The sequence below is a fragment of the Solanum stenotomum genome, chromosome 2 (assembly GCF_019186545.1).
Source record: "Solanum stenotomum isolate F172 chromosome 2, ASM1918654v1, whole genome shotgun sequence".
In the NCBI taxonomy this organism is placed as follows: domain Eukaryota; kingdom Viridiplantae; phylum Streptophyta; class Magnoliopsida; order Solanales; family Solanaceae; genus Solanum; species Solanum stenotomum.
In genome coordinates, this window is record NC_064283.1 from 3,726,931 (window position 1) to 3,984,306 (window position 257,376).

General features: G+C 32.4%; 26 protein-coding genes and 1 non-coding gene across 33 annotated transcripts; 8 read left to right on the forward strand and 19 right to left on the reverse strand.

The window, feature by feature from the left end:
- Window positions 1-8,021: 8,021 nt before the first annotated feature.
- On the forward strand, window positions 8,022-12,976 carry LOC125855951 (protein TIC 22, chloroplastic). 2 transcript variants are annotated; one of them, XM_049535588.1, is made up of 9 exons: window positions 8,022-8,569; window positions 8,956-9,018; window positions 10,024-10,098; window positions 10,608-10,658; window positions 10,851-10,910; window positions 11,021-11,086; window positions 11,775-11,810; window positions 12,401-12,586; window positions 12,669-12,976. In XM_049535588.1, exons 1-8 carry the CDS (start codon window positions 8,132-8,134, stop codon window positions 12,491-12,493), a joined length of 882 nt encoding a protein of 293 aa, XP_049391545.1. In that variant the 5' UTR covers window positions 8,022-8,131; the 3' UTR covers window positions 12,494-12,586; window positions 12,669-12,976. The 2 variants fall into 2 exon arrangements, with proteins under 2 accessions (XP_049391545.1, XP_049391544.1); XM_049535587.1 differs by having other exon boundaries at window positions 8,029-8,569; window positions 12,401-12,596.
- Window positions 12,977-15,325: 2,349 nt separating this feature from the next.
- On the forward strand, window positions 15,326-19,660 carry LOC125856881 (UDP-glucuronate:xylan alpha-glucuronosyltransferase 2). Its single transcript, XM_049536533.1, has 4 exons — window positions 15,326-15,584; window positions 16,234-16,867; window positions 18,256-18,663; window positions 19,126-19,660. The coding sequence occupies exons 1-4, from the start codon at window positions 15,414-15,416 to the stop codon at window positions 19,650-19,652; spliced, it is 1,740 nt and encodes a 579-aa protein (XP_049392490.1). The 5' UTR covers window positions 15,326-15,413; the 3' UTR covers window positions 19,653-19,660.
- On the reverse strand, window positions 17,409-17,481 carry TRNAR-CCU (transfer RNA arginine (anticodon CCU)). The gene has a single exon. It is a non-coding gene; the product is annotated as a tRNA-Arg (tRNA).
- A 3,295-nt stretch (window positions 19,661-22,955) lies between the features above and the next one.
- Window positions 22,956-26,113, forward strand: LOC125856882 (UDP-glucuronate:xylan alpha-glucuronosyltransferase 2-like). The gene is made up of 5 exons (XM_049536534.1): window positions 22,956-23,149; window positions 23,383-23,608; window positions 24,039-24,431; window positions 24,953-25,342; window positions 25,475-26,113. The coding sequence occupies exons 1-5, from the start codon at window positions 22,985-22,987 to the stop codon at window positions 25,993-25,995; spliced, it is 1,695 nt and encodes a 564-aa protein (XP_049392491.1). The 5' UTR covers window positions 22,956-22,984; the 3' UTR covers window positions 25,996-26,113.
- Window positions 26,114-28,828: 2,715 nt separating this feature from the next.
- On the forward strand, window positions 28,829-35,770 carry LOC125854773 (protein WEAK CHLOROPLAST MOVEMENT UNDER BLUE LIGHT 1-like). The gene is made up of 3 exons (XM_049534351.1): window positions 28,829-28,843; window positions 31,895-33,019; window positions 33,478-35,770. The coding sequence occupies exons 2-3, from the start codon at window positions 31,931-31,933 to the stop codon at window positions 35,344-35,346; spliced, it is 2,958 nt and encodes a 985-aa protein (XP_049390308.1). The 5' UTR covers window positions 28,829-28,843; window positions 31,895-31,930; the 3' UTR covers window positions 35,347-35,770.
- Window positions 35,771-36,038: 268 nt separating this feature from the next.
- Window positions 36,039-39,520, reverse strand: LOC125855353 (protein CYPRO4). Its single transcript, XM_049535072.1, has 2 exons — window positions 37,740-39,520; window positions 36,039-36,638 (listed from the first exon to the last, which is right to left on the reverse strand). Exons 1-2 carry the CDS (start codon window positions 39,381-39,383, stop codon window positions 36,348-36,350), a joined length of 1,935 nt encoding a protein of 644 aa, XP_049391029.1. The 5' UTR covers window positions 39,384-39,520; the 3' UTR covers window positions 36,039-36,347.
- Window positions 39,521-41,816: 2,296 nt separating this feature from the next.
- LOC125855491 (alpha-amylase-like) lies at window positions 41,817-44,939 on the reverse strand. The gene is made up of 4 exons (XM_049535213.1): window positions 44,696-44,939; window positions 44,434-44,566; window positions 42,892-43,697; window positions 41,817-42,339 (listed from the first exon to the last, which is right to left on the reverse strand). Exons 1-4 carry the CDS (start codon window positions 44,771-44,773, stop codon window positions 42,085-42,087), a joined length of 1,272 nt encoding a protein of 423 aa, XP_049391170.1. The 5' UTR covers window positions 44,774-44,939; the 3' UTR covers window positions 41,817-42,084.
- Window positions 44,940-46,504: 1,565 nt separating this feature from the next.
- Window positions 46,505-47,811, reverse strand: LOC125855492 (sterol carrier protein 2). The gene is made up of 4 exons (XM_049535214.1): window positions 47,481-47,811; window positions 47,323-47,383; window positions 47,044-47,146; window positions 46,505-46,789 (listed from the first exon to the last, which is right to left on the reverse strand). The coding sequence occupies exons 1-4, from the start codon at window positions 47,610-47,612 to the stop codon at window positions 46,708-46,710; spliced, it is 378 nt and encodes a 125-aa protein (XP_049391171.1). The 5' UTR covers window positions 47,613-47,811; the 3' UTR covers window positions 46,505-46,707.
- A 1,634-nt stretch (window positions 47,812-49,445) lies between these two features.
- LOC125856668 (thioredoxin-like 4, chloroplastic) lies at window positions 49,446-52,070 on the forward strand. 2 transcript variants are annotated; one of them, XM_049536257.1, is made up of 4 exons: window positions 49,446-49,623; window positions 50,689-51,309; window positions 51,608-51,661; window positions 51,783-52,070. In XM_049536257.1, the coding sequence occupies exons 2-4, from the start codon at window positions 50,839-50,841 to the stop codon at window positions 51,903-51,905; spliced, it is 648 nt and encodes a 215-aa protein (XP_049392214.1). In that variant the 5' UTR covers window positions 49,446-49,623; window positions 50,689-50,838; the 3' UTR covers window positions 51,906-52,070. The 2 variants fall into 2 exon arrangements, with proteins under 2 accessions (XP_049392214.1, XP_049392215.1); XM_049536258.1 differs by having other exon boundaries at window positions 49,447-49,623; window positions 50,692-51,309.
- A 3,172-nt stretch (window positions 52,071-55,242) lies between these two features.
- LOC125856479 (abscisic acid 8'-hydroxylase CYP707A1) lies at window positions 55,243-58,783 on the reverse strand. Its single transcript, XM_049536036.1, has 9 exons — window positions 58,498-58,783; window positions 58,024-58,345; window positions 57,514-57,663; window positions 57,164-57,415; window positions 56,917-57,006; window positions 56,561-56,639; window positions 56,144-56,250; window positions 55,904-56,022; window positions 55,243-55,416 (listed from the first exon to the last, which is right to left on the reverse strand). The coding sequence occupies exons 1-9, from the start codon at window positions 58,707-58,709 to the stop codon at window positions 55,320-55,322; spliced, it is 1,428 nt and encodes a 475-aa protein (XP_049391993.1). The 5' UTR covers window positions 58,710-58,783; the 3' UTR covers window positions 55,243-55,319.
- Window positions 58,784-90,901: 32,118 nt separating this feature from the next.
- Window positions 90,902-96,527, reverse strand: LOC125856819 (uncharacterized). The gene is made up of 5 exons (XM_049536462.1): window positions 96,408-96,527; window positions 95,844-96,299; window positions 94,529-94,724; window positions 93,187-93,318; window positions 90,902-91,376 (listed from the first exon to the last, which is right to left on the reverse strand). The coding sequence occupies exons 2-5, from the start codon at window positions 96,158-96,160 to the stop codon at window positions 91,254-91,256; spliced, it is 768 nt and encodes a 255-aa protein (XP_049392419.1). The 5' UTR covers window positions 96,161-96,299; window positions 96,408-96,527; the 3' UTR covers window positions 90,902-91,253.
- A 968-nt stretch (window positions 96,528-97,495) lies between these two features.
- LOC125855199 (cold-regulated protein 27) lies at window positions 97,496-101,509 on the reverse strand. Its single transcript, XM_049534885.1, has 5 exons — window positions 101,266-101,509; window positions 98,467-98,649; window positions 98,121-98,358; window positions 97,921-98,036; window positions 97,496-97,827 (listed from the first exon to the last, which is right to left on the reverse strand). The coding sequence occupies exons 1-5, from the start codon at window positions 101,344-101,346 to the stop codon at window positions 97,762-97,764; spliced, it is 684 nt and encodes a 227-aa protein (XP_049390842.1). The 5' UTR covers window positions 101,347-101,509; the 3' UTR covers window positions 97,496-97,761.
- A 2,689-nt stretch (window positions 101,510-104,198) lies between these two features.
- On the reverse strand, window positions 104,199-110,905 carry LOC125854947 (uncharacterized). The gene is made up of 12 exons (XM_049534555.1): window positions 110,285-110,905; window positions 110,017-110,191; window positions 109,133-109,216; window positions 108,265-108,506; window positions 107,123-107,354; window positions 106,800-106,964; window positions 106,390-106,521; window positions 106,059-106,172; window positions 105,677-105,724; window positions 105,418-105,496; window positions 104,972-105,028; window positions 104,199-104,455 (listed from the first exon to the last, which is right to left on the reverse strand). The coding sequence occupies exons 1-12, from the start codon at window positions 110,479-110,481 to the stop codon at window positions 104,394-104,396; spliced, it is 1,587 nt and encodes a 528-aa protein (XP_049390512.1). The 5' UTR covers window positions 110,482-110,905; the 3' UTR covers window positions 104,199-104,393.
- A 4,449-nt stretch (window positions 110,906-115,354) lies between these two features.
- Window positions 115,355-124,077, reverse strand: LOC125854547 (glutamate receptor 2.9-like). Its single transcript, XM_049534132.1, has 5 exons — window positions 123,769-124,077; window positions 119,642-120,948; window positions 117,570-117,885; window positions 116,507-116,901; window positions 115,355-116,038 (listed from the first exon to the last, which is right to left on the reverse strand). The coding sequence occupies exons 1-5, from the start codon at window positions 124,061-124,063 to the stop codon at window positions 115,616-115,618; spliced, it is 2,736 nt and encodes a 911-aa protein (XP_049390089.1). The 5' UTR covers window positions 124,064-124,077; the 3' UTR covers window positions 115,355-115,615.
- A 3,781-nt stretch (window positions 124,078-127,858) lies between these two features.
- On the reverse strand, window positions 127,859-136,673 carry LOC125854716 (glutamate receptor 2.9-like). The gene is made up of 6 exons (XM_049534298.1): window positions 136,580-136,673; window positions 135,291-135,325; window positions 133,649-134,962; window positions 130,090-130,405; window positions 129,000-129,394; window positions 127,859-128,478 (listed from the first exon to the last, which is right to left on the reverse strand). Exons 1-6 carry the CDS (start codon window positions 136,671-136,673, stop codon window positions 128,098-128,100), a joined length of 2,535 nt encoding a protein of 844 aa, XP_049390255.1. The 3' UTR covers window positions 127,859-128,097.
- Window positions 136,674-140,366: 3,693 nt separating this feature from the next.
- Window positions 140,367-144,906, forward strand: LOC125854548 (protein DCL, chloroplastic). The gene is made up of 3 exons (XM_049534134.1): window positions 140,367-140,916; window positions 142,172-142,286; window positions 144,457-144,906. The coding sequence occupies exons 1-3, from the start codon at window positions 140,534-140,536 to the stop codon at window positions 144,631-144,633; spliced, it is 675 nt and encodes a 224-aa protein (XP_049390091.1). The 5' UTR covers window positions 140,367-140,533; the 3' UTR covers window positions 144,634-144,906.
- Window positions 144,907-151,590: 6,684 nt separating this feature from the next.
- LOC125854771 (ABSCISIC ACID-INSENSITIVE 5-like protein 5) lies at window positions 151,591-156,378 on the forward strand. Of its 4 annotated transcripts, none has more exons than XM_049534350.1 (5): window positions 151,591-151,762; window positions 152,272-153,511; window positions 155,293-155,364; window positions 155,441-155,470; window positions 156,065-156,378. In XM_049534350.1, exons 2-5 carry the CDS (start codon window positions 152,345-152,347, stop codon window positions 156,137-156,139), a joined length of 1,344 nt encoding a protein of 447 aa, XP_049390307.1. In that variant the 5' UTR covers window positions 151,591-151,762; window positions 152,272-152,344; the 3' UTR covers window positions 156,140-156,378. The 4 variants fall into 4 exon arrangements, with proteins under 4 accessions (XP_049390307.1, XP_049390305.1, XP_049390306.1 ...); XM_049534348.1 differs by lacking the exon at window positions 151,591-151,762 and adding an exon at window positions 151,783-151,966; XM_049534349.1 differs by lacking the exon at window positions 151,591-151,762 and adding an exon at window positions 151,801-152,147.
- A 1,033-nt stretch (window positions 156,379-157,411) lies between these two features.
- On the reverse strand, window positions 157,412-164,444 carry LOC125854567 (THO complex subunit 5B-like). The gene is made up of 8 exons (XM_049534148.1): window positions 164,107-164,444; window positions 161,643-161,933; window positions 160,417-160,753; window positions 159,956-160,287; window positions 159,605-159,861; window positions 158,644-159,238; window positions 158,420-158,554; window positions 157,412-158,051 (listed from the first exon to the last, which is right to left on the reverse strand). The coding sequence occupies exons 1-8, from the start codon at window positions 164,314-164,316 to the stop codon at window positions 157,785-157,787; spliced, it is 2,424 nt and encodes an 807-aa protein (XP_049390105.1). The 5' UTR covers window positions 164,317-164,444; the 3' UTR covers window positions 157,412-157,784.
- A 2,132-nt stretch (window positions 164,445-166,576) lies between these two features.
- Window positions 166,577-171,349, reverse strand: LOC125855549 (annexin D5). Its single transcript, XM_049535279.1, has 6 exons — window positions 171,189-171,349; window positions 169,685-169,830; window positions 169,221-169,439; window positions 168,534-168,749; window positions 168,371-168,460; window positions 166,577-166,979 (listed from the first exon to the last, which is right to left on the reverse strand). The coding sequence occupies exons 1-6, from the start codon at window positions 171,262-171,264 to the stop codon at window positions 166,776-166,778; spliced, it is 951 nt and encodes a 316-aa protein (XP_049391236.1). The 5' UTR covers window positions 171,265-171,349; the 3' UTR covers window positions 166,577-166,775.
- Window positions 171,350-176,488: 5,139 nt separating this feature from the next.
- LOC125854717 (uncharacterized) lies at window positions 176,489-179,707 on the reverse strand. Its single transcript, XM_049534299.1, has 2 exons — window positions 176,786-179,707; window positions 176,489-176,686 (listed from the first exon to the last, which is right to left on the reverse strand). The coding sequence occupies exons 1-2, from the start codon at window positions 179,705-179,707 to the stop codon at window positions 176,489-176,491; spliced, it is 3,120 nt and encodes a 1,039-aa protein (XP_049390256.1).
- Window positions 179,708-184,525: 4,818 nt separating this feature from the next.
- LOC125855372 (uncharacterized) lies at window positions 184,526-189,564 on the forward strand. 2 transcript variants are annotated; one of them, XM_049535093.1, is made up of 8 exons: window positions 184,526-185,022; window positions 185,429-185,537; window positions 185,649-185,741; window positions 185,861-186,547; window positions 186,930-187,290; window positions 187,718-187,799; window positions 188,871-189,103; window positions 189,206-189,564. In XM_049535093.1, the coding sequence occupies exons 1-7, from the start codon at window positions 184,825-184,827 to the stop codon at window positions 189,075-189,077; spliced, it is 1,737 nt and encodes a 578-aa protein (XP_049391050.1). In that variant the 5' UTR covers window positions 184,526-184,824; the 3' UTR covers window positions 189,078-189,103; window positions 189,206-189,564. The 2 variants fall into 2 exon arrangements, with proteins under 2 accessions (XP_049391050.1, XP_049391049.1); XM_049535092.1 differs by having other exon boundaries at window positions 184,614-185,022; window positions 185,426-185,537.
- Window positions 189,565-190,088: 524 nt separating this feature from the next.
- Window positions 190,089-192,960, reverse strand: LOC125856995 (triacylglycerol lipase OBL1-like). The gene is made up of 5 exons (XM_049536655.1): window positions 192,597-192,960; window positions 191,725-191,918; window positions 191,573-191,606; window positions 190,603-191,213; window positions 190,089-190,480 (listed from the first exon to the last, which is right to left on the reverse strand). Exons 1-5 carry the CDS (start codon window positions 192,904-192,906, stop codon window positions 190,190-190,192), a joined length of 1,440 nt encoding a protein of 479 aa, XP_049392612.1. The 5' UTR covers window positions 192,907-192,960; the 3' UTR covers window positions 190,089-190,189.
- A 10,734-nt stretch (window positions 192,961-203,694) lies between these two features.
- On the reverse strand, window positions 203,695-205,251 carry LOC125854718 (uncharacterized). The gene is made up of 5 exons (XM_049534300.1): window positions 205,057-205,251; window positions 204,921-204,926; window positions 204,813-204,825; window positions 204,514-204,641; window positions 203,695-204,396 (listed from the first exon to the last, which is right to left on the reverse strand). The coding sequence occupies exons 1-5, from the start codon at window positions 205,249-205,251 to the stop codon at window positions 203,695-203,697; spliced, it is 1,044 nt and encodes a 347-aa protein (XP_049390257.1).
- A 6,464-nt stretch (window positions 205,252-211,715) lies between these two features.
- LOC125855421 (transcription factor HEC2-like) lies at window positions 211,716-213,011 on the reverse strand. Its single transcript, XM_049535144.1, has 2 exons — window positions 212,683-213,011; window positions 211,716-212,512 (listed from the first exon to the last, which is right to left on the reverse strand). Exons 1-2 carry the CDS (start codon window positions 212,777-212,779, stop codon window positions 211,860-211,862), a joined length of 750 nt encoding a protein of 249 aa, XP_049391101.1. The 5' UTR covers window positions 212,780-213,011; the 3' UTR covers window positions 211,716-211,859.
- Window positions 213,012-219,358: 6,347 nt separating this feature from the next.
- Window positions 219,359-224,103, reverse strand: LOC125855415 (protein ROOT INITIATION DEFECTIVE 3). Its single transcript, XM_049535139.1, has 8 exons — window positions 223,816-224,103; window positions 223,529-223,642; window positions 223,304-223,437; window positions 223,071-223,218; window positions 222,622-222,821; window positions 221,879-222,006; window positions 221,086-221,333; window positions 219,359-219,920 (listed from the first exon to the last, which is right to left on the reverse strand). Exons 1-8 carry the CDS (start codon window positions 224,026-224,028, stop codon window positions 219,759-219,761), a joined length of 1,347 nt encoding a protein of 448 aa, XP_049391096.1. The 5' UTR covers window positions 224,029-224,103; the 3' UTR covers window positions 219,359-219,758.
- Window positions 224,104-228,801: 4,698 nt separating this feature from the next.
- Window positions 228,802-230,229, reverse strand: LOC125855416 (heat stress transcription factor B-4). The gene is made up of 2 exons (XM_049535140.1): window positions 229,914-230,229; window positions 228,802-229,831 (listed from the first exon to the last, which is right to left on the reverse strand). The coding sequence occupies exons 1-2, from the start codon at window positions 230,160-230,162 to the stop codon at window positions 228,977-228,979; spliced, it is 1,104 nt and encodes a 367-aa protein (XP_049391097.1). The 5' UTR covers window positions 230,163-230,229; the 3' UTR covers window positions 228,802-228,976.
- Window positions 230,230-253,815: 23,586 nt separating this feature from the next.
- On the reverse strand, window positions 253,816-256,467 carry LOC125855417 (probable BOI-related E3 ubiquitin-protein ligase 2). Its single transcript, XM_049535141.1, has 4 exons — window positions 256,287-256,467; window positions 256,093-256,196; window positions 255,677-255,981; window positions 253,816-254,642 (listed from the first exon to the last, which is right to left on the reverse strand). Exons 1-4 carry the CDS (start codon window positions 256,367-256,369, stop codon window positions 254,115-254,117), a joined length of 1,020 nt encoding a protein of 339 aa, XP_049391098.1. The 5' UTR covers window positions 256,370-256,467; the 3' UTR covers window positions 253,816-254,114.
- Between the last annotated feature and the right edge of the window lie 909 nt (window positions 256,468-257,376).

A 257,376-nucleotide genomic window follows, 5' to 3' on the forward strand; every position in this document is an offset into this window, starting at 1 on the left:
TTGAGGCACCATTAATAGTGAACTTTATGAAAAAATATAAAATTTTGATTCAATTAAAAAAAAATTAAAATTTTCTCTACTCTTTAAATTAGGTAATAATTTAAAATTTTAAATTAAACCAGTCACATCTTCATATTATTAAATAAAGTTGTATACAAATAAAAAAAGAAGAAAGAAGTTATAGGGTCTTATATTTAAAATTGGCTTTAGACTACTAATTTTTTTGAACTGAATTCAAGTACATTACTACAGTTCCCTTCGATGAGATTAATTTCATATTTTGAAAGGTATACATAATAAACACGACTAAATACTTACTTTTCTATATAATTGACTTTGAACTCGTAATTTTTTTTAAAATAATATCTCTCCATTAAATTTAGACTAATAAGTTGTAGTCTGCAAGTAATTGAGGATCAAATAATAGAGGATTGCGGACAATTGTAATCAATTTAATGAATCCTAAATTATTTTATTATAACGAGCAAACAGAAAAAAATAAAATTATTATGAACAAATAAAAATAAAATCACAAAAAAAGAGCAAAAAACGCGAAAAAGAAAAAGAAAATTGCGAAAAAAGAATCACTCATACAGGGATTGAACTCGGGACATAATACATGAAATGTAGCGCTTCTACCACCTGAGCTAGAAGCATTCTTTTATGAAGGAGTGTCATTTTAATATATTTAGCTGTTAGTATATTTTTTTCTTCATATACATAGGTATATTCCGTAAAAAATTCCGACAAAGTTGTAACATCCCAGAAAATTTTGAACTAAGACTTGAACCATCCTTCGTTGTGAGTAGGATTTTACCGAGGAATTAAAATTTCTTAAGTTTTAAGTTCACTAGGTATAGCACCTTGAGTTCGAAAAAGAACGAAATTGGAAAAATAGCAAAAATCTGAAATTTTGCAAGTTAAGCTAAGCATGAGTTTTGGGTTGACTTCAAACGATCATAACTCCTAGCTCAGGATGATTTAGATGTGCTACAAGATACCTTAGGAAAGACCTTTGAATTATCTTTTCAACGCCGCCAAGTTTGCTAAGTTTCGAGTTCAGATGAGTGAGATATGACTTTTTGAAGTTAGGTTGTCCAGTTAAGGAAAGTTAGCCGAAAATAGTTAGGGGTATTTTGGTCTTTTCCTTACCAAATCAGATTTAATTCATTTTTAGTAAGATTTTAAGGGTATAATCCTATTAGGTTCAGTTTTATAATCCTAGTTTACGCCTAGGGTTTTAGTTGAGAGTTCAAGAAGAGAAAATAAGAGAAAAGAGGAGATGATCAAAGCGTTCGTTGAGAGTCTTGCGTTGTGTTGCGGATTTTCGCCATGGGTTTAATCCCTAAGAGGTATGTAAGCTTTCATAGTGTTGGGTTTGTTCACCCACACGCCAAACATATTATTTTCAGCGAAGTTTCATTCTCAAAAAGTTGAAGGATTTAAGTTCTTGATAGGTGTTCTTGAAGTTCTTTCTAAATCTTATTGTGTTGGGGTTTTGATGATTTCTTGAGATGAAATTTAGTAATTTGAGTGTTGTTTTGAGTATATTAGAGTGTACTTATGAAGTAATCGAATCCAAGTGATTGGGGAAGAAATCGTTCGATTCTAGGCGAGTTAGGGTGAGAAAACGAGCAAGAAAAATTCGTCGTATTTTCTGGGTTGGGGCCTGGCGTGATGCGCCAGCCAGAGCTCCCCAAACCCTCCTCTGAAGTTTAAGGGTTGGCACCCCGTGCCACCCATTGCGCCAGGGTCGCCTGCCTCATCTAGTTTGTCTTCGGTTTCTCCGTTTGAGTTCGTTTAAAGTGCACCTTCACTCCCTTTCGATTCTAAACACTCTAAACACCTAAAATCATTTCTAACATGATCATAACCTTGAATTCATAATTCAAATTCAAGGTAGAGTTGAGAGTTAAGTTTTGAGAATTCTTTCGAACATTTTAAGAAAGTCCTTTAAGTCTTTTTGAGGAGTCTTCTACAATTTCTAATAACTTGTTTCAAGACTTGAGCAAGTGAGTACGAGTGAGGAGAATGTATTCATGAGTCTAGTTTATCATTACAAGATCCTTCATATCATGAACCATAACTCTTGAATTCATAATTCACATTCAAGATAGAGTTAAGAGTAGAGTTCAAGAAATCCTTTGAGCTTAATTGTAAATCCTTTGAGATCTATAATCGATTTGAGTTAAATTTTGAGTAAGTAAGTATGAGAATGAGAAGAGTTACATACATGAGTTCCACAATGTTATGTAGACCTACGAGTCAAGTAGTTCATGTCCATAAATTCCGCATGAACTCCATAAGTTGAGTATTTATGAAAGGAGTAATATCTCATGTCGTAAGTCTTAAGTATTGATTTTCTAACCCATTTGAGATTACATTCCTAATCATGGGACTATTACATGCTACCCATGAAGTTTGAGTTGGGTTATTCATGTCCATAATTCTGCAAGAGCCCTATAAGTCGAGCAGTCTTAAAACGAGAAATATATTTGAGTCTTTGAGTTGAGTAGTTCATGCTCATAATTCTGCATGAACCCTCTGAGTTGAGCATTCTTGAAATGAGTATTATTAGTGAAATTCTTAAGTTCTAAGTATTGAGATCTATCTATGGTTATTGAAAACCTTGCATCGAGTTGTTCACGTCCATAATTCGGCATGAACTATATTTTAAGAAGTCTTTTACAAGTGTTTTAACTTTGTTTAAAGACTTAAGTTTTGAGAAAATTGAAGTTCATTTCTTCAAAAGTATATGGGGACCCAAAAGAGTTTTAAATGTTTTCACATTCAAATAAGAACGGAAAACTGAGATTTTCAAAAGAGCCTTTGAGCTAGTGTTTTAGTAAAGAGCCTTTGAGCTAGTTTTTCAGTAAAGAGCCTTTGGGCTAGTTTTCAGTTAAAGAGTAAATGCTTTCACAATAAAGCAAGAGAGGAAACTTTGATTTCCAAGAAAGCCTTTGAGCTAAGTTTTTTAGCACTAATCTCAAATCACAGAAAAGAGTATGTTTTTAAAACATAAAGTTCTAGTATATTTTGGGAGTAGTATTGAGCACCGATATGGGGGAGAGTTTAGACAACTCACAGCCCCCATAAACCATGTAGCCATCATGGGTAGAAAAGGGTCATACTTTTTAGATGAATCCTTTTCGCATAGACTGGTGGATCCACTTAGTAGTTCAGGTCCTATACCTGTGGCAAGGTATAGGATGCACTGGCAGCATAGTATCATCACAATAGCTCTTACGTGATGGTTGTCGGTTAGAGAAACTCTCACAATAGTATTTTGTATTTTTATATACATCAGATTATTTGTATTTTTTACATACATTTCAGAGTTATATGTATCTTTGCATACATACACAGTTGGCATCATGTTTTAAACAACTTTTCTTTATATTGCACTTGTTTTAAAACTGCTTTATATTGAAATGAGTTTAGTTATGTTGAGTTGAGTTGAGCCAGGTAAGTTCTTCAGATTCTTGTCAAGCTTATGTTTATGTTTTAGAATTCCTTTAACATGCTCGTACATTCCACATACTGAGCCATTTGGCCTGCATCTTCTCATAATGTAGACACATGTATTCAGGCTCATCAACAGGAGCTTCGTTGATACATCCGAGAGTTCGAGTTAGCTATGGTGAGCCTCCTTATTTCCGGAGGATTTCATTTACTTTTTAGTTTAGTCAGGATGTTGTGGATCTTGTCTCGACTTCCATCTTTATCAGTTAGAGGCTTCATAAATAGTCAGTATAGTTGAGAAGTCTGTTTTATTCATTTATTTTATTAAATGCTTTAAAGACTTAAGTGCCTATTTTATGTCGAGTGGAATTATTTATTTTATTCAGTGTTTTCTTCATGAATATTTATTCAATTTTTAAGCTTTGTATGCTTGAGTTAGTCTTCCGCTTGAAGTCAGCCAGGATGAGGGTTCGCTTGGGGACCAGCAATGGTTCTCGAGTACCGGCCACGTCCAGGGTGTAGACTCGGGTCGTGACAAAAGTCGTGTCACGTGACACATCTTAATTGTAACTAAATCCTCCCTTGGGAATATGGGAAAAGAATATAGAGTTATGGAGAGGTTTATGGAGAACTCTAGAACCCCCTAGATATTTTCAAGAATACTTTACAATTCCCTAAAACATGTAGGAGAATTCTAGAATATGGATCAAAGTGTAAATATAGAGGGACTTGTATTATAAATATTATTTACACAAAGGCCCCTAGGGAGAGGTATAAATAGAGAGCCTCTCATTTGCAAATTCATCACTCAAGTTGTAAAGCATTCTCCAAGCAATACAAAGTCTTCTTCCATAACTTTCCAAGTCTTTCTAAGTCTTTCTTGCATTCTCTAAGGGCTTAGTTGAGCTTACAGATTAGTGAGTAAGTTTTCAAGTGCCGCACAGAGCTTTAGTGAATCTAAGTCTGTGACATATGGTATATATTCGTAAGTTATTCAGAGAAAGAAATAACAGAAGCCTGTTTTCATTAGATCACACAATTTATCATAGCATTTGAACAAATTAACCTAAAAGCAACAAAAATTAACTGTTAGAATATGACAAGATAGAAAAAGAATTAAAGTGAAGGTTGGACATCTTACAATGTTAAAAAATCTTTGTACAGGCAAGGCCTCAAAGGCTTCCAATAGTCAAAGTATCATCCAATTCCAATAGTATAGGCTATCTGAGAGCGTACATATATCAACAGGTTCCCCTCTATACAAAAATTTAAATCATGATTATAAATTTTATATATATATATATATATATAGGGGAAAGTCAACGAACTAAGAGTGAGTTAATTACCTTCAACAACATTCAATATGATTTTGTCCGACTTGAACTAATGGCATCTTTCCTTGACTAAGACAGGGAATAATGTGCGCAGATCCTTCATAGAAAATACGTCGTGAAAACAAAAGGTGTAACCACATGGATCTTCCGGTCAAGGGCTTTTTCAATTGACCTTTCCACTCTGCCCAATTTAGATTCTTGTATACCTTCCAATTGCGTCAGAAATTCCTCTTTCATTGATTGTTCATTTTTGAGTAAAAGTTGAAGATGGGCTTAAATATCAGGAAACTCTTCAATGAAGAATTGTTCTCTTTAATTTCTTTATCAATATCAGGAAGCTTACGTACTTGATCCTTATTTATTTTCCCAAGAAATTGAAGTAAAGAAGATGAAAGATTTGTGTTTTTTTTTTTTGAAATATGAAACTGGTAAAGAAGATGAAAGATTTGTGTTTCTTTTATTTTTGAAATATGAAACTGGGCGCCTCTTCGTTATAACAAACCCATCACTTGTGAGATATGTGTATATATATATTAAAATCAGTGTAAAAGTATGAAATGTCAAAAAAAAAATCAATCTAATTGCGTAATTACACTTGGACAACCAAACAGTTCCTGTGTAATTACATTATGATTTATAACAAACAAACAAATCATCATTAGAGGTGTTTAAAATGTTATGTAAGGAGGTCTAGTTGATAATCCAAGCTAAGTATAAGGGTCTCACAGACTATTTCACTTATACATTGTGTATGAATACTTTATCAAAAAAGATCCAAAGAAAATTGAGAAAACTGAAAAATACGAAAAAACCTTGAGGTTGTAAAATCTGATTTTTATTGATTTGATTTGATATTTGAAAAATCTGAACCAATCTAGACTATGTACACCCTTATGTATGCAAACCTATGTACTAAGGGGTCATTTGGTTTGAAGACAAGTTATGGTACAATTAGTTGTATTAGGAGTATGAAAAACAACATGCATTGAATAATTTCAAAAAAAATAATTTGTTTGTTTACAAAAATATCCTCCATCATTTATAGTAGAAAATAGTTTGAAGGACGTCAAGGTATTTTTGTCATTTTCTTATTTTATCTCGAGATAATTAATTATGATACTATCTATTATTCCACCCTCCGAGATAACTTATCGTGATACTAATTATTACTGATCTTGCTACAATAACCAAATAATGGATAAGAAATAACTAAACGACCTCTGGTAGCTGGTTAGAGTTATGCATCGTTATCTATTAGTAATGTAGTGATTATTTATGAATTAGTCGATCCATTGTTTTATGCAGATATCAGTTATTCATGTATTAGTTAAACATAATACATATATTAGATTATTAGAATTAGTTATTTCACTTTTTATCCTGCATAAATTAATACATAAATTCCATCATAATTTATACATGTATTAGTTGTGTAGATTTTTAAATTGTCAACCAAACATCGTATTAATTTTGTACATGAATAACTTATTTTCTATGATTCTATCCACCCATTAAACATGTATAAGTTATACAAAAATTAATGAGTAACGTGTTTCTCATCCAGCTTCTAATCACTTATACATGTAATTATTTTCATTATTTGTGTCTATGTAAACAAACATAATTGACATGAGATTGAAGTGTCAGTCTAATAGTTACAACTTTAACTTGCATATAAATGCAAAGTCTTAAAACAATATGCGTACGGGAAGACGTTTTTCATGTCATTAGAAACTTTTTATGTACTATCAAACAATAATTTGGTGAACATAAAATGGAGGTTATTTGAGTTAATAAGCTTTGATTATTTTTTGTTGTTGCATCTTTGTGGTTTATACTAGGTCTTACTCCAACTAAATAACTTATGCAACACTGAAGATATGGAATTAATTGCGTCAACTTTCTAGTATACAAGTTACATGAAAATTAATTGAGAAGTCATCCTTGTGTTTGTTTACTCCAGGGAGAACGAAAAGGGTCAAATTTGCTTTTGAACTATGCAAATGAAACAAATTTGTCATTTGTTACTAGTTGAGGTCAAATATGTCCTTGCCGTTACTAAAATGGGCTAAATTTGCCCTCGTTGTTACCCCTGCTATTCTATTTTACAAGCAGGTAGTAATAAACATAGATCCTAAAGTTTGTTTTTATTTTTGGAAAAAAACACCACACTTGGCTTCAAGTTGCTTGATTGCTTTTGATGTTTGTGAACAAAACGATCAGCCAACCGAGCTGTATGTTCAAATTTGACCTCAGCTGGCAAGTAAACACTTTAGCTTTGAGTATGCACATCAAGACACCTTGACTCGTCTTCAATGTTCAGCTGACCATTCCAACTTTGTAAGTGATCATTTAGACACCTCCAAAATTCACATGTCACATCATCATCGGGTGTCCACGAGAAATAGAGGGGTTGTCAATTGAGACCAAGTTGAGGTGTCTAGATGTGTTTACTTGATAATTGAGGTCACGTTTGAGTGTGTCTATTTATATCTTATGCCGATATTCTCTATATAATATTTGTATATAATCCAGACAAACGAGGCTATTTATATAGAACAACTGTCACATATAACAAACATAAGAATTATATTTGTATGTTATAGCTATAGTTTGTATAATTGCGCTCCATAGCAAATTTTATGTTTGCTATGAAGCTTTTGATTTGTATAATTCGCTACAAACATCCAATTTTATACAAATTGTTCAGTTTTGTATAAATTTATTTATACATTGTAATTTGTATAATAAGATCTGTATTTGTATAATTAGAAGTGTATAGGACGAAAATATATGTATTTGTATTTGTATATACATTTTTTTGTCGCTTTATACAAACACAAACACATTTTATACAGAAATGTATAAAATGGCTAATGTATACCGAATCAGATGGCAAAAAAAGGGGATGTTCGCTGCGAATTACAATTAAAATAAACTATGACTATAACATTTAATTTGAATTAATAATTTGTTATTTCATACAATTTTCCCATTTATATATTGTGATGGANTACATTTTTTTGTCGCTTTATACAAACACAAACACATTTTATACAGAAATGTATAAAATGGCTAATTGTATACCGAATCAGATGGCAAAAAAAGGGGATGTTCGCTGCGAATTACAATTAAAATAAACTATGGCTATAACATTTAATTTGAATTAATAATTTGTTATTTCATACAATTTTCCCATTTATATATTGTGATGGATGGGCCTTTGGTAGATGGATTACCAATAATAATTGGACTTAATGTGAACCGAAAGCCCAAACTTGAAATACGAAAGCCTTCTTCTCCGAATTCCCTTCCCCTTTCTCTGTAAACAATCAATGGAGTCCAAACCCTCAACCGGATTCGGACCCTCCAGTAGTCCTCTACTCTCTCTCTCCACCTTCGTCCACCAGCACTGTTCCCGACTCGGTGCCGAACTCACTAACCGAATCGACGAAGCGAAACGGCTGAGTTCTAAAATCGCGGCCGATTTTATTCAGCAGCCGCTGCCGGCGGCGATAGGGAGGAGTTGTTCTTTGCCGTTGCATTCTTATCATCTATCTCTTCCGTTCGCTTCGGTGTCGCAGCGTCAAGAGAAGGTCGCTAAAAACACCGGTTTGAGCTCGGATTATGTGGCTAAGACATTAACTGGAACTTCTGTATACACGGTTAGCAATTCTAACAATGAATTCGTGCTCATTTCGGACCCGAATAGTGCGAAGTCAATCGGATTATTGTGCTTCCGTCAAGAGGACGCCGAGGCATTTCTTGCTCAGGTGAACTTCATTTTTTAAAATAAATTTATAGAATTTTTTCTCTATAGAAGAGAGTGAAGAGAGAGATGAACTCCTTTATCAAAGTAGGGAAGCAAGAAGGGAAAAAGAAATGTATAAACTAGCCCAAAAGAGAAAACTAAGTTAAAGATGATTGCTTTAAAAGAAATTATTGGGTATTTATCATTGGAACATTGCCTTCAAAGGACAAATTATTTATTATTGGAATGTATTGAACCTGAATATAGTGGAATTGATACATAAGATAGCAGATACAGAAGACCGATAATGTTGACCTTTTTAGTTTGCAATTGAAGTGTTGTTTTAGAAGTTTTGATATACAATGGAAGGCTTGTTTGTGGAGAAATAAACATGTGAAGGTTTTTCAGGTACGGTTGCGGAAGGGGGAAGTGAGAGGTGGAGCTAAGGTAGTTCCGTTGACGCTTGATCAGGTGAATTTTTTGTTTCCTTTTTCTTTGAAATTTTCTTCCAAAGATGTATCTGCTTTGGTGATTTTTTTCTTCTTTCTTTTTACAAGTTTGTACATTCATTAGAAAAGAATTGCAAACTTTAGGAGCGACATTAGATTACTCTATGGAGAAGGCCATTTTCTTGTTTAAAGGATTGAACTTTAGCGAAATTTTAGTACCATGAAACTGTCTGGTAATAGATATGGTATTAGTGATGGACAGTTTTGTCTCTAGTGCTCATCAAGATTGGTTGGTGGAAAGTCAGAAGCTACTGATGATCTACTTGTATGTATATGTTCGATCTAATGCTGTGCATATTTTGAGAACTTCTTCTTGCAAGAATGGGTATAAACTTTGATGGTTATTGAATCGTCCATTTGTTAAAGAAGTGTTGGATTCAAATACAGCAGAATGGAGATACCGATCCTAACTTGTTTAGATTGACACATAGTTGATTGATTGAATCAAAACAGAGCATGCATGCTATTTAGCATAAGCAATGGAGTCTTTTCAAAAGCACCCCTTGAGATAAGGCTCGATTAGATTACATGACCATCTCAGGTTAAGATTAATTCACTGAGCCATTTTCCTTCACCATTCCTTTTAGTGATTTCTTCTCTTTTACATCTTTAAGATAAGTTGTATGCATTATTGATGCATTTCATATCTCTTGTTCATCCATAAAAAAGGGGATCCTATCGTACTCCTTTTGAGCCTCAGACGTCTGATCTGTCCCGTTTAATATATCTTTTTCTGCTATTAAATTAAAAAGAAAAAGTTGAAGCCTAGCTTAAGAATGAAAGACATTTTTGTCTCTATTTAACAGGTCCAGTGTACATTAAGTAATCTATTGCAACTAGTTGCAGTTGTCTGTATGTGCAAGAATTTCTGTTTTTTGCTTTTCCATTTCTTCCTAAATGTGTTGGCTAGGCACTTGTCCCAGATTTTGATTGGTTACACATCTTTCTTTTTGGTATCAATTTGCAGGTTTACATGTTGAAGGTTGAAGGAATCGCATTTCGTTTTTTGCCAGATCCTGTTCAAATTAAGAATGCAATGGAGGTAGTTATCCGCATTGGTCTTCCTTAAGTTTTGGGTCTGGATCCTTGTAATTTCCACTGAATGCAGTAGAATTGCACAAGGATGCCTGTTCAATTGTGCAAGTGATAGTTATACTGTATATTCATCTATCTGTGATATTTTACTTGAAAGTACACTGGCATGTAGTTTTAACTAATGACCAGATTCCAGAGGCGGTAGAATTGCTTGCAACCCATCAATTTTGGAGGTTCACTGCTATGCCCTTATTTTTTCTTCTCTTTTCTGATAATTAAAAATTTCCAAAATGGAGGTCTTTCCAAGATTTGAATTTGGGTTACTGACATGACCTGTATGTAGGCTCTTGCTCACTAGCCTAGCAGATGAAGCATAGATTACTAATGACTTCACCTCCATTGCCACCCAACTTCTGTCTCCTCCTCCTGAAAATACCTCTTTGGCTAAACATAATATTTCAATGCATGCTTATTAAAAAGATCTGTTCATCTCAACATTGACCTTTTCTGTGACAGTTAAAAGCTTCTGATGTGAAGACTGGATTTGATGGAGTCCCTGTTTTCCAGGTACCATATAAACTTTTTTGCCAACTATATGCAAAAAAACCTCTAGCATTACATACTCAGCCTGTGTATTTTTTGAATTATGAACCTTCACTCACTGGAAAGCTTTTGCTGAATATTTTGTATATTGGGTTGTGGACTGCACTGAATATGGCTAAACTCCGCTTAATTCTGTAGCTTTTTGTTCTTGTGCAGTCAGATCTCCTAGTTGTGAAAAAGAGAAACAGACGATACTGTCCAATATACTTTCGAAAGGTATGTTGGTTTAATATCTTTAACTGTAGCTAGTCAGAAGAAACAAAAAAAACTAGACGTATCTATTTATTCGTGATGGTTTTCGTTTGATTTCCTTTTCTGGTATACAGGAGGATATAGAAAAGGAGTTATCGTCAAGGGCATCGAGAGGATCTAGTGTCTCTCAGCACATTATGGTATCACAATCACTTTTATCTTTCTGTTTGCTTTCTGATAGGGCGTGCAGATAGATTTAGGATGGTCAAACATGCTAAAAGGTGAATATAAGATGTCTATGAGAACTTACTTTATTTATAAGTGTCTTGGAGTAAATTTCATTGGCAGTGATCTCTCTTTCATCAAGTCTAACATTGTCCGAGTGCGGAGAGGATTTTAAAATTTGAATTTACGTGCAACAGGTTTCACTTGGAGAGTCTAACATAGTAAATTTTGCATGTAATGGAGAGGATTAATGGTTGAAAGTTATTGCTTGAAAAATATAGCTATGTCTCCCTAGTTAATTATCATGTTAATGCAAAATCACTTACTTCAATTACAAGAAGGAAACGGAGTTAAGAACCCTGAAAGAGGTTTGATGAATGCTAAGGACATTAATGCTTTGCTGTTTAAAACCTTTTGTATGTAAAAAATCACCTTGCCGATCCTCTTACTGGCCATATCTTTTTGGTAAGTTATCGAAAGAATAGTGTTTCTTTTCCTTTCTAAAGATTCCTTTCGGACTATCATAGGGGCTTGTCCATGAAAGGACAAGGTTTACTGGCTTTTCTGTATTCGTCGAGATTTTTTGTCATCTGGCCTGTCATTGTAACAAGACACTATAGCAGCTAATGTTAACTTGCTAGTATTCTTTTTCCTTATCAACAGGTAGGGACTTTGGAAGATGTCCTGAAAAAAATGGAGGTAGGTGCTTCCTGCTTGGACATTTTATATGTTAATTTCAGAAGTTCAATTATACTTCGAATTCTTAGTTTCATGCATCAATAAATCTGTTATCGCACTACATGTTGTAAAGATGAATCAATTACATCTTGGTCTGAAACTTGTTGAGGGACTGATACCATAAGTACTCATTTCAGAGAAATTAACATAATGAGTAAACCATAAGCCAATGAAATTAAGGCTAATCTACCAGCTTTTACCCACTACCCTTTTTTCCAAAGGGATGAGGAAAATACTAAAAACTTACAGCAGCAGTTTATACTGTCAAAAGATAACGTCCATTGTTAAATGGTTCCTTGCTGGAAAATTGATAGGAGGAAGTGAAATTGAAACACGCAAGTGCAGAAATGAAAATTTAAAAGCTATGTAGCTTATTGCCAAATTTGAATTTCAAACAGCATAGAAGAAATATTTTCTGGGAAAACGTCTTAAAGCTTTTCTATTCTATGCTTTGTTTAAGCAAATGTAACAATATTCCAACATGGACCCCCCTCCTATTTTTTTTCTCCTCTCGGTTACTTCTCTCAACCTCTCCGTGTTTCCGGTGGCAGATAAGTCAGAAAAATTCTGGCTGGGAGGACCTTATCTTTATTCCTCCCGGTAAAAGCCATTCACAGCACATTCAAGATGTTACAAAAGCATGAATTTCTTTGCAAGCAGCTCCTGTTTGAAACAAATCAAAATAGAGGCAGGTTCACATTCTCCTCTGCATTTGGTCGACCCGAATAATCCAAATAGTTAAGCTCCGTATGCTTTCTACCTCTGACTTGTTTTATTAGTAATTTCTAGAAGCTTTTACTAATTTCTTGATATGTTCAGGTACTGCTGGATTAGCTTAAAGAAGATACATAAATGATCAAGTTTTTGCTTGAATATTTAATGGAGGGAACAACTAACATGTTATACATTAAAAGTCAATGAGTTGGTAACTAGAGGCACAATTTACTTGGTGTCATCTGTACGTACATTGCACAATTTGAATTGTTGAATTATGTTTTGACTCTTAGCAATATTCTATATTGATGGGGTAAATTATCCCAGGATGCTTTGCACACTCTCACCTCCCATTTTATTTGAGAGTGAAAGAAACGATAACAAGTTGTGGTACCCTCAGTTTGCGACGAAAATTGTTAAAGTTGTGTGGTGCTCTTCTGGTACACATGTTCTTAAATTTTGGTGCGTTGCTTTATGTCATCCAGTGTTATTGGTCTTGACTTGTGAGTCATGCACCAGTAGACGATATCACTGAGCACGCTGATTGGTAATTTGCACCAACTAACTGCTGAGGCTGTTGATATAATATAATTGGAAACTTAATAAAGGTCTCTTCTGGATATGTAGTGATAATGTAATGAACAATTCAATGAATGTGCCGCAGTGCCGGCCTTCTTTGAATAGTTCATTTGAAGGTTATTTTTAGACAATTGGACTTTCTTGATTTTTTCTTTTCATTTTTGGTCAGTCTTTTTTACCTTTACATTTTTCTCTGGAAAAAAGTTTTTGTGATAATAATGTTGCCAGAAGCCTTTTGAAATGGAAAAATATGTGATGCAGTCAAAATGTCATGCACCTTTTTAGTTTTGCCAAAATAACTTAGAAGCCTACTTTTTTTATACTAAAAGCTTACCTAGACTATGTACCTAAAGAAAAAAGAGAAATTTTGACTCATCTGCAACAGTGTACCTTCTATTAACATAGTTTAATATGTTGTTAACAAAGTAGTTTTGATCATTTCCTCTCTCACTAACAAAAAAAAGGAAAAGGAAGATGATAGATACCAAGGGTGCCCTGTTATGCAATACTCTGTTCATCTCAAATTACCAATCATGTTTTGTTACTACACTCATTTTTGTTAGAAGATATGATCTTTCTTCATTAAATATTCTATATTGATGTGTTTGTAGTCTTCAAGAACAATTACTATTAAAGACAGAATGAAAACAAATTATTAATTTTGTCTTAAACTTATAAAATGACAAATAATTTGAGATAATCACGACGGTGGAGTAATGTTCATGTAAATTATTGAAAGGGTTGACATTGAGTGTACAACAATGATTTTCTACCCTAATATCAACATGGGAATCTATTGTTTTGGTAAAGAGTGGTTATCTCACCTAAAGCCTATTAAAATGATCATTTGTTAAAGATAATCATTGCTTGTTTATTTATTTAATTTATTTATTTATTCTGTTCTATATAGCAATATAATAAATTATATTAGTTCTAAAAATGTGTAGAAAATCAAGTATTGGTGCGACCTTGCAATTTTGTAACAGCTAAAAGTGACATTTGTTTGTTCATAAGACATTGACAGCCCAACTATACAAGTTGTTGGCCTTAAGCTATTAGCTGCCCTTCCAAATATTTCAAAATTGTGAATTTTAACATTTCCTTAATTATTTTGTCTTCACTATTTTATTTTATTTTAATAACTCTTACTCCAAATGGCAAGACACTCTGCTTATAAGCTAATACATAATTTAACTCATTTGTTCTGATAATTAGAGGCGGATCATGAATTTTAAACTTTATAAGTTCGACCTTTAATATTCATAGTATTTACCTGTTATGATTTTAAGTTTATATCTACTATTTGTTATAATTTTATAAAATTTATACTTCGCTTTGGAAGTACTGGGTTCCAATGAACCTGGTATAACAAGGGTGGATCTAGCCTTGACGATAATATTTAAAATATATATATATATATAAAACATCATATTCAGAAGTGGATCATTGATTAAGTTGTATGGGTTTTAACTTAAAAAGTTCTAAGCATTGAACTTGTTATATTATTAAAATTATGGATCCATATTTACTATTATAGTGATTTAAAAGAATTTTTATATATAAATTCATGTTTCACATCAAAAATATTGAATTCAGATGCATGCCGACCACCATACCATAAGTCTACAACAGCTTATGGTAGTATTTTAATTGTTTATGGTAATAATTATATCTTATTTGTATGCTAATAAACTCACTTTAATTAGTAATTAAGTGATAATAACATATTATATCAGCATTTTATTAGTATATAAAAGTTAAACTCGACGGCAGAAAAAGGCCATTTGCCCTTCCCTTAAAGAAAAACAATTTGACTCAACAGCCATTATCAACTTTGTATCTTGACAATAAAGGATGGGTATTTTAGGAAATAAAACAATATAATATCTTTTTTCTCAAAAATAAATAATACTAACAACACATATAAAACATATGGCAAACAATTTAAATCTCCTTCCCTTATATATATTGATCTCCAAGTTAAGAAAATGAAATCTTAAAAAGACAAGTAAACAACACTTGGAGCTTTCTTAGTAGTTCTAATTACTTATTCCTTAATCTTTTCATAATTAGGCCTCTTCTCTGTCTCTCTAACAACTATTGCCAAATCCCTTTTAAATATATGTTAATCACTCAATTTTAAATTAATCCACTATCTTACTTGCTCACACAAATATTATATTAAGGTTGGAGAGAGTGAAAGTTCACATTTTATATAGCACAAAGAAGTAGCACTCTCCTTTCTATACACAACATACCAAAAAAAGAAAAATGATTATGAAGTCCCTTCCTTCTAAAGCATTGATCATCAAAATCAACTTGGTTTTTTTGGCTTGTTTCTTGATTGGTTATGCTGCTATTCTTCTAAAGCCATCAACTTATGTTTATCATGAATATGCAACATCTCTTGTTAGATGTTCATTGAGAGAATGTCATCATAAGGTAAGGTGAGCTTTAATTTTTTGTTTCTTAATTTGTAGGGGGGAAATGTCTAATAATTTTACGCTTCGTTATACTTTGGAGCTATTCATATTCTTGGTATTAGCAAATCGTCTTATATTTGCTCAACTTTTTTAATGGATAAAGTACGGCTGGACTTCTGGTAAAGACGAGCAAATATGAAACGATTTGTTGATGTTAAAGGTATGAATGAACTCAAAGCATAGCAGAGGGTGAAATTAGGATATTTTCGAAGAATAAGGTGAGTTTTTTTTTGATAGTAAAAAGTTCCAATTTACTTTTTATTATTCGAAATATCTTAATTTTACCCTTCGTATTACTTTAGGGCTATTCATGCATTTGCCATTAGCAAATCGTATTGTATTTGCTCTTGATTTTAACAGACAAGTCCATACTAGATCATTCTCAAAAGTCAAGAGCAAGTACGAGACAATTTGCTAACAACAAGGCTACGAATAACCTTAAAGTATAATGAAGGGTAAAATTAAGATATTTCGTATAATATAATACAATGCAGACCATTGTCCATTCTTTTTATTCAAATTCAAGAAAGTTATAACTCAAGATATATTCATCAGTTTGAATAAAAAAAAAACATTGAACTATTTTTTTTTCTTCTTGTTTTGAATAGGGAGAAGGAGGGATAAAGATGAAAGCAGTATTAGAAGAAAAAATGGTTATGAATGAAGCAAAAACAGAGGAAAAGCTAGTACTAAAGCGCGAAAAGCCGAGTTTTTTAAATAAAATGGGGAGAGGAATGAAGATAGGAATGGTAAATATGGAAGGTGAAGATGTTAGTGAATGGAAAATCTATGGCCAAATAACAAGCATTAAATTCGAGAAAGTCTCGAATTTATTTGAATGGAAAGACATATTTCCAGAATGGATAGATGAAGAAGAAGAAATGGATGGACCAATGTGTCCTGAAATACCAATGCCAAATTTTAACAACTATAGAGATAATATGGACATGTTAGTTGTTAAATTGCCATGTAAATATCCACAAGAAGGATGGGGAAGAGATGTTTATAGGTTACAAGTGAATCTTGTGGCTGCAAATTTGGCTGTGAAAAGAGGAATTGGAAAGAAAATGAAATTGATTTTTTTGAGTAAGTGTAGACCTATGGTGGAAATGTTTAGATGTGAGGAGTTGAAGAAAAAAGAAGGTGATTGGTGGTATTATGAGTCAAATATGGATAAATTGGCTCAAAAAGTTTCATTGCCAATTGGTTCTTGTATGTTGGCTTTGCCTCTATGGGGAAAAGGTATGTTACACTTTCAAACTTGTACTTGTTGCTATTTTATTTTATTTTTATATTACAAAGTTGACTATAAGTTGGCAAAATAATGAAACTGCTATAACATGTTAAATTACAGTAATAAACATAAAAAATGTTAATGATCATTCTTAAGAAGTATTGGAATGTGTTGATTCCGAACATTGTTCACAATGATCATAGTATCGGAATGTGTTAATTCCTAGCATGTTGAATTACATTGATCGTAAAAAAAAGGTCATAGTAAGTTAGTGTGTGAGACATATCTTAAGTTGTATCAGAATGGAATGTGTTAATTCCTAACATGTTAAATTTATACATTGATCATAAAAACTATCATGTTAGGTTAGCCTTAAGTAGTATCGGAATGGAACGTGTTAATTCTTAACATGTTAAATTACCTTGATCATTGCCTTAAGTAGTATCGGAATGGAATGTGTTAATATCTAACATGTTAAATTACCTTGATCATAAAAAATGACACGGTTAGTGTGTGAGACGTATCGAAATAATTCAAAAAAAAATGAGACGCGCCAGGTAGGGGTCGAACCTACGACTTTCTGCTTAGGAAACAGACGCTCTATCCACTGAGCTACAGGCGCTTCTATGGGATAAAGTAGCAACAAATATTATTTTACTAGTTTCTTGAAATAGTAAAAAAATAAATCTTTTTGAATAATTTCTCTACACCTAATTATAATGATTTTCTCAAACGTTTTGGTTACCTCTACTTGTAATAATAAGTATTTGAGACTTTTGAGTTATATACCTATTAGTGTTACAAATTTGTATACAGTCGAATAATTTTTTTTTCTTTGTTGCAGTGATAACTTATTCTATTTTCATGATTAAAAATTACATGTTTAAATTTTTTTTAATCTATAAATATTTTTCGAGTAATATGACAGCGTAAAATATCCTTTTACAATAACGAACGGTGTGTATAACGTTTATTGGTGAGAAGTTTGATTTTAAGTGGTTGGTGCCAAAAGGAGGTTGAAAAAGCATTATCCAAATAGTCAGTAAAATGTTTGGTAGATTTTGAGAAATTAAATGTCTACTTGCATATACAAAATATATAGGCTAAGGCGTGTCATGAAAATTATAATACACAAAAATGATACAAACATTATTATTTTTTCTTCATAGGAAGTCTATGTTCAACTAATCAAGAAGCTTATAATAATACAAATTAATTGAACATAAGGTGGAAACTCAAATATTTATTAGTGCACATGCTAAGACCCTTCAATTAATTACTTCACTAATATAACCTCCAATTTTATGTTCATTGTTACCAATAACAAAACTATAGAATTTAGATCAAATTTACTGAATTCTGTCGAACTCACATTATAAACATATTTTGATTACAGAAATCAATGAAGTGTATGATATTTCGAAAATAGAAAGCAGCATAAAAGTTCCAACAAGAGAAGCTTATGCCACGGTTCTTCATTCATCAGAAACATATGTTTGTGGTGCAATAACACTAGCTCAGAGTCTTCTTCGAACTGGAACCAAACGGGACCTAATTCTTCTTCTGGATAACAGTATTTCTGAATCTAAACGCGACGCGCTTATAAAAGCAGGGTGGAAACTACGGTTCATAAAGAGAATAAGAAACCCTAGAGCTGAGAAAAATACGTATAATGAGTATAATTACAGCAAGTTCAGGTTATGGCAGCTTACGGATTATGATAAAATCATTTTCATTGATGCTGATATTATCGTTCTTCGTAACATTGACCTCCTTTTCCATTTTCCTCAGATGACCGCTACAGGTAATACCAGTTGTTTCAATTTATACGTCTTACTTTCTTTGTTTACTAGCCTTTTTTGAAAAGAAAGCGGGTGTGCATGGATGCATGGTTGGGCCCGGAGATGGGGAGGAGGGGGTTGGGGGCGGGAAACGTTACTTATAGAACTTGTTATCTCTATTTCCACCAGCAAAGTCATTTTCTTAAAAATAAAAATAAAATCAAAATTTAACCTACTAAATATTGAAAAATCGAAACACTTTTTGAAAAATATTTACTCCATATATATACAAAATACACACGTTTAATGACACTTCTTTATATAAATGTTATGGCATAGTATAAAATCACAAGTTTCAAGACCATATATATATATGATCCAAAGATTTTCTTTGCATTCTTAAAAATTCGTGTACAATCGAATTAAGACACTAAGAATGAAAAAACAAAGTTTAAATATTAAAATTTTGAATTTGTCATGTGCAGGTAACGATGCATCAATCTTCAATTCCGGAATAATGGTGATCGAGCCATCAAATTGCACCTTCAAAATGTTCATGAAACGTACAAAAGAGATCATTTCATATAATGGAGGTGACCAAGGTTTCCTTAATGAAGTATTTGTATGGTGGCATAGGTTGCCTAGAAGGGTTAATTTCTTAAAGAACTTTTGGTCAAATAATTCGAATGAGGTCAGCGTTAAGAATCAATTATTCGGGGCAGATCCTCCAAAAGTATACTCTATACATTATCTCGGGTTAAAGCCATGGGTATGTTACAGGGACTATGATTGTAACTGGGACATAGGTGATCAACGTGTTTATGCTAGCGATATCGCGCATGAGACATGGTGGAAATTACATGACTCAATGGATGAGAGTTTACAAAAATTTTGTGGATTGACAGAGCAAAGGAAAATTGAATTAGAATGGGATAGAAAATTGGCTGGAAAAATTGGATTTGAAGATGAACATTGGAGGATTAATGTTACTGATCCTAGAAAATTTTCTTGAATTTTTTTTTAAAAAAATTATTATCAATGTTTTCTTTTTTCATTTAATATGTATGCTACTATATATAGTAGTACTTTTGCACAGAGTACTTATGAGTTATGAACATGGCCTTCATGCACTATTTATTCATGTGTATATAGAGGATGCTTGTTCTTAATTTTTGGAACATGAAAAATGTTTAGCTATTCTACCTCCTCTTTTTTTTAAAATTATTATTGTCGTTATAAAAAACATTTTTTCGTATGTTTATTTATTCAGTATAGTGAAACAAGTGATATTTCGAGTATTCAAATAATACTTACGAACAAATTTAAGAGGATGTCATGTTTTTATGCCTAATATATAACAGCAGCCTTTAAGGACTCGATCAAGTTATCAAAATATATTTTTTCTAACTTATACATCAGTCCATTTTTTATAATATATGATTTTCAAAATTTTAAGAATATTTTAATTTCATTTAACTCTTCAATTTGTCTATTTGATGTATTTTTTTTCCCTATTAAATTTTTTGTTCAATTAAATGTCCATCATATAAAATGAGACCAGTCGTATTTAGAATAATTAAGTTCCGTTTTAATTAGGATAGGACTATTAAAATGTTGTATAAGGTAGACTACAAATTAAATTAAGCTTAATTAGTCAACTATAGTACTTAACGATTTCAATAAACAAATCAAATATTTTATTTAAAATATGTAAGATAGATAAGTGTTTTTTTTTTCTTAAAAGAAAACATGAATTTGGTAGAGCATGGATTGTTGTATTAATTTAATGATTACTAGTATATAACCAACGCAGTGATTGATATACTTCAAAGTTCAACAAACAAATCTATAGTCTTCTTTTATACGCAGGTAGCCTTTTATACGACAGTCTTCTTTATAATAATATTATACTTTTTATAATATACTTCGTGATAATATTTTAAGAAAATATTTAGATAAATAATATTGTTATAAAAAGATTTGACTGTATATTAATTTTTAATGTTGGAAGAATTGTTGAGTAGAAGAAAAGGTAAAATAGCTAAATGATTAATTGCGGTGAAGGCCAAGAATTAGCATATGTGATAATGATAGATCAGTTGAAAAAAACAAAAAGAGTATTAGTTGAGCAAACTAATTAATTTTTAGGTGCACCTAACAGCTGAAAAAATTGTTTTAATACATTATAATTGAGGTAACACAATATATTTATATTTTGTATGAGCAAATATTAACAAAAACTTTATAAGAAGCTTCCAAGAGTACAAATCTGAGATGTATTGTCGGCTATATATTTAATAAATTCATAAAAAGAGAACCTTCTGCATGTTCAATATTTTTGGTATAATTTTTTAATGTTGAATTCATAAACATTATAAACAATTTTGAAATTTTTATTTGTCACTACTTTTACCCACTTAATAGTACAGGCCATGTTATATGAGGCTCATATAACCGACCTCCATTAAAAAAATAATCATAAAAATCCAACTTCAGACGTCGATCTTTGAATTAAAATTAATTTTTTCATTTTCATTAGAGGAAAAAGGTATATATGATTCATTTGTATAAAAAATCATTTGTATATATGAATCACTTTTATAATGAGGAGTATATTAGCTCTAAATGACAAAATTGAGAAATATATCAGATCCTTTTAACAAAAACAATTTTAGATACTATTAGTTTTTTAAAAAAGAAATGATAACAAGAAGCGATCTCCGGAGATTGCTTTTATTCGAAAATGATTCAAAAACATATGTTTTCAAATGATTTGATAAAAAAAAAAATTATTAAAAAACATCAACTTTTTTTAAAAAGAATTATTTTTGATAGTTTGACCAAATATGAGCCAATGGGCCAATTCCAAAATCAGAACTTTAACAAGTGCAATGGGCCTAAAGAACCCACTAGAACAATCGAATGGAGCCCTATAATTAAATGGGCCGAAGAGAGACCAAACAGAGTATGAGTACATGGATTTTGATTTTGGATTTTGGTTTCATTATTTTAGGAAAAATTACTTAAATACACAACACTTCTTTATCTATTCTGAATATTTCCCTACTCTTTTACTAAAATATAAAAATCCCTTATTTTCCCCCAATTCAACTTAACCGGATACTTTATTAGTTTAAGTATCCGTCCGTTATTAATTAAAGTATCAGCGCTGCTATATTATGCATCCGCCAGTTAATTAAGTATCAGCGCTGCTATATTATGCATCCGCCAGTTAATTAAGTATCTGTGTTGCTATATTATAAATCCGCCCGTTAATTAAGTATCCGTGCTGCTAACAACTTAATAATTTAAGTATCCGCCCGTTATTAATTAAAGTATCCGCGCTGCTATATTAAGTATTCACACTGCTATATTATGTATCCGAAAAACATTAAAAAAAGGGATTTTTAGTAATTAATGAAAGAGTAGGGAAAGGAAGTAATTTATTTCTTATACTATATCATTTGCCTAATTTTTACTTCATTTTATATGACGATTTTTATTTGACACAAGGTTGACTATCAATATTCAGTAAATATTATTTAGATATTTGAACTATAGTCTATTTGAATAGAATATTTAAATATATAGCAAAATATTTCTTATTATATATTTTATGATGTATACAAATACTCAATCAGAATAGATTATTATTTAAGTGTCTCGATAAAATTTACCTAAGTCGATATATTCTTTTTTTTTTAAAAAAATAATGGTGATGCGTGCTGCATAGCATGGATCGCAGCTTCAATGTCGGATCTGTCATAGGCTTACGAGCTCAGCACGTGGCATTTATAATTAAAAAAATATTACTCCCTTCGTCCACTTTTATTTGTTATATTGTGTTTTTCGAAAGTCAATTTGACTAATTTTCAAAGTTAAATTAAATTACGTTAATTCGATATTTTAAACAAAAAAAAATTAGATATTCAATAACTATATGAAAAGTAATATAAATTCCAATTTTTTGCATATCAATATGATGAAAAGATACATAGTAAAATGTTAGTCAATATTTTTATAATTTGACTATAAAAAAAAACTATGACTATTAAAAGTGGACGGAGATAGTATAGTACAACTTTTTTTGTATTTTTTTATAATGTTTACAACATAAAATACAACTAATAAAACCACTCAACGTTTACGGCAAACAATAATTAAAGCTCCATACCCTTATTTGTTGCCAGCAAATCCCTATTAAACATAAATTAATCACCTACATTAATTATTCATGTCTCCACTTACTATTATTATTTAAATATAATTACATTCTTTACACTATCAAATGAATTCTTAATTTAACTAGCTAGCATTTTTGTTTGTGGAAAATTAAAGTTGATTATGAAGTCTTTTCCCTCAAAGGCTTTGATAATTAAAATCAACTTAGTTTTCTTGGTTTGTTTCTTAATTGCTTATGCTGCCCTTCTTCACTGGCAATTATCTTCTCTTTATCATGAATATTCAAAATCTACTATTAGATGCACATCGTGTGAATGTCATCACAAGGTAAGTTCGATCGGATTTACTGTTTATTTTTTCTTGTAAATTATATACTGATTATACGCAGTTATATCATATATGCATGTTATACATGAATTATATCTATATTATAGATATGCTGATTATTATTAATTTAATAAGTTGAATGACCAGCTATTTAGATAGTAAAACAAGTAGTCATGTCTTTTTGAAAAGAGAAAAAATCTAGCTCTAAATTATTTTTTTCTTGTATTGAGTAGGTGGAAGAAGAACCAATATTGGTGAATGGAACAAATGCAATATTGAAGAAAATGATGAGACATAAGAAGCCAAGTTTTATGAAAGAAATAATGGGGAGAGGAATGAAGATAGGAATGGTGAATATGGAAGATGAAGATGTTAGTGAATGGAGAGTCCATGGCCAAATAATTAAAGTACAATTCCAGAAGGTCTCAGAATTGTTGGAATGGGATGATTTGTTTCCAGGTAAAGTATGTGACAAATGAACAGATCGAGTCAAATTTAAACAGGTCAAATCAATAAACAAGCATCCGATGACGGGTCATACTTCAACCTACCCAATGTGACCTAACCTCTCTTCCTCTTCTCTTTTGTTTTTTGGTTAAAAAGAAGAAAGTGAAAACTAATTTACTTTCTTAAATTATTAGCTTAATTAATTTTTTTTCAAAAATACATAATTCTTGATCTTTAATTTTGTTTTTGAACGACGTTACATCTTGACCTGTTGAATTACACTATTTGACCCGTTTTGGCCCAATAATCTAACAGTCCATTTTGATTTCAACCTATTGAGTCTAGTCAAGTTAACAAATAAGTCTCAACCTCACTCTTTCAAACTTGAACAGGTTAAACGAGTTACTAAAAGATGAATTGATTTTACCGTTTTTATTTCCAGGACAGATAGATGAAGAATTAGAAGAGATGGATAGAAGACAAACATGTCCAGAAATACCAATGCCACATTTCTATGGTTATAATAACATGGACATAATAGTAGTGAAATTACCATGCAATTATCCACAAGAAGGATGGAAAAGGGATGTTTTTAGGCTACAAGTACATCTTGTGGCTGCAAATTTGGCTGTCAATAGAAAAAAGGGTAAGAATGGGAAGATGAAATTGATTTTCTTGAGTAAATGTATTCCAATGATGGAGATATTCAGATGTAAAGAATTAAAGAAAAGGGAAGGAGATTGGTGGTATTATGAGCCAAATATGGCTAAGTTGGCACAAAAAATTTCATTGCCAATTGGTTCTTGCAAGTTGGCTTTGACTCTAAGGGAAAAAGGTATGTTATGTATAGCACTTTCAAGTGATATATGGTACTCAATCAATTCTTATTTATATGTCGTCTTTATTAAAAATAAATATTTATTTCACAAAATCAATGCATAAATTACACTATTCTTCTTATTTTACCCTTTGAAAGTTGTTAGTCTTGCAAATATACATTTGCCCAACATAGAAAAACTAAGTAATCTATGTTCATTGGTCAAATTAGTTAATCAAATTAAATAAATTCATGTTCATTTATTGAAAATTTGACTTTAACATAATACTAACTATGGATACAATGATAAACTTACCTAATTTTTCTTAAGAGTCTGAAATCTAAAATGATGACAACTAAATAGGAACGGAGTGAATATCTTGCTTACATCATGCCTTCTATCTTCTTATTTTGCTTGTTTAATTCGATTTTGTTGTAAGATGCTTCACATCGAACTACAAAAGAAGGAAATAAAAAAAAATGAAAACACACCCAAATGTTTGACAATCAATAACATTTACTCTGAAATATCATTCCAGGAATGAAAAAGGTGTATGACATCTCTAACATACAAAGCAGAGAAGCCTACGCCACGGTTCTTCATTCCTCAGGAAAATACGTTTGTGGTGCAATAACACTAGCTCAGAGTCTTCTTCGAACTGGAACCAGACGGGACCTTGTTCTTCTTTTGGATGACACTATCCCCAAACCCAAACGCGACGCGCTCGTAAAAGCAGGGTGGAAACTTCGATTGATAGAGAGGATAAGAAATGCTAGAGCTGATAAAAACTCGTACAATAAGTACAATTACAGCAAGTTCAGGTTATGGCAACTTACTGACTATGAAAAAGTTGTTTTTATTGATGCAGACATCATTGTTCTACGTAACATCGACATTCTTTTCCAATTTCCTCAATTGTCAGCCACAGGTAATTTAATTTACTAGAGATATATTTTATGCGTCTTAATTTGACTTAATATTTGTATGCTCTTATAAGGGGTGTTACTAAATTTGCATATATACTAATTTTAATATTTGTATGCTCTACTATTATTTACAGGTAATGATGGATCAATATTTAATTCTGGAGTAATGGTAATTGAGCCATCAAATTGCACATTCAACATGTTAATGCAACATACAAAAGACATTATTTCATATAATGGAGGTGACCAAGGTTTCCTTAATGAAATATTTGTATGGTGGCATAGGTTACCAAGACGAGTTAACTTTTTTAAGAATTTCGAAAATTTGAACGAGGTCAGTGCTAAGAACCAACTATTTGAAGCAGATCCTCCGCAACTCTATGCAGTACATTATCTCGGATTAAAGCCTTGGGTGTGTTACAGAGACTATGATTGTAATTGGGACGTTGGTTATTTACGCATTTATGCTAGCGATATCGCACATAGGACATGGTGGAAAATTCATGATACTATGGATGAGAATTTGCAAAAATTTTGTGGATTGTCAAAGCAGAGAAAAATTGAATTATATTTTAGTAGAAAGGAGGCAGAAGAAATGGGATTAAAAGACGAACATTGGAGGATTAATGTTACTGATCCTAGAAGATTAGCTTAACTTTTTTATTAGGTTCTTTAACTATAATATTGTAATTCCCATTTTATTTTTTATTTGTTTTTTATTTCCTTCAAACATTGTCACCCATAATATATACTAGTAATTTTGCACAGAGAAAATTATGGGTGACCTTATTGACATAATTTTTCAATTCATATTTGTTCGACTTAATTTTTTAAATGGTTATTCAATTTACATTTTTGTAGTAAAATAAATAAATTAATACTTGTCGCTTAAAAACATCATCAAATTTTATAGTCATCAAAATTTATGAAATTTGATAATTTTTTCACCTATAAAAGATATTTCTGAATTATTTATCTTATAAACTTTTATCAAGTAAATTTTACTTTATCGAATAAATTATAACGGTAAATATTATCAGGTAGTTTTTTTTATTGGTATCGAGATATAAAAGCACTAAATGCAAAATATTATCTGGAATTACTTTGCGTCAATTAAAAAAAGAGGCATTAAATGTAAGTGAAGCAAATTTTCCACCTTTGAGTAAAGTATTTAATTTTTGAAAATTGATAACACAAGTAAATCTGTTTGAGTGAAAAATCTGCAAGCATGTGTAGGTACTAGGTACCAACAAAAAGAATAAAATAAAAATTGGTCATGTATTATATCGTCAAATTGCTCGTAGTTAATTTTTTTTGATAAATCAGTATTAATTTATCTTTAAATAAGATTAGTTATAAATTTAATTATTTAGCTACAATATTTATCAGTCGCTAATTATTTTTTTAGTGAGGCTATATTTTAAAAATTGGAAGATCTTCAAAATCCTACCCAACCTTTCATAAATGAGTAATTAATGACTATTCAAGTTGGAGTAATAAGGGAGGAGTAATATTTTGAGAAAATGAATGTCTTTTTGGTTTATTAAAATGATAAATAAATATTTTGAGTCTTTATTTTAAGAAAAGTAGTAAATAAATAATTTTATATTAAGTTTCTAAATTATTAAATATTTGGGGACAAACATTTTAAATTTACTTAATACTTAATTAATATGAGAGAAGAATGGAAGCTAAGCTTAGAATGTTAGTTGAGAGATTCTTCTACTTCACATATTTCCAATAATGGTTCAATAAACACTTAAACCACAATTTCTCTTACATAAAATTATATTATTTCCTCCGTTTTAAAACAGTTTTCGTATTTTTTATTTATACATTTTTTAATTAGTTTTATTATCCTCATAACATATTTCATTATGTAATCTTTCTTCAATAAATATTTATTAGTATTTAATATTTATGTTAACTTCGTCAATAATGTACTACCTATTAAATATTGTAAACAGAGAGTAAAATGAGAAAAAAAAAATTAAAATGGAAATGATTTTAAAACATTTTAGTAAGGGAAACAAGTATTTTGTAACGAAAAAGGTAATTATTAAATACTTAAAAAGGTAATTTTTAAAAAAACATATTCACTTGATTTAAATACTTAATAATACATATGAAAATTATTCACAAAAAAGTTAACCTAAATACTTAGTAATACATATGAAAGTTATTCGCAAAAAAGTTTATGTGAACTTCTTTTGTACAACTAAAAATATTCACATGATCCATTTGTTTACTTTTTATTTAACAAAATCGAATAAGCAATTTGTTTACTTTTTTTTTTTTACGTATAAAAGTTACTAGCAATACCATATGATTAAGTGGTCGTAGTTTCACTTTCACCAATTTATGGTCCAGCTATTTTTAGAAAGGGGTGACTTATAATAAGGGACGGAGGGAGTAGCTTATTTTATTATCAATAATAAAATATCTAATTTAGTAGTAATTTCACATTACTTCATTAGGTCGGTGCAATGTTTCGTACACCGTCCTCTTTCTCATTTACTTAGTTGGATAATTATTATTTATTGTTTAGTAATGTATCAGATTATATTACATTGGTTTAATGAATACAATATTTAAATAGATTGTATTATTCTCTATCGTTACATAATATCACTCGTCGTTTTGAATGATAAATCTATAAGAAATAATGTATGAGAAAGAATTGCTATAAAAAGGTAGAGTAAATAATAAAATACAATTTATTAAATAATAAGCAAATAGAAAAAATATATAAAAAAATTAAGATAATGACGCGATCACACCAAATCAATCATTATATAAAATGAAACTTCTCGTTATTACCTAACGATGAGTTTAAACAAGTGGCGCCAATCTTATAGAGATTAGAGGCTATTAGTGTCGTTAACTAGATCGTCATAGATGAACCCACATAATTTAGGGTTAAACAAAGTCGGTCAATCATAATAAAAAAATATGAATTAATACACAATTTTTTTTGAAGAAAATCTTGAATTCTTATTTCTCAACTCTTTAACTCGAGAAAAAATGACATTAGTCTTGTAAAGTTCATTAGTATCATTTATTAGATCATCCCGAAATCAAAATAAATATATACTACTATTATATTTAAACTAACAATACAATTTAATAGAACAGATAACAACCATTCAAACAAGTTTTTTTTTATCTTATTACTTAAAATGGTGAAAATACCAAAACTAGATGAAAGAATTTTGAGGGGGGAAATTCTCAAAATTCTAATTTTAGAGAAAATATTTCATTTCCCTTTTAGGAGAAAAAAAAACAAGAGGGATTGGCTCCACCCACGTGTTACAGTAACCTCCTCTTCTCATTTTTTTCTATTTTTTTCTTTTTCCTTTTATAAGGAACAGTTCATTTCTTTTTTTCTTTTTGTTTTTCAGTGAATTTTGTGACCCTATATTTTTTTGTGTATCTTTTTGTTTATTTCTCTTTTTTTTTTTGGAGAGAATACCCACAGGAAGATACATTTCTGGTGATATTTGGTAATGTTCCTCTCCTTCTACTCTTTTTTTTTCTTGTTATGAAATGGTGTTTAATTTGCTAATTTTCACGAGTTTAATCTTTTAATTTGTCATTAAGATATGTTTATGTTTGGTATTTTAATCATGGGTATTTGTTATTTGGGATAAAGGAGCAATCTTTGGATACCCCAGAAAGGATTAGATGTAAATGAAGCCTAATTTGAGATTCTCTAGTTTGGTTTTTAATCAAGAATTTTGGTTAGTTCTAAATTTGAATTTTTTTTTTGTTTGGTTTAATGGATTTGGGAGATTTATGTTCATGGGCATATATTGATGTATTGACAGCTTCTGTTTGGGGATTCTTTATTTTTGCTTTTTGAAGGTATGAAGCTTGCAAGTTGTCATTTTGTCCAAATAAAAGTTGGATTTTCCTATAAAGGTCAATTGAATTTGAAGCTATATTGAGGTTGGGTAATTTTTTTAGTTTAAGCATTGATGGATTTAATTTGAAAATATAGCTGGTTGGAAGTTTGGGTATTGGAGCAAGGCTGAGATAGTTAATAGAATAATCTCTTTTTAGTGATTTTTTTTTTTTTTTTTTTTTCTGGTTTCTCACCCGGTGTCCGCTGTCCACCTTGGAGCTCCAACTAAATCTGGATCGCGCACTAAGGGTGCGTGTAGGATACTCCAAAAGTGGTGCGTTTTAAAGAATTTGACACGGGTGTGGAAATAATTTTGGAGAGTCCGAGCAACATAGCACAAGACATAGTTCAGTGGCAGAAGGATATGCCCACCTAGACATGCGAGGGTCATATAGCTGACTCTAACTAGTTGAGGTTGAGGAATAGCTGATTGATTTGATCGATCGATTTAATTTCAAGGGTTTGCTGGTTTTGGCGTATTTGGCGGGCATTGGTTGAGTCTGTCATATAGCAACATGTCAATAGGTTGCTTGATCAATTCAGTTATACCCAAACATGAATTTGTGTTTTATGTTTTGGTTATTTATTGTTGTTTCATTTATTGATTGATGTCTGTGGAATTTAAGCTTCAGGTGAAATGTCTAGTTCCGCCCATACTATTGTTTTGACGATGGAAGTTTATTTATTTTGGTCAATCATGGCCCAACCTGATGGTATAATCGAAGATATTACAGATTCTATGATTAATTGACAAGTCTGAATCTTATAGCATGGTTCTTATCCTAACACAACACATGTTATAAACAATTGTTTTCATGAACCTGATAACTAACTATCAAATTTTGTCAAAAAAGAAGAAGTTATCTGACTACCAACTGATAACATGTCGTAGAATCTACAGATGGGATCAATAAGATTTTGGTTCAGGGTTCAACTATCACTCGTTGGAATGTCCATTCTTATATAGTTCGATATCATTTCTACATCCAAATTGTTCAACTTGTTTCCTTCTCAAAGCCTATTTTGCCACTTCTGGATCCATGTGCCAAATTGATGTCAGTTTCACTAACAAAAATTGCTAAATTCTGCATTGTTGTTGTTTTATTTTATTGTTGCGTAGTTTTTGATTCTTCGATGTGTGTTGCTTTTGTTACTCCATTTGCTGGATATGTTGCTTTTTGTTTCCATATTTCCTTGCAACCCTACTTTGAAAAACATCTCTTTTGATCTGGAACAATCTCTCTACTCCAGAAAGGTAGGGGTAAGCTCTTTGTACATCTCACCCTCTCTAGACCCACTCATGGGATTACACTGGGTTTCTTGTTGTTGTTGTTGTTCTGTATTGTTTGTAGAGTTAAGATGTTATCCAGAGGCTAGCTTTTGTTCCAAGATTGATAGACACATTAATACGCATTATAAGTGCATTTTGATTAGCCAATATCTTCTTTTATTTTAATGATTAGTCATCTGTTGGCTGCAGTACATCTTTGTTTCAATTTCAAACGTGACACAATTTCATGCATTTTCTAAACTCTTAGTTGGAGGATAAAGCTTTCTTAGGATTTCTTCACATAGAGATGGAAATGTTCAAGCTGCTTTCATATTTTTTATTAGTTAGATTCGTCTTCTTGCTATCAGTGTCATTAAATTGTGATTGCTTTGTCGCTTAAAGCAACAAAGCTATGTGAATAGAACGATTCTTGTATCATGGGTGAAGTGATGCGCTTTAGACTATTAGATGCGAAATGCTCGAACAAGAAGTGTCAATACTTTAAATATGAAATGAAAAACAGGAGGAAAATAATAGGTCCGTACTAGTTCTTACCTTCTCAAAGTAATAATAATAATAATAGGGCCTTATTTATTTGTTTGTTTATTTTGGTTGGGAGTCTGATTGGGGAGTGGGACTGGAGGTAATAGTAGGGTTGAGATTTCTTTTAAATGCTTGCACATTCAGTTAATTATAAAAAATGTTAGATCTTCAATAAATTATAACTGAAGTCAAACCAAACCCGCCACCCTACCCCCACCCTCTGAAAGGAAAAAAAGCGGACAAAGAAACTTTGTAGTTTATAAACTTGCATGAGCAAGCATGTGCTGGCCGCCAAGTTTCATGTGATTTTAGCTTAGTTAAAGAATGGACTTGCTAGTGAGACCTTACGCCTACAATCCAATTGTCAGTCCATAATAAGCCCTCTGCTTGAACGTGAATATGTCCTTTGACTTGACACACTTCCGTATAAGAATATTTGACTTATAATTTCTTATTGAGTTAGAACTGTTGTATTCACTATCTAAAAGGAGTCCACATGCGGGTTAGAGTTATTGTTTGTCATCCAATCTGCGAAGGTGGGGTAGATCTTAATCTTTTGGTGAGGCATATTGCCATAAATCTTTTCAAAAGCCTTTTCTTTTTACTGTATTCTATTGAGAAAAGTCACATTTACGGCGGATATTATAGAACAGGGGTGATCTAGTATTGTCCATGAAGTGGTTTCAAGTTTTCAGTTTACATTCCTATAGTTGGTCCTAAATAAACCATTTGACATTTTCTCAACTACATTCACCTCTTGTGTATATATTCCTCTTGTCTGTTAAATTATGGCAGGTCTACATCTCCTAACTTATTCTGTGATTGTTTGATTTCTAGGTCCCGACTTTGTTCAATTTAGTTCTTAATTAAGAAATGGGAGATGCTAAAGATAAGAAGGAAAATGCTCCTCCAGAACCGTCCCATGAACCTAAGGTTTCCTCTCCAAATGACGATCAATTACATAGTGCAGCTCAAACCAGCCAACATACCAGTGAAATAGAGATCTCCAAAATTCAGGAGACAGCTGTAGATGCTTCAGAACATTTAAAAGAGGCTTCTCATAGTTTACTGCAGGAAAGTCAGACTCCTGCAGGAGGAAATTTAATTTCGGCCGCTCCCATTATATCTGATGGAATGAGTACCATTTCTGAAACAGGAATTTCTCAAATGGCTTCTGGTACACCTATGGTTGAGCCGGAAGCCTCACCTCAATTAGCACATGATCTGAAAACAGACCCTTCTGCACACAGTATTGCAACAGCTCTCGCAGAATCCAATTCATCATCCACATTGGATGCAAAACCAAGTGAAATCTTGGAGCCAGCATTGGACATGGGTGCTAATGTTAAGGTTCAGAACCAGCCAAATGATTCCTCTGTAGGACCAACAGCCGAGAAAGATGCTTCATCAGCATTAACCGGATCGACCCTAAAAGAGGAAAATAGAAAGGAATCTTCTGAATATGTTCAATCTAATCATTCAGAAGTAGCAAAGGCATCTTCTGAACATGTTCAATCTAACCATTCAGAAGTAGTAATGGAATCATTTGAACATGTTCAGTCTAACCATTCAGAAGTAGCAAAGGAATCTTCTGAACATGTTCAATCTAATCATTCAGAGGTAGAACCAAATAATGCCTCACTGTTTCATCAGCCAGATAATTCTAGTAGTAGTACCCATATCGATGCGGATGACTCTTCTCCTTTATCCACTCAAGTGATGAGGAAACCAGAAAATAACCATCATTTACTGACACCAGATAACATTGTTCGCCCGCTTGCTAAGTCTTCCACATTCTCAGCAAGGGCCTCAATACGCGCTGCTAGCCCGAAGCATCCTGAAAAATCTGACATAAATAAAGGCCATATCGATACAGCAGCGCCAATTGAATCTGTGAAGCAGGCAGTTTCCAAGTTTGGAGGGATAGTTGACTGGAAGGCTCATCGTGTACAGACTGTGGAGGTAATATACACTTTTTGATCTTTTGTTTTTCTGATAGCCAATTTCCTGTCAGAGATTTGATACCACTTCATTATTTTAATCATTTTATAGTTATATCTGCAAAGAACATTAGTTCAGTTGAATAACCAATAGCTGTTTCAATTTTAAAATGTGCACTTGCATCTATGACTCTACTTAAGGATAGCCTAGTGTAAAGGATCCTCTACCTCCAACTATGAAGTTGTGGGTTCAAGTCACCTTTTCCAAGAGACCAAAGGTGGTAACAGCCAATAGGCTCTATTGTCCTGGGTAGGGGAGTTTGGGGGTGTTGTTCACCATATCAAAATGAAAAGGAAAAAAATCTATGGACATGTACACTGTTTCTTTTATGTTTGAGTGGGTCTACATCCCACATTAATCCCACAATTTAATGTTCTAGTCTCTGACTATTAAAAATCACTTTCTCCTGGCTAATGCAGAGGCGGCAACTTGTTGAACAAGAACTATCAAAAGTGCAGGAGGAGATACCATTTTATAAAAAACAGTCTCAGGCTGCTGAAGATGCAAAAGTGTTGGTCTTGAAGGAATTAGATGGCACTAAGAGACTTATAGAAGAATTGAAGCTGAACCTGGAGAGAGCACAAAAAGAAGAGCAACAAGCAAAACAGGATTCAGAACTTGCCAAGCTTCGGGTGGAGGAGATGGAGCAGGGGATTGGCAATGATCTTAGTATTGCAGCGAAAGCACAGCTTGAAGTTGCTAGGGCCAGGCATGCAGCTGCAGTTTCTGAGCTAAAAACTGTAAAATCTGAGTTAGAAGATCTTCGAAAAGATTATGCTTTATTGGTGTCTGATAAAGATGGTGCGGTGAAAAGAGCAGAGGAAGCAGTCTCTGCATCAAAAGAAGTTGAGAAGACGTTGGAGACTTTAACTATAGAGCTAATCACTGCAAAGGAATCTTTAGAGGTTGCTCATGCTGCACATTTGGAGGCCGAGGAACACAGAATTGGAGCAGCTATGGCAGGAGAGCAAGATGCTTTAAACTGGGAGAAAGAACTGAAGCAAGCTGAAGAGGAGCTTGTCAGACTAAACCAGCAAATTTTGTCTGCCAAGGATCTGAGAGGAAAACTAGATACCGCTTCAGCCTTACTGCTGGATCTCAAAACTGAGTTGGCTGCTTACATGGAATCGAAGTTGAAGCAGGAAACTGATGAAGGAAACCTCAATGTCGAACAGTCAGAGCCAGAGAAAAGAACTCACGATGAGATACAATCAGTAGTGGCCACAGCTAAGAGGGAACTAGAAGAAGTGAAACTCAACATCGAGAAGGCTACAACTGAAGTAAATTTCTTGAAGGTGGCAGCAACTTCATTGAAAGCAGAATTGGAAAAAGAAAAGTCAGAACTAGCTGCGATCCAACAGAGAGAAGGAATGGCATCAGTTGCTGCTGCATCTCTTGAAGCTGAGTTGAGCAGGACGCAGTCAGAGATTGTTCTTGCACAGAAGAAGGAAAAAGAAGCAAGGGAGAAGATGGTAGAGCTTCCCAAGCAACTCCAAGAGGTATCCCAAGAGGCTGATCGTGCAAAATCACTTGCTCAAATGGCGAGGGATGATCTGAATAAGGCAAAGGAAGAAGCTGAGGAAGCAAAGGCTGGAGCAAGTACTGTGGAAAGTAGACTACTTGCAGTTAAGAAGGAGATAGAGGCTGCGAAAGCTGCGGAGAAGTTGGCGCTAGCAGCTATAGCTGCTCTTGAGGAGAGTGAATCAGCTCAAAAAACCAAAGATGAGGAAACCCCACCTGGAGTAACTCTATCTTTGGAGGAGTATTATGAGCTCAGCAAGCAGGCGCATGAGGCAGAGGAGCAAGCTAACAAGAAGGTGGCTGATGCTCATACCCAAATAGATGTTGCCAAGGAGTCAGAGCTGAGAAGCCTAAACAGGCTGGACGAGGTTAATCGTGAGATAACTGAAAGAAAGGAAGCTCTAGGAGTTGCATTGCAAAAGGCTGAGAAAGCCAAGGAAGGGAAGTTGTCTGTAGAGCAAGAGCTGAGGAAATGGCGAGAGGAGCAGGAGCAGAGACGGAAAGCTGGTGTATCCATTCCACCTACAGCAGGGAGTCCTAGAAAGGGCGATGAGGAGAACAATGAGTCAAAGACCTCTGAAAGTGCACCGGAGGCTACCGCATCTTATGACAGCACAAGTCCGAAAGCCCAACTGCAAGCAAGCAGCACTGAAGCTGATTCATCCCCAGATGTGAAGGTTCCAAGGAAAAAGAAGAGGTCCTTCTTCCCAAGGATCTTCATGTTTCTAGGCAGAAGGAAAGCAGCACAGGCCAAGTCTGCTCAATGATTGCTGCATGCACAACATCTTGTCATTGTTAAACAATTGTTTCTCCAAATTTTTGGCTGTTTGTCTCGGTTGTTAAAGCAGAAAAGTAATCTTTCCCGATATGTACATACAGAGCATTCTTTTACATGTACAATATTAAATTAATTCTCAGTCACTCATAGATAGCATTATAGGCGTTGTATAAGCTTGCTGTAGGTTTGGCTGCTAATTTCAATTTTCAAATGTCATTTCTGGTGCTTCAAATGTCCATTCCTTCTAGTTTTGCCAACAGGAGTTGATAAGTTCGGCTTACTCGTCATTTCTGGGCTCCTATTTCATTTTTGCCTGGTTTTGTAAAGAATAATGAGACTGGGTGAGTGCTTCATTATTTGGTAGGCATTCAATATATAATATACCGTCATTAGAAGTTTTTTCTTTAATTCAATCAGCATAGTATTGCCTGCTTGTATCCATTCCCCCTAGTTTATGTCATCTAGTCTTGAATGTGTTACACTTTCTTTCATCGTCCTAAGAGGTTACGAAAATGAATACATCCTGTAAACTGAGATCAACTGGTCATGAGGCAATAAGCAAGGTTCATAATGCAAATGGTATCCAAATGTTGCTTCCTCCGTCCATTTTACTTGTCCATGCTTGACGTAACACATCCCGAAGAAATAATTAGTAAAATGGTGAAGTGAGACTACTGAAAATAGGTCAACAACTTCATATCAATAGGGATGTGTCCAAGAAAAACAGAAATATTGGAAAATGCACATCACCTGGAATCATTGAACGGTTATCTAAAGCAAGCAGTAATTAGTTATTACAACAACAATAATGTCAGGTGAGGATACCTAGAATTTGGAAGACTGCCTTAAAGGTCTTTAAACTAAAGTAGTAATACATTGAACTAGAAATGGTTCGCAGATGTGCAGTTTTTCAAACTACTTAGTGTGAGAGACACTAATTCTGCTACAGATAAACCTAATAAGTTGCATATATATGAACATAATGATTGTTCAAATTTGTAAGCGCCTGCTAGAGATGCTGAATGAGCTGACTTTCATGGGGGTTGCTACCACCAGTGGTGCTTCAGGTGAGTCAGAAACAGCATACTTGTCATGCATGAAACGACTTTCTACAATAGAGTCGTCTCTTAGAACTATCTTGTAACAATAGCAGCTCTTCAACCCCACCTGATTCTGGTAACACTCATGAGAACCATCCTTCACCTGTTGAAAATTCCATATCACACTAAACTTCCCAACAGTAGCAACGAGGTGGCGTTCTTGCTTCCCATTCTCGGTGACCTAAGAAAAGTTCACAGCAAGAAAATGAGTATCAGTGGACTACAGAATTAACAAGACAATCTGCAATTTATATCAACAAATACTAGCAGTTCAAATTTGCAGGATTTACTCGAAAAGGAGTATAGTAGGGTAGGATAAAAGAAGCAATATATACAAGCTGACAAAATCTTCATCCATAGTGCATTTAAGCTTCCCGATGAAAAGACATGCATACCTTATTTCAAGCTACAGTTTAGGCTTACTCTTTTAAATTTAGTATTTGGGTCTAATATAGTTAATCGAGTATGATAACTCTCCCACCAAGGGATGTTCGAATGAGATGTAAGAGCATGACTCCTCGTAGGATGAGGTAGTTTTGATTTATACTTATATCTTCTCCATATTTCAAGTTTTTAACATCAGCATACATGAATTAGTTAGGGAAGAACTTCATAGTCTAAAATACAAATTTTATTTAAATCCAGTCCAGCATGACTCATGAACCATATAAGTAAGACTCAATGCTTAAACAAAAATTATCAGCTAAAGATCATCAAGAAAAGTTGTCCTGAATAAAGAATGATCAGCACGAAATCTCATTACAACAAAACTCTCTAAATTATTTGATAGGAATTCCAAAAGCCAGTCCATCTCACAGCATGCATTGCAAAAGAGCATACTTCGTAGTGAAAAGGTGTACAAAACTATAAATTTCCTCTTCAATTAGAAAGGTAAAGATCATTTTTCCAAGTTAAATAGTGGATCTCAAATTACAATTTGTATTAGTGCGAAAGATGCAAATAATCAAAGAAGTCCCGACTCTAGAGAGCTAGAAACATTCTCAAACCTCCTAGAATTTATGACTGAATATACAATCCATCACATATGATATTGGAGTATATTACTAAAAGGAAGAATACAAAGACAGACAATATAGATATGGATTTCAGAAACACATCAATGTCATTTCCTTTGCTTTTAACACACACCATAAGGAAGTAACTAAGCGAAAACTATTATGTTTGCATGAAGGAAGAAAAGTAGGCATGCTAGTCTAAGTGTATGCCACATATACAACAGCTACAAACTAAAAGAAAGGGTAGAAGAGGAGAGAACTCATACCCATGAAAATTGAGCACTGCGGAACTTGTTAGCTCCAGCCATATGTGAATCAAGAGGGTTTAGCTTTAACAATCTTGGAGCGGAAATCTTATTCCCCATGCGACCAGCAAAACCAGTCTTAGTAGTTCCATTCTTGTCGATAAACAAGGTGCATATCAATATCAAGTAAGTATCAGTTGTCCCCAATATCCACTTCCCATCATAGGTAACATCCACATGAGTGATAGGAGAACCAAGGCCTGGAAAAGCAGTTTTAGCCTGTCTCATGGAACTGCTCGAGTACAATCTAATCTTGCCATCAAGTGAACCAACAACAATTGATCCATCACCAGTAGTAGCAAAACACTGAAAGTTAGTTCCCCTCGAAAATTGATGTCCTTGAGTCCAATTCAGCACAGGAGTACTTTCATCGACTAGATTCTGAACCATCCCATGCCGATCACGCATATCCCACCTACACAATCTGTTATCATCTAGCCCTAAGAAAGTAGACCCCGAGGGATCCATCTGAGCTCCTTTGCTATCATTAGTGATATCCCTCATCGTGATATCAGTTCCATCTTTCTCAAACTTCCACTCACTAACAACCTTCCCAGTCTCTATATCAAACTGATGTAATCCCCGAGAGTGAGGCTTCCTATCAGTCACTGGACTCATAAGAAGCATATTAGTCTCAGCTCTTAAAAGTAGAGCTTTCCTTGGAGTGGAATTAGGTACAGCAGACCTTTCCTTATCAAAATTGACACAAACACCTTTTCCACTTATCCCATGAGTATAGTTCCTCACAACCTGAATTCCAGAATCACTTATAAGAAAACTATTATCCAATGCACCTAATGCCAAGCTCTGAATAGCTCCTCCTTTAGCTGCCTCCTCAAACTCCTCCCTCAAATCATGGTTAACCCTCAAAGGTGTCTTCTTCTCAGACGCAGGGCTCTTCGCAAAGCTATCCCCAGCATCCTCCCACATCGAATCATCCGCAGCTTCTGGATTCGCCCACCCCATAAAGTCCTTACCATACACCTTAACTCTATTCTCATCATTTGCCTCAAACCCATAAGTATTCTCAAACAAACAGCTCTGATATAAGTCAATGAACGCCTTATACTCTTCCTCCCCAAAGAATCTCACAGCCCAAACCCCATTCGCCACAAAATCCACCCGTTTCTGCTCCTTAAACGCCTTCAGCTGCAAATTCTCATCAATCTTAGCCCGAACCTTCGACCCAATTTTCAAAACCCACCAAGCATTCTCCTCAGTTTCTTCATTTTCATCATCATCCGACCCATCCCCACTACCCGATTTAACAAACGAATAAGCCGTCACCTTATCAGAAACGACCCATTTGGAATTCGCAGTGTTCCCACCAACATGAAGGTAAAGTTTAACAGCGTTTTTCGCTGTGGGGGTTTTAGCATATGGAGTACCATACTTGAGCTTTAAAGCTTTCAGCTTAGCTTCAACATCGTCCAATGAAGATGGGGTTTTGCTCTGTTTCCGGTCAATGGAAGATGGCGTCGTTTTAGCATCTGAGTAGTTATCTTCGTCTTCCTCTTCCTCCCTTGTTCCAGACTCCGACCCGTATTCGGATTCAGACTCGGAATCAGAAAGCTCCAGATCTTCACGGCTGTGATTAGCACCCATTTGAACAAAGGAAATTTTGTTGATTCAGAGGAAATGTGAAAGCAAAAAATGAAGAGAACCTTAGTGAAAAGGGAGAAATGTGAGGAGCGCAATTTTCAAAATTTGAATTTTGACGGTTTGATTGGCTTATTAGGGTTTCAACTGGTACAAGTGGAAAGAGGAAGATGCCAATTTTAAATAAAATACAATAAATAAATAAATGAAATTAATACAGTATTTTTTTTTTGCATTAATACATAATACAACTGTGGAGCCGTTTGGCTATAGATGTTGACTCAAAAAATTTTATATTAAATTTGAAGATTATTTTGAATATCTATATAAAATAAACTTTAAGTTTCCATTCACGACAAATACATAAATCGCTGAAAATCAAATTACTGTATGAATAGCAGCCTTATGCAACAATACATAAAATGACAATTTTACTATATCATTCCTAATAATATATTTTGAGAAATGAATGGTAAATTATCTTTTGATTTTGAAATTGGACAAATAAAAAGACATTTACTTTTATATAGTGAATAAGTAAAAGTGGACGATGAGGTGTTTTTACTATTTTATTCTCATTATCTTTTGTAATTTTGTCAAATTATCTGTCATTTATGTTGAAAAAGATATTGAAGTTTATGTTAGTGTAATACTCTCCCCTCCCCACCCGTATTGAGTTCCCCAAAAACGTACTTAATTTGATATATCTAACACACATCCAAAGATATTTTTGACAAGCCCTAGCAACATAGAATTTAAGAAGGAAATCAAGAAGAAGAATTGGAAAGAAACATAAGCAATCATCACAAATCTCAAAGGAAATTTTTGTGCCATATATTGAAATGTATAAATACATTAGCTCAATTTTTGTGCACATTATAGTAAAAAAATTTATGCCTTTTTCTCCCATGCAGCATAGTCTTGTCCTGAAGCAGCCACTTTGATAATTTGGTGGAATAAGACTTCCAAGATCAGTTTTTGGCCCAATCTTAACAATAACCTTCTCATCAATCATAGCTACATAAAGATCAGAATCTGCAAATTACTTGTTTCAGATTTAAGCCAATTCATCCAATCTGATAACTCTTTTTGAACTCTTTCGTTAAGATGATCGATATCAGGGACACCTCCAAAGTCCTCACCAGTATCATCATTTCCAGTGCCATCAGAATATTGTGTGTCACCTTTGCAAATCATATTCGGGCCCCAATCAAGACGATCATCAGACGTTCCGCCTTCAAAAATGCAGTATATTCCCCTGCTATCTTTTTTTATCAGCACATCTGTGGTTTATTACTATATCAGCTACAGCTTTGATCCCCCTGCCCGTTTAACACCTTTATAAGATCTTTCAGTTGTTGTCCGTTCCCAAACTTGGACGAATCCAACTCATACAATCTCTGTGGCATATATCCTGCCACGAAATAATTGTCTGTTATAACATATACATGACATAGAATGGGTGACCTAAAGCCAAAATGTTCTGGAATGTTACCTTGAGGTGAAACAGAATTAGATGGGGGAGGTAATCAAACATGAGTAATTCCAGCATAAGCCAAGTCTGGAACTAAGTTGATGAGAGAGTTGTACCATCCACCTGGCTTATTACTCGATTCCCAATCGAACCCCTAACGAATCGTTAAACAAGAAGAAGTAAGTTATATAAATGTGAAAAACTTAGACGATATACAAATCGATACATTGAGGGGGACAAGGGGCACCTGAAACAACAGCGTTGGAGCTGCAAATAGCGGAAAAAGAGAGAGAACTAAACAAAGAGGAAGAAGGATATTCATTGTTACTTGTGTTGTGTTTTGTGAATTCTAGGATGATGAGATAAGAATGGCAAGAAGCACAAAAATGTCAAAAACTTTTTTGCCTTCAATTATGATTTTAACCAAATCCAGTCAACTATGCATTATAATGTTTTTGCCTTCAATTAAGAGTCTTTTGGATTATGGTTGTTTTCTTCCAATCAACTTATGCATTAAAGTTCTTGTCTACAGTATCCAAAGAAGAAAAGTTGACAAGTTTCAGTCTTTTTTTTTTGGTTATAAGCCTATAAGACTTGGAGGTTTCTGCGTAAGTAATATCATATTTGGTAGTTGATTAGGAGGTTAGCTATACATATATAAAATTAATAAAGTGTTCCATTTACTATTTAGAAATCCACATAGCAAGCACATGTATAAGTTATAAGAGGATCTATGTATTATTTTATGCATTATAGAAGGTGAAATAACCAATACATAAATAGTTAAAATCGATATAACTAACATCTGCATAAAATAATACTTAAATTCTCTCCTAACTAATCTCTGCATTACTAATTACTCTATCCAGCTACCAAATAACCCCATAGAGAATAGGTGAAATATTTATTAAATCAAATGTAAGAGATAGAGTAATTTCAACAAATGTTCATTGGAAGTCTGTAACTAATTAAGCTTACAAGTCTTTTTCAAGAAATATTGTAAAATTGTAAAATAATGTGGACCAAAACTAGATACAGGATTTAGTTTGCAATAGAGAAGTCATAATGTTATTGTGAATTGGGTAAGGTCTATCGAATTGAATATAATTTCTTGAATTTTTGGCCTTCATTATGCCGATATAACTTATATTTTCAATCATATAGCATTAACACTAAGAACCATTTTGTCCATGGTCACTTTTAGTGTGGTAAATAAATGGTACTACAATATGATCATGCCTTTTGCTCCCATACAGCATAGTCTTGTCCAGAAGTTGCCACCTCATAATTAGGTGGAATAAGATTTCCAAGATCAAGTTTTGGCCCAATCTTGACAATAATTTTGTGATGAATCATTGCTATATAAAGATCTGAATCAGAAGCCATTATTTGCACATTGCTTGTTGCACAAATCCTATTCCTCTTCCTAATAGAGATTAGTGCTGAAATTCCATCCTTGAAGCCCCAATCAAAGAAATGGTCATAAAACTGCAACCAAAAACAAGAATTTAGAACTCCTCAGCTACTCGAAAACAAACGAGTCATATTCTGTAAGCATAATACATAAACACACACTCAAACACGGCCACAATTGCCAAGTAAGCATTCCAAGTTTGAGAGTGCACATGCAAACACCTCAACTTGGTCACAATGGGCAACTAAAAACTCCAACTCGTTTCCACTGTATCTAGTGGATACCCAATGCCTGATATGACACATAAATTTTTGAGGTATCTAGATGATCATGTTGTAGTTGAGGTGTCTAGATATGCATACTCAAAATTGGAGTGCTTACTTGCCCGTTGAGGCCAAGTTGGAATGTTTGTTTATGTATTAGGCCTATTCTGTATTATGAGAATCGATCATTAGTTAACTAGTTTTATGTTTTTAGTCAGCCTACTACTGAAACTGGCAATGTGAGCAAACTCACACGGGCCGAGTTTCTCAAATTCCCTGGAAAAGAATATAAATTTCTTGTAAAATAGACACAATGAGAAATGCATAGAAAGAATTTAGTGAGGAAGAATTTTTTTTTTGTACCACTGATGGGATTCCTGGATGAGTTAGAATGTATGCATATCCTTGCATAACTTTGTCTGAAGGGAAAGGCCACATATTTTGTGTCGATCCAGTATCATGATTATCGATAAAAGTCACAGCTTTTCGAGGAAAAACACCTATCATCCCAGGAGGTTTTCCATTGGAATCCTTTAATCTCCATAACTCTCCTTGAACTGCTGCTTGAAGAATTCCCTTAGTTGTAAAATCAAAGGCTGTTACAGCCCGCCCTGCATTTTTAACCCAACCAACTAGCTCATTCCTATGATTGTCCTGGTTATATTCCGGTTTCCCATCCTGGCCATAAGCAAGAGAGTTCCAAAATTCACCAACTGCAAAATCCGGGGACGTGTTTCTCATATAAATCTTGGTAATACAAGGTGCATATCCCCTAACAAAATCGAAACGCCAACCATCAAATCCAATTTCAGATTTCAGCCAATTCATCCAGTCTGATAACTCTTTCTGCACTCTTGTATTAAGATGATCAATATCAGGGGCAGGTTCAAAGTCCAAACCCGTGTCTGGATTCCCTGTGCCATCAGAATATTGTGTGTCGTTCTTGCAAATGAAAGATGGACCCCAATCAAGCCGGTCATCAGACGTTCCTCCTTCAAAGATGCTGTATATTCCCCTGCTATCTTTGTTATCAGCAGTTCTATGATTTATCACTATATCAGCAACCGATTTGATCCCGTGGTCATGTAAAGCCTTAATAAGAGTTTTCAGTTGTTGCTGATTCCCAAACTTGGAAGCATCTAAGTCATACAACCTTCCTGGCATATAACCTGGCATGAAAGATGGCAAAAGCCTTCAAGCAATTCCATTTTGTAACTACTACATCAATTTTAATTTTGGCAATCTATCAAACATGTAACATGCATGCTATTAATAGGACAATTAGCTCAAAGTTATAAAATGCCATTTATAACTTGTGGATTCCATCCACTTCCTAATATAGGAAGAACAAATATCATTTCTAACAATATGAATACCACTCTTTTCTTTTTTCATCTATTGTGGTGTTCAGGATAACTTACATGTGTCTCGACTAGTGGTATCAAATGGGGCAGTTGCACTACGTCAAAATGAGCTGAATTAATGATTAGACAGATATCTAAAAGTTACTTGAGCTGAAATATACTAAAAATGAATCATAAACCAACTCATCCAATTCTTATTGTGTTTTTCTAATTTTTTTTAAAAACCTAATAAAACTAAAAAAAATATCATTTATTAAGACTATATAACATATCAAATGAAAAAACTTATTTTTTGGAAAAATATTTTGATAAAATCTCTATTGGTCAATTTGAGCTACATATCAACAAAATTTTATGGATTGAACTAATAAATAAGTTGGTCGTTAACTTGTCTAAACTTGAAAGGGTTAGACTAATCATATTTTCATGGGCTAATTTTATCAGTCAGAGTCTCACTGAGGCTTGAGCGGGTTGCATGGATTATATTTTCATTGAAATTTAACTTCATTGATCACTAGGTCACAGTCACACCGAAAATTACCTTGAGGAGAAACAGAGTGAGATGATGGTGGTAACCAAACATGAGTAACTCCAGCTTTAGCCAAGTCTGGAACTAAGTTGATGAGAGAGTTGTACCATCCACCTTGCTTATTACTCGATTCCCAATTGAACCCCTACAAATGAATTCAAAAATTATAGAAAAATTAACTTTTTTTTTTGATATACTTGAGCAAGTACATAAACATAGAGATACATATACATGGGAAAAGTTTGAAGAAATTAAGGTTCTTGGGGATGGATACCTGAAACAACACCGTCGAAGAAGCACACATAGGAAGAATAAAAGAGAGAATTAAGCAAAGAGGAAAAATGGATTTCATTGTTGTTGTGTTGTGTTGACTCCAAGTCTAGGATGAGCAACAAAAGATGGGCAAAGAAACTCTATTTAAATGTGTTTTAGAGACTAAAAAACTGACTTTTTTTTTAAAAGTACACGCACTGGGTACAAGATTAACGACCTAGAAATTTCTCAAACGTCACTCAACTACAACAATAGAAAAAAATAGTGTGTTCGCAGTCTTAACATGCCTTGAAAAAAGATAAAAGAGGTTGTTTACTATAGAACTCGACGTTAAAGTCACTTAATTGAGTTCTCCACTCAGATGCTGACCGTACAAGACACGGGAGTTGTGTGGTCTGTATTCAAGTTGTGGAAAAAAAAAATAGAGAATAAGCTTTTACAAGTGTGGGGGCACAGGTGCACCATCTAGAATTTTTGGATTCAGAGTGTATATATATAGTAAATGTTGAACCCATTTGATGAAAATTCTGCTGGATTTGAAAAATGGGGATATTTTCACATTATGCTCGTAGTGACTTCCTGAATGGTGGGGACGACCAGAGAATAATTCAGTGACATCATGAAAAAAAGAAGACGACCAAATTAGAGAAAAGAGGGTGTGCATAATCGAAAATTAGAAAGTGATCGATCATGCCTACTACACTGAAAATGTTGTTGTTGATGATCGATCATCTGAAACAGGCTTAAAAAACAGTAGACTCAGTAACTCATAATCTGATTGCAGAAGTATCAACAATATTCATGAACTTTATCATCCATTCGTAGATTCATTTTAGAGAGCTTTACCATTTCTGCTTCCCTTCAATGGCTTATCATTAGCTACAGAGCATCAATAATCAAATGCTACTATGATAAATAAAGCTAATTTACTTGAACTTCAACTAACACCTCAGAAGGTTGAATCGATTTATCGTATAGTCACAAACAGCAAATTACACGACTTGTATGAAACATAATAATAAATGAAGGACATAATCACAATACTGAATCACCATCAGTAATATTATAAGCTCCTAGACATAATCATAAGGCTCGGTGATAATGGAAGAGCATATAAAAACCATACTGTATGATGAAGTTGCTTTGAGCACAACAGTAAGACAAGTGAAGCTAACAACTCTTATAGTTTCTATTTTCTAATGCTACAGATATATACATAAATTTCAAACAATCACAGATGTCTCAATGTAAAGTTGCTTAATCTTCGATTATATAATCATTTCACAAAAGAAAGTAAAAAACTCCTCAAGAAGGATCTTTCGGATCAACTAACATGTCAATCCACATAAGCTTTCTGTGAGATGTAACCTTGAACAATCATCTAACATTCAACCAGCTAGTATGTTTTACTAGCATTTGGTTACGTCACCATTGCAAATGAGCAGCATTTCATCAGCCAGATGCTGTATAATAACTCGGATGGGGTTTACAATAACCCAGCACTTAAGCATTAGCACTTCCAACAGAGTTTCGAATAACTACACTTAATTCCAGTTGTAGTATTAGCCAACTATCAAGGACAAAGTTGCATGAGCAACTTAGATAAGACGATGAGAGTATAATCAGATCTCCGCTAATGCCACAGAAGGCTGAATCAATTTATCTTACAGTCACAACTCACAAGCAGCAGTTACAAGACTTGTATAAAACAGACTAAGTAATACAATGTCAGCTTTCATCTTCTGTAATATGATCTCAGTATAAAATGATAAGACATAATTATAAGGCTCTAACAGCGACTCTGCCACAGTAAAATGAGAACATTTATATTCAATTCCTTTAATAGAAGCCCAGAATTCCATTACTACATCACAAAGGAACACATAGTTATACCTAAGAACAGACAGATACATTATAAATCCTCCATAATTTCTTATCGTATTATCTGATTTCGTGACTCGAGAGAAAAACACCTAAATGAATAGTCTTTCTACTGACATTTAGCGAATTTGTTCACATCTTTGAGGGCTTTGGGAAAATATCAGGTGTGAATTTCTGAGCTGCACTTACGCTGCCCTTAATCTTCATCGCACCCCTGCATCAAGATCCAATCGAAAATAATATATTACCAAAAAAGCTCGAAACTTTTAGTGTGGCAGAAAGTACAAAGAATCCCAACAATTGAAAAAGGCAAAGAGAACTTATGTTGCTCAAACTCAGCAAAAATGTGACCACACTCATGTCAGATCCTCCAAAAATATACTACTCTACTACTTTTCGAAGATCCGGTATGCACCATAGGGCATTTTTGAAGAGTCCGAGCAACATAGTATTAAACAATAATAGTACCTCATAAAAGCAATTTGAGGGTTCATTTTCCCAGTGGCAATCTTCACAAAATCACCATCAGTAAATGAAAAAGTTGCATCAGGCTTCCCACCTTCATATGGCCCTAAATTCCCAAATAACAAAATACCCAAATTCAATTCGGATCCAAAATATTCAATTGGAAACCTGACCTAGAAACTGATAAATCTGGATCCTTTCAACACAAATTCTCTACATATGTTGCTATATTATTCCAATAATGATTTTTAAAAAAGTCAAAAAATTGAAAAACAGCCTAACCTTCCTTTGTTTCTCCTTTTTTCAGATCAACAACATACACCTTCTCATTGAATCCAATTTTCTGCCGATCAAAAAAATATATTAAAAAAATCAAATTAATACAGAAAAAAAAAAAACTACATATATACATGAATATAAAAATTAGGGGAAAATTAAACCTTAGGTGCGATGTTGATTTGGTAAACGAGACCAATTTTCTTAATGAGTTCCTTTCCAGCATCAGTAGAAAGATGAAGTTTCAATTGATCGAATATAGCATCTGATTTGAGCTGAGTAGAAGTTTCCGCCATGGCTGATTTTGATGCGAAAAGTAAAAGAGGAATAGAGAATTATGAGGTAGAGAAAGAGTAATTCCTATTATATATATAGAGTAGCAGTAGCAGTAGAGTATTAATGGGAGATAGAAATTTGGTGGAAGAAAGATTAATTTTTTTTTTGCAGTTTTGTATAACAACGAAGAAGACGAGTAATAACTGCAAGTAAGATAAGTAGGTGACAAGAGATGGACACGCAATTCAATGTAGAAAAATTAGTTATTTTTTAATATACTCCCTCCGTCCCTATTTACTTGTCCATATTTCCTTTTTTGGTTGTCCCTATTTAGTTGTCCATTTTGACAAATCAAGAAAGGACAACAAATTTTTTCCTATTATACCCTTATTTACACTTCTTGAAAATTGTAAAAGTGTATGTTGTTTCCCTCCAATTTATTTCACTTTAATTCAAATAAGTGGTTGTAATTTTGAAGTGAAAAGTTGTCATAAGGGTAAAATTGTAACTTCACTGTGCTAATCATTGTTGCCTTAATCTGTGTGCCATTTCTAAAGTGGACAACTAAAAAGGGACGGAGGGAGTATCATCTTTCGTTTTTATTTATACGTTGTTCTTACTTAAAAATAATAATATTCATTTTTAATACTTGTCGTTGCACAAAATCATTGTATAAATAACACTATTCTTCATATTTTACTTAGATAGTTATTAATCTTGAAAGTATAAATTTGACAATTTAAGAAAATTAAAGGATTAATTCATGTTCATTAATCAATTTTATTAATCAAAATAAATTAATTTATGTTCATTTATTGAAAACTTGACTTCAAGAGAACACTAAATAAGGATATAATGATAAACTTAGTTTTTTAGGAAATGTGACACCTAAAATGATGACATAAATATAAAAACGGAGGTAATAAAGAACTATTTCAGTTTAATAGTGTTCAATTATCAAAAGATACTCCCTCTAGTTCATATTAACTGAATTATGAAACTATTAACTATTTTACATTTTCTAGTTGAATAATTTGAAAATAATCAAAAAGATAATAGTGAAAATAGCTTATAATTTATGTGTCAAAATCCAATAATTTACTTAATATGAATTAGAAAGAGTATTTAATACATAAGAAAATTTTGATAAATTATAAGTACTTGATATTTATTGTTTTTCCGTGAAGTGAAATGAAGACTTATTTTGAGACGGAAAAAGCAAACCCACAAATCGTAATAAGGAAAAAGAAAGAAGGGAAGCCAACAAATAGTTGGTCAGTGGCTTAACTCATGCAAGGAAACTAAACAAAATAGAAGCTACTCATTTGCTGCCAATTGTCATTGTACTAGATTGAATGGGCTTTGTTATGAGGCCCATTATGTTGATACTTTGGGCTTTACTCAGATCCATATACCTACTAGCTAGGTTCATGGGCTAAATCCAAAACTTAGTTCAATGAGCTTGGGGTGATGAATAGGGAAGAAATTGCTAAGATATAAAGTAAAATAATTCCGAGAGTTTGATTGGAGGTATAAGGTAATTTCTTGGATTATTTATCTCATCATTCATATCATAGTGATGCGGTAAGTTTATTCCATAATTTATCACCATCTAAAGGCGTATCTGCATTTGTCACGCTTAGTTCATTACAATCTTAAAAACAACCCAATTATGTTGATGATTAAAACTAGTCATTTGTCTTGTTATTAAACTAGTAGTGTGTTTATTTAATTTTCCCTTGTTGTATTCACATTCAATGTGTCATTTTTCAGTACATTTTTTTCTAATACATTCTACTAAACGATCCCTTAAAATTTGAATTTTGTATCCGCTATAAATGGATAATGCAATTTTCTCAGCATTTGACGGATGGAAAATAGAAAATCAGCAAATTGATTGGTTTAAAACCTTAAAGGGCCCAAAATGTGAAGTGGATAAAATGATAGTAGCCAAACGTGTCCTTTTTCTCATCCAAATAAAAATTGCTTCTTTATTGCTGCGTTGCAGAGTCGCGCCATTGCTGCTAACTGGTAATTTACAGATCCCTTCTAAAACTTACTCTATTTGATCATATCCATTTTGTTTCTTCCTCTTATTCATTCAAAATTTTGCTCTGTTTTTTTAGTTTACCAATTTTAAACTGTTACCTTTTCTTGATTTTTGTTGATCTCATCTAGCTTTTGTTTAACAAATTCTTTCTTTGTGGGTGATTTATCTTATTGGTTGAAGACTTATTCGGCTTCCGTAAGAAAGTGTTTTAGTTTGACTGAGCACGGAGTTAAGAAATTAAGAGATATATTTGAATTTTGTGCTATTAAATTTAAAGTGTGTATAGTTCTTTAAATCTTGTACTCTTAAACTTGTGGCGAACAATGTTGGAATTGAAACACTTACTAATTATACGAAAAGGGACTCTTTTCGACAAATACCAAAAAGAAAAGTAAGACACTTGAATTGGATGGAGTCTGGAGGGAGTATCTAATTAAGGGTTCTCAAATGGGGTAGATTATATCCAGATGTTTAAAAACAAACAATGTTAATCATTCAGTGGTATGATCTACATACAAAATCTTAATCATTCAAATGTACATTCAGATTCAGATATCTTAATCTTAGTGAAAACAAATGAGGCCTTAGTAGGTATAACCAAGATGAAGAGACGAAGAAAGATATAGCTAGACTTAGAACCATTATAGCATACTGAATCCTTCAAAGTTCATAATGTGGTTGGAGCAAGAATTTCTAACTCTTCGTTTCCTAATGTGGCATATTCGATCTGCATGTAAAGAGACTTGTAGAGCGTATTTTATTTCTGTTGAAGTGCAGGATCATGCTGAAATGGATACAATTACGTGTTTGTGTTCTCTAGTTTTGTAGTTGTAGTTTCTTCTTGACCTCACAAGCATGCTTCTGCTTGATTGTTTGTTTGTTTGTTTTAATCAGTGAGTGAGAATCAAGCTGATCTTTTTTCTTTTATCTGTTTTTGTCCTTCCTAGTTTTACAAATTTATGAAGTACATGTGGTAGCCTCTTTATTGTAAACAACAAAATTTCTTTTTCCGTTTCGATTCCTGAAAGTTTGCCTTCTGATTTCAGCAGACTCTACAGTGTAATCTCATAAATGAGAATTTGATCTGAAAAACCACAAGGAATTGTCGCTTTATTATGTGTGGATGTTAGCTTTTGCTTGTCGAAAATCTCTAAGAGCTTTCCATCTGGAGGAAATATAGTTCTTAATACAGACTCATGCAAAGACTAAGCATTCTTGATTGGCAGTGTAACTTGAGTTTTCGAAACACAAATCTACTAGATGGTGAATCAGCCCATACATTGCTTCACTCATTTTCCTGTAGAAGAGGCAGTGAATCATATAATCCGAAGACAAGATTTTGTCCAAAACTTAGACATGCAGATCCGAATGTCACACTTCAAAGTCTAGTGCGCCAATGCTCAGAAATTCAGAGCACGGTTCATGACAACATTGATGAACTACTTGACGAAGAGGACGAGTTATGTCCTGTTGAATGTGTAAGAGAATTTAAGACTGATGAGGAATTCTCCATGATATTGGAAAAGGCGAAAAAGGCTGGTTCTTTGGTTGTGGTAGACTTCTTTCGCACCGCCTGTGGAAGCTGCAAGTACATAGAGCAGGGGTTTCAAAAATTATGCAGGGGAGCTGGTGATGATCAAGCACTAGTTATCTTCTTAAAACACAATGTAAGTACTACATTAGACTTAACATTAGAAAAGAAAAGCCTCGATCACTTCACTTCATCTCTTCCACGTAAATATCAAACATCATGAGGAGGTTTGGCAAACAAATGTTTATCTACATTTCTCCTTGAAGGTTTTGGATGCATTTAAATTGACATTAACCTATTCATTGCATTTTTTGGTCGAAGCATGGAGCATTTTTGTATTAGTCTAGACTTGTTAGTAGCAAATGCATTTCCCTTTCACTTTTTTCCTACAATGGAATGAAAGATAGTGTGAATAATCATTCTCGACTCTCCAGGTGATCGATGAGTATGATGAACAATCTGAGGTTGCTGAACGACTGCGAATCAAGGTGAAACATTTTAATGGTTTAAAATCAGTTTAGAAGTCTTCAATGCAACTAGAACTTTTACGTCTCGAATTGCTTAGGCTACAAAAATTTGCTTATCTCAAATTTGATTGACTTTGTGCAGACAGTACCTCTTTTTCACTTTTATAAAAATGGAGTGTTATTGGAAGCTTTTCCCACCAGAGACAAAGAAAGGATACTTGCAGCTATTCTTAAATACTCGGCTCCAGCTTCCGCGGATGCTTGAATTGGTCTGGTTTGCACTTGCTTCTACAGAATGTTAGTGCTTCTGTATAATCATTCTTGGTGCTCAGCACACATTGAAACAATTTCTTCGTTACCACATCTGTATTATAATATCTTTCTACTTGTTGTTCTACTTAAATAAGCATCTATACTGGATACTCTTGTATGCGGATAGCCCTTTATTTATATCCTTTTTGTATCGAATGCCACTCCTGTGCTTCATAGCAGTATACCTAGTTGGACTATGTTGTCATCGGCAGATGTTGCTTTTAGGACTCTGGCACCTTATGAGAAATCAAAGTTTTTGGGTTCCTAGGACTCCGAGCACATCCTTAGAGGGCAGAGCCAATCCTTCTCCCACAGTTAAAATGGCCAAAATTCTGGAGTAGTGAACTGTAGGAAAATTTAGAATGACTAGCAAAATGAATTCAAGCAGCTGCTGAAAAGCATTAGATGAAAACTTCTTTATAGAACCTCGAATTCGAGTTTTTACCATGATTTATCTCTTATATTTTCATTAAGTGGGGAATTTTGAGAGGTGAGAACTTCAAATTTATATGTTATATGTTGCATAAAAGCTAGACCTAATCAAAGTAGTTCATGTGAGTCACTAAAGGTGGGATCCTAATGTATTCAAGGCAAGTGCCTGTGCTCTTCTTTAGATATTGGCTGCAGCTCTAACCTCATGTTGTAAATAGATCATGGCTTGGATCTTGATATGTATTTCTGTCATTTTGCCCCCTAAAATGAAATGCATTGTTAAGTTCTAGCTAAGATGCCATCTCTTCCATCCTACTGTTCTTTTCGGGAAAAGTTCTCTACCTCTACGAGGTATGGATACCGCATACACTTCACCCTCCCCAGACCCACTTGTGGGATTTCACTGGGTATGTTGTTGTTCCATCCCATTATTTGATAGTGTTTGATCGAACGCGGGGTTGACACAATCTAAATATGCATGAAACACCAATTTACCTGGTTTTTCTATTCATCTAGACCTACCAAAAGTTGTTTAGTTCCCACATCTGTAAGTGATGGGTTCTTTGGTTTTTTTTATAGTTTTGGGCAACTCCCATCTGATGAGCTAGCTTTTGGGGTGAGTTAGGTTCAACGTCCATTTTCTTTTCATGGTATCAGAGTTAAGTCCATCCCAAGTCGCAATTTACCCGATATTCGATCCTTATATTATATTGTTCACACTCCACAGTTCAACTCATACTCATGGACGTGTCCAAGAGGAAGGGTATTGAGTTACCAGGTTGGTGAGTGATGAGTTACGTTCATTAATCACTTTATATGATTTTTGAGCAATCGAACATTTCATAGGCTAACTTTTAGAGTTGACTTAGATGCAAAGTTCATTTTCTTATTACAAGTTATGTCATTTTCTATAAGAACATGTAAGAAACGGTAAAATGATCATGTAGAAATTAAATAGAAGTACTTTCTAAACATAAAAATGTATCAATCTTTTTAAAATAGACCAAACAAGAAAGGAATACGAAAGTAATTGAGGTAGGGGTGTACAAAACCGAACCGAAAACCGAACCAAACCGCAAACCGAGTCAACCCGAAAAAAAACCCGACTAGTGGTTTGGTTTGACTTGGTTTGGTTTTGGAAAAAAAAACCCGACTATATTTGGGTTGGTTTGGTTTTAACTAAAAAAAACCAACCCGAGACCAAACCAACCCGAATTTATATATATAATTTTAAAAGTTTATTTTATACATAAAAATAGTTACTTTGATATAATTTTTAAATATTTCTTATACTTTTCCATAGTTTTTATCTTTTAATATATTATTTCAAGTTTGAAACTTAGAATTATGAATGGGCCAATAAAGATTATAGTCCATAGATGTTGGTAATTATAATAAAGCTTAATTAAAACCAAATTAATACTAATGCAAAAAGAAAATCAATTCAACAATAAGAATGACAATAATATTGAATATTTGTTCTTTAGTTTTACATTGGTTTAGACAATTAAAATACATAATCTAATTTTAATTTCCTTTAATATTTAGTCATGTAACTAATACTTATTAAACTTAATTTTAGCATGATTTAGTACTTTTAAATTATGATCATTTTCATTATGACTTGTTAATTTGCAATATTTGTTTTACGCGATTTCATTATTATTATTTTTGTTGGATATTTTAGTGTCATTAATCATATCATATTGTGTTATATTTTTAAGAAACATCTTAGATAGTTGTATTTTGGTAGGACTAAAGAAATATTTGAAGTACAAGTAAATTATATGTTTGTATGAATACTTTACCGGAAAAACCCGAAACAACCCGAAAAACCGAAAAACCCAAAAAAACCCGAGATTGAAAAACCCGAGTTTTATTGGTTTGGTTTGGTTTGGTTTATATATTTAAAAATCCAACACAAATGGTTTGGTTTGATATTTGAAAAACCCGAACCAACCCGGCCATGTACACCCCTAAATTGAGGCCTATCTCATATCTCCCTTTATTATTAGTTCTCTACCCCCATCTTCCTCAGTTAAAATTCAGTCTATATTTTTTGAGAAGAACAATAAACAATAGATATCTTGATTGATGAGTCATGATTTTGTTAAATGTTTCCTAAGTAGGAACTCTCATTCAAGAGCATTATCTCCTCTCTCTATTTTTTGGTCTGATTTGATATCCAATATTTATATTGTAGTTCAACTTAATTCGAAATTGAATTAAGAAATCCTTATTACAAACAAAAACGCTCCTTAATAAACACGACTACATATATAGAAAAGTGTACATGCAGTGAACCAGAAGGGTAAAATTCTTCAAAAGCCACAAACTCTAGTAGCCACATTTTAGCACATTGTACAAGGTCAATCAAAAGTTCCCCCCACCCCCCCCCCCCCACCCCCCCACCCCGTTTTTTTCTTTTGGGTATTGTGCTCTCCAGCTTAGACATCACCCACCACTTTTTACCTAAACCAATATAAACTCCAACACTTGGCTCCTCAATAGCCACTCTTATATGGACCTTACAACAAGGACTTGTACTCAACAAGACACATGGCAAATACACAAGATACTTAAATAAAAACATCCCATTTTTTGCCAATCCCCAACACATGGGCAAAGTATATTTGCTTTTTTTGTCAAACAAAAGCTAAATTAAAGAAACCAAAAGAATTGAGTCATCAAATTTTACACTGTGTATTCCAATTCTTGAAAAAAATTGAAATGGTACAAAATGTTGCTAGCTGTAAAGATACTTAAAATTAAGTAAATTCTTGAATATATTTAAGTACTAATTTGGAGATCTCTTTCATCCCCTATATGTTTTTTTGGGGGGTGGGGTGGGGTGGGGGGGTGGGGGGGGGATGATGAGTAATAATCTTGGATATGATTGATGAAATCATTTGAGATATGCAAATCAGAAGAGCCATTAGGTTGATTCCTTCCAAAATCTTGCTGCTAGTCCACCCAATGGGACTGGGAATGGTCCATATTGAATCCCACTACCAGATCCTACCACTTCCCACCTGTAAATAACCAAAAAGATCGATTAATCGACTAGGTCACAATTTCTTTTTAAGAGTCAAATTGATTTTATTTTGTATAAATAACATCATTAATCACACAACAACTATAAGATGATTATAAACATGATAAATAATCTAAAGTAGTCGTCTAGATCCACAACTTCGATGTGTATTTCACATATTGCATGTGTGTCTTGAATAAGAGGGGTCACACAAGAATATAACGACTTATCATTGATTTAGTCAGTCTCAACCTATCTAGTGCTGAGTCATAGTTATTACTATTAGTCTAAAAATCATACACACGTTTTATCTACTTTAATCTGTTTAATGAAGTTTGTTACAAATAATTAATGACAGTAGTTACTTTTGAGGAAACACTAATAATTACTCATTTAACTCATTAAACAAACATGATTTAACATATGATCATATGATTATTGGAAGGACATTATTAAATTAAAATGAAAAAAAACAATTAAAGTACCTGAATTTAGTGACTAGATGATGTGTCATAATTAGAATTTCCAGCTTGGCAAGTTCATTCCCTGGACAAGCATGTACTCCACTGCCAAATGGCATAAATGTATTGGGTTTTGGCGCATTCTGTAAAATATAAAATATGTATAAATATAATTAATGTACAATTTTTATTTGCCATTTTTTTTTAACTAGTAAAGTATATTATAGGGGTAGGTAAAATAAAATCATAAGGGTATTGTTGTACCTCAAATCTTGAAGGATCAAATTTTTGTGGATCAGGAAAGAACTCTGGGTTGTGATGAATATTTCTGAACAAAGGCATTACCTTCCATCCTTTTGGAATTAGGTATCCTACACCCCACATTTTAAACGAGTTTAAATTCTATGCATCGATAATATACAAAATCATATAACTAATATATATATATATATATATACACGTTGCTTAGATCTTTCAAAAGTGTTGTCTTACATGTGTCAGATCTTCCAAAAGTTATTTATTTCACGAGAATTTGACACGTGTATGACTACATTTCTGAAGGATCCGAGCAACATAAATCTCTATAATTATAAGCAACATGCTATAACAAGCTAAACTATATTAAAAAATATTTACACAATCAGTATATATAACTTAAAAGTACTTTTTCAATTGGCTTACCTTTGTATTCCACATCAGCTACTGCCTCTCTAAATGCAAAAGATATAATGCTAGCCATTCTCAGTGTCTCCAAAACAACCTAAACAACAAACATAGTCAAGAGGTTAATTAATTAATATTAAACTATCATAGTCCTACAACTTTTGTTAAGAAAGTCTTAGTAAGTCATTTTCTCCCAATTAGTAACAAAGGCGAAGTTACAATTCTGCTAATAAATTCAATAACTTTAGTTCAGATTCTGTATAATTCACTAATATACATGAAAACTTACCCCAAAACGATAAGTTGTGTTATTTTTAAAATTTAAAATCTATAAACTCAAAATTCTAACTCTGTTTATGAATCTACTGTCTTACCTTGTTAGTGATAGGCATCTTTCTTGTTTGTGTCCATGTCAACCCATGATTTTCTTGTTCATTTGACTGCCAGATCACTTTCTGTTCAGCCTGCATATATAATTATTGCCAATTATTAAATGCCAAGACCAAAATGTCTTCAAATCATTAGTCTTTTTATGTTTTATTATAAATATATAATTAAGACTAGCACATAAACTAATAAAAAGTGTAATTAAAAAATAGAATGTTCTAGATGTTTATTTACCTTGACACACTCAAGAAGCTTTGGATTATCATGAAGATACTTTAAAATCCAAGTCAAAACACTTGCTGTTGTATCTTGTGCAGCAAATAAAACTCCAATTATATTATCAGCAATTTGATCTTCATTTAATACCAATAATCCTTTTTCTTCTTTAGCATTCAAGAAACAACTCAACAACCCTTTTTCTAGTACCTTCTTCTCCTTCCTTTCTCTTATTATTTCACTTAAAATCTTCCCAAGTCTCCTTCTTGCCTACAAATTATAATCAAAACACGATCGAGTCAGTTTCTATACACCTCGATATATTAACTAATTACATAAATAAGTGATATGTCTAAAATGACACTTACTTGAAGGGCTTTTCTGTAAAGACTCCCTGGCAAATTTATTGGAAATGAATTATAACCTTTATCAACTATGCTATAATTCTTCTTCAATTCTTCCTTCACTTGACCATCCAAATGTCCAAATATAGCAAGTATACCTACTTCAAAAGAAAACTAACACACAAACAAAAAAAAGGTCAAGATTTTTTTTTAACACTATCAACAAAAACAAGTAATTAAAAGTTCGTTTGACCAAAATTCTAAAAGTGCTTATTATAGAAAATTGAAAATTTGGTCAAATCTTTTAGGATAAAAATAAGTGTTTTTGAGTAATAGCTGAAAAAAAATTCTCAAAAGCTAAAATAGTATTTTTAAAACCTTGATCAAATAGAACGATTAACCAAACACAAACAATTATTCTTTAAAAATACTTTTTGGGAAAGGATTACGAACAAAAAGTACTTTACAAAATAAGCAGATTTTTTGAAAATTTGGTCAAAGAAACTATATATCTTTTAAAGTAAGATCACCAACCTTTTTCATCTCATGATAAGTGTTGACAACATGTCCTCCAACCCAAGAATTCAATGCAGAAATCGATAATTCTTCGATATAAGGGATTTGATTACGAATGGATTCTGGATTTAAAGAAGCTTGAACAAGTTTTCTAAGGTGATTATGGTAATCTCCTTGATGAAAAAAAAGTGCAGATTGACCAATTAAATTCTCTTTACTTTTAGGATAAGTTGGCTTAAACAAATTTGCTTGGTTTACTAGTACAAATCTAGCAGCTTCTGGACTTGCCAACATCACACATGGACAACCTAGTATTTTTGTCTTAAAAATTTCACCAAACCTGGAAAAAAAAAAATGCAACCATTAATGTTGTTCGTACCAGAAAGTCTCACATTGAAAAGTAAAATGCTTATCAGGGTTAACTCTGGTTGGTTGTACAAAGGGCAGGGACGTACGTACGTAGTGAAAAATAATTTTTTTTTTAAATGGTACCTTCTTTGCCTGTTAATGAAGAAGGCATTAGGGTCTTGAGAGTAGAGTTGAAGAGTTTCACCAACATAAGGCCATCCCATTGATCCAGGAGGAAGTTTATAAGCATTTTTCTTGGATGATGAATTGTAATTTTTGCTAAAACAAAAATAATAGGACAAGATACCAAGAAGAAATATAGAGATATAGAAAAATATTTCAAAATAATTAACCATGTTGCTATTTTTTTTTTTTATAGAATGGACAAATGAATTTTGTTTAGTGAATGAGGTGATTTTTTTTATTGTTGTTGTTGAAGAATGGAGATGGTGGTAGCCTTCTTTATATAGGCATGAAAGGGATGTGTGAATAGGAGAATATACTAGTACTAGAATTTTAAAAAAATAAAATTAAGTGTATTTTTATTGGTGAAACATTAAATAAGATGTACTATATTAGTTAAAATTCATTTTATTTCTTTATTTAGCCTCACTAATAAAGGTAAATTAATAAATAATTAGCTAATTTTTCATTGGAATAAAATTCAGGAAAAAGAGATCCTGATTTTGTTTCCTTGGACAAATTAGAGTGGATTGGAATAAGGAGGTGGATATAAATATATGGTGCGAATAAATACTTTTAAATATTAAATAAAGTCAATATATTTCATAATTTATCCTCGACTAGAATGAGAAAATGGATATAGACACCAGGTGTGAATAAATATTAATAAAAATATTAAATAAGAAACTATATTAGAAAAAAATCAATATATTTCTTATTTTGTCTTTGTCAATAAAGATAACTAATAAATAAACTTAGCTATTTTTTCATTGGAGTAAAATCTAGGAGAAAGAGTTTTTCTGATTTTTTTTTTTGGAATTTGGATTTAATGAGAGTTTACTGGAATGAGAAAAAGGATATAGACACCAGGTGTGAATAAATATTAATAGAAATATTATAAAAGAAATTATATAAGATAAAATCCAAGTTATATTTTTTATTTTGTCCTCGCCAATTAAGGTACATTGATAAATAACTTGGCTATATTTTCATTGTAGTAAAATCTAGGAAGAAAGAGTTTTGCTGCATGTTTTTTAAATTTTTTATTTTTTTGAATTTGGACATAATGAGATTGGATATTTGGAATGAGGAAATGGATATAGACACCAAGTGTGATTAAATATTAATAAAAAATATATATTTTCATTCATATATAATTTAAATGAAATTAAAAATAAGTGATTATAAGCATATTACACTTAATTTAGATTTTACTTGGTACTTATCCAAATGAAATAATAATAATAATAATAAATAAAAATAAGTGGTTACAATATGTAATAAGTAGTTACAAACATGTACATTCTTATCCAAATGAAATAAAATGTAGGGGGTTATAAACATGTACATACTTATCCTCACCAATAAAGGTAAAATAAAAAAAACTTTAGCTAATTGGTCATTGGAATATAATCCAAAAGAAGAGCTCTTGATTTTGTTTCTTTTATTTTGGGATTTGGACATAGTGAGAGCAGGGGATTGGCTAGAAAATAAGTAAGTATAAATATTGAGTGTGAATAAATAGTTATCGATGGTGGATGGATGGAATGTGGCCTTAGGGTGTGACTTTAAGAGGAGACGGAATAATATTGCGCGGTTTATGTGGCTTTTTTATTGCTATTTTTTACACATTTTTATTTAGTGCAAAATGACATATATAACTAATTCTTATTCAATGAGAAATGAATTTAAAATTGATTAATAAGTGTCAATATAATTCATTTCACTAGTTAAAATGGGCACATTTCTAATTATGATCAATAGAATATAATGGAATACACTATTAATTATTATCCATTATAATTGGAATGAGTTCTAAAGTAAGTGATTATAAGTGGGTATTTTTGATATCTCAATGGTTGATTATCTAAATTTTGGCCTTGTCGGTAAGGGCCTGACTCTCTCACCTTATAATGTCCTCCCCATTTCCCTACTCTCGATGCAACCAAACATATTAATACAATACTTACTTTACTATGAATGTAGCTAGTTTTTTGAATAATCATTATAATTACACTATAAATTTTGATTTGATCCTTCTAGTTTAGTTCCTTCTCCGGATTATTTAATGAGAATGGATAAAAAAACCCGTGAAACTATCATAAAGGAAGTCAGAATGCTCAACTTCTTATACATTTATGTGATAATCCATACTATCAAACATTGATCTAAGCAATGTAAAGAATAATATACATATGGCAAGTGCTTCCTAAGGGAAAAAAAGGCATTACTCCTTTTGGCACTTCATAATAAGTTAATTAACTAGAACACTAAAAATTTGACAACATATATATAAATAATATATTAAAAAACATAGATAATCATTAATTAATTCTAGGACAAAATTCTATAGATGGAATTGACCTAAGATAAAAATAGTTGCCTTGAAGAGTTTCTTGAGTTTGCTAGAAAGTAGAAATACTGTTAGGAACTTGACTTATTCAAGAAATTAAATTTGGAAAAAAAGTTCTTGTCACACCCAAAAGATCATGAAAAATAAATAAGCCGGCCAATGCACAGGACTTGGTTACAGGTTCGATCAAATCATATATTTATCTTTAAAAGTTATGAAATATTTCAAATTTTTACGCTTTAAATTTTGAATCTGACCATACGCAAATATCATATAGTTAATTTCTTCCTTCTTAATTAACAAAAGTCCACATCGAGCTAGATTTTTTAGCCTATCAAAAATATTACACGTGCATGATAAATAAATCTTGTCGTACCAAATCTAAGATTACGAGTTAGTTACTACTATATATTATAATAAAATATATAAATTTTGTACCTTCTAGGAAGCCCTTTGAATGAAGCAATTTCATTTGTCCAATTGTTGAATAATGTTGATGTCACCGACCAACAAATTAAGAAACAACCAGTGTTTTCTATTTGACTTTTGTCTCTATTTGTTCAACAATTCAAAGTAATTTCGATATGCTCGAGCTTACAATATATTATGCACGTAAATTATTTGCAACCAACATGTAAAAAAAATTTACTATAAAAAGTTAAATTACTAATATGGATATTGTTGGAAATAGCTAAGGAATCGTATGCATCTTTTATTGAGTGTGCGAACAAAGTCTCATATTAATAGTTGAAAAGATTAAAAAGTTATATATATAAGGTATGTGCTGTAAGACTTTTTAAAGCAAATTATGTGAACTTAGTTCAAAGCAGATAATATCGAGAGTATTTTGAGCTAGGTAATGCGAAGAAAGAAAGAAATTCTTGTGGGTCCATCTTTTTCTCCCTTTAATTTTGTAGGTCCTTTTTCTATCTTATTTCCTTGTCTTATATTAAAGACAAAAGTATTATTATTAGGAAGAAGATTTTTTTCCTTCTTATATTAAATTGTTCATTTGGTAAAGAGCAAGTAAAAGTATTTTTTTCCTTTTTCTCTTCTTATTTTTTGGGAAATATTTTTTTCCAATCTTCAAATCATAGTCATGAGCGTATGTACGTATTCGCAAGTGATTGTGAAATCTTAGGGAGCAATCGTCCATAACAATTTGCATCTTAGTCGGATCACAGTTGCTTTCAAGGCAATGATTTGTTATGAAATATTATTGTTTGTGATAGTTAGCTCATTAGTTTGTTAAATCTCTATTCATAATGTATAAATAAATCATTATAAGTGTAAAAAAAAAATTTTAAAAAAAATCTGATGGTTAAGTGTTTACAAAGAAAATGCTTTGAATATTCTAGAAAATATTTAGGTCGTGGACAATAAAAATCCATCAATTTTATGAGAAATTCCCGATAATAATAAGATGTATGATTTATGATTATTGCAAATCCACTTCCATAAATAATTTTTTTTAAAAAGTCTACCTTTAGAGAGAAAACAGTACTTTTGGATTAAATTGTAGGTTCAACTTTGTGAAGACAACAAATATTTGGTACTTTGTTTTTAGCTAAGATTCGAAAACATTTTGGTTTGATTTATGGAAGACAATGGTTTTAATACGAAGAACAATTTTATAATAAAAACTAATTACGATTGTTGAAAAAAAATTCTGAATGTTTTTCCAAAAATTGAACAAAGTAATAATGAAGATAATTTTGCTATATTTAACCATACAATATATATACACTAGTTTTTCGACACGCGCGTTGCACGTGCTTATCAATTTAGAAATTTTAAGGGAAGATTTGAATAAGAAGCTTTGCACAAAATAATATTGCAGATTCTTTTGTGAATGTTCAATGAGGATCATCATATATATCTCTTATTCACAATATGGTATCTCATATTCCGCTAAACTTCGAACTCACTCAACGACAATAAATCACACGAATTTTTTTTAAAATGCAAGATGAAGAAGAAAAGTAGAAGATTAAAAAATATTGTGGTTGAAAAATGAGAGGAAACCCCTCTATTTATAGTCAACAAAGGGTAGTATGAGCAAGCGTTTTTTGTGTCTTATCTGAAACGTCATAACCTTTCCAAGAAGTCACAATCCTTTGGAAAAGTCACAACTTAATAAAAAAGTCACAACTATTTGGAAAAGTCACAACTCTTTGGAAAAGTCACAACTCGTCGAAAAATCATAAACCTTTGAAAAAAGTCACAACTTATCAGAAAATTCAAAACTCATCAAAAAAGTCACAACCTAAGTTAGGGATATATGAATTTATACTACAATAAAAATTAAACAAATAAAAACTTCAACTGGCATTATTATAAGTCATATGAACTTTTATTCATTGAAAATACTGAAAAATTAAGAACTAGTAAATCAGTAAAACAAAAAAGCAATGTGTATATAGTAATAGCTATTTTGAAGCAAACTTCCTGACAATCTAAATCACACAAGTAACATTGATAAATAATGTCATTCTCTTGTTTTGGGCATCAGAAAAATAAATCGTGACAATTCTCTAACTCTTGAGAAGTTGAATAATTTTGAAAAAAGATATTCAGAAGTATATATATCCACATCATAAGAGAAATTGTTAACATAAGCAAATGAATTTAGACTACAATAAAAATTAAACTAATACAAACTTCAACTGACGTTACTACAAGTCATATAAACTTTTCTTCGTCGAAAATTCTTAAATATTAAGAAATAATAAATCAATAAAATAAAAAGGACAATGCTTATATAGTAATAATTATTTTGAAGCAAACAACCTGACAATCTAAATCACATAAGTAACATTAATAAATAAAGTTATTCTTTTGTCTTGAGCATCAAAAAACAAATCATGACAATTCTCTAAATCTTGAGAAGTTTAATAATTTTTAAAAAAGATATTCAGAAGCATATATCTACATCACAAGAGAAATTGTTAATAAAAACAAGTGAATTTAGACTACATCATGTTAACTTCATATATTAGAATATTACATACTATTGTATAAACTAAGAAAAAAATAAATATTATATCATCAAAATTATTTTCCTCAAGTACCCGATTAAGGAATATACCCTCTTACGATAGAACAATTTACTCTATCAGAATAGTGGTACCTCATATTCCGCTAAACTTTGAACTCACTCAACAACAATAAATCACACGATTTTTTTTAAAATGCAAGAAGAAGAAGAAGAAGAAGAGTAGAAGATTAAAAACAATTGTGGTTGAAAAATGAGAGGAAAACCCCTCTATTTATAGTCAACAAAGGGTAGTATGAACAAATGTATTTTGTGTCTTATGTGAAAAGTCATGACCTTTCCAAGAAGTCACAATCCTTTGAAAAAGTCACAACTAATTAAAAAAGTCACAACTCTTTGGAAAAGTCACAACTCATCGAAAAATCACAACCCTTCGAAAAAAATCACAACTTATCAAAAAAGTCACAACTCATCGAAGAAGTCACAACCTAAGTTAGGGATATTATAGTAATTTAACATTCAAGTTAAGAGTTCATGCTTTTAAGGTAATATATATATATATACCATAATTTATCACATTTATCACATTTATGCTACAACAATTTTGATAATCAAATAGTGTTTACACGGTTTTATACCAACAATGTTAATTAATTATCACCGTTAACAACTTCTATTGATAAATAATAATAAAAAAATCATTTAATTACATTTTTTAAAAGTTAGTTATAGACTATTTGGCGACAAATTATATATCGACAAATTTCCTAAATCATAACCAACTCCACTTTCTTAGTTGTAGTAATGTGGTTATGTGATTAATTAATGAAGTGAAGATATGTATTAAAATTATGATTTAACTAATAAATATGCATGTATGTAAAGACATACATTATGTGTTCATCGAATTGATATATACAAATAATACACTAAATACAGTAGTCAAAACTCTTTATATATAACAATCATACTCTATATATATATATAATAATATTTCACTATAAGATAACAATCATAGTTTTTGTGGAATCAATTATTCATGTTATGCTTTATTATATGATTTTTCATATCAACATTTCATTATAACAATCAAAAAAAAATTGAGACAAATAACATCATTATCGAGATTTGATTGTATTGTGAGCATAGTAATATATATATATATATCAAATAGGATAGATAGAGGCGTAAAGCTTATGATTTGTCTACAATTATTTATCATTATTGGATTATTCAGGAGACGTAAGCACGCAAACAAATCTTTATAAAAACAAGCTTTAGTTATAATTGACATAAAGTTAGACTAATGAGCTGTTTCTCAAAAACTTCATAATATTGCTTTTCATAATAATCCTGATAAAAACGACAAATTAAAATTCATTAGAAAAAATAGAAATGAAATAAATGAGCATCCTGAGGGATAATAATATTTTACATGAAAACCAAAACTTTTAACATAAAAAAGACATTTCAATAAAAAATAATTAAGAAAATTTATACTCTATTGAATCGTTTGAATAACATACTAACTATACGTAGATTAAAGTATAGTAATAATTGTGTGTATATATGAATAATAATGAAAAAAATGGTACGGAGTAATCAATTAATAATTGAAGAATAATTATGCAGAAACTACTTACTTTAAGAATATTACACTACTAAACTATTATTTTTTCACTAAAAAATATTTACCGTTTATTCTCATATATATTTTGATTGAAGTGTGAGAAAAGAAAAGAAAAGAAATATAATGTATTCCTATGAAGAAATTAGGAAGTTTATCTCTATTTCAATAATAGTATGTTTTCTATCATAAATTTTCTAGCGAGCGAATTCAATAAAAAATGAGTAGGAAAATTATTTTTTATAGTACAAATTTATCACTGACACAAGCTGAGAGGAACTTTTGTTCCTAAGTACTTATTCATCTAGAGATCACATTTTTACCGTGTGTTTTCCATCCTAAAGTGGAATTTCTTTGCTCAAATCGGAACTAGTTAGACTCCAAAACAACTGTTATATCAGATGAAAAATCCCAAAAAAAATAAAATTGTAAATATATGCATGCTTATATGGGTATTATTTTTTTGTGCCTGCGACTAATAAGTGACTAACAATGCCTTTTTTATGTTAAAATTAATTAAACTAATATAACTAATCAGTCAAATGACTTTTAAGAGCAAAACGGAGATAAAAAGAGATTAAATACATCTGGATCAAACAAAATATAATTTGGCTTTATTATTAGGCACGTCACTCTATCTTTAATTTCTCCTTTATTGTAATTTCCATAAAGTAATGCTGCATGCTGGACAGCTTGAAGTCATAATTACTCATCTCTCTAACAATAGTCCTTTACTATTAACTTGACACACCCCTTAAAAAATAACAAATAATAGAAATAATATTACTATTTTATCTTTTAAATTTATTAAATTTAATGTTTGAGAAAAGTGTTAGAGGATAAATAGTATTTAATAGCAAGGATAAAATAGACACAAAAAATAAATTATCGCTTGATTTTCTAAACTAAACAAATATTGTTAGACAATTATTTTTAGTATAGTGGACACTATTATTGAAAAGGAGGAGTAATTATAATTCCTGATCACAGTTTAACATAAAACTCAATTTCCATGATTGGATGCTATTATTTATCAAAATTTTAGCATAATCCACAAAACCTTCTTTTTTTTTTTAGTTTCTGTACTAAAAAACACTTTTATAATGTGGTGGGTACGTAATTTGCATGCAAGAGAAGTTGTGTGGTTGCATTTGTATTTTTGTTCCGGCTGAATAATCTCAACATATATCGGATAAGAACACAACAATATCGATAGACCCTCAAGAATTATTTATGCTTGTCCATCATATCAACGAGATAACGACCCCTAAATGTTCTTCGTCATACATGGCCTTAATTATAATCTTTGTTAAATTTGTGTAACCGTCTTATTTTAAAATTACTTAAGTTTTGTAACAACATATTTCCGTCGTTATAGAAAAGTCAACAGGGAAAAATTTTGTGCCGGAAAACTTTTTGGTAGTAACTTGGAATTTCCCAACCTAGTCCAGATTTGGAGGAAATCGGAGTCAGTAAGGTCTAGGGAAATCTGATAACAATTGGGAGATCTAATTATGAATTTGATCATATGAGTAGATAGCTAAGACGTTGAGGAACCCGTACGACTTTACAGAATTGAATTCGGGTGGGTAGAACTCCCGAAACTGATCTTAGAGTGAACGGGTATTTTCTGAGTGTCATGGAATAAAGGTGTGTTGTGAAATGGGCGTTTGGAATTCTTTAATTTTCTCACTGTTTTCATGCAAACCGCTAAAGTGGGATTTTTCCGCCAGGGCGGGGCCGCTGTAGTGGAGTGAGGACCGATGTGGCGAGACAGATGCGACTTAAGTCGGAAATAAACCCCAAAAATATTTTATTCTGCAAGTTTCGACTTTGAGAGCTAAGGAACGACCCTAGGTGTTTTCTTGACAGTTTTCCACCATTCTTGAGGCCAAAGGTAAGGTTTTCGCTCCCTGAATCCACTTTTCGATCCGTAGAACTTAGTTTCTTGGGTAATTATTGATGGGGGAGGGTTTTGATCTGTGATTTATGGTGGAAGAAACCCTAACCTGGGTATGGGGGTCAAGGGTTTGGCCTAGGGTTGATGTTATTGATTATATTCCGGGTAATTAGGTCTTGTTTATTGATTCTCGCATTATTATGATTGTTTGTAGACCAAAAACAAGTGGAAAAAATCCGGAAAGGGAAGAATCAAGTTTGTTAGGGGATTCAAGCTTTGTTTGAGGTAGGTGACGATTGTGATTTCATGTTGGTGTGATATATATATATATATATATATATATATATATATATATATTTGTAATTGTTTCATCATAATGCATGTATGTACGCGAATGTTGCATTATTAATCACACTAATTGTAAATGAGGATAATTGAATAATTGTATGCCATGAATCGTGACTTGATTGTATGATTAGGGGAATGTACATTGTGATTGTGATTGTGGCTTGATGAATGGATCGGGTGTTACATTCCGATACGCTAACTTGAATCGGGTGCCACATTCCGGTTCATATATGGGATCGAGTGTCACATCTGGCACACTAACTTGTATCGGGTACCACGTACTGATACACTGATAGTTCGGGTATGAGTTCCAGTGAGAGGACCAATGACTTGGCATAATTGTATATCTTGAGATTGTGAAATTGTATGTTACACATAAGTGATAATTGATATTGTATATCTTCGGTGTATGCATGGTTATTATTGTTGTAATGACTTATATATGTTTCGCCTTTCGGGATAGTCACGTGACCATACCAGTACACTGTGGTTGTGCACTGATACTGCACTTGCTCTTTCTTTGTTGAGTGAGGGCATCTTCAGGCGGCTACTGACAGACCTTGCTTAGAAGATCAGTGATCAATCAAATTCAAGGGTGAGTCAGTTCTTTCGGACTGTCATGGGTTCTCTTTCTGTTTATGTCCACATTTTCGGACTTAGACTAGTGCTTTAGATTCCTTGTGTTAGTTTGGGGTTGTACCCCTTCTTGTTAGACTTATGGTTCTTGTTGGAGTTTTGATACATTGACTTTCAAGTTCTAGGTATTATTTCCGCATTTGTTTTGTTAGACTTTTGTTGGAGTTTATGGAAACGCCCTATTTTTCCTTTTCTTAGCATTTAAACCTGCTTCCGTATCTTTAAATGCCTTAATTTTTGGTTAAGTTATTTAGCTTGAGTTGTAGTAATGGTTCTTCCACCGAAGGATTAGTGTGGGTGTCAATCACGACGATCTAAATCGTAACAAATTTATTACTTATGTGAAAAATAGTAACTTTGATGTTCAAAAACTTAGAAGAAGATTATTTGCCCCTTTTTTGTGGCTTCGTCTTATTACACATATATAGAAGATTCTAGTAAAAATGTATATATTTATATTAAAAAATGAAAATGAAAGGCGGAGAAATGGAAGTGTCATATATCTCCGATCTTCCATTTTCCTTTTTTCAGACGAAAGGAAAAAAAAATGAAACATAACTAATTTTGAAACGAAGAGAATATAAAGAAGCAAAGTTACACACGTGGGGTCGGGTTGATGCTCTTGATGAAAACCACACATCAAGAGAAACTATCTAATTAATTACTGCATAAATATTTCTATTATATTTACCATTTTTTCATATAATTTGACATAATTATATTTCATTTCAATTTTAATAATTTTATATCAAATTTTGCATTAGGTTCAATTAGATATATGTTCTTTGCTACAAGATATAATGAAATAGGGAGAGAGGCGAGCAAGAACGATAAGAAGGGGAGCAAAATTAATTTGTCTATCAATTCCAGATACATAAAAAAAATACTAAATACATGTATATATCATATGTGATTATCTGGTATATCAGATAAGTGAGCTAGATATGAGAGTGGCGAGTGAGATGAAAGGGAGGTGAATTCACTTAGATACAGTGTATGCAGAATAAATTACACCTAATTTTGATTTCATATATCTGAAATACATGTATTTGGACGTATCTGAATGCATTAAAATCTGATAAAATTCGTAATATAACAAACTAACATATATCTAAATAGTAGTTAATTCCTAAACTAATGAGATTTTTGTAAGTTGTCATCCATAGCTTTAAACCTCTCATGAGAAAAAGTGGCTCAGAAATTAATAAGAATCGTTAGCTACATATTTATATTTATATCTACAATAATAGTTTAGTCTGTATATATAGTCATTTTACTTGAAGGATAATGTAAACATACATTTATTGAATAAAAATCAAAAAGTGTTCCACAATAATTTGAATAGTTTGTTCTAATTTATATATATGATACGAGATCATTCAATTCTTACATAATGTTCATAACTTACAAAGAGTTCAAACTTTTTGGACTACACAAATTTTGAATATTACTACAAGTGTTACTAATAATTATACAACCATTAGTAGATTAGTTTGGATTTATGCAAATGCGCCTTTAGTTGCCGCTTAAGGAATAACGTGTAGTGGTGACGAAATGGACATGAAAATGAATCATCATTAATGGACATTATCTATAATACGATCAATTTAATTGAATCCCCATAATATATATATATATATATATAAAAGTAATGTTTTCTTAGAGTGAGATTGTCACTAAAGATTATCTATAATTGTGACCTACTATTCTTTCACGTTTGGTCACAAATGTATGCATTTAGTAGCGATTATTTATAATTATCACAAATAACATTGAGTTATGAAACTTGAAAGTACTCACAAGTCATAACAATATGAAAATCCTTATTGAAAACCTTTAGTGGGTGATAGTGTGGACCTTGTCTACAAGTTGCTTGTTTTATATAATGAAAAAAAAAAATCACGTGTTCAATAGAAAAATATGTTTTTAAAAAATTAAGTGAATTTTTCATATTCTAAGAAAAAAATATTATCTAAATATATATATATATTTATATATATATATATATATACATATATTATGGGAGGTGGCAGGTGAGAGTAGAGGCCCAGAGATATGAGGTGATGGAAATGAAGATAGGATGTATTGAAGCACAGAGAGAACAATCCACGTGAAATCTCATATGTTTAACTTATTTAATTTCTTCATTTTTTCCATTTTTAAGTATCTTATTTTCTAAAAGAAAATTGATTTAAATTAAGGCTTAGAATATTAATTTTTTTATTAATTTACAAAAAGAGTGTAAAAAAGGGCACACAAATAAAAACTCGTGGCTAATTAGTGAGATTGTCACATTCAAGCCAGTTGGTGACAGGTGTCGCAATACTATTGGGGTATTTATCTAGAGGGTTCTAATAGTACGAGAAGTAGAATTTAATGGCTATTTTAGGCCCAATATGCATATGACGTGGTAGGCCCACATATTATGACTTTTCTTACCAAGATAAGGTTAGGGAATGTCTTTTTGCCCCCTTGACAAATTTGGCAAGGAAGTTCAACTAGAGCTTCACGAGAAAAAAATATTTTCTTCTATTCAAATTGTAGAAGCGTAAGATATTTCATTTCCCTCGATTCCTCTACTCACGTACTCATGCTTGTCTTATTTTTCAGTATATAATCAAATCTCTTTATAACAATATTATTCGTTTAGATTATTTTAGTTATTGTAGCAAAATGTTATTATCGAGGACACATAACATAACATGAAAGATCGATTTTAAGAAAAACTTGATTGTTACGTTAAATATTACTCTCTTTTGTTTCAAATTGTTTGTCGAATTTTGACTCGACACAAAGTTTAAGAAAATGAAGAATACTTTTTTAAAAAAATTATCTTAAATTGAAGATATATAAAATGTACCAAAATATTATTTATTTTTCTGTTTTTCAATATATCATGTGAAAAATTGAAATAAGAGTATTGCTTAAAAAAAAATTATTTTTAAACAAACTACTCAATGAATGAATAAACAAAGCAGTCGTTCAGAACTCATCTAGCATTATTTTCAAGGAACACAAACTATCTATCAAAACAAAAGTGTATATATATAGTTCATGACTTCATGTATACGTCATATCGGTGAATTTATAACTTTACAATGATTTTAATTGTTCTTCACATATATTTATTTACTAGTAAATAAATGTGGAAAACACTGATTCGATTGAACTCATAACTAATAAAAAAACTACGTACGTAATCTGTCTTCGTATTTTTTAAAAATAATTATGAACAGAAACTATGATGAGCATGTTTTTTATTGCTTTATGATTAAACATTAAACCAGATTAGGATGTGACAAATAGCTAACACTCATCAAAAGAAATATTAAGTAAAGATTTTTGCATTGTTTTCTTTCTTGTGAATAAACAATCAGGTGAAGTAATATTTTATTTAATTCCTTTTACCAAATTGAAATTATAATAATATCTTTTGTATTTCTTGTAAAATAATCCAAATCTCTTGAATAACAGGAACAATTCAATATTAGCTCGTCGAAATGTTATTTTGTTGGATAAATGTATAACATTTCATGCAAATTTTATTTTATATCGAGAAAATACGAGAGAGATAATTAGGTATTTAAGAATTAAGAAAGCAGCCTTTAGATTCTAGCGATGGGTTCTAAAATTGTTTGGACCTAGATGTAAAGCAGATAATATTACTAGTTGACTGAGCTATTACAGGTGGTATCAAAGCTACTACGCGCAATGACAGAGCCACCTTAGGCTAAATGTGCGTCAATTTGACACCCTTTCGTCGAAAAGTACACCGTTTAGCTAGATAGGTTAAATTTTTCAGTTTATGTATATACTTAGATGTTGACTCTTTTTAAAAAAATTACGTATGTCTACTTTTTCATATTTTAACATCTTTTAGTAAAATTTATGCCTCCATCGTTTACCACGCGTGCAACCTTGAATGACGTGGAGCAAATCTCACATCAACAAAAATCACAGAAGAGATATTGAGTATATAAGAGAGTAAGTTTTAGATCCTAACAACGCATTTTAAAATCATGTCGGCTTAAAATCAAAACAGACAATATTACTGATGAGTTGAGCTGTTACAAATAAAAATTAGTAATTCTTAGTTATAATAATGGGAATCTAAGCAATATCAATTTATTGTGGGGGAGAAAGAGCAAGTTGAATGGTCATGTACTTCATGAATAGGTAATGGTTTAGGGATCCGGCTCCTCTCCATTTCTCTTCTCTCCATTTTCCCCAAGTTCTAGCTTGGATTGAAGACAGATGTCATAGTTTAGAATTAATGGTTGAGATCTAATTAATTAAAGCAAAGTCCTAATCATAATTATTTACTTTCATATATTTCCTTCTTAAATATTTTTGCAATCCAACAATTCTATATTTACATTATATTTTTCCTAAATATATTTAAAATAATTTCTTTTCTTAATTACTTGAGTAATTTTTTGCTTATTTTTTACCTTTTTCCCTAACGTTTGCCATTTTTCAAATAATATTTACCAAATAAAAATTAAAAATTGTGACCTGACTTTTTTTTTAATTTTAAGAGTAAATTAAATTTTGTCACTCAATTTTAAATTCATTCTTACTCCCTAAATGGAGTCAATATTGCTCTATAGATATTGTAGCTCTTAATACTCTATTAGAATAATAAAAACGTTAACTGTATTACAATTTTTTTTCAAAAAAGGTAAAACTATTTAAGAAAAGTTTTAAATATGTATGCAGGCATTAAAGAAAAGTTTTAAACATATTAAGGGAAAATATAATGGATTGCAAAAATATTTAAGAAACAAATATATGTGTCACGCCCCGAGCCTACACCCTAGACATGGCTGGCACTCGAGAACCATTGTTGGCCCCAAGCAAACCCTTGGCCTGGCTTACTTACTCAGCGAAAGACTTAACTCATCAAACATACATCTATGAAATAAACTGAAATGTTATAAATAAACATTCAACTGGCCTTTAAGGCAAACTTACGCCTCAACATAAGATAATGACAATGAAAAGACTAAAGAACTAACATCTGACTGTCTATCTATGAAACCTCTAAACAACTTAGATAGATGTTGGGATAGGCCCACGCCATCCTAATAAACTAACTAATAAAACTGAAAGCAATATCCTTCGGAAGCAAGGAGGCTCACCACAAGACTCTGAGTGCTCAACTGGATCAACGATGCGTTGAATGATGATCCTGGTTACCTGCATCTGCATCATAAGAAGATGCAGGCCAACTGGCATCAGTACATTGAATGTACGAGTATGCGAGTTGGAATGTTAAACATAACTTAGGCTTGAAGGGAACTGAAGAACTTACCTGGCTCAACTCAACTCAACATAACTGAACTCATTTCAGTATAAAGCAGTTTAAAACAAGTGCAATATAAAAAAAAGTTGTTTAAAACATGATGTCAACTTTGTATGTATGCAAAGATACATATAACTCTAAAATGTATGTAAAAATACAAATAAACTGTGTATATAAGAATACAATTACTTCTGTGGGAGTTTCTCCAACCGACAACCATCACTTAAGAGCTATTGTGATGATACAACGTTTTGCCTCACGCTGCCAGGGCCGTCCTATACTGTAACACCCCAGAAAATTTTCGAACTAAGACTCGAACCGTTCTTCGTAGTGAGTGAGATTTTACCAAGGAATTTAAAATTTCTTAAGTGTTAAGGTCACTAGATGTAGCACCTTGAGTTTCAAAAAGAATTAAATTGGAAATAGCAAAATCTGAAATTTTGCAAGTTATGCTTAAGTATGAGTTTTGGGTCGACTTCAAACGACCATAATTCCTAGCTCAGGATGAATTAGGTGTGTTACCAGATACCGTAGCGAAGATCTTTAAATTATCTTTCCAACGCCGCTGAGTTTGCTAACTTTCGAGGTCGGATGAGTGAGCTATGCCCTTTTGAAGTTAGACTGTCCAGTTAAAGAAAGTCAAAACCCGGTTTTAGAGGGGTAGTTTGGTCTTTTCCTTACCAAAACAGATTTAATTCGTTTTTAGTAATATTTTAGGGGTCTAATCTGATTAGGTTCAGTTTTATAATTTTAAAATACACCTAGGGTTTTAGTTGAGAGTTCAAGAAGAGAAAAGAGAAGAAATAGGAGAAAAGAGGAGAGGATCAAGCGTTCGTCGAGATTCTTGCATCTTGTTGCGGATTTTCGCCATGGGTTTAATCCCAAAGAGGTATGTAAGCTTCCATAGTGTTGGGTTCTTTCACCCACATGCCAATCATGATTTATTCAGCGTAATTTCGTTCTTGAAATTTATGGATTTAAGTTCTTGATAAGTGTTCTTGAAGTTTATTAAGTTTTGAAGTAAGATTCTGCTTAGGTCAACTTTAAATGACCATATCTCTTAGAATATTAAGAGTTACGTGAGCCATAACCTATCCAATTAAAGGTAATTGAATCCACTTTCCAACCCCACCAATTTCACGTCAATCCAATATCTGAGTAAAAAGTTATGACTATTTAGTAACCTATACAGTGCTGTTACGAATTAGCCGACGGGAAAATATTGAACATAATCGGTTTTTGTCTTTTTACCTCCAAGAAAACCATCAACGAATTTCTTGACTAATAAAAAGCTCAAAACAATCAGATTTTCATATTCACTCATGAAAATCATAATTTTTGGCTGTAGAGATTTTAAGAAACTAACTCGAGAATCTCAAGAAAGGTCTTCTTGATTGTTTACCTTCAAGCTAGGGTTTTAAGGCTTCTAATCAAGTTCTTCTTCAAGATTCTTAAAGATTCTTCAAGATTCTTCAATAATCTTGTTCTTCTAGGTATGTAAGGCTATCATAGTGTTGGACTAGTTCGTCCTCACACCCTACATCTACTTTCAGATCAGTAAAAGAGTAATCTAGGAAACTTTCTCTAGATTTGAGTATTCTTGAGATAAGTTGATTTTGAGTTCTTGAATTCACGTTTCTTTTAAAAGTTATATTCCTAATTATCGAATAGCTATATTGTTATTAAGATCCTTCATATCATGAATCAGAACTCTTGAATTCATAATTCAAATTCAAGAGAGAGTTAAGAGTAGAGTTCAATGAAGCCTTTGAGTTCAATTGTGAATCCTTTGAGATCAACTATCGATTTGAACTAAGTTTTGAGGAAGTAAGTCAGAGAATGAGAAGAGTCACATACATGAGTTTCATAATGTTATGTAGACCTACGAGTCAAGTCGTTCATGCCCATAAATTCCGCATGAACTCCAGAAGTTGAGTATCTTTGAGAGGAGTAGTATCTTCAAGTTCTAAGTCTTGAGTATTGAGTTCCTAATCCCCTTTGAGATTATATTTCTAAGCATGGGACTATTACATGTTACCCATAAAGTCTTTGAGTTGAATTGTTCATGCCCATAATTCCGCATGAATCCTATAAGTCGAGCAGTCTTGAGAAGAGAAGTATCTTTGAGTCTTTGAGTTGAGTCGTTCATGCTTATAATTCCGCACGAACCCTCTGAGTTGAGCATTCTTGAAATTAGTAATATCATTGAAGTTCTTGAGTTCCAAGTATTTGAGTTCTATCTATGGTTATTGAAAACCTTGCATTGAGTAGTTCATGTCCATAATTCGGTATGAACCATATTTTAAGAAGTCTTTTACAAACGTTTTAACTTTGTTTTAAGACTTAAGTTTTGAGTTCAGTAAAGAGTAAAGAGTAAAGTTTGAAGTCTTTTTCTTCAAAAGTATATGGGGACTAAGTATTCCCAAAGAGTTTATAAATGTTTTCACATTTAAATAAGAACGGAAACTGAGATTTCCAAAGGGCCTTCGGGCTAGTTTTCAGAAAAGAGTAATAGCTTTCTAAATGAAGCAAGCAGGGAAACTGAGATTTCCAAGATAGCCTTTGAGCTAAGTTTTTGAGCAATTATCTCAAATCAGCAGAAAGAAGTATGTTTTTAAAACATAAGAGCTAGTATATTTTTGGGAGTAGTATTGAGCACCGATATGGGGGAGAGTTTAGACAACTCACAGCCTCCATAAACCATGTAGCCACCATGGGTAGAAAAGGGTCATACTTTTTAGATGAACCTTTTTCGAAATAGACTAGTGGATCCATTAGGCAGTTCAGGTCCTATACCTTTGGCCGGGTATAGGATGCGCTGGCAGCGTGAGGTAGATCGCTGTATCATCACTATAGCTCTTATGTGATGGTTGTCGGTTAGAGAAACTCCCACAGAAGTTATTGTATTTTTATATACATCAGTTTATTGTATTTTTATATACATTTCAGAGTTATGTTGTATCCTTGCATACACACAGATTTCACAGCATGTTTTTAAACAGTTTGTTTCTTTATATTGCACTTGTTTTAAATTGCTTTATATTGAAATGAGTTCAGTCATATTGAGTTGAGTATTCAAAGTTGAGTATCCAGAGTTGAGTATCCAGAGTCGAATATCATATCTTTGAGTCGAATATCATATCCTTGAGTTGAGTATCTAATCTCTGAGTTGAGTATCTTATCCTTGAGTACTTCTGAGTTGAGTAAGTTTGAGTAGTTTGGAGTATTCCTTGAGTTGAGTAAGATTGAAAAGAGGCAAGTATGTTTCCTTTTTATCAAGTTTCAAGCTTATGTTTATGTTTTAGAATTCCCCTTACATGCTCGTACATTCCACGTACTGAGCCATTTGGCCTGCATCTTTTCATGATGCAGACACAGGTATTTAGGATCATCAATAGGAGCTTCGTTGATACATCCGAGAGTTCGAGTTAGCTATGGTGAGCCTCATTGCTTCCGGAGGATTCCATTTACTTTCAGTTATTAGGAGGTCGTGGGTATTGTCCAGACTTCCATCATTGTCATTTAGAGGATTCATAGATAGATAGTAGAGTTTTAGAAGTCTTCATTTATTTTGTTAAATGTTTTAAAGACTAAAGTTGCCTTTTTATGGCGAGTTGTATATATTTTATTATACATAGTTTTCTTTGGACTTAAAGTTTGTATTTAAGTCTTCTGAACTTTTATTTCAGTTTTTAAGCTTTGTATGCTTGAATCAGTTTTCCACTTGTAGTCAGCCAGGATGAGGGTTCGCTTGGGGACCAGCAATGGTCTTCGAGTGCCGGCCACGTCCAAGGTGTAGGCTCGGGTCGTGACATATACCTTGTCGATGGTATAGAACTTGAACTACTAAGTGGATCCACTAGTCTATGCTAAAAAGCACTGAAGGAATCATCTAAAACGTATGACCCTTTTTAACCCATGATGGCTACATGGTTTACGGGGGCTGTGAGTTTGTCTGAACTCTCCCCCATATTGATGCTCAATACTACTCTCAAAATATAATACTAGCTCTTATGTTTAAAAACATATTTCTTTCTGTGATTTGAGATAATTGTTCAAAAACTTAGCTCAAAGGTTATCTTGGAAATCAAAGTTTCCTCTCTTTGCTTCATTTAGAAAGCGATTACTCTTTTCTTAAAACTAGCTCAAAGGCTCTTTGAAAATCTCAATTTCCGTTCTTATTTAAATGTGAAAATAATTTAAACTCTTTGGGAATACATAGTCCCCATATACTTCTTTAAAGAAATGAACTTCAAACTTTACTCTTTACTCTTTACTCAACTTGAACTTTAAGTATTAAAACAAAGTTAAAAGCATTTGCAAAAGACTTCTTGAAAAGACTCTAAGAACTTCCTAGACTTGGATCTTGACTTTCCTTGAATTTGAATTTATGGATTCAAGGTTATGATTCATGTTTTCTGGATGATTTCTAGATGTTTAAAAGTCATTTAGAGTAGTTAGAATTAATAGAAAGTGTTAGTACACTTTAGAAGGACTTCAATATGCTAAATGACGAAAAACTGGTGAAAAACAATGATTTGGGCGCATCCCAGGCGCGCCCTGCCAGCCCCTCACTTTCTGGGGGTCCTTTTGGGTGCACTACAAGCATGCCGCCCCAACCTCTCTGGCACTATGGGGGCGCAATGCGCCTATCCCTCCCCAGGTGCGTCTGACGAATTTTTCAACTCGTTTTCTGATCTTAAATCGTTTTAAATCGATTCCTTTTCTTAATACTTTTTTAGATTCAGATACTCAAAGCATGTACACTAGAATCTAACTCGAAACAACTCTTAACATCGCTAAAACGTCTCAAGAAAACCTATCAATCACATGTAAGTTCAAGAATGAAAACAATTCAAGAACACAACTCAAGAATATCAAATTCTAACTCTTTTAGGACGAAAATCACTGAATTAAATATGTTTGGCGCGTGGGTGAATGGACCCAACGCTATGTGATCTCACATACTTCGTAGGGATCACCCCTTGACGAAATCCACGATCTTAGCTTCAAGAACTTGACGATTTCCTTGCTTCTCCTTCTCTTTTCTCCTCTTATTTTCACTTCTCTAAAACCCTAACTCAATTTCTCCAAAGCGTAAACTGACCAAGTTCAGTTTAGACCCCTAAGTAATTACCAAAAACGAATTAAAATAAAAGGGTAAGTAAAAGACCAAACTATCCTTTAAAATCCGGATTGGACATTTCCTTATTTGAACAGCCCAACTTCCAATGGGCATATCTCACTTATACTAACTTGGAATCGCGCAAACTCGGCGGCGTTGGAAAGATTGTTCCAAGATCTTTCCTACGATATTTGGAGACACACCTAACTCATCCTAAGCTAGAAGTTATGGTCATTTGATGTTGACCAAAAACTCAACTTAACACACTTAACAAATTTTCCAGATTTTTAAATTCTTTCCAAAAATGATTATTTCCACTTTTTAATTTCTTTCTAGTTACGGGGTGTTACAATATGGAAGTAAATAACTATGGTTAGGACTTTGCTTTAATTAATTAGATCTCAACCATTAATTTTAAATTATGACATGTGTCTCCAATCAGAGGCGTATCTAGAGGGGGTGCCGTGGGTTCACGTGAACCCATGCTCCCCTCTCTAGATTATGTATAGTAGTGTTATATTTTTAAAAAAATATTTAAATATAGATGTGTGAACCCATGTTCAAAGTATATCATATAATAATGCGATGATGATTGAGTGCACCTCTCTAAGTAAGGATATAAATTTAAATCTTATATCTATCTTGTCTCTGTGAGTAACACCTTTCCAAGTGGTTATCGGTTACACTTTTGACGTTTCAACTAATTTTGCTTTTGTTTTTCCTTTAATCTTTCAAAATTTTCAAGTGTGTTACATTGAAAATTCCTAAAAAATTTAACATTGTAAATTTTTTATATAATTAAATCAAATGTGTATATTAAAATTTAAAACTAGTAGTATTATACATTTTGAACCTATAATTTTTAAAATTTAATGGTTCATATACGAACTAAAAGTCAAATTGATCAAATTTATATTTAAAATATATTTTTTCGTAATCGTGCACCCATCTAGCCGAAATCCTGGATACGCCTCTGTCTCCAATCCAAGCTAAAACTTGAGAAAAATGAAGAGAAGAGAAATGGAGAGGAGCCGGATCCATGGTTTAGTGTCATCAACTAAAACTTACCATAAATGAAAGTTTCAAAACCAATTATTTGATATTGTCTAACTATTTTAGGAAACGAAATCTTCATAGGATCTCAATAAAATATTACAAATGAACACCTGTTCCAACACATAATGACACATGCAACATATTTCACTTTTATAATATATAGTGCAATGCAATGCTATTTCATGCATGTCACTCTCTTCATATTTATTTGAAAAAGAACTCTAACATGTGGTGTCGTTTGTTCATTTGTCACTCTACTTTTAATTAATTAGTGATAACAAAAAAGTGATTGATATAATTAATGTCACCAACCAAAAACAAGAAGAAAGAGAAAAATTGAACAGGCAGGTGTTCTTTTTATATGATTTTGAGCATTTTTCAACCCTTGAGCTAATGTTTTGAATCGAATTAGATTTAAAATTCATTTAATATATATTAGAATCGAATTTCAAATATTGTACATTACTCCCTCAGAATAAATTGTTCACGCATCGAGTATCGGATAATGTCAGAGTGTGTGGGGAGTTTGATGAATGAACCAAAAGTCCATTTAACAACTAGATTTTAATATGAAAAGTCTATAATTTACATGTCTGAACAAACTCTTTGTTTTAAACTTGAAACTAGCTAGCTAATTAATCTACATATGCAGATGCTTTATTATAAACACATATAGGAATGACTTTTTTTTTTTTTATAGAAATTATCTATGTTAAAAGGAATGATGAATGGATAATTATGTATTTAAAGTGTGTGATCAGTGATATTTAAACGTTAAGATGATATGGTCATTAAATTATCAATGTAGGTAAAGGATCTTAATTCAAATTACATCTTGATATTCAACGGGTTTAAACTAATAAAAAAAAATGTCAGTCTCACACATTAAGAGCGTGATAAAGACATTAAAAAAAGGATTGTTTAAACTTTTGATTCTTTAATTATTGAATAAACATAAATGTTATTTACAATTGTAGAAGATATAATCAAGTCGAAATTGTCGATTTTGTATGTGATATTAGAATAAATTAGGTCCATCAATAATTTTAAATTTATGTGATATCAACACGCCTCTATATTAAATTGGCCACACTTTAGTCAAAAGATTTGGACAGACAGGAAGAAGACGATAGTGTTAATAGTCCTAACTACATTTATTGGATGGACAATTATCAGACTTGTTTTATTGTCTTCGACGATTGTCATTTCATAGCAATTTTTTTCAAGGTTGAATTAAATTCGAGATTATTTTCTTAATATGTTATCAGAGCAAAGTATGTGTTATAGCTTCGAGTTTCATCACTATCCATTATTTATTTATTTTTAAAAAATACGTATTTAGTCAATGAAAAAAAATTAAACTTAGACGTGAGTAACTATATTGAAACTATAATAATTATGTAAACAAAAGCGCACACACCCCTCTCTACAATTTAAATTTTTCGATAATATAAGATAAACGTTTTTAACAATGAATGATACTCAAATCCGATACTCAAATCCTCTCCCACTTGTTATAGCCTTAGTGGCGAGTTACCTTATATTTGTTAATGATATGAAATGATACAAGTAATTAATGTACGTACAAATTGATTGGAACAACATTAAGTTCAATTCCAAGAAAACAATCATGAAAGTTAATAATGGTATAATTTTTTAATATTTTTTTAAAAAAGAACGTACGTGTTGAAGAAACAGATGTTGTCATGTCCAACTATCTGAAATTTCCAAATTTGTTCTGATGAATTAGGCAGGAATCATTTTTAAGATACTGTTTAGGAAGTTCTTGTTTTCCCAATTGAAGTAGAGGATACGTGTCGACATTTTGTTTGATAATTTGTACTTTGTAATACTCAAAATTCGACACCTAGCTAAAATATATTATTCGTCTCTATTAATGCTACTGATATTTTGCAGGTGAAAATTTCAATCATACATATTCAAGTATCTATGAGATCCATGATTAATTAAATATAGTAGGGTTGCGATATTGCTTTAATTATACTCCCTCCGTCCCTTTTTAGTTGTCCACTTTAGAAATGGCACACAGATTAAGGCAACAATGATTAGCACAGTGAAGTTACAATTTTACCCTTATGACAACTTTTCACTTCAAAATTACAACCACTTATTTGAATTAAAGTGAAATAAATTGGAGGGAAACAACATACACTTTTACAATTTTCAAGAAGTGTAAATAAGGGTATAATAGGAAAAAATTTGTTGTCCTTTCTTGATTTGTCAAAATGGACAACTAAATAGGGACAACCAAAAAAGGAAATATGGACAAGTAAATAGGGACGGAGGGAGTATTATATTCCTCATCTAGGTACATAACCCCATTATAATATTGTTGAATGAAGTAAAAAATATTCTAGCTGAGTCAGGTGTTTCCATTTCCGTACGAATCAATATGAGTTGCCGTGGGATTGTTGGAATGATGAGAATTAAGATTCCTCTATTTTATTTAGAGGTTTTGGGTTTAAGACCTGGATAATGAAAAAAATTCCTAAACGTTGCCATTAAAAATATTATTTTGTAACGTGGAATTTGAATTTAGTTGAATTCTCATATGAATATCAAAGACATGGTGATCAGAAAGTCGAAAAATAATATATGTACTAATTTGACAGTGCATCGATGAGGTGACGCAATTGTAGAGTTGAAAAATTATGGTTAGAATTGAAATAATGAAGGTGTGTCACGTAAAACGGTAAAAGATAACATTTTGAAATAACGATAGTCGATAAATGAATTTTTTTCAAAAGAGACAGTAATAAATTGCATGGTTTGATTTAATCTACGTATCCGTAATAAAGAAAAGGTACAAAAATATCGAAACAAAATTTTCCTCCTAAATATTCCAGTCGAGTTCTGTACTAATTTTACAGTGCTATCATGAAGTGACGACGCAATTATAGAGTTATAAATTTGTGATTTTAAACGCGACATATTATTTTTGTAACTATAGAACTTTTGAAATATATGATCTTAATCAGACTAGAAAAATATATATGTGTACTAATTTGACAGCGCATGAATGCTATGAGGTGACGTAATTGTAGAGTTGAAAAATATGGTTAGGATGGAAATAATATATGTGTGTCATGTGAAAGGTAATATTTTGTAATAACGATAGTCGATAAATAAAAAATTTCCAAAAGAGACAGTAACAAATTGCATGGTTTGATTTTAATCAACGTATGAGTAATAAAGAAAAATGTACAAAAATATCGAAACAAAATTTTCCTCTTAAATATTCTAGGCTAGGTAGGTGCTTCCATTAATTCTGTACTAATTTTACAGTTCTTTGATAAAGTTGTGATTTTAAAAACGTGACATACTTGTTTTGTGATTACAGAACTTTTGAAATGTATGGTCTTAACCAGATTAGAAAGTGTGCAAAAATTAAATTGATCGATAAATCAATCGAATTGAAAAAAGTATTATTGGTTTATTGTTATTAGGTTATTGGATTAACAAATTTTAATAGTTTTATAAAAAAATAAATTATCGGGTTATCGGTTCGATATCGATTTTTAATATTGGGTTATTGAGTAAATCGATAACTCATTAAGACTGTAGTAATTTACTACTTTTACCTTTACCTAAATATTAAATATTAATCTCAATACCTTACTAGTTACTGTCTTTGCCCTTTAGCCCTCAATTCGCACTTTACATTGACTTTGAGTTTACAACTTCACATTATAAAAATCAAAACCTAAAGTAAGAACCTTATTCCTCTTAATTTATTTTGTGTTGCACTTGTATAGTTCTTTTCATATTAGTTATCATTGGTTCTACTTTATGAGCAATTGTAAAATTACATTATTATCTTGTTGCGTCTAATTTATTAGAGAAGTCATATATTTGTTTTATAATCATTTTCTTATTGGTTAAATCAAAAATCGAACCGTTAAGAACCAAAATCGGTAAACTGAAAAGCGATAAAAAATATCTTATTGATTTAGCCTATTTAAAAATCAAAAATCAATAAATCGAATCGATAATACATAAAATCGAATCGATAATACCGATCGATGCACACCCAGTCACATAAATTGAAATAAATATTAATATTATTTGTACAAATCTCACGTCTAGGATTAGAGAAATCAAGGATTGTATTGATAAAAATAATGTTGAGTTACAACCTCCTTATATAGGGAGAGAATTGTAGAGTCTTAAGTTAACTATACTTAGAGTCCTACTACAATACCTATTACTACTATAATAATAATAATGCAATTATATATAATCTAATCCTAGTCGTAATATAATCCTAATCATAATATAATTCTAGTCGTAATATAATCCTAATTAATATAAGTAGTCTAATCCTAGTGCGACTAGATCTAATTCTACAACAGTGATGTAAACTTGTAGTCAGCTTCGTTGGACCTGTTCCTTTGACATGTTCCAATCGTCAGCTTTCTTCTTTATCAACACTTGATGTAGACACGTCAGTCGGCTGCGTTGGACATGTTCCAATCGTCAGCTTCATTCTTCTTCAACACTTCCCCTCAAGCTAGTGAGTAGAGGAACGGTTACTCCTAGCTTGATTCGAATGCACAGCAAAAAGAAAAACTTTGAATACCCAGCAAAAACTTATTTTTGTCAATGCTTCGGTATGAATGTGATGTCTGTTTCTCTAGAGTTGATGTTGTTGTTTCTTCTTCCACTACATTTTTGGGCAGAGTACCATGTTATGGTTTTGTTGTGACACATTTTCTTCATCTTCCCTTATATCAAAACTCGTGAGAGTATAAACAAATTGATTAAGGGTGGAATATGGTGTCTTACCTAATATGACAAAGGTCTTGTATTTGAGACCTCTAGCAATATTAATTATTCTTGTTGCTTGAATATAAGCTTTATCCAAGTATTCCCACATCTCCTTGGCAGTTGAGCAACCCACAATTAGGTGCATTCTTTCTTCGGTCAAAGTGCTTGAGATCCAACTCCTTAGTAACACATCTTTCTCCTTCCAATCATCAATGGTGCCACTATCTTTTGCATTTTTCTCAACCGCTACAACTTTCCCAGCAGTCTGTCCAGTGGAACAATTACTTTTACTTGGTTCATTCTCTGTGATTTGAATCAATTGGGATATGTGTGTCCTCTTTATGAGGTAGTTTGCTGGCTTAAGTTTAATGGAGCAAGCGACAATGAGTTGGTGAAGTAAGGAAGACGACATATTTTTGGTAGAAGTGGTCATTGCAACATGTAGTTTTTTTTTTTTGAACAATACTCAGAGAGAGGAGGAGATTTTATGCTCTGATACCATGTAAAATTAGGTCTTAGGCCTAACTCACACACTTAAATGCTAGCTCTAATCATAATATAATTCTAGTCATAATATAATCCTAATTAATATAAGTAGTCTAATCCTAGTGCGACTCTAATTCTACAGCAGTGATGTAAACTCGTAGTCAGCTTCGTTAGACCTGTTCCTTTGACATGTTCCAATTGTCAGCTTCCTTCTTCATCAACACGTGTTGTAGACACGTCAGTCGGCTGCGTTGAACATGTCCCAATCGTCAGCTTCCTTCTTCTTCAACAGTATTGAGATTTTTTAAATAATAATAACTCATTACAAATTATAAAGTGTTCGATATTTATTTTGAGGTTCGATTAATTTGAATTTGCGTTGGAAAGCTTCACTTTAGAGGATAATTTCAGAATGGAAGAGTACTTACAACTAAATCATAATTTTCTTTTATGATATACAATTAAGTGATTTATACTAGTGGTAATTTTAGGAGATTGGACAATTTGCATTGTTGATTTCTCCATGTATTGTTAAACATAAAAAATCTTTAAAATGAACATTTTCATTGTTTTAAGTTTGAACTTTTAAAGCAAAGTACCACACTAGAAAATTTGATGCCATGCATGCATTTGACCGGTAATTAGTCATGAGTTCGAATTTTAAAAATAACGTATTGCAAAAATATAGGATAAAATTAAATCGAGTATAATAGATTTTTAAAATATTAGTGATCAATGCGTATCTTGAATAGATATTCTGAAATCTGGAAGTTATTGACAATTGGAAAGGCTACTATATAGGATATGCTCAAACCCTATCTTTTTTGTGTTCTATTTAGAAAGGGGTTTCTCTTTTAGTATTTTATCAAATTAAAGTAAAAACGAAAGGATGTGTTTGGTATGAAGAATTTTTTTTTTTTTTAAAAAAAGTAAATTTCTTATTTATTTTTAATGTTTGATAAATAAGTAATATTATCTCAAAAGTATTTACAAATCTGACAAAACCCAATAGGGGTGGAAGGTGGAGGCTTGGAGATAGAATTGTCAAGGAATCAGACGTGTTGGAGGGTGGGGAGGAGACAATTAATATGAAAAATAACTTATGAAACTTATTTTTCCTATTTTTATAATAGAAGTCATTTCATTTTTAAGAAATTTATTTTTCTAAAATAAAAATATTTAGGTAAATACAAACATGAGAAAATCACATGCCAAGCGCACCCAAAGTCTTTCTGGATTTTTCTTTCCTTAGAAGAATGACTATTTTGGATAATAAATGATTATGAAAAAAAATTGCGGTTAAGGAAAATTAAACTCTATAACCAACTTCATTTGTTGGATTAAGGGACAAATAAAAGGCATAATTAAAAGGAATACCATACATTATATTGTTGATGAAAGATTTGGACATGAGTTTTAACCTATATATAACTTTTAAGCTAGACATTGGCGTAGTCAGAACTTTTTATTAAAAAGATTCAAAATACAAAATATAATATCAACATATGAAAATGTTTAAGGAAGTTCAACACTAATATATATACATATAAAATAACTTTAATTATATATATAAAAACGATACATTTTTTTTTTTTTATCAAACTTCAAATGAACCCCCAAATCCTTGTTAGCTTTGTTCCTACTTCTTATTAACTAGGTGCCTCGTGGATTCTCACTATTCCAAAAGGCAAAAGTTGCTGCATGCATGAAGCATATTTAATTATTATATGCTACTCTATAAATAAAATAGGTACTATATATATACCTATACAAAAGCAGATTTTATACGATTCCCACCACCAACATTCAACACGATATATACATAAATGTACTAGATGCAAAGATTCATGTGTCAGCACGGACCCAACAAATTATATCAAATGATCACTTTTTGGATTTTACTTATTTGACAATATTCTTTTTATTGACATGGGACTTAATTATCATCGGAAAAACATTTATGAAGTATCTTTAAAGCATAGACATTAAAATTTTAGAATTATCATTTATATGAAGTAGACATATTGATAAAAAGGTGTCTGTTTTTAATAGAAATGACTAGTTATATAAATTCGAATTTAAAATAGAAAGTGTATAGATTGACAAGCAATGTAAGAATATTATAGTATAATTTAATCTTCTCAATGTTGAATTTACTTTGAGTATAATAACATGATTATGAAATTATATATATAGTCTATAACAACGTAACCATGCACTCTTTTTTGTTTCACTTGGTTTGATATTATTTTCTTATTAGGTCATTTTGAAAACATAATTCATTTGTTTTAATTTATTTGTCATATTTAATATTATTTTTAATTTATTTAAAAAAGATTATTGGTTTTCTCTCTTTTTAATTTGACAACTCTTTAATTTCAACTTTACACGTGATATGTTTAAGACCATAAGATGAAGGATATTTTGGTACATTATTTACATATTTTAAATTTAAAACTACAAGATTCAAAAATCCTATTTACTTTCTCAAATATGTGTCAACTCAAAATTAAATAAACAAATTGAAACGAAAAAAATAACATGTTCAGATATATATTTTCTTAAGAAACGGTTACACATTTTAATTCATAGATGAAATTTCCATAATTAGAGTTTTCTTCTTGGCAATGTATGATTCAAATGTTGAAGATATATATATTTAGTGGGATCCGTTTATGATTCTAAATAAATATACTAGTACAAGCTATGCGTGTTATCTTCCCTATAAATAGGTACATCATCATGGATTACTTGATCTTCTTTTCCTCCAACAAATATATAGATAGAGTGAAATTGAATCTTCTTCATCGAAAAATTATATATACTCGTCAAATAAGAAAACAATATTTTTTTTGTATGTACATAAATTTTGGTATACTTTGATAATAGAGAAGTATAAGTATAGGTGAATCTTCTTGTCAGAATTTAAGTTATCCTGCAACTAGCTATCAATTAGTTTATCATAATAGAAATGAATTTAAGATTTGAACATCGAGCTTAGGATTCTACCACATCTAAGCCTATTTGATTGAATTTTAAAAAGCTTCCCAATTTGGTTTATTTGGGATTTGATAATTTACATGTTTTAATTTGGTCGGCTCAATTGGTTACAACAAAGTTGCGATTTAAGTGAAAATAGGATTGCAAAGTAATATTATGATCCTATATTATAGTAGTTCCAAAATATATTTAAAGACAAAAATAAAGAGATAATTTTAATTTTAAAAGATGTTGAAAGACATCATTAGAGGAAAACTTGCACAATTAACATCACTATCTTTATCACGTTTAACTGTCGAAACATATACATTATTAAATGAAAGTGTCCCTTTTAAGTGTTTAAATTGATTATTCCGTAAAATAATGGAGATGCATCCTAATGCGATCATTATAACAAATAAAAAATCAAGTCACGTAAAATATTTTTGAGACCAAAAACATGTCACACAGTTTGATAGTGGAAGACTGGAAGCGTAGATAACAACAACAATAATATATTCTGTGTATTTTCACAAGTGGATACGTACGCAACTTTTTTTTTTTTTATGAAGATGGAGGAATTATTTTCGATAGACTTCGGCTCAAGTGAAACATAACAAAAAGTCAAAAAGTAATGAATAGATTTATAATTAACGAAATATATGTATTATTTGCATGGACCCTGCATGCATAAAATGTCTTTATCTTTAACTAAAAACAAAATGTGTATCTAAATACAAAATTGGCGTCTTTATCATTGATATATAACTAAGATTGAAACAAAAATGATACTAATACTATTAGTATCTACATTTCCCCATTTGCTATGAATTTCTCCAATCTCTATCAAGCCGCAATATATTTATCTTTTTGTATCGTTTCAATTTTATTTTTTGAAGTTGATAATGAATATTTATTTTTGAAAAAAAAGGCCATTTTTATATACAATCTCATCGTCAATATTCGAAGATAAAGCATGACGTTGGTGACCTTTTTTTTTTCTTTCACCAAATTTTCCAGGCTCAATGGATGTAATATGACAAAAGGGGGGACTACTAAAGAACAATAATAAGGTAAAAGATGGAAATAATGTGCACTTATTGAATGCTTTGTGTGGTTTTATTGTACGGTATGGAATATTGGATAATATTGATCTATCATCTTGATTGGTCGAGTAAAAAAGAAAAAAAGATACGGATATTAAAATGATGTTATCATAAGTCAAAAGAAAAAAAACAGTCCACTATCCTACACTAAGCTCCCGCTATACGTGAGGTCTGGAGAAGAACATACTATTGTACTTTGTCTCACATGACAACAATTTTATCAGAAGAATTATACTACTGGCTAGGGTCTATTGTACTAAGTCTTATAAGATGTTTTAAAGCACAGTTCAAACTCGTGACCTCTTAGTCACATGACAACAACTTTACTAGAAGAATCATACTACTAATTAGGGTCAATTGTACTCAGTCTTACAAGATGTTGTTTCCACAATTCAAATTTACGACCTCCTAATCATATGACAACAACATTTATCAGTTGTGCCAAGACTACTTCAATGTTATCATTAGTGTACAATATAAATTTAAAAAAATGGGGAGTATTTTGTGGTTGAAATGAAAATCTAATTGATATGAGTATCCCATGAAGTCCACTTTGACCAATGAGATTTTCATAATTTAGGGGCCACACAACATACTTTTTTTTATTTTGCAATCAATTTCCAGCTGGAGGGAACTTTGAAAGTGAATGAATTATTGAAATGGATAGTGTTCTTGGTAACATGGGATATTATAGGAAACAAAAAAATAAGAAAAATCTCTTAGGTTGTTGTAAAATGTAAGCAAATCAATGATTAGTTATTTTGGAGTTTGACAGCTCCTTCATTCCCACTAAGTTCAGTTATGTGAATGAAACTGTCTTGAATTTGGTTTGTGACTTACTTTGTGAATGTATGGACCATTTTTTGCTGCATAATTGTAGAAAGATGAAAGTGAAAGAACAGATTATTCTGAGACTCATCTACATAGATATTTACATACATAACACTTCCTCTGATTCAACCTACCTTTAACTTTTTGTCATATTCATGAATTTGTGTCAAAATCATGGCTATGGAAGGACCAAGTGTAATAACTCACTCCAATCGAAATTTCATGTTCAAAACAACCTTTTTTTAATAAGAGTGGTGTTTCCGCACACCTCGACTAATGCTACCGGGTATGTGCTACATCCTACTAGCACAGGTACACCAAGTGACTCTGTCTCCCAAAAGTTAAACAGATGGAAAGAAATCATCTAGTGTTCTCAACGAGTCAGTTAGGTAGATTCAAAATAGCAACAAACTTTCAAAGACCATGAGTTACCCAATCATAATCATTTGTATTTCCAAGTTAATGTACCTTACACTAAAGTTTTCAAGAGTTTATAACTAGAGACTCTCAACACAACATTAGAGAGAGTTATTGCATCATCTAGTTATGGTGTGGAGGCATCTCCTAGGGAACTGAGAGTATGAGGATCATATCAATAAGGATTTCAGAATACTTAACATTGGGTTCCAATACATGCTCTTAAGTACACAAACTAAATTCAATTCACAGTTAGAAACCTAAATTTAAAGTGAATACTCTGTAGATTTGACAAGCAATTTTCGCAACCATAAAATGTAACAACTATGGGATATATGACTTTTGAAACACAAGAAGAGAGCTCACTCGACTGGAAATGTAAGTGTTGTAAGTTTACCAGCTAGGCGCAACGATTAAATTCCATAAAAGAAGTAGAGTGCATTACTGCAAATTACATCGATTAATGTCATTCCTATACCTATAATGTAAATTCAATGAACAAGTATCATTGTACGTAAAAACAAAATGGTAACCTTAAATGTTACAAAGGTATCCACCACCACCAAACCCCAACCCTCATCCCGCCCGCCAAAAACAGAAAAGAAACAACCCAGTAAGTTTAAGAAATTGGGAATACCAGGGAGGCTGAATCAGCTCCTTCCCAAGTTTTGAATTAACTCAAGAATTAGAATGCAGTTGGACCAACTGGTACTCGGAAAATTGAACTGGCCCATGCTTCATTTCATCACAACCAAACACCAATCTTCATAACCTCTGTTGATATGTATCCTCACGAATAGGAACCCCTGGTCCATATATCAAACGGCAACGATCATGGAAAGAACCAACTAGTTTAGAGACCACCTCCTTAAAGAACATGTTTGCTACCTGCGAAGGAGCATTGCACCAATGCCTTTAAATAAGTTAAGATGATACAACTTAATCAATCAACTGAAAAAGGAAAAGGAAAAGATAAAAATAAGGTTTCTGAAACTTCCCGACAATTTTTCTTTAACAGAAATTACAGCAGAGAAAAATCAACTTCATAGTAAATTCAACACTCTCATTTCTCTTTGTTGAGATGCCTCTAGTTAACCAAATCCCATATCCAGCCTAAACAGTTGAACTTTTATTTTTGATAACCAATAGGAGAAAAAAAAACAAAATGAAGGAGTATTTATAAAGTACAATAACTATCTAGGTAGCTCAGGTTACCATGTTGGAGGAGAGAACTGGCTTCATTTATCATGAATATTTGAAACAAAAATTAAAAGATCTGATAATTAGTTTAGAATATCATCCAATTTACTATAACAAGAGCAAGATTTTCTTAAAATTCACTCTCAGAAGAAAGAATGGGACAAACGGCTGGAGAGAAAAAGGAGGGATGCATCTGCCTCATACCATCAAGAAAACTGAAAATGGCTTAGCCACCCAAAAACATGAGGAAATTGAAGCCAGATAGATCACCTCTTTAGGATAAAAGACACGATGTTGGGGTTCTACTATTATAACTGCTACGACTCCTTAGGCGAGAAAGCACCTTTGTTATAATAGTGAACAAGAACTCTTGCTTGAATATACCACTATTCCTGATGAGATGTGCATCGGCCCTATGGTTTAACTCACGGTGGATTCCGTGCCTGAATATAACAGTTTCGCCTTCAATTTGATTAGGGGCATGTTGTCCTTTCTCCTACACCCAGTGCCTTATTTCTTAAAGAAGGCATCTGTCAATTCAATTGGGATTTCAATTTCTTGCAGTTTACTCCATTTAGCAATATCCAACTTATCTTCCTGAAAGTCAAGTGCCACACTGGATACGCATACAATTACCTTTCTAAAAGCTACTTTCATTTCTACTCTTTGCTTCTGATTCAATAGCATGGAGACTCATGCAAAGGGTTAACAGAGATAGGCAAGTCAAGCGGTACAGCAGTAAATCTACTTAGAAAGGCACTAATAGCTATTCACCCACCAACAATAGCGGCAAGGCAAGAGTGGAAGGAGAAAAGAAAGAAGGATCAAGCCGAGTGTTGTTCGGTGTGAGGCTGAGGAAGTTGTTCTAGTTCTGGACAGGAAGGTAAAGTATGGGCTTAGGGCTTTTGAATTTGAAATGGACTTGCAACCGAGGGAGAACAGAACTAGAACAGCTATAAGTCACAGTTTCAAGTTGTGGAATCAGATAAAGATGCTTGCATCAGGGTAGGTTGCCTACATTACACCCCCTTAGGGTGCGGCCCTTCCCCAACCCTGTGTGAATGCAGAATGCTTCGTACACCAGGTTGCAATTCTGCTACTGTAGTAGCAATAGATGAGTCACAAGCTGTGAAATATAATGATAGGAGGTTAAACGATAGAAGCTTTTAGTGGATGATTTTCACATAGAAACAAAAGAGTGTGAAAACTGAAATGTGATTTCTTCAACGGTATTCAAAATAGTACAACAACCAAATGTTATTTTTCAACCAGACTCTTATGGTTTGATTCCACAATACATCAAGCATATGTAAACAATTAACTGAAGAACAAATCTGAAGTGCAGGGAAGGCAGATCTACCTCGATAGAATAAGCTAAAGACCTAGAGTACCTCCGTCTAGCAAACCCCAAAAGTTTGCATCAGTGTAATTAGCATCTTCAAGATATTCTTACTCACATGGTATTAAAAACTTACTATATTAAAAATGGAAAAATTACCTGTCGATATAACGGAGATTGGAACTTAAAATCTACCAAAAAGTTAAGGTTACAAGATCCTGGAATTGGTCCTGGGTTGAACTCCCAGATGTTAATCAAATGATCAAAAAGGCCAGTATCAGTAGCAGTTGTCTGCAACAATGAAAAAATTATGTGTGTGAGAGAAGGTAAATTCAGATATTTCAGAATGGTCATAGAGGTAAAAGCACCCAAAATCATCTGATGAGAAGAAGGGCCTCTCATTAATAATACATATATCGTAAAGCTTTGGAATCTAATAGACACATCAAGTATGTTTAAATTGACTTATTTAAGATATAAACAATAGAGGATAGTAACTTTTCATCCATGAACCAAAAAAAAAGTATGGACCAAGTCAAAACTCATCGTGACCTTCAACCACATTACTTAAAATTCCTATCATCAATAGGGAGAGTCGTGGGCTAACTCGACCAAAGGGAGAATCATTCGATAGGTAGGTTGATCTCCACTTTTGGATTCCTATTAAGGGAAAGAGTGAGACTTGTCTATTCCTACGATTGGACGTGTCTTTTAAGGCAGATTAAGGTTCTCTAAACCTCGTAGATATCCCTCCACTGGGTAACCTTCACTAATATACATCTACAACCAAAATAAAAAACCCTGTTAGATACGGGCCTAATGTAAGCTTACAAAGAACGCCTAAACCTTGACCTAACTAGTTGGAGTCCCCTACATGGATATTCTGCTATTTATGCTTGTTTTTTTTCACTAGATCTGCATTAAATAAAAAATATCGTAAGTTGTTTGAGACAACTTCCTTTCTCATCTAAAATATGAATGAGAAATATACCTTTTTATGGAAATTATGGCTGTTACATAGTGCTTATCCCAGAAAAAGAATCGGAAGAAGCTGTAATTGTTTGAAAAGAGAGAGTGGATGAAGCTGTAAAATAGTTAGCTTTTAGACTCTTTCCAATCCTGGTCCAACTTCTCAAGAAACATCCAATGCCATCATTTTATGTGCGCTTTTCAATATACACTCAGATTCAATTAGAAGGATATCTGACAACTAACTAATTCTCAAATGGTACACTACACTTCAGTAATTGCACGATTTTGCAAAGGGCTCAAAAAACGAGATACCATTGATCTTACTAAGGTTCAGGACATATCAATTCACAGCACTCATATAGAGTAACTATTGTAAGAAAAACAGTGACTGAAACATTTTACAAAAACATAAATCAAATTGAACAAAATTTTTGATACGCTTAATTGAAAGAAATTTAAAAAATTAATAAATACTATATTTTTTATAGGTAAAAGTTAATAAATACTATAGATATATGACCAATGCTACCTTTATATATTTTGGTTTGGTTAGTTCCACATGAGACACATAACTCTCAACGAGAAATTTGAAGCCAATTTCTAGCTCAGCATCAAAAGATCCATCTGGATGGCGTTTTATGATCTCTGATCTTTGACACCAGGGGAGGAAATCTTCATACAAGTCAACAGCAGCTACCACAGCATATAACTGCTCTGGAGAGTATCTAATAAAAACAATACAAGTTAGTAGGTAAGGTGAACAATATTCCTCATAGCAGTTGGGGGTTGAATTACCTTACAGGAGTATTCAGCATGTATCCCAAGTAAATGAAAATTAAACTCAGTTTGTTTGCAAAGTTCAAAACAAAAAGAGATTGAGCATGCAGAATCAGTTATCAACTTGGACTGAAAATTTTACAGCTAAATTGCATAGGTTTTCTTGTGCTTAACTTAGTAAGTAGAAGTGGAAGTACAGAAGGTATATCCTTTGTCTTATAGCTCAAGCAAAATTTCCCAGCAAAGGCCAAAGAGTGATCACCAACAGTTTTACTATTTTAGCCCTTAAAAAGTTTGAAGAGTAAAAACATGTTATTTCTTCTATGAAGTGCATCCTCAATCAATTCTTACACTGGATGAGACGATGAGTGGGCAAGAAGCAGAGACAATAAGCCATATGTTTTTACATTGCAGAATTACAAGACATTTATTGGATTTGTTCATCAATCTCAGAGGTTCTAGTTTGACAATGTCAGGAAGAACTCCTGAAGTTATAGCATGCTAGAAAGATGAAAACTGCAACAGTAGCAAAGACGAATGGAAAATTGTCCCTGCAATTATTTGGTGGAGAATATGGAGGTAGAGGAACTCAAAGTATTTTTAAGATACAAGCAGCAATTTACAAAAGCTTAAGATGAATTGTATTCTTCTCTTTAGTTTTATGTACAAATCTGAATATATAGATGATTCTGAGGCAATCATAGATATATAAGGTTCCTTGTAAGACGAGCAAAGTAGTTTTGTGTAGTTTATTTGCCTATTTCTTTTTTGGGAATCTCACGTAGTCACTCCATTTTGGTTACTAGTGCAATTTATGTGCTGATGTCTATATACACACAGGATGACAGGAATATGTTACCTTCTAAAAAAAAACTCAAACACCCTAAAGTAACTTCTTGATTTGGTGTCTGACATGAATAACATATTCGTCACTTTCACAATGTTCACCACAAATTTACAATGTAAAGATCACGCAAGTAACCTGGATTTTGCTCATGATAAGAAGCAAAAGTATATGAAAATATTTTCGGTATCATAAAAACAGCAAATGGTAATTAAGGACTTACCCCAAGACACGCTTCTCCTCATGTATTTTGGTTAACATACTCCCCTCTTCCCCATCACCACAGCCCAAAAATCCTCTGCTTTGAATTACAGGCCCAATTCTATAAACTTCTCCAGACGGCGAGGGCTTAATCAGCTTGCTACCAGCATCACAACCAGGAGAAACTGAAGGAACACCAACAATGCCACTCAAGCATCGAACTTGAACATGATTTCCTAATCCCCAACCATAATTATCAATCCCCAACCTCTGTTTCAACACATTCCGAAGCGTAACTAAACGCCTAATCGCCTTTGATGTTGAAACAAACGACGGCATTGCAGAAAAAAATTTACAAACAATTCAAAAGTTTCTCTTTTTTCCTTCCTTCTTTCGTGAAACTACAATTGAATGCAGACCCAGTAGGGGAAAAAAGTACCGAAATCGCTGATGATGATGAATGAATTTTTTACCTAATCTGTGAAAAATAAATTATAATTGAACAGAGCAAGAACAAAAATTGGGGGAAAAAAGGAAATTGAAATTCGAATTGATAACGGAACCCTAATTGAAGATGAATACGTACCTGGAAATAATGGAATAGCGAAATTTAAGCGGAGAGATGAAGCAGGCAGTAGTTTTTTATTTGTTTATGTATACTTGTCCGTGACGCAATGAAAGTCTTCCCCTCCACCTGTGATTTTTGGAGATTTTTCATTACCCGCTCTATTTTTGGTGTCCGAGACTCGGAGATTGAGTTATTGCAACATGTGATATTGATATTTTAAGAGAGAAGATAGGAATTGATTTCTCTAGCCAAAGTTTTTTCAGTCAAGATCGTTGCATTAGATTTGCCTACACAAATGTAAATTGCAAGTTATTGCAAAAAGGCCAATTAACTCCGTCTACATAAGATAGCAATTGTGGGTTCGCTCAGGTTTCAAAATATGTATCTATTATCCACTTGATTTATAAAAAGAAGACTTATAGTCAAATATCATTCGGACATCTAGTTTATCAAATATGTATATAGTGGATACTAGATACGTAGTCATATATATTTTATACTAGTTATACATATATTGAACATACCTATACATATCTATAACATATACGTCGTGTATATTGATAAACTAAAGAGCCGAAGCATACATTTACCTGAGTTTCCCTTAATATCTGTCACTTAAAACCTTATACTTAAACATTTATATATATTTTATTTATCTATATGTCGTAATAGTAATACATCGAGGCATAAGAATAATTTGAATTGATACATCAATTAAAGTAGTAGATTTTGAAGCTTTATACAATGTATTTATTCGTTAGATTGAAAATTAAACTTAATGAAGTTTGAATTGCACCTGTAAATTTTAGGTAATATAATTGAACTTCATGCCATTGTTTACAGTTTTAACTGTATTTTGTGGTATGTTTACAAAAATTTCCATTGGCAAACCATCGATAATATTGACACTATGTTTTTAGCTCATAACTTTCAAAAGTCTATTGCAATATAATGTCAATTCATGATATGATAGTATATTTCCAACCGAATTTTTGATGGCTAACACTCGAAGAAATTGACAATTTTTAGTTACAACTTATTTAAGAGTTCACTCAAATAACTATTAAATATATCGATGGTAAATGAATAAATCAGGAAAGGCGTGTAAGATACAGCAAGCATTTTTTGACAACATTTTCCCAAAATCTGTACAAGGATTAGAGGTTCGATGGCTACTCGAATTTCCAACATACAGATAAATAAAGAGATAAAAAACCATGACTAGTTCCGGGCAAAACTGTAGCAAAATCTTGATCAACCTATAGCAATAGTTTGAAACGCAACGTGTTCCCACCTGCTGTTTTTACATTCCATTCATCGTTCTTGGTTAAAGAGGTTAGTGTCATCATAGTCATCGCTGAAAGCCAAAGACTTACTCCGTCGACTCAAGAAGATCCTTAAGATTATCAGTCATTGAGGATGTGCAAAATGGAACTACCTGGATGATACATTTAAAGTATGGTTAGTCGACAATCTAATGTGTGCCAACAGAGTAATTTAGAGCTGCAAATTAGCTGGTCCAACTCATTACTTGATCACTGCTTGTACCAGCACCTAACTGAATTTTTGTCCGTTTTGTGCTATGCTCCCTGCTGCTAGACTGTCCTCCTTCAATATCTTCATCGATAAAGTTTTGATCCATCACCTCTGAAATGTTACAAGAATATTGTTAATGACTTGATATAGAGATCGGAAAATTAATAACGCGTGCTGATTGAAAATCTCAGTTACCTGTAACATAATCTTTATGGCACAAACCGAAGTCAGATAGGGGAGATTGGTTCTGTTTCACTGAGTTAGTGTTCCCCTGTAGATCGGAATTTACTCTCATTTGATGTCTGCCTGTAGATTTGTAATGCTTAATCCAAGGGCTTGCCAATACAGCAGCAGATTCATTTGTTTTATTTAACTGAGGCTCATCTTTCTTGAAGTCAATTTTGGTCCAACAACCGTCTTGAAACACCTTATACTGTGATATGAAAAGGGGTACAAATGAAAGGGACAAAATCAGATTCCGAGTGAGGACGAAAAAAGCCAATTAAATAGCAGGGTAACGTTCAGTTGAATCGAATCAAACCTGGCCTGAAGGATTGGCATGCTTTTGCCTTGATGATTTATGCCTTGACAAGCCATCATTTTGGGAATGGCGACCAACTACATCTAAGGAGCCATATAAGTGGTCGACAAATGATGCTTCCATAGACTTGAGATACAAACTATGCTTCTTGTCAGTCCATTCCATGCTCTTCGGTCGAGAATCCTGAGATGGGATTTTCTTAATGAGAAACTGAATTCTAAATGAACCACATTTTCCAGCCCTACTTTGCCTGTTAATTTAGAAACACTGCCTTCTGGCTTCTACTATCAGTACACTAAAGTTGTTTCCTTAGAACCTGGAGAACAAGGGATGGGGCACTGGATATCCTTATTTTTGAATACAACAACTACGCTTCAGTACCAAACAAGTCCGGATCGTTATATGAAATTTCATTTCATAACATCATCAACTTATTTTGAATGATCACATAAAAGTAACCATGCAATTAGCACATAAATCATGATAATTAGGGGGTGGGGGGTGGGGGGTTGGAGAAGCATATGCTTCACCTTATTACAACAAATTCACACTCTCAGTCACAATGCACAATAAGAACATAATCATCAACAAGAAAACAAAAAAACAAGGCAACCACACAAGAAATGCAGTTATAGGTTTAAAAAAAAAAAAGGAAATCCGGGCTAAAAAACCCTTTCCTTAAATGGGATCCAAAAATCGTATCCCAACCCTATCAAATCACGGGTTAAGCCAGGCCTAGCCCATATTGACAGCTCTACTTGTATAGGGAAGGACTAGACCACAAGGGTCTATTGTACACAGCCTTACCCTGCCTTACCCTGTATTTATGCAATTGCGTATACACTTTTTAACAAATAACCCTGGTTAAGTGATATGCACTTTCACCGGGATACTTGCCACCATCAGGTACCAGGAAATTTTTTCTTTCATTTGAACGGCCCTATCTTCATTTGAACTTGAGGCCTCATGATGCTCAGCCAACTTCATCGACCACTAGGCCACACCCTAGATGCATACACTTTCATTTTGAATTGTTGATTCTTAAGGATAACTGTTTAGTTAGGTATAACTGTGTAATTACTTAGTACTTACCATGTTTAGCCTATAAATAAATTCTAAACTGTTGAACATGCATAATCTAAGGAGTCAATTTCCTAAATGGTCACCCAAGTTTAGGGAATTGCCTTGAAATATCATTTATTTATGTTTCACTTAGGATCAAAATATCACTCAACTATCACTATTTTCCTCCAAATATGGTTTACACTTTAAAAACTTTAATCTCTCCTAGTTGGCATGCCATGTTATTAAAGTCTTTTTTAAAATAATAGACTTATTTAATTCAGCAAACTCATTTAACTAAAATAATAATCTTATTATTTTTAAAAAAATACATATTTGTTTATTAAGAAGAAATTTTCATACTAAAGAATCTTTTATCATAATTAAACTTTTTATTTTTTTATGCTATGAAAAAATAGGTTTTTAAAATATACTATATTGCCATCAATTTTGAATACTTGTAAACACATATATTCAAAAAAAAAAAATTGGTATACAAATCAATCATGAATGTTACCTTACATCAATTAATCATAAATTGTATAATGAATCAATAATATTAAATGACAATTAACTATTACAATAGAATTAATTATGTACTTTGAAATTCATGCTTACAATATTTCTTTTTTTAAAAAAGAAAGTGAATATTATTATTACTAATTTTTTTTCCCAAAAAAAAATAATACTAAATATCTCAAAAGTCTCCTATTCTAGTTGATATGTCATGTCATTAAATCATCATTTTAAAAAAATAATAGACATATTTAATCCATTGAACTTAAGCCTCTACAAAACAAATATATAAATTACGTGAGAATTTATGAAGATTATAAAAAAACACTATAAAAATATCTAATTCCTTCATATTTTTCTACCAAACAAAATTCAATGAATGTTTTTTTTCTATGTGCAATTGTTACCTGAGAATTTTTGAAATCTCTAAGTAAATTATTTGAAAATTTTCAGTAATTTTTTCATAAAAGTATTCAAATAAATTTGTAAGGTTGACAAAATAGTTGGTAAAAAGGAGAAATTTGTTAGTTAACTTTTGTTTTTAATTTAATATAATTTTCATCAGTAATTTATATATCAATATTTATTGAATATATGTGTTTATAAGTATTCAAAATTAATGGCATTATAGTAAGTTTTAAAAAAACTATTCTTCATAGCATAAAAAATAAAAAGTTAATTATGATGAAAGATTTTTAAGTATGAAAATTTCTTCTCAATAAACTAATATATATATATATATATATATATATATATAGTTAATTGAGTTTGATGAATTAAATAAGTTTATTATTAAAAAAAAGGATTCAATGACATGGCATGCCAATTAGGAGAGGTTGGGACTTTTGAAGTGGTAAGTATATTTGGAGGAAAATAGTAATAGTTGAGTAATATTTTAGTCCTAAATGAAACATAAATAATATTTCAAGATAATTCTTAAACTTGGGTAATCATTTAGGGAATTGACTATAATCTAAGTCCTAGTACAAACATCTTAAAATTCACTTAGCTAACTCATCTTTATGTATAACTAAGAAAAAAATAAATCAAAACACAGATTTACCCCCAAATAGGGCTAGAAAAAAAAAAACTACATAAACCATCAACTTACCAGAATTGTTCACAATATACATATATACAGTTCATAAAACACAGAAAACCTAAAAAAAAAAAAAAACTTTCATACAGATATATGATTAAACAGACTATATATATATATACCTCCATAGTCAAAATTTCTTCAATCTTATGACCCAAATTCTTAATAGAAGTTTTTCCTTTCGATTCCGATAGAGTATCCATTATTTTATCTTCCAAAAAAAAACTATAGGTTAGAGTATAATTTATTATATGAAAAAATTGGGAATTTATATTGTGAGAAGCGAATGAAATTGAGAGGAAGAAAAGGGAGGAACTTTTGGTAGAAATAGAGGCTCAGCTGTCACCGCTTTTTCCATGTGTCAAGTGAACACGTCAACTATAAGTTTACACAGATATTTTCTCAAACCCCATTTACTAGTGCTACAAAAATATCCGGTCCACCACAAAATATCTTTTGTTTTCATTCAATTCCAAAATTGCCTATACCAACAAAAATATCTCGGTGTTCGATATTTTTATTGGAGTGAAATTATTATTTTATTATTATTAATTTTAAAAGATTGAAATTTAGTATGTTCAATTATCTTGTTACAATTTCTATCTTTTGACCATGTGATTTGTTTTGTTTTTTGCTACCAAAAAACAACAACATTTATTTACTCTATAGTGTATATAACTGCATAAAGAGTCATTTTCCTTATCTTATAGCTAGCGGTGGACCTGAAATTTGAATATGAAATTAAAATATAAATTATGTGATTTGTTGCTTTCAAAATACATTACTATCATTTGTTTATATTTATTTATATTAGTAACTTTTTAATATATTGTAATAATATACTTAGAATAGTTATATATATGAAGTCCGGAGAAAATAGGAATATATACACATGTCGTTTGAATCAAAATTATTAGTCATGTAACGTTATCTATCAAGAATTACACATATTAAAAAAATCTTTTGATTGCTTTGCAAAATTGTGATCCACATTCTATGCTTCAATCAAGAAAAGTATAGATATGTTTAATAATTAATTAATTAAAGCTACTTATAAAAGACAATTACAAAGACTAAATTGTTAATCTAATAATTATTGTAACTTCACTTTGCAGTGGTACATATAAATTCAAATCTCACCAAGATTTGTTTCTTCTTTATTTTCTCTCTTTGGCCCACCCTACCTCAAATATTTTAATTTTAAAAAAACATAATATATAGTCTGCTATGTATATATGTTATATAGTATTTAACATAGGTACGTTTGAGATTTAACATAGTCTTATGAAGAACTGCCGTTGAAATTGAAAGGACTTTTGAGATTGGACAGACTGGGGCTTCCCAATCTTCGTACAACCAACAAAAAGAAAGCAGAAATCACTCATGACCCCCCTTAGTTGTGCAGATTAGTCTAGGCCTTTTTGCCCTTTTTGGAGGATCGGTTATCCTCATTATTGCATTTACATCATCTTTCAAGATGTCTTAGATAGTCTTGTCTATCAGCAAAGCAAGTCGGGGAAACTTGTAAAGATATCTAAACCCCTTTTGTACTTTTTGTTTGAAAGATGAATAAAATGTCCAATTAAAAAAAAAAAAAAAAAAAAAAAAAAAAAAAAAAAAAAAAGGTACGTTTGATATTAATTTAGCAACTCTTTAAAGTGTAGGCTGATATTAATAAATTTATAATTAAGTCAGCAATAAAAATAAATGTACGCATACCTTATTCTTATTTTATGGAGATGAATAGATAATTTAGTTAGCAACACTTAGACTTATTTCGTCGATAATAATTTAGTTAGCAACACTTAGACTTATTTCGTCGATAATAATTTTAATTATTTCCATTAAATTTCTAGATAATGCGATGATATTATTCGAATAAATTGCTTTAAGTATTAAGATAAAAGAAAAAAGAAGAAGTTAGAATTGTATGATTATTGATTCAATGAGTCAATATCAGGCAAGATGTGAAAGGAAGGAAAAGGATATTTTTCTATCTTAAGAATAATATCAGCTGTTGTTTGTTGAATGGCTCCATAAATATCATTCATTTTACAACATTGATATTATTTTTTCCCTCCTTTTTGAGTTAGATATTTTCCCCTCCTTTTTGACTTCTTTTAAAGAAAAGAATTTGATTCATTTTTATTTGTTTAAGCTTGTAAAATGGAGTAGTTGGTTTATCTACGTGTTCTATAGATATTTTATAACTCAAAATCAGTCAAAACTCATTAGTCAATGACTTAATCAAAAGGATTTATCTTTTGTAATTTCCAAAATATAATTCTTTATACGTAACTATTTATTAGCTATTCTAGTTTCGTCATTCACCGTTAAATACTTTTCATTATATGTTTTTTCATAAATAATTTGAAGAACATTTCTAATATTTTAACATAAAAAGAAAGTAGGGAAAATTGTATGAAATAACAACTTATTAATTCAAATTAAATGTTATAGCCATAGCTTATTTTATTTGTAATTCGCAGCAAATATCCCTTTTTTTTGTCATCTGTTTCGATATACAATTACCCATTCGATATACAAATGTATAAAATGCGTTTGTGTTTATATAAAGCGAGAGAAAAGTGTATATACAAATACAAATACATATATTTTCGTCCTATACACTTATAATTATACAAATACAAATCTTATTATACAATTACAATGTATAAATGAATTTATACAAAACTGAACAATTTGTATAAAATTGGATGTATCTAGTGAATTATACAAATCAAAAGTTCCATAGCAAACATAAAATTTGTTATGGAGCACAATTATGCAAACTATAGCTATAACATACAAATATGATTTTTATGTTTGCTATATGTGAAGCTGCTCTAAAAAGTATATGCCGATATTATTAGTTTCAATACTTCTATCTAAACAGGTTAATGCTTACTTATAAAATTTAATTTAGCACTTAAAAGTGTTTTTCAATACTTGATAGTTATCAACTAAAAAGACAACAAATAGGCTCTTAATATCATAATTGTAGTATTAGCAAAACTGATAATTCCATATTAATATAATCTGATAGAAAATTGGAAGAAGAAAAAAGGATTGAATATGTTATAGTGTATGTACATTAAGAATTACTGTTACATTAATCAGATGGGAATAAGACCAAAAGTGGAAAAGGGAAAAACTCAAAATTATGCATAACTCAAAGCTTATAAGTTTATTCTCTTTTTGTACAAAAGAAATTTGCCGTTACTTTATCAAAATGAACAAGCAATTGAACTCATAGAATATGTTGTTCTTCTTTCTGGTCCTCTTCTATTGTATCTTGCAAGTCTATTCGACCTGCAATAAATAACGCGAAATCATCAATGGGTGTGTTTGGTACGAGGGAAGTCATTTTCTACAAAAGATATTATTAACAAAGATGTGTTTTTCTGCCATTTGGTTACACACACATGCACCAAAACAAAATAAGGGAACTCGTTGGAGATGGTTAGTACAAGAAGTCAAGGAACACGATGAGAAGCCGTATGACTGATATAATGTAAAGATGTGTAATGTGCACAAAGAAGCCGTATGACTGATATAATGTAAAGATGTGTAATGTGCACAAACTCATTTGGGAGAAATGGAAGCATCATGATCAACCTAAAATAAGATATGATAGTGCCCCTCTATGTGTTCCTCGGAGATAGTCCTCAAATCAGTCCTTGGACTCATGTTTGTTCAAAAATCGATAACTATCTAGACCAAAGATCTAGAAAAACTAAGGTTTAACAGCATGCTTTTCGTGGTTCAAATCTAATCTAACGTTGTGAAAATCAAGAAACATGTACAATGCAAGAAAAGTTACCATACCGAATAAGGACACTAATGAGGGAGGCTTTGAATGTCCATTTGAACTCATATCTATGCCTGCACAAATAAGACATGTGTTTGCATTCAGAGGCAGATATATAACATAAAATGAGCAACAGAAAGGGATGTTCAATTTTCTATGATCTCATTCACCCTTCTCTTCAGGGTACCCTTTTCCCAACAGATCCACACTAATGCCTCACGTCCTAGCAAATAAATACTCAAATGTTTTTGCCAAAACTAGCAAGAATTCAAAGGGTGGAGAAGAATACTGCACCAACGCGTGCTTCTATATACTTAAATCTTCTTTAGATACGGTGTGAGCCAGAAAAAGTGTGGAAAGTGTATTTCTACATCATGATTCATGTCAAAGTAACTTCAGACCCCTTCTGTACAATAGAAAGATGCTGCAAAAAATTTAAGATTTAAAAGCAGCAGCAGCACACCTGAAGTTTCAGCTGATTTGAGGATATCTGATTTCTTGAAAGTAAATCCAATAAAATTGGAATCTTTTGATGTCAGCATCTACATGATGGAACAAATCAAAATATATACAAATTATTTCTTATATATTTAAGTGCATCACTACTTCAATCATGTTTACAGTACTTGTTTTATATTCTCGCCCGATTGGCGAAATGTTCATTTTTTTTCTGAGATTGGTAGGAGGGGTTGAAGTATGCACTGTCAAGAAGTAATCGTTACCTTTCGCCAGGGTCCAACTCTTGGTGTTGTTGATGAAGGATCTTCTACCTATAATATAAAATGAAAAATTAGCACAGTCAAAGAACAAAGCAAGCATGGTTTTCAAAAACAAGAGAAGCATCATAATAAAGTAACACATGGAAAAACTGAGATGCAGAAAATTGGAAATTTTACTATTGCAGAATGCCAAGATTAAATGGTGTACTGAGTTGTAATGAAAATGCATGATTTGATAAGAAGCCGAAAGGAGTCCACCGATATTCAATGGTACACAGAAATGCCCAAATTTTTTAAATTTTTTTTTATGTCGAGGGAAACCCGCCGCCGCTACCTTTTTGGTGCGCACAGGGTAAAACCCCTTGGGGTCTACAAAAGTACTCACCTCAGGGAACTTCTCAAAATTTTGAGTATCCAACTCTCCAGTAACAATAGGTTTATAGGCAGCCTCCATTTCATAAAGCATGTCCCAGTTGACTCCTTTGAACCAAGGATGAGCCTGAAAACACAGTGACAAATATTAGTATGAAGACACAAACATGGAGGCAGCAGCATAGCCACTCACAATAGATCTTTGCACACAAAGTACAGTAATTTCATCAATGATAGATGAAAACTGTATGCATTCCATTAAGTGAAACAAAAAATCTAGAATTAAGGAGCATATTTCTGCATATAGTTCCTGCACGGGCACTACTTCATTAGTAGATATTTACCTTTATTTCTTCCACTCCTCCGGTCCCCAATCTTGATTCAACATCGCACAATAAACGACAGATCAGATCCTTAGCCTCATCTGATACTTTTGGTTCGTCTGGGAATTTCAAGCATGTTCTCCAACTGATTATCTGATACAACAGAAACAAATACGATATAACCCGAAAAATGAGTATATTTTGTAAATCTTAACAAGATGCTGAAGCACAATTTTGAAAACATTCCTTCTGAAGAAACTGAAGTCTACAAAAACAACCATTTCAATTCCAATCTTTTCCGATTGCACTGAAAAAGAATTCCTTTAGGAATCTTGGTTTACAAAGCTGCCTGAATCCAATTCGGAGATCAATTTAGAGGCCCCGATTGTCCCTTATTTTCATTCTAACAACAAACAGAAGAGTTAAAATACCTTGCGTGCTGTCATTCTTGGATGTTCTGAACAGAAGGGAGGATACCCAACAAGCATCTCATACAGGATTGCCCCCAATGACCACCAATCACATTCAATTCCATATCCTTTTTTCAACAAAACCTCCGGTGCCATGTAATCAAGAGTTCCAACGGTAGAATATGCCTACAGAAAACATTTCACACATAGGTCAATTGAATTAAGGACTGACCATGGATTGATCAATTAGAAAGGAACAAGAATAAAGCACATAATTTTTGCAAGCTGACACAATTATAACTTGAAAATGCGAAAAGTGCACTAGAATGTGAGTTCATGAATACCAAGGCACGACGGTTGCGTTTCCACTGCTGTATTTGTTCTTTTGGCATTGGCCATGAAGCTCTATCGCCACCAGAATGCCCTTCAGTCCCGTTAATAGACTCTGCATTCATAAGGTCTTCATTTTCCAATAATATTGATGAGTATTTATTTTCCAGGGGTTTACATAAGCCAAAATCTGAAAGCTTTAAATGGCCATTTCTATCTAGTATAAGGTTATCAGGTTTTATGTCCCTGAAAGAAGAATAATTTCTGAATCAGCTGCATGTTGGAGGATGATTGCTAAGCTTTAAAACCATATGCACATAAAAAAGAACAGATAATAACAAAAAACTGTAGCATCAAATTGCAAGACCAAGACACCTAATAAATACAATTGTTAATCAGGAGAACGAAAGTGAGTAATTCTCCAACTAATGAATAAAGTTGTACTATAAGATTAATCAGTAACCCTTGAGACACAGACACGAGAAAACGGAAAACTAATTGTAAGATTGTTCTAAATGCAGGTGCTGCTTCCAGAAAGTTCTTAGCATAGCTTAAAGCAATGGGATATCTGAAAACGCCTCGAAACGTCCTCACTTTAACATAAGTTCCGTAGTATGAGAAGTGCTTTTGGAGATTAGAGACTTTGTTTTGCTCCCACAGCTTCGTTCAAGTGCCAAAGGTTGAGGAGCTTGTAACTTAGGTCACGGGTTCAACCCCTGCATTATTTTTATTTTTTTTTGACAAGGTAAAAGGTGGGTTTAGGAAGTTTCCTCTCTTTGATCACATTATCACAGCCAGTTTGAGCCCTGCTCTAGGCGAAGTAAGCCTCATATTTAAGTGGACAAGGGTAGGGGGCGGCATTATCCTTGAGTTTCCAAGGATGCAATTGGTCCTAAGGTTGGCTCCAGACGGATTTCTCCATCATAAACAAAAAATTATTAGAAAATTTTTACTTGATGATACTCAGCAGAAGAGGAGTGTTATATCAACAGTAGCATGACACTTTTCTGCCAATAGTAATAAACACATTATCATTAATTTGAGCTGCAAAAGGTACAAATGTATTTACTGGCAATCCTAGAGGGTATAGCAAAACAATCACGTAACATGCAAGATCGAACAAATAGGCAAACTATTTAATGCATTGTTAAGATACCTATGTACATAATTGTGCTGATGAATAGACTGAATAGCCAAAATACTCTCAGCAATGTAGAACCGTGCGACATTTTCAGAAAGAACATCTTCTCTCATCAGTAAGGTCATAATGTCACCACCAGGTAAGTATTCCATTATGAGGTACAAGAAATCTGAGTCTTGGAAAGAATAGAAGAGCTTCACTATGCACCGACTATCAACTTCCACAAGCAAATTCCTCTCAGATCTGACATGCTCAACCTAAAAGAGCAGTATAACTTTCATAAATTAAAAAATGTATATAGTAATCTACACACAGAATTTAACCAAGGAACTCACAAATTGCCATTGGACCAATTAAGTGACAACTAACAATTGCTGATGTGCACAAGATATTCATAAACCCAAAAGAGAAAAAAACAGCCTCTTACAAAAAATAATAAATTTCTACCTCTTACTTAGTTCAGTTTTCTTAAGAAGTAAGAGGCAGAAAATGAGGGAAATCGGGTAACCTTTTAAACAATTTTAAACTTTTAATCAAGTAAAAGGTTGTTACTCATTTTGTTCAAGTGTGGATTTGTCCAGAGTAGTGTTTAAATTATTCTTTTATATACCAGAAAGTACATTCCATGCAAGAGATTCATAAGGACAGGTGTTTCTCCATTCCAATACTTAACAAAACATGTTAACTTTTAGACATATATCTTATAAGATTAAATGCTTTTTTTCTCAAAACATGCTCCTCTACTATATATGAAGTTTTAACAACAGCTAGTAGCGGAAACATGGTGATTTTACAAATTATTCAAGCAGCTTCTGCAAGGCCCCGATATCATTGCATAAACATTTCGGAAGAAAATTGTGTCATTATATATTCCGTTTGTCACCTGTCCACGGCTAAGCATGTCCGATTTCTTCAATTTCTTCATGGCAAAGATTTCTCCAGTACTTTTGAATCTACACAACCTAACCTGCATTAAGAAACCAGATAATTTAAGAAAGCACCCTACTGAAATCTGCTTCATCAATGTCCATACGAACATTGGCAGTGTCATGTATGCGGCGAACACAAGGCAAAAGCCCTCTAATTGAAAATCGAACTTTCTGAAGATGTTAAGTGCACATCTGACACAAGCATAGTTCTTCTTTGTATGACATGCTTATAGTAAAAGACCGACTTCCACGTTAGATTAAACCAGAGACCATTGCTTAGAACAACATTCAAGTGCTAAAAGAAGTGGTTGATGTTGTATAGACATTAGATTAAAAGAAAAAGTTATCATATCATATCTTCCCCATTTGGCAGCATCAAGAAAGATTGCAAGATAGGAATTATGATCGGGACGAACACTTCTCTGCAACATTGTCAAAGTGTAAGCCTTGAAAAAAGAAATGTTCGATGCAGATTTTACAGAAGATAACACCATGATTCTCATCTTACCAGTAAAATGATCTATTTGATCCATTAAGAAACAAGCAAAAATATTCTTTATGGCTTTATCATTGCATTCATCAATGACACAACCTTGAAAGATGAATATTCAGTATCTGGACATACAACTAATTGAAGGATCTTACTAGATCACAACTCAAAGAACTTAAAACTACCAAATTTATTTTCAAAAGCTTACAAAGACACAAACTTTAGTCTTACTAATCATTTACAGAAAAAAACAATGCATACTCCAAGTTAATAAAATTTGAGCCACTTAAAAGTACTACTCCAACTACATCCCAAAACAGAATTGGGAATTGTAAGCAGAAATTTTACCTCACCAAAGGCACCTTTACCAATAACAGTCAACTGTTCAAAGTCATCAATCCCAACTTTATGCCTCTGCAATCTCATATACTCAGTCTCCCTCTTCTCCAAATTCCTAAGCATCTTCTCTTGCTCATCACTCGGTACCTGTGCTTCTTGAGCCTTCCTTTGCAACGCCCATCGCCTAAAAATAGCAAAAACAACAAAAGGGTCAAACAAAAATCAACCAAAAAACACATTGCTTCAACTCACCAACTAAATTCCTCAAAAAAAGAACCTTTCTTTACGATCTTGCAAGCCTTGAAGATAATTTTTATAATGATTCTCAATAAACTGCTTAGCAGCAGCAGCTTTCTGCCGTGTAACTGGTGAAGAAACAGTGAATTCAGGTTCCAAATTATTGAAAACCCGATCAGGCTTCATGGGCAAAGCCCCTAATTTCACTGTCCCATCAGCTACACCCTCCATCTCCATTTGATCAACAAAATCAAGATTACCCCAGATCCAAAAAAAAAGACTAGACCCAAGAATAAACAAGTCAAAATAATTAATGGGTATGTATTATTTTCATCATAGTACAAGAATTGTGACAGTTATAGAAGTAGGGGGAATTAAAGAAAAAGGGGAAGATGGTAATGGAAAGCTGTCAATGTCAGCAGGTGAAGGAAGGGGTGGGGGGCGGGTTTGGGGGGTGGGGTGAAGAACCAAGAAGAGCTGTTTGTTAGTAAATCCCAATGAGAGATCTAAGAGATATGAGTTGTTTGTTGGATTGGTGGCTATGAACTGGAGAATTCAATTGAAGGAAGAAGCTTAGCTGTAAGGGAGGTGAATTGGGAAGAGTGAAAAAGACAGAGTACAAGTAGTGAAGCAGAGTTTACAAGCTTTGGATGCATTATGAGTGTTTCATTTTACTACAACATTTGAGTTCAAGTTTGATTTATTTGTAACAAAATGAGATAGTTTTGGCAAGGACATAGGTGAATGCAATCCTTTATAAAGATAGATTTTTTAAAATATAAAAATAGAGATATTTAGTTATAATGAAAAATAGATTTTTAAAAGGGCTACTAATACAATTTGATCTGTTGAAGGTGATTTTGATGTTTAATTTTGAAGAATTACGATTTTATTGGTGACTCATTCTAAAGAAGTTTGTCACCTTTACTTTGATTAGCTAATCAAGTGCATATGATTTGTGTTGATATGCTCGTTTTCATTTGTTTTTGTTAACAGTCACAAAGTCCAATATTATTCTTGCTCGCGCTACTTTTTTTTACTACTTTGACTAACGTCGACATCCCAAGAAGGAATGATTTTTTTTCCAAAGTTGACTTTCTTTATCGAGCGACTCTCTTTGAGACAATAAAAGTGATGGTTAGAATTGAGTTGTCTGAAATAAATGATAAAAAATTTCGGGCTTAATTCTAATAAATATTATGTGAAGTGAGTAATCACTTTGCCTTATTAATTTTCTTATATACTCATAATAACTTATCGACACCAGCCTCCTTCATACTTCAACTAGTGAACAAATATCTTTAAATGGTCGTAATCGTCTTCAGTCAACGTCTACCATAGGCTCGACAAGTTGTCCTCCTAGATTGCTCGAATGTAGTGTATAGGATCTTTTCAATATCGATGACTGTTGATGCAACAAAGGAGAACAACTAGACAAGCGACAAACTATTGTTCATAAGTTGGTCTTAAGTTTGAAAATCGAATCTAGTCCTTCACCTTTCTGGATATAGGATAATCTTTGATTCTCTACGCTCATGATGGTTACAAAATGAAATTCACTCTATTGTCTAATATATATATATATATATATTATTTTAATTTATGTGTCTTAGTTTAACAAAATGTTTTGAGGAAACAAATTTTTTAAATCATGTAATCTAAATTAAAAATATATCATATCTAATGTCTTTTGATTATAATTTCAAATTTTAGGTATATCAGGATGTTTGAAATTTACCGAATTACTAAATATATTTATAGAAAATTATATATTCTCTCGATAATTTTTTTTTAAAAAAGTTTGACACATAATTTTTTATTTATTTTTAAATGAAATATTAGTATCACTTTCAGAGTCAAAATATTGGTTGACTCAATCAAAGTATTGACTTGGTCCTCTTAAGAATGACCAATTCATACCAAGAAATTCTGATTTCTTCCTTGTTTTACGTAAAGGTTACGATTTTGAAGTTAAATTAGGGCAAAGGCTCTATTGACACAATTTATATTATTATTAGGTATTAAACTTTTTTTAAAAAAGAATAAATAAAATAATGAAAATTCGGTAAGAATTGAAGGAGTTGAATTCTGACTTGTATATTATCCATACTTTAGTTTAAGTCATTTTTAACGGGTCAACAATCCATTTATTTATTTATTAGCTAAGCTAACTTTAATTCACTTGAATTCAACTCGACTCACTTATTTGATACCTCAAGAGTTCATCCACGAATATGTGAGATGTTTTATAATGTCTTGCTATATTAATTGATAGAACGGACTATTTTATCTATGATGATCTTGAAGAATATTTATAAATTAATTTTTAGAGTTAGAATTAGGTCAAAGTTCTATTTTCTTAAACCTAAAACTAATGGGTTTTTTTCTGTGAGCTTTTTGGGTATGTTAAAGGAGAATGACTTCTTAAATTGTAAAATGATAACTTTTCTCTTTTGAACTTGAATTGATGAAGTAGGAATAAAGTTATAGTCTTGGTTAAAAATCACAAATTAAATAAATCTATTGTTTGCTTGAAGTTTCTCGACATACTAACATAGATTGAGCTAGAATAGATGATATTCCTTAATCGGAACTTTAAGGTTTTAGTCTGATATAAAGAAAATCTTGTGAGTTAGGGAGCACTTCCCTCTAAAATAATCTTATGTGTGATGAATTTAAATTAATAAAAATTAATATAGGTATCAAACATCAGGAATAGCTATCTGGGAGCAAGGAGTTCATTCGAAACCTTTTCGATAGAAAATTACACCATATATAATTGTTGAATCTCATATGTTTACTTCTTCATATTTTGAACTCTTAATAAAAATTCTGACTCTACCACCTTCGATCATCATAAAAAAAGAAGAAGTTTTTACACGTTAAAATAACAAATTGATATCAACGATAAATAAAATACTTCTAAAATTACAATTACTAAGTAAACTAATAAAACAAATGGAATTTTATAGCACCGATGAATTAGTGGAACGTCTTAGAACTTTGGATACTTTTTTTTTCTTCAAATGTCACAATCTACAAAACAAAATATCTAACTTGGGAATGTGATATGTTCAACTCAATAAAAAGAGGTGTCACTTTTTTACAACTTTAATTAATTCTTCTTTATCACTAATAATTAGTGGGGGATTAAAGGTAAAGTAAATTATTATTATTATTAGTTGACTTTGGAAAAGACAATTGCTGAAAAAAGAAATATCAATAATGTGAATAATTTATTTTTTTCATGGGACCATCTAAGGCTTTAAAAGATTTTTGATATATAAATTTGGCAATATGCACTTCACATGGACATAAAAATTGTCACAAAAAAATATTCTAAAGTGTTAATTGGACCGTCATATAAATTGGTTAATTAATAAGACAAGAAAAAGAAATATATGTCATGAAGCACTTATATAGATGGTACTTTCCATATTGAGATTTTTAAAAATTGTTCTATGAAATTAATTCACTATTTTTAGAAAATTGAACTTTAGAACATTTCATTCTCAACTAAAAGTTTAGTATATGTTTCTTGTACGACACAACAATATATAGTATGAGATGCAATATTCTCTTATCATAAAATAGAGAATAATGTGATGATGCGTGTCAACTAACGAAAAAATATATTGATTCATAAGTTAAAATTAAAAGCGAGTTAATGAACATACATCATTCAAAGGTCTGAAATAGTTTTTTTACCTACTTATTTAACAAATTTATATTATTTTATTCAGATTTTATCATAAATATATTGGAACCCATAATGACTATTATTATAGTTTGAGTTTCAAGATCAATTGTCCACAACTTTTAAATACAATGTATCTTGTATTTGTCATATTGAGGAAGATATGCATTGAAAATGTTTCATTACGTGTTGTAGTAGGCAAAATATTTGGGGTAAATTAAGGAGGGGATCTTAATTAAAGCTAGTTGTATTTAATTACTTACTTCATTTCAAAATAAATGATATTTTAATTTGTCATTCTATTTAAAAATAAATAATATTTTAGAATTTTGAAAAAGAAATTGATTTTTATTTTATTAAAATTACCTTTTTTTTATATAACTAAAAATCATTAATTAACTTTTTCTTTAATTAGAAACATGTTAATAAAACACTTCTTATTTTATAGGATCGTTTAGTTTCTTAAGAGATGTTCAAACTAAAAATTATCGCTTATTTTAGAATGACGGGAGTATAAACAAAGAAACTTAGTAATGAGATTACTATGTTGAAGTATTGATATTAACATGGGTTGTGGTATAGTGCTAGGACTGTTTAACCTTTAATCAGAAGTTTCGAATTCAAACCTTAAATATGGAGAGAATTTTGTTGGCGAGTCACCCCCGAATGAGATCTGCAATGTGAAATTTAAATTTAGTCAAGGCTCCAATGCATGCTCTGAATACCGGATGAAAAAAAAAAAAGTTGAAGCATTCATGGCCACTACAAATCTCACGTGTGATTAATATTGTTATGACGGTGGCCAATGTCCACGTGTGAACTCTGCAGAAATAATGAGCATTAGCCCACTAGCTTGTTGGGCACATTGGAACAATAAAGACACGTTAACTAAGCCCAATTGATCCGATGAATGAAATGAACCCACGTTGGTGAAATACGAGCTTCTTAATTATATATGGCTTGAATAATTCCTTTTTCTTTTTCAAGCTAGCTTTTCGAACGTGAGTTAAGCTTTATGCCTAATTTGACATGGTATCATAGCCAGATCCTACACACACCAGACAAGACAATGACACTTGGAATAAAAATGTCCAAATCTGGGCATGGGGATTGGGGAGGGAGTGGATAAATGGAATGAATTCACATCGGTGAATGACACAAGAACCGGAGACTGTATCACATTCTCGACTGAATTTAGATTTACAAGTCTCATATTAGGTGGTAAAGTACACTCTAACAAGAATGACTCCATACCAATGACTCGAATCCGAGATTATGGATTAAAGGATTGGAATAAAACATAGGATCATTCTGCTGCTTGAAAACCTAACAAGAACAATGCCTCTCAACTCCCAAACTGCTAGCATTGGACAAATTTACCAGATTAAGCCTAATAACATATAAGTTGTTCAATCACATAATCATCAAGCACATTTGGACTCTAACCATACACAAACTCACATTTCATGGGTTAATCACCAAAAACATCTTAAGAATCAACAAAAAGCAAGTAGGGCCTCCAAAATGTATCATTCATATTAACTTCCACAAAGATCTTCTTTGGCTCATAACAACTGGTGATCTTGAAAAAGGAAGAAACACACATATTTACAAGAGAGACGAGAAAAGTAGCATTGGTCAATTTCTGTCCAAGATTTACCAGCTTTTGTCCCATCAGAATACCTCTGTGATTTCAACATTCTGTTGATTATTTGGTCTTTGTTCAATCACATTGTTGCTATCTTTAACTGATCTCGATCCTACTATTCTTGTATAGCACTGAGTTAGAACCAAAGAAGCCCATCTAAGAACTACATTTGCACTATTTGTAATTATAGAGCTTAAATATAGCCAGTGTTTTCTGACTAAACGAGCGATTGAGATCAAAAATACAATTCCACATATAACACCTGAAATAAGTAATGGACCTGAGAACAACTCTGGTCCTAATCCAGGATCATGTTCCACAGCTGATGAAGAAGAGCAATTTGAAGAAATAAGCATTTGTTCTTCTAGTTGTCTGATCTCTCCACTCTGCGAGACTTTAAGAACAGCTTCTGAGATATCAACTGCTAAGGGAGAACCCTTTGGAAAGACCTGATAGATTAAAATATCAAAAAGTCAGAAACTAGTTAAGAATTTAAATAGGCTAACAAAAAGGGTTGATTTTGCATAGGGTCACCAAACTTGGCCCATTATGATAGAGTAACTAAATTATGGTGTCAATTATAGTAACTATAACAGTAAAAATCATTAAATTTTACCAACTAAATTAGCTTTGTCACATTAAAGTAACTTAACTTTACTTGCTGTATGAGTACAGTCACTATACGACAAAACCATTAGTAACTTACCTTACTATTATAGTGAGTAAAGTTTGGATTTCAAGGTGACAAGAATGTGACTTTACTGTTATAGTGGGTGAAATTTGAATTTCCAGGTGACAAAAAATGTGACACTACTATGATAGTGATTAAAGTTCAGTGAGTATATGTGAAATAAATCCGCTAAAGATGGAGATCACAAGCAGATTGAAAAGCTAAAAAGATGCAACTTTGATCTTACAAAGCCAAATCCACCAAGTTTATAGACCGGTCCTGACTTGGTGTAACCTTTGCAGAACTTAGCAAGGAAAACTTTGGCATGTGGAACTACAAAGAAAGCAGCAGAAATTTCTCCCTTCTCAAAAGCATCAGGGTAGTCATTGATTGAACTGATTTCCTTGATGTTCTCTGGCTTGAATTGCAAATTCACCAGATATTTGATTATAAATGACTTGTTATTGCAACCAACTGCAGCATTGGTCCTTAGAAGATAGTCAACATTTAGTACAGAAGGTTCCAGCCTAGGAACTGTCATAATGGAGGAAAGAAGTGCAGTAAAGCAAGCTGTGACAATGACAACTACACATAGCCATGTAGTCAGCACAAGTCGAGATAGATTGCTTCTGATCACTTCTCCTGTAATGATTTCCCAATTGGAGTTATAAGCTTTTGAATTAGACCAAAGTGTAAGCAGTAGTTTTGTATATCTTTATTCTAAACGGAAAAAGTCCAAATTTATTTCTCCATTATACAAAATATGTCAGTTTTTACCCTCTGTTGTACTTTGGATCTTTTATATGTTTACCGTTAGCACATCTTCTCGGATTTGCCCTAGACTTTAAGGAAGCTCCACATAGATAAGGAAGGATCCCATGTGTCAAAGCATTTCAGTAAAAAGTTCAGAATTTACTCAACTACTTTTGACTATGGTTTAACATTAGTACATTACCATCTGTTATACTTCAGATGGAGACAAATACTAGAAAATTTGCTAACAAAAAGAGTATAACAAAGAGGAAGATTAGGATATTTCATATAGTAAAAGAGTACTTTTTTTGCCCTTTTTTCTGTTCTCCATTCGTTCCACTTTATTTGACATAGTTTGACTCCACATGTAGTTTAAGAAGAGAAATAAAGACTTCTAAAACTTGTGGCTTTAAACATGTCATAACATTCATTTGCTATGAAAGCTTCTCATTAAGGAAATATAAAAATGGGACATTGTTTTTTGTACGAACTAATAAAATAGTGTGAAAGAAGATGATAAAGGGGAAGCATAATGCATTTCTAAGTTTGAAACTTACTTTGTGAAAAAGAGAGAACAGTGACAGAGAACCAAAGCATGGATCCAATAAGCTGAGGGAAAGAACCACTGAAATCCGGGTTGTCATTTACATACTCATTTAACCAGATGACAACTCCTGTAGACATGCTCATCACTGCCAGCAGAATCCACAACTTCAACTTGAAGGCCTTAATAACAATAAACTGGGTCTTTTTGAGTCGTGGTCTTTCAGTCACTACCATGACAAGTCCAGAGTCAATATAGGGCTGTGAAAATTCTGCACGCTCATAGCGATCAGGCAATATTTCTGTGTCACCTACCGCTGCATCCAGACTCTATTCATGAACTGGTGAGTATTTGCAGATGTTAAAAAGAAAAACACTAGCAACAATGAGTTCCAAGTAGCAGATTTTACTAATTGATGATGAAGAAAATCTTAAGGGAAAAGGGTCAAACATACCCCCCGCTATACGAAATATCTCAACTTTACCTTCCCTTATACTTTGGGGTCATTCATACCCTTGTCCTTAGGAAATGACCAAGACCATCACCAGATTCATCTCAAGAAGAGGATTCCAAAATACTAATCAAAATTGAATTTTGATGTCATTTGCCTTGCCATTACTTCTGGTACTTTCTACTGATGATGTTGTTGTCAAATGAATTGAACTGTTAGTTTATTGAGAATAACTCTAGTATCCTAAGTTTTTTCAAGAATAGCATTTCATTTGACGAGAGGTTTTTTGTTACCCTTGACCTTACCCGATCTCCAATTTGAAGTATAGCAGATAGTAATTTTTAAAAGTATATTACTCCCTCCGTTTCAAAAAGACTGACCTCATTTCCTTTTTAGTCTGTTTAAAAAAGAATGACCTCTTTCTTTTTTTGGTAACATTTTAATTTCAGCTTTTCACGTCGCATGTTTAAGGCCACAAGTTTAAAGGGAAATTTTGTGCATTTGACATAACTTTAATTTAGGACCACAAGATTCAAAAGTCTTCTTTATTTTCTTAAACTCTGTGTCAAGTCAAACTAGACCATTCTTTGTGAAACGGAGGGAGTAATAGCTTTCGACCTTTTGAAGTATTTGGACATGTGGAATCTACACAGTCCAAGATGCAGCTTGTAAAAGTCAAGGGAAAATACGGGATAATTTGCTATCAACAAGGGTACGAGGGACACCAAGTATAACAGAAAGTAAAAGTGAAAAGTTTGTATAGCAGAGGAATAGTTTTAGTAACAATGACAACAACACCAAAATACTCAGTATAGTACCACTAGTGGGGTCTGGGGAGGATGGGTTGTATGCGACCTTCCCCCTACCTTGTGAAGGTAGAGAGGTGGTTTCCGATAGACCCTTGGCTTAAGTATATCAAATAAAAGTTCAAGTTTGTAAAGCAAACATATTCGAAGAATTCATACTGAAAATAATGAAGATTAGAATAGTAGCAGCAACAAAATAATACGATAACTGAAGGAACGGAACAACCAATAATACTAATAACAAAGAATAAGATAGTAGGAGAGTAATAATAATAATACAGAAAAAGAAAACTAGACAACATTACTGACCTTCTATCCTAGTCCTCGACCTCCATATCTTCCTATCTAGGGTCACGTCTTCGGTGAGCTGCAACTAAGTCATGTCCTATCTAATTACCTCTGCCCAAGATTTCTTTGGTCTATCTCTACCTCTCCTAATACCCACTAAAGTCAACCTCTCGTACCTCCACAGTGGGGCACTATGCATCTTCTTTTCACATATCCGAACCATCTCAACCTCGCCTCTCCCATCTTGTCCACCACAGAGGCCACTCCACCTTGTCCCAAATAGCTTCATTCTGATCCTATCTCTCCTAGTAGCACATACATCTATCTCAATATCCTCATTTATGCTACTCCCATATTTTGGGCTGGCGAGTACTTGACCGGACAACACTCCACCTCATGCAACATAGCTGGTCTGATCACCACTTTATAAAATGTGTTGAAACTTTTTCCAAATTTTAAAATTTGAACCAGAAAATGCTTAGAAATGCTACACACTAAAAGCAGATGCAATGGTTAAGTTAGAGTCATACATGTACATACCTTGTTTGAAACTCCTTCAACCATTTCATCATAATTACCATAGAAGGGAACAAGAACATAGGGCAGATAATATGGAAGTTGCCTTACTGCTGCTTCAAAAACATGAACTGAAAATCCATCAATCAGAGTCTCATTCCTCTCTTGGTTAAATTTAACTTTCACAAACTGATTAAATGCACCCCTTGCCGGTACCCCAATCCTAAGTGGTTTTTCTAGGCCACCAATTGTCCACCCTTTTGGAACAGTTTGCTTACCACCAGGCCACAAAATTGACCCCAAATCCCCTTCTAAACCGTTGCCAATTTTCAACTTCATCCCATTGTATTCAACAAGATCCTCAGAAAAACCAAACTCTGGTGACCAAAATGACACTTCTCTGTAGCTTTTGCCAATCACATTAATGATCCTGAAGGTTGGCTTTTGATATAACATGCCATTCTTGAAGCTAACTTTCCCACTTAAACCTTCAAAATCACTCAACAAAATGTTTTTCACTAGTTCACTTGAATCACTTCTGGATAACTTCTCCATGGCTTTAGCAGTTGCCCATGTTGCATCATAAGCCTTGAGAGCATCTGCGCTAGGACTTGGATACCCTTCTTCTTCTTCAGGATATTCTGATCTGTACTTTCTCCTGAACTTAACATTGAACTCTCTAAAAGACTCAGTTTTTTCATTAACATTTGCCTTAAAACCAATAACACCTTGCATGTTCAGTAAAACAGAGGGTTCAACAGAGTCAAGAAGACTTGCCATATTGTCTGAAACAATCCATACATAATCCTTCCCCATCATTCCCATTTCTGTTGCCACCTCAAAAAGAACCAAACCAAAGTGTAAAGAACATTGTGCCACCACAAAAACTTTAACATTCTTGATTCTTAACTTCTCCAGCTCTTCTTGAATGAAAGATTTTGCATTTGAAACAGAGAACAAAGGAGGAAAAGCTAAATGATATTCAATAGAAGAGTCAACAAGTTTGAGTGAATCAGAAAGGTGAGTGATTAGCCCAAAATCCAAATTGGAGAAACTGTTACTAATTTCATATAAAGCTATCACCTTTCTCCATTTGAAATGTCCAATCAATGCAGCAAAGCATTGCATTTGGGATTTAACATCATTACTCATTTGGATTAGTGAAGGTAGTTCTGTGAGTAATATTGTCGAATAGGTGGCAGCTGGACTTAGAGAAATAATGGGAATACCCTTGTAGGCTTCATCATCAAAGTCAGAAAATACAGCAGCTTCTTGGTGTGTCAATGGTCCAAGGATGGCATGTACTTGCTTCTTGTTGGCAAGATAAGTCGCTGCAAAATTTTAAGGTCAGTTGGGTCTCTTTAACATAGTTTTACATAATATGGTCAAACACTTCAATACGATATCAGAATAGATAAAGATTATAGAATTGAGTTTTACCACCATTCTTTCAATGTGTCAATTATCGAAGACATAACTAAATAAATAAAAGCTTGCTCTATCTAATGATTTAAGTTTTTTAAATGAGTACAACAATTTTTTGTTATTGAATCAAAGCTAAATCCAAAGGTCAATGATTTAAGAGGGAGGCTAGGGATGTACAAAAATCGAATCGACCCAATTAATAGAATCGAAAAAATATTATTGATTTATTGTTATGGGTTAACGAGTTTTTAATGGTTTTACAAAAAAAATTATCAAATTTGCGATTTGATATTGGTTTTTAATATTGAGTTATTGGATAAATCGATAACTCATTAAGACTGTAGTAATTTACTACTTTTACCTGTACATAAATATTAATCTCAGCATCTTACTAGTTAATAATTAGTGTCTTTGCCCTTTAGCCATAAATTCACACTTCACAGTGACTTTAAGTTCACAACTTTACATTATATAAAACGTCAAAATCTAAAGTAAAAACTCTATTCCTCTTAATTTCTCTTTGTGTTACACTTGTATATTGTTTCTATTTTATGAGCAGCTGTAAAGTTACATTATTATCTTGTCGCATCAAATTTGTTAGAGAAGTCATATATTTTTTATAAGCATTTCTTATTGGTTAAACCGAAAATTGAACCGTTAAAGATCAAAATCAAAAACTAATAAAAAAATATCTTATTGATTTAGCGTATTTAAAAAATGAAATCCGATAAATCAAACCGACCAATAGGAGGCATAGGCTATAGGGTAGTTACAGAGTCTAATAATCAAATCTAATGGTAGTACACATTAATTATTTTTATACTTTGATGTGAAAGGATAACTACTTAATAGTATAAACAAGTATATACTCTTGATTTTTGAGATTGTTTGGTTCACAGATTAAGTTATTTTGGTATTATAACTTTGAAATTATGATTTTTGGACTAATTTATCTTTAACAGGGATGTGGGATAAAATAACTTTAAGTTTTATGAGATAATGGTGGGATAAATTATATTTAACCAAACAAAGTAAAAATTTAATCACAAACTTAATTTAGAGATGTTCCACCTTGTGTCACGAACCAAAACAACTTGAATGGTATAACTAATTGGCAAAATGGTCTGATGAACCCTTATACCTGTATGTGTTTGTATTCCAAACCCTCCTACTTAACATCTTGTCAACTAAACCTTTAAACTCGTTAAAACACTATATTTTAAATATTTTTCTCATTAGATCTTTGTGCGTGTAATCCAACTTCTTACACATGTAATTCCATGTCATTTTTCAATGACACGCCAGAAATTAAATATTAAGAAAATCAAAAAAATCAAATATTTAATTTTTGTAAATTCTATTTTTTTTTTAATTAGTCATGTTCTTCAACCTTCATATATTCTTACAATTTGAGCACCAAATTCATGCCAAATAAATGAAAATCTTCTTTATTTGACTTGAAATTTCAACTACAAGTTTACTAACACAAATCCAATGAGCCTCAATCACAAATTTGAATTAATTTCACAAATTCATAAGACTCATTTGTTGTTCTTCAAGCTTTCTCAAACTTATCAATGGAGTTCTCAACTTTTTCAATACCCACCATCACCCTTTACGTTAATGCATATCTTACCTCCTCTTTGAATCTAACTAACACAAACAATGGTTTCAACTTTTAAAATAAAAAAAGACTAAAAATTTAGGAAAATGGGGGTTGAAAAAATAAATTAATGGCGGAGTTTTGATTTGTTGCAAAGAGGAGAATAGGTTGAAGAAGAAAAAGAAAGTGTATGACGAGTGATTTCGAAAAAAAAAGAAGAATGGGTATGATGAGTAATTTTGTTGAAGAACACGAGAAGAAAGTTTAGGATTAGGGGTGGGAAGAGTGTTGGAGAAGAAGAGAAATTGGGGGTGGGGTGGGGTGGGGCGGGATAGGGTGGGGTGGGGTGGGAGTGGGTTAATGAAGAGATAAGTTTTTTTTTTTTTGATAAAAAATAATATTTTAAAATAAAATATAGTGTATTTACGTGCTTGAAAGCTAGTGTATTCACACATTTTTCCAACTCAACAATATGTATGTCACATAGATTTAGTCAATGGTTAGAGGGTTTTCAAATATTGTGTTTTAATAAATTTAAGGATCCAATTGATAAAGTATAGAGTAAAAGGGTTCAAAATACAAACGCATACAAGTATAAGGGTCTATCGGACCATTTCACCTAACTAATTTTAGTATAAACAAGTACTATGCCTTTTGAGTATCTAAAAAGCTTGTTTACTCTCCTCTTCTCTTTATGAACCAATTAGTATTAAATGACTTGTGATAACAATATACTCACTTATAAACTTTTCATATATGTATGATATATACATGTTATTTATACTTAAAATTACCATAACAAAATATTTGTTTAATACAACAAGTTTTATACAAAAGATTATTTTTCCTATATAGGTGAAAGTGTGAACCAAAAGGACTCCTTATGAGCTTGCGAGGACTTGATGATGTTCTCATCACTTCCTCATTACCTCTATATCAAAATAGGTTTTGATCGAAGATTTGAAATTTATGAATTGTAAATTTTATAATTTGTACATATATACTAGTAAAATGATTTATTTATTTTTTAGATAAACTAGTATATTTAACACTATTTCATGCCCGGGTAAGAAAGTAAAGAAAATATATGATATATATATATAGAGAGAGAGTAAGAATTTACCAAGGGAAGCTGCAGGACCATGAGAATAATAAGCAAAGTTGAAACCTAACTGTGAACATTTGGAATTTTGGGCAAGGAAATCATCAACAGCCATTTCCATAGCTATCTTTTGCTCTTTGCCAACTCTTGTTGTTGGATTAATAATTGCTCCTATTCTCCATATTATCATGTTACAATCATCATATATTGAATCATTAACATCATTTTTGTTATAAGCCAATGAAAATGCTACATGATGAATCAATAAGAAATAGACCAACAAGGAGAAGACAGTATTAGTAGTAGCACTTCTCATTTTGCTATGGCTAGACTATTGGTTGGCGGTTGCTGTGTCATATATGAAGGAGCTGAAAGAAGGTCCCCAATAATTTATGTCTCAGTTTCAAACAAGTTGAAATTGATTATATATATATATGAATCTTTGTTTGAATTCATATCATATCATCATCATAACAAATCAAATAAAATAAAACTGAAAGAAACATTAAATAATAATGATAATAATGCTCCCTCTGTCCCTAATTACTAGTTCACTTTTGAATTGACACATCTATTAAGAAAACAATTATTGACATAGCGAGTTTACCGTTTTACCCATATTAATTATGATGTGGATGAGTTAAAGTTTTCAAGAAGTTCTATCTTTTTTAAAGTAATTAATTGAGGATATTATAGGTAAAAAAAGTTGTTCTTTCTTGATTTGTCAAAATGGATAATTAATTAGGGACAACTAAAAAAGGAAAGTGAACAAATAATTAGGGACAAAGGAAATAATAATAATAATTAAAGTTCCGTTCGAGTCTAAAACTTATCCACAACTAGTAGTTATCACCTATATGGATCTTTTTCTTCCATTGTATTTTATCTTTAGCTAAGTCTGTATTGATATCAAATATTTGAAGGTCTTTCGAGACCAATTCCTTCCATATGATTTTAGGTCTAGCTCGTCCCCCTTTAATACCTTCACTTACCATAGTTTCACACCTACAGATTGATATATCTATAGATCAACACAAAATATGTCTAAACTATCTCAAGTGACCTTCTCAATTTTTATCCTCAATATATATGCTACTTGCACTTTCTGACTAGGAGATGAACCAAGATCACTTTTTGTTTTCCTTTTAACTTACACTTTATTATCAGTTAGTTGCTACCTCCTACCGGTATCATTTATCAATACTATTCCTAAAGTTTTGGGTATATGAAAGAATCACTAATTATAATATATTTGCTTTGTGTCTGTTTGAAATTTGTATCTTTGATTTTCTATAATCTTCACATATTTCATTGGTCCCCAGCCCAATTGCAGAAGGACAAAGACTTTTTATAAGGAAATATAAACTTGACCTTTTCAAATAATCTTCCTTAGGACTTGTTCAAACTGACTGGACATAATAAGGTCGGTGTATACTAGTCAAGCTACTGCAACTATATTGCAAATTAAATTCAACAAATCCATATATAATTAGTGAGTTAATATAAATATGTCCCTAATCACTACTACATCAATAATATAGCAAGTTCATCAACTCAACAAGCCTAGTGTTAATTGTTAGGGTTTTGCCCTGATTTTCTTACCATAATTTAAGATTTATTTTTCCTTAAAGAAAAGACAAAACATTACCATAAATGTTTTTACTTTTCTTGAAAGGAAAATATAATATTCTTTTATATTTGGTTTATTCTCTCCTTTTAGGACTCTTTTTCTAGTAAGAAAAGGTTTTAGAACTCTATAAATATAGGTTTGTTTCTTCTAACACAAAAACAATAACATCCACAATGTAGTCGTTTAAGATTCTTGTTTATGGGGAGATTTATTCTCTAAAGTTTCAATGCTTTTCTTTATATTAGTTTTGATATAATAATATTTTGATTTTTAGTATAAGTTTTTGTTATCTGATTTATCAACTATATGATTTGCAAATTGTAAGCTTCCGCATGACGCTCAATCAACCTTCAGAACCCAACATTAATTATGTGTTTTAGTATAATTTTGATCAACTTCAAATTTGCGTCATGCATATAAATCCTTGACTATTTCACTGAATATCTATTATATATTTTTATCAATGTTAATATCACGTAATTTTATCAACTAAAGTCTAGATAGATGAGGAGAAATCGCTTAACGCTTTTTTTTTTGTTTTGTTTTTATTGAGACTTAATTAAAATATGATTTTCACTCACTTCATTGACCCACTAGATCCAGTGGCATAGATACACTCATGTCAAGGTGTCCAATTGAACACCTTTCGTCGAAAAATTATATCGTATATACAAGTAAATGATAAACAAAGTGATTAAATAACATATTCTGGACACCCTTGACATAACAATATGATATAATCCAGTGGTTTCGGGCACCTTGAAAGAGCAAAGACACACAAACTTAAAGCGTTTGTGTGTTTGAATCTCATTAATAGCAGCTCTTTTTTCCATTTTTTAAGAAGATCAGACTCTAGCACCTCGATACAAATTTCGGGCTCCGCCACTTACTAGATCATGTCGCACAAGAGGGATTAAGACTCTAAAGGATCATTTGGTTGGTGAGATAAGAATAACACTTCTGAAATAAATGCAGAATTATTTTATCTCAAGTTTGGTTATTAATATTAATTAATCATGTAATTATTTTATCCCACCATTTTTACTAAATTAATTGTTAAAATTAGCTATTCATATAAAATGTAAGATATATAATTTCGTAAAATATCCTTCTTTATTCCGTCTCGCTTACCAAACCTAGGAATTCATGAAGGATCTTCCTTATGATTTGTTCAATACTTGTTGGATATGTCGTTTGATTTCTTGATTTATATGTTAATTTATTTAATTTTGTGTCGTTCTAATTAATTATTGAGTATTTCCGATATTTTTGGGCCATCTAGAATCTGGAAGGGTCCACGATAAATAGCAGTACTACCTCTAGTCAATAACTTATGAACATCAAATAATACAAATTTATCATGGTTGAGTTACGAGTGAGATTAAAATAAAAATAAAAATATATTTATTAATTATGATTTATTGATAAGAGAGTATGTAAAGACATGAATAAAATATTCTTTGAATTGATATAAAATATTTATTTACAATATATATATATATATATTTAATTTGTTTAAATCGTTGAAACAACTTTCAGTGCTTAGATGATTAACATCTTTATATATAGCTCATTTTGGGTTTAATATACATTATTATAACTCATTTATTTAATTAATTAGGTCAACTTGGACTATATTACGAGTCCAAATCAATTGATAAATGACCTTTGTCTAAAGAAAGAAAAAAAAAGATAAAAACTATACTCTCTTTCCTAGAAATTTACTTTAATGTTTAATTAAAGAAAATATTAACTCGACTGTTTAACCTAAAGTTTAGAAGAAGGAACAAAGAAAATTATAAATTATAATCCACTCATATAAGTAATAAATTCAACTTTTCATTTCTGGTTTAGTCCAAACAAAATTTAGATAGGCTCATCATGTCTTGATTAAGTAGGTGTTTGGATCTAGGATTTAGGCTAAAATTTGAAGTTTTAATTTACATCCGTGTTTATTCATAAAAAATAATAATGCTGACTTACAATGACTCAAAGTAATGTTATTTATTTGTCTTTTTGATTTTAATAGAAAAATACATGTTTAAGTTTTCACATTGAAAAATTATCAATATTATATGAAATAATTATAGTAAAGTATAGTACATTATAAGCTAGGTTCAATTTTTATATTTATTATATCAAATAAAGTTAAATTAATAATTGTTATATTTTTAAAATAGAGCTGTTATATTAGTATAAAATTGAGGAAATTTTGAATCAATTGGAATGTAACGTAACAAGACCCGAATCACGGACCCAATATCCGAATATCCAGAATCCAGCCCGCCCAATAAAGCGGTCAAGCTTACTTCTTTACACTAATCTTCTTCCGCAAATGGTAAAGCAGCCGGTGATTTCGCCGGAGTCAGAGACTTATCAGCCGTTGAGGAGGATTCCGGTGATGAAGTTGGAGATGAAGAGGGTTGGGTCGATTAGGAGGACCCGAGTTTGATTCTTCATTCTGGAAAGTAAGGTCTCAATTTTGCTTCTCTTTCAGAATCTGCTTAATGTTAGACTTGTTTACTGATTTATATATGTATTGCTCTATGTGTGTGCGTTTATTTCTAAAATAGGATTATACAGTACATGTGAAATGATACAGAAATTACGTATAAGGAAGAAAATAATATATTTACAAAGAGCACATTAGATTGTTTATTAGACAAGAGAAAAGTAGTTGTTGATCAATTGCTGTCCATGATTTTCCAGCTTCTGGTTCATCAAAAAACCTCTGTAATTTCAACATTCTGTTGAATATTTGGTCTTTGGTCAATCACAGTGTTGCAATTTTTAACTAGAGAAGTCCATCTAAGAACTATATTTGCACTATTTGCAATTATAGAGCTTAAATATAGCCAGTGTTTTCTGAATAAACGAGCGATTGAGATAAAAAATACAATTCCACATATAACACCTGAAATCAGTAATGGACCAGAGAACAACTCTTGTCCTAATCCAGAAACCTGTTCCTCAGCTGATGGAGAAGAGCAATTTGTTGAAATAAGCATTTGTTCTTCTAGTTGATTTATCACTCCACTCTGTGAGAGTTTAAGAACAGCTTCGGAGATATCAACTGCTAAAGGAGAACCCTTTGGAAAAACCTGATAGATTAAAACATCAAATTGTCATAAAGAAACTAGTTTAAAAATTTAGGCTGACAAAATGGTTAATGTTGCCTATGGTCACTCACCTTTGTCCATTGTAATTAAGTAACTAAATTATAATTTGTCGTATTTAAGTAACTATAACTGTAAAATCACTAAATCTTAGCTATTATAATTGTAAAGACGCTAAATTTTCTTTGTCAAATTATAGTAACTGAACTCAACCCACTATAATAGTATAATTACTAAACATTATCCATTGAAACTTTAAAATCTATCCATCTAGGGACTTTCTGTAAAGTTCAATGACTTCAATGTTATCGTGGGTGAAGTTTTGTTACTCCGTGACAGAAAATTGATTAATGACTTTGTTGTTATAGTAGGTAAAGTTCATAAAATGACAAAAGTTGTAAATTTACTGTTATACTGAGCAAAGTTCAGTGAGCATATGTGAAATTAATCTGTTAAGATGGAGATAGGCAGATTGAAAAGCTAAAAAGATGAATTCTTGATCTTACAAAACCAAAACCACCAAGTTTAAAGACTGGTCCTGATTTGGTGTAACCTCTGCAGTACTTGGCAAGGAAAACTTTGGCATGTGGAGCTACAACGAAAGCAGCAGAAATTTCTCCCTTCTCAAAAGCTTTAGGGTAGTCACTGATTGAACTGATCTTCTTGATGTTCTCTGGCTTGAATTGCAAATTTACTAGATATTTGACTATAAATGAATTGCCATTGCAACCAACTGGAGCATTGGTCCTTAGAAGATAATCCACATTTAGTACAGAAGGTTCCAGCCTAGGAACTGTCATGATGGAGGAAAGAATTGCAGTAAAGCAAGCTGTAACAACCACAACTACACATAACCATGTAGTCAGCACAAGTCGAGATAGATTGCTTTTGATTGATTCTCCTGTAATGATATCCCAAATTGGAACTATAAGCTTTTAAATTAGACCAAAGTGTAAACAGTAGTTCTGTATATATCTTTATTCTAAAGGGAAAAGTCCAAACTTATCTCTCTATTATACAAAATATGTTTGATTTTACCCTTCGTTATATTTTTGATCATTATATCTTAACCGTTGGCTCATCCTCTCGGATTTGCCCTCGACTTTAAGGAAATTCCACATGGATTAGGAAGGAATCCATGTGTCAAAATATTTCAGGAAAAAGTTCAGAATTTACTCAAATACTTTTGACTATGATTTAACATTAGTACATTACCATCTGTTATACTTCAGGTGAAGTTCCATTAAGGTTCAAGGACAAATACTAGACGATTTGCTAACAATAAGAGTATAGGAAAGAGTAAAATTAAGATATCTCGTATAGTAAAAGAGTAGTTTTTTAATCCTTTTTCTTATTCTATACTCCTTTTGTTCCATTTTTTTTTGACATAGTTCGACTCCGCATATTGTTTAAGAAAAGAAATAAAAACTCTTAAACCTTGTGGCTTTAAACATGTCATCACACTCATGTTCTATAAAAGATTCTCTTTAAGGAAATATTGAAATGTGACATTGATTTTTGTGTGAAATAATGAGGAAATAGTGTCAAAGAAGGTGGAAAGGAGACGTATAATGTATTTCTAAGTTTGAAACTTACTTTGCGAAAAAGAGAGAACAGTGACAGAGAACCAAAGCATGGATCCAATAAGCTGAGGGAAAGAACCACTGAAATCCGGGTTGTCATTTACATACTCATTTAACCAGATGACAACCCCTGTGGACATGCTCATCACTGCTAGCAGAATCCACAACTTCAACTTGAAGGCCTTTATAACAACAAACTGGAGCTTGTTGAGTCTTGGCCTTTCGGTCACTATCATGACAAGTCCAGAGTCAATATAGGGCTGTGAAAATTCGGCATACTCATAGCGTTCAGCCAATATAGAGGTATCACCTACCGCTGCATCCAGATTCTATTTCATGAACTGGCAAGTATTGGTAAAAGTATTTGCAGATGTAACTAACAATAATGAGCTCTAAGCAGCAGACTTCACTGATTGATAATGATGAAAATCTTAAGGCAAAAGGGTCAAAAAGTACTCTGTTGTACGAAATTTCTTAATTTTGCCTTTCATTTTACTTTGAAGTCATCCGTAGTTCCCATTATATTTTTAAAGTTACGGGTTCATATCTACTATTTGTTGCAATTTTAGTAAATTTTTACACATGATTTTATGCTTTGTATTGAAAGAACGAGTTCAGATGAACCTGGTACCATAACATTAGATCCACCCCTATCGATTATCCTTGACCCTAACGTATCTCCAACTTGAAGTATAATAGATGGTAGTTGTAAACCATAGTCAAAAGTACAACAACAACATACCTAGTATAGTCCCACAACGTGGGGCCTAGAGAGGGTAGAGTGTAGGTAGACCTTATCCCTCCCTACCCTAAAGGTATAGAGGTTGTTTCTGACATAGACCCTCGGCTCAAGGAAAAACAGTGTAAGCAGTCCATAAAAAGAAGTGGCGGAAGTTCAAGACTTCAAGAAAACCATACAATACGATAGTCAAGGTACAAGAAATCAGATATTAACAAATATTAACAAAAACAATAGATACTAACAAAACTTCAACAAAACCATACGATAGTCAAGGTATAAGAAATCAACAGATAGTAAAATAAATTGAAGGACAAGAAACTACATGTGCAATACTACGACTACTAATATGAACGGACAATAAGACAATGCATTGATACTTACTACCCTTCTACCCTAATCCCTGACCTCCACACTTTCTTATTTAAGGTCATGTCCTTGGTAAGTTGAAACTACCCATGTCATGTCTAATCACCTCTCCCCAATACTTCATAGGTTTACCTCTACCTCTCATAGAACCATACGTAGCCAACTTCTTGCACTGGGGCATCCATGCATCTCTTTTTCACATACCCAAACTATTCAGCATTGTTTCCCATATCTTGTCCTCTATCGAAGTCACTCTCACCTTGTTTTGAATATCCTCATTTTTAATCTTATCTCTCCTGGTATATTTACACATCCATCGCAACATCCTAATTTCTACAACTTTCATCTTCCGAATGTCGGAGTTCTTGATTGGCCAACAACTTCGCCCATACGACATAGTTGATCTAACTACTGCTCTGTAGAGGTTGCCTTTAAATTTTGATGACACCTTCTTATCAACAAAGACTTTAGATACAAGCCTCCAATTTATCCACCTTACACCACTATGGTGTGTGACATATTCGCCAGTATCTTCATTTCCTTGGATAATAAACCTAGGATGCTTGAAACTTCCTCTCTTTTGGACAACCTATGTATAAAGTCTTACTTTCACATCAGCCTCATACGTTATATCACTAAATTTGCACCCTAAGTACTCTGTTGTGGTTCTGCTCAACCTGAATCCTTTAGATTCAAGGGTCCGTTTCCAATGCTCCAACTTAGAACTATCTAATCCACAAGTTACTACAACATGGCATCTCACCTTGAATTTTTCGTGTTAATATATCAATTATCAAGACAAACAAAGATGGGCTAAGGGTTGATCCCCAGTACAACCCCATCAAAATTGGGAAGTGTTCTAGGTCACCTCCCACAGTCCAAGCAACTCCATTGAACCTTCCTTAGGTCTTTGTCGTAAGCTTTTTCTAAGTCGATGAACACAATATATAAGTCATTCCTTACTCTATGTTGTTCCACCAATCTCCTTACGAGATGAATGACTTTTATAATTGAGCTCCCCGATATTAATTCGATGTGGTTCTCGGAAATTACCATACCCTTCCTAACCCTTTCTTTACCACAACTTGATATCCTATGGTTGTTACAACTTTGAACGTCACCCTTGTTCTTGTACAACAGAATCATTGTACTCTATCTTCATTCTTCAGGCATCTTTGCCATCTTGAAAACAACATTTAACAACTTAGTTAGCCACTCCATGCCTACCCAGTTTGAGCTCTTCCAAAATTCTACCGGAATCTCATCTAGCATGGTCGTTCCATCCCTACACATCCTAAGAATAACACTCTTAACCTCTTCAACCTTTATACACCGACAATACCCTTAATCGTGACACTTCTTTGGGTGCTCCAACTGTTACAACACAATGTCTCTCTCCTCTTCTTCGTTCAAGAGTTTATAGAAGTATGACTGTCATATTACCAGTACTTTGTTTTCCTCAACCTCGTTGCACTTTACTTGGTCTAGGTCATGGACCCTCCTCTCTCTCGCCTTGGATAACCTGTACAACCTCTTAACCCTACTCTTGTCCTCTAATCCAACATACATGCATTCTAAAGTTGCCGTTTTCCCCTTGTGACGACTAACTTTGCCTCCTTCCTCGCCATTTTATATCTTTCCCTATTCGTCGACTTTTCCTCCTTGTCTTTACTTTCCACCCATTATGCGTACGCCGCCTTCTTTACATCTACCTTCTCTTGGATTTCTCCATTCCATCACTAGTCCTCTCGATACCCACCAAATCGGCCTCTTGAGACCCCCGCGCATCTCTAGCCGCTTCCCTAATGCAACTAGCGATCCTATTCACATACTGGTTGCATCCCCACTATTCCCCAATGCCCTCATAGCCATCAACTTCTCTACCACCTCTAGGGCACTGGCCATAGTCAAGCTACCCCATTTGATTCTTAACTGATCATCCATGACCCTCTTCTTCCTCTCCCTCTTGATCTCCAAATCCATCATCTTGAGTTTATGTTGGGTCATAAGATCCTCACTCAGGATAACCTTACAATCCTTACAAACACCTTTATCACCCTTCCTAAGGAGCAGATATTCTATCTGCATAGTCACTGTACTACGGAAGGTAACCAACTGCTCCTCCTCTGGAAAACTCAAAATGTCTACCACCAGCCCAAAAGCTCTTGTGAAATCCAGGAGTGAGAATAAGTAATCGACAATTTTCTTGAAATATTTTGACACATGGAATCCACCCAGTTCACGTTGGAGATCCTTAAAGTCAACCACAATTACAATTTGTTAATGACACCAAAGTAAAACAGAGTAAAATTAAAATATTTTGTATAATAAAACATAGATCTGAAATAACATTACCTTTATCAAAAAAAATAAAAAATAAAACATAGATCTGAACCTTCTTCCAAAATCCGAAAAATTAGACCAGAGTTCATTAGGAAATGCTAAGTTAAAGAGTCATGCTTACCTTGTTAGAAACTCCTACCACCATTTCATCATAAGTACCATAGAAGGGAACAAGATTGTAGGGCAGATAATAGGGAAGTTCTGTCACTACTGCTTGAAAAACATGAACTGAAAATCCACCAATCAGAGTCTCATTCGTCTCTTTGTTAAATTTAACTTTCACAAACTGAGTAAATGCACCCCTTGCAGGTACCCCAATCCTAAGTGGTTTTTCTAGGCCACCTATTGTCCACCCTTTTGGGACAGTTTGCGTACCACCAGGCCACACAATTGACCCCAGAGCCCCTCCTAAACCGTTGCCAATTTTCAACTTCACCCCATTGTGTTCACCAAGAACCTCAGAAAAACCAAACTCTGGTGACCAAAATGACACTTCTCTGTAGCTTTTGCCAATCACATTTATGATCCTAAAGGTTGGTTTTTGATATAACATGCCATTCTTGAAGCTAACTTTTCCACTTAAACCTTCAAAATCACTCAACAAAATGCTTTTCACTAGTTCACTTGAATTGCTTCCGGATAACTTTTGCATGGCCTTAGCAATTGCCCAAGTTGCATCATAAGCCTTGAGTGCATATGAGCTAGGACTTGGATATCCTTCTTCTTCAGGATATAGTGATCTGTACTTTTTCCTGAACTTAGCATTGAACTCTCTAAAACACTCAGTTTTTTCATTAACATTTGCCTTAAACCCAATTACACCTTGCATGTTCAGTAAAACAGAGGGTTCAACAGAGTCCAGAAGACTTGCCATATTGTTTGAAATAATCCATACATAATTTTCCCCCATCATTCCCATTTCATTCGCCATCTCAAAAAGAACTAAACCAAAGTCTAAAGAACACTGTAACACCACAAAAACTTTAACATTCTTGGTTTTTAACTTCACCAGGTCTTTTTGAATGAATGATTTTGAATCTGAGAGGGAGAACAGAGGAGGAAATGCCAAATGATATTCAACAGAGGACTCAACAACTTTGAGGGAGTCTGAGAGGTGAGTAATCAGTCCAGAATCCATATTGGAGAAGCTGTTTCTAATTTCATATAAAGCAATCACTTTTCTCCACTTGAAATGTCCAATTAAGGCAGCAAAGCATTGCATTTTGGACTCAACATCATTACTCATTTGGATAAGTGAAGGTGATTCTGTTAGTAAGACTGTTGAATATGTGGAAGCTGGATGTAGAGAAATAATGGGAATACCCTTGTAGGCTTCATCATCAAAGTCAGAAAATAGAGCAGCTTCTTGGTGTGTCAATGGTCCAAGGATGGCATGTGCTTGCTTCTTGTTGGCAAGATAAGTTGCTGCAAAATTTTAAGTCAGTACACCAAAGCTGCATTGCATGTACTGGATGTTGAAGATAATCTATCTATCTATATTTATTATTAAAGCTAGACATAGACAAGGTGACGTGACCGTTTGATGGCCAACATTCCTATTTTTCATTTTTTTATTTTTTAAATATATTTTTTTGTGCAGGTCCAGAGTTTGGCTTCTAATAGAGATATGTATCTTCTATTTGACTTGTCTTCCCCCCCCCCCCCAAACCAAGGATGTTGGCATTTAGCATCTGTTCACAAATTTCTTACTTCGTTTACTAAGATTTCTGAACTTTTCGACTGGACCGGGTGATCCTTTTTACCGAGGCGGCGGCGGCAGCAGCAGTGGAGTAGAAGCCTAGAAGGATGAATTTGTAATATTTGACTAATTTTATCAGCATCGATAAACTCGGATTATCAGATTTTTGCAAGTATTCATGTTAAATTATTTTTTATCCATTTGAACATTATACTCTTTTGTGTATGAGCGTCTATGTATATACATAATTCGTATCATAAAACAAAGCGACGACTTGATATCTCCTTTAGTCCAAAATATTTGTTTCATCTTTTAAAAGTAGTGTTATTAGTGATGATCTTAGCTAGCGTTGTTCATGGTTATGGTTAAAAAATCAAATCGAATCGCAATCCAAACTAAATCGATTAAAAAAATTGATATTTGGTTTGATTTGGTTAGGTTTGGTTTTACATTTTGAAAAATCAATACTATTTGGTTTGATTTTGGTTTTACTAAAAAATAACCAAACTGAATCGATAAATTATATATATAAATTTTATAATTATTTATATATTATTCATAAATAAAATATAAATATTTTGTTAAATTTTAAGTAACTTAAGTTTTTAACTTTACCATTTTTTCAAGCCCAACACGTAAATTTTAGCCCATCTATTACAATCATAAGTCCAAGTTCATCAAAATTCATTACTTTGGTCTTTACCTATCACACCTACACCTTTTGTTAATTGAATCACTTTGTTCGTGTAATGATAACTTTAGTATTGTTTAATTGCTTATTAACTGAACCAACAATAGCTTTTCAGTGGATTGTTCATGTACTAGGTGTTGTGTCTATCAAGATACGTATAACCTAAAAAAATTATTACTTTCAAACTGAAAAAACCAGAAAAACTGAACCGAACCGTCAATAACCAAATCGACGGTTATTTTTTTCGTTTGGTTTTAGAAATTTTAAAAACCTACTAGATTGGTTTGATTTTGGTTTTACCCAATAACCAATCCAAATCGAACCACGGACACCCCTAAATTCTTAGCAATGGTGATATTAGCGGTTTATTAATGGTGATGTGATTACAACTTTTAACATGATATCAGATTAGACAAATGTCCTAGGTTCAAGTTTCACCATCACTCATTCACGTGAGGGAGTGGTGTAGACATAATCAAATAAATGTAAACTATACGCTATTAGACAACATATACTTTTAAAATTCTTGATCTAGTTCGTTACACAGGACTTGTCCCACGTAAACTCTCTTGTGTGGTTTGTGGGCACCCAAAGGATCGCATGTAGGTTCCCTTGTCATTTTAAAAGAAGATATATGATATAGAGAGAGAGTAAGAATTTACCAAGGGAAGCTGCAGGACCATGGGAATAATTAGCAAAGTTGAAAACTAACGGTGAACATTCAGAATTTTGGGCATTGAAGTCATCAACTGCCATTTCCATACCTATCTTTTGCTCTTTTCCCACTCTTGTTGTTGGATTAATAATTGCTCCTATTCTCCATATTATCATGTTACAATCATCATATATTGAACCATTAACACCTTTTTTGGTATAAGCCAATGAAAATACTACATGATCAAACAATAAAAAATAGACCAACAAAGTAGCTTCCCTCCTCATTTTGCACCCATTTTTTTTAGACTCTACTCATGGTTGGCAGTTGTTGTAGTCATATATGAAAGAGCTATAGAGAAGACCAAGACTTTTCTAAAATATTGACATCTCGACTATTTCATCTGATACTTATTTATACATTAGATAATTCTAAATCCTAAAATTTAGATAGAAAAAAAAAGAATCACGACTTGGTATTTTTTTAATCTTTATTAAAATTTAATTATTCTATGATTTTCACTTATTTCATTAGTCGTTAGACCAATTGCACAAGGAGTGATTAAGACTTCAATAAAATTGTAGAATTGACTTTTTTGAAGAATCTTCCTTGGGATTTATTCAAAGTTCAAAGTGATTAAAGAACAAGTGGACATAATAAGGTCAGTAGAAGATAGTATGATAGTCATACTACAACTATATTGCAAGTATCCGCGTGCGTTTATTGAGTTGGTTTGGTGAGTCATTTTCTATGTAGATATTTGCGATCGATTTTCTTTATTAATAATTTTTTTCGGTCAGAGTTTATCGCATTAGGTTTGCTTAGTGCAACTTACATTTTCTATATGATTTGCAAGCCATTGTATTGAAGTAGATTTATTCAAAGAATATCAATTGTGACTTTATGAATTTCAGAAAAAGAATTATTGCAAATTGAACTAAACAAATCCATAAATAGTTAACGAGTTAAATATAAACATGGCACTAATCACTACTGCGTCAACGTAGCAAGCTATTGATAAAGTCAACAAATTCATAGTTACTTTATGTGTTAATACAAATTGCATCAACTTAATTCTAGAAATATATATATACTTTTTGGGGGGTTATTGATTGGTGCATGTGGTTTGCGTATTTATTAGTTCAAGAGGCGGAGTTAGATAGAGTCAAAGAGTTTTATCCGAATTTTTTTTGATGGTAATTACACTATTTTTATATTAAAATATTTTTTTAGATATAATAGATATTAAATCTCCTAAGTTTATTTGTGTGTTTACTTTTTATATTTCTTAATTCTATTAGTGAAAATTTAGCTCCGCCAAAGCTTCACCCATTTCAACCCATCAAAATTTGGGTTGATATCTATATCCCAATATTGCTATATGAGAAATGTTGTTAGATTTTTTTTTAATTTGCTATGTTATATTTAACAACAATAAGGAAAAATATAACAATTTTAATAGGTGCTAAAAAAAACTATAAAACAACAAATAAAACAGTTAAATTTTAGTAAGAAATAGACGAACACAGATTAAGTTTTGATCCGCTTTTAATTAGCTCATCAGCTTAAGCAATTTTTTAATATGTTAATAACTCATCTATTTATTAACTCAACTCATTTTAATTTGTTAAAATTCAGTTCGACTCACCTATCTTCCGCCTCTACTTTGATATTTTTATTCTAGAAGGAAGAAAAGTTTTAGTGAAGATTAAAATTCAATCTTAGTACCCATATTCTGGGAAGGGTCACGAATCTATACGTAAATAGTCCTCTGAGACAAATGGCTTCTAAACTCATTTGCTATTTTTTATTTTTTTTTGTTTCAACAATTCAACTTACACAATTTACAAATATGAAATATTCCTCTAGATTTTTTCTAAAGAATAAAAAAGAAAAGGAAATTAAAGAGAAGAAAACTATTTTGCAAACTAATTCGAACTCCTTGAATGTATGAGTGGCTTGATAAATAAATAATAAAAATGAATATCTATTTGTGTAATAAATAAGTAAAAGTATGACGAAAAAAATATCTAACTTGTTTAAATAATCATTTAAACTTTGAATGGTTAGGTGATCAATATGCTTATTTATAGGGAAAAAACTTGTCCGCACCACTGGGTGTTTACACCAAACCAGTGCAATATCCATTATTAAGTGATTTAATGAAGTAAAATAAACTATAAATTTAAACACATGGCATGCATGTATTGGCTTGGTGTTGATTTAATATGTATTAAATTATTTGTTTAATTGTTCAACTTGAGCCAATCAACGACTTTTGACTAAACAAAGAAAAAAAAGAGAGGTACATAATGTATTGCGAATACTGTACTCTTTTCAAAGAAATTTACTTTATTGTATGATTTTAAAAATCGACTGTTAAACTAAAATTTAAAAGAAAAACAGTAACAAATTGACGAGTCACGTTAGGATCCACTCATAAGTCATAAAATTCATTTATGAATGTCCCATTTAGTTTAAACAAAATTTAGATAGGTACAATTAGGGCGTATCTAGGAGGATCGGAGTTCATCCGAATTCTCTCGATAAAAAATGATTTTATATATATATTTGTGTGTTTGTGTTTTGAAATCATTGAATACAAGACTAGAAGTTGACTCAATTGTTTAGGTGAATTGATGTTCCAGGTTCAAATCCTAAAGACTATATTATAAAGACATGAATAAAGATAAATAGTCAAACATCTCTTTTAATTAATTTTTTAAAGGAATGTGTAGATGAAAAACACAATAAATATTTTGAGATTGAAAGAGTAATAACTAATCTTGTGAACGTAATGTGACAGAGAAAAAGTTTAAAAGAGTCCCTTATCTTTGAATTGAAACTCAAAAATTATACTTATAATTCTTTCATATAAAGCAGCAAAGCACTAATAGTTATATTTGTAATATTGGTGCACTTTTGATTCTCGTCTAGATTTTTATCTATTTTTTAATGTTTATTTTATCCGCAATATAGTGTATGGAATGCTTACCCATCTTCCTATTTGTTTTAATTAGAAACAATAATTTCATGTGAGAGAAGTTGGAAAGAAAAATACTCCTTGTTCCGCTTAATATATATCAGCATAGTTAAATCAAGCATTTACTTTTGTTTTCGAACTATTCTCTACATTTCTCAAGCTTAAATTGCTTTAAAACGTATAATAACATGAAAATCTCGCAAATACAATTGAAGACAAGCTAAATTTTAAAACTCAATACATTAAAAAAAATTAAAAATAATATAATAAGCTAAGGTCAAATCTAACACTTCATAATGCAACAGTAACATACGTAAGTAAGGTATAACAAACAAGCTTCTAGTAGCCCCTAATATCAACAATTTCATAATTGGTTTTGATGCTGATTTGATCGCAAGTCACTTCACACTTACTTTATTTATATGAACAAAGAATATTTTTCTTTTTCGTATTTAAATCCTATATAATTAAAAAAAAAGTTATTCAATAGAGAACCTCTCCTTGAAAATATGAGAGTAAGAAAATTAAAATTGAAATACACATGACTTTCAGGCTTATTTAAATTGATTACACGCATATATAATGAAATTTTATTTTCAATTTAAAGAAAAGAAATATATATGATACATTTTCTACCTCTAAGTTCTCAATTTATTATCTCATTATAAAAAAATGACACAATAAAAAATAAGAAAAAATAATTCTTTTTTTCTAATGTAACATGACCCGAATCCAGTACCCGATATCCAAATATCCAGAATCCAGCCCACCCAATAAAGCGGTCAGCTTTCTTCTTTACACTTATCTTCTTCTTCTTCTTCACGGTAAAGCAGCAGTTAGTTTTCAGCACTGTACAGTACTTCGCCACGAGAGACCAAATTCTCCTTCTTTGATTCTTTTGAGTTGATTCTACAATGTTGAATACTGAAGTAAAGCAATAAACTTTAACGAAAGGCGTTTTCGAATTTCAGGCGAAAAATGGCTTCAATTTGCACTTCAAATTTTCACTTTTTATGCAGAAAAAACAATCCTAGCCCTATTTCTCATCATCTACTATTATCTCCGTCTTCTTTATCCTTCTCACGTTGCGGAGGATTGCGGTTGTGTCGTTGCGCGGCGGTGAAGACCGGTTCAGAGGGCGGAGGGATTCGGAGTGATAACGCGGAGCTGTTGCGGAAGCCGGTGATTTCGACGGAGTTGGAGACGACGTCAGAAAGTGAGGAGTTGGTGAAGGAAGAGTCGGATGATGAAGTAGGGAAGAAGGGTGGAGATGGAGAGGGTTGGGTTGATTGGGAGGACCAGATTTTAGAGGATACTGTGCCGCTTGTTGGATTTGTTAGAATGATTCTTCATTCTGGAAAGTAAGGTCTCAATTTTGCTTCTCTTTTAGAATCTGCTAATTTTAAAGACTTGTTTATTGATTCATATATGTAATATGCTGTGTGTTTGTGCCTTTATCTCGAAAAAATAGAGACTTTCTGGGGATTCTGCTACTGCTTCATGTTTCTTCTCAACTGGAAAAAACTACTGTATTATATGAACTAGTAATTAAAAAAAGGAAACTTTGAATGCAGGGTAAACAAAGTATGCTCTCTTTCTCTTCTTTGACTGCTCATTCGTTGTCCTCCGGTGCCTTTTCCCTGGATAATGAAGTTTTTGTTTATTCAATAGCAAAGGGAAATTAAATTGTAAAGAAGTTTGGTTTAAATGTGTGATGATCATAACCATATCAATATGCTCTGAAGAAATGGAGCATTAGACCCCTCATAGGATGACAACGTTAAGCTGCTCCAAGTAAAGGGAGATATTTCTGTTTGGAGCTTTGACCTGGTGAAATTTATATATCTTTTCTGCTCCAGCTATTCCAAGTCCGTCGAATCTTTTCTTATAGCTTCGCTGGTAAACTGAGTCAAGCTGTCCCTTTTGTTTGGTAACTTTAAAAAATTTAAGTGGTTCTCAGTGAAAAGCAACTACTTTCTCATAGCGATGATGTCAGCAAGTCGGAGCAAAATACCTTATCTCTAGCTTAGGTAGTTTATGCTCTTATGAGTCATAAACTCCAACTCTTCACAGCATGAAAGCATTTGTTGAATGTTGACATCTGGTTGATGAATAGTACCATGGATGAAGTGAGCCTTTGAACTGCTCAATCGAGTCACCACATTGTTTTGCTGTAATCGGAAAAATAAAAAAAATTATCTTGGAGATCGGGTTATGGTTAACCTTTGTAAGGTTAACTTGGTGGTCAGTCTGTTTTCATCCCCTTTTCCTTTCTTTTCGATGGACTTGTTTCTGAGTTGTTGACAGAGATAAGATAGTTATCAACCTCTCTCTGAGTTGTCTATTCTACAAAAAACCTTTCTCAAAAAAGAAGTCTATTCTACAAAAAGGTACTTACTTGCCTCAAGTCAGATGTCTTGTATGTAAAATTGTAAATGAAATATGAAATAATGCAGCGGCATAGTTTTGAACCCCCAAATCCTATATGTTTACTATGCATACTTGATAAAAAATGTTTAAATATTTCTACAATCGAACCCCAACCCCTGAAAAAAACATTGATATCATTTTTTGTTTTTTATTTTCATTTCATTTGTTCAATCTACAATTTTGCAGATATGCAATTGGCGATAGGTTAAGTCCTGATCACCAGAGAACAATTCTACAAAGATTGCTTCCATATCACCCGGAATGCGACAAGAAGATTGGCCCTGGAGTTGATTACATTACTGTATGCCATCCTCCTCCTGCTTCATTTACTGATCTCTTGCATTGTTATCTCACATCGCATCTTTCTCTGTTCACTTGGTTTGATCTCTCTATCTCTCCATGCACAAATGCGTCTTCTTGACAGAAAGAGTGGATAACTTCCTTGCATGCACTTGAAAGTTGAAACTAGTGTGAGCAATCTCAAATTAGAGATAAAATAATCTTATTTTTAGGTGAAGGATTAAGAAAGGGTTTCCTATATTAATAGCTTTCGTAAACTCTATTCATATCATGGTGAAATATAGTGCTACCAGCTTCTTTAGTTTTGATGAGGAAAGAAAAAAAATATTACTAGATAGTACTACCAACTATTTCAGTTTATATTGCAAACATTATATTTTGCCCTCTTGGCAGCATTTTCTGTGTTATGTGTAACCCACAACACAATTACCGTCTGAAACTTGTTAATCTGTAAGCCGGGAACTTCATTTATTTTTTGGAGCTCTTTCATATTTGTTGGATATTGTATATTGTTTTAGGTTTATGGAAGGTCAATACTGCGATTTTTTCAAATCAAAATAATGATTGAGCTTGACTAAACTGCCTTTTAGGCCTATTACCTTGCTGTATTTTATGATTTTGAGGTTTAATAGGACCAGGAGAGAACCATATTATTATATACATACCAGTGCTGAAGCCAAGGGTATCAATGTAGCAAAAATAGCAGGAAAACCCAATCCACCACTAGGAATGGACATCTAACCTGTTCTTAGGGTTGAAACAGTATCAAATCCAATCCATAGGCGAAGTGCCCCAACTACAGTAGGGGAAGGCGTGCTTGTGAAAAGCTTTGATGGTGCAGAAAGGGATGACGCCTTTGAGGTCAAATGGAACTACAAACAGTAAAACAAAGGGAAGTAAATGGAATGTGGAAATTGCGAGTCTGAATGGTGTAATATTTTAGGGAAATCCAATGTAATATATAGTGATGAAGGGTGTTCAAGGAGATAGGGAATGGGACAACTGTGGAAGAATCCATGGAGAACAAAACCTTGTGAAATACTCCTCCGTTCCATTTTATTTGGCACCATTTGACTTGACACGGTGTTTAAGAAAAAAAGGAAGACTTTTGGAACTTGTAGTCTAAAACAATTCTTAGATATTTGTGTGGTTGAAAGTCATTTCATTAAGGGTAAAAGCGGTATTTTAAAGTTAAATTGTTTCTAAGTAAGGTGACATTCTTTTTGGGACGGACTAAAAAGGAACGGGTGCCACATAAAATGGGACAGAGGGAGTAACTATGATGTACGTCATGAATGAACAAGATATGGAATATCGATTGCAATATGTTTTGAACAAACGGTTCATGAATTATTCCACAGAGGACTGATGAGATATATAAGCCTATCATTGAAGCTGACAAAATAATGAATCAGATTTAAAGTTGAATAAACTGAGGGAAGTCAAGAATATTTTGGGAATATCTTGGTGACAAAATAAGAGAAGGCAAAGACATTATAAATGAATGTTGAGTAAACTGGAAAGTTGATCAGAGGGAGGTGGCCAAAAGAGCAAGTCATACTTGAAAAAGACCAAATACAATCTCACCAGGGAATTGTGGCGTTTGAAAAATGGGTTCAGGACAAATTTTCTGTTATAGAAAACAAGATTTTAGTTTTAGGGTTTTACAATGTACTTAAGAAAATCTAGTAAAGAGTTGGTAGTGCAATGGAGAACTATTTATCTTTAAGTTGGAGTACATCTTCAGGGTTTGCATACACTTCTACTTGTCAAAAATATAAATAAGTGAATAAAGGAATATAAATAAGTAAACATAACTAAGCCTAGTATTTAAGTGGTGAACAACCACTTTGGTTTTTGGCACCCCGTGGTTATTCATTTACCTAGGATTGCCCCCAACCCTTACTCCCAAGGGGCTTTTCTACTGTTCATTAAGTGGGAATTCCCTATTCAAGCACATTTCAGTAACTTGTAATCCCTTTGTTTTAGGATAAGTAGCTCATAGAACGGTGTGACTTTAGAAATAGTTTTGGATTGTTTTATGTGGTATTTCCAGGAAGTGGACTGTACTTTTAGGTTTCTACTACTTTACATGTGCATGTAGAGTGCGTGGAGAGATTCTCTTTTGCAAAGTTCTTAACATTGCATATCACTTGGTTTTTGCTTGACAGGTAGGGTACCATCCAGATTTTGAAAACTCAAGATGTTTATTTATTGTCCGCAAGGATGGTGAATCAGTGGACTTTTCATACTGGAAATGCATAAAGGGGTTAATTAGAAAAAACTATCCGCTCTATGCTGACAGTTTTATCCTCAGGCATTTTAGGAAGCGCAGGCGTAATGACTGAATGTATCATTCGGAAGTCGTACCTACCCTGAATTTCATGCAAAGGAGATTCTTTTACTATTGCCGAGCACATTATGTTGAGTGTCGATCAAATATTTTTGAGGGTTGTGATATAAGTTCGTCTTTATTGGGAGACTACTGCAATCTACTCACCGTAGAATTGCCCTTCCAATTACTTTGTCTAAAAATCTACACTGTAGAATTCAAGTTAGTGTAAGTTTTGCTTAGATGGTCAGGTCTCATACTGTTGCAAAAGAAGCATTTTAATATTTTACGAAGTGTTGAAGTAAAAGCTTCCTTTTCTGCCTTTTTAGTTTTTTTTTTACTTCTCATTTTCTCCTATCCCTACTCTCATCCCATGACCTTTTGGTTGGGTTTTGGCAGTTGGAAGTTCCGTGTTTTCTTTATTGTAACATCATTGTTGTATCAAAGATGTTGCAGTGATCGGCGTATTCGAGTTTCAACAAGGATAATTTACCTATTCTGGTAAGTAAATTGCAGTCCAAACTCAGATGGCATTTTCAGATTTAAGTTTAGTTTTTTCTATGGCTAGACTAGTCTTAACCAGGATCTAATAGATAAGAGAACATGCTATGAATTTTTGCAGAAAAAATGACAATCCTCCATTCCACAGGGAGCTATTATTTTCCACCAACACAAGTATCGAGTAACTTAATTTATATAAATTTACATAGATGAAATTATCTGCTAGCGTTTAACCATGTCATTGACACACTCGTGAGTGTTATTAGGTGCACACCAATTAGTCCAAAACATGACGATTATAAAAAAAAAAAAAAAAAAAAAAAAAAAGGTAATTATAGTCCCCGCATAGAATACGTGTTGTGTTGTTCACTAAAGCATTAGTAACATCCATACGACCTAAGCTCTAGAATACAACAAATTGGAGATCTTTTGAAAATTTCAGCTAAGATATTATCACTAACTGACTTGTTAGAAATGTGTGTCTGTCCTTGTTTTATTGATTGCCGAGTTCTGCAACTCTAAGTCAAATCATCAGACAGAATATGCAGATCAGTCGATCAAGAAAAGACATAATTAGGTACTACTTATGGTGCAATAATAACTGTCGTTTCATTAACGAAGCTTACGATAGATGGATAAGTACCTTTTCTTCTTTAACTAGTGATCCAATACTTTGTTGATAAAAGTCTGAGAGATCAAGACTTTAAAAGTCAAGTAAATATAAAATGTGATATAACATTGATTCACCTAAGTCTATGAGTGGAGCTATCTGGTACCTGTATTAATGAGAGAAGTTAACAAATAGTAGTTGATAAAATAGTTAATGTGCGTGAAAATTGATTCGAATACTATATTTTCTATTAGAGTTTGCACTTTGCAACATGGTGCATGTATTGATTTGACATTATCAGTTCACAAATCAAACTAGTGGTGCTAATAAGATATGTTGAATTCAGACACGTAGCATGCAGTGGTGCGCCTAGTGATATTTTTTTGGGCAGTTGAGCACTAAAGCTTTAAGGATATTTTTGTTTACTAATCACTTATGTCATTTTAATTGTCGTAACTTAATTCACATTATCTAGAAGGGATTTATCCACAATTAACTTTAAATTAATTTTATAGTGTAAAAAATTATTTTGTTATTCATGCATATTAAACCTAGGGGTGTCAAATGGGTGGGTTGGGTTGAAATTGAAGATATTAAAATGGGTTGAGATAGAAATCGGGTTGGGTCTGGACCCGTCCAAGTTTACTTTGGGCTCAAATGGGCTAAAAAATGGGTTGGGTCTTGACCCGCCCAATTTGACCCGATTAATCTCAATAATTTTAACATAGTGATATTTAACTTTTATAATCACAATTCGAATTTCTGCTCAAGATTTTTTTAAAAAAAGTAACAAATGGATAGATAAATCCTAAAAGATGTTAAATATATAATAATTCATACCTTTAATATAGGAACATATCTTAATAAAGAGTTTTAAAACGGGTTGAAAGTGGAGATTAAATTGGGCTCAATTGAGGATTTTCTTAAAATTGTTAGGCTTGAATGAGTTGAGATTGAACCCAATTCAAATTATCTTGTGCTCAACCCATAAAATTTTGGACATGTTGAACGGATTACCTATGTTTGGGTTCATTTTTGACACCCAATAACAATCCTATCTAGACTAAGCGGTTTGCTCCCAAATAAAGCTTGATAAATCCAAAAAAAAAGAGGATAAATACAGAGGACTAATGTGAAAACACAAACAATTTCTTTGAAAAGAAAATTACACTTGGCACTATAAGAAGTTATGTAGTGTGCTTTGAATGTAGCTAGAATAATGGTTTGATTCATAAAAATGGCGTTGGAGGTGAGCTAGTCTTAAATATTTGATCTCGCTTACATCATAATTAAGATATCAAGCTTAACAAATAAAAAAATATATATCAATTAGCTTAACAAAGTTTGATTATTGATTTTAAAGGCTTATTGCTGATAAAAATTGAGAATCAAAAGTTCAATATCATCTATTTTCAAGATTATTAAAAGCGATATTTCCTAAAAATAATGACAAAGGTGTTGACTAGGAACATTTTTTGATAGGGTTTTGATAAATTAAAAAAAAAAAAAAAAAAAGGAAGAAGGAGTTTGACACTTTTACGGCAAATACTTTTGGATTGGTTTTGACAAATGGCTTTATTATATATGTCTCTAGAGGAGAATATTATATAATAGTATATAGTTTGAGTGACTAGAAATATTTCTATTATTTGGTTTGACATAACAATGACGAGACGCAGTTCAGGTCAATTTCTTAATCAACTGCATTTTTATTATTTGTGGGTACGAGCGCTCGTACAACGCATGTGTCGAGTAATCAGTATATATATACTACTATATAGTAACTTTGTTGTATTCAAAAGGAATTTGCTTGTATTTTTTTGAATAATATCTGAACACTAAAAGTAAAAGTCGATTAGACGCAGGCCTCCTCAAGGTACATATATATAACTAAAATTTTGTCACTTATTTATAATACATAATATATTGTCACTATACAGAAGTAAACTGAACTTTTGGGACTGTGTGTTAATAAAAGTGACAATTACATATTTAGGATATATGCTTCTTCCTTCCTTACACTTGGGAAATTAAACAATGAAAACGATTGATGGACTTAGAAAACTACTATTGCTTTAGTAATTCTTATGGAAATAATTAATGAGTGACACGTGTATATATATGCATGCATCATCCTCAATTGTTCTCAAAATTGGTCTTAATTAATTAGTGCTTTAAATTCATAAATAACATGGCATAAAAAAAATCCAAAATGTATATATATATAGCTTTAAGTGTTGTGACTTGTTAACATTTGGCAATAATTTATAGGTTGTATAATTAATTACATCATTGTCCATCAAAGTTCAAACTTTTTTCTTTCTTTTTTTTACCATTTTTAGCCATGAGGATAGCCCCAAAAGAAGGAGGAGGAGGAAATTCAAAGAAACGAATATGAGTTCCAATTATAGAGATTTAAATATTGAAATTTGATGTTGAAACTTGTATATGATTCCTCTTTTCTCATTGTGATTTTCATTGTGATGATATACGAGTTAGCTTACACGCATCTTGTCTATCCTACTAGGTGACCATCAACATATATAAATACCAGATAACACTAATGATGATCAAGTTAGCTTATGTGCATCTTAATTAAATATTCCATTAGATGTATATAAAATTAACACTATTTATCAAGGCATAGATAGATAGAAAGAAATTATCTAATATTTTCAATTCCTACTGAAATTTAAATCTAAAAATCTCTTCTTTTTTCACCCATTGATCGATCACTAAGTCACACTCTTAATCGCGATGTTTGTACAGTCTTTTATCAGTTTAAATTGTTCATTTTCAATCGAAGTAAATGTTTGTATCATTATATATCTCTTGACAATAGTGTTTGCGTTTAATAAAGCTTAGCCAATATTTTCACAAAATAAATTGAAGTGTAGTTACCCTAATTATACGTCTTTCTATATGTCTCCTTCTAATTGGAACACCAAGCTAATTATTGATGCATGTACCAGATGTCTAAATCTCACCAAATGATCATTTTCATTTTGTTGAAATATTTTGATCAACGGTAGATAACTCCGAGTGTGTGCGCTCGTTCACGTTACCAGCTCCAAATCTAAATAAAGGAGGAAGCTTGCTGAGAGTAAACGAAAATAACCTCGCTATCACATTAAAATAGGGATAAAGTTATGTACATCATACCATCTCTAACTTTCACTTGCATAGTTATATTAGATTTATTATTGTTAATCTATTCGCTATTTGCGAAAATAAAAACTATATATTGATGTAAAATATATTTGTTAAAAAAAAAAACACTTGATGTAATTGTCATGCATATATAAATCCTTCGTCATATATGGTCGAGATATTGAGGTGCAAAAAGAACTAAATTAAAATATTTGGAATTTCCTATATTTGTTTTAAAATTGGAATACAGGAACGAATTTTTGGGTGTATATTAATGATTTTAATTTCATCCTTTAATTATAGTATTTATTGTGATTGCCATTTGTGTATTCAAATATTTTCTAAATATGTTTATAAAATGTATCGTCTCTAATGGATACACTATTTACACAAACTATGTTCATTTAAAAATCATTTACTTATTTTACTTGTTTAAAAGTTAATTATAATTATATTCATAGTTTCATACCAATTCAAATTAAAGTATATTAATTGTTGAATACTTATTCTGACCATAAATTAATTAATTACTGAAATTAAAGTAAAGATGCCGTCTTGGAGAGTGTCATGTCAGTATATTGGTGATCGATTGATTATAGTAAAATAATTGTTGTTTAACATTAATGGGAAGCCACATCTAAGATATTGACCTTGAAATGAACAATCTTTTAGATTAGTTCTAGTTTAGGTAATGCTTATGTAAGCACTCACATGCTTCACCTCGAGTAAACAAATATATAAATAAGTTCATTTTCAAATTCTTCCTTCCTTGATTGTTACGTGAACTTTCACTTTGTTGGTCAGAGTTCGATTCATCATTTGTAATCTCCTTTTCATATCCCTAAATTAATTCTTCACTTGTAGTTTTATTATGCGATACCATTTCCTTATACCTTAATCCCCTTTTCTGCTTTTTAAATTTAGAGAAGTCAAATTCCTTAATCAATTCTCCCTCGAGGGGTACGCACTATTTATGAAAAGTTTTTATACCATGCAAAATCATGACATGTTTATATTTGGTGTAGAGTCAGATTATGTTGCATAAATTAGAATGAAAGGAGTAGTATAATCGAACTTCTCTATAGCAACAAAGCTTGTTGCTATGATGAAATATTATTTAAAAATAAAATATATAGTATAACATAACATGAAAAATGGATTAAAAAATGACTTATAATTAATTAGCGAATGATTGTTATAAGTTTTAACATAAAGCTTATGTCATAAATAAACCTTTATGATTTGTGTTGGTGAAAAAAATGTCTTCTTGTCTGGGTGAGTAGACAATTTATGGAGATCCATATTGTGCTATCATTAATAAAGTTTGTTCTTGCTTAATTAGGTTACCCATTTTCTCACACTTGCCCACGAATATTCTTTTATTAGAGTACTATATAGTAATAGAAGTCTTTATATCATTATATATTATATATATTATATATATGTGCCTCACACTTTAATTAAGTTTGAAACTCTGCAAAGCTAACACATGGCTATGTGCCTTGAACTTCACATGTCGTAGTCAAACAAGAGATAGGTCTACAATGATTGATCCTCTAAATAGAAAAAAACAAATGGTAGTCTATTTAACTTGAAATAGTTATGTAAGAGGCATAGTCCAAATGAAGAAAAATATAAACATGAACCATGATTGATAACATATACTGTATAAGGCACAAAATTCATGGAGAGATTGTAATGCAACAACTAATAATTTCACCAAGTTATTTAGTATTAGTACGATGCTTTTTTGGATAATATTTGGTTAATTGGATTAGGAAAGAGATATATAAAGTTTTAACATAAATAATTGGAGTTTTGCCTTTGTTTTTTAAAATGTATAAAAAACAAAAGATGACATCAAGGTTATTTTTGTAGTTCTAAGTATTTTATCATGTAAAACTAATCCACATATAAGTTATCACACCTTAAATCTGGTATAAAAAGAATAATACAATGTTATGGTACAAATATTATACCAATATTACTTATACATAACCACCCTAAAATGTTAATCAAAGGGCAACAACTAAACAAATAGCAAGATTGGTCGCAATTTCATGAATATATTATCACTCTCGTGGCACCAAATTCATTATTGACAAAGTTACGCCATTTTGGACTTAGCTCTAATCGAAGCTATTATATCTATTACTTATATTTTTTTTACTTTCCACCCGATATTGGATATCCGTATTGTAACGCCTGACTAAAGTTGAATTGCAACAATATAGAGGCATTTTTTGGGGGCGACACTTCCAATAGAATTTTTTTTATACACGAAAAATCAAATCTTAACCATCTGATTAAGTGTAGATGAATCTCAACTATGTCACCACGACCCGTGCCGAAAGAAACTTGTTATAAAAGCACTTAAACTTCAATCAAAAGATCTCAACCAACAACTAGCCAATAAGAAAGTGCCAAATTAGTGCAAACCCAATTAAAGATCACTTCCTTATTTTAGTATTTAGCCAATCCCTAAACACCAAATGCCCTTCATACAAGGGCTAGTACTACACACTTTTAGGCATGCCTCTTTTATGCCTACATCACTATCCCATAAACCAAACAAACTAATCTCAACCATTCATTTCCTTTCTACGTGGACGGTTAGATATCATCCCACCTTTCACTCAATTATTGGCCCAAAGTCACACCAACCTTTCTCCTACCCCATCACTATTGGCCCAAGTTTTATACTTTTGGGCCCCACAAAAGCCCATTATTTTATTATCCAAAATTATATATTTGGGCTACCGACTTCTTTTAAAAAAAGTCCTAATTAGCCACTTGGCACTTTCAAGAACCACTCAAAGCCAAAGAAGAAAACGTCTAGCAGTGTACAAGTGAAGGCCAAAAAAAGGAGAAAAAGAAAAAAAAGGTAAACAGGAAAACAAACTGTTTCTTGTGTTCCCATGTCAAAAAAGAAGTTTTTTTTTTTTTTTTGGTTGGTGTTTCCTTAAATATTGTCTATTTGTGGATAAGTAGTCAAATGATTAGTTTTCTTGGTTTCTTATCTTCAAAGTTTTGATCTTTGAGCTTTGTGATTTTTTTAGTTGAGTTTTGTGTATTTGAAGGTCAAAAGGTGTGTTCTTTATTGGATTGGTGGGTGGGGGAATTTGTGTTTTGGGGTTTTTTGGTGTGAACTAAAAATGCAGTAAAGTTAGTTGAATGAAGTGAATTTCAAATAGAATTTGTTTTTGATGATTTTATTGATAAGGGGTTGGTGAGTTTTAGCTTTAAATTGATTTTTCATCTCTTTCCAGGTATATTTTGCTTTTAATTAACTGTGTGTTTGTAAATAGATGTACATTTATGTGAGGGGTTGAACAGTATGATAGGGAAAAAGGTTTAAAAGAAAGTGAATTAACTTCTTGATCTGATATGTAGGTTTTGTGATTCTTGAATAACAGAGGTGAGGTTTGAAGGAGGATTGGGTGAGGACTGAGGAGTTTTTAGTGACATGGGGAGTAATTATCATTTCAAGAACTTTGGTAATGAGCCACCAGGTGAGGGTGGAAGTGCTGGTGGTGGGAAGCAGCTGGGGAATTTTGGATTGCCGCGGCAGCCATCTATCTATTCGTTGACGTTTGATGAGTTTCTGAGCTCAACAGGAGGGAGTGGTAAGGATTTTGGGTCAATGAACATGGATGAGTTGTTAAAGAACATATGGAATGCTGAGGAGAATCAAACAATAGGAGGGCCTGGGATTAATGGGCAAGAGGTTGGTGTTCCAGGTGGGCATTTACAGAGGCAAGGCTCTTTGACTTTACCTAGGACACTGAGTCATAAGACTGTTGATGAAGTTTGGAGAGATATGTCAAAGGAGCATGGTGGTGGGAAGGATGGAAATAGTGCTGGAGTGCCACCAAATATTCCTCAGACTCAGGGGCAACAAACTTTAGGGGAGATAACACTTGAGGAATTCCTAGTTAGAGCTGGAGTTGTGAGAGAAGATGCACAGTTTGCTGCGAAATCGAATAATGCTGGAGGAATCTTTGGTGATTTGTCCTATGCTGGGAATAATACAGGGCTTGCATTTGGATATCAACAAGCTAATAATAGGAACACAGGTTTAATGGCTGGTAGTATCCCTAACAAGAATGGTGAAACTGTTATCCAGACTGCTAATTTGCCACTGAATGTGAATGGGGTCAGATCCACACAACAACAGCTAAGACCACAGCAACTGCAACAAAACCATCAACCACAGCAACAGCAGCAACCGATTTTCCCTAAGCAGCCTGCTTTGCCCTATGTTGCTCCTATGGCTATCCCAAATAGTGGGCAGTTGGGCAGTCCGGGAATGAGGGTAGGGATGGTTGGTATCCCTGATCCAGCACTCAACTCTAATTTCATTCAAGGCGCTTCTCTAATGGGTGGAGGAATGAATATGGTAGGTTTAGGAGCCAGTGGGGTTACTGTTGCAACAGCATCTCCAGGTGTTTCATCATCAGATGGACTTGGGAAGAGCAATGGAGATACACCTTCTGTATCTCCAGTTCCTTATGTGTTTAATGGTGGTTTAAGAGGCAGGAAATACAGTACTGTGGAGAAGGTTGTTGAAAGGAGGCAGAGGAGAATGATAAAAAATAGAGAGTCAGCTGCTAGATCAAGAGCTCGAAAGCAGGTAATAGCTCGAATCTTACACGTAGGCTATGCCTTTAATGTCTGCATGCATTTTGTATTACATGTAACATCGTCAACGCATACATATTATGAAGAATGATGGATCATGTATGAACAAGTCTAAGTAATAAGCTGGGAATCATCAATTGTTATATTCTTTCTTAGACGTAGCTGTGTGCTCTAGTTCACTAGTTGAAGAGAAACACAGCTACATCTAAGAATCAAGAACTTGTCTGACCTGTTTCTCTAACTACATGCAATATCTTTATGATTTGGTGAACTTAATTTACTTTCCAGACAGAAACACAAATCATCTGTCGATTGGTAAAGAGTCCTCACGTTGCCAAAAAAATCCTGAAAGAAATGGCACTAGCTTCACATCAAAGGAGTTTATCTAACATTTTTCAGTCTAAAATTTTCCCGTCAAATTTAATGGGAAAAGTTTGCTGCTGTTTTGGGGGCTTCATATATGTCTACTTTCTGGTAGCAATACTCTCAGTATTATCTGTCATACAGCCGAGAGACATGAACAGCCAATCTGGCTCATCGGATGTCAAATGTTAATACTAATTTGCATTTCTTCCATCAAAGTTAATCTCTACATGACTCTCCAAACCTATCGAAAAAATTAGTAAAACTCTCCAGAAATCCCTAATGTTAGACTTTAATGTTTTCAGAGGTTTATTAAATACCACGTCTTCGCCTCTGATATTATGTAGAGCAATATAGCAAAAATACATGTCTGCAGGTGTCAATTTCATTGCCAAAAGCACCAGACAATTTCATAGTCGTTTAGTTCCGGGGTGTCAATTGTCGTTATCTGGAAACATGAGAGTAGAGATCCAGAGAACACGAAACAGTAATAGGAGGCTTACTTTTCAACTCAGGATCTCTCTACAATATTTTGAAGGATTGTAAGTTAGAGAGACACTGTGATAGTGCTCAGAGAGTTATTTCAAGCAAGGAATGGAAGTACACACTGGCAAGTGTAGAGCCACCTTGTCTAAAGGGGTATCAATTTTATTGTATATGTACTATATGTTGAATTCCCTTGGCTTCTTCGTGTGGTTATTTCTTTATATTTTGACTTCCCTTGGCCCTTAGTGAAAATCCCTACTCTGCTACTGCACTAGTACATGGTATGTCATAAAGGAAGCAGCAGATGATTTCAATTTTTTCATTTTAGTTTAATCTTTTGAATAGTGCAGTTGAGTACTTTAAGACAGATAGAAGGCTTTTTCATTTATGCCTAATCTATTTGTCGTTTGGAAGGGTTGGAAGAATGATAAGCTGAAAAAGATAACATAGATTTGTGTAGAAGACCTGTAGAGCTCAAAGGAAAATAGAAATTAGCTTCATAGACTTGTCACTTTATACAGTACGTAATGATTAACATCCTGTCTTTGTTATCCATCCATGGACGTGCATCTTTTAACTCGACAAAATATTTGATATCATATGCAGCAGAGTGATAGTGTATTGAGGTCTAACGTGACAAGAATTGAAAGGTCATGCTTCATAGAAGCTATAAAGATTCTGTTTACGACAAGGTAATGCAATTTGTGCTTTACGAAGCAACCAAAATTTGTATGACCAACACCATTCGCAACATATGAATACCTTAGAACCTTGTGTATTTGTCTTTCTATATGTAACCTAGACCAAAAACTAGCCCATCAAATCCCTTAATTTCAAAGTAAGTGCATGTACTAAAGTGTGCCTCGTTTTAATCTGTTGTACACTCTTGTGTTCAATGATTATCATCTTTTTAACTTTCTCTAGGCCTATACTATGGAGCTAGAAGCAGAAGTCGCAAAACTAAAAGAAGAAAACGATGAACTTCAAAAGAAACAGGTGACCTTTTATACAATCACATTGCATGTTTTGTCTGTCTCAATAGTTCATCTCTAACTAGATTGTACTGCTGCAGGAAGAAATGTTGGAAATGCAGAAGAATCAGGTACATGAAGTTCTGTTTCCTCTTATTTTCCCCTCATGCATTATTCTTTTCTGCATAGTTTTGCTTCCATAGACATAGTTCAATAATTCAGCGCACACATGCTAGAGGAAAATGTACTATTTCATCTTGGAACCTGCCTTTATCCATATGTATGTATAATCGGTAACTATCTTTTAGATCATCCATCCAATCACCATGCCTGTTATTTTAGCCCTATGAGATTGAATAAACACTTCTCAGCATTTTTCCTCGCTGACTGAAAAAAAACAAAATGCTGTTCTTTGCTACTGAAACTACTCTCTGAATCAACCATCTCCAGTCATTGTTGGTTAAAGTGGCTAAGAAGGTACCCTTTCTTTTAGCACACTATTCCATCCCTATAACCTGCATTTTAATCTCACTATGTACTTCATCTAATCAGGCCATCCATGTTATACAAGAATAACAACTCTTGTCGGTTTGATCCTATCCAATTTTTATCCATAGAAGCTCAAAGCCAGTATACCTTGTTGATCGTGTTGTTTTCTTCTTGAACTAAGTTAGCATAGGCATTTTTGGATCCAAAGACTTATGTATTGCATTTTTGTGCCACAGGTTATGGAAATGATGAACCTTCAAAAGGGAGCTAAAAGGCGATGCTTAAGACGAACACAAACTGGTCCATGGTAAAAAAGGGTTTCAGAAATTAGTGGTATTAGCCCATATTTACAGACTTATAGTAGGTGCCCTGTACAGAAAGGGAATTATGTATTCACTGTAGATCAGAAGAGAAGAGTTGTCTTTTTGCTGTAGGTTTTTCATTGTGTTAATTTCTTACTCTCCCTCGATGGCATCATGCATAAAATAGAGCCAGAATGTAGAAATACCTAGTTGACAGCAGATACACATAAAAATACGTATATTAATGGCACCTTTTGTAATGTGTTCTGTACAAGTGATTTGGAATATTGTTTTGACAGGTTCACTTTTAAGCTATGATGCTCGGATCCTCCAGAAATAACTAAGGATCCGAGCAATGTATCTTGAAAGTAATTATGGTAGGAATCTATATATTTTTAGTAAAAAGTGTTAAAAGGAAATTCAGTATGCTGTCCAAATGTTTTTCTGAAAGGATTTACCACACGAACAAAACTTCAAAATATCACCATACTTGCAAATGTGTAATTTAACACCAATTTTCACCATGATAGTAAGTGGCTTATGTTGAAGATAACTATCTTCTAGCAAAAGGGCATTTTTACGATCTTTCAATAAAAACAAGTTTTGACTACTTTTTTTTTTATTTTCAATTTTCCATTTAAATTATTAGTTTTTGGACTGTATCATATGCAAATTTGCACGCACATCGAAGAAAAGTGGCTTTGCCTACCAACGTCACTCGAGTTGAATATAATCAGGGTGGTTTCATGTGATGCTGTGATGTTTAGATACCTAAATGGATGGTGTTATCCTTTCAACCCTATCTTCCTCTGAGGCTATAAGCTTTTATCTTGATCTATTTTGTTTTCCACAAGTGGGGCTTAATTTTTTTTTTCCAATAATTATAATATTATGTACCAATAAATTAGTTTCAAACTGCTAATTTAAAGGATTTCCTTTCGTTTAAAATGCCTCTGTCGATCAAATGTCTACACGAGCGGATTTAATTGATTGCGCCACTGAATCCATTCAACTGCATTAACATGTACACCACAGAGCACTTGCTTTTCCCATGCAAACGCTGAAGAAGAAAAAATGGTATTTACACATCGCAATAGTATAAAAGGATGTTGATCAAACGGCATACATACTATTGCACTGTGCAAAGCTCCATGTGGTTGTCATCTTTGATAGAACGCTCTATCGAGACAGATATGGTATTTGAAAAGGCGTTCTATCAACAGCTTATTTTAGGTCTGGAGAACATCTTAAATGATGTCACAGCTTGAAAGATTCTAGCAATACAGTTTCAAATACTTTCCTCAATCAACAGAGCAGGCCACGGCCATATAAACAATCAGCAAGTTGTCTTAACTAATTCTGGAGAAATTTTGAAGTGTGTAAATCCGCTAATTTATTGAATCATCCTTACAAGCAGCACAAGGCATCAACAGTCAAAAAGAAAAAGGAGACGGATGAATTAGTGGCTATCATCAGCCTCATCAACTTGAAAAGATAGTTAACAAATAGCATCGTAATGTCATCAAGAGTCGTCTGTTGCAATGTGAATCTCGGTATACATGGTATAGCACAAAAGACAAATCACATGGAATTAAACAACCCAGTACACTCGAGAAATAAAGCTTACATTATGTAACAATATTTGGGATATTACCTAGTACGGATAGCCAGGGGTGCAAGAGCCGTCTTTCCATGAGATCATCTTCCTATGATCTCTTCCTCTAAATGATCGAGCAACAAGCTCACCAGTCATAGGTTTGCATAAACCAACATCAATCACAGAAGTGCTCCTTCTCTTCCCAGAAGATGAACCCCCATCTTCAACATAAAAGTCAAACAGCAACGCAAGACAACGAACCTGATGAGCTAGGACTAAGTTTTCTTCAGCTGCAGGTATAGCATTTAAGATGTGAACATTGACCTGCAACAGATTAGATAGCTACTTCAGTATAAGATTGACCATAACCTTGTTGAAAACTGACATCGACTATCTCAATTAATGAACAAGTCAGCAAATTGTCCGACTCCTTAAAACTACAGTGGGTTAATGAAAAATTTCTGCCAGCAATTAAGGAATAAGCCTAGTTTCCTTTTGAATAAGACAGTAGCCACAGGTTTGCTGCTGAATTACATTTCACTGCAGACCTACCTTACATGGATCAAAAACTCTCAAAACTTTTAGATCTATTTAAAACATAGAAACCCATTTAACACGGTCCAGCAAATAAACAATCCATGTAACATAGCTACAGGATGCAAAACCAAACCATTAAGTTTGTTACTGCTAACCTCTGCTTCCATGCTGCGAAGTTCATTGTACCACACAGAACTATCCACCTTGTAATAGCTCTCCGCCTGTGTTGCCTCATAGAGGCTCAATGTGAAAAGAGGAGGCCTCAGTGGATACTCCTTGCTGATTTTGATCTGCCATAAGAATTGCCCAAATGTTAACCATGAAGAGGAAATTTGAATTGAATTTTGAGATAGAAACTGAGAAAGGAATGATGGTAGACCTTGGATTCCAATTTCATTTTTCTTTCATCGTTATCCATCTTTCTTGTCAAAACAAGACAATATTCCTGAACCTTGCAGTCCACCCATGACTTATCACTGACCCCAGCGGATCCAGGTGTATTATTACTGTCCTGCTCAATCTGCACAATGTCATCCATTTCACTATCTGATTCCAGAATAAGGTCTGTATCATCTCCGTATTTCTTAAAACTCGGTGACTTCCCCTTTGTAATTGGAGAGCTGGTACTCTTTGAAATGAACGCCAGCTTTGTAGAATGATCAAAATCAGTTCTTTTAATTGGTGTGACGTTAGTATCATTTATAGAGGTGGCGGGAACTAAGGATGGAAGCTCCCCATCCTCCCTCATGCTTTCTACCTCTTCTTTTGAAGAAGCAGACTTCCCATCCACCACAACTTCCGTAGGATGCTGAACTTGTTCCGTTTCTGTGAGAGTTGATGATGAAACCTGACTAGGAGATGAACCAAGAGGGAACCATGCATGCAAACTGCAGCGAGGATCATGTGAAGCCCAAGGAACTCTTCTACCGGCTAGAGCTGGCCAGTTTAGGTTCGTTAAAGAGTCAAACTGCTCCCTGTAACTCAGCCAAAAAAAAGTTCAAATTTCCAATATGAGTCGACCTTGCTTTCTAACCTTAAGGGCGAAAAATAAAAGAGGAATAGAAGGAGCAAAAGACAATTCTAGAGATGAAATTTCAATACTGAAAAACAAGGAATACAAGACATCACACCATTATCCGTGCACAAAAGGACAGTAGAAAATAGAAAGAAGGCATAGTATGAACTTGCAGAGCAAGTAAAACATTCACTATATTTAATAAATTCAAACATCTTCAGCAAAATAAAACTGCATGTAAGATCATCTCTGCCAGAAGTCAGTCTCATCTATGACATTTGTCCCTACAGATCCACAACTCTAAACATACAGTTCAGTGACTCACACTAGAGCCAGCTGAGCCTTTTTCCGAGCACGAACTCTTTGCACAACCATTTGCACCCGATTTTGCTGCCGATACAGCGACAGACCAGAGATAACAGCAGTGTGCTTTGATGTCTCATCATTTGAAGTCTCAAAACCCCTAAGTGATGGTGACACCTCAGGTAAAAAATCGATGCCTGCCAGATGCTGGGCCCACTTGTATGGTCGTGAGGTTCTCCTTTCATCGAACACAATTGAATGATCAATTAGCTTTGCAGACTGCAGAAAACAAAAGAAGCTGAAAAAATAAGGACTGAAACAAAAGTTGAAAGTAAAAGGATTAATAAGTACTCCTATATCTCAAGTTAAAAACCTGGTGTGGAAGCTCAAGGCCTGTGTCATCCGGAAATAAATTGCATAAGATGTCATTATCAGCATTCTCTTGAGAGCCTTCAACTCCAACACACACACTATTCAACTTAATTAAGTACTCAAATTTCAAAGTAACAAGTTTTCTAGATTGTAAATCAGATTTCTCATCATGTATATGAAGTGTGACTTTAAGAGGGTGAGTTTGATAAATTCCTGCCTGCTCCAGGCTTTCCTTGCTGGGTATCTTTTTGGGACGTTTTCTTCTCCTTTGTCCATCATCTTCCTCATCTATATCATCATCAACTTTAGAGCTCTCTAAGCTGGCAGACACACCTTTACATGAATGATTTACCATTCAGATAAGAACATATAGAAGAGCAAAGTTAGTAAAACGGGTACTTAACTAGGAAAAATAGGAAAAAATGATGAGCCCAAACAAGAAATCCAGAGAATGGGACTAACCAGTGTCTTTATTTGCTTGCTGGCGGGCAACAGCTTGAGCATCCTTCACACTACCAACAATCTCCAGATCCACATTTTCTCCAAAGGCTTCTTTTTGGGCCATTAGCTGTGAATAAATAACATATAGAGGCGGAGGAAGCAACTCTGCATATTGCGCCTGCTTCAACTTTTTTGTGTGGAGAACTCCAAGCTGGTGCTGCACCGGCAAGGATGCTTTCTTGAGTGATTTTAGGTGTGATGGGAGACTTGACAAGAACTTCTTCCTGTTTGCAATGGTCTCCTGTAGAGCCTTCTTTTTCTGTTCCAGTTTCTCACGAAGCTTGCACAATTCTTTGCGCTGACACAGCAAATAAGTAAATTCAACACAAAGCTACAGCCAGACTTATCATACCTAAAAGAAGGAGCTTCAGCCACTCCTCCAATGACCATATAAGAGGTGGGGATTATACTACAAGCAACATACAGCTGATACATATTGTCTAATACAAGTTTTAAATAGAGAAGCATAGAATTTGACCTCAACTTTAGCCAATACAAAATGATACCAAGATCTTTTTCCAGCTCATGAAATAACATTTTGTAACATCTACATTAGAAGAAGATTATATAAGTGTAATATGGGCAGAATCCACTGAAAGCACCACTAAAAGGGAAGCCAAGGTGGGTATATTTTCAGAATATCTCTATTCCCCATTGATGTACATACCTCCATGTGATCTCAAACTTAGCGACATAAAAGAGAAGCATAAAATTTGACCTCAACACTAGCCAATACTAAAATATCCAAGAATTTTTCCAGCTCATACAATAACATGTTACAACCTCTACACATAAAATATATTTTTTAAAAAAGAACAGATAAGTACAATATGTGCAGAATCCACAGTCAAAAGCATCACTAAAGGGTAGTCAAACTGGGTATAGTTTCAGAGTCTACTTCTATTGATTGCAACAACATTGATATGAACCTTTCTTCACAGCATCTACTTCTGGAACCAATTTAGTAATTGACATAAAGAAGATAGTTATAATGTTACCTTTTTCCAAACCAAAAAAAGAAAGAAAGATGATGGTACATGAAGACATGAGTTTAAGAAGCATTCACCAAGCAACATGAAACACCTAACAACTCCATTTAGCACAAGATGCTGAGAAATAACACTAGTAAACAATTACTAATGTGGAAATAGAAAGGAGTGCTCGCCAATTGCATTAAACTAGTTTACCTGGAATAGCTCAAAATTGAACCGCTTTAGCATCAAATTGTGTGAGTTATCATTTGACATAACAGTGTTTTTTATCTCCTCGGGTGCATCTCTAAAGAATTCTTCCTCAGGAACAAGTTCAATATCAGCATATTTTGACCTGAAATCTTTGCAGGCCTTTATAGCTTTCACATAATGACTTTTTTCATACATCAAGTTGTGGAGCTGCAGCGTGGTGAAGTCCACAGGAGCTTTTGCACGTTCAGTTTCCCCCTTCACACGATCCTCTTCGAGCAATATTGATCTATTTGCCTATGGGAGGATGTTTAAGGTAGTGTGAAAAAGTTAGTTGAACATATTAACATAGATTTCCAGGCACAAATTACTTTCATGCATAGATTTCTTGGAACAATTATTTTGCTATTCAGCAATCCTAACGTTGGTTAATTGAAACAACTTAAGAATGGTTAGATGAAATAAGACAGCCCAAAACTTTCCACAAATTTCAAGGATAAGTACCTTACTCAAACTGTGGAGCTCAATAAATCAAATAAAAATATACAAATCTAAACTTCACATGGAATATGTGCAGCCTAACAATAATAAAATGCAACCTTAAGAGACATTATATGTGTAATTTGCAGTGAAGCATGTATCAAGTTTGAGAAGTAAAGCAATCAAGCAACAGTATCATTCAATTAGAATTAGAGTTTAAATACAAGAGGATACAACCAACTCCCCAATATTAAGGCTACAGCCTAACAACTAGACCTAATCTTCAAGAACAAATTGTTGGAATTCCTAAAGTAATACACTCTCACAGGGCCGTATATTCTTCGTGTTGATCAACGATGATTACAATATCGGGTACCCCTGTCATATATTTAATCCCGCCCAGATATGTTTGCAAGAGAGATAATTGTCTTTTCAACAAAGCTGCATCTCTTTCGGGAGACAGTTGAGTCTCCCTATTTTTTGTTCCATTCTCAAGTCCCTGAACTTATGAAGTCTTGTTTCTGTAGTGGACAAATTCGTTAACATACTGCCAAGCCATTTTTTATTAACATAATGACACCGGGCCCTTATTGCAGCCCACTCTACTGAATCAGCTGCTTTATTTTTGGTACCAACAATTAAGAATTGTTTTCCCCTACTTGCTGGGTCAAAACTAAATCACAGGTTTCTGATAAAAAACGAGCAGTTCTAGTAAGATTTGCAATATGAATACCCTTACGCTTTGCAGAGATATAAGGTTTAGGATTCCATTTCCTAGTACCCATGACCAAAATGAAATAAATTGTTATGCCATAACACAGCTGAACCCAGACACAGTTTCATCCTATGGCTGAGTCTACAGGGAAGCTAAAAACTAAAAATTTGCTCTTGAGATGGGGACTCGATGTATATGCTTCTTGCATCTTCTGCAGCACTGAAGTCGAGACTGGAAGTCACCTATTTTTCAAGTGTCAGTTTACTAAAGATATATGGAGCGACATACTCAAATGGCAGAAAAGGATCAGGGGAATACTGGAGTGGGAACTTGAATGGAGTTGGATGCAACAAAATTCCAGAAACAGAGATCCAAGGAAAGATGATACTTAAAGCTAGTCTAACAATGGTGGTTTATGGTATATGGCCAGAAAGAAATAGACGGATTTTCCAAAACACATCCATGCCCAAGGAGAAACTAGTACACTAGATGAAGTTATCTCTGAGCACAAGAACTAGGAATAGTACGAGGTTGTTAAGATATATAGAATCACTAAATGAGTAGTAACTATATTTGCCATCTATTTTGGTTTCTAGCGGATGAGATGAGAAAGGATTGAATGGTTAATTCATCCTAGCTTTGTAAGGAGTTCACCTGGTAGTTGGTAATTAAGAAAAAATGTTCCTTTAATTGACAAAAAAAAAAAAGAAGGAACGGAAGCACATGTACATAGTTCTTTTTGTTTGCTATGTGCACGTAGATTCAATTACTCAATAAATAAAACTGAGTTGAGATCACCAACCAGAGTGATCAAAGATATACAATAGTAACAGATATTTTGCGGGATGAAAATCGAATAAAACGGAGAAAGGTCGCAGTTTTCTAAATCATGCCAATTAACTATGCATAGACTCCCTCCATGATAGTCCCAACTAAACTAGTGCCAGGGCAGCTGTACCTAAAAAGCACAGGTCTCCGGTAAATCTACCTACCAAGGCTTAGAGCAACTCTCACTAAGTATTGTAGCTGAGTCCATTGAATTACATCAACCAGCATTCATACGGATGATACATATATATATAAAGATTGAGTCTAGAGTACCAACAGCTCATACTTAACCTTACATTCATCTTCGTTTGACTAGTTTTATCACTTCGTTAATAACAAAATGCTACCTTTACTTGAAAATTGGATTGACGAGCGGATTATTTAATTGGAAACTGAACTCATAAAACTTTCAAAAAAGAACAATTGGAGATGCAATGAGATATTAACCTGACGGAGAGAGACGAAGTTGATGAAAATCTGAGTGACAAGTTCGCGCATTTCAGATTTCGGCGTGCTTTCTTTCTTCATAGAAAGCATTTTCGAGACGATTTCCTCTACTGAAGCTTTGCTTTGCTGCAGAACCTCGTGCGGCGACCTTTCCGGCTTGTGCTCCGGCAGTATCTCGCCGGGTTCCCCCATGGTTACGTCCATTTTCATCTTTACTCGGTCGCTGCCTACAGGTTTAAGTGGTACATTAGGCTTCTGGATGTGTACGCTACTAGGGTTTGATCCGTTTACTCTTGCTCGAGTGCCAGCCTTTCGGTCTTCTCTTCTTATTGCTTCATTTTTAAGCATTAATTTCCAGAATTTAAAAGGAAAATAAATTAGACAAAAGATTTTTTTTAAAAAAAGTTATGTTTTTGTTTCCAGATGTTCTTGCATTTCTCAAAACTTGTTTTCTATGTTTACATTGTTTACTTTTTTTCATAAAATATAAAATAATTTTAGTGGATTATTTATTTTGTTCTTTAATTTGTTGGAATGCTTAATTTTGAAGAAGTTGGCGAATTCGGTGGTTCGTCACAACTTCTGGCAAGCAAACATAGTAACAGAAGTTTTATTCAAATTAGATTCCAAGCAAACAATACCGATCAACCGCTTATCCTACTAACTCCTCCGAATGTTATAATTGATCAACTCCATATAGACAAAGATATTATCGGGTAAACTAGTATTATGGTCAACATGTAACAAGTTAGCTTGTTTTGATAACTTATCTGTAATCACTAGTACTAACTGTGATTATGTATTGTCTAATGTTTAACAATATATAAAAATATCCCTTTTTTATCCAATAATAATAATAATAATTTGACTTCAAAATTTTAGTTTCACTTTTAATGAGATGATTTACCGTAGACACAATTACGTTTGCAAAGCACTTTCTTTTTTTCTTCATTTGCTTGATCTGTTTATTTAGCTGAAAATAGAGATATATGAAGCAAATCATCACCCTATAATAAAAGAGCAATCTATATAACATTTAAAATTGAATTAGAAAACAAATTTTCTTCAACATCTTGTTATCCATTCCTTTAATATTTCTGACTCTCGGGAGTCTCTTTGTACGGATGATTGGTCAAAGTTACATGATAGTCTATAAGTATTATGATGCAACAGTTGTTGCCTACCCAACACAGTCATACAAAGTTAAAATTCACTAAACGCGATCACAATGAGATGAATTAAGTGTTGGGGATTGGATGTGAGTAAAACTATGACATGGTTGAGATGTTAAGTCGACTTCCTCCCTTCTTTGTGGAGGTCCTAACCCCTATGTGTGAGCAAATAAAGGAGAAGAAAAAAAATATATCAATTGAACCATCATAATTAGTGAACAAGTGTAAACTTTATTTTTCAACAATATAAATTACTAATCGCACTGACGAAAAGCTCTTAAAGCGAGGGAAAGAAATAGCGGGATCAATGTGTTCCAAGTGCTACTATCCTCAAGAAAAAGGAGAAGAACAAAATGTTTGAGCAATTTTTCTCTAATGGAATAACATTTTTCACAATTCACAACAAAAAATCAAAATGAATCTTGAAAAAAGTTTTCAAGGAAAATTAGAAATTTTCTTACTATCTTATTATGTTCTATAGGTAAGAAAAAAAAAATAATCCTAAGAATGAAGAGGTAAAGGTTATAGAGGTATGTCACGTCCCGCCACTTCGCAGTAGAATTTTGCGTCCGGATAGGGGCGGAAGGGTCTAGAGTTGTGGAGAGGTTTCCGGAAGACTCTAGAACCCTTTAGATTATTCAAGAAGGCTAGAGAATTCCCTAGAATTCTCTAGAATAACTTGGAAAGCTTTGGAAGGTCCTAGAGTATGTAGAGAATTCTAGAAAGGGACTAGATATTTTCCAAGAAATGTTTGGAAAATCCTAGAAAGTGTGGAATTCTCTAGAGAGAGGACCAAAGTGTAAATAAGTTTATGGACTTCTCATGTAAATATTAATTGCACTTTAGTCCTTGGAGAGTAGTATAAATAGAGGTGCCCCTCATTTGCAAAGGCACCAAGCAAGTGTAAAGCAATCTTCCAAGCTTAATACAAAAGCCTTCTTCCAAAAACTCTCTCTTTGTTCTTTCTAAGTCTTTCCTTAAGCATTCTCTTAGCGATCCAAGTCTTAAAGGCTTCCTTGAGTTTATAAGATCTTGAAAGATTAGTGAGTAAACCGTCAAGGGCCGCACGAAATCTTAGCCATCACTCTAAGTCCGTGACAGGTAGGAGTGTAGGTCAGATGTGTTAGAGAAGAACACCATCAAACTTATTTTCTCTACTTTCATTAGAGAAGTCATTTTCCTCTGTTGAGAAGATTTGTTATCTTGAAAAATATTTTCCAAAAATTTTAACCAAACCAAACAAGAGTGAATTGAAAAAAAAAAAAAAAAAATTTCCTTCCGTACCAAACACATCCAAATAAGTGAACATCTGAAAGCACCTTCACAACACCATTCACGTTTAGCAACTGCTCATATGGACAGACATTGTTCCAAATCAACCAACTAGGCAAATAAGCAAACATTAATAAGCATGCAACAGAAACTGCTTGCCTTACACACTAGTTTCAACACTGATACCATACTAATAACACCTGTTGCATGGCATAGACTCTTCATTCAGTGAGCAGGCCCCAGAAGAGATAGAAGAAAGGTCCGATAATCACCAGAAGTCTCCGAATGAACAGCATCATTAAGAGATTTCTTATGCTTTTTCTGGTACTCTGCTTTTATATACTGCATATCAATCTCAGTTCGCGTGACTACTATCCTAATGAGAGTTGTATCATTCGTCCCCAAGCCCTTCATTGCCTTGTGCAACTCCTGCATCCATTAAACATATGTAAGGTGCAGTACAGCCCAAGAGTTTAAACAATTTATTCATGTAAGAATTAGCATAAGAGAATGATTTACTAAATCTACGACAAAAATGATTGAACAGATTATAACAAACAACTAAGATTATTCTGAAGCCCCCAATGAAGGATGCTATAGCAAAAACATGAAAATCTTTAGAATCCCATTTCACGTCCAACTTGAGATATAGAGACAACGAGAATAAGAAGTATTTCAAAGTAGAAAGAGCAGTATGAAACTTGCCACATGAAAGAGAACAAATATCACAGTAAGTAAAGGCAATGCATCTAGATGAAACACAACAAGAAATTCGAGTCTAGTTGAAAGAACATAAAATTTGGACAATAGTGGTCTCCAGCAAACCTCTTGGATAGTTATAATCATTACCAATATGCACTTTAGCCACTTTTATCCTTGATTGGTATACATATCTCCAAAAGCAAGGAGACGAAGGAATCAGATAGGAGGAAGGGGATCAAATATTAAGTATAACATCACGAAGTGAAATGACCATATGTCATCTACTAAAGATAACTATCATGATATTTGTCTTTGGACAGGTGTCAAGTGTTATGCTTGTAATATCTACTTCATTCCTCCTGATTTGACTATTTACTTTTCACTTGGCACCTTCAAAAGAGAAGAATTGAAAGTATTACTCTTTCTACCAATTCAAGTGTTCTATGATTTGTCTTTAGAGGTCAAATTTGACTACTTTTTTCATTAATATGAAACGAAAACTTTAAAAGTTGAGGAAATCAAAATAGGCAGTTATTAATTCTTCGAGTACTATTGAATGATCTGATTTGTGCTTGGTAGGAGAGAAAATGTTTTATAGAAAACAAGTGATTTTCTTACTTATTTTCCGATGTTTGATTGGTGAATGGAAAATAAGGGATTTCTTACTGCCTTGGATCCTTAAGGAAGTCATTTTCCACTAATTAGAGGAATATGTGTTCCTTACCAAAATGTTCTCTCAAATATGAGCAACCAAACAAGAGAAAAATGGAAAACAATATGTGGAAAATGTTTTCCTTCATACCAAACATGCTAGTTACAAATGCCAAATACATTTAGACCAATTTAATAGGTAAGTGTTATAAGTCTGACTTTAAAGTTAAGTTGGTTCATCTAAGTCAAGGAAGGTAAAGAAAAAAATAACAGAAGTAAACAACACCCATAATTCCCAACCACAAACTCAACCCTCACATTAGAATAAAGAATGAAAAAGGGGACAATATCATTTAAGAAAAAGAAAGAGCTAGTTAGAAACATGAGTTCAAAAATATAATGATATATAGGCAAAATAGTCACCATGATTATGACTTGATAAGAATTTAAGCAAATGTAACTTGTACCTTTGCAAAGTATGTTGCTGGATTCTCAGCACATTGCAAAATAGTCAAGAGAGCAAACTCAAAGAGTCCAGAGGTTTCACTTTTTACAGCCTGTAACAATTGCAATACACTGGTTAACTACAATTGGAAATTTGAATAAGTTTCCCAAATGAAGTCAGCTTACCTTTTTTAACTTCCTGGAATACATGCTGTGATAAGCAGAACTAACAGCAGCCAGGTGTGCCCTACTTCTTTCAGAGAAAATTCGTATAAAAGTCTTCTCATCAGTTCCCAGTTTCTTCTCCCCAGCTTTGTAAAGAGCTTTAGCATCATGATCAACCGAAGCTCTATCAACTTCTGGGCCTTCATAGCGCATTGTGGTTACATATGCTAGAAGCAACTGTAGTGATTAAGAGACAATAATATGTCAATATCTTCCTTCATAAGATTCAAATTTCAAGCAATGCGTGCAATTAGCTGTTTGAATTTTAGAGATCATACAAGGTAGACTCCCATTTGGGTAAGGCAAGACTCGAACCATACTAGACTCAGGTTAGGACCAGACAGATGCAACTCAGTTCCATTCAACGGACGCATAAGTTCCCAGTGCACAAAGGGTAAATGATATAAATACAAAACTTCTTTGAGAGTCCTTCATTTTCCCCTCATCTTTCTCAAAGACAATGCCTTCACAAATAAAGTTCCACAAACTACTATACCCATTTATTTACTTTTAGGCAAGGTTTATGGTAAGGTAATCCAGATTTGCTTTATGTTCTCTTCTTTCATTACTTGTAGTCATCATTTAAAGTGATCAAAGAACTCAAGTGGAGAAAAGGTTTTATTTCGTACAAATGCAAAGGGTAACTACCTTTTTGTGATCACCAGATGCGTGAAGCTCAATATCATGCTCCAGGTAGATACCATTCATGGAATGGTAAAGTTGTTTCAAATGTACTATTTGAGAAGGAGTCCGTGAACATAACACTTCAGTGGCAGCTCTGAGATCAATGGAGTCCGCACTCAAAGCTTGCCTTACTAGGATAGCATCCCTTCCTGCTGGATCATACATCCATAGCAAGATTGCTTTCTGGAACCATTCAAAATGATAGAAAAAGATGAAGAAACGGGCTTGAAAGAAAAAAGACAAAAGGAGGAATTGCAAATTTTGCCACATGCAGTTTCATTTGTCTTTGATGTTCCTTCTGCCCTAAATTTTTAAATCTTCTATTTGAATGCAATAAGCTTCAGGCCTCTAAAATTCTTGTTAAATGCAAATTATAGAGTTAGCAAAGTTATCCCAGAAATTTCGACCCTCCATCAATACAACAATACCTCAAGTTTACCGCTAAGCTCTTTGACCAAGCGTTTGGTTAGGTCTTCAGAATACATAGTTCTGTATTCCTGTTGAATAAGAGCACGCTGAGTAGCATCACGATGAGCAAGGATGTTAATGACTGCTGCTTTATCACATCCAAATCCTGCAAAACACAAACCAAGTAATTCACCAGAAGGCAAGCTGAATAGAAACACACTATAGCTTAATGAATCTTATAGCTTTTGAAGTCACCTTCTGATTTTCAACTATTGTATGCACTCATAAGAAATTACATCAGAGATATCTTGACTTTGCATTTATTTTCTACTTTAGAGTACATACGTTATAACCCCTGAAACTATACTAAAATGGGATGATGACATTTATTTGTTACCCTGATTGCACTTAAAGTTGAAAGTAGTATAATGTCCTCTAAGAATAGTTTACTAGGAATTCTGGAAGCAAAATGTAATCTTTTGTGTCCTGACTGATAATTCGTTTGGTTAAACGTAATAGATGTGATACAGAAACTATAGAGCCTGCGTGAATAGAGAAACAAACTGTGTAGGTTAATAATTATCTCAAGGATAAACTATCCTAATGCCATGGGAGACACCGTGCTTTACTTGCCATACTTCATTGAGGCCTTGAAATAGGTGTTGAAGTGTGTGACCATCTCATTTAAAAACTTAAGCAGTTAGAGAGAGCACACTTTTATACTCTAATACCATGTTGAAGTGTGTGACCATCTTACCTCCTAATAATTCTAGACAATTGCACCAATCCCCAAGTCAAAAACATTATTGCAAATTTCAATCTAATGTATTGATAATCATGGTGTCCGGGCCAGCTTTCGCGTAACTCTGTCCATCAAGGCTAGGACATGACAGATGAGGATAAATCACCTAGTGTTTCTATCTCGAGATTTCAAACCTGAGACATCGTGATTATCAACCCACCTTATTGACCACTAGGTCACACTCTTGGGCGTCCAATTTCAATCTTATGTTGTGCTAAATTTCAGCAACTCCAGCATCCTCTACATTTCCTTGTTGTTTATCCAAAGCATATACACAAATTTACACAGATAATCGGAGACAAAACTCATGCATCTCTAAAGTAAACTGTTTGGTAATGGACACTTCTCCTAATTATTTTACAAGTATTAATTCTTAAAAAAATCAAGGAGTATGGTTAAATTCTGTTTTTATTTTTAATTAAACAACATTAATTTAATTTTTTTTAAAAAAATACATGCTAGAACTACACATGTGATGTGCTTTCTCCCGTGGTACAACAAAAAAAAAGCTATTAGCCAGCCGGCCTTCTGAACTTTCCTTTTTATCAGGCTTGAAGCTCTTAATTCAATGAAGCAGCAACTCATCCTCAACAAAATTCAAAAACTTTAGGCAAAAAAAATGGGAAAGTTATCCACAAAACACGATGAATTACAGTACAGAAGAGAAATCAAAATGAAGCAGAATAGTAGTAAACCCTAGAAAGAAGAGATCAGAATTTAACCTTTGAAAGCTTTGTAAAGGTGAATGGCATCATCGCGAGGCGTAGTTAAAACTGGAGGAATACTCAGAGTAGCCATTTTCTCTCTTCTCTGTTTTCCCCTTCTTCTTTTTTTCTCTCTGTTGAATAAAAAATTGGGGGAAAAATGAAATGCACACGCTTTTGTCAACTGGTCAACTACTCCAACAAGATTTCTCCTAAAAATGTGTCACTTTCAGTCCACGTAATAATCCCAGCAAACTCTACTCTAAACTTTACACGTCAAATATAAATTCGATTTATTTATTAATCTATCAAAACTATAATATTACTATTTCCGTGTATTTTTAATTGTTATAGTTTCATTTTTTATAGTCAAACGATAATAATTTTGACTAACATTTTACAATGTATTTTTCCACTATATTAATATGCAATAAATTGGAATTTATAGTACTTTTTGTATAGTTTTAAAATATCTAATTTTTGTTTAAAATATCAAATTAATGTAATATAATTTAACTTTAAAAATTAGTCAAATTGGCTTTCGAAAAACGCAATATGACAATTAAAAGTGGATAGAGAGAGTAATATTTTTTAGAAGCACTTATTTTGGAATGAAGGAAGTATATATTTAGTCAAAATTAAATAAATAATATGATTTAGTGGAATGTTTCATAATATGAAACCTAACTACCTAAGTAATGATATGCGATCTTTAATTTTAAGAATTGTCAATAAAATAATATTGGAAAATCTAAAAGATATGATCTTAATAAATTTTGGCATGTAAATATTAAAGAATAAAGAAGTTGGACTACTTAACAAACAGAGTTGGAAATTTTCTAATTCTTTTTCTGTATATTGATTGCCTTCCAAATTTACAATTGTCCCAATATTTTTATAGGAAATTTGTGCAAAATAGCAAACATTTGAACAATATTATTTTGTTATAGCTATTGTTTTGGAAATTTATGATTTGCAGTTATAGTTTTCCCAATTTGTTTAATTTGTATAATTCGTCTGTATAAATCATAATTTTGTATAATTCAGTTCTGATTGTAAAAATCCAGAATTTGTATATGTTTACTCTAGCTATTTGTATACGATTTATGAAAAATTCACAATAAAATGTATAAATATATAATTTGTATATACTTACCCTATTTATATGTTCGCAAGCGAAATATACAAATTGCGCAAAATATACATATCGCAGCCTCCATAGCAAACAAAACTATAGTTATGGAGTGCAATTATCAAAACTATAGTTATATATAGATGCTTATTATGTCTATTATATTTGCTATTTCTGAAATTTTCTTTTCTTTTTATGAAAAAAAAAATGGAACCTTATATTCTAAGTGCTATACCAGCTGTAATTGGCTCAACCTATTAAAAACTTTATTCTCTTTCCATGTATATGGATATTATATATAGTGTATATCTAACCTATATGCAGATTCCTTGATTATTGGTGAATTTATACGATATGATCTGCTGGTTTCACTTATTCGAATCGCGCATCTTACTGGCCCAATACATGAGATTCTTTAGCCCAGAATACACAACGACCCTTATCATCATTTTCAGACTAGATAAAAGGGTTGGTCTTGCTATTTGATGAAACCAAGGTCAAATATTGTGACACCCAACTTAGTATTAGAAGTTTCAAATTGGCAAAAACATAAAACAGATGTTGGGTATATAAATAAACAAGTCTTATATTTTAGTAATGTTTTTTTAAAGTTGTGCAGACCTAGGTCCAGAGCGAACAATATTACTAATGGGCTGGGTCGTTACAGATGAAATCAGAACCATTCATATGTCAACTTATCAATGTGAGCCAAAGTTCAACTGCTTTTAGGCAAATCACAATAAAACGGTGCAAACCTGTAGACAAGTTTCGTGCTGTAGGGACGTGAAGCAAACCTCAGCGAGCTCGCTAAGTCCACAAGAGAGATGGTGTATGTGACACCCTAACTTAGATTAAGAAGTCTCACATCGACAAAACACAAAAGGAGACGTTGGGTATAAGAAAGTAAATCTTACAATCTAATGTCTTTTTTTAAAAGTCATGCAAGCCTAACTCCAAAACGGACAATATCACTAGCGGACTATCAATGAATTGGACCGTAACAAATACGAAACCGGCCTTTGTATGTTTCTTTTTCCTTCTTTACTTTATAAATTGCGTATCATCTTCTTTACTCGTTAATTATCATCATCTTAATTCAAACATATGCACTAAGCAACTAATAACCAACAAAGTAAATATCGCAATAATGACATTACATATTAAGAAGAGGGAAAAAAATTCAACTTTCTTATGTAATGATGATACTCATTAACTTTATATGTTTTTAAATCATGTTAATTCAAAAGGACTCATTGTTCGAGAGAATGCTGTTGTTGGTCATATTAGGATGAAAAAGCTCGGATACAGTGGCGGAGCCAAAAATTTCACAAAGAGTGTTAAAAAAATTGTTACTGGTGAGATTTGAACATATGAGCACTTAGGGCTCTTTCAAGGCATCTAAAACTACTAGACTACAACACCTTATTCTATCAAGAGTGTCCAAAATATGTTATTTAATCATTTCGTGTATTATTTTACTTATATATACGATATTATTTTCCGATGAAGGACTATAGGGTAGCTACGCCCCTTCCCCGATGGAAATGTTGTCGCATTATTTAGTAGGCATTTCGCCATAAATTTCAAATATTTTTCATTGAAATTTATGGAGTTGAAATTGAAGATGAAATTGTATTTGGGTATATTTTTCACAATAATAGGTGGATACAAGATAAATAATCTTGAGATTTTAATATAAAATTTATTCTAATTTTACTTGATACCAAACACCGGATAAAATTGATATGGGATAATACCTAATCCCTGAAACTAAAAAAAAATAAGGTGACGAACAAGGATTGTGGTCGTTTGGTAGAGTGTATTGGAGAAAATAATGTTTGCATTAGCTTGATGTATTATTAGTATCTTGTTTGGTGCACTCTATTGTGTATTACTAATACCATCTATTTATATACATTAGTAATGAAATGAGTTCTAATGCATGCATTAACATTATTAAAGACACAATTGTCCTCGAAAACTTTTTTTACATCCTTTCCACTATATTTGTGGTGGGTATTTTTGTAAACAAATATTTTTTCTAAAAAAATTATGTAATGCATGATACTTTTAGTACACCAAACCAAACATTGCAACAAAAAAATCTCATCATAACTAATGCAAGCATTACTAATACACTATATTTTGCATTTATTCTTAACCAGAGATTGAATCCTCTTGGGTACGAAATCGTATTTATTAAGGAGCACTTGACCTTGTACCGTGGAACTTCTCAGTTCAAATCTAATTTTAATTAGATTCAACGTAGATACCGATCAAGGGAAAAAAAGATGCAATTGTGGGAAATAGGATCATTTTAAGCCTTTAGTCCAAATATAATGAACTAGTTTGAGCTTTTTCTCTATTTTTTCAAGGTCAAGAATGTCAAGTCAGTTAGACAAAATTTCAAACTAATTATGGCACCATCTAAATTGGGATTCATTTTTTTTTTTGTGGTTCAAATAGACCAGATTTAATTTGTTCCCTTGACTTGATTTTCCTGTTTGTGGGCCGTTCCTAAAATATTTCAAATGACATCCTATGATTTATTTTTTTAATAAGCTTGCACGCCAAAGTAAATAATTATGCAATTGGTTAATTTATGTTGTCTCTTTCACGCATCGTCTTTAATTAAGTGCTAGCTTAAACTTAATCAATTGGTCACAATAATTTCCTGATACTCATTTTATTTGTCACGTAAATATTTTTTTCAAATAAAATTACTAATTATGAAAGGAATTTGAAGATAGAAAATTATGGAGAAGCCCTTTCTTTTCTTCTTTTTGATGTCGTCATCTTGCTTCTTCCTTTTACTACCTTCTTCAATTCTTTGATTGATTTCTTGATTAACTCGAACTCCAATATCCCCCTTCAAGTTGGAGGGGAGAGTAACAACACCCAACTTGTTGAGTGCAGGTATATGAGAAATCCCCAATAAGGGTTTGGTGAAAAAATCAGCAAGCTGAACAGCAGAGGGAACAAAATTGAGTGAGATCAAACCAGAGATGAATTGTTGCCGCACAAAATGACAATCCAATTCCACGTGTTTAGTTCGTTCATGGAAAACTGGATTGCGAGCAATATGAAGGGCTGCCTGGCTATCTGAGTGAACAGGAACAGGTAAGGGCGGAGGAATAGAGAGATCTGCTAGAAGACGAGTCAACCAGGTGATTTCAGCAGTGACTCGACGCATTGATCGATATTCTGCTTCGGCAGATGAGAGAGAAATAGAAACTTGTTTCTTGGATTTCCAGGAAATAGGGGAACCACCAAGACTGATGAAAAAGCCACTCACGGAACGACGAGAATCAGGACAAGAGGCCCAATCAGCGTCACAAAAAGCAAGCAAGGAGAGTGAGGGATCTGAGTTGAGTAGGAGACCTTGGCCGGGGTTCTCTGCAAGATAACGCAGTACTCGATAGACGGCAGAAAAATGAGCAAGACGAGGCATTTGCATATATTGACTGAGAATGAGGACTGCAAAGGACAAATCCGGGCGAGTATGAGTCAAATAGTTCAGCTTTCCCACAAGCCGCCGAAAAGTAGTAGGATCCTCGAGCAAAGGACCAGAGTCAGCGGCTAATTTGATCGAAGGATTCAAAGGAGATGAAACTTTGCTAATATGTGAGCAGTCATACTCGGAGAGTAAATCAATGGTAAATTTCCGTTGACTCATAATTATTCCTTGAGGTTCCTGTAAAACTTCGATGCCTAGAAAATAATGTAGATTTCCTAAGTCTTTTATACAGAACTCTGAATGAAGAAAAGCTTTGATATCTGAGATCTCAGTAGGATTGTTGCCAGTAATGACTATGTCATCGACATAAACTGCTAATAGAGTGGTAGAATCTTCTGACTTTTTGAAAAACAAAGAGTAGTCATTTAGGGAAGATGAATAACCCTTAAAACTGAGAGCACCCGCAAGCCGAGCATACCATTGTCGGGAAGCTTGTTTTAATCCATAAAGGGACTTTCTGAGCTTACAAACATGATTAGGACTAGGTGAAGCCAGACCAGCGGGAAATTTCATATACACCTCTTCTTGCAAATCACCATGCAAGAAAGCATTGTTTACATCGAGTTGAAAAATAGGCCAACATTTCTTAGCAGCCACAGTAAGAAGACATCGGATCGTAGTCATCTTAACTACAGGGGAAAATGTTTCAGTGTAGTCAATCCCCTCTCGTTAAATATCACCTCGAACAACAAGTCTAGCCTTTAATCTGTCCACTGTTCCATCTGACAAATGTTTGACTTTATATACCCATTTACAAGGCAATGCCTTCTTGCCATTGGGTAATAAAACAATGTCCCATGTCCTATTTCTATTTAGTGCCTCTAATTCTTTATCCATGGCTTCCCTCCAACCTGAGTGTTGAGCAGCCTGCGTATAAGTAGTTGGCTCTGTAATTTGGGACAAAGATAGAAGAATATGTTAGTTGTGGATGGACAAAGCTGAGAAAGAGAAAGTGGAGGGATGAACTGGGGTAGTGAAACAGGCTGTGGTCACATCTGTGAAAACAAGATTGCTGCAGTCATAATCATGTAAATAAACTGGTCTTTTGTGAGTCCTCTCTGTTCTTCTTAGAGTAGGAGAAGGTGAATGAGAGGAAACAGGAGGAGTAGGAACAACAGAATCAGAGGGTGATGAGTGAACGGGTGAGCTGGAAGGGTTGACTGAAGGAGGAGAATGATGAATAGAAGTAGGATTGGAAAATACAATAGGATTATAATCTTCAATGGAATCCATTGTTGGTACAGGGTTAGAAGTAGGAAAAATAGGTTGAGTACTGTGAGAATGAGATAAGAAAGGAAAAATATCTTCTTGGAAATGAACATCCCTGGAAATAAAAATCTTATGTGTATCTAGGTCCAAACATTTAAAACCTTTTTGATTGGCTGGATATCCGAGAAAAACACATGGCTTAGCTCTGGGTTCGAATTTACCTCTATTATGAGCAAGAGTAGAAACATAAACCAAACAACCAAACACCCTTAAGTTGTGATAGACTGGGCTACTGTTATATAGCACTTCGTAAGGGGTTTTACCATTGAGGACTTTGGAAGGTATTCTATTGATGAGATGAGTAGCAGTAAAGAGACATTCACCCCAAAATTGAATAGGAACCTTTGATTGAAAAAGAAGAGCCCTGGAAACTTCTAACAAATGTCTGTGTTTCCTCTCTACAACACCATTTTGTTGAGGAGAGGAAACACAAGAGGTTTGATGAACTATTCCCTGAGCAGATAAAAAACTTGAAGTTTCAATACTGTTGCCTAACTCAAGAGCATTGTCAGATCTGATAATCATAACTTTAAGACAAAATTGCCTTTCCACCATAGCCAAAAAATTCTTAAGAATATGAAAAGCATTACTCTTAGCTTTTAATAAGAAAGTCCAAGTGGCCCTGCTATAATCATCAACAATGGTAAGAAAATATTTAGAACCATCATGGGTAGGTTCTTTATAAGGACCCCAAGTGTCTATGTGAATTAGCTCAAAAACTCTTTTAGATTTGATATGACTGATAGGAAAAGATAACTTAGATTGCCTTGCCAAGGGACAAACATCACAAGTGCATTCAGAAACAGAAGGAAAATTAATGAAACTGATGTTTTTCATTGCATGAAAAGGCAAATGCCCCAATCTCTTATGCCAGAGTATTACATCAGATTTTGATTTGACTGAAATAGGAACAGAGAAAGAAACTGAAACACATTGAAAACTATTTTGTGGATCTAAAACAACAGACTGATTCTTGAAATAATTCTTAGGTGAAGTCTTAGCAGGTTGAAGTAAGAAAAGCCCATCCTTGGCCTCACCAAAAACTTGAGCCCTCTTCATAAAAGGGGCCTGCAAAAAGCAACCAGTAGGAGTAAATAGAAGGCAAGACTGAAATTGCTTAACAAATTTGTCTACAGACAGTAAGTTATATTTGAAAGAGGGCACATATAAGACATTTTCAAGGATGAGATCAGAAAAAATGGATATTGTACCTTTATGAGTAATATTAACTTGAGTGAGATTGGGAAGGATAATAAACATGGGGGAAGATAAAGGAGTCAAAGAATTGAAAACTGATGGATTGAAACACATGTGCTCAGAAGCCCCAGAATCTATGATCCAGGAGCTGGAATTCATTCTGGCAAGAGAAGTAAAAGCAAGAGTATAAGATATACCAGTGCTAGCATTAGCATTTCCAGTACGAACTGCATCAGGTGGTATAGCTGACATTGATATATCTGCTCCCTTCTTTCCCCTGTAATATTGGACTGCTTGAGTATATTCTTCTTTAGTCAGGAACTGTCCCATGTTTCCTCCCAAAGACGAATTGTATGATATCCCTTCTCCTTCTTCAGCTGAAACAGCATTGCTCTTGATTGCAGGTTGAGGTTTCTTTGGTTTAACATTAGTAAACTTGAAATCTGGTGGAAATCCAATCAATCTGTAGCAGTCTTGTTTTATGTGGTTAGTCTTCTTGCAATGGGTGCAAAACAAGTTAGATTTCTTTCCTGGGAACTTTTGAGTAGATCTGTTATCCCACATCCCTTGATTTTGTGAGTGAATCTTTTGGTTAACATAAGCTTGGTTAGCAACATAACCCTGATTATCAACATAAGATTGAGGAATGTTATTTCCTTGTTTCCCTACCATAAAGGAAGAAGGACCAGTAGGTACATTCACATAGCTCTCCCTTTGATTTTCATCCTGCAAAAGTAATGAGTAGGCATGATTGAGGTTAGGCAACGGTTTAATCATTAGAATGTTGCTCCTTGCTGGTGCATAAGTCTCATTCAACCCCATAAGAAACCTGATGAGTTTCTCATCTTCCAGTGATTTGGTTAATTTCTGTTTACCTCCACAAACACATAAACATTTACACTTGTTTTCTGCATTTAGTGATTCTAACTCATCCCACAGCCTTTTCATTTTTGTGTAGTAACCTGCAACATCAGTGTTATCTTGAACGAGGTCACTAAGTTCCTTTTGTAAATGAAAGAGTTTAGCACCATTTGATTGTCCAAACCTCTGTTCTAGATCTGTATACAAATCCTTAGCAGTTTGTGAATAAATCACACTGTCAGCTATATCTTTTGATAAAGAGTTTAGTAACCAAGAAGTTATCATATCATTGCACCTACTCCATAGATGATAGTCTGATGAACTTCGATCTGGAATCTTGCAGGTACCATCTATAAATCCGAGCTTATTTTTAGCTGAAAGGGCTATGAGAATGGTCCTTCGCCAGCCCTGAAAACCTCTTCCATCAAAAATGAAGTTCACCAAGCTCATTCCTGGCGAATCTGAAGAGTGAAGATAAAAGGGATGACTGGAATCAATTTGATTTGCATTTCCAGTTCCAGGTGGATTTACAGTTGATGTTGCAATGCTGTTATCCCCCATTAGAAACAACAAAAGAGAATAAATCTGGAAAACTTCACTGCTTTGATACCATGAAAGGAATTTGAAGATAGAAAATTATGGAGAAGCCCTTTCTTTTCTTCTTTTTGATGTCGTCGTCTTGCTTCTTCCTTTTACTACCTTCTTCAATTCTTTGATTGATTTCTTGATTAACTCGAACTCCAATAAATTAAAGGTTAATTTGATTAAATTATCCTCATGTATTCTCTTTTTCAACAGATAATAGTCTCTCTCCACATTTATTAAGGATAAAAATGAAAAGAAGAAGAAGTAAGTACTTAATTTTATCTTGGTCTTATATAATGACAATTATTTTAGATCATAAATTCTTAATAAAGACGACAAGTAAAATGGATCGAATGAGAGTAATTGTTTCATATCACAAAAATTTCTCAAATCCTAACGACTCCAATAGATTACAAGTTCAGAAAATCACAAATTTCACTTAATTGATCGCAAATTAATGGTTTGGTTTATCCCAATAAATTAAAGGAGTTATATTCTAGCTAATGAAGCAATTCAGAAGGTGCCAAATGTCAAATCCTCATAATAACGAAGGTTGATGAGTTCAATCAAATAACTTAACGAGTATGAAATTACAACAACCAAAAAAAAATAATATACTACTGTATTTCAATATCGATAGAGACAACCTAACAATTTAGGAACTTAGTAGCTTAATTAGTTGACCATCTGAACTTTTATTTTGTTAGTGACGGTTTGATTTGCCATAATATAACCACATTACCCCTTCCCCTTTCCCTCCACCCAATTTTGAAAAGAAAAAAAAAAACACAACATTTTAAACTAGCATATTCAGGATTTGAAGTTTTTGAATTTTATTGAAGTACAATATATTGTCATTATTTAAATATCAATATAATGAAAAAAAACTTTTTAAAAATGTTAGTTAAAATTCATATCATTTGACTCTCGAAAAGAAAATTACGAGAAGTAAAAAAAGATGAAGAAAATATACAAGTTTTGATAAAAATTTCTGAACTTTATCAATCATTATTTCTCATACTAGCTCCGCCCAACACATCTACTTCTTAGAGGTTACCTATTCCATTTGTTCCAATTGATTTGTTTTGAATTTGACACGAATTAAAAATATATAAAATATAAAAATATTCTTTAATCTTATAACCTTAAACATGTCATATAAAAATCTAAAATTAAAAAAATAATCAATAAATAAATAAAATTATTATCATTTTTAAATGGAAAACTTTTATTGTCGGTTCTAAAAAGAGGACATTATTGCTCATATTCCTCTTTGAATTGAAACTGTACGTGCTGGACCCGTTGCTTGACAGATGAAAATCGGTTCCAACTGCCAAACATACTCTCCCGTTTTAATTTATTCGTCTTATTTATTTATTCGTAGGATTAAAAAGTTCTTTTTTTAACTTAATAATAATTTAATTTCAATAATGTGTTTGTGATTATATGATTAAAAATATTTATGACAAATTTAACTAAATCAAATAAATTATAAACAAAATATTTGTTGCAAATATGACTTGTATATATTTTGGGTCCATTTTCATGCACGTCCCATTTTTGACCGGCTTGAAACCAGGCTGTCCAGCTAACTCCATTAATTACATAACCTCTGCTCACGAGGCCTGCAATATTTATTTCTTTCGACAACCACAAGTCAATATTTAATTATTATTTTCTTTTATTTTTATCTGAGGTTCTGTATTCATATTAGAGTTCAATTAATTTGGAATCACGTTGAATAGGACTCCATGTGTAGTGTTATCTATCAAAGATTTTGTCATATGCATGGCTCGAACTTGAAACCTCTGATTAAAGGAACAGTTTCATTCATTGCACCACATCTTTTGGTTATCGAAAACCAATTAATAAAGAATCTTGTAATTTAATTTGATTTTTTTTAATACCCAGTTAGTTTCACTAGATTCTAGAAGAACTAAAATATTTATCCGCATGAATAATATATTAAATTAAACAATTTATTTAAAATAATTATAAATTAAGTTTAAATTAGTTTAGTTTGACAGAGGATTGTTATCTGTTTATGAATGTGGATAACGTAACGTATTATAGAAGGTTTTGAGGACAACCTTGATTCAAAGTAATTAAGCCCTAATATAATTAAAAAGATTTTTCTGTTTGGCCTGCAATCCGATCCGCAATTCTTGTTGACCTAACAATTTGGCCACTAAAGGTGAGTTTGGTAGGGTCAATATCAATAATTCAAGAAAATAGAGAAATTGACGAGGATGTTATACATGTATTGGAATGGGGTAGATGAAATGGAGGTTCACATTCAATGTTTTTTATGGTACAGAAATGTGCCTCCAAATCTTAAAAGGTAATTTTACAAAGGAATAGTTAAATCAACTATATATGTTGTATGTGGCGGAGTGTTAGTTGGTCAAGAACTCGCACGTCCGAAAGATGAAAGTAGAGGAAATAAGGATACTGAGATTATGTGTGGGCATATAATAAGAGACATGATTAGGAATGAGTATATTCGAGACCAGGTGGAATCGGAGTAGTCTATGTGGTGGACAAGATAAGAGAGATTAGGTTGAGATGGTTTGAACATGTGAAGAGAAAATACTTAGATGCCCTAGTGAAAAGGAGTAAGTGGTAGAGGTAGGGCACCGAATAAGTATTGAAACGAGGTCATGATTAGACAAGATATGACATACTTGTAGCTTACTGAGGACACATGAGCCTATATTGGAAGACATGAAGATCGAAAATTAGGGTATAATGTTAGTAGCTAATAATCGAGCGTTGTCTTAATTCCTTATCAATGTTATTTTTATTACTCTCCTAATATTTTTATTCTTCGATCTTAGCATTACCTGTTGTCTATCTGCTTCAGTCAATATCATATTATTTATTATTGCTATAGTTCTGTTCTTCATTATTTTTAGTACGACTTTTTTACTAATGTGTTTGCTATATATACACACCATCATTCTAAGACACAATTTATAAAATTACACTAACATATTATTATTATATAAAATTAATTTATTTCTTAATATGGGTTGGTAGAGTATACAAGAAGTACTTGTGTTTTATACAAACAGCATTTTAACTTTGAAGAGGAATGGAAACATTAATAAAATAATTGCATAGGAAATCCAAGGGAAAGAGACAGGAAATGGCAGCAATAAATGTTGGGCATTGTCATTCCTACCCTTTGTGGCTGTGAATTGAACCTAACGTAGAATATAACCAATTTCTGACTTAAAATCATTTATTGTTGCTACACTAGACAAGAGGGGGGCCATTCCTCCATGCCTCTAAAATTTCACTCACCAAAACCAAATAATGCTGGGAATCACAGGTGCACCAGTAATGAAACATGAATCATATAAGGCGGAATGATCCGAGAGACTCTATACTTAACTCTGTTTATCAGTTGAACCTTTCTACTTATCACTTGATCAACTAAATCCTTAAATATCTCCCAGGCTATTCCACTATGAGTAGGAGCGTTTAACTGAAATGATTGAATTTTTAAAAAAAAAATTAGTACTAAATTTTGGATGAATTAAGCATACGCATTCATTACTCCGTCTGTTAAAATGTTATGTTTTGTTTTCGATATATATATATAAATACAAAGTTATAAATTTTCTCATGTCAATTTTATAATTTTTTATATATTTTTAAAAATATTAATCAAAATTTACATAATTTGATTTTTTAAAAGAAAAACATAACAACTAATTTAATTGAAGAAACTTCTAGCTCTACTTCAAAACGTAATGGACCATAAATTAGGTTGTTAAATTTTCAATTCTTTGCTTTATGGAACTCATGCATAATTCTTTGGTTATATTTATTTGTTTACATTGAACTTTGGACATTTTTAAATCAATATGAATATTTTATATATATATATATATATATATATATTAAGTCTTAAAAAAATAATTTTAAAAATAAATAATTAATAAGAAACATAATTTCCTCCCTCTTAATATATTAAATGTAACATTTTTTTTAATATAATGAAAAAACAACAGCATCGATGTTCTCCATGCCTACGTACTCATGACACTATGCTTTTTTTGTTTTTTTCTTTCATACTTTTGACCACGACATTATAGTAACTACTGTTCGTTTTCATATTTGTTCTTGGGATGTGTCGCAGCTGTTTCTTTAATAATTGATGTTGTTGGCTTTGATTTCTCCTTAATTCATGTTAATCAGTATAGTAAGTGTACATAATTTTACAGGTACCAGTTATCTAGTTTCCCACTTAAAAATATGTTCCGTATTTGATATTTACACTAAATTAATAAATTTATAAGAGTTACTTGAAATTGTTAAGTAAATATTTAAATATATATAAAATTTAATATTTATATAACTCACCGCGTTAAATCAATTGTCAAACACCACCTTATGTTCAAATAATATAGACACTGCTTTACTGTAGTTGATTGGATTTAACTTAAGACTTTGTTAAATGACTTTATTAGATTGAATTTTTTCAGTCAAATAGACGAAAAGACTAAAAGGCCGTCATAGAAAGACGCGAATCCCAGTCTTAATCGTGCGAATGATAACCTAACATAATCATTAACTCACTATATTCCCTTCAATTAACCAAAATAAATAAATAAATTCTTTTGTCCTTTCTACTGAGATTCCATTGCTACAAACTTACATACATATAATTCATATCTAAGTTGATGTAACAAGTGATATTTAATTTAATGCGATTTATAATTAATTTGTGAGTTTTATTATATAGAAACGATTTAATTAATGTGCATCCAAAAAGTAGCGATTTAAATATTTGTGGGGTCCGAAAGGAATTTTGTTTTACATACATGCATCATCTTTGCTAAACTGATAACCAACACGCCATTTATAATTTATAGCAGTAACAGTAAACCATCTTTATAGTACATACACTTTCTATAATATATATGGGTTACCGTTTTTATGTAACTTTGTGAAGTCAGTATACTACCTTCTCTATTGTGTCGGTTTACTACTACATTTTTGGTGCGACGGCGACGGCGACGGCGACGGAGATTGAGATTCCGGTGTGATGACGGAGAAGTTGAAGTTGTGAAAACAATCGAACAATGCCGGAGTTAGGGTTTCAGGATTCGAGATCGGGGTTAGGATTTAGTAGAAGTGTGCGTGATGTTAGTCCGGACTCTGTTATTTACACCGGCGATTCCAATTTCAGTATTTTCTCCTCTGCTTCCGGCAGCGTTGACCGGTGCTCATTCGCTTCCGATGCTCATGATCAGGATTCCTCTGTTTCTGATGTTTCTCAAGTATTACTTCAGCTCCGTTTTACTTCCTTTTTTTACTTTTCACAGTCTCTGTTTGGTTGGATTCTCAGCTCTTACGTGTATTTTCTGCTATTCCTGTTCGGTGCAATATTTAAGTGAAGACAAATTTAAGCTTCCGTAAGCTTAGTACACGCGTTAGAGAAAGTTATTCAGATCTCATCATGCATCATCTCACAATTTTGGATAATCAAAATAACCTATGAAGTTGAGAGAAAATATGCTTTTAAGAAGAAAGAACAACAATTCTCTGTACTGGAAATTAGAAAAAATTAACAAGCATTGGCTATAGTTCTTTTTTGTGTGGAAAATTGGTGATGTAGTGGGTTACTAACTCTACTTTTTGGAGTTTGTCCACTTCGAAGACTCTGATTTTTTTTTATTGAAGCAGCATTTGGCAGGGCATGAATGCCGTGAAGCTTCGGGTGGTACAGTTACAGATCCAAACAAAACCATGGTACACAGAAATAGTCACCTTAGCAGAAAGGAAAAAGCAAAAGGTACTCTCTTGACTCTTTTTTTCAACTCTTTCAGCTGGCTTCCTACAAAAGCCTCATTAAATTAGATTCTTCAGCATTTCATGTGATAGCCACACATTCACTGTCTTCCAGTTCAAAAGGCAGAGAAGAACAGCGAGATTGAGACAGAGGATGAAAATCTGTCTTTAGATTCCGCAAGGAACTCCTTTTCTCAAGCTCTTAAAGGTACACTGCAGACTCAAGCTTTTCAAAGCACAAAGCAATTCACCTCACATTGAGGGTAATCAATTTTTTTTGTTTTTTCCTTTTGTGGGTTTTTTGGTTTGCAAAATTCATTGGAATAGAATGTCAAGACCGGAGATTTGGGTCGGGATCTTTACTGAAGAAACCAGATAGGCGAAGACCTGCTTCATTAGATCTAAACAATGCTGTGATTAACACCTGCCACTCTTCTTCTCCGCGTTTTGGAGTCATGAAGAAAACCCCTATTACGACTAGCCGAGTTGGAACATTTCCGAGTCCAAGAACGCCAAATTATCGCCATTCCAGTGTTGGGGTTCAAAAAGGCTGGAGTTCAGAGCGTGTGCCACTGCATTCAGCTGCTAATAGGAGGCAGGTCAATACTGCATTGCTGCCTTATAATAATGGAAGGATATTACCTTCCAAATGGGAGGATGCAGAGAGGTGGATTTTTAGCCCGGTCTCAGGAGATAGTTCTGTTAAAACTTCATTACAGCAGCCACAAAGGCGGCCTAAATCCAAAAGTGGGCCTCTTGGTCCTCCTGGTCAAGCTTACTATTCAATGTATTCTCCTGCACCACCTGTTTATAAGGGAGGAAATGGTGGTAATCTCTTAGCCAATTCCCCCTTTTCAACCGGAGTGATGACAACTGATGGTTTGTCAATTAGATGTGGAGGCAACCTAGGCAGTGGAAACTTCCATGCGCTCGCAGAACCATGCATGGCAAGGTCAGTTAGTGTACATGGATGCTCTGAACTGGTCTGTTTATCAACCTTGCCAATGTCCCAAGGTACGGATTTATCTTCCCAGTTGATTGGTTGCTTGCTTAATCTAACTAAGAAGTTGCACATCGATTTGCATTGCAGCATCATAATAGTTAAATGTAGCACAGTTTTAGACAGTAATTCCTTGAAGAAAGAGGAAATATGCAAGAAGATTACAAATAGAGCCCACTGGTTAATTGGTCGCAATACTTGATTGTTTCTTTGGAAGATTGAGGTCTATATATCCACTACTGAGGTCGCAACCCCTTCATTGAAAACGATATACACATCTTTAAAGTCATGCGTGCCACCCTTCGAATCCTCATAACTGTCGTTCGTGTAATATATGAAGAAATGATGACCGTGCCTTCCAATTTCGTTTAACTTTCTTGTAAATCTGATCTGTAGATGAGAGTGGGGATGATATTCAAGATGAAGCCAATGTTGTGTCACGAGTTATCTCGAGGAGGGATATGGCCACTCAAATGAGCCCCGAGGCAAGCCCTTCCTCATCTCCTATAAGACAGTCATCCTTCTCTCCTTCAACTCCATCTATTCTACCACTTGTAGAATTGCAGAGTGTTCCTTCTTCTAAAGCAGAAATGAGAGATGTTCCAGTTGATGAGCGGGTTACAGTGACCAGATGGTCAAAGAAACAGAAAGCTCGAATTCCTGGTAGGAGCATGGAACTTGATGACTGGAAAAGGAAAGCTATGGAAATCCGCTCTTCAGGTTGGGATGTTTCAGATACATCAACGAGTATTTCAAAGTAAGTGATGCTGTTTTATTTGTCAGCTTGTAAGTAAATTATTTTGAAGCATTGTCAATTAGTGTAGTTTGATGGTAGTGTAAGGTGATTGGAAGTATTTCAAATAGAAAAGGAAAAACTGATAAATCTTTTGTAGAAGATGCAAACACAAGGGAAGGGAAAACATCCAGCTGACTGTTAGATCCTTATCTTGTGTTGTTCTGTTCATTTGCATTGTTCTCCTAAAATATTGGTTTACATGTACATTACCTTAATTGTTTATCTGATCTCAAGTTGATTATGATCATTAAAAATCTCAATACACTGTACAGTTCGGGAAAGGATAGACAACATTCATGCTCTTTAACCTCTCTTTCTCCAAGTATCAAAATACATTTGTTTCTCAATTCATGCTATCAATTGTCTCTGCTCTCTTCGGAAATATTAGGATTAAGAGGGAAGAAGCTAGAATCACTGCATGGGAGAACCTGCAAAAGGCAAAAGCAGAGGCAGCAATGAGGAAACTGGAGGTTGGTCTTTAATCACATACTTCCACCATGCATTCATTCGTTTCTAAAGCTTTTTTATGTTGCTCATAAGCTTATTTGACTCATCAATTATATGGCTTCAATTGAGTGTATTGCACCTGAATCCAAAAACCTGTTAATTATGACTTCAATTAACAAAAACTTGTCAAAGTAGTTTTCTGAATTGGAAAAGGCTGCTTACGTTGAAGTGGTAACCATCTAGTAACTTCCACCAGTGCTTGTAAGATTTGGTTTATCTTAAAGTCAAACACCCTCTGTCGAGATGCTGGCCTAGTGAACTAGGTGTGTATAACAAAGGAAGGTTTTTGTTGTTGACAGGGGATTAGAATTTAGAATGTAGGGTCTTCAAGTGTTAAATAGGCTGACCTTTTGATATTCTTTGCTCACTGAACTTTTACGTTATTCCAGATAAAATACAACATGAAAGATGAGCGGTGGATTCTAAAACTGATATAATTATGTTAGGCATTGAAATTTTTTGGGAGGTGGGGGTTGAAGATTATATGCATTCTTACTTATCTTTCATTTTCTCATATATAATGGTTGACCTTAGTGACACGGGAATCTTACAAGATTCTGAAGGGGATGAGAGACGATATGTCGTTAATTTGGTATATGATATGCTATTTGGCCTAATTGTATAGAAATATCACATGTATCTAGGCATTTTCTTGTGCTAGCATCCATGGATGATTTGTTTAGATCAGGTCCTGAATCTTTCCAAAAAATGTACTAACTGCGGGTGATTTCTTCTCTCCCATGTCTACATGATAAGCTTAAATTGTCTTTGAAGGAAAAAAGGTTTTAATGGATAATTCCCTTATACTTGAAATTTTTATGGCATAATCATCAAGCTGTGTTCTCTCATTAGTGGATGCTACAATCTGTTGGTAGTTTTCTCACTCCATGTAATAAGGAAGGAAGATTTATCATTCACATTTCACAATTATATAGAGAACAGAAGAATGGATAGAACTTGCATATACAGTAATAGAATGAAAGCTTTTTCTGTTTGCAAATTGAAGACATGCTATCTGTATAAATATAATGCAGATGAAACTGGAGAAAAAGAGATCGTCATCCATGGATAAGATTATGAACAAACTTAGATCGGCACAGAAAAAGGCCCATGAAATGAGAAGTTCAATGTTAGCCAACCAATCACATGAAGTAACAAGATCCTCCAGCAAGGCCTTATCTTTTCGTCAGACACGCCAAATAGGGTCTCTGAGTGGCTGCTTTACATGCCATGCATTTTGATGTTACAACCACCCTCTATATATCAGGTATTCTCCTACCTTAACATAGGTATCCTTGCACAAGTTTTAAATCTGGTATTGAATGATTAAATCCTTTCTTTCCTGATGAACTTTTCTGCATTTTGGTAGTGAGTGGGTCAGATCATGTAATTCTGGTAATAAGTGGCAGTGATTTGAAGATGGTATTTTTCAAGACATGCTTTCTGGAAATCCGAGCTGTAGGGTAATCGAATTCCCCCATGAACGATGATATCTGCCGACTGAATAATTTAATTAAGTCAGAGGCATGAACAGAATGGATGTTGAATAGTGTGAAGTGCAACTCAAGTTCCATCTTGATGCTCCCATTACAAGGATTATTTTTCTTTCTTCTTCAAGCACCTACATCTTCAACCAAATTCTCTTTGCTCTGTAAGATTCTAAAAACATCTCCTTTGATTTGTATGTATGTAATGAATTTATCAATAATCCAGGAGTTCTTTTGAATTTGTTATTGCTTTATGCATCCAACGCCCAAATGACAAATGCTAGCTTATGGGTTGGAAATGTAATTTCCTTATCCTTACCCCCCAATCACCAAAGAACATCATAAAAGTAAAAAAAAGTATATACGTGGCACTATGGCCTAAGCATTTGCAACAACATATCCCATGTAATCGTATAAGTGGGGTTTGGGGAGTGTATGTGCAGTAGAGAGGTTATTTCTGAAAGACCCTCGACTCAAAAGAAAAGGTTCACATTTGCAATGTGAATCAAAAGTTGAACTGCTTACAAGTTTTTAAGCAGGCAGTGGGATCATGCTAGATAATAACTTATGGCACGACAATTGGATTAAAATCTGGAGCCCCTAAAGGAACATCATCTACAGATTTGATCCACAAGTTAAGATATATGTCAGTTTGGCCTGATACTACAACTACCATTCAGTTCCAAACAACGTAACAATGGGGTTGGTTATATGAATCCTCATTGATCATATTACACAATACAAACTCATCTCAAGCCAATACAATACAAAATAATAATAAAATATTCAAAACTGTAGAGTTTATTTTACAATAGCTTGGGATAATTTTATTCTTCTCACTTCAAAATGACTCCAAATCTTGAAAATCAATCGTCTTTATGACGATCTTGATCTTGATCTTGATGAGCTGATTTCGGAAGGTGAAGTATTGATCCCAATCGAGTTAGATTAACATAATCCATAGTAGTATGAGCTGATAACCCTGGAATCACCAACCCTACCATCCTAAACATTGTCTGGAACCAGTCTTCTCTGTAATGACTGCCTTTTGTCCAAGGGAGGATAAACCCCCTAATAAACTCATACACTGCAATCAGCAACATGGGAAAAAACCACAGCACAGAGAAGTAGTTCTTGTTTGGTTCTTCCTCCACCACCTGCATAAGGTAAATAATTAATCTTTGCTACTGAGGGGTTGCAAGTACCAGGTGGAATAATCAAGGTGAGTGCAAACTGACTCCGTAATAAAGGTGTAATCCAAATTTATGAGAAACTTTACCTTGCCATTATAGAAGCTGTTATAGTAGAGACATGATCCAAAATGCTTGAAAAAGGTTGTATCATCATATGGCAACCTAGGAACCATGTCATTGGAATAAACATGTCTATAATACTTAACATCATACTTATTGAACTTATCCTTCATGAAGTTCCCAAATTGTGGATCCCCAACTCTAGGTTGTCCAAATGTGTAAACTCCTTCTAATCTATCCAACAGCCATTCCTCTTCATGCATAGTCAATATAGCTGCAAATAAAACTGCTAATGCTCCTCCTAAACTATGTCCTGTCAATATAAACTTTGCCTTCTCATTTTTGCTCAGTATCATTTTCAGTTCTTTTCTAAGTTGATAATATGCAAACAGTTTTTGGTCTGGGCTTTCATCTATTTCTTTGGGCCATCCTTTGTTCTTTTGTAAGCCCAATGCTTTCATAAATCCAGCATGTAGCTTACCTACACCTTCAAGCTCATACCATGAAAGGTCCACATCTGTGATCCAGTGGTCTGCATTGTATGGGATGGTCCCTCTAAATGCCACCACAACTAGGTTGGAATCTTCAACTTTGTCTTGGAACATAATGGCTTGTGTGGTGTATACTTCCTGGTAAGCTGCATATCGACACAATATCGAGTATAAATCATGAATCGTGATGAACCTGATTTTGATATAACGATAAGAAATGAACCTTTGGTTTAAGTCATCTCCAAAATCTAGCTAATGAGGTGAGGATGTAACGAGATCATGTAAAGAGAAAAAATAACAATCCTATCACTTATTGATTATTTTTGTCTTTAAAATTATAATAATATAAAGTACTTTAGAAAGCAAGACATGGGGTCCTTGTAAATCTTCAAAATATCTTTTTAGGAAGTTTCCTCAATGAAAAACGTTGATACTCATAATTAAAAATAATAAAAAGATCTTAGAAATCTGGTTAAATATTAAAGAAAGAAGGCTCTGAACTTACCATTCCAAAAGCTGTAAAATTTTATGAAGTCCATCTGCAAAACAAAAATAAAATTTATAAACTCATTTATCTTTCGAAATTATGAATTAATATTCCAAAAGTTTAGTATATAATATATGTATATCGACTAGCAATTATAAATAATATATTACCTGCCAATTATGTGTGATAACTTTCTTGGTGAAGGCTTCATTTTCATAGGATAATTTAGCAGCCATAATAGCTAGTGAAGGACCATTGTAGTTGTCACCCACATTTTTAGTCTTGTCTAAGTCAACCCTCCAATCAAGTTGTCCGATCATCGACATAAAATTCTCCGATTTCATATCCGGTCTTATTACCTCTCCTGCAACGAATCATAATTATATAACTAAAAGATTTCCTTAAATACAAGTCAATAAACATGTTCTTCATTTTCTCACTTTATTAATTTATTTTCTTATTCAAGATTTAGTTCAAGCCCTATCACAATTTTTTTTTTCAAGAAAATAGAAAAACAACAATTGGGCCTCAATCCCAAATAAATTGATTGAGTCAACTATATGAACCCTAAGCCTCAATCCCAAATAAATTGATCAATCGAGTCAACTATATGAACCCTAATTATTAGTATTACTCTTTTTTTGACAAAGAAATTATTAGTATTACTCTTACAGTGTGAAAATTGATCGAGTCAGCTATATGAACCCCTAATTGTTAGTATTACATGAGCTTGCTCATATTGCTGATCTCAAAATCAAATAAAAATTTCATTGTAGATTAATAATTGTAAAATTAACCAACAAGAACATCCATAGAAAATTCACCTTCTTTTAGTAGTGAATTTTAGATGAATCCTCAAACAACAACAATAACATACTCAATAAAATCCCACAAAGTAGGATCTAAGTAGGATAGAGTATACATAGATGTTACTATTATCTCTTCAACGTATAGATACTGTTTCCGAAAGACTTTCTACTTACTCAAGCAAATGAAATACAAAAAGAAGCAAAACATAATGAAAACTAGATAAAAAATTTACCTAGGATTATGTTGAAGAAAAGCTTGAGAAGACCACCATTACATGAAGGATAATTCAATAAGAGCTCAACTTTAGAACCTATAATGTTCATTGGCTTTCTCACAGAAAGTAAGAATCTCTGCATAGAGACAGAAACAAAAACGATCCATCGTCGTTGAATACCTCGTATCTTGTCTGTTCCTTCAGGAGCATCCAAAAATTTCTTTTTTTCTAATTCACATGAATAAAATATCCTAAATAAATCATAACAACTAGCTTCTTCTGCCTTCAATTCCAAATAATCTTTACAGAATTCTTTGTTGCAACCCATGGAGTAGTACTTAATTAATGTCAATTGTTTCACAATGTCAAAAAACTTTATTTAATTCTTAATATATAGTAAGCTCACACTAAGCATATGACATATTTTATTGTTGATTTTCGTGTCCGATATTTGTATAAGGGTCCGATTAAATTAAGATTCATGCATTGCAGGATCCAATTTCTAAGGGTGCGCTCCTAGTAGGATATTTTTTTTTTCCATTCACAAGTGTTCGAACTTGAAATCTCTAGATAAGGGTGGGGGATCATGAACCATCCCATCATAACCTGTATTTTATTATCTCTCCGTTTCAATTTGTTTGACCTATTTTAACTTGACACGGAGTTTATCAAAATAAAAAAAGACTTTTGAATCTTGTATTCTTAAATTAAAGATATGTGAAATCTATCTAAATTCCTTTTAATCTTGTGATTTTAAAGATGACGTGTGAAAAATTAAAATTAAAGAATTGATAAAAAGAACAAACAATAATAATTTTTATGTTTGCTATATGTGAAAGTTGCTCAAAGAAAAAAGTTCAATTATTAATAATTATTACTTTAATTCAATAATTAGTAGTTTAGTACCCATAATATGTGCCTGTCAAATATTTTTGTCTGGAAAGGTGTATCTCGTGTTACTTAGAAAATTCATTTTTTTTTAAAGAAAATCAAACAATTATAGAGGGAAATCAACTGTTCTTCAATTTGTCAATATTATTCTTATCCGTTAATTTATCATTTCTTAAGAAAAATTCCATTCACTCATTAACCAAACACCAAAATAAGTTATTTTTTTCAGGATAATTATATTTTAAGAAACCATCTAATTCTCACACGGCACGACTCATTCACCAATTAACCAAACATAAAAATAATAATTAAAAAATGGCTAAAAAGATGTATATTATTAAGAAAATCGTGTAGATCATCTCACATAGTACAACTCGAGCTGTTTCAGATTGACAATCTTGTTTGTTTGTTGGATCGCAAAAAGTATTAAATATTTATTCGCACATGGTGTTTATATTATAATATAAATTTATAGTAATTTAATAATTTAAATAAAGGTGACAATGTATGTTAATTAATAATAATGATTAAATGATAAAAGACTATGTAGGTTATATGTTAGAGAAAAGTATTGAAATCACTTTTAAATTTGGTGTGAATTATTAGTCTTATTTTTAAATTATTGATAGTTTTAAAAACACTCTTTAACTTTATTAATTGCATTTAATATACCCCGATCTTGTAACATGAGTGATATACACCTCTAAATTCTAGCCAAGTTTAGAGTGTTTTCAACACTTCTTTCGACTTTTTATTAAGAGTATCATGTTCCTACAAGAGTTTGAGACTACTTACTATGTCATGTGGCAGATTGAGAGTATATCTAAGTTTCGTTAGTTAAGTATAGAATATTTTTAAGGCGGTCAATAGTTTGAATACGAAATTAATTATTTCCACTAAGTTCAGAGATTAATACTAATTATTTATTTTTGGTTGAGCCACCGTTTGAGAATACTTTTGAAAATTTTGTAACATTAAATTATGACACGTTTTAATTGAGACTTTATATGAAGCGGTAAGTTTTCTGAATTAGAAAAGATATAGAGGTTAATTGATAATCTATTTTTATCTGATTGAAAAATTATTTCGATTAATCATCGATTTAAAAGAAATGATATAAAGATTATAGAAAAAAATTGAGATATTGAGATAGTGCTCTCCACGTCTTTTAACTACTTTACCAAAAAAATGATATTGAGATAGTGCTTACTTTATGCTTGTTGTTTGGTTCATTTTTTAGATTAATTTATTTATTTTAAAAAGTGTTTTTTGAAAAAAATTATATTCGAGAATCGACTCATGGATTAGCCTGATCATTCGTACCGTATAATAAAAGCACAAAACATTCTATTTGAAAAAAGTTTAAATTGTTCAGACAAGAGATAACACAAACAACGACTATATAACGATTGGAATAGGTGAGCATTATGAAAGCAGTTACTACTTAATACTAACCTATACTATAAATTCTCCTACTTCCTTACTATTGTATTTATTTATTTAATCTCACCTAATTATATAACCACAACTTTATATTTATTTTTGGTCAATTCCGTTGTTCACAGTCAGTATTTTTCAGAGATTTTTATTTAGTAAAAATTAGGCAAATGACATAGTATAAGAAAGAAATTACTTCCTTTACCTACTCTTTTATTAATTACCAAAAATCCTTTTTTTTAGTGTTTTTCGGATACATAATATAGCAGTGTGAATACTTAATATAGCAGCGCGGATACTTTGATTAATAACGGGCGGATACTTAAATGATTAAGTTGTTAGCAGCACAGATACTTAATTAACGGGCGGATGCATAATATAGCAGCACATATACTTTAATTAATAAGAGGCGGATACTTAAATTATTAAGTTGTTAGCAACACGGATACTTAATTAACGGGCGGATGCATAATATAGCAGCGCGGATACTTTAATTAATAACGGGCAGATACTTAAACTAATAAAGTATCCGATTAAGTTGAATTGGGGGAAAATAAGGGATTTTTGTATTTTAGTAAAAGAGTAGGGAAATATTGAGAATAGATAAAGAAGTGTTGTGTATTTAAGTAATTTTTCCTTTTATGTTATTATATGAACTAGGAGAATCGAAAAAATTTAAATATATATGTTCCATTTAGTGACCTCAAATGAAGCCCATTTTCGAAATTGAACATTTTGATATGGGTTTAGTGGACTCCACAACTAAATAAGCCCATCTTGTATCATATATTGGGCTTAATTTCTTCCGGGATTCTATACCACAGATTCACTTATTTTTCTCATTTTTCTTTGTGAAAATGGATTATGTTAATTGTTAAACACAACATATTTAAACAAATTAAATAAAGTATAAATTATAGGAACCACATATTATAAGTACTAAATAACATCCTATCCCTTCTAGTTTTCTATTTACCAAAAATTCCTTAAAAATGATGTTTGCGGGATACATAGCGTTGTGCACGGGATATATTAAGTTTGATACATTCCACATAGTGGGATACATAGCGTTGTGCATGGGATGCATTAGGTTTGATACATTCCACATAGCGGGATATATAGCGTTGTGCACGGGATACATAGTGTTTGATACATTTCACATAGCGGGATACATAACATTGTGCACGGGATACATGTGGGATACATAGGTAAATAAGGGATTTTTGAAATTTTTGAAATAATAGGGATAAATGAATATTAAGGTAAGTAAAAGAGTGTAATTAAGTAATTTGTCCTTAAATAAAAGGATCGATTAAAAAGTTAATAATTTTTTATTGATTTGGTATAGTGGTGGCAAAATTTTCCCACAAAAATATGACTTGTCCAGCCCGATTAACTTGCCCATTTATTAACTCAGTCAAATATGATCCTTCCAAATTCAGCTCATCTAAAAGTAGGGCTAATTTGGGCCAAGTATTTTGCCTAACGCATGAAAACTATTGTCAAAATGTTTAAATAATTTATTTATTTGATATGTTATATATAGCTCTAAATTATAATAAAGAAGAATTTGTATTCGTTTTGTTTGGTAATTAAATAAATAGTAAGAAAACAAACAAACAAATTTAATTTTTTATAAAAGTTGAACGAATTGAGTTATAATATATCGTGTAGTGTATCTTGACCTGATCAACCTCAACCTATCTAACCATATTACATAATTGAGTGATTCCATTTACATCCCCCCTAAAATGGATCCAATGACAATTTTGAGAAAAATGAATTACTTATTTTATTTTTCATATTATATCAAAAATACATAATGTAGACAAAAAAATTCTATAATTTTAAATTATTAAATTTGTAGGACTTTAGAAGATTTTAATAGCGATGGAAGCGGAGCGAATACGTTGCACTTAGCACAAGGGACAAACATAGAATTTAGGACTTTGTTTGGATGCATCAGTTGTCCTTTTCAATGTTTTAAACAAATTAGGCCCATTTAGTTCTAACCCGACCGACCCACTTACCCCATTGATTATTTTTTTAGTTTCATGAATCCATAGTGGAAAGATCGAATCCTCGGTACATTTCATCTAAAAATTTAAATTATTAACAATATTCTCAGTATTTTATAAGTGAATTTATGAGTTAATATATACTTATTAAAAAAAAAAGTTTAAGACATAAATTGAACACTACTTTTCATTTTTGCTATTTTAGTTATTCTTGAAAATATAAATAATTCAAAGCAGAATCATAAATACGAGCAATTAAGTCTCTTGAATATGGAAACTGGTTCGCAGGTCATTGCTCCAATGGATGGAAGGAACAACACTGAACTTTATCCCGAGGAAGCTAATAAATTAAACTTGTTGATATCCTAGCAGAATATGGAAGAAAATCTCATGATCAAAATCTATGCACTAACAAACCTTATATTTTTGAAGCATATCCATCTTTTGTTACTAATGTTCTCGATAGAGGTGCGAATGGAACTGTTTCACTTAGATCAGCTCCTTTTTGTATCAATGATTCTTAAATATAAATAAAATTCTTCCGTTATAAACACACACAAAAACTCTCTTGAAATTATCACCTATAAAAGTAAATGAGAGGAAAAAATGAAAGATTTTTTTACAACCACTCTTTTGAACTTTAAACGATACAGTTATTTTGAATTACGAAAAAAAGTATGAAAACCTACATGATATAAAATGGAGGAACATGAGAGGGAGTTGCTCAGATGGTAAGCACCCTCACTTCCAACCCAAAGATTGCGAGTTTGAGTCACCAAGGGAACAAAAAGAGGTGGGAGCTCCTAGGAGGATTAAAGATATATATATATATATATATATATATATATATATATATATATATATATATCCTTTCAATTTTGATTCAAAATTGTCAAAATTTTTGAGAAGATACATCATAAATATCTTTGCTACTTATTATTTTACTATTTATGTATCTTGCTTAAATTGATAAATATTGTATTTATACTAGATACATTAAATAAATAACTGTTGCCCATAAGATGTTAGATTTAAAATCGATACATTACCGTGTGGTAATTGCTATGTAATTGATACCTTTAGTATAAATTCGAATTTACATATCATATCTAAAAAAATTAGTGCATGATACATTACTATTTATATCTCTCTTTTAAATTGATAAGTATTGTATAATACTAGATATATTAAATAAGTAATTGTTGCCCATAAAATGCTAGATTTGAGATCGATACATTACCGTGTGGTAGTTGCTATGTATTTGACACATTTAATATTACATATCATATCTAAAAAATTAGTGCATGATACATTACTATTTATGTATCTCGTTTAAATTGATAAGTATTATATTGTTACAGGATAATTAAACATGTAATTGTTGCCCATAAGTTGTTTGGTTTGAGATCGATACATTTAGTATAAATTAGTATTTATGTATCATGCTTGTATAATTTGACGTAGTTATGTATCATATACAAAAAAAATTATGAATATTATAAACAATGATTTAGTTATAAAATAGTACTGCACATACATAACAAACATATGATACATACCCATATATATAAGTGACTTTTTATGATTCGTTTTTGTCCTAATTTTCTCCATGTTTGTTTTGTCATGTTCATGTATGGGTGATTTATGTTGCCAATCTGTGTTTAAAACAGAATTACCTGATTCCAATAAACTTTGCAGAAACACGAAGTAACCAAAGTTTTAATGAACCAGTAAAAACAGAAGAACAGAAATTAATTCAAAACAACTAAAATTTGTAAAACATACCAGAATCTGGAAAAAGACATAACGGAAAAGATCAAGCCCATTGAATGCACAGTGTCCCCTTGAGGAAATTATTCCCCTCTAGTATCCGAGGTTTGATTTGGAATATGTCCTCCCAAGATAGAATGATCTCAACCACCAGTGTATTGATACCCAAAACTCTGGTGTCAGTGAACCACTCAACAACAGTAAAGTACACGAAGAAACTTTGTGCAAAAGAAGAAGAAGAAGAAATCAGAAAAATTCGTAGGGAAAAAATCTGAAGAATCAATGTATTTATAGGCAAGAGGAACTAGTTCCGAAAGGTTGCAACTCTTTTAGAATCCGCACGACCATTCATGAAAGTTTGCAACCTTTCAAACGGTCATAGTTGTTCCTGAAAGTTGCAACCTGTCAGAACAGTCACTTCCAACGGCGGGAAATTTAAATAAAATGGGAAAGAGTTTAATTTAATTAATTAAATAAATAATTAAAACAAACTTTGTCCAAAAAGTAATCTTTTGATCATTTTCCAAAGCCAAAGCCAAAGCCAAAGCCGAAGCCGAGCCGATCGAGGGACGACAACGGCCCGAAGGGGTCCCTCTTTCCAACACTTTCAATAATTAATAGGAGTGTTTCTATATTTAAACTCTTCTATTTTTCTTTCCACCACTGATGAGGTATAAATGTCTTTTCACTAAAGCATAAGAGGACTTTTTCAAGTTCTCAACTTTCCAAATTCCTCTCGTTTCATCTTCCATCCATTTCCCATTAACTCTTGCTACATACCCAACAATCTCCCACATGAGTGGATAATGATTATAACATAAGGAATGCACGGACGAGTGTGTACTTTACAAGCAAGGATCAATTACATCTGGATAAGTAGGTTTCCCCTTGGACTTTTCGTAGTGAACATATGTCGGATATACTCTATCAATCGGTAGATGTGTCGAACTTTGGTGTATACCTAGACAACCATATGTCACACAATTAACCCTTTACCGTTTATGGTTCTTACGGTTGTGTTCGTTTCAACCATGAACACCTCCTGGTTTCATGAGTGTATAGAGAATAGACTTTTGACATAAAATTCTCTTTGAAGCGGCTTACACTTCACACTCACATAAGTGATTTCTAATCGTGTCATCTCGTATATACACTATTTGGTCAAATCTGTCAAACTTAGCAAATCATTAAAAACTTTAAGCTTTATTAACTCATTAACAAGCCTTAAAGTCTTAACCTTGTTCCTGAACATTGTCTTCATTATGAGAATGGATTGAGTTGATTGACAATGTCGAATCGTCAGACACAACTTTATTTTTCTCCTTGAATCTAGCTCTTGGGATCTCCAGTCTGCTAGATAGAGTTACCGCCATGTTGACTTGTCCTAAGTCATAAACCCATTCCCTTAGATGATATTTCAACTGCCTCTCTCACTAGGCCTTTTGTTGGTGGATCAGACACATTATTACTTGACTTCACATAATCAATTGTGATAATTTCACTAAAGAGCAGTTGTCTTACGGTGTTATGTCTTCGTGGTATATGACGAGACTTTCCGCTGTACATGACGCTCCATGCCCTACCCATTGTTGCTTGACTATCACAGTGTATGCAAATAGGTCCACAAGTTTGGGCCAGAATGAAATATCCTTTAGGAAATTTCGAAGCCATTCAGCTTCTTCACCAGCCTTATCTAAAGCAATAAATTCATATTCCATTGTGGAGTGAGTGATACATGTCTGTTTGGACGATTTCCAAGAGAGTGCTCCTCCACCAAGTGTAAATTTATAACCACTTGTGGATTTTACTTCATTTGACCCGGTGATCCAATTTGCATCACTATATCATTCAATCACGGCAGGATATTTATTATAATGCAAAACATAGTGTTGTGTATATTTCAGATACCCCAACACACGTTTCATTGCCATCCAGTGAGTTTGATTCGAATTACTGGTGAACCGACTCAGTTTGCTAATAACACATGTTATATCTGGTCACGTACAATTCATAATATACATCAAACTTCTCAATACTCTGTCATATTTCAATTGAGAGTCACTTTTAGCTACATTCTTTTGAAATGTAAAGCTTAAATCAATTGGAGTTTTGACAACATTGAAATTCAAGTACTTGAACTTATCCAATACTCTTTCAATATAATGAGATTGAGATAATGTTAGTCTCTGAGGAGTGTTGAGAATCCTAATCCCTAAGATCAAATCAACAACTCCTAAGTCCTTCATATCAAACTTGCTGGACATTATGCACTTAGTAGCATTTATATCGCCAATGTCTTTACTCATTATTAACATGTCATCAATATACAGACAAACAATAACTTCGTGATTCAGAACATTTTAATGTAAACACACTTATCACATTCGTTAATCTTGAATCCATTTGCCAATATTATTTGGTCAAATTTAACATGCCATTGTTTGGGTGCTTGCTTGAGCCCATAAAACGACTTCACAAGTCTGCACACTTTCTCTTCTTTACTAGGAACCACAAAACCTTCAGGTTGTTATATGTAAATTTCTTTCTCCAACTCTCCATTTAAGAAGGCTGTCTTTACATTCATTTGGTAGATTTTAAGATCATGCACTGCCGCTAGTGTTATTAACATTCTAATTGATGTTATCCTTGTTACTGGAGAGTATGTATCAAAGTAGTCCAGACCTTCCTTTTGTCTGTATTCTTTGACTACAAGTCTAGCCTTATATTTGCAAATAGTCTCATCGGCTTTCATTTTCCTTTTAAAGATCCCCATTTGATCCTAAAGGTTTATTTATTGGAGAAAGATCAGCCAATTCCCAAGTATGATTAATTAAAATTAATTCAATTTCACTATTGATTGTTTCTTTCCAATAGATTGACTCAGATGAAGGCATAGATGTTTTAAATGTTGGAGGCTCATTTTCAAGGAAGAATGCCACAAAATTTGATCCGAAAGAAGTGGATTTCTATTGGCGATTACTATGCTTAGGATCCTCATTAGGTAGTGTATTTTCCGTTAATTTTTACCATGGTCATTTAGGTCTTTCACTTGTCGACTTACATTCAGTTTTATACGAATAAATGTGTTCAAAGAACTCAGTGTTATCTGACTCAATTACCGTATTCACATGAATTTCAGGATTATCATATTTGTGAACCAAAAATCGACAGACTTTACTGTTCACAACAAATTTCAATAAATACACAGTTCACTGTTTTGGGTCCAATTTTAACCTTCTTGGGTAAAGGAACCTCTACCTTAGCTAGACACCCCACACTTTGGAATATTTCAAGTTGGGCTTCCTTTCTTTCCATAACTCATATGGAATCGATTGCGTTTTCCTTCGGGGTACCCTATTGAGTATTTTGTTAGCCGTAAGGATGGCTTCCCCAACAGGTTTCGCGGTGAACCAAAACTGATTATCAAGGCATTCGTCATTTCCTGTAATATTTTATTCTTTCATTTCGCCAAACCATTTGATCATGGTGTATAAGGTGCAATAGCTTGATGAATAATACCATAGTTCAAACATATATCTGCAAAAGGAGATTCGTACTCTCCACCTCTATCATACAGAATCATTTTTATCTTTAGATTCAATTGATTCTCAACTTCATTTTTGTATTGCTTAAATGCATCAATTGTTTCATCCTTACTATTAAGCAAATATACATAATAAAATTGAGTGCAATCATCAATAAAAATTATAAAATACTTTTTCCCACACGTGATGGTGTCGACTTCATATTGCATATATCTCTGTGAATTAAGTCTAAATCTTTTGAATTTCTTTCAATAGACTTATAAGGATGTTTAACAAACTTACTTTTCTACACAAATTTCGCATTTCGATTTATCGCATTTGAAATCAGGCATTACTTGTAAAGCAATCAATTTTCACAAGGCTTTGTAATTTACAGGCATAATGCATATATTGGACCCTAAACTTGGCTTCAAATTTTAACTTTGACCTCCAACTTTCATAGTGCACAAACATGCACTTTAACTATCCAACCTTTTAATAAATAAACATGCAATTTTTTGAGGCAAAGAGCGTGAAATGCAAACGCTCCCATGTGTATTAGTGAGCCACTCAGTGACTGCCAACTAATTAAATACTTTACACGTCCATTTTAGAACTAAAAAAAAATTAAAATTACTTTTAATTAATATACAAGGGTTGTAGCTTTTTTTCCACAATGACAAAAAAAATTAAAAGCCATTTGCACTAAATATGAGCACAAATCGTTTTAAAAGAGAGGAAAAAAATTTTGATTTGAAAGAGGAGGAAAGAGAAATGAGATTTTAATTTGGAAATATAAAGATATTATATAAAAGGGATTGATTAAGGGTAGATTTGTCATTTCAACATTTTTTTTTACTGTTGTGGGCCTAAAAAATTACTCCTAACTCGCATAAAATACGTGCACATCACACATTTTGCCAGGTAGGACACGCGTGCTTATTTATTAAAAGGTTGGATAGTTAAAGTGCCTGTTTGTGCACTATGAAAGTTGGAGGTCAAAGTTGAAATTAAAAGCCAAGTTTAGGGTTCAATATATGTATTATGCCTAATTTACATGTCCCAAATGGGCATGCCATAAATCATTTGACTCCAATAAGTAAACAAAAGCAGAATTCTTATTAATACTGTCAATAACCATTTCATTCAGTTTGAAGAGGCCCTCAGTGAGGTAGTCCTTTACTAAGAACATCTCATTTTTACTCATTACAGTTTTGTTACTAACTAGGACACACTTAAACCCGTTCTTAACGGGCAGTGCAGCAGAAAGTAAATTCTCCCTAATAGTAAAAGCGTGCAGAACGTTGTCCAGAGTCAACACCCTAACGGATGTCATCTTCAACATAACTTTTCCAGTTCCTACAATCTTTGTTGTTGTGTCCCTATGAACAAATCTTCGTCGAACTCAGCAAGAGTGTATGTTACAAAGGCTTCTTTCACAGAGAAAATATGTCAAGTGGCACCTGAGTCGAGAAACTACTCCTTGGGATTTCCAACTAAGTTGCACTTCGAGATCATTGCACATAGGTCATCTGCATCTTCCATCTCTTCCACGATGTTTGCTTTGCCTTTGTCTTTGTCTTTGTCCTTTCTTGGAGCACGATAGTCAGAAGACTTGTAACCAGCCTTACCACAGTTGTAACAATTGCCCTTGAATTTCTTTTTGGCCTGTTCTGACTTTTGTCCGTTGGACTTCTTTCTCTTCTTGCCTTTAGTAGGAGCTTCTTGAACAATATTAACTCCAATTATTATCGAACTCTTACGAAACTTCTTTTCGGCGGTCTTGTTATCTTCCTCAATCCTGAGCCGAATCACAAGATTTTCAAGCTTCATTTCCTTACGTTTGTACTTTAGATAATTCTTGAAATCGTTCCACGAAGGAGGCAGCTTCTTGATTATTTCAGCCACTTGAAAAGCTTTATTTACTACCATATCTTTAGCATTCAGATCATGGAAAATAAGTTGAAGTTCCTGCATTTGTGATCCAACAGTTTTATTATCTGACATTTTATAGTCTAAAAACTTTGCGACCACAAAATTTTTCAAGCATGCATCTTTTGTCTTATATTTCTTCTCAAGTGCATCCCACAATTCTTTCAAAGTTGTCATTGCACTATAGTTATTATGTAAGTCATCTTCTAAAGCACTCAAAATGTAGTCCTTACATAGGAAGTCTGCCTGTTTTCATGCTTCAATAATCATGAAATTTTCTCGGTCTGGCATTTCAATAGCAGGCACTGGAGTTACGTCATTGGTAAATTTCTACAGACCAAAAGTGGTAAGCCAGAAAAATACCCGTTGCTGCCATCCTTTGAAATTCACACCAGAGAATTTTTCCAGTTTCTTTGCTGGTGGTACATCAGTTCGGGTTGGTACAGCAACAGTCACCGTCACATTATCATTTGCCATTTCAGAATCAGAATCTGTAAAAAACAGAAATTGATACAAATAACTCAGTAAGCAATAACTTAAATTGCAAACTTAATAGGAGTATAAAACCACGAAGGTTTTTGTCTCCACCAGAAACACAAATTAAAATAAAATAAAATAATTTCCTTAAGATTGTTGCTAATCTGTGTTTAAAACAAAATTACCGATTTCAATAAACTTTGCAGAAATACGAAGTAACCAAAGTTTTAATGAACCAGTAAAAACAGAAGAACAGAAAATAATTCAGAACAACTAAAATCTGTAAAACATACCAGAATCTAGAAAAAGACAGAATGGAAAAGATCAAGCCCACTGAATGCATAGTGTCCCCTTAAGGAAATTATTCCCCTTTAATATCCGAGGTTTGATTTGGAATATGTCCTCTCAAGATAGAATAATTTCAATCACCAGTGTATTGATACCCAAAACTCTGGTGTCAGTGAACCACTCAACAGTAGTAAAGTACATGAAGAAACCTTGTGCAGAAGAAGAAGAAATCAGAAAAATTCGTAAGGAAAAAATCTGAAGAATTAATGTATTTATAGGCAAGAGGAACTGGTTCCGAAAGGTTGCAACCCTTTTAGAATCCATACGACCATTCATGAAAGTTTGCAACCTTTCAAACGGTCATAGTTGTTCCTGAAAGTTGCAACCTTTCAGAACAGTCACTTCCAACGGCGAAAAAATTTAAATAAAATGGGTCGCATGCGGATCCGAGTCGTGTCGGTCAATTAACTGAATAATCGAAATGTTTTGGTTATTAACTAAATAATTAAAATAAACTTTGTCCAAAAAGTAATCTCTCGATCGATCATTTTCCAAAGCCAGAGCCGAGCCGAGCGAGTGACGACGACGACGGCGCGAGGGGGGGGGTCCCTCGTTCCAATCCTTTTAACAATTTATAGGAGTGTTTCTATATTTACACTCTTCTATTTTTTCTTTCTACCACCGATGAGGGAGAAATGCCTTTTCACTAAAGCATAAGAGAACTTTTTCAAGTTCCCAACTCTTCAAGTTCCTCTTTTTTCATCTTCCCTCCATTTCCCATTAACTTTTGCTACATATCCAACAATTTATTGAGTCTACATTTAATCATCTATCTAATAGTAAAACGCTTGTCTTTGTGTATGAAAAATTAACCCAATATTCACATGATTTTCCTGTAAAAAAAAAAAAGAACTGGAAAGAAAAAAATAAATGAAGAAGATTAACTTTAAATCATTAACTGGAGAGAGAAAATATTTAAGTTCAAAATAAAGGAGTGATGAAAGTAACTGATGATATAGTGGAGTTATTATAGGCATAAAAAAAAGGGAGAAAATAGTGGAGTTGGAAGATTGAAAGTTATGTATGAAGAGAATTTGAGAAGGGATTTTTGTACTTTTTAAAATTAATAGGGAATAATAGAAAATAGGGTAAGAAAAGATGTATAGTTGGATAATTTTTCAAAAAAAAAAATGTTAGAGAATGCATACATTCATTTACTCGATTATGTTTTCAACAAAAGTTCAAGAAAACAAAAATAAGCAAGAGAGTTTATATTTATGTAACTTGGGAAGAAAATAGTGGATAGGAAATTTCCTAATATTCAAGACTTCTCACTACATGAGGTGACATTTGATTTTTGATTTTTGATTTTTTTAATAAATAGGTGACAATTCTCTAAAAAATATATTATTTTTTGTTGTTCTATTTTTTTGTTTGGTAGTGTTTAAAGGAAATAACAAATGCATTTCCCTCCCTCAAAAATGGCATGTTCCTGGATTTATCTTCCATGCTATTGTCTTAAAAATATTCAATTTCCCATAAGACATTGAGGATTTATATCTACTTCAAAAAAAATTAAAAATAATATTTAATATCCCAGTATGACTTCTTCTTTTTTTCCTGAATGTATATAATGCTCTTTTTATTTATTATATCTTCTTTACCTCTGTAATTTTTTTTATACAAATCGCTTTGAAAATTTAATATAGGTTAAATATGTGACGCTTCAAATATTTCATAAACTCTTAAAATATTCATAACGAGATTAAGATGTGATCGAACTCTTCTAGACAACTAAATACTTCAAAAAGATTTATGACATTCTTTTAGGGAGTTCAAATAAATTTAATGGAAGTCGACGTCATATATTCGAGAAATATGTTGTTAATGATCCTCAGATCATGAAGAAATCTATTTATACTTACAATTTTGATGAATAAAATCATTACTTCTATTTGTTTTGTGATTGCAGTATATTTTCTACTACTTACAAACAATGCGAAGAATCTTTCGAAAACAACCCGTCGATTTTAATTTTTTTCTTTTTCAAAAGACAAATAAAGGAATAGATATTAGAATACAGTGTACCAGGATTGGAAGGCATCCTTTTGTATTGTCAAAAGAAGCTTCTTCTATATTAATTAAGTATAATGTTGGGACATTACTGAAAAGTCTCACATGGGATTTTCATCTTGTGCTTTGACTACGTTAGGTATTTCATCTTTTTATTTCTCTATATATTATTATTATATTATACCACATACAATATGCATATACACTATGTACTTGTAACTTTAATTTTTAGCATATAAAATAGTATTATCATATAGTATAATAGAGTGCAATGTTCCTAGATTTGATAAGGTTGGGTGGGGATATGGATGAGAGGAATAAATGGCTTTTAGTGAAGCATGATGCCTTAGACACAAACATTACCTTCTTTGGATCCTCCCATGGAGGCAACCTAACACCTATTTCTCCTTCAATTCAATATTAACAACCATAATAATTACGTTTCAGTCTCGAACAAATTATCTGATTGTAAGAATTTTTATCGAAATCCGTCAAATAAACACTTGTTGGATTCTATAAAATAATTTTAGATGTAAACGATGGATATGAGGAAGGTTTTCTCTTTCCACCACCTTCAATATTTTTTTCTCTAAATAAATAATCATACAACGCAAACAAATAAAAGACAATCTAATCATTGATCTTAATGGCGCATTTGGAAGATTTTTATATTTTATTTAGGTAGATTGATCATTTAATTTGATTGACAGATTTTATAATATTTTATGGAATTCTTTTTATTTGCCCGATTTAAATATTAATTCATAAATAGTCACTTTTTAGCTCGTATAATTAAAGAATGTAATTTCGAGCTCCACGATGAAATTCTAGTATTGTGATTTATAAAATTTCATCAAAATCACGAAGCTTTAATACATCAAATATGTCTTTGGATACCTCAACTGCAATAAAACATATACGATAGTTCCTTTTTTGGGTAAGTTACATAGTTAGTATTTAATTTGCTGATCGATCGATCAAAATAATTATATTTGTTAATCAACTATAAATAAATATTTATAGTACTCCAAATCGGTCAAAGAATTTTACATCAATTCTCTCTCTCTATATAAACTATTATTTTGATAGATTTATGTTCACCCCCACCCCACCTATTCCTTCTCTTTAATGAGTGTCGGTGTATGATGTGATGATACTAGAACTAAAAATAGCGACCACTTTAATTTATTATCATACTTATTAAACTTTGTAAGAATTGACTCTTTGAGTTTTGTTTTCTATATCAAATGCCTTGTGACTTTTTTTTTTTTTTGAATAAGGGATATATAATGAATAAATTTAAATAATCACCATACTTAAATTTTAGACTTTTGGTGAAACACCTCAATATATTTTTTGAAAATTTATTTCCGTCCAAAATAAGTAGTTTGTCTTTCTAGAAACCTGACCAAATAAGTTAAAGATTATATTGATTGACTCTCGAAATTTCAATGGTATGACATCGTAATTTAGATGAGGGAAAACAAGGGAAGGGTATGAGGTGGAAAGCCACGTAGGACAGATATGAGGTGGAATGCCACGTAGGAAGATGAATTGACCAAATAGATTCTTTTCACGTGGCAAAGATGGATAAAAAAAAGACGTCATCATTAGTTCCTAATTAATAATGTAAATAAATAATAATAGTAATAATAATGGTAAAAAAAAGAGCACCGCATATTGTCAGTGTTTTCACGTGGTTTTCTCATGCATTTTCATCCTTTTGTCCCTTCCTTTTATTTCACTTATTCAATCTCATCATTCTAATTAATTAACTCATAGTTAAATACTATACTATATAGTCTATACCCACCATCCTATAAAATAATAATGATGACTTTAATGTTTAATATTTGTCTAAATTTTGATTTTAACTATATAGTCTATACCCACCATCCTATAAAATAATAATGATGAGTTTAATGTTTAATATTTGTCTAAATTTTGATTATTATATATTATCCGTTAAGTACATGTTAGATATAAATATATATTTCTCCCTTCGTGTGTTATCAGCAGATTATGTATATTCCATAGTATTGAATATTATTAAACCGTACCATCATCTCATTTAAATTGCTAAAAGTCTAATTGTCTTACCTAATACTATTAGATAATGAAAATATCACCATACATTGAATCAAGGAATGAAATTTTCATATTTTAATTAGGATGGAGAGACTTTGTATATTCGGGCCAGAATTGTACTTGTTGAGTTATATGTGACTATGCTTTAACCTACACATGTCAGCTCATGGTACGTCCATTTGTCAAATTCGTATTTTAATTCATACGATTAAATATATTTAACTATATACTATATAGATCATCACGAGTTAAAGTGGCGATGATAAAATAATTAAGTTGTTAGTAATATGTTAAATTGTGTGATTATCAGTTGATCTAAATGTTTAATTAGTTGTTTGAAGAAGGTTATTTTTTATTATTTATTTAGGTCTATTATAATATGATGGAGAAGTTTTGTCAATCATTTGTAAGAACTTTTTGAGGAATCATTCTCAAATCTTGTAACCATCGGCCGTTGCATCATGGAATTGACCATGTTCGAAGCATTACCTTAACCGCAAGGAGGTCGATGAAAAGCTATATATACTCAGAAGATTGTGATAATACGAGTAGCGTTTGAGAAAAAGGAGGTCCTTGGGCCTCGTAATAAGGCGTGAACAATTTTTATCTCTTCATTTGAGTTCTACGTTACTATATCAAATTAATGCAATCTAATTTAACTTTGAAAATTAGTCAAATTAACTTTCGAAAAACGCAACATGACAATTAAAAATCGACGGATAGTTTTTAACTTAAAGTTTTATTTGAGTTAGACTATAACAGAGTTGATATTGAATCTTGCAATTTCTATAGTAAATGATACTCAAAACATGCTACTATGTATTAGCATTCATTATCACAGAAGTATTTTAAAAAAAAAAAAATTATTCACAGAAGTCACTATTTAGTTAATTTTTCTTTATCAATGAAATATTCAGGATATATTATCTTTCAATTTTTTGGCATAGGCACGCGTGTTTGAAAAATATCAAGTTGACTTTTATCATATTGTAAATTTTATAGCTTTGAGTTTGCCATACTATATACATTGAAATTTGAAAGAAGAGAAAACTGGAAAATTGTGAATCAAGTCTATAACGTCATGTTCTTTCCATATTACGTGAAAAAACCTTTTTTTTTTTTTTGCACGGACAGTGTGAAGATTGTGTTATCTATATGGAGAATCTTAGTAGCTCAGTTGATTTACTATCTGAACTTTCACTTCAATAGTGAAAATTCCATTTCGCATCTTATAATTTCCTTCCCCATTTCTCCTACCCCTTATTTTTTTTTTTAAAAAAGGTGTTATTACTATTAGTGGCCGTGTAATTGGTTGTGTCGATCGACATAAATCATAATTATTAATCTTACTATGAAATCCTACATGTAATTACACCGTATAATTTGTTGGTTGCACATAACTAATGCAATATTTGGTTATGGTGGTATAAAAAAAGAATTATAATTCCCGCAAATTGGAAGCAACATTATTTTTTTTCTCTATAAAGAAAGATTACCAGGTGGGAAATCAAATAATCCTCGCAGAATTTGCTTGTGGGAAAAATGACCACTAGTTTCAATTCTGTCACTTTAGCTTTGTATTCGTCAAGAAAGTGAACATACCACCAAGGCAAATAATAGTCCCAACATTGTTGCATTTTCAGAAATATGGGAACCAAACGACTCATATAATGTTAAATATGGGAACCAAACGACCCCTACAATATGTTCAAATTGGGAACCAAAAGACGCCTAATAAAACTGGGGGGTATTTTCAAACAGGGTCCTACAAGTTGTCTTTCCAAGGGGCATGACTTACTATTTGATCTTGAGTGTATATGTACAACCAAAGTCCTAAATGGTCCCTTTTCTCATCTTTAATTGCACAGAGACCTACGCAAAACAGTCCAGTGTACAAAGTATTTCATGTTTATATAAAGTTTAGATTGCACTCCAATAGGATTGTGATATAAACAGTTTATCTTAATACAGACATTAGTGATTACTTTCACGACTCAAATTTTTAAATTATAGATCACACGACAATAACTTTACCATTGCTTCAAAAATTGGTAAATAGACAAGAAATAACAAAATCTTGTAACGTATCTTGTTTTCAAGATTTTTTGTTGAGATGTTGCAAAGATAATTGGCACATGGCTATTGTCATTGTCAACCCAGAAAGATAATTTCAGTTTAATTCTTTATACATCCTAATAAGAGGGGTAAGAGCATTAAAGATATAATTAAGTAAATAAAAATATGTTTCCATAACACTTAGAAATTTTAAATGAGAATCACTTACAATTTAAAATGAGTAAATAGATATTTGGATTCACGTCTCACTCCCTCTCATTATCAATTTTTTAAAAACTATATCGGACTCTGAAAGAAAAATAATTAAGCCCCACGCTAGGAAACACGCACTCTCCTTTTAGATAAGATAATTGCATGAGTATCTGTCTATATGATATTTGTTTGAAACTCGATTGATCTGAATTACTATCAAGCAGTAAAACACTTCCCTTCAAAGATGACTCTATTCTAGACACTCAAACACAAGAAATCTCTAACAAAGGATGAAAATGTGCTTACCAGCTTCCCATAATCGTTCATGATTAGATAATAATTAAACAGAAAAAGAGAGAGTATACATGAAACATAAAATTTTATTAACAGATCAATAGGGGTCTCTATATACCATGGTTATAATATATAGTATCAATTATTCTTCTACCCAATACAACATGCATGGTTTCTAATTTACAACCCCACAAATTCCTTCAATTTATACTACTAATTAATTAAACATCTGCATATTGTTGAATATTTTGATGATGATAATTTTTTGAACTCACAGGCAAATTATAATTCCCACTCAAAGACATTGGTACAGGGAATCCTAATCCTGCAGCAGCAGCAGTAACAGCAGTACCATTAGTTGGCCTAGTTGCACCTGCCCTTTCCAGTGATTGCACTTGATTTTTCAAAAATTTCACATAATGTATTGCTTCATCTAACATTGATGCAGTATCCATTTTTGTTCCTCCTGGTACTAATCTCTGTAATATTCTTATCCTTTCACTTATCCTTTCTCTCCTGTGTCGCGCCGCAACGCTCTGTGGATCCGTCGATATCTTCACGTTCCTTCTCTTTGGTGGTTTAACAGATTCAGGATCGATGTTAATTGGCTGCATTGCTGCAATTCTGAATATCATCTCCCTCATTGCTGCCATATTGCTTCGATTCATCGAATTCGAAGTAAATCCACCCGAATTGGGTAAGAAATTAGGGTTTTGATGAATTGGAGGTGAGTTTGTGAATGAAATAGTAGAAGGTATGTTGAGGAAATTAGGTGAATTTTGATCAATTTGTTGGAAATTGTAGTTGTTGTTGTTATTGCTGTTGCAACTTCCTTGTGGACTAAACTCCATCATTGGTAATTCGGAACAGTTACCTGTCGAGACATAATATAATCGGTTATCAAAGAAATGTTCTAGATGTAATTTCTTATATCAGGTGAAATAAGCTATAATAATTACCCACAAGTGTTTGAGATAAGTATTATTTTTAATATTTATTTTGTATATTTTAGATGAGATAGTCACACAATTCAAAGTTACTGACCAGTATAAAAGTCAGGAAATTTCTCCAATTGCATCATGAGCATCATTTCCATTTGATCTTCAGAAGCTGCTGATGATTTAAGCATATCAATATCCATGGCTAGTACTTTTTTTTTGTAAGTCCAAATCGCTTTTTTAAAAAAAGTGAATAATAATTATGGGTTATTGGAACAGAGGAATGAGAAAGAAGAAAGAGTGAACTGTGAGTTTTATCAGAATATTGCAGTGAAAATGGTACTAATACTATTGGTAGTGTGTTTTTTGGTATAGCTGTGGGTAGAGAAAGTGAAGAAATTGAAAGGGGAATAAAATAGTGATATTGGAAACAGATCGTCTAGGCTCAAATGGGAAGTGAAGGTTATATATAACAAACTGTTTTTATTATTATATATATACTATATATATTTTGATATTTTTTAATTATAGATGCTGCTATAGCAGATAAATAATTCAGTAAGAATATAAATATAATACCATTACCAACTTTTATAATGTCATCAAAGTTGGTAACCTTTTTTCCTTTCCTTTTCAATGTTTATTTATATATATAAAAAAATAATCTTCGTTTGCAGGTTACAGCTTAGCTCTGTTTTCAACAAATTAATAATTTTGTTTACAATCATTACTCATTTTTCCTTGTTTACCATTGTGCGCTAGCGCATCGTTTAAGGTTCCAAACTTTTTATTTATCATTATTTTATATTCAAAATTTTCTATTAGTTTAATAAACATTCGCACAATATAAGATTCATTTAACAAGGAAATTATTTTAACAAAGTATTTCATTAAAAATAAGCAAGCCGAAACTACTAGCATGTCTACATGTTCGATAGATTTTGATTAAATTTAGTTCAAATTTTATATTTGTAACTAAAATTCACTTAATATATATAAATAATTTAAGATATTACATTCAATGACTGAACTTTTGAGAGACATTCTTGTAAATCACTCTTAGTATAAACTTAAAGCTCTATTTCTGACTTGATTCATATGGCTTGAATTTTAAAACTCAAAATCCTAATTCCAACTCTATTCATATGACTCGAACTCAAAATCTATCTCCTGTATCATATTCCTTGATGATGTTGTGTTGCTTGTTCTTCTATTTTACTAGTAATATATTAGCTTGAAAATAATTAACCTCTCTAGATACATATTTAATTTGTTTGACTAATTTAAAAGAATTTTTTTTTTTTTTTTTTATTGTATATATATTGTGAGAAGGTAAAGATGAATGGGCTAGGTAGGTAGGCCCACCATTTAGAGGGTTTAGATCTACCAACTGTAGCAGTGATATCATAAATGCTTTTGATGCAGGTGCATGAAACTATATACTATACTAATATTATTTAAATAAAAGTAAATAAATGTATCACTCTAACTTTGGCTTTAATTTTCACTGTTATAAAGAAGACCTTAGCTAAAACCGTACCACATACACATGACACAAGTCAGAGGTCTCACCTACCCCCCACCCCCACCCTCAATGAAATAAGTCAACTCACCACCGGCCGGTGATGTCGATGGCGAAATTTATTATCAAAGACATATTCAGTATTTAAATTTTATGCGTTTAAAATTTGAGATTCTTAACATAAATTTTTTGGGCAAAGACAAATGAGTTGTTATATTATGTACAAGTTTATATTATATGTATATTGGAGTGTTGAATATAGCTTTGCTTGCCCCTTTTTCTTGAACGCTGATGAAAACTTTAACACTTTAGTTAAAATTTTGAGTCCGTCTCTGATATATGATCGCAAAATAAGTTAGGAAGAGCTAGAGAGGTGGTTGTATTATTATTACTAGTATTATGATAGCAACTTACATTTTGAAGTTTTTGAGTCTTTGTTAGGCTGTGGGGGTAGAGAGGGGGGGGGGGGGGGGGNGCATTTCGAGGTGGATCAGCTTATGCACTGGAGTACTGTTTCATGTGCTGTTTTTATGCTAACGAACTTACCTGTGGTGAACTGCTTCTTCAATTAATTTCTTCTGCCATTAACATTTAACACCTCTACTTATAAATTCCCCACAGTTAATTCCACTTTTCTACCACCCAAACTTATATATTTACTCTTTCAAGTTAATAACTACCTACACCATAATAACATCGTAATATTCGCAACATAGTTATTTAAAGAGTCTTATTTTGAAAAAGTATTTGCTTGATAAGTTTTATGTTTTATATATTAGTTTCTAATAGGTAGGTGACATGACTAGATCATAATATAATTTTCTTTATCATCTAATTTATTATTGTCAAGATTTTCAACTGTTCATTCTCACGTTGCGCTTGTTATTTTGATCTCAAATGTCAATTTATTAATCGTTCAAGCGTATGTTCTAGAAATGTCTAAAGTTTAGTCATGTATTCAAGATGACAACTTGTTTAGTTATACTCCCTCTGTCCAACAATAATTGTCCACTACACTAAAAATAGTTGTCCAATAATACTTCTCCAACTGAGAAAATCAAGAGATAATTTACTTTTTGTGGCTATTTTACCCTTGCTATTAAATATTTCCTCTGTTTAAAAAAGAATGACCTAGTTTCTTTTTTAGTCTATTTCAAAAAGAATGACCCCTTTAAATTGTATGAAATAGCAAACTATTAATTCAAATTATAATGTTATAGCTATAGTTTCTTTTATTTGTAATTCGCAACAAACATTCCATGTTTTTTGCCATCCCATTTATATACCGAAATATACAAATAGACCCAAATACATATTTTTTATGTATATATATACCAAAATATACAGATTAATAGTCATATCAAACATAAAGTTTGTTATGGAGTGCAATTATACAAATTATAGCTATAGCATACAAATATGATTTTTATGTTTGCTAAACCTAAAATTTACTTCCATTCTTTTTTTGGCAACACTTTAACTTCAACTTTCCACGTGACATGTTTAAAGCCACAAGATTAAAGGGCATTTTGGTGCATTTCACATAAATTTAATTTAGAACCACAAGATTAAAAAATCTTCTTTCTTTTCTTAAACTCCGTTCCAAGTCAAACTAGGTCATTCTTTTTGAAACGGGGGGAGTACTATTTATCATCTAACACATTTCTCAAAACATTAAATTTAATAAAGTCAATGGATAATATAGTAATATTACCCCTATTATTTATTGTTTTTTAAAGATTACGTCAAGTCAATAGAGGACAACTATTATTGAACAGAGAGAGAGTATTAAATAATTCACTCCATAATTAATAAATTTAAGTTAAATTCGTATTATGAAATAATTCAAATAAAAAAAAGTTAAATAATTTTAAGAAAAAAGAACGCAACTACAGATTTTTAGATAGAGAAGTTGATGGCGACTTTAACGGGCAGACACGAATTATATGTGTTTTTAAAAATAATTCTAAGGAAAAGACCTTATCCCAAACGACAAATGCTAATTACAGTAAAGGACATGTCACCTTCATATTTAATCAGAGATCACGTATTCAAACTCGAGAAGTGAAAAAAGAAATCTATTAAAAATATCGCTTTGAGAAATGGTTAAATTCGAATTTAATCGATCCTGAAAAATATAATGAACATGCATCTATTTAGTTATCACTCAACCAACAAATTACATATAATTAATACTCTACTGAATTAAATACTCAGAGCATTTAAAATCAATTTATCTTTATTACTAAATAAAATTAAATAGGAACTTCTTATGCACGTTATACACTGCATGGATATTAATTCAACGCCAAATTTATGCAGCAATTATATATGACGATTGATGACTAATTTAACTAACCCTAGATTCCCGTTGAATATTTTGTACGTCTTACGAAATTATTGTTTTAAAATTTGCATTCAGCATCTTCAGGTTGACAACTATTAGCGTTTTCTTTTATACGTAATTTTTTATGTTGTGCAATTTATACTTTTCAAAGCATAATGTTCACGAAGTAATTACAAAAATATCACCGAAAGGCTTACACATTTGTTTCTTTTCGATTAATTCAGATTCTAGTCACATAGGGTCAGGAGAAAGTTTTCCTTGTCAATAGGAATCCTTCATTTATAAGCCTAGAAATCCAGACCTTTGATTAAGGGTGACAAAAATTACTTATATAATAAATTTTCGCGATAAATTGTAGGTTATATAGAAAAAAATTGTCAAAACAGAAGAATTAACCTAAATAGCTACGAACTCTCATTTAAAACTATTTATGGAAATTCTAATTTAGTTACATCAACCTAGCTACCGTCACAAGTTAAACACAAAAATTTAATAAATCAATTGTTTATAGCTTTTACTAAAATTTGAAGTGGCGAAACTAGAAGATGCTAGAAGATATATTTGGTTCATTATCAAGATGACAGTTGTACTTTTGCAGTAGATATGGTAGAAGCAAAATATGAAAGGGAAGCAACAAATTACAGAAAATAAACATGTGTGTTTTATTCAAGAAACTCTCAAGACCTATCTAGTTTTTAACTAAATTTTTTGATGATTTTTTTAACATAAGTGCCACTGCTGGCTAAGGGGAGGGGTGGGGTGGGGTGGGGGGGGGGGTGAGGGACCTCTTTTTTTTAAAAAAAAAAAATCAATTAGTTTCTTTTGAAGCATTAAAAATGGATAGAATAAGATATTATATTTTATAGAAGAAGAAAAAAGAGACATGTTCTCTGCAAGAAGGGGTTCGATTGGATAAAAAGAAGCCAAAAAATAGGCAGAATTTGTTGTTGGGTGGGGATGAATTTTTTTACTTTGTATTATCACCGTTGCATCACCTTATCTTTTGTTCCCTTATTCCTATTTTTATATTCTTGCTTTATATTTAAATAATATTTCCAAATTTCTTTTTCTTTCTCATTGGGACTTGCAGATCAAGTGTTCTGAAGAATTCTTTTTTACAAAAAAAAAAGGGTTAAGATTTCATTGTCGATATCTATATTAAAGACTGACTAAATATAAATTCATGCGCGAAAAGTTTAATATTGGAAGTAAAAGTGCTTCTTAATAAACACAACTTCATATTTAGGGCTCAAATTTGAGACATCTAATTAAGAATGAAAGAGTTTTTACTTAACCATTTTCATAAACCACCAATCCAATCCCCAATCAATGTGGGACTTTTTTCCACTCTAACACCTCTCTTCACACCCACGCTCAACTGGAGCTTGGACTGGGAGTCCAAACCGGATGGACCTTTTTCTAATACCATGTAAAAATATGACATCTGAGCTTAACTCAACCCGCAAAAACTAACTCATAAGGAGAGGTCCGCTCAAGTCTATAGAAGCAGACCATCAATCCATCCCCCAACCAATGTACGTGAGACTCTTACCCACTCTAACACTATAACAATAAAAACATATCTGGTGTAATCCTACAAAGTAGGATCTCTGAGAATAAAGTCTACGTACGTAGATTTATATCTATCTTGTTTTCGATAGACCATTGGCTAAAAAAAAGTTAATAATAGTCCAAAGCAATCTAGAAAAAGAAATAAAACCTAAAGCAATCAGAAATGAGAAGTGGTCCAACTTTTGTTTTTTGATATCTTTTCGACATGATTTTCATCTTTACAAGTTGGGAAGAGGATTGTTGGACTGCCAAATTGCTTAATCAAAGAGTGAGAAAAAGCATGATATGCCAATTGTTTGGTTCCAATCCCTTTGTGCTCTCATTTTCACAATGTTTCTACTACCACTTTTCTAGGGAAGGAAAATTAAGTGCAGGAATTCAATTCCTTTTTTACTTCACTATCTTCTTATTGGTAAATCATCTTCTGTTTGGAGCTGAGGGTGCAGGCTTTGAACATGTCATCAATTACATTATTTTCTCTGTATGGAAAACATTTGAGCCAAAACTTGTAGCTTTTCATTTCCATTTTAGATCCATGCACGTGCTTTTCCAATTCCCTTTTACGTTCATATAGTGTACGGATCGCAACGGCAGATCTAGAGACTAGGGACTCGCTGATAATTCACGTGAACCCAATAGCTTTTGTCATTTATATATATACTAAGAAATCTAAATATTTATAGTTATTTAATTGTGAATCCAGTTATCATTATAGTTACGTTACGATTAACTTGAGGTTGCTGTATCATGTATAGGAGCGAGTCAAGTGGACTTAAATATGTGTTTGTTTCTTCATATATTATTGAACTTTCTTAGTGAGAATGTTGATTCCGTTGTAATTGACTATTTAATGGAAACTCACAAACTTCAAATTCAAATTCTGAATTTGCATCTGACTCACAAACTTCGAATTCAAATTTTGAATCCGTATCTAACGAGATGTTCCAATAATTGTGAGGAATGTAATAGTAGGATAGGAGGGGTTGATTATAATTAGATTGAAAGCTCATTAATCATAAGATTTCACTCTCTTGTTTGTTTTCACATAATTGAGCAACAGTATGTGTGATCATGAAAATGATTTTATCTTGCTACAGTTGAGTGTCTTCGAGGTTTATCAGAAGGGGACCACTAAGCCAATCGTTCAACTCTTTTGTTCTTGTAATTTCAATTTTTCTTGTCCAACTTTTCCCATCTATTCAAGATATTGGATTTTCAAAAATTACTGCTATTGGCTTATTTTCGTCGTCACGTTTGTTTGTCGCAAAGGTCATCTTCAAAATATGAACACAACATTTTACACACTGAATTCTCTAGCATGTAAAAGAGAACAAAATAATATTTGACAAACATTAAGATTATATCCCATAGCAGCTAGTGAAATAGTTCAAGATCTTACATTAAGATACATAATCAAATGTAAAATGTAATCTGTTTGTTTGCGGAATCGACTGAATCCAAATGTTAACCAATAGTTTAAATCTATTTCATGGAAAACTTCTAGTACACATAATAATCAAATTTCATCTATATTATCAAAACTGATCGCAGCTGAATCGTTACGTGAAAAAATACTAGCTGTTGCAGGTAGGAATCGGTATGAAAAACTGGAGTTGAGAGCTAGCTAACTTGGTGAGCACCATCACATACCATCATGTAGGCGGTAAGTTTCAAATCTAGCTTTCCCCTTTCGTCTTTCCGCTCACCGTATTTTAGAAAAATATGTTATAAGACTGTGTACCTAAGCATTTCCAGCTTTTTCCCCATCCAATAGCTCGGTTACACAAAACTGATGTAGACTTTGAAACTTTGTTTCCCACTGCTGAATCATTTGCATGGACCTGCTGCGGTCGAGTTTTAGCCTTTCGATCTCCATTTCAGCAGCAGCAGAAGACCCTTGTCTCTGTATGCAGGAAAGACTAGCTGTTAATTGAAATAGATGATAACTTTTTTAGGCAATCACACGACATTATCTATTGCAATGGGATTAACTTTTAAAGCAGCAATTGAGGTTGAGTCAAGTACAATACTAAAGTAAAAATATAGAACACACAATTTTTAAATGATACACGTCAATTATAAACATTTCCTAGAGGCTAAAACATTCTTCCATGAAAAGTAGTTCAAGAAAGCAGTGCAGCACATGAAGAGTTCCGCGACATTATTTCTGCAGAGCAACTAAATTGGTGGATATAATCCTGGATAGTGCGGGGTCAATTGTAGACAACTATGACATGCCTGGTGGACAATTCACTTGTTCCAAGTCCAGCAGCATCTATGGATTGCACCTTTAAGGAGTAACATGATATTTAAGAATTGGTTAAAACATGAAAAAATGATCTCTTTCCAAATAAAATGGTTGATCAGAGGTTGACAGAGGATAGGCTCTAGATCAGTCATCTGGTTTCGAGTCATTGATGTGGGAGTGGTAGAGGAGAGGCTGTTTGCTGGAGCATCCAGATCATTGATCTGAGTTCTGACGTGTCAAAAATCAAAAGAGATTGATAAACATTGGTTTCACCCCAATTGTTGCCTGAGATTCTTTTTGTTCTGCAATTACAGTTGGAATTCCTATCCAGTGATTTCATTAATCAATTTATTTTTATTATTTTGCATGCATCCCGAATCATATCAACTGATCTCAAAGGATAAATAAAGAAGTAAAGAAAAATTGAATAGAGTTTGGTGTCTATTGATATAAAGCTAAATCCTCATATTGAAAGTATCTATTCCCCATCAGAAAGACATGACGAAGTAAAGTACTCCCTCTTCCCCAGAAAAGAGCCTTTTGATCCTTTCCTACCGTCCCAAAATTGGGTCTAATTCCAATAAGATGTTTGACACATCTATAATACAAAAAAGATCTACCAATTTTCCTTTCTTCTCATAAATAGTCATGCCAAGTCAAACTAAGACCATTTAATTGGGAAGCAGTGAACAAGAATTTACAGCTGTAAATGTCAAATTTATAAGCAAAGACATTTGAGGATGTCAAACACACAATTATAGTGAGAGGGAGTTGAAGGAACAAAAACAGGCAACAGATCAATAACCAAAGAAAATCTAACCTGAAGTTCTAAGATTTGATTACTTAGGGACTGAATACTGATATATGAAGCTTCAACAGATCTATCAGGATCGATCCGGGGACCAATTACTGCCTTATAGTCATTTTCATCTGCTGAATTAGCACACTTTTCCAATGGTGGAGGTAATGATACCCCGTGTCTCTTAACGGAAGGCATTTGGGAATTCACAGTTCCTCTGTTACTCATAAGAGATGATTGTCTAACAACTACAACATTGTTAATTGGACCTGTAAAAAGTTAACACAAAGAGACATTATTTATATCGAGTTTCGACCTCTTCTATTTTCTTTTTTCCAAGTTAATGAATCATAATGCTCACAGAATCATCAGATTTATCATATGCCAATACTACCTAGTGTCCTAGTCGAAATAGCTTTAGTCTTATTCTTTCTGCACTTATTAACTGTTGCAAGACATTAGGATGATTTCAAGAGGGAAGACACCGTTTTTCAAGCCTTAATCGTCCGTTGGAGACAATAAGTGATTTATCTTTTCAAGTCCACAACCCTAGAAGACAGAACTCTTAACGATGCTTTGGATAGCAATCTTCCATACCACTATGGAATCACTTAGACAAACCTTACTTGAACTTTTAGAAGAAATGCAAATAAATAAACCTTACATTTAACAAACAGATTTCTTATGCACGACTAACAATGTTTCAAGAATTTCAAGGAGCAAACTGTATTAATATGGTAGCAACGAGTCATTCGAAGAAGTACCCAGGATATCAACGAGTCATTTGAAGAAGTACTCAGGATATCAACCGTACCTTTTGCATGCCTAAAAATTCGGGTGATGTTATGGTTTTTGGTGTTCCACACTCGAACCATGCCATCCTCTGATCCAGAAATTAGCAAGCTGCCATCCGTGCTTAATGCTAAGCATGTAATAGCCTTGCTGATTCATGAATCATTGTAAAATTATTCAAGGAAAATGAAAAACAGATAAGGGAGGGGAGACAAAAATTAGCATGTATCTGCAGGAAATAAGGTAACTCCTGCCACAGAAGTTCATACAGGCATGTCCTCATACAGCTGAAAAGTTACAGGTAATATTTAGCCATAGTCCATAAAGAACATCATGAAACTATTTTAACTCCATCAACATATTGAGAGTAATGCCCTAGTCACAATTTCAACCATGCATTAGCCAGAACGTAAACTCCATACTACATGCCTAAACTATTAGATTCCTACTAAATGGCTCTTGAGTTACAACATTGAAGAATAATATGGAGATTCCAGCAACAACCCTTCATGCTTGACACTTCAACATGAAGCTATAAGTGATGCCAACAAAAATTAAGCAGACCCATATGATGATTTCATGTACTCCACAGGCAGAAAGAACCATATAGAGGTACTAATGAAACATAAGAAGTTACAGGGAAGCTATACCGAACATCTTAAATATAAAACAAAAAGGAAAAAATGTTAGGGTTTACAAAACGCAAACGTTCTCATTAGTGAGAGCACACAACTATCTATATAACAAATCATAGATATCGCAAACCTTTGCTCAGAGAGAAACCCAAGAATGTGCAGTCCATAATTATTGTTGGGGTCTGCAACAGCATTTAGTGCAGCTATGTATATTTTCCCATCTCTACCACCAGCATAGAAGACATCTTCTCCGGGGTCTAATGCAATTGCGTCAATTATTGATGGAAACACAATGTTTCTCAACAATTTTCCCCTAGAAAGACTCCAAACCTATGAAAAATGGACAACTAAGAATATTGAGCATCAGGCAAAGGTATAATTGGCATCACTAATTATTTATAATCACTACGAAGCAAACAACAGTCTGAAACCATTAGAAGAATGAACGAATTGCCATAGTCACTTGACTTAATTCTTTATGATTGACAACAAACACAGTGGTCATGTTCATTAGCAGTTTGTTCAACAAATTTACCAAAAAGCACAAACAATTACTTAGCCGTAAAATACAAGGCAAACCTTGCAAGTTCTATCTTCTGAAGCAGAAACAATAATTGCATTAGCTCCGCCGTACCCAATCACAACATCAGTCACCTTCAAAGAATGCTCTGAGAAACTAAACTCATAAGGTTGTCTTCCTTTCCCTCTCAACAAGTCATCAAATACCCTAATGTCAACCAAGTTCCGGATATTAGCCCTCAGATCATCAAACAAAAGCTAGACAAATACAAAAACATGTGAAGCAAATATACATTATAAGAGACCAAACTCGAACTGATCCATCTTCTGAACCAGAAATCAGAAGTGATTGATCATCATTGAATAACAAGCAAGTAACCGCCCTATAGTGAGCATGCCACTTCTTAAGTAGTTTACCAGTAGCAACCTATATATAAAAACAAAACATATAACATTTAATTTAATCGGACTGCCAAATACAATGAGCAACTAAAAAGACAAAATGACTTGGTATAAACCTGCCACAAGTAAATTTCGCCAGATGCACCTCCTCCGGCTATATAAGTTCCCTCACTGTTGGAAACAAGTGGATTTATAGGTTCCGCTGGGAAGCTTTTAACTTCCACTTGAGGCTACAGAAATGTAATTAATAAAATATCAATAATTGCAGCACTACATGTATACATAACAGTTCTAACAAAACTAAGCTTTCTAATAGGCAATCAATCAAACAGCCTAATTACATACTACAAAAGTGTGAATTAACAAAGCTAAACATAATACAAGTGAAATTTTTGTTATTTACCTTGTTCCAGGACCAGTAAAGGATAGAGCCTGAGGAAGATTTAGTTTCACGGAGTTGAGAGGAGGCGAGAAAGCGGCCGCCGACGCAGGTAAGGCCGTGGGAAGGGGAGGAGCAAGTTCGATAACGGAGGTGCTCAGCGCCGGTATGGAGGTCCCAACAGCCAATACCGGCGTCGGTCGGCGATGAAGCGATTACCAATTCCGGCTCCGTCATTTAGTAGGTTTTGCAAGAAGCACTCACTGTATGGTTGACTGCCGGAATAGTTTGAGTTTTTGCGCGAGTTTGAAATTGTTTGAAGAACGTTGATTACTTCAGGGTCTATTAATATTTGGGCTGGGCAAGTTTGGCCCAAGAAAGCCCATTAACATTGCAATTCCCTATAACAGCTCGGCCCAGAAGGCCCATTAACATTGCAACTCCCCTTAACAGTTCGGCCCAAAAAGCCCATTAACAGTTCAAATAGATATGTATCACTTTTTAGTATGAAAATAAAATAACAATTAGTTAAAACATGTAAAAAATAAAATACTATATTTTGAACGGCTACTTTTATAAGTTTCAGCTTCGTAACATTGTCCTTGAATTTCACTTTTATAAGTTTGAAATCAAGGATATTGTCGTGGACTTCTAAATTAAAAAGATACTATTTCCTTAATTTGATATATTTCTTCTATATAATCATTATTGAATATTTCACTTGTGCCTTAATTATGATCTTTGGGGGGCATTTGTATTCCTTCAATTTGAGAAATATGACAAATTGTTTGTTGATGACATTACTTTATCACCTTATTAACTATACATGCATAAAAAACTATTTTGATGAATTTTGAAGAAATTTAACATGTGTAAAACACAATCAATTATCACCCATGTTTAAGAGAATTCAGTCAAAAAATGGTACTAGTCTTTGTTGATGCGACATGTTTTTGAAAATTGGTGGAGAAATAATGTATTTGGTTTCAATTAACGAGGACATATACTGCTTGTGACATATTTAAGTTTGACGATTTTAATTTAAAGCAGATCATGTGGAATTGATTCAAAGAATAATTTGAGTAGTAAAGCGCTCTTTAGAAAGTGCACTATTAATTGTGTTTTGGATTAATTTTCACTCTATTAGTCAAATAAGTAAATATTGAGCAACTTTCACATATAGCAAATATAAAAATCATATTTGTATGTTATAGCTATAATTTGCATAATTGCGCTCTATAGCAAATTTTATGTTTGCTATGGAGCTTTTGATTTGTATAATTCACTACAAACATCCAATTTTATACAAATTGTTCTGTTTTGTATAAATTCATTTATACATTGTAATTTGTATAATAAGATTTGTATTTATATAATTATAAGTGTATAGAACGAATATATATGTATTTGTATTTGTATATACACTTTTCTCTCGCTTTATACAAACACAAACGCATTTTATACCGAAATGTTTAAAATGACTAATTGTATACCAAATCAGATGGCAAAAAAAAGGATTGTTTGCTGCGAATTACAATTAAAATAAATTATGGCTATAACATTTAATTTAAATTAAGTATAAATTATAGGAACCACATATTATAAGTACTAAATAACATCCTATCCCTTCTAGTTTTCTATTTTCCAAAAATCCCTTAAAAATAATGTTTGCGGGATACATAGCGTTGTGCACGGGATACATTAGGTTTGATACCCACATAGCAAGATACATAGTGTTGTGCACGGGATACATTAGGTTTGATACATTCCACATAGCGGGATACATAGCGTTGTGCACGGGATACATGTGAGATACATAGGTAAATAAGGGATTTTTGAAATTTTTGAAATAAGTAGGGATAAATGGATATTAAAGTAAGTAAAAAAATGTAGTTAAGTAATTTATCCTTAAATTAATAGTTGGTTATTTCATACCATTTTTCCTATTTAATAACATGCCCCCCATAATATGGAAAAGTCAAATAAACGCAATCAATTGGTTTATAACTGATTAAGACACTAAAATCCCAAATGAAATCAACTTGAATTCTTCTAATAGGGCCAGTGTTTTTTGAATTTATATTCCATTGTCTTCAAAGTAGTAATAATTATATTAATTAATTAATTAGCACTTACAAATATCTAGAAACAATTAGTTTCTCCATGATTGCACGTTTCGAAAATTGTAGAAACAGAAAAAGTTTCAAACCTTCTACTCGTTTAAAGTAGAGAAAAAAGATTCTTCTAAAAACTTTACAATATATACATCTAATTTAATTAGTAGTATTTAGTACAAGTACTATATATTCAAAGTTTATTAAATCGTCAATAAAGGTAGTATTTTCGAAGGAAAATGTCAATAAAGTGTACACTAAAAAGACTCAACATAGAAAATTCCAATCTTTACATTCACTTTATTAATAATAATGCAAATATTTATAGGAAAAAAATTATAAACTTTTTTTTTTTTTGCTTTTCACTAATTTCAAAAATTGTGTCATGGTCCAATACGGCTGTTAAGCAACACACCAACAATCGATTAAAGTATCTTTAAACCGGATGATCCGTATTTCACTTTTTTCTATAGACCCAAATATTCCCATTCCACCATCTTTCCTTTTTCTTTTGCTTTGAGGTGATGAATGATTAGTAGCTGATTTGAAGGTGAGTTATACATGTGTTAATATGCATAAGTAATGTTATATTTGGTAGTTAATTACAAAGTAAGTTATTCAGGTATAAAATTAATGTAATGTTTGATTTGCAATTTAGAAATAATTCGTATAATTAATACATATATAAATTATGAGGAAATATATAGGTATTATTGTATACATGATATTAAGCGGAATAGTTGATACTACACAACTAATATATGCATAACATAATACATATATTTCCTTATAACTAATCTCTATATTACTAAATATATGCATAACTCTAATCAATTACCAAACGATCTTTTATATATATATATTCTATGTCCTACACGTGCAGCTTCCTACCACGTGCCACTTCCTTGTTAGAAAAAGACAGAAGGAAAGTCTAAACGAACCCACCCTTCATTTAAACTAGATAGATAGGATTAGGGTTATTATATATTTTTCTCTCTTATTATAAGACCAAATTTAATAATTACATGAGCCAAGATTTTCTCAGCTTACTTTCCTACCACTTTTTTGTTATACAAGATTTGAGAAACTCTTTTTTCTACATCTTCTTATTCCTTGATTTTCATTTAGCTTTCAAAGTATTTGTCTCGAGGTGGATCTACGAATCCATTACTTTAACTATACATATAGATATACAAATAAATTACAAAGCAAGTATACATATAGCAAGGTGAATCCCACATTGATAAAATAAGAGAGATGAAGGTATTGGGTATATAAGAAAACAAGGCTTAGACCATAGTAACACATTTTAAAGCCACGCGGGTTTAGGTTTAATTAAAACAAACAATGTCACTACTAGTGGGATGGATTCATACATAAGATCATTTAGTAATCAGAGCTACGGTTTTGAATGAATCCAATGATCTCGTCTAAAAGTTTAAATTAGTAAAAAAAGAAAAAAATCACAATTTTATAAATTTAATTCTCTCTCAATACTAATAGCTTTTGCTTAAACCTCTTTCAACTTTAAATCTTGACTCTGCTTCTGCCTATAACTTCGTATTCTAAACACATGATTTATTAATAAGATCACACTTATTCTGAACGCGTAGTAATTTAAATCTTTGAATTTACATTAAGTTGTTAGGAGAAAACGAACAGTGAAAAAGGGAAAAAATTGAGAGTAGTGTAGAAAAGCAAAAGCAAACTTTACTTGGTATATGATTGTTACACAAAGGAACAAGTAAAGTAGGTATAGAAAAGAAAGATATTTTGTTTTCTTAACCACCAGTCAAATAAAAAAACCTATCTTCCCCTTTCCCTTAGGCAAAAATCCAAAGAATGACTAATGATAAAAGAAGTTAGAAGAAGAAGTGGACACATAGAGAGTTTCAAACACAACAAAATTAGATGCTTAAAGTAGGAAAAGACATAGGTTTATTTTTTTCTTCTCTGATCTTTCAGAAGTATAGAAGCCTTGATAGAAACATATCAAACAAACAAAAAAAGAAAAACATTTTCCAGTCTTTTTTAAAAAAATAATAATATCACCATCATCGAATGACTAAACATTTTTTAAATTTTTTATTTATTTATTTAATCTTTTTGCTAGGTTCTGTACATGATTTTGTTCTCATCTCTGTGTTTTTTTACTCACTTTTTTGTGTCTGACCGTGCAAGTTCAGTAAACGAGAAATTGAGATGCTCCACAATATTCTTAATAATCAGAGAGAAGCCATAAATCATAATAATTATGATCATAGTTTAACTTTCTTACTTATCATGATAATAATAATTACCTCTATAATTACACAATCCTTAGTGCTAATTAATAAATATTCACCGAACAAAATTTAAATTTTTGAAATAATTAATCATGTATTTCCAATTGTCAAATAATGATGTATACACAGTCTTATCCTACACTATCATAACAAAGATAACAGAAAAAAAAAAACTTATTTCTGATAAACTCTCAGTTCAAATATAAACGTCTCTCTCTTTTCTTGATTTCAAAATTTTACACGCATTTTTTTTTTTTTGAGATGTGTCTATATTTGTACGTAGAATTCATTAATGTATTGATCAGAGAGAAAGCCCCAGATAAAAAAAAAATTGTCAATGGACTGAACGTTGTTATAAGCTTTTTACACAAGTTGAAACTGAAAAAGAAGAAAGCATATTTCAGAGCTAACCTTCTACTAATAACTTTCTCTCTCGTGTGCATTAATAAATGCAACTGAAATTTTCTTCAGATAAATCAAAACCAGAAATAAAGGAGAAGAAGAATTAAAACACACATAAAACTAAGTGACATCTAAAAAAAAAAAAGAACTAATTATACTACTAGTACTAACTTTTTTTTTCCAATTATACCAAAAACTAACCCACCTGCATTCATGGTTAAATAAGTTATATTTACACAAAGACAAAAAAAAAAAAAAAAACTCAAACTCACAAGTACAACATTTCATGATCCACTAACATTTTGAAACAAAAACTTGAACTTTAATAAGGTAGTGTGGGTGAATAATAATAATAATACTAATAACAATGAAAAAAAATAAAGTCTAAGATGAAGAAGGAGGCATGAGATTTAATCCTAGATCATTTTTTTCCAAGACCATTAATCTTGCCTTATTTGTCTCCACCATATTCGTCGTAGAATAATAAGAAGATGAATATTCAGGATGAACTCTTTTCTTAGACATAAGAGGAACACCGAATAATTTTGTACTTCTATTATCACCACCACCACCTGCATTAATACCTTCATCAAGAATCGTCACACTACTGCTTTGTGATGTCTTGCTTGGTGATACGACGTTGTTGTTGTTGATGTTGGAGATAACAACATTTTTAGGGTTTGTAATTTGTTGATACCCAAACTGATGATGAATATTCATATTCATATTTTTTTGGACTATAGGTGTAGCTGAAGCAGGCAATAGTGAACAAGTATTGTACGAACTACTAGGTGTAACAGGTTTGACATGATTTTGAACGAAATAAATAATGTCGTTATAAAGTTTCCTCATGTGTGCAAGTTCCGACATTAACATATTGTTGCTCCTACGTAACCGGTCGTTGTCCTCCGACAACGCGGTTACTGTATTGGTGTTGGTGAAATTGTTGTTGCTAGCATTATTGTTGGAAGAAGGCGAATCACACCAATTGATATTTTGTTGTTGAAATAATTGTTCATCCGAATCGGGTGGGGAAATACTGAGCCGCGGGTTATAATTAGTCGGGTAATTTGGGAAAAAACCCGAACCCGTATGATATGAATGGTGAGGATTCATTGACATATTTTGTATTGGCTGAGCTGTTTTTCTCCGATGAATTTCACATAATAAATGTTTTTCTCCTCTTTTGAAGAATTCATTAGCGAACTCCCATCGATCCGGTACGATTTTTCTAAAACCCTAATAAATCAAGAAATGTATATATAATCAGTATTATAACTAAACAGAAAAAAATTTTAAAAAAAATTGTTAAAAGACTTACATAAGTATTGAGTTGACGTACGAAGCTAGAGAAATTGTTGTGTTTGAAGTAATTAGGCAGTAAATCACGAGCAAATTCAGGTGGACGCCAAACAACAAAAGTAGAATCATCTTCACCCCAAGAAACAACATGGTCAGTAGAAGGGTCATCAACAAGTTGATATGTTTTTGTTAAAAATGGAGCTGGAACTGATTTATGTGAATCTAATGAGAGTAATATGCCTTCACAATTATCTAGCATTAAAGCCATTTTTGAACAAGAAAAAGGTGCAAATTCTTGAATGTTGTTTAGAGATAAAAATACAAGATGACAAGACAAAATGTTAAGAAGATGTGAGAATGAGGCAGGTAATAATAAGGAGGTTATTTTGAGGTGGGAGTAGGGTGTGGGGGGGAGGGGGGGTAAATAAGTTTTTCTTTTTTTTTTAAATATTTTTTTTAGAATATTATAGTGAATGGAAAAAGAAACCTCGGTTATGTAGTGAGAGAGAATAAGTGTCTGTATGTCTAGGACTGTGAAATAAGGGCCTTTCAAGACAAACCCGTGACATTTCTTTTTCTTCTCTTTCTACTGACTTTCATCCTCTCACGCATACTACTACAACATTATAAAATCCGTTTCGTTTTAAAGTAAGTGGTGTTTTTAAATTAGACACAGACTTTTATCCTTTCACTCACACAATTACAATCTAATAAATGGTGTTTTGTTGAGTAAACAAAGGTAATTTCTTCTTGAAATTCTAAAACACTACTTATTTTGAAGGTGTGTATTTAAAACGGAAAAAGTATAACATAGTAAATTAATAACTTTACTATAGTCGAAAAAATGACCAAATTGTACTTAAATCATAAACATAATCATCTAAACCTCATTTGACAGAAAATTATATTGTATAAATATAATTAAAATTAATATTTATATTTATAATTTTTAGTGAAAATTTTGACTTCGCATTGATAAAAAATGAAATTGGCGATGCCACCAAATACCAATATTACTTTACAGTCATTCTTAGGGGTAAAATAAAATCTCTCTTGGAACTGCTACTTCTGTAAAATAATAATAATACTAGTGTTACTACTACAGTTCCAAACTAAGCTAAGTTTCATCATTTTCTCTATTTTTACCAACCTTTGACTAGCTACGACTTTACCTTTTTTGACGTGTGACATATTTTAGGAACTATATCAAAGAAAATAGCATAGCTAAAAGTTCTAAAAAGAAACGATTCCAGGAAAGTTTTTCTTTTTTATTTGGTCAATCCAGTAAGTTTGGTCAGAAGTATTATTAATTGGGGGTGTATAATCAATAATTATATAATAATATTATATTTTTTGGTAAGTACTACTACAAAAATTACTGAGTGTGAATTTTCCTACTCTTCTTTTAGAAGTTTTGACCAACTTTCTAAAACTAGGATTGGATAATATTTGGTACTGATATGATTTTTGTTTGCCATATCTCCCATGTGATGTTGTGTTTTGGTAGGAAATTAGGAATATTGTAGTTTTAATCATTTGCAGAAATACTTGTAATTAACGTTAATAAACACCTCACTATATTATTCATAGCTGACATATTGTAATCAATCATTATATTGAATTATCAATGACTTTATTATTTAACTACAAAATTTATCAATCGTTCATTCTTGTTTCTTTTTAAAAGTGAATTTTATGGTGGGAATTATTTAGTTCGTAACTTGGATATATATAAACTATGAAGGGTTTTATTAAGTTTATCAGAAACAACCTCTCTAAGGGTTATAAAGTGTATATATATATATATATATATATATACTCCATCTTCTTCAAACTTCACTTGTGGAATCAGACTGGATATGTTCATCTTCTTCAAACTTCACTTGTGGAATCAGACCGAATGTGTTTACGTTTTTCAAATTTCACTTGTGGAATCAGACCGGATATGTTATTATTTTTGTTTGTTGTATTTAATAAACTAAGAAGGGCAATTTGGTCATTCTCCTAGATAGTCTATCCTTTAGAAACCAACTAGAATCATATGAAAACTATCAGAAATAGAAGTAGAAGAAGAAGAGTGGTCTATTTTAACTTCACGTCTAACGAGTGACTTCATTTTGTATGTATCTATTTGTTGTGTTATGGCACCAACCCAACAACACACTTACTCTCTTCCCAATTTCGAATCTAATCATTTTTTAATTTTTCTACTTCTCATCTTACTGTTTTTTTGCAGGCATAAAAGCATCATATGGTAAAAAAAAATTACAAAAAAATAAAAAGCATCCATCGAACTACGTGACATGATTCAAAAAAGCCTGTTCATAAGTGACAACATTTCACTTCTTCTTCTTCTATTTGCTTCTCTTCTTCTTGTAAATATTCCAAACTTCAATATAACATTAACTCATACAATTATTATTATTTTTTTGAAATTTCTCACTTTTATTATTCAATGGAATATTTTTTATTTTTTTTTTTCATTTCACTTTTTAGACTGTTTCTAGGCTTCTTTGAGCTTTGAACCATTTGCCTAACTAACCATTTTTTTGGTTCACTTTTTGACGTGCCTCAGGTGGTGTATTTTGAATTATTGGCCTAAAAAGTTTTTCATGAATAGCTGCAAAATAAATCATTATAGCTTTTTCTTTCCTTAATGGCCCAAGAATTTCTTTTTACACATTTATTTTTTAAAACCAAAGCTATAAGTCCTATACTAGTATTTTTAATTATCGATTATTTTTTTATATACATCAAAGAGGAGTCCGGAGCCTAAAGGGTAAAAAAAATTGTCAAAAATTCCAAAAGGGTACATCACTTTTTATTTTAGCCAAAAGGGCAAAATCGTTGCATCAGCAGCGATTTTCCTCTGACAAAAGGATGAAATAGCAGAGATTTCGTGTAAATTTTTTTTAAAATTTTTTTTTATTAAAAATCGCTGCCACAGCAGCGATTTTGTAAAAAAAAAAAAAAATTCTAATTAAAAATCGCTGCGATTTTGTAATTTTTTTTTTATTAAAGATTGTTGCTTTTTCTTTAAAAAAACTAAAACGGCACATCAAAAAAAAAATTAACCAAAAGGGCTTCTGACAAAACAAAAATAAAAATCGCTGCATATTTTCTCAAAAAAAAAAATAACTTTTTTTCTTCAAAATCGCTGGTATAGCAGCGAATTTGGTTAAGAATTTAATTTTTTTTTAAAAAAAATTAATATTCTTTTATTATTATTTATGATATATAATTCAATTTTCCTCATGCTTCAACAATTTTATTGAGTATACTGTCGTCTTGTTTATCATTTTTATATTATTAATAAGTAATAATAGGCATGAAAATAATAGCACTCGGCATGAAAAACGCTGCCCCTGCAGCGATGTGTAAGGAAAAAAAAAATTCTGACTTAAAATCGCTGCCACAGCAATTTTTTTATTTTTTTTTTACAATGGCAGCGATTTTTAATAATAATAATAAAAACAAAATTTAACAAAATCGCTGCTGTGGCAGCGATTTTTAATAATTTTTTTTTTTTTTTTTTTTACAAAATCGCTGCTGTGGCAGCGATTTTTAATTAAAAAATTTTTTTACACGAAATCTCTGCTATTTCGTCCTTTTTGTCAGAGGAAAATCGCTGCTGATGCAGCGATTTTGCCCTTTTGGCTAGAATAAAAAGTGATGTACCCTTTTGGAATTTTTGACAATTTTTTTTACCCTTTAGGCTCCGGACTCCATCAAAGAGTCACTTCCTTCTACCTTAACTTGTTGTCAGAATACGAACATTATGGTTCATAAAATGCATGCATTATATATCCTTTATGGTGGGGGTGGGGGATTGACGATAAAAGTACGACACCGATTCATTCGAATTTTGATTGAGTTTTAATATAAATATCGAATATCGATGGAGAAAAGAAGAGCTCGATTCATTTTATATAAGTGGTAAGAGTTGACAGTAAATAGTAGGGACATATATAACATGGCCCAAAGTGAAACCATAGGGAAAATGATGGCTAATTATTTCAATAAGATACCACAACTGATTATTTTGATCATGGCTATCTATGATACTCATTAATTATTATTGTTAAAAGAAAGTAAAATTTATCTATTTCACCATGCCAATCATCACTTATTAACTTTTTTCATTTCTTTTTGGCTGTTCTCCACACTGACTTCTGTACTAAAATTATCCAAAACTTCTTTAAAAATCATAACAGTAGTAATCTTCCTTAAGAAGCTAAACTAAATTATCCAAAAGTGTTTGCTTTTTTATTTTACAACATTATTATCACGAAGACAACTCAATATATAGTATCTTATAGGTTACTTTTTTCATGAAATACATCATTAATTTTGTAGACAAACCTTAATCAATTCGAGCATTCCTTAATTTCATGGTCATGATCTCTCATAATAACCCTTTAATTTCTCCGAAGTTATAGCATACTAGTGGCAAAATTATCATATCCAAGGATGTGATGCAGTTATTAATGGAGTGGGTTGAAAATTATGAGGTGATCTCATATTCAAGTCTCAACAAAAACATATACTATATATTATGTGATTTTTTCTCATCTATCCTTAGTTCTAACCTAATTTCGGTGGATGGAGAATTTTAGTATCATTAACAGATATTTCATGAAATCAATCGAAATATGTGATAAGGGATGGCCTCAGGACGAAGACTATTTTTTTTTCAGAACTCATAAATTCAAAATTTTAGCTCTGCCTCTCTTGACAATATAAAATATTTTTATACACTCAACCGAAATATTATTGACGGAAAAAGGTAAAAAAATATATAAAATAATTATAATCATCAAAGTTGTTTCCACCTAAAGTAGTATTATTCCTATTTTTATGATGAGCTACATATACAATTTTAATTATTTCCATTGTAAATACAGATCTCTTTTATCCAAAAAAAAAATAATAATAAAATTAAAAATAATAAAAAATAATAATAATAATAATNAAAAAATTATATATATATATATATATATATATATATATATATATATATATATATTTGTGAAATATGCAATGCACAGTCCGTATATTAAACACGTCAACAACATGAGGGGTAGACCTAATTTTGACCATATATACAACATGGATATCGAATAGGATATGAAGTTAAAGAAACTATGAATATCGGTACATTTGTTTATATATTTCAGGAAAAATATATTAAAAAATACTACACACATTAAAGAAAAACAATTAAAAATATTATTAGTAAACAAGAGTGTCAGCTTTTGAAAAAATAAAAGAATCAAGTTCCAATATTTTTTTGTTAATTCTAATTCTGAGAAGATGACTCCTAAACCTTCTCTTCTTCACTGTTTTTTCTTACTCTTTGTGGGTGGTTTGGTACACTCAATTCTGGTGCCGTATTACAAAAATAGCTTTTAGCAATAAAAAATATTAAAGTTTTCATAAATATTAGTAAATTGTTATTTGATTCATTGTCGTTATAGGTTTTAGGGACATTTACAAAGAGAGTTAATTGTCGCTAAAAATCATATTTGATGTAGTGGGAGATTTTCTATATAGCGAGAGTTTTAATGTATCGAGGTAGTTTTCTTTGTCGATAGTTTGGTATACTTGATAAATGTAGATAGTTCTGAAATAAAATTTTAATATATTCCTATTATTAGTTAATCTTGATATAGATTATATTGAGATTAGTAATTAATATTGAAATAAATTATTTTTATCAGATAGTGAAATAATATATAGTATCAAAATTAGTTATTTCAAGAAATGATAAGATTATCCCATCCCTCAAACACTCTTTGAATAATATAAATTGAAATAACTAATTCTAATATAACTAATTTTAACGTAATTTGTTTTCGACCCAAACGACCCCTTACAGTAGTAGTTCAAATTTTTACAGTTCACACTCCATAGTCACTGCACACTGTACGCTGTTTCAGCGGCTGACATGGAGACAGGGTCCTTGTTTTTTTATTATTATTTAATGTTTTTATTTTTTACTTTTAGTATATAGTATTATATTTTATTTAATTTTTAAATTTTGTTTTATTATGCTATTCTCGTGATTCTTGCTTTTTGGAATTTTCCACATCCTCCTATATTTATTCCCACCACTCTATTCCTCTATTCATGTTACATACTTATTTGTGGGAATATTTCACATGCACCTCTCTTCTCTTTGCATCAATCTAGATGTACCATCTCAAAAGTACCTTCTATTTTTCACATTTAAAAACTCATATCCTAACTAATATTTCATGGATACAATAATAGTATATTTAGTATAGTTTTATAATTAATTGAATAGAGCATGGTATATTCAATATAGTTTATAACTGAGATTTGAGGAAGATGGTGTGTATACAGTTTTACGTTTATCTTATGAGAAAGAAAAATTGTGTTTATGAGTGTTTGAATGGATACAAAATTTAAAACTTATTATCGAAATAAATCATAGAAACTTTTGTATCAAATCATTTCATAGAATAAAATAGGAAGAAGAAATAAAAAAATATATAAAATTGAAAAAAATATCAATTTTAGATTAATTAGAAATGAAGAGAGTGTTATGTAAATGGAAACAGAGGGAGTCATTAGATAAATATCCAGAATTTTGTGTTGACGGTTTAAGAAATTTTGAAAAGGTGATTAACTGATTTTAAATAAATTATTTGTATCTATTAAGTTTTTTTTTTTTTAAGTCAAATATTGCCAGGTGGCCACTTTCAATTGTGGAGACCACACAAATATTTCAAGCTCAAGTCTAGTTCCAACTATAAATTTTACTATCCACCCGATTTTCAGTATCCACATTGAAGCCTGATTAAATATAAAGATTTTCGCTGAATTCGTAACTAGAACTCTCCTGTGCACATCTAACAAGTTCTAGAAAACAATATTGCTCATGATAACTTCCTTGTTTATTTTTATTTTATTTTATTATATTTTAAGTTTGTAGCAAGTGGGTAGGAAGCAAAATGAATGTTATGATAACTAGCAAGTTATAATATGAGTTTATGATTACTTATGTGAATTATTTCATTATTATGAAGTAGAGGGGTGTGTTGATCAATCAGCCACAAAACGTGCACTATAATGAGCAATTAACATTTTTCATTTGAACGAAAATTATGATCATATAATTAAGTCATTGTGTTTGTGATGTCATTGTAGAATGATAGAATAGATGTTTTCAAGCTTTGATTGGATAATTATGAAGTAGTTACAGATAAAATAATAACATTGACATATACAAATTTAATCTTCTCTTCTCTATGTAAATAATTTCCTTTTATTTATAGGTGTTGAACCATCTTAACCTTTATAAATTATTAATAAAATAGAATTTTAAACTTACCTTTTCATGAATATAAAAACCTTGGAAGAAATTGAAGAGAAGTAGAAATAAAATCTATTAATTAGAAAAAACAAAGGAAAGTGAAAAATCTAAGAGAACAAATGGAGGGAGCCCACTAATTATAAGATAATGTTATAAGTTGTATTTAATTGATAGTATCAGTAAAGAACATGCAAACACATTGGTTTTTGTTTTGGGTATATATGTAAAATTCTTGGGAGAAGGAAGGGATAGTGATAGGAACCAAGAAGATTCTATTCGATTATTATTATATCATCTCATATATTTTTTGCAGTGAAACTGAACCCCACTTGCCCAGTACCCTCTCTCTCACATGACCCACTTACTATATGATAAAATTACAAAAAATATTATTAGGCATAATAAATAAATATATCTTTAATTTGATTTCATATATTCTTCAATTTTGAACGTATATAACTTGATAGTTTACGTGAGATATATTTGAATTGATTTGTATATGTCACGTAAAATATGTGTATAACTTGTTAAATTTTAAACAAGTTTAGATGTCTATTTATATGCATCTAAAGTTGAAAAATAGAAATATCGGTTAATATCAAAGAAATATATAGTACATCTATATATTACTCCCTCTGTTAAATAATCGTTGTCCATTATTGACTTGACACAAAAATAAAGAAGCAGTAAATGATAAGGACGATCCTTATTAAATATAAGACATTTAAATATTAAAAAATTAATAGTAAAAGTAACATAAATACAAAGTGGTGAACTATTAGTTGATTTTATACTGAACAAATATTGTTGGACATAGACGAGGGAGTATTAGTAATGTTAAAGTGAGAAGTCCAAGGAGAGACAGCTTAAAACAGAGAACGAATAAGGATAAAAACACCTAGTCTCTTAAACCTAGAATAGATACTCTAATTAATTAATTAGTTTTTAAGTTAATTAATGTGAATAATGACACCTTTTTGATAAAATTTTAGAAATAGAAAGAATCAAAAAGAGTTGAAAGTAGGACAAGCTACAAGCTTCTTACCTCTGTCTCTTCCCACACTCTCTTTTGTCCTATTTATTGGACCTTTTCTGCAGGACTCAGAAACTCCACATTTTTTTTCCTTTAAAAAACAATTTTTTAAAATTATATACTAATTTCTTGCACATTCAAGATTAATAACCTGTTTCCAAAGCAAGCACTTGGTAATAGTAGTATTTTGTTCTTCAAAAATTCAGGCTACCCTATTAAGATTCCCTACCATTTACCTAAAATGATGATTTCGATAACAATTATGTTGTCATCGTTAATTTTATTTAGAGATAAATTAGCAATCAAATTTTTGTTAGCTATGCGCAAATTAATTTTTAATATTGTTTCAAATAAAAAAAGTTGCATCTTTTTCAATGTATTTATAAAAAGTAAATTAATAAAAATACATTTTATTTTCTAGGAATAAGTGATTTTTTTAAAAGGATGTGTCTAAGCTAAAAATACCAGTAAAGAGTAAAGAAAAAGGAGATTTTTTATGGTGGAACCTTTCTAAGTTATAAAATTTGTGAACTTAATAATTTGATAATTCAAATATGTTCCATGTCATTATATTCCCATAGTAAGGTGAACCTCAACTGTTTGATGAATTTAACATAAATAATTTGGTTAACGTAAAAATTAAAATATGTTACATGCTACATTGGTGAAATATTTCACTCCATCAATCAAAATTCATTAAACACAGCTTGTCACGACAAAGTAAAACATAATCGACTATAGAAAATTTTCATTACATTATCGGTATACATAAAGTTAAATTTTCACGTATGCTTTAATCTAAATTTGTAAAAGTCAAAGTTGGTCTCCTGCAAGATGCATGAGACTGTCTGGATACTCTGCATTTTGGTCATGGGTGTAGGGGGGGGGGCGGGGCGGGGGGAGAAAAAGATAAATAGGTCACGAGGGGGGTGGGGTGTATAATTAAATGATAAAACAATAATTTAACATACATATATGAATGAATATAATTAATTAGGAAAATTTAAAGAGTACACACGAGGAAGTGACCATCTGAAATAAATGGGAAAGGCAGGAGAAGAAGGTACTATTTTATTTTTTTGTCATTTTTTCTACAGAAATATACACTACACTGGTGACTGTCTTCTTTATTTGTTTTGTCCTTTTATTATACTTTCTAATAATATGACAAAATCCTTCTGCACTCTTCTAACCATTTTCTCTACCTATTTTTCTGTACATCCATTAATGCATCCAGTATTATTTTTCTTTTCCAAAAAATGAAGATAATTGTTTCATGGTTTCGAAAGTTGGATCTTGATGTACCTTTCCTTAAATTATTGAATCAATATATTACAAATCAGATATGAATTTAGCATTTAAAATTTGTTAAATATTGAAGGTATCATAGTTCTTTCACTTTGACATCAGTTAACTTTTTGTCCACTAACTTTAGAGGTATGTGTATAAGTAGATACTTAAATTTGTACGAAGTTGAATAGATAGACACACACATTATGCGGCATTCTATATGACAATTTAAGTCCTACACGTACAATATCTTATGTGTATTATGACACCGACACGTAGGACTCATCTGTGTAGTTTTTCAATTTTATTTAAGTTTAAATATCTACTTATGTACATTCAAGTTACAGGGTAATTAAGTTCAAGGGTGAACCTATTAATTATAATTACTCCCTTTGTTATTTTTACTTGACACACAATTAAGAAAACAATGAGTGACATGACTATTTCACCACACTATTTTGTAAGTTGATGTTTAGTATTAAGTCTTAAAAAATAACTTCAGAAATAAGTAATTAACGCATAATTGTATTATCTTCAAGTATTAAAAATAACAAGTAAAATAAAATTTTATTTTTTAAATAGTGGACACGTAAAAATCAACCGAGAGAATAATATAAGAAAAATTACAACTCCAAAACGATAATTACCCCAATGTATTGTGGTAACCCAGTCGATAACATTTGCTTTACAAACATGTCTCCTTAATTCGAAATATTAAAGGCCATATGTTAAAAATGAGTAGATTACTAAAGTTTCTTCCATTTATTTTTCTTAGAGGGAGAAAATAGCCCTTTTGTCAACCATAAGGCCAATCAATCAAGGTTACCTCTAATCCTTCAAAATTCTTTATTTATAAAGGAACACAAAAATAAAAAGTTGTTAGTAAAGAAAGAAAAGAAAAAGGTGTAACTTTGTTTCAATATTGTTGCTTTTTAATTTTTTTTCCTTGGTCAGACTAAACAAAAAAATCATCTAATTGATTAGATAGAAAAGTATCTATAAGTAGATAATATATAGATTAGAATAACAAAGGGTTTTTTGGTTTGGCCTCCATGCAAAAGCTCCTTTAAGTGAAAAATCACCAATAAAAAGTAGTAGCTTCCTCCTATATATAGACGACCATCAAGGAATGCGGTGCAGTGAATAAGATTATTCCTTTCTTAACTAAAGATCTCGAGTTTAAGCTCCGAGTATGAAAATATCCTTGGTATATAGGAGGCGCTTCCCCTCGAATGGGGCCTTACGCGGCGCGAATCTAGAAGAATCAAACTCTTAATGCAAGTATCAGACACCAGACGAGAAACATTATAAAAAAAAAAAAAATCCTCCTATAGAATTTTTTTTCCTCTCAATGTATACAAGCATAGGTCAAAAGAATTTTGAATGTGTAGACTTGCATGCATGGCTTGGATGTTTAATTTTATTTTTATTTTTTGAACACTAAAGAAAGTTTTGTTTTAATATACTTTATTGTAGTTACGTTAAAAGGAGAGAAAACAAAGGTCGTCTTTCCTCCATTTTTCTTTTGTTTGAGTCTTTTCATTTCTTTCTTTCTTCTTCTTATTTTCTTCTTTTATTCTACTTTTATTTCCTTTCTTTTTCGATGACCCTATAAGTAAAGAACAAAATGTTGTGCGTATGTATTCCGGATAAAATTTTAAAAAATAATTAACTACCTAAATAGAATAGGGAAAAAGGAAGGTTGGATTGATTTTGTAGCTCATTACACTACAACAAAGCATGGAATTAGTGCGGAATCTGTCGATAATTCCCAACTAATCTGTCTCAAAAAAAGCTCTTAGCTAATTGAATTTTATTATAGTCTGTCTCTAATCCATAGCTAAATTAAACTAGCATGAGATTTTGTTATTTAGCTTCAAAATTTTATTCGTAGCTAACTTTTTTTTTGTAGTGTTATACAATAATTTATTTATTTTTATGTCAAATCTAGTTTATTTTGTACTTACAAGATAGATACAAAAGATTTTTATAGAATCATTTTGTTCTATTCAAATAATAAATAAGTTATATTGAACCATTTTCTCCCTAGGATGCAACATTTGAAGTCTAAATCACCACAAGAACATTTAGCAAATATGCAAATACAAAATTTGAAATTTATGAATTGTAATAACTCCTGGCTTGTCACTGAACATGTTAATATGCTATAACTTATTTATGTTGTTGGGTTTGCAACTTATTGCATATATACGATTGATAGACTTCACATAATTTATTGTATTTTATCGAACTCATACAATATACTATTTACACACTCATAAGTCATAAGCGTGAGTGTGTAGCAAATAACTTTTCATATTATATATGTAAAAAAAGAAGGGGAACATAAAGGAAAAACATTTATAAAAAGATGATTGGACTTAGGTAATTGACATGATATGATAATTTGGGACCTACAAAATAAAGGGGGTATGATGGATGAAAGGAAGATAGAAGTTTGTATGATTAAACAGAAAAGTAGAATTAGTGAGGGAATGTCAAAAAAGAGATGAAATTAAAATAGGTTATAATTAAGAGGGGAACATAAAGGCTGTTGGATCACATGCATATCACCTCTTTTTCTTCTTCTTCTGTTTGCTCTTCTTTTTATATATTATAGGGAAAAAAATCTGATATATCCTTCAATTTTGTCATTTAAAATTGATATATTTCTCGTTATAAAAGTTAATTATATATACCCTACTTATATACAAATGGCTCATATATACCCTTTTCTTCTAAAGGAAACGAAAAAATAATAATTTTAGTTTAATTTTTTATTATTTTTAAAAATATATATATATAATCTCATATGAGTATATTTAATCCTTCTCAAACATATTTTTTTTGCCTTTTTTTTTATTTCAATGACTAATTTAGATTTATTATTTTGATGGTCAAATTTATTTATGTTTCACTTGTAAAACTTATTATAGATGACTAAATTTTTTTCTTCAAATACAAAAATTAAATATAGACAAAAAAAAAATAGTTTTAAATTTTTTTCTTTACACTAAGGAATGAAAGAAAAAAAAATAAGAATAAGAAACTCAAATAATTATAATCAAAGAAGTTAAAACATAATTAATGTATGAAAAAGATTAAAATATACCTTGAACTTTGCTAGAAGAATCATATATACCCCTCAATAATTTTTAAGAAAATTAAAAGTCAAAAATATAAATTTAAAACTAATTTTTTCACTTCCGTTAAATGAAAGTATATGTGAGATAGGGGTATCTGTGAGCCGTTTATATAACGATAAGAGTATATATTAGTCACTTTGATAACAAGGGGCATATCAACTCCAAATAGCAAAATTGAGGGGTATATTAGGCCATTTTTCCTATATTATATATATACACTCTCTATGTGTGTGTGAGCCTCATCAAACCAATGTTAAAGATAAAAAGTTTTGTCATTAACAAATAACATGTCCCACACTTGCCAAGGCTGCTTCTTCCACCTCCTCAATCCAAGGGATTCTTATAACTATAATTTCATAAATATATACTCACAATCGTTATATATAAAGATGAAAGAGATTCATCTATTATATAATGTATATTTACAACATAATTTTATCATGAAGAGGATTTTGATGAAGCTTCTCACCCCTCTATTTTTGTCTTTGTTATCAATGTAAGAATTGTTTAAACTACGTACGATGTGGTTTGATGTGTGATAACAAGATATAATGATGATTGGAATGTCCCACATCACTGAATGAATGAAATTGATTTGAATAATTCTCCTTTCTTTGAGCTAAGCTAGTTTTGAGGTATAAGTTAGATTCAAGATCCAATTTTGATATGATACTAGAGTCATGCCCGATGTGGGCCTCCAGGAAACTGAACACTCATGGAGGTGCGAATACCCCGGTCCATGAATGTGCTCAATCGCGCATAGTCATGGAACTCTGAATACAAAAAATGTGAGATCTTATTAGGCTTGGACTAGAATCCAAGATATAAGAGTTTTACCGAACTCAAAAACAAATATTATATTTGTCTTAATAAATTTATTTAATGTATAAATCATTAACTGACAAATCCGATAATACATTAAAAAATTAATTAATATCCCAAATTCATGAAATTCAAATCATAATATCACTTCTATTTATAAATATTTTTTACATTATCAATACCACTTTTGAACTCTTTATTTTAAAGAAAGGAACTTGAAAAAAGAACCCCCACATTAGGGTCCCTCCATCATATTTGCCATCATTTCTTGCAGATGAAAGACCCTCTTGTCCATTTATTCACAAAGCATGCTTAAAGTAGAATATATACATTTTTATTTTTATTTTCTATAAGGTCATGGCAACTACCAATAATGCAAGAAGGTATAAATTGTAATTTTGATTGGAGTAATGAATATCTCATCATCATATACTATATTGGAAAACAAAAAAATATTCGAAGGAATTAATTATGAGCCGTTTGATGAGATTATTATTCATTCATCACACCGTATCGATCTTGGAGAAAGAGATAGTAATTATATATCATCACTGAATCATTTTGGTTGAGTATTTATTATTTGTCTTTTCTTCTTGGGGTTTGGTGATAGGAGGTAAAAGGATTAAATGTAACTGTATTTTGAATCATTTGGTCTCTTTCACTTTATTTTATTAAGAACTAGTTTGTTTTAGTACGTAAAAATTAATTTGATGGTGTGAAAGTTTTTACATTAACAGTATGTATAACTTAAATTTCATATCGTCCTAAATATCTTTATGGTTCAAGAAGAATTTATGTACATGTTACATTAATAATAAATGTTCCATTCATATATATGTACATCAGTGGAGCTAGGGAGTTCATCCAAAAAAAGTTGGTGTTGGTCATTGATTCACCGCCTATTTATTAGCTTAGTCTATTGTACTACAAGTTATTTTAGTCCATTAAAAAGTTAGATTGATATATAATCTAAATTAACTAATGAAATTTTTTGTTAATATATTTTCATAAAATATGCAAAAATATAATAAAGATTAAATCTTAATATGAATTGTGACGGCTGAGTTATGATCCGTTTATTTAGCCCAACACATTTTAACCCAAGTAAATTTTGGATGGATCAATTACTCATCAATTTATTAACTCTGCTTATTTTGACCTGAACAAGTTTAGCTCAATTAGCTTAGTGGACATGACCCCTAAGTACTATTACACATTTCTTAAATTTGATATAATATTATCAGATCGATGGCTACCATATTATAGCTCTGAATTGATTGACTGGGGCACTTGGTTGTTATTTATTGACATTCATATTCTAGAAATCTTATATCAGTCTCTAAAAACAACTTTAAGTTGATCAGTCCATAATTGAGTATAAACTATTTCATGCTTAAAGTTAAATTTTTGAAGCACATTCAAATCCCAAAAGGCAAAAGTGGTGGCTTTTTATTACAATTTTGAATACTCCTAGCCTAGATAATCCCAAAAAATGAAAATCATTGTCAAATCACCGCAAAGTCGAAGTCTATATGGTGGTAAAAATCTGTGACTTTAATTTACTTCTTCAAAGTTCAAACATTACCTTTTTTTTTCTTTTTTTTTTCACATGATTAGATTCCCACAACTAACAGGATTTTAGGCTTTATTATTTCATGTTTTTTTCCTTTATCTTGATGCAGATACTATAGCTAGCGTATCGATAAAATAGAACTGATAAACTTCCAAAATGAACTAAAACTACTATCATTATATCAATATAATATTGAATAATTGTTACCAAGATTATGGCTAGAACATCATATTTTCTGTTACAACAACATAAGTACCCCTATTTCGGAGATTTTATTTTTGATAGATCTTCTACTCAAAAGAAAAGTATGCGACTTAGGATTGTAATAAAAATAAGACAACAAATTAGCAAGATATAAAACGAGTCAAGAAAAATATGTAATACACATTGAAGAATAAGAAACTATGTGATAACTAAACAATACTACTAAACGGAGAAGAGGAGAGGAGGAGGCTAGCCCCCTTCCTCTCCCACACAAAGTGCGACAACACTCAGCTAACTATTAATCTTCTACTTTAATCCTTGACCTTCATACATTCCTATCTAAGATCACGTTTTCAATCAACTAACATTGCATCATGTCATATCTATTATCCNCCCCCCCCCCGGGTTTTCACTTATCAATCCCTTCCATTTATGATACATGCATTTAGAGTACGTGGGTGGCCAGCAGTAAGTTTGGCTACAATGAAGTGCTTATCAAGCGTGAAGGAAAAATGGTCTTTTTAAATATAATTTGGGCATAAAATTTTAAACCTTTTTTTTAAAAAAAATAAATGTATATTTCAGATTTACATAAATAAGAAGTATACTATAGTAATATAGTGTCACATAAATGAAATTAAGGCCAATTTTAGCTAATGTATGTTGTAGAAATTTAAAGCTAGCACTTTCTACTTTTGTTTTTCCTTTTTGAGTATCATAATAAGTATCAACTATATATATATATTTATTTGTGGTGCTTTTTTTTGTTTTTGTTTTTGGTGTAGCCTGTGGGGTAATAGAGCCATAATTATGTTTTCTATACATGCAAAAGAAAAGAAAAGAGATTCATAGATTTTGTCAAAGTAGATACACTCACCACCTTTAGCACTATCACTATGGAATTTGCAGAAGATAAGGACAACTCAAGGAACTACTAATTGAAATTCCAACTTTTTGTGTTACAAACGTAGTGAGTTTTTTTTATTATTATTATACAACTGTTGTTTCCCAAAGGGAAATTTATTATTTAGTGTCCAACAAAGTCACGTGCGAACTCTCTCTCTCTCACTCGGTATGAAATTTGAAATTAGAATATGAAATCAGATTGATATAAAGTAAAATTTTACTTAAATTGTGTGTTTTTCTCCCGTAAACATTAAAATCTCACTTCAGAAAAATTATCAAAAAAATTCCAATTCTTACACACCCTCTATTCATCTCAAAATAAATGTAAACTTAGCAAAAGTTCCTAGCCTATTGTGTGGAACTACATAGTGGGTTCTATCATAAACAACCTTTGAAGCAAAGATAAAATCTGAATAAACTTTACTTTCCTAGACTCCATTATGTGAGACTATACTGATGAGTATATTGTTGTTGTTGGTATATATATCAAACTAACTATCTCTTAAAAGAGAACTTTTTAAACAATCCAAAAATAGCAAAATGGCTATCAAGAAATTAAAAACATTTTCTCATATCAAACACAATTAATTGTATCCGAATCTTATTCTCCTACCTTTATGAAATAGAAAGACGTTGAATATACTTTTAAAAAATGAAATTAAAATTCAAGTATATATGTTTTAACTTTAATTATGGAATGGGGTTCAGCCTTTTAATTTAAGTAGTCCCCATATATGTAACAAGTCGAACTAAGTGGACCAACACACACAAAGATTGCAAAAGGATCATGAAACTTTGGCAGATCAGAGAATATAAAGGAATTATGGAATTATATTACATAGATATATATTTGGGTTCCAGAACAAAAATCCACATAAAATAGGTACAACATCAACATCTCTCTGCCACAAGGCCAAAAAGATATACAAAGTGGAAGTTTAGAAGAGGCTCTCAAGACCCCACACCACCAAGTGAAAGGGCAAAAAAAAAAAAAAGATAAGAAGAAAAAACAGCTTTATCAAAATAAGGAGTTGGTCTCTTTTAATTTCATGATAATGAATTTAGCGGCGGAGTCGGAACTTTCATCGAGCAGTTAATATATACAAGAGTAAACACATAAAAACAAATATTTGGATAAAAAGCTTATCACCATGCTAAAAGCTGATAGCAATAACATAACTTTATTTGTTAATCAAGCCTATCAATCAAGCAATATGTTCGAACTACAATTTGAGTCATCCCTCACCCATCACGAGGACCTTGCCATAGGCAGAATATTGGTGTTGCTCAATAATACTCAACCAATTATTTATTTTGTATAATGAACTTAATTAGCCAGGCTTGAACAAATAAAGGGATTACGCCATGCATTTTTTATACAACAATAAAGATCAAATGTATATTCAATTAACAATGCTTTAACTAATGAACATTGAAGACTTCTAATTTGTACCTCAAAAAAAATCTTAGACATTGGTAAAAAGAGTTTTAAGTTACGTTATTTATACACCATCAATGTGAGGAATTCTTATACCATCCAATTACCTTTAATTACTTGTTATAACGGATAACCTTCCATTTCATTTTCTGACATATAAATATCATTTGAATGATATGATATGATATTTTTTTCTTACATTGACGAAATATATAATTAAAATTCCAGATAAAATGAAAAAGAGAAATAAAGAGAGTGATATGACAGAGGTCGGTTGAGGTGGAAACAATAATAATAATAATAATAGATTTTTTGCAATATAGTTGTGATGATAATAATTATGATGGAAGATGTGATGCATTATTCATCACTTTCCTCTTTGTCATCGCTTTCCACAGCATCATTAACAAAGAATCTAATGTTCGATCATCTCTATTACTTCACTCTTTTTTTCCAACTTGCTTTCTTCTTATTACAACTAATATACCACTCATACAGTCATACGTACTTACAGCTTGCCCCACCACCAACACTCAAGCAATGGCGATTCCAGAATTTTCACTGAAGAGGTTCAAAAAGGTGAATTTTGAACCTCTAAACCACTAAGCTAACCTCCAGTCTTGTGTTTAGGGGATATAATATATATATATATATATGAGGGTTCGGATGAACACCCTCACCCCTTCCTAGATCCGCCCCAGCGCCCAAGGGTTCTGCATAATTTATTTATCTTTGCACCATTTTGTCGATGCATTAGCAGGAAAATGTATTAAGATCAAAGATTAGGGCAGTAGATAGTCGAGCATTGTCTATTTTCTAGTTTCCCTTATTTGTATTACAACTCTCCTACTATTTTTGTCTTCAATTTTTATTAAGTGATTGTATTCTTTGATGTTGCTACTGTCAAGGGTCTATTCTGATATGCTTTACTTCTGTCAAGGGTCTATTGAAAATAACCTCTCAGAAAAGTGAAATTGCATACACCCCATCAACAAACTCTACTTATAGAATTACATTAAATATGTTTGTTTTTGTTATTGTTGTTGTCAATATACCAATAAAAAGTTTTATATATTTTTTTTATCTGAATGGAATTCAATGTCCAATATAAACTTAAGACTTTGCAACCTTTACTTGGTATAAATTTTTTGACAAATGAGATTCAATTAACTATCCTTGAAGGCTTGAGCAAACGAAGCTTCACCCTTGGCAAATGCGTGACAACTATAATGACACAAATGCATTCCGATATGATTTTACCGTTTTGAGGTAGTGATGAGCTTCAATAACTCTCATATATATCACATGCAAAATTATAACACCTATTCATGAATTTTCTTCTAGGTATTTATATGCTATATCAATCAATCCACACTTGTATTTTTTTTAGACGAAATTCAATGTTCTACTTAACACAATTCTAGATAACACCTCATAGAATGACAATGCTCGAATATAATGGAGCTCTCACCCTCTCTGAAACTTTCTTCCATAAAACTTGCACCTAATCCTAATCCACCTCTGATGACGCTTCTCCAAATTACAATTAAAACGACAAAGTCACCCAGTTTCTTTTCCTCCTACGCTTATTGATATATCATCCTTTTTCGGTTTACCAACTGTTTTAACATATGACATAAATCCATTATCCATTTTACTTTCAGTCCAAGTTTTAACCTTATGAAATAAAGGAAGGAATATTTGATTAAAAGCTTGACTAGGCCACTGAAATGGGTAATAATAAGCAAGTCAGTGATAGAAGATAACTTTTTCTCCGATAAAATAGGCAGAAAAAAGCAAAAGGGAGTCTGTAAAATTGGCAATCCAAAGAGCATTATTTATTTTCACTGTCTAATCACCTCATACTCTCTGCCGTCTGCTCCACTTATTATTAGTGAAATATAAAGGTGCACAGCTTACTCTCTCAGTGAAATCCACCGATTTCTTACCTTTGAAAAATATCACTCACGGTTAACTTTTACAAAATGGACACCTCGGAACACTAAGTTTTCGTTATATGTGAGGTGAAGGTCTATTAAGAACTCCTCTCTACCTTTACATTGACAACACGATTTAATTCTGAACTCTTGAAACTTCCTTTCATTTTGTATTTTCAGACTAGTTTTGATAAATTTCCTTGTGCCGAGGTCTATTAGAAACCGTCTCTTTACCTTACAAGGAAGGGGTTATATTTGTATACGCTCTACCCTAGTCAGACCCTTGTGTGTACTGCTCTATAAATTTCTTTCATTTTATATTTTCAGGCTAGTTTGAAATGTTAACTTGAGCCGCGAAGGTCTATTAGAACAGTCTCTCTTTATACTACTCCTGTTCTATTTTCAGGACTCGAAAAACAAACAAGTTCGAATCAACTATATGAATTTTCACAGACCATATTACCCATCTAAAGCTAACATCATACAAAAAAAAATTTAAGAAACAAGCTTGCTTATATTGCCAATCTCAAGCTGTATTAAAGAGGAGAGCAGCAATACGCAGGTAACCAACGTATATTCTAGTCAATCCACAATTATCCAAGGCAGCAATGATAACACTGATCACAGTAAATAAAATGCAGATAATATCCAGTCAATTTATTCTGGACTTGAAGAACAAAAAAATCTTTCTAGAAGTTGCATAGTGCAGTCAAGAGGTACCAATAAGTGTCACAGATACAATATACCAAGCATGTCTACAGTTAACATGCTTCCCAGCCTACTAAGTTTCTGGCAAACAAGTGAAGAAGCATATAAAATCAGGAAGCACCAAAAAATCAACAGGGTAATGTAATATACATAGCTCATAACCTCCAGTCACATGGAGGCAAATTTACCAGTTACGCCATAAGATAGCTCATAAGATATCAACAAATAGTAACTAATGCACATAAGAGTGGATAAAGTACCTTTGATTTGTTATCCATGAGTTATAACAGAAACATAATTATTCAGTCAGATAAATCAATCAATCAAAGAACCTACAAAATAATCTCAAACTAATTGTAACCAAGATATGAATACTCTATACATTTTGTTCTATGACTTTGCAAGAAATTTGTCTTTTTACTACAAACTAAGGCTTGACCAATATGAGAACTATACCTCACTTATTCTGTTAATCATATCCAGACCTAATGTAACCATAAAAATAGCTCAGTCTCAATCCCAACTAGTTAACCTCAACCATATGCCACACATAAATGATAAATCCTACCTCTTACATTTCTATGACACTACTCTCAAAGATGGATAGATTGTACTCGCATATGTATTCTTAGTACTACAACCACCTATAAAATTTCACCTTACACTTTGTTCGGTATCTTCTGATCTCAAAATGTTGCTACAGCACTCTGTTTTAACCACCATTTAATTATACATGTTCCATTACATTTATCATGCCATTCTCTTAAGGACTGAACTTAAATAGCTAGATTGTTTGTGTCTATGTACCACAACCATCTATCTTACTTCACATCCATTCTTCTGATGGATGTTAAACTTGCAATACAGATTTTGCTTTTTTTTTAACCTGTCCCAAAACTCTACTCTTATTTCCACCTAGTTCAGCTTTCGAAAGCAATAGTAACTGTGACTCCTTTGGGGATACAACCCATAAACTCCTGGCCCAGCAAGCCAACAAACCAGATAGATAGCATAAAAATCAACCTCAACAAACTCTACTATTTATGCAGTAAAACTGGTTCACCTCCATGCTAGAACTCACCTTCACCGGAATCTTCATGGCTTAAAAAGTGAAGACGCTAACATAGCAACATTTACTGCAAAATGACTAAAGATAAAAAAAAAAAAACACTGACCTGACTCATAATCAATGTCTCCGCAGAAGCTTACCAAACCTAAACCATCTCTGTCAGTTTTCCTACATAAGCTGATTTCTTACAACCATTATATAGACCGGTAATTAGTCAAGCATCATAGTTGCATCAATCCCCTTTCTGAAATCTTAGTTCACAAGTTCTTCAAATGATTCTATGGTAATACTTGCAATTTACAACATTCAGTGGAAGTTCATTGCATATTGCCTGCCAGGGTCAACCTAATCAGCCAACTCCGAATATGCACATCTGGTTTAATAATTCCTGAAATTGATCTTCCTACAAATATTATCGGCTGGAGTTCACATTTTCATGTGTAATTGTTTTTAAGGCCAAACTACTCCTTTTTTTTTTGAGAAAGTTAACTGGTAAGGCCAAACTACTCCTTACAAAAACTATAGCAGCAGACTACCCTTAAAAGGACAAATTTAAGCTATCATGTCAAAAGAGCATATTCAGTTCCACAAACCATCCCCAACCCAACATTTTCCTTCTACAGAATGTTTAATTCATAAAATGTACTACTACTTCAAGAACTTCCACATAGCACCACAGTGACACTCCGCTATATAAGCACTGCAAAGACAAATCATACATAATGTGAAGGCCATCCTGAGTGAGCAGCACTTGGGTTCCTGCCAAGCACTTGCTGCAGCATAACTCCATCTTTTAGTTCAAGACTAGGACCTGACATATTTAAGAACAGTTTGAAGTGTTTATGCTGCTAAACTCACTGATCAATCTCTTGCTCATAGTTAATTCACTAGGCAGATGTGCTTACAACTACTCATAATTCAATAGATGAAAAAAGTCGTTCTTAATCCTGCAATAAGACATTCATTCCATCTAATATGCTATTGTTCTCAGGATGTAGGCTGAACCACGTCTTCTGTCTAAACTAAGATAATGGTGACATACTAATCAGCTTTGCCTTCGCGCCAATAACACACATCCAAGACAACTCTATGGAGTAACATCAACAAAGCAGACAACAACTATTACTACAGCTATCCCAAACAAGTCAGAAAAAATTTGGACCAATTCCCAATCTGTCACTATAGCAGGGGGTCATGCTAATTTTCACTATATCAATCCAATTTAATAGTATGCCTTGAATAGACTACCTATTGACCATAGGCGAAGCCAAGATTTTAATTCTATGCATTCTAAATTCTAGGATTTCGACATCAGGTCATAGTAATTGGATATCAGGATTTTATTTTTTGTATGTATTGAATGAATCTCTTAATACAAATACAGGGTATGAACTAAACTATTGGATAACCTTCTACCCCCGCCTCTTCTATCAACCATGTTAACAGATTGAGAGGGTTGACAACTATCTTAAAAGGGAAGAAACAGGTAAACAATGTTCAGGAAGTGAGGAAGCAATTGGACCAATTTTTTCTATCTTATAATAAAGTAACCTTGAAAACCCAACGGCCAATGGCATAGCTCAAAACTCGGTTGATAATGGGCCCACCCTCTAAACGTCTCCTGTCTACAATTAGACCAAATCCCCAGGGGCAGTCAGACCAGTTATTTTCTTTAGGATAGGTTTGATGAACTTGACATAGATGAGACCAAATTTTAAGCAGCATTTAGCCCAGCTAAATACCATTTACTATGCACAGTAACCTGCTAAATCATTTATGAAACTTCACTCACAAAAGACTCAACATCATGATCAGTACTGTCTTCTTAGCAGAATACTCTAACATAGCTTCCTTTTTAAAAATAAATTCAGAAACATGGCAAACTCTCTTATGCCAAAGTGAAGCTCGCTCCCATTCAACTTGATAATGAACATATAGTCCATTTCGCTATCGGTCTCCGCATGTATTAAGTTACGGATGAGTTGTGGCTGAACCTTAGTCAAAGGCAAATCTAGAAAATAACCAAAGGGGGGATTCCTAAATAACTGTAACTAATCATCGTTGTTAAGGCAATCCCTTAGTTGATCAAAAACATTGACATTGGCGTAAGAACACCAATGAATCTGTTTCTTACTTTGCTGAATAAAGATTACGTGACATTAAATAATTAATTAAATACACAAAACATTTTAATCTCAAAAGGTGTAAGAAAATCTAGGCAGTGATAGTAACACAGATTCTATACCCAATCCATACACTCACACATGTTTGCAATACTTCTAAACATGTCCGCCTTTGATGAACTCTCTGCTAAATTGAGTATTCTCCATGACCATACAGAAGGAAATAGGTTATCTGACCCTTAAATTCTCAATTCCTGTATAATCTTTGGCCTGGAAGTTGTTTGCTATATATCAGAATGGCAAACTAGTCAGCAACTAGATACTACAATGTACTTGCTTATAGAGAGTATTCCATTACACAATGTTTGCTTATAGAGAATATATGTCATTACACAATAGTTACCATGATATAGACATCAATACATACTGGTTCTGAAGGAAATGTAACATCAGACAAGACAATAATTGTCATTCCATCCAAGAACCCTAAATGACAATTAGACTGCCAAGAATTTCTAAGTAAGTTTTCCAAAATATTTAGGTGGGGTAAAAATTTATACAACAAGTCAGTTGACCAGGACAGATGGCATAAATGTTGGCCACGACATGTACATTAGATGCACAATATCCAACTACATGTAAACTTCCATACCTATATACTTAGTGGACTGACACAAGGGACAAAGACTAAGCTTACTCTCACACTCTTTACACAGGCAGAGATGCTTACATGGTAACAATAGCATGCAAACTTCATTGGTTCTACAGACCCTACACGTCATCAACTCCTTCATTTCCTTGCTATCCCGGCAAAGCAGGTGGAGATCTGTAGCCCGTCCATTACAGCATGATGCTGTGTCATCTACCTCACTGTCACCACAACCTTCTTTACTATCTCTGCTCTGTGCATAAACATGTTGTAGATTTACCTTAAGTGTGTTAATCAAGTTCTCATTGTATTTGGCACGCTGTTGCCAAGCATTCGCTTCCAAATCCAATTGTTCCATCCGCAACTCAAGTTCCATGTTTTTCTTGTTGATATCGTCAACCTCTGTGTCTCTTTCGCGAAGTTTCTGAAGGACCTTCTCTTCAACATAGGTGATAGCCTGAATCTGATTAGCTTGAACCTTCTCCAAAACAGCTTGCCTTAAGCGGTCACCCTTTTGAAAAGGAATAGAACATAAAGAGTTTTAAGCAGAACGTATATAATGAAGTTATTATTAACACTCATAACTATTATAAAAATGACACTATGTCACGTCTACGAATAGATTCTAATCTAAGAGATCTCAACTAGTAGTTAGAATATCTAAAGCAGGAGTTTAAGATGCCAATACCCAAAACAACAAGATAAGATATAAGGACTTCCATTTTTATAACGAATAATTCACAAATTCTTAACCTAAAACGAGCATAAGTCATAACAGCCAAACTCAAATTTTACTCATCACTCTGAACCCAAATACTATGCACACTCGACTACAAAGACTTGTATATATTTGGTAGGAAAAAGCTCCAATTATGCATTTCAGTTACTTCTTAAATTATCTCAAGATAAATGAGAACATCAAATTGACACAGCCAAAAGACCAAATAAACAAAATCCATTGGATTTTTTCTCTCTCAAAGAAGCTAATTCTCATAAAGTTCCATGCCTGCAAGCTCAGACATGGTATCTTTTTTTTTATATCCGTGGTGTCCTGACCAACTATTGCACACCTGGACTAACTCCACGGAATACCTTCCACCTCCTACCAACAACATCAACAAGTACCAAGTAACTCGGTCCCCTAGGGCTAGGCCAGATGGGAAGTTCATCTGAGTGGATAACAATTAGGCTGTAAATTCATCAGTAATATCCTTGTCCTAGACTTGTTTCGAGAATTCCTCACAACTACCTAGTTTAACCTCAACGTTTAAAAGGGAAATTTCAGCAAGGACCAAAGCAAATATGTATGCTAGCTAAAACTTTTCAGTAAAGCACAACACTCTCTTCAAAACTTACTTTTTGAAGCTAAAACAGCCTACCTACCTTGAGCCGAGGATTAAGCTTAAAGCTCTTGCGCGCTCACGCGCACACACACTCTAACACAATGAAAAGAACTTACTTTTTGATAATGGATACATCAATATTGTACATTCAACCCTAACTAATTCAATTAGCTATTAATTAATCAATTGATGGGGTAAAAACCTGAACTTTGATATATCTATCAATCTCAGCATCTTGTCTCTGCAATTCTCGCTCAATATCATCACCCACAAGCCCTAGAAACGCTGAGTCACACGACGAAGCCAAGCGTCCGTTATCCAGAGACAACCCCAAGCCAGTGGACACCGATCGCCGCTGCAACAGATCAACAGAAGATATTTGAGAGTTGTTATTCTCCATAAAATCTTGCTCCTTAGGCCTCTTCTTCTTTGGCTCCAACCCATAATTCCACTGCAAATCCAACCCTCCATCATCAGCTGTACCAGGAGCCAACCCCACTACTTGAACTGCACAAATAGGTGAGAAACATGGAAAATTAAACAAATTAGATATAAAAGAGAAACCCCAGAAAGTTATTAAAGGAAAAAAAAAGCTAAAATTAGGAAGAGAAGAAATACAGGGAGGTATATAAGGAGGGTGTTGAGACTGTTCAGGAAGATTAGAGCCATTGAAATAAACAACTGGGGTTGTTATCTGACCATCCATATTATTGTACAAATCTCTGAAAAACAGAAACATCATTAGAACAGCAAAAAAAGAATGGATTTTTAGCCAAAAAGGGGAACTTTTTTTGAAATTCTTAAAATTTAACCTGTAAGATTTGGACTGTTGCTGTTGCTGATGTGGTTGTTGTTGTTGAATGTGTAGTTGGAGATGGTGATGAGGAAGCGCCATAGCTAGGTTTTTAGAGAGAGAAAGTGAAAGGGGGGAAAAGAAGAAGAGAGAGAAAAAGTGGGTGGTGTTGTTTTCAATTTTCAATATTCAGTACTGTGAGAATGAGGTTCGAGAAGAAATAAAAAAAGATTCTCCTATATTTTGCTGTTTCGTCCCTGTAATTTAAGGAATCGTCAAACTGGGTGCACGGGAGGTGTATAAGTGGATCCGGGTTGTAAATTGGGCTAGTCCTGATTGCCTGGGCCTGCCATAACAGATCCGAAAGGCCCGTAAAGGTAAAATACATTGCTATTTAGGAAATTTGTGGATACATAGCTTACGGATGGATTCGAGAGGGGATAGGGATGTATCCAAAAAGAAATTTTGTAATTTTTTTAAATGATAGAAAGTTTCAGAGATTATGATAAAATAAGATATGTATTTAGGTAATTTTCAAAAAAAAAGAATGAAGAAGAATTAACCTAAATAACAGTCTATTTAATTGACTAAACTAAAAATAGTTGACAAGATGTATAATACTCACCTTTTCAAATTGATTGTTCGATTATTATTGACTTGATATGGAGTTTAAGACTTTTAAATCTTATGGTTTAAAATTAAAGATATATTGAATCATGAATATATCAAAATGTTCTTTGATATGGTAATTTTAAACATATCATGTGGTAAAGTTACAATTAAAAAATTGCCATAAAAAAGAAAGATTTTTTGTTTGAAATGCACTAAAAAGAAAAACAGGACAAGCAAATTGAAATGGGTAAAGTATATTTATAATCCATGTATATAATATATGTTTGATTGTGTATAATTAATGTATAATCTATGTATAAGAATTAGGAAAAAAGTAAGTAGTAAATTTGTTTGGTTATTTGAGCGAAGATCCCAAAAATGAATTAGTTGTTACTTTTAGAACCACATACTGTTTTTGAGTAGTTGCAACAATAGTTTGAAAGGAACTTCAAGATGAAGTTAGAACTATTGGATTTGTAATTCATAAAAGTGAGTGG

Coding starts and splice junctions, on each gene's coding strand:
- LOC125856882 (XM_049536534.1), top strand. CDS start 22,985: ATGAAGTCTTTTCCCTCAAAGGCTTTGATAATTAAAATCAACTTAGTT. Junction 24,432..24,952: donor TTTGACTCTAAGGGAAAAAG/GTATGTTATGTA, acceptor ATATCATTCCAG/GAATGAAAAAGGTGTATGAC. Junction 25,343..25,474: donor TCCTCAATTGTCAGCCACAG/GTAATTTAATTT, acceptor TATTATTTACAG/GTAATGATGGATCAATATTT.
- LOC125855492 (XM_049535214.1), bottom strand. CDS start 47,612: ATGGCGGAAACTTCTACTCAGCTCAAATCAGATGCTATATTCGATCAA. Junction 47,147..47,322: donor AAAAGGAGAAACAAAGGAAG/GTTAGGCTGTTT, acceptor TTGGGAATTTAG/GGCCATATGAAGGTGGGAAG. Junction 46,790..47,043: donor CCTCAAATTGCTTTTATGAG/GTACTATTATTG, acceptor ATCTTGATGCAG/GGGTGCGATGAAGATTAAGG.
- LOC125854547 (XM_049534132.1), bottom strand. CDS start 124,063: ATGAGAAGTGCTACTACTAATACTGTCTTCTCCTTGTTGGTCTATTTC. Junction 117,886..119,641: donor TTGAAGGAGTTTCAAACAAG/GTATGTACATGT, acceptor GTTCATGAATAG/AGTCTGGATGCAGCGGTAGG. Junction 116,902..117,569: donor TGTTCTCTCTTTTTCACAAA/GTAAGTTTCAAA, acceptor AAATCATTACAG/GAGAAGTGATCAGAAGCAAT.
- LOC125856668 (XM_049536257.1), top strand. CDS start 50,839: ATGCAAAGACTAAGCATTCTTGATTGGCAGTGTAACTTGAGTTTTCGA. Junction 51,310..51,607: donor TTATCTTCTTAAAACACAAT/GTAAGTACTACA, acceptor TCGACTCTCCAG/GTGATCGATGAGTATGATGA. Junction 51,662..51,782: donor CTGAACGACTGCGAATCAAG/GTGAAACATTTT, acceptor GACTTTGTGCAG/ACAGTACCTCTTTTTCACTT.
- LOC125854947 (XM_049534555.1), bottom strand. CDS start 110,481: ATGGAGATGGAGGGTGTAGCTGATGGGACAGTGAAATTAGGGGCTTTG. Junction 109,217..110,016: donor GTAAAGGTGCCTTTGGTGAG/GTAAAATTTCTG, acceptor TTCTTAATGCAG/GTTAGGTTGTGTAGATTCAA. Junction 105,029..105,417: donor CAAATCAGCTGAAACTTCAG/GTGTGCTGCTGC, acceptor TTATTTGTGCAG/GCATAGATATGAGTTCAAAT.
- LOC125854567 (XM_049534148.1), bottom strand. CDS start 164,316: ATGAAAATGGACGTAACCATGGGGGAACCCGGCGAGATACTGCCGGAG. Junction 161,934..164,106: donor ACTTCGTCTCTCTCCGTCAG/GTTAATATCTCA, acceptor ATCCTCCCATAG/GCAAATAGATCAATATTGCT. Junction 159,862..159,955: donor GCCTTGAGCTTCCACACCAG/GTTTTTAACTTG, acceptor TGTTTTCTGCAG/TCTGCAAAGCTAATTGATCA.
- LOC125854773 (XM_049534351.1), top strand. CDS start 31,931: ATGGGAGATGCTAAAGATAAGAAGGAAAATGCTCCTCCAGAACCGTCC. Junction 33,020..33,477: donor ATCGTGTACAGACTGTGGAG/GTAATATACACT, acceptor TGGCTAATGCAG/AGGCGGCAACTTGTTGAACA.
- LOC125855416 (XM_049535140.1), bottom strand. CDS start 230,162: ATGGCTTTAATGCTAGATAATTGTGAAGGCATATTACTCTCATTAGAT. Junction 229,832..229,913: donor TACGTCAACTCAATACTTAT/GTAAGTCTTTTA, acceptor TTGATTTATTAG/GGTTTTAGAAAAATCGTACC.
- LOC125856995 (XM_049536655.1), bottom strand. CDS start 192,906: ATGGGTTGCAACAAAGAATTCTGTAAAGATTATTTGGAATTGAAGGCA. Junction 191,919..192,596: donor TTTCTTCAACATAATCCTAG/GTAAATTTTTTA, acceptor GATTCGTTGCAG/GAGAGGTAATAAGACCGGAT. Junction 191,214..191,572: donor ATTTTACAGCTTTTGGAATG/GTAAGTTCAGAG, acceptor GTCGATATGCAG/CTTACCAGGAAGTATACACC.
- LOC125855415 (XM_049535139.1), bottom strand. CDS start 224,028: ATGACGGAGCCGGAATTGGTAATCGCTTCATCGCCGACCGACGCCGGT. Junction 222,822..223,070: donor CAGAAGATAGAACTTGCAAG/GTTTGCCTTGTA, acceptor CATTTTTCATAG/GTTTGGAGTCTTTCTAGGGG. Junction 219,921..221,085: donor ATCAAATCTTAGAACTTCAG/GTTAGATTTTCT, acceptor TCCTGCATACAG/AGACAAGGGTCTTCTGCTGC.
- LOC125855491 (XM_049535213.1), bottom strand. CDS start 44,773: ATGAAATCCATTTTTCCTCTTTGCTTAATTCTCTCTTTTATTCTTCCT. Junction 44,567..44,695: donor CTTCGACGGTGTTGTTTCAG/GTATCCATCCCC, acceptor ATTCATTTGTAG/GGGTTCAATTGGGAATCGAG. Junction 43,698..44,433: donor TCACTCTGTTTCTCCTCAAG/GTAATTTTCGGT, acceptor CTTTCATGCCAG/GTTATATGCCAGGAAGGTTG.
- LOC125854771 (XM_049534350.1), top strand. CDS start 152,345: ATGGGGAGTAATTATCATTTCAAGAACTTTGGTAATGAGCCACCAGGT. Junction 155,365..155,440: donor ATGAACTTCAAAAGAAACAG/GTGACCTTTTAT, acceptor GTACTGCTGCAG/GAAGAAATGTTGGAAATGCA. Junction 155,471..156,064: donor TGGAAATGCAGAAGAATCAG/GTACATGAAGTT, acceptor TTTGTGCCACAG/GTTATGGAAATGATGAACCT.
- LOC125855951 (XM_049535588.1), top strand. CDS start 8,132: ATGGAGTCCAAACCCTCAACCGGATTCGGACCCTCCAGTAGTCCTCTA. Junction 9,019..10,023: donor TTCCGTTGACGCTTGATCAG/GTGAATTTTTTG, acceptor ATCAATTTGCAG/GTTTACATGTTGAAGGTTGA. Junction 10,659..10,850: donor ATGGAGTCCCTGTTTTCCAG/GTACCATATAAA, acceptor GTTCTTGTGCAG/TCAGATCTCCTAGTTGTGAA.
- LOC125854716 (XM_049534298.1), bottom strand. CDS start 136,673: ATGGCAGTTGATGACTTCAATGCCCAAAATTCTGAATGTTCACCGTTA. Junction 135,326..136,579: donor TGGTCCTGCAGCTTCCCTTG/GTAAATTCTTAC, acceptor TCATCCTTCTAG/GCTTCTACTCCACTGCTGCT. Junction 129,395..130,089: donor TGTTCTCTCTTTTTCGCAAA/GTAAGTTTCAAA, acceptor ATATCATTACAG/GAGAATCAATCAAAAGCAAT.
- LOC125856479 (XM_049536036.1), bottom strand. CDS start 58,709: ATGGTTAATTATTTTGAAATATTTTTCTATATCTCTATATTTCTTCTT. Junction 57,664..58,023: donor CTTATCATGAGATGAAAAAG/GTTGGTGATCTT, acceptor TTTGTGTGTTAG/TTTTCTTTTGAAGTAGGTAT. Junction 57,416..57,513: donor TTTACAGAAAAGCCCTTCAA/GTAAGTGTCATT, acceptor TATAATTTGTAG/GCAAGAAGGAGACTTGGGAA.
- LOC125854717 (XM_049534299.1), bottom strand. CDS start 179,707: ATGGGGGATAACAGCATTGCAACATCAACTGTAAATCCACCTGGAACT. Junction 176,687..176,785: donor CAGCCTGTTTCACTACCCCA/GTTCATCCCTCC, acceptor ACTTATACGCAG/GCTGCTCAACACTCAGGTTG.
- LOC125855353 (XM_049535072.1), bottom strand. CDS start 39,383: ATGGGTGCTAATCACAGCCGTGAAGATCTGGAGCTTTCTGATTCCGAG. Junction 36,639..37,739: donor GCAGTGCTCAATTTTCATGG/GTATGAGTTCTC, acceptor AACTTTTCTTAG/GTCACCGAGAATGGGAAGCA.
- LOC125855421 (XM_049535144.1), bottom strand. CDS start 212,779: ATGGATATTGATATGCTTAAATCATCAGCAGCTTCTGAAGATCAAATG. Junction 212,513..212,682: donor ATTTCCTGACTTTTATACTG/GTCAGTAACTTT, acceptor ATGTCTCGACAG/GTAACTGTTCCGAATTACCA.
- LOC125854548 (XM_049534134.1), top strand. CDS start 140,534: ATGGCTTCAATTTGCACTTCAAATTTTCACTTTTTATGCAGAAAAAAC. Junction 140,917..142,171: donor ATGATTCTTCATTCTGGAAA/GTAAGGTCTCAA, acceptor ACAATTTTGCAG/ATATGCAATTGGCGATAGGT. Junction 142,287..144,456: donor CTGGAGTTGATTACATTACT/GTATGCCATCCT, acceptor TTTGCTTGACAG/GTAGGGTACCATCCAGATTT.
- LOC125856881 (XM_049536533.1), top strand. CDS start 15,414: ATGATTATGAAGTCCCTTCCTTCTAAAGCATTGATCATCAAAATCAAC. Junction 16,868..18,255: donor TTTGCCTCTATGGGGAAAAG/GTATGTTACACT, acceptor TTTTGATTACAG/AAATCAATGAAGTGTATGAT. Junction 18,664..19,125: donor TCCTCAGATGACCGCTACAG/GTAATACCAGTT, acceptor TGTCATGTGCAG/GTAACGATGCATCAATCTTC.
- LOC125855549 (XM_049535279.1), bottom strand. CDS start 171,264: ATGGCTACTCTGAGTATTCCTCCAGTTTTAACTACGCCTCGCGATGAT. Junction 168,461..168,533: donor ATTCCAGGAAGTTAAAAAAG/GTAAGCTGACTT, acceptor CAATTGTTACAG/GCTGTAAAAAGTGAAACCTC. Junction 166,980..168,370: donor CAGCAACATACTTTGCAAAG/GTACAAGTTACA, acceptor TAATGGATGCAG/GAGTTGCACAAGGCAATGAA.
- LOC125855372 (XM_049535092.1), top strand. CDS start 184,825: ATGCCGGAGTTAGGGTTTCAGGATTCGAGATCGGGGTTAGGATTTAGT. Junction 187,291..187,717: donor ACATCAACGAGTATTTCAAA/GTAAGTGATGCT, acceptor CGGAAATATTAG/GATTAAGAGGGAAGAAGCTA. Junction 187,800..188,870: donor CAGCAATGAGGAAACTGGAG/GTTGGTCTTTAA, acceptor AATATAATGCAG/ATGAAACTGGAGAAAAAGAG.
- LOC125855199 (XM_049534885.1), bottom strand. CDS start 101,346: ATGGATACTCTATCGGAATCGAAAGGAAAAACTTCTATTAAGAATTTG. Junction 98,037..98,120: donor CCATAAAGATTATGTTACAG/GTAACTGAGATT, acceptor GTAACATTTCAG/AGGTGATGGATCAAAACTTT. Junction 97,828..97,920: donor CTGGTACAAGCAGTGATCAA/GTAATGAGTTGG, acceptor TGTATCATCCAG/GTAGTTCCATTTTGCACATC.
- LOC125856819 (XM_049536462.1), bottom strand. CDS start 96,160: ATGCCGTCGTTTGTTTCAACATCAAAGGCGATTAGGCGTTTAGTTACG. Junction 94,725..95,843: donor GAGGAGAAGCGTGTCTTGGG/GTAAGTCCTTAA, acceptor TGTTTTTATTAG/ATACTCTCCAGAGCAGTTAT. Junction 93,319..94,528: donor CCAAACCAAAATATATAAAG/GTAGCATTGGTC, acceptor TCATTGTTGCAG/ACAACTGCTACTGATACTGG.
- LOC125854718 (XM_049534300.1), bottom strand. CDS start 205,251: ATGAATGGTCGTATGGATTCTAAAAGGGTTGCAACCTTTCGGAACCAG. Junction 204,397..204,513: donor TCAAAGGATGGCAGCAACGG/GTATTTTTCTGG, acceptor GCATGAAAACAG/GCAGACTTCCTATGTAAGGA.
- LOC125855417 (XM_049535141.1), bottom strand. CDS start 256,369: ATGGCGCTTCCTCATCACCATCTCCAACTACACATTCAACAACAACAA. Junction 256,197..256,286: donor CAACAGTCCAAATCTTACAG/GTTAAATTTTAA, acceptor TCTGTTTTTCAG/AGATTTGTACAATAATATGG. Junction 255,982..256,092: donor CCCTCCTTATATACCTCCCT/GTATTTCTTCTC, acceptor CTATTTGTGCAG/TTCAAGTAGTGGGGTTGGCT.